Source organism: Furipterus horrens, unplaced genomic scaffold (assembly GCF_987537825.1).
Source record: "Furipterus horrens unplaced genomic scaffold, mFurHor1.1.pri manual_scaffold_8, whole genome shotgun sequence".
NCBI classification, from domain to species: Eukaryota; Metazoa; Chordata; class Mammalia; order Chiroptera; family Furipteridae; genus Furipterus; species Furipterus horrens.
In genome coordinates, this window is record NW_028327178.1 from 51,381,116 (window position 1) to 51,620,522 (window position 239,407).

The window sequence follows — 239,407 nt, forward strand, 5'->3', positions numbered from 1 at the left end:
TCTGTTATTCCATCTTGGCTAAAAGCAGAAGTCTAGAATGCTCTTTTTATTTTCTATCTATCTCTCTGAATCCAGTAAATAAAATTATATTAGATTCTACGCTAATAAGAAAAGTAAAAAGCATACATAATAAAGTACTTCTGTGTATAAATAAAGAAAGCATCTGGATTTAAATATACTAAAAATCAAATGCAAATAGCTACTCCTGAAAAAGACTAACAGCTCCCAGTTTGTTGCACTCTGTGGAAAGATCTCCACAGTTAAAGGAAGGATTTGGTGGTCACCTAGAACACTCAGGAAGAACATGCCTAACTGTCTCAAAGTTCCTATTTATTTGTGATGTGCTCTCTTTCTTTCCTTTCTTCCCTTCCTCCTTCCCTCTAAAATTGTAATATCTGGGAGTAGTTTTCGAGCAAAAAAGAAGACTAGTTAAAGTGTTTATGTTATTGGCAAAAAAATTGGTTTTACTTTAAGAGTATCTCTTTAAATAAAATAAAGATATGGAAGAATAACATATTAAGTATTTCAAAATGTTCCTGTTTTAAAACCCAAACAAAAGTCTGTGACTACTGAACTTTCATAGTTCTGTTTTTACCAGATGCTGGAAAACATCGAAACCAAACCAGTTCTTCAGAATGTGTTCCTAACCACAACTCCATGTAGGCAAACAGAATTTATGTCAGTTCCTGGAAAAGAAAGGCTTAGGAGCCACATTTAACTATTTCACCTCCTTTATTTGTTCTTGATCTGTTTCACTTCTTCAAAGTAGGGAAGGGCAGTCAGACACATCAGTTCTCTTCCCATTTTTGTTCTGATTGTGTTCCTGTGTTCTCACTGGTCTGCCATGAATTTTTTGGAGATCTTTCTCTGGCTACTGAGCAGCACAGTCTGGTGGCTTTAACTGACAGAAATGACTTTAACACTAGGAATCTAAAGTGCCTTAGCAAACTTATCTCTTCTCAACTATGTCTAGGAAAATTGGTTCTCCCAAGGTTTTTTCTATGATGAATTGATTCAAACTGAGACAGAAGCTAAGTTGGCAAACTGTTCCCTTCATGTTGTATTTTGGGACTTCCCCTCTCATTGTTTCCAGTTCTTTGGGACTCTCTGCTGTTAAGTGTCCCAATCTAGAGGATGCCTTCTCTCAGCACAACTAACTTGCAATATAGAGAAAGTTGAGCTGCCACCTCTCTGTGTGTGGTTGTCACTGTAATATAGAAGTTTCAGGGATGGTGTGATGATCAGGTCCTGCCATGTGAACAGGACAGGCAGAGAAGCCCAGCCTGTAGACAGAGAGAAAAATGAAACATTATGTGCTCACAGAAGCAAAAAGGAGGGTCTGGATAACTTTGTCTTCCAAGTCCAGTCCTTCCCGAATCCCACATGCATTCCTCATCTTGATTTACTAGATAACTCTGAAGCTGTTCAATCATTACCTTCCCCTAGCTACCAAGTTTCCTGACCTAGGCTAGCTCCTGAGTTGGTTCCTATTACATGACACAAAGTTGCTCCCACATCTTTTTCACTTCAATGTGACCCTGGGTTATTTTTAAAAAAAAATTCCATGCTAACTGCTTAAGGGATGTTAATGTTGTAGAAGTTTTTATGTTTTGAAAGTTATGTGTCAGAGAAGTGCTGTCCAACAAAAATATGATGTGAACCTCATATGTAATTTTAAATTATCTAGTAGCTACATTTGAAAAACTAAAAAGAAACAGGTTAAATTTGTTTTAATAATATATTTTATTTAACCCACTATATCCAACATATTATCATTTCAACATGTAATCAATAAAAAGTTAATGAGATATTCTCAATTCTTTTTTTTTCATACTAAGTCTTCAAAATATTGTGTATTTCACACTTGTACACACACCTCAATATGGACCAGCCACATTTCACATACTCAACAGCCACATGTAGTTAGTGGCTATTGGACAGCACAGTTCTGGTGGTTTTAACTAACAGAAATGAATTTAATAATGGGAATCTAAAATGCCATAGCAAACAGATAGACCTTATTTTAGGGGAAGTAGGACCATATGACAACTTTCACATGATACTATACTACAGAGGAAGATCCCTCTAGTCCTCTGTAAGGTGGGCCCTCTAATGAGAGGGTATTTATCCAAAAACTAATAAGATTAATAGGATGGCAATGTGTACTCATTATTTGCTCAAAAATATCCATTGTATGTCTATTACCTAGAACTATGCTAAAAGTGGAAGTTTAAAAATAAAAACATTTTCTACATTCATTGAGATTGCTGTCTCCTGAAGAAGAGAACTATTTATCAGAATGTGCTAAGTGTTATGGAGGAAAAGCAGTCAGAGAGAGGAGAGCATATCCTGGGACTTGATCTGCTCTGGAATTTTGGAAAACTTCCTTGGTGTGAAGATCTTTGAACTACGATTTGGAAGATGTGTAGGTGCTTACAGGAAAAAAAGAGGGGGGAAATGTATCAGAAGAAGAAAGAGTATATGCAAAAGAGGCAGGAAGCATTGCTCATTTAGGGATCTGAAGTAAGCTCTGTGGAACTGAAGTGCAGAAGAAGAGAGAGCAGTGAAGCATAGGGCAGAATGTGTAGGCAAGGGCCAGACCATGCCCAAGGTGTTAGACCAGGTTACACATGTTTCCCAAGAGCATTGGAAACCTATTGTTGGATTTTAATCAAAGGAGATGATGTAATCAAGGTCCAGTTTTGAAAAACCATTCTGATTACAGTGTAGAAAGGGTCTTGAGGAGGATAAGAAGTGTCTGCAGGAATACCAGTCAGAGTACCATGCAGTAATCTCAACAGGAGACCGTTTGAGCCCATGTGCAAGTGGTGGCAGTAGAGATAGAGAGAGGTAAACAACTTTGAGAAATGCCAGGAAGGTAAGAGAGACAGATATTTGTCAAAGGGTGTAAGGGAAGGTTATAATCATTGCACTAGAAGAAGTATAAAGAAGACTAGAGAGATCCAACATGGCAGAGGAGTAATATAAGCTACACTAATCTCCTCCCATGACCAGTATGGAATGACAACTTAATTGTGGAGAAATAATCTGGAATGACCAACTGAACACTAGCAGGAGAGAAGTCTTATAACCACAAAGAGACAGAGAGGCCAGTTCATCACAATGTGACTGGTAGGAAGTGCAGAGATGCGAAAGGGCTGGCTGGGCTCCCATGGGTGGCAGCTGAAGGGACTGAGAAACAGCTCAGCAGTCAGGGGTTCACTGTGAGAAGGGCAGGGTCTAAACCCCCAGCTGGGCTTCCCAGCCCACAGCAACAGAGCAGAAAGTAAAATAGCATCCAGCTATGAAAAGTGAAAAGTCACAAGGTTTTTTGCAGACTTGAAAGAAACAGCTGGAGACAAAGAGCTCTTAAACAGATCACGTACAAAAATATTTTGGCATCCACTTATCCTGGGCTCAAGGAGAGGGAGGGCAGAGAGTACTAGAGATGCTTGGGTAGAGTTTGGGTCAGTGGCTTTCAAGAGAGAACTAAGGGAGCAGCTCAACGGATCTCAGTGCTGACTCATTCCCCATACTGCAGAAAGACCATTCCCCTCCAATTGGCGTGAGCCTGAGGGGAAGCAAAAGTCCTGCCCGCAGGAATTAATCTGCCCCACCCTCAGAGCTTAAGCCTGACAGCTGATAACAAATTGAATAGATTAACAACTAAAGGAGACAGACAAAGGCAGTAGATCTCTAGCAGTCTCCAACAGGCTGCCTAGGCCCAGAATGATACACAATCTGAAGTTACCAGGGGTATATCCAGGAAGTACAGATCAATCTAAGAAGCAGCAAGAAACAAAAAGAGTCACAAAAAATGGGGAGACAGAGAAACAACCCCTCATAGAAAGAAAAGGAGGAATCCACAGAAAAGGAGCTAAATGAAATAGAGGAAAGCAAACTATCAGACATGGAATTCAAAACATGGATTATAGGGAAGCTCAATGAGCCCAGCGAGCTCAAAGAAAACTACAAAGAACTCCAGGGGAACTACAAGGAATTTACTGAGAATTACATCAGCATGAAAAAGGACATAGAAACTATCAATAAGAGCCAGGAGCAAATGAAGAATACAATTTCTGAATTGAATAATACAGTAGAAGGAATTAAAAGCAGGCTAGAGGAAGCAGAAAATCAGATCACCGAGCTGGAGGACAACATAGAAATAAATTCCCAGACAGTGCAACAAAACGAAAAAGGACTGAAAAAAAATGAAGAGGTTTTAAGAGAGCTGCAGGAAAACATAAAATATAATAATATTCTTATCATAGGAATACCAGACGGAGAAGAAGAGGAGCACGGGATAGAAAACTTGTTTGAAAAAGTAATGACAGAGAAATTCTCAAATTTGATGAGAGAAAAAGTCACACAAGTCCAGAAAGCACAGCAGGTCCCAATGAAGATGAGCCCCAACAGGCCCACTCTGAGACACATCATAATTAAAATGGCAACATTGAAAGACAAAAGGAGAATCCTAAAAGCAGCAAGAGAAAAACAGCTAATAACATACAAGGGAGCTCCGATAAGGCTATTATCAGATTTCTCAACAGAAACACTTGAAGCCAGAAGGCAATGGCAAAAAATATTCCAAGAAATGAAAAACAAAGACCTACAACAAAGACTACTCTAACCAACAAGGCTCTCCTTCAAAATGGAAGGTGAAATAAGGAGTTTCCCAGACAAAAGAAGGCTAAAAGAATACACCTCCACCAAACCAGCATTGCAAGAGATGCTAAAGGGTCTGCTTTAAGAAGATGAAGAAACAAAGAGAGACAGAGAGGAACACAAGTACCAAGGGGGAAAATGACAATAAATAAGTACCTGTCAATAATAACAAACGAACTTATGCACCCCTATGTTTATAGCAGCACTATTTACAATAGCCAAGTGCTAGAAACAACCTAAGTGCACATCTGTAGATGAGTGAATAAAAAAACTATGGTACATATACACAATGGAGTACTATGTAACAGAAAGCAAGAAAGAAATTCTACCATTTGTGAAAACATGAATGTAACTAGAGAGAATTATGCTTAGCGAAATAGGCCAGGCAATGGAAGACAAATACCATATGATATTACCTAATATAGGAAACTAATGAAAACACAAACAAACGAGCAAAACTGAACAAGAGGCATGTAAACAAGGAGCAGACTAAAAGTGACAAGGGGAGAGGGGGGAGGGAGAGAAGGGTGATAAGAAGGGGAAGGGTCTAGTCAAAGAACATGTATAAATGACCCATGGACATGGACAATAGGGTGGGGATTAATTGTGGGAGAAAGGGTGGGTAGAGTTGGGGGGAGCAATGGGAAAAAAAGTGGGACAACTGTAATAGAAAAACAAACAAACAAAAATTTCTAGTGGAAAACAATGAAAGCAAAATAAATAAATAAATGAGCCAGCAAATCCCCCCACTTGAAACAAACAAAGAAACAACAACAACCCCCCCAAACTTCACATGTAGGAAAGTGAACAAAAGAAAATGTAAAGTATGAAAATGCAATTTTAGTGAATATTAGAAGGACAAGGATTTTCCTTCACACTGTATATTTTTCTCCCTACCTGATCCCTCCAAAATTTGGCATTCTGAAGAAGTGAGTAATGACATAAGGTTCTTTGCATAAAACTAATAAGACCAGTTGTTAATAGAGGTTTTGTTGACCAAGACTTTGACTGGAATGTCATGCCTAAAGGAGGCATGCCTGGGCTCTGGTTCTTACCAAAAATCCCTGAGGACCTGGGATTGACTTTCAAAGGCAATAAAAGCCCACGAGAAAAAAGACCTGGTACCTTGGTAGCTTGTGCAGTTCATGGCAATCTCTCCAGGGAAGGAATGAAGGTTGCTTTTCTGAAATATGTCTAGAAGGGACATTAAGGCACAATGGAAAACCTGAAGGACTTGGAAAAGACATGTGTTTACAGGCAAGGTTGAATGGCAGGTATGTGGCTCCGCTTCTGTGCCCTGAAGGGGAGCTTGAAAGTCACCCTAAATGTTCCTTGTGTAAGTTCCAGCAAAGCAGACTTAAAGATCGTATATGATCATTTGCTCCTCTTGTTATGTTTATGCAAACAAACAGGCTAAATTAAAACTGGACTTAATGCAGCCCCTTTAATGACAAGGAGGGTACTCTTAAGGAGAAAAATCATGATTCAAGGAAAATCACAATGCTCAGTGGTAGACTATAAACTAGTGCAGCTGTCTTCAAAGTTTATATTTATTGGAAAGTTAAACTAGGTCTGTGACACCATCAAAGATGCTTAATTTGCAGTCAAGAAGAATTCAAATGCCTTGCAACTACATGTCTTCCCATTAAGACAGTCTCGCAGATCTAGAGACTGGTTTGTGGGTTATCTGCATAAGTTAACATGGTGTTCTGTTTTCATAGGGAATAAACCTATGATCTCATTACCTGAGTGATTGTCTGTATGTATAGGCCTCACTTAATCCTGTCTGCATCACTGCCTCCTGAGACTCAATGGTTTGGCTAAACTAAGTGGTTGGGTTGGTGAAGTATAGAGTGATCTGTGGGCTTCACTTTAAAACTGGTTTCTCTTTTCTATCCTAATTGCTTGGACAGAAAGGGCCTAGCGGTCTGAGGGGGGGAAAACCTAAAATATTCCCCTCAGCCCAAACTAGGTATAGTGGACAAAAGGGCTTTGGACAGTGTGACATGCCTTGCACATCTTTCTCCAAGGAAGCCTTTTTTCCCCCTAATGTGGGACATTGAAAAATTAATCCCTGCCCTTTGTCATCTAGTGGTTATAGATTAAATGATGCCTTTTAACCCTGTTGCCAGAATACAACAAGGATGCCAGCCTGTTATACCAAGCACGCTGTGGTCCAGGGACAGCAAACTGACCTGGAGTCTGAAAGATCCTACCCCATGTGGGGAGGCCACCCTCCCCTCCACACACCCACTCTTATTAGGGATTTCTGGACCCAAGAGTAGGTAGGATGAGGACCATGTCCAGCTTAAAGCAGCTAGAGGCACACAGACCTTTGCCCATTGTCCTTTATAAGATTATGAAGGGTCTTAAGTCTGAGAGGGAGGAATTGTTACAGAGCAGGGGTCCCCACCCCCAAAATTAATTAATTAATTAATTAATTAAAAAAGAAAGAATAGTATAGGAGAGGGAGAAGCCAAAGAACTTACATGCACAACCCATGGACATGAACAAAAGGGGGGCATTGCTGGAGGGAAGGGTGGTACTAGGTGGAGGTGGGGGGAAGGGAGAAAATTAGGACAACTGTAACAGCATAATCAATAAAATATACTCTAAAAGAAAAAAATTAAAAAAAAGAAGACTAGACTTAGTAAGTTCATGTAGAGTTTTAGGGGCCCAAGAGACAGTCAGGGTGCAAATATCAGGTAAGTAGATATGAGTCTACAGCTCAGAGGAAAGGTCAAAACTGAAGATGATTTTGAAATCGTCTGTGTACACTTCATTCTCTGGCCACTCTGGCCTTTCATTTCCTTGAAGATGTCATGCTTGAATACCTTTGCATGTGTTGCTCCATCTGCCCAAATCCTTCTTCCTCTCCCATTTGCTTAGTGATCCCCTACTTTTCATTAGATTCCAGATCAATTGTCACCTCCTCAGGGTTATATTTCCTGACCTCCATGCCTATGTAAACCCTTACCGCACCATATACTTCGCCCCTGTGGTACTGGGAGCAATTACCAATTATGGATTTTTATTTATTTACATCCTTATTCAATTAACAACTCTATATGTTACTAGAATATAAGAAAAGGACCAAGTTTTTTCTTTTATGTTAGATAATGTTTCTGAATCTATCTTAGGTTTACAAAAAAAAATTGAGCAGAAAGTAGAGAGTGTTCTCATGTGCCTCCTCTCCCCACCAAACACACAACCTTCCCCACATCAACGTTCTGCACCTGAGTGGTACATTTGTTACATCAGTGAATTAACACACAGTGTTTGTAGTTTACATTAGGGTTCACTCTTGGTGTTGTATATGTCTGGGGTTTTTACAAATGTGTAATGACATATACCCACCATTACAGTATCAGACAGAGTAGTCTCAGTGCCTGAAAAATCCCATATGCTGTGCTTGTTCATTTCTCCCTCTCCCCAGCCACCATTGACATTTTTAACATCTCTATAGTTTTTTCTTTTCTAGAATGTCATATAGTTGAAATCATACAGTATGCAGCCTTTTCAGATCAGCTTCTTCCGCTTAGTAATGTATATTTAAGGTTCTTCCATATATATATATATATATATATATATATATATATATATATATATTTTATGATTTGGTGGCTTATTCCTTTTTAGCGATGAATAATAGTCCATTGTCTAGATGTACCAAGGTTTATTCATTCACCTGCTGAAGAACATTTTGTTTTCTTCCAAGTTTGCGCAGTTATTAATAAAGCTATTGTAAACACCTGTGTACAGATTTTTGTGCAGACACAAGTTTTCAACTCATTTCGGTAAATATCGAGCAGCACAATTGCTGGGTCATGTGATAAGACTATGTTCTTAGTTTTGTAAGAAACCATCAAACTGTCTTCCAAAGTGGCTGTAGCATTTTGCATTCCCACCAGCACTGAATGAGGGTTCCTGTTGTTCTACATCCTCTCCAGCATTTGGTGTTGACAGTGTTGGATTTTAGCTGTTCTAGAATATGCGCCGGTATCTCATCGTTGTTTTAATTTGCAATTCTGGATAATGTAGGATGTTGAGAATCTTTTTATGCCTATTTGTCATCTGCATATCTTCTTCTTCTTCTTCTTCTTCTTCTTCTTCTTCTTCTTCTTCTTCTTTTTTGAGTTCCATATATTTTTAAATGTTTTTTTTTCTTTTATTATTTGGTTTTTCAATTAGTTGTCCCATTTTTCCCCCATTGCTTCCCCCCAACCAGCCCACCCCTTCTCCCACAATCATATCCCTCCCCGTTGTCCATGTCCATGAGTTATCCATACACATTCCTTGACTAGACCCTTCCCTTACTTATCCCCCTTTTCTCCCTCCCCTCTATTTACTAGTATTCTACTCTTTGTCCTATTTAGTTCGTTTATTTGTGTTGTTCTTTAGTTTCCTGTATTAGGTGATATCATATGGTATTTTGCTTTCTTTGCCTGGCTTATTTCACTAAGTATAATTCTCTCTAGTTCCATCCATGTTGTCACAAATGGCAGGAGTTCCTTCTTCCTTTCTGCTACATAGTATTCCATTGTGTAAATGTACCACAGTTTTTTGATCCACTCATCTACAGATGGGCATTTAGGCTGTTTCCAGTACTTCGCTATTGTAAACAGGGCTGCTATGAACATAGGGGTGCATAAGTTCTTTTGAATTAAGGTTTTAGGATTTTTCGGGTATAATCCTAGCAGTGGAATCGCTGATTCAAAAGGCAGCTCCATTTTTAGTTTTTTAAGGTAATTCCATACTGTTTTCCATAGTGGCTGCACCAGTCTGCATTCCCACCACCAACAGTGCAGTAGAGTTCCCGTTTCTCCACATCCTCGCCAGCATTTGTTGTTTGTTGATTTGTTGTTGATGGCCATTCTGACAGGTGTAAAGTAGTATTTCATTGTGGTTTTTATTTGCATCTCTCTGATGGCCAATGATGTTGAGCATTTTTTCATGTGTCTATGGACTTTCTGTATGTCCTCTTCGGAGAAGTGTTTGTTCAGGTCCTTTGCCCATTTTTTAATTGGGTTGTTTGTTTTCTTGATGTTAAGTCGTATAAGCTCTTTACATATTTTGGAGATCAGTCCCCTGTCTGTGATATCATTGGCAAATATGTTTTCCCATATGGTTGGTTTCCTTTTCATCCTTCTGATTTTTTTTTTTTGCTGAGCAGAAACTCTTTAGTTTGATGTAGTCCCATTTGCTTATTTTTTTCCTTTATTTTTCTTGCCTTAGGAGTTGTATCCGTGAAGACATTGTTACGTGGGATATCTGAAATTTTCCTGCCTATGTTTTCCTCTAGGACTTTTATGGTGTCACGGCTTACATTTAAGTCTTTGATTCATCTTGAGTATTCTGGTGTGTGGTGTAAGTTGGTGGTCTAGTTTCATTTTTTTTGCACGTCCCCATCTAGTTCTCCCAGCACCATTTGTTAGAGGCTCTTCTCATTCCATTTTATGTTCCTTTCTCCTTTATCAAATATTAGTTGACCATAGAGGCCTGGGTTTATTTCTGGGCTCTCTATTCTGTTCCACTGATCTATATGTCTGTTCTTATGCCAGTACCAGACTCTTCTAATCACAGTGGCTTTGTAGTATTGTTTGATGTCTGGTATCGTGATTCCTCCTGCTGTGTTCTTCTGTTTCAAGATTGCTTTTGCTATTTGGGGTCTTTTTTGGTTCCATATGAATTTTTAGAGTATTTGTTCTAGGTCAGTGAAATATGTCATTGGTATTTTAATAGGGATTGCATTGAATCTGTAAATTACTTTGGGTAGTATGGCCATTTTGATGATGTTGATTCTTACCATCCAAGAACATGGTATTTGCTTCCATTTATTTGTATGTTCCTTAATTTCTTTCTTCAATGTTGTGTAATTTTCAGTGTACAGGTCTTTTATCTCTTTGGTTAAGTTTACGCCTAGGTACTTTATTTTTCTTGTTGCTATAGTAAATGGTATTTTCTTTTTTGTTTCTCTCTCTGATATTTTATTGTTGGTGTACAGAAATGCCTTAGATATTTGTATATTGACTGTGCACCCTGCTATTTTGCCAAATTCACTTATTATATCTAGTAGTCTTTTAGTGGAGTTTATAGGGTTTTCTAGGTATACTATCATGTCATCTGCATATAGTGATAGTTTTACTTCATCTTTCCCAATTTGGATGCCTTTTATTTCTTTTTCTTGTCTGATTGCTGTGGCTAGGACTTCCAACACTATGTTGAATAGAAGTGGAGAGAGTGGACAGCCTTGTCTAGTTCCTGATTTCAGGGGGAATGCTTTCAGTTTTTGTCCATTGAGTATGATGTTGGCTTCAGGCTTCTCATATATAGCCTTAATTATGTTAAGGTATGCTCCCTCTATTCCCATTTTGCTGAGTGTTTTCATCATAAATGGGTGTTGTACTTTATCAAATGCTTTTTCTGCATCGATTGATATGATCATGTGATTTTTGTCTTTCATTTTGTTTAGGTGATGTATTATATTTATTGATTTGCGAATATTAAACCATCCTTGCATCCCTGGGATGAATCCCACTTGATCGTGGTGTATGATCTTTTTGATGTATTGCTGGATCTTGTTTGCTAATATTTTATTGAGGATTTTAGCATCTATGATCATCATTGATATTGGCCTGTAGTTTTCTTTCCTTGTTGTGTCTTGACCTGGTTTTGGGATTAGGGTAATACTGACTTCATAGAAAGAGTTTGGGATTTTTCCCTCTTCTTGGATTTTTTGGAATAGTTTGAGGAGGGTAGGAGTTAGTTCTTCCCTAAATGTTTTGTAAAATTCGCCCGTGAAGCCATCCGGTCCAGGGCTTTTGTGTGCAGGGAGATTTTTGATTACTGTTTCAATTTCCTTCTTTGTTATTGGTCTGTTGAGACTTTCTACTTCTTCTTGATTCAGTATTGGAAGGTTATATGTTTCTAGAAATTTGTCAATTTCTTCTAGGTTGTCAAATTTCTTTCCATACAGTTGTTTGTAGTAATTTCTTACAATTGTTTGTATTTCTGTGGTATCAGTCGTGATTTCTCCTCTTTCATTTCTGATTTTGTTTATTTGGGTCTCCTCTCTTTTTTTCTTGATGAGCCTGGCTAGAGGCTTGTCGATTTTGTTTCTTTTTTTAAAGAACCAGCTCCCAGTTTTGTTGATTTTTTGGATTGTTTAGTCTCTATGTCATTTAGCTCTGCTCTGATCTTGATGATTTCCTTCTTTTTGCCCCAGGCTTTGTTTGTTGTTGTTCTAATTCTTGTAGCTTTAGGGTTAGATTTTTTTATTTGAGATTCTTCTATCCTTTTCAGATATGGCTGTATTGCTGTGAACTTCCCTCTTAGGACTGCTTTTGCTGTGTCCCATAGGTTTTTGGCTGTTGTGTGTTCATTGTCATTAGTTTCTAGAAATTTCTTGATTTCTTCTTTGATGTCATTGTTAACCCATTCATTATTTAATAGTGTGTTATTCATTCTCCATGAGTTTGGGTGTCTTTGATTTTTTTCTCTGCGGTTGATTTCTAGTTTCAAGGCATTGTGGTTTGTAAAGATGCCTGATATGATTTCAATTTTCTTGAATTTATTGAGTCTTGTTTTGTGTCCTATCATGTGGTGTATCTTTGAAAATGTCCCATGTGCATTTGAAAAGAATGTATATTTTGCTTCTTTGGGGTGAAAAGTTCTATATATATTAGTTAAGTCCATGTGGTTTAGTATGTTGTTTAGTGCCTGTATATCCTTGGTGTTTCTTTGCTTCAATGATCTGTCTATTGTTGATAATAGTGTGTTGAAGTCCCCTATTATGAGTGTGTTGTTGTTAATATCCTTCTTGTAGTCCTCTAGTATTTGCTTTATGTATTTGGGTGCTCCTGTGTTGGGTGCATATATGTTTATCAGTGTTATATCTTCTTGATGGATTGTTCCCTTCAGTATTATGAAATGTCCTTCTTTGTCTCTTTTTATTGCCCTTGCTTTGAAATCCGTTTTGTCTGATATGAGGACTGCTACCCCAGCGTTTTTTTCAGGTCCATTTGCTTGGAATATTTTTTATATCCCTTTATTTTCAGTCTATGTAAATCTTTTGTTTTGAGGTGTGTTTCTTGTAGACAGCAAATATGTGGGTCCTGTTTTCTTATCCATTCCGTTACCCTATGTCTTCTAATTGGAGAATTTAATCCATTTACATTTAAGGTTATTATTGACATGTATTTATTCATTTCCCTTTGTACCTCTGTTCCTCTACTCTTTTTTTTTCTTCTCTTCCTTTTTCTTAGAACATTCCCTTTAGCATCTCCTGCAATGCTGGCTTGGTGGAGATGTATTCTTTTAGTCTTCCTTTGTCTGAGAAACTCCTTATTTCACCTTCCATTTTGAATGAGAGCCTTGCTGAGTAGAGTATTCTTGGTTGTAGACCTTTGTTTTTCATTGCTTGAAATATTTTTGACCATTTCCTTCTGGCTTGCAGTGTTTCTGTTGAGAACTCTGTCGATAGCCTTATCAGAGCTCCCTTGTATGTTATTTGCTGTTTTTCCCTTGCTGCTTTTAGGATTCTCTCTTTGTCTTGGAATGTTGCCATTTTAAGTATGATGTGCCTTTGAGTGGGTTTTTGGGGGTTCCTCTTTATTGGAACTCTCTGCGCTTCCTGGACTTGCATAACTTTTTCTCTCATCAGGGTGGGAAAATTTTCTGTCACTATTTCTCCTATCAGTTTATCTATTCCTTGTTCTTCTGATCCCTCTTTAATTCCAATGACTCTGATATTGTTCTTCCTTATGCTATCCTGTAATTCCCTTACCTCTTCTTCATACCTTTTCAATCTTTTTTCATTTTGCTGTATCGCCTGAGAACTTTTTTCTACATTATCTTCTAACTCACTTATCCAATCCTCTGCTTTGTTTAGTCTGCATTTGACTGATTCTACTGTATTTTTCAGTTGAGAGATTGCATTCTTCATTTCTTCCTGGTTCTTGTTAATAGTTTCTATGTCTTTTTTTATGCTGCTGTATGTAGTTCTCTGCAAGTTCCTTGTAATTTTCTTGGAGCTGTTGGTAACTTCCTTGGAGGTTGTCATAGTTGTTTTTATGGTTGTCGAGTATATTGAGCTTCTTCACCACCATTGTTTTGAATTCCGTGTCTGACATTTGGGCTATGTCTATTCCATCTACCTCTCTTTCTGGGGATTCCTCTTTTCTTTTCATTGAGAGGTTATTTCTGCATCTTACCATGTTGGATTCTTCTTGTTTATGTTTGTTTTTTGGGTTTGTCTGTTTTGACTTCCCACCTTTGTGGTATGAGATTCTTTATAGGAGATCTGGGGGTTTCAGTGGTGCAGTCTCTTTGATCTCCTGAGCCTGTTATTCTTGGGGTACCCTTTATGTCATCTGTTTATGCTGTCTGGTTATATTTCAGATGCTCTTTGTTAGGATCTTCCTTCTGGCTAGTTGATTGAGAGTCACTCTATCCACTTTGTCTTGAATTCTTTTGTGGAGATGTCAGTTCAGCCTTTGTGTGTCGCTTGTTTTCCTGTGTCCACAGCTGGTCTAATGAGGCGGGTCAGAGGTTCCTGTTTCTTGCAGCAGTGGTGTGCCCCTGCATGGCGCATTCCTTTGGTGCCTGTTGGAGCTAGCCGAGGTGCCCTTGCACGCACGCCTCTGAGTGAGCAAGGGGGCCCACCCCGAGCGCTTGCCTCAGGCCTGCTGTGCTGCATTCCAGGAGTTGGTCTCTTGCCTCTTAGGGCGGGGCCCCAGACACTTGGGCACAGTGGAAGTGAGTGATTGGCGCCTATTGAAGCCGGTGAGGTGCTTTTGCGCTCACGCAGCCCTGTGCACCCAAGGTGGCCGGGGAGCTAGCCTCAGGCCTGCTGCTCCACGCTCTGGGAGTTGGTCTCTCGCCTCTTAGGGCGGGGCCCTGGACACTTGTGCTCAGTAGAAGTGAGTGTCTGTGAGCTGCAGCCGCCCACCATTCCCGCACCCGCCTGGGCAGGCACGAGCAGAGCCTGAGCAAGTGCTCTGCGCCCCAGCCTGGCGCCCACCGGAGGTGGCCAGGGGGGACTACGCACAGTCTTCTGTGTGCCCAGTGGGCCCTCCCTGCACCCATTGGGGCACTGATCTTATGTCTGTTGGGGTGTGTCCAAGGAGCACCTGGATGTGAGGCCCTGGGCACCTTGGCCAGTGAATGAGGGCACTTCCCTATGTGCGCCCGCACGACCCAAGGGGAGGGCTGGAGAGTGGGCGAGCCCACTTCTGCGCCTGTGCTCCTCAAGAATGTCCTATCACGCCCAACCCCCCCCCCCCCACCTCCGCAGTTCACAAGAGAAAAATACAAAGGAAAAATTAAGTTTTTACTTGCACAGCAGCACACTGTCTCCCGTCTTCCAGCGCCAATGTCACCTGGTCGAGTCCCGTCTCTGCCAGTGGGCAGAGATCCGCTTTTCTCCTGACTCCCCTCTGGGGAAGCCTGTGGTCGCCAAAAAGCCTTTGTGTCCTTCCAGCCGCAGCTTGGGCAGCCACCCCAGTCAGGAATCCCATTTAGTCCCTTTTTCCTTCGCTATCCTCACTAAACAGGTTGTTCCCAGATGGTTTTTCTCTAATCCAGCAGTGCCAAGGCTCGACTTCTGCCAGTGTCCAGCTGCTCGCTGAGATGCTCTGTCTGCAATTAGCCCAAACTGCAGATGGGTCTTGGGAGCCTGAGAGCACAGCCTCCCCTCACTCCTCCGCCATCTTCCTCCCCTTTGCATATGTTCTTTCGTGAGGTGTCTGTTCAAGTCTTTTATACATTATTTTTTGCCTTTTATTTTTTTAATTAAAAATTGTTTATCGTATTTTTTCATTTTCATTTAATCCACTTTACCCTCCTCCCCCTGTCCCCTGCAATCATGCCACTGTTGTCCATATCTATGAGTTCTTTATCCTTTTTGCTCAGTCCCTCCACCCGCTAAGTTCCACTCCCTGCTTAGCTGCCATCCTGCTCTCCATCTATGAATCTGTCTCTATTTTGCTTGTTAGTTCAGTTTGTTCATTAGATTCCGCCTATGGGTGAAATCATACGGTATTTGTCTTTCTCTGACTAACTTATTTCACTTAGCATAATGTTCTCCAGGTCCATCCATACTGTCACAAAGGGTGAACTTTTCTTTTTTTACTGTTGAGTAGTATTGTTCAAGTCTTTTACCCATTTTTCAATTGGATTTTTCATTTTCTTATTGTTGAGTGCTAAGAGTTCTTTGTGTATTCAAAGTCTGTTTTTGTTCATCACTGTCTCCCAGGATTATACTTAGTAGGAGTTGAGTAAATGTATACTAAATAAATGAAGAAGTGAAAGCAAAGTTGCAGATAATTCAAGCTGTGAATAAAGATTACATATTGAAATAGAGAATATGAGTGAGATGAAAATATCTAAGATCAAGATTTGAGGATTTCCCTTATTTATTGGCTGGATAAAAGAGACAATCCAAATGGCTACAAAACGTAAGGAAAGAGGCACAACCCCTTAGTTATCAGGGAAATATAGATTAAAACCACAGTAAAATACTACTACACACCCACCAAAATGGCCAACATTCTTGAAAAGGATGAAAATATCAAGTGTGGGTAGAGAAACTGGAATGTTCATACTCTACTTCATGTAACCAATTTGGAAAATAGATTGGTGGCATCAACTAAAGCTGAATGTATTCAGATTTTATGACCTAGCAATTCCACTATTAGATATATAGCCAACAGATTGAGACATAGGAGTTTATGATTCTATTTATACAAAATTCAAAAGCAAGACAAATCTATCTATTGCATTAAGTCGGGATAGTCATTACCTTTGGAGAGTGAGTGACTTGGAGGAGGACTTAGGTAGGAATGATTCTAAAGTTCTGCTATTTCCTGATCTGGGTGTTATATGAGTGTGCTCAATGTGTGATTATTCATTGCACTGTTCACGTTATGATTTGTGAGTTTTACTGCATGCACTAAAAATTTTACAGGTGAGATAAATAGTTTTTGGAGTCTTCCAAAAGGAAGAAGTAAATCTCTTTTTCCACACCTTTAGTGTCCCAAAGAGTGTGAGTCCATGGGCTATTATAAGAACAAAGGAACCTGTTTATAAAACCTTGTCCCACATTTTAAATGTGAGTGCTTTAACTTGGAAAGTAATTCTGTTGTCAAAGAAAACTTAATGAAAAGATAAAAATATTTTGGAAATGGTCTAGAATATTTAATAGGTCATGAGAGAAAACACTTGGGCCTCCAAACTGTGTTCTACTTGATTCTTATCAAGGTAAACTTTTTTAGCCTAGACAATTATAACATTAAAAAAATGATTTATTTGCTTGGATGCTTACTTTGGTTTTTGAAAATCCATTGCTCATGAATATTAAAGTCATGAATAGCTTTCAGCAATTTCTAATTGTTTAGAAATGCTGTGATAGTTTCTACCACTGAAATGGAGTTGAACATGGAAAGTTTTCCACAGGGCTGGCTAGTTTCTCCAAAGCTCTCTTTGCTCCCTGGATAGATGTCACTAGATGACTATTAGTGTCTTGATTTGTAGACTTAGGGTCAAACAATCAAATTTTATACTAGCAAGAAGGATTTAGTATAGAGAATATCAGAATTTTCATCAGAAGAAATTGTACCCTAGTTTTGCTACTTACAGTGTGACTATGGACAATTACCCATTACATTTTCTGAACCTCAGTATTCTCATCTACAAAATGAGGGTGGTTCACTCTTTTAATAGGAGGGATAATGACTTCACATATTTGAAAGCATTTAGCCTGTGGTAGGTGCTCAATAGATGCCCTCCTTTTTCCTTTAATGATAATTGAGAAGTGAGATAAAAACACATTATAATATATATATATATATATTTAGAACAAACTTTTTGTTCATAGATTTGTTGAATATATATCTTATTTAATGATGTAATCTAGTGAAAAGTGCTTCAGCTTCAGAGGACCTTGGTTCAAATCCTGCCTACCATTTACTAAATATTTAATCTTAAATAAATTACTTGAGGTATCTGAAATTTAATTTTTCATCACAAAATGTTCCTAGTTATTCCACGAGCTACTATGAGGGTTCAGAGTGATGTATGTATTAGTCAGGGGTCTTTGCTTCACCTAAACCACAAGGGGGAAATATATTGGCCCTGGCTACCAAATTTAGGCAAGGCCAGTGGTGATCTTGTCTTGGGGACAACTGCAGTCGTGGACACTTTAAGTCCCTCTGTCTCTTGGATTAATGTTGGCATGTCTATTCTTCTAAAACAGACCCCATAAAAGGGGTCCAACCTAGGTTATCCAGGTTTGACATCTGAATTATAAATGCTGTCTCCTTTGAGAGTTTTCATGGCCACCTGACCATGCTCCCCAATGGTAAAATTTGTGACCTTGTGCCACCTCTCTTTTCTTTCCTGTGGGTGTTGGCATGCTCATCACAGCAGCTCTTTCCCACCTATTTGAAATGAAGGAAATTGAAACAAACTTCAGCTTTCTTGGACTGACTTGGATTCATTAATTTTTTGTCTTCTAAAGGTGAGGGTTATTTTTCCAAAGATACATTGTTGAGAGACTAAGATATGAGATACCTTTTAGGGGTTTTGGTGTTAGGGATTGGCCATCATTCCCAATACATTTAGTTTTCTCCACAGATAAATGCAAGTCAACCTGTTTGTTTTTCTTTATGCATATGAGAACTATACATATACATATATAGTATATTTTATTATTTATAAATGTATAGTTAATACATTTTCCACTGGATCATTAAAATCCCTGAAACTTATCAGTCCTTATTAACTCATTATTCCTTGAAACATATTTAAAAGCACAAGATTTGGGTCTAGAAAAAATGTGTCTTTCAATCCTGGTTTTATTACTGAGCAGCTAGTATTTTAGGTTAACCTCTCATTTAGTCTTGGTTTCCCTAAAGAATTATCTTACGTACTGTCTGATTTGCTCCAAAAGTCCTAGAAGGTATTAATAACTATAATTTATGCATAGACATCTGGTGCATATATACTTGCATATTATTTATGATTATTTATTTATATATTCACTCTGGTTAGGACCATGCTCTTCCAGAAAAGCAGACATCCCAAACTGCTATAAGAAATCAACCTTAGGTAAAAAAACAAAGCAAAGTGTATTAGTCAGCTGGGACTACCATAACAAAATACCATAGACTGGGTGGCTTAAACAACAGAAATTAATTCTCACAGTTCTGGAGGCTGGAAGTCAGATTGGAGTTCAGCTGATTTGGTTCCTCGTGAAGACTCTCTTCCTGGCTTGCAGAAGGGCACCTGCTTGCTGCATCCTCACATAGCCTTTCCTCAGTGTGTGCTCAGAGGGTGAGAGAGCAAGCTCTCTGGTGTTTCTTCTTATAAGGACACTCATCCCATCAGATTAGGGTCTCACCTTTATGACTATTTAAACTTATGACCTTTTCTTAGGTCCTGTCTCCAAGTACAGTCACATTGAGATTAGGCCTTCAACATGTGACTTTTGGGAGGACACAATTCAGTCAATAGCACAAAACAAAATAAAATAAAGTTAACCTAAAATTAAATATAAACAGATACCCAATAGTATGTCAAGTGATTACATAACCACACAGAATAAAAACAATTCAATTTGGTTTTGAATTGAGTGCTCTGACTGTATACCCTTAGTAGTATATGAGGAAAAAAAAAAAACTGAAGAAATCTTGAATTTACTTCATGGTTTTGTTATTCAAAGTTGTATTGATATAGTGATTTCAGAACTATATTCTGTATAATGCAGGGTAGTTATGCTATGTGTTGTTGGAAATCAGGTTCCTCACTGTGGAGAAAGGAAATATAAAAAATCATGAGAGTAGGTGAGAAAGAACTGTAATCGTTTAGTATGAATTCATGTTTGTTTAATTTAATCCAATTAAATGGCCTATATGCCCTTTCCAATACACTTAAACACCTAACACCAAAGTCTTGGTGTCTAAATACTAGTTTCTATTTTTAAAAAAACCAAGCCTCCTTAATAAAATAGCTGATTGTAGGTCCAGGGCAGGTAAATTTGAAACACTTATGTGTCAAATTACTCATTAACTACAATGGGAAATCTCATAGTTACACCTTAACTGAGTTAGCATCACCAATAGTGGGATAAATTTACACGTGTGCCCCCTGCTGTGGTGCAATAGGAAGAATACATATCACCTTTGTAGTATTCCTTTTAAAAAAAGAAAATTTATTTATTTCGAGAGAAGGGAAGGGAGGGAGAAAGAGAGGGAGAAAAACATTGATCGTTGCCTCTCGTGTGCCCCCAACCAGGGGCCTGGCCTGCAACCCAGTCATGGGCCCTGACCAGGGATTTAACCGGTAACCTTTTAGTTTGCAGGCCAGCACTCAATTCACTGAGCTACACTAGCCAGATCCACCTTTGTAGTATTCTTAAAGCACAAACACAATGTACAGGTATACAATAATATTTTCTTTCTTTATATACAATTATTTTCTATTTTAAACTTTTTAATTTTAATTTTTTACTTTTTAAATCTTCTTGTTAAAAACAAAGGCATAAACACACACATTAGCCTAGGCCTACACAGGGTCAGAACCTCCAATATTACCTCCACATTCTGTTCCACTGGAAGGTCTTCGGGGGCAATAACATGCATGAAGCTGTCATCTCCTATGATAGCAATGCATTCTTTTGAAACACCTACCAAAGGACCTTTCTGAGGCTCTTCTTGAGGGAGTGTCACTCTTTAGAAAGACATTTATGTGTTTTGCTTGGTTAGTTTCTTTTTTTAATCATAGATTTGCTTTAAAGCAGTTATTGTACCATGAATGTTCCTCTCTATTAATGAAAACTTATTTGTGATGTTGGTACTGTTGATCCAGGGAACATGCTTTGAGAACCATGGATTTAAAGATACAGAGGTTGGGGCTTAGGTGAAGGTGTAGAAGCAAGAAAGTAGAGTAGGTATGTGCAGGTAAGATGGGCAGGCAGGATTTTGTAGAATAGTAAATACCATGTGAAAGAGTTCAAACTTTATTTGGATAGGCAATGGGAATCATACAAGATTTTCAGTCAAAACGTAGAATTTAAAACAGTATCACCTAAAAAAGGATGAAGTGTTGATACATGCTGCAACACGAATGGACTTTAAAAACATTTTACTAAATCAAGAAGACAGTCATAAGAGACCACATATTGTGATTCCATTTATATGAAATATCCGTTGTCAGCAAATCCATAGAGACAGAAAGCAGATTAGTGAGTGCCAGGGGTTGGGAGAGGGGGAGAGGGGAATAATTGCTTAATGGGTTTAGGTTTCCTTTTGAGGTGATGAAAATGTTCTGGAAACAGATAGTGGTTAGAGTTGCACAATATTGTGAATATATAATGCTAAATATCACTAATGGTCAGTTTTACACTGTGTATTCACTATAATAAAAACGTATCATCATTTTTACAAACTTAGGTTATATCACAGTAAAATACTTTGGATATAATATTGAAAGATAAAAATTGTGTATGTAACTTCCGGCCAAGATGGAACATAGACAGACATGTTGCATCTCCCTCCACAACTAAGAAGCAATACAACTACCTCAAAACTAGAAGCAACCAGAAGTTCCAGAATATCAAACTACATGGAAGTCCAGCAAACAAAGATATAAAGAAGAAACACTCATCCAGACAGGTAGGAGGGGCAGAGCTGGGGCAGAGAGGATGCAGTGTGGTGGCAGCAGCAGCAGCAGCAGCGGTGGCAGCGGCAGGCCGGCGGAACGCGCAGTCACACATTTTAAAAAGTCAGGAGGGACACCTGGGGAGCGTTCCCAGCTCCTCACCTGACCTTGCGGCTTACAGTTCCAACAGCCGGGAAAATCATTGCTTCTGACTGTGCAGACCAGTGGGAGTTGGAGTGAAGGCAGAAACTGCCAGTCTCAGGAGAGTCTGCTTGTTTAAAGGGCCCCCACGGTCCTAGAACATCTGTAGACCCACCCACTCTGGGAACGACAGCCAGGGAAACAGTTAGAGGGGCACCAGTCCAGTGCGGAAGTGGGAGAGGTGCCTGGAAAAGGGGCGAGTGCTGGGCAGGTGGCATTGTTCCCTCTCGGACCCCTCCCCCACATATAGCGCCACAACGTGGTGAAATGGGTCACCCTGTACTGATGAATCCCTAAGGCTCTGCCCCTTACAATGTAACAAGAGTGACAGCTCTACGTGGGAGGCAGAGACAAACAAACACAGGAGCCTGTCAGAATGAGAAAACGGAGAAGTATGGCCCAAAAGGGGAAATGGATCAAAGTTCCAATGGGAGAACTAAGTGACAAGGAGATAGCCAAATTAACAGATGTGGAGATAGCCAACCTAACAGATGCAGAATTCCAAACACTGGTGATAAAGATGCTCACAGGCTTGACAGATATGCTTGAGTACGACAAACGCATAAGAGAAGAAGCGAAGGCTATGCTAAGTGAAACTAAGGAAAATCTGCACAAAACTAATGGTGAAGGGAAGGAAACCAGGGTTCAAATCAATGATTTGGAACATAAGGAAGAGAAAACATTCAACCAGTGCAGAATGAGGAAGCAAGAATTGGAAAAAATGAGAAAAACTTCCCAAATTTTGCGAAAGAGATGGACATATAGGCCCAGGAAGCAAGGAGGGTCCTGGGCGAGCTGGACCCAGAGGAGACCACAGCAGGACGTATCATGACTGAGATGCCAAAGTTTAAAGATAAAGACAGAGTCCTGGGGGCAGTAAGAGAGAGGAGGAGAGTTGCCTATAGGGGGGTGCCTATAGGACTATCAGCTGATTTCTCAGAGGACACTTTGCAGGCAGGAAGGGACTGGCAAGCGGTATTCAATGTGATGAAAGACAACCTGCAACCAGGATTACTCTATCCAGCAAAGCTATAATTTGGAATGGAACGGCAGATGAAGTGCTTCCCAGACAAGGTGAAGTTAAAGGAGCTCATCATCACCAAGCCATTATTATATAAAATTTCAAAGGGACTTACTTAAGAAAAAGATAAAAACTATGATCACTAAAATGACAACAAACTCACAAATATCGACAGCTGAATCTAAAAAATAAAAACAATAATGGGCAAAAGGGTTTTGGACAGGTGAGATGTACCTGGCATACCTTCCTCCAAAGAAGCCCTTATTTTCCCTAATGTGGAACATTGAAAAATTAATACCTGTCTTTTGTCATCTAGTGGTTACGGATTGAATGATGTCCTTTAACCCTGTTGCCCCCAGAATACAACAAGGATGCCAGCCTGTTAAACCAAGCATGCCGTTGTCCAGAGACAGCCAACCAACCTGGAGTCTGCACGATCCTTCCCCTTGTGGGAAGGCTACCCTCCCCTCCACACCCCCTCTCTTATTAGGGATTTCTGGACCCAAGTGTAGGTAGGACGACAACCATGTCCAGCTTGAAGCAGCTAGAGGAGCTCGAGACCTTCGTCCATTGTCCTTTATAAGATTGTAAAGGGTCTTAAGTCTGAGAGGGAGGGATTGTTATTTTTTATTGTTAAAATATTTAACTAATTAATTAATTATTTTTAAAAAAGAAGAAGAAGAATATATGAAAGGGTGAGGCGGGAGAGCTTGTATGTACGACCCATGGGCGTGGACTTGGAGAGGGGATTGTTGGGGAGGGGGGGTGCTGGGCGGAGGGGAGCGGGGGGGAGAAGATTGGAACTGTTGTAGCAATGTAATCAATAAAATATACTTAAAAAAAAAAGAAAGGGAATATCGGTGAGGAAGATGATATAGCATCTACTTTTGAAAAAGCTCCACCGATGTTAAGAACACTGATTTTGATGACTGGAAGAAAACATATTTGGGGTGATGTTAATGTTAATTGAGGAAACAAAATGTTCTGAGGTCCAAAAAGTTCGAGAAGTGCCACACTCTAAATCTCCCTCCACGGACTCACATTGCACCTGAACACAGTACACTTTCTGAGTTTAGGAGTAAAGAAAACTGTTCTACTTTATTTACTGTTGTTAACATCATATTCATCTTTCGAGTCTTCCCTCAACACTAATTTAGAAATCCTGAAATATTTATGAGAATGGCCCTATCCCCCTGTGTGGGGGCTCTGTGCCAGATTATATTATGTGTACAGGCACCTTAGTACAGTGACCAAATTTTTAAAAACATCCATAAAAAGCTAAATTTTAATCAAATCAAGGTTACTTACTTGGTAATGGTGTCAGAGTACTTATTAAATGCATTAGTCTACTCAAAAGCCACCATTAGCACTGCTAAACCTATCTGTACCACTGGGTCCCGTATAGCACACAAGTTACCAAGTTAAAATGACTGTTAATCTCTATGGTCTCTGAAGAAATAAGGCCATTTGCTATTCCTTTTCTTGCTAATGTCTTTTCTTTGCCATATCCATACCTTTGCTCTTGCTCAGTGTTCTGCCTAGAATGTGCTCCCCACTATTACGTCTTCAAATGTCAGTCTTACTAACTTGTGTAGACCTACCTACCTAAATGCTAGCTCCTCCATCAAGCTTTCCAGATTGTCCACGCTTGGCTGGCTCCTACCTCCTTTAAACCTGGCCCCCAACCACTGTGAATATCCCTTAAAGCAATAATCATATTCTTGTTACATAACCACAGATCTTCTTATCTCATCCTCCAATTAGATGGTAAATTTAGGGATAGGAACTGTGTCTTCCCCTTATATAGTTGAGGAAATTTCGGCTTAGAAAATGCGGCAACTTGTCTGTCACATAACTAGTAAGCAGCAGTGCTGAGATTCCCATCAGATCTCTTTCCACTATCCTCCCTCCCCCACCGCAACCCCTTACACAGCAAGCTAATGGTTTCTTTTTTTTTTTTTTTTTTGGCGAGGGTTGAGGGAGGGGGAAACGAGGAGTTATTATTTTTTTTTTCCAGCTTTTCTTTATTGGTTGTATTGTTGCAGTGGTTCCGGTTTTCTCCCATTTGCTCCCCTCCGCCCAGCATCTCCCTCCCCCAGCAGTCCCCCCGCAAGTCCATGCCCATGGTTCGTAACTAATGGTTTCTATGGCAACAAAAGGAGCCTAAGCCAAAGTTCTACTTTTCTCCTCTCATTGCCTGGCTTCTGATTCCATGTTTTAACTCTACCTTCTGCTTTTAGACCTTTATTTCTCCAAATGTAATAGTAATAAAATTTCAGCAAGTGTGACAAATGTATCATTTCCTCTGACTGCATCTTTCTCCAGAACCCTGGCTGGTTTGGCTCAGTGGATTGAGCGTCGGCCTGCGAGCTAAGTGTCGCTGGTTCGATCTTCCAGTCAGGGCACATCAGAGAAGGAAAACTCTGACTCCAAAAAACCTCCGCTGCCTTGCGGCATACCTCTTCTGGGGAAAGGCTAAGGGAGTAAACCCCGACAGAAAATCCGGAGCCGGAGTCCCTAAGGCGGTTTGACGTTGTAGTCAACACCGGCAACTCCTGCGGCGCACCTGAAGCCAAGCTGTATTGACTCCGTCTTTCCCTTGGACCCTTCAGCTGCGAAGAGAGGGGGGGTCTGCTGCATGGGCAACAGCAGACCCTCCATATCACCCTGCCCAGGCTCTGTAGCTTCAGCTTCACTGGAGAGGACACTCCAGCGTCATCGCAAGATGTCGATTCAACATGGGAGGAGACAGATACCGTGTCACTCCCGAGTCGGACTGCACAGCCATTCTCGGCGGTGCAGATAGACTCTTAAGAAGCTACACCATCGTCTCTCGAGACGGACGGCTGCCGACGACGACAAATAGTAATAAGATGTAGTTGTTTATTAAAAAGAGTTTTATGGAACACTCTAGACTAAACAAAATTAAACATGTTGGTTGTTTACTGCAGGACTTCACAGATCATTTACTATGTTACTATACAGCATTATAGTTTTTGTATAAACGGCGCAACCTCTGAGGCCTTCCCAGTCAGCAGCGGAGTAAAGCAGGGCTGCGTCCTCGCGCCTACGCTGTTCGGAATCTTCTTCTCCATGCTCCTCCAATACGCCTTTAAGGACTGCAGCGAGGGTGTCTTCATTCACACCAGATCCGATGGCAAGCTCTACAACCTGGCCCGTCTACGAGCCAAGACCAAAGTCAAAGAGGTGCTCATCCGTGAGATGCTCTTCGCCGACGACGTAGCCTTGACATCACACTCCGAAGAGGGACTCCAGCAGCTAGTCACTTGCCTTTCCCACGCATGCAAGGAGTTCGGACTAGCCGTCAGCCTGACGAAGACGAACGTTATGGCTCAAGGCACGGGGACTCCCCCATGCATCACCATCGACAGATACACCCTGGAGGTTGTCAACGACTTCACTTACCTCGGGTCCACCATCTCGAGCTCTCTGTCAGTCGACTTGGAGGTCAACCGGAGAATCGCCAGGGCAGCCACAGTTATGGCCAAACTGAACCGGCGAGCGTGGAACAATTCCAGCCTCACTGAGAAAACCAGACTGCGCATCTACCAAGCCTGCGTACTCAGCACTCTCCTCTATGGCAGCGAGACGTGGACCACCTACGCAAGGCACGAAAGGAAACTCAATAGCTTCCACATGAGGTGCCTGCGACGCGTCCTGCATGTCGCCTGGCAGGATAAGGTCCCCAACACCGAGGTGCTGAAGCGAGCCAACATGAGCAGTTTGCATGCAGTTCTTAGTGAGAGACGCCTCAGGTGGCTTGGCCATGTCAAAAGAATGGATGCAGGCCGTATTCCCAAAGACCTCCTCTACAGCGAGTTAGCAGAAGGTCAGAGGATGACAGGGCGCCCAAAACTGCGGTTTAAAGACATCTGCAAAAAGGACATGACACAATGCTCCATCAATCTCAACACATGGGAAGTTCAAGCAGACAACCGCCTAGCCTGGAGGCTTGCGGTCAGGCAAGGTACGTCACGCGCAGAGGCTGCGCGCAACGAGGAGGCGGCCCAGAAAAGATCGAGGTGGAAGCAGCGTCAACAGCAGCAACAACAGCCATCTGCCTTCACCTGTAACAAGTGCGGCAGGGATTGTCACTCCCAAGTCGGACTGCACAGCCATTCTCGGTGGTGCAGATAGACTCTCAAGAAGCTACGCCATCGTCTCTCGAGACGGACGGCTGCCACCGACGACGAGTTTTTGTATACATATTTCATATTTTTAGACAGCACAGGATATTAATGCATATTTCGTTATGTATCATTGAACAAAACTATTTTTCATAAATTTCATCTAATTCAATAAAAAAAATAAAAACAAAATCCAACTAAGCAAACCAGAATAGGAACAGAATCCTAGGTATGGGGATCATTTGGAGGGTTATCAGTTGGGAGGGGGGAGGGGGAGAAATGGGGAAATGGTACAGGGACTAAGAAGCATAATCGGTTGGTACAAAATAGACAGTGGGATGTTAAGAATAATATAGAAAAGGGTGAAGCCAAAGAACTTATGTGCACGACCCATGGACATGAACTAAGGGGGGTGGGATTGCTGGAGGGAAGGTGGGTACTGGGAAGAGGGGAGCAAAGGGGAAAAATTGGGACTACAGCAACAACATAATCAATAAAATATACTTAAAAAATTGTGTATGTAGAATAATTATAACTATTCCAAGATGCAACTTTATACACAGAAAAGAGATCAGAAATAACTTACTGTTAGTTCTTTGTGTGCATGTGTGTATGCGTGTTTTGAATGGTAAAAATGCGATTTTCCCCATCCTAGTTTTTCTTAATCTTCAATTAGTAACCAGATATTATATAATTTTTTATCCTCACCTGAGAACATTTTTTCATTGCTTTTAGAGTGAGAGAGAAAGGAAGGGAGGAAGGGAGAGATAGAAACATCAATGCAAGAGAAAAGCGTCAGTTGATTGCCTCCTGTACATGCCTGGACCGGGGATCGTAGGCACCAGGATCAGGGACCGAACCTCCAACCTAGGCATGTACTCTGATCAGGAATTGAACTTGCAGCCTTTTGGTTACAGGTTGATGCTGCAACAGAGCCACAGCAGCCAGTACTACTCATATAATTTTAAAAGTGTTTTCAAAGAAGAGCAAAAGGAGAGCACCAGTGCTAGTATAACTTGACTGAGAATAACTGAGCATTGTCTAGAAAGGCAGGATTGAATCTGAGCTTTGGGACAGATATATGTCTCAGGCACTGGAACTGGTTGAGGCGCACTGAATTGGAAGTCTTAGGACAGCACTAGATGAGGAAATTAGATCTTTTCTAAACAGAAGTGGTAACTACCCAGCCAAAATCACCAAAGTTTTCTCTAGAGACCTCTTCCTTGGTATCCAGTCTCTTCTCTTTTAATTCCCTTTGGTTTTTCCCCTTCATTCAGCTGTCAGCATCTTCTAGGGATTTTCTTTGTTTATTCGTTCATTTTACCTGCGAATACTTAACTGAATATCCCCTGGCTGGTTTGGCTCAGTGGATTGAGCATCGGCCTGCGAGCTAAGTGTCGCTGGTTCGATCTTCCAGTCAGGGCACATCAGAGAAGGAAAACTCTGACTCCAAAAAACCTCCGCTGCCTTGCGGCATACCTCTTCAGGGGAAAGGCTAAGGGAGTAAACCCCGACAGAAAATCCGGAGCCGGAGTCCCTAAGGCGGTTTGACGTTGTAGTCAACACCGGCAACTCCTGCGGCGCACCTGAAGCCAAGCTGTATTGACTCCGTCTTTCCCTTGGACCCTTCAGCTGCAAAGAGAGGGGGGTTCTGCTGCATGGGCAACAGCAGACCCTCCATATCACCCTGCCCAGGCTCTGTAGCTTCAGCTTCACTGGAGAGGACACTCCAGCGTCATCGCAAGATGTCGATTCAACACGGGAGGAGACAGATACCGTGTCACTCCCGAGTCGGACTGCACAGCCATTCTCGGCGGTGCAGATAGACTCTTAAGAAGCTACACCATCGTCTCTCAAGACGGACGGCTGCTGTTACGATACAATACTTACTGAATATCTACTCTGCGCCCTGGGACAGCAGCTGTGTCTGTGCAGCTAAGTTGTAAGCATACACTCTTGTTCTTCTGGCCAACTGAGGCTGGTTTAGCACACCAGACTTTTATATTGTTTCTCTCTTTCATTTTCTAGATACAACAGTTTTCTGTTCCTGGTTTGAGCTTCAGCCTTCTCTCTCAATTTCCTTGGACAGTGAGGAAACAATGCCTTTTTCATTTCACTTGTCTAGATTTTGTCCTGAGTCAGACTAGATATTGCAGTCCAGAGAAGGTTCTGGACATCCTGATGAAGTGGTCAATCAAACCTTCCCCAAACGGTGCCTTTCCTCCCTGGTTGCACACCCCCAAGCAGTAGTATTGCTATTTGATTCTGAACGACAAGCTCTGCTTCTCCACCAACTCCCTCTCTCTAACCTTATAAATGATGTCTTTTCTGCTTTGGACCTGGGTCTATTATCTCCATCTTTTATTTTTTTAATGATTATTGCCCTTTCTTCACAACATTAATGTGGCCCAAATCCACATTTATAGTCATGAATAGTCACTTTGTGGCCATAGACAGGGATTTGGAGGAACAGTCTATTTCTTCAAAGGGTCACAGACAGAGGTAAACTCAGTGTAGGCTTCCTATTGCCAGGGTCTTCTCATTGACATTTTGCACCTCTAGCTCCTGGACTCATGTCAGTCACACAGTGGGTGCCTGATTAATATTTGGAGGAACAGAATCAGGACCAGTATAAGCACAAGGAGTGGTGGATTCAGGACAAGGAAAAAGTTATCTGAGTATTGTGTTAAGGCTCTCAAGAGACTCAGAACCAGTGGGATGTGTATATATATTATGGAAAGATTTATTTTTTAAATTAATTTATATGATTATGGGGACTTCTAAGTCCCAAAATTGCTGGGTAGACCAGTAGACAGGAGTCTCAGGGAAGAGTTAGGGTTCAAGTCTGAAAGCTGGCTGCTAGCAAAATTCTCTCTTCCTCAATCTTTTTCTATTAAAGTCTCATCTGATTCGGTGAGGCCCACCCATATTATGAAGGTTAATTGACTTTACTCAAAACCTAGTGATTTTTTAAAAATATTTTTTATTGATGATGCTATTACAGTTGTCCCAATTTTTCCCCCTTTTCCCCCTTCCACCCAGTACCTCCCATACTCTCCAGCAGTCCCACTCTTTAGTTCATGTTCATGGGTCATGCATATAAGTTCTTTGGCTTCTGCATTTCCTCTACTGTTCTTAACATCTCTCTGTTTATTCTGGACCTACTAATTTGTGCTTCTTAATCCCTGCATCTTTTCTCCATTCTCCTCCTTCCCCATTCCCACTGAGAACCCTTCAAATGATCTCCATATTTATTATTCTGTTTCTGTTTTGTTTGTTTGCTTCATTTGTTTTTTTAGATTCCATTGTTGATAAATATGTATTTATTGAAATTTTATTGTTCATAGTTTTGATCTTTTTCTTAAATAAGTCCCTTTAACATTTCATATAATAATGACTTGCTGATGATGAACTCCTTTAGCTTTACCTTGTTGGGAAGCCCTTCCATTCTAAATTATAGCTTTGCTGGATAGAGTATTTGAGGTTGTAGGTCCTGGCTTTTCATCAGTTTAAACACTTCTTTCTAGTTCCTTCTTGCCTGCAAAATTTCTTTTGAGAAATCAGCTGGCAGTCTTATGGGAACTCCTTTATAGGTAACTTTCTTCTCTTGTTGCTTTTTAAGAAAATATTTTTTCAATTTATTTTTAAAGAGAGGGTAAGGGAAGGAGAAAGAGAGAGAGAGAAACAGCCGTGTGAGAGATACATCACATCCCCATCCTGGGCAACCCAGGCATGTGCCCTGGCCGGTTACTGAGTTAGCGACCCTTTGGTTTGCAGGCAGGTGCTCAATCCACTGAGCCACACCAGCCAGGGCCTCTTGCTCCTTTTAAGATTCTCTCTTTTTCTTTAACTTTGGCATTTTAATTATGATGCGTCTTTGTGTGGTCCTCCTTTTAACCATCTTGTTTGGGACTCTCTGTGCTTCCTGGATTTGTATGTCTATTTCCTTCACCAAATTAAGGAAGTTTTCTTTCACTATTTTTCAAATAAGTTTCAATTTTTTGCTTTTTCTCTTCTGCTTCTGGCACCCCTATAATTCAATGTTGGTACATTTGAGGTTCCTAAGCCTCTTCTCGTTTTTAAAAATTCTTGCTTCTTCATTCTGTACTGGTTGACTGTTTATTTCTTCCTTATGTTCCAAATCATTGATTTGATTCTTGGCTTCATCCACTCCACTGTTGAAGCCCTGTAAATTTTCCCTTATTTCACTCCATATAACCTTCATTTATGCCTGGGTCTTTTTTATGTTGCTCAAGTAGCCAATGAGTTTCCGGAGCATCCTAATAACCAGTGTTTTGAACTGTGCATCTGATAGGTTACTTATCTCCATTTTGTTTAGGTTTTTTTCTGGAGTTTTGATCTGTTCTTTCATTTGGGCCATATTTCTTTGCCTCCTAAATTTGGCAGCCTCCCTATGTTTGTTTCAATGTATTAGGTAGAGCTGCTTTTACTCCCTATCTTAGTAGTGTGGCCTGTTTAGAAAAGCGCACCTGTAAGTTGAATGGGGTGGAGCCTTAGGTAATCACCTAGTCAGGGCAACCTGTATGAATCAGGTTGATTGCGTCTCAGATATGGTGTTGCCATTCTGTGACTGTGGGCAGGAGGGCTCAGAAAAGGGACAATGGTTGCTGCCTGCCTTCTAGAGTTTTGTCCAGGAGGGAGCTGTCCCCTGGCACTCATCCTAATGCCAGGTACTTAAGTTTCTCCCTGTATGGCACCAGTGCCCTTCCAGCTGCTGCCCCAGTGCTGGAGCCCAGAGGGAGTGAGTCTGCCTGAGTTCTAAGACCATTTGGGCCTTTTCAGAGGAGACTCCTGAGAATCCCACTGCTTGTTTGTTTGTTTGTTTTTTGCTGCCCCAACCCCTACTGGTTTTTACAGACAGAAATTGTGGGGACTTACCTTCCTGGTGCTGGAACCCTGGGCTGGGTGGTCTGATGTGGGGCTGGGATCCCTTGTTCCTGAGGTATCCCTCCCAATTTTTATCCACAACACGTGTGCGTGGGACCCCCATTCAGCATCTCTGCATCTCTGCCCCTCCTACTCATCTGGATGAATGTGACTTCTTTAATTCCTTGTTTGTCAGACTTCCATACAGCTCAGTTTTCTGATGATTCTGGGTGAATACTGTTTTGTAATTTAGTTATATTTTTTGCTGTGGTTGTTCAAGGATGCAAGCCATGTTTATCTACACCTCCATCTTTACTGGAAGTCAAAATCTACTCATTTAAATGTTAATCTCATCTAAAAATACTTTCACATAAACATCTAGAATAATGTTTGACCAAATACCTGGGTACTATGGCCTAGCTAAGTTGATACCTAAAATTAAGCATCACAAGTATTGTTGTCACATAAGAACTCTAGGGCATTAAAAATAATGCAGTTGAGTAAAAATGTTGCATTTCATAGACATGATCTCATATGTTGCACAAATATTTATTACTTTTGCTCATTGGGAGAGACTTATCGGCCCCATGTAGAACACCAAAATATCAGAATATGGTGCTGGATGCCTAAGGAGGAATAGGATCTGTACAAATTACGCCATCCAGTACTGACTCTCTCAACTTTGCAGCTAAGTCCTGATTCTTTACATCTAGTTCTGACATTTAATTTCCCACTCATCATTTCCATTCATCATTTCTGAATATTCTTTTCAACGCCTCAAACTAAAAACCAAATAATGTTAATCACACTGCATGGTAGTTAAATTGCTCACTGAACAGTTACAGTGTCTGGGCTTCAATCCTGGCTGTGACCCATAAAGACAAACCTTTATAGAGACCTCTATGCCTCAGTTTCAAGAACAATGGCACCTTCTTTTAGGTTAGGAAGACATAATTGATATAGGCTACTTGGCAGGGTGGTACCCAATACCTAGCTAGCAATTAACACTCAGTGTTTGCTCTCATTATTAAAAGTCATTCTCCCTTCCAAGATTTCATATTCAAAAGAGGAGCATATCACCAGTTATTTAGACCTCAGCCTTCTAGATTCCTTTTCTTCCCCCCCTTACCCTCTATATGAAAAAAATACATTTGGCAATAAGCAGAGAGCTTTCAGATTCTTTATCCCCCCTTTCACCAGAACCTAAAAATAAGGTTGGTGAGAGGATACATTTGCTCATGGAGAGTAAAAAAGAAAATAAACAAATATTGCATCAGAGAAAAGACGTGTGAAAGCACCCCTGACAGAAGGCTTTTAGGCTATAACACACTTATGACCAGCCTGAGCATCCCTGTTTCTACCCTACTCATGACAGCATGCCACGTTAGGTTTTAGGACTTTGTTAATTTGATAAGTGGAAATTGTTTCTTGATGTTCTAACCTGTATTTTTACTTACTTGTGAAACTGTTACTCTCTCATAGATTGGTTTCCTACTTGTGAAATGCTTGATTGTGTCTATTCATTTTTTTAAAAAACTTAATTTTTCTAGAACCACTTTAGATTCACAGCAAATTTTAGAGATTCACCAAGATACAGAGATTTCCCATATACCCCCTCTCCCCACACATGCATAGCTTCCTCCATTATAAAAGTCCCTCTCCAGAGGGCACATTTGTAACAGCTGATAACCTATAGTAACATATCAGAATCACCCAAATTCCATAACTTACGTTAGGGCTCAGTCTTTATGTTGTATGTTCTATGGATTTGGACAAATGTATAATGACATGCAGACATCATTTTAGTATCATAACTGCCCTAAAAATCTTCTGTGGTTCACCTATTCATCCTTCTCTCTGATTCCTTACCCCTGGCAGCCATTGTCTTTTTATAGTTCCCATAGTTTTGCCTTTTCTAGAAGGTTATATAGCTGGAATCATAAAATCTGTGCCTTTTCAGATCGGCTACTAACAATTAGTAATGTGCATTTAAGGTTCTTCTATGTCTTTCATGGCTTAATAGCTCATTTATTTTGTTAAGTATATTTTATTGATTATGCTGTTACAGTAGTCCCATTTTTTTCCCCTTTGTTCCCCTCTGCCCAGTACCCCCCTTCCCTCCAGCAATCCCACCTGCCTTAGTTCATGCCCGTGGGTCGTGCATGTAAGTTCTTTGGCTTCACCCTTTCCTATACTATTCTTAATATACCCCTGTCTATTATGTACCTACCAATTATGCTTCTTAATCCCTGCACTATATCCCCATTTCTCTCCCTTCCCCATCCCAGGACGTGACCCTCCAAATGATCTCCATACCTATGATTCTGTTCTTATTCTGGTTGTTTGCTTAGTTTTTTTAATTTAATTTTTTTTGTTTTTTTTTTAGGTTCTGTTGTTGACAGTTGTGAGTTTGTTGTCATTTTAATGTTCATAGTTTTGATCTTCTTTTTCTTCAACAAGTCCCTTTAACATCACTGGAGAACACAGTCTTCATCAAATTAGACCTGACACTTGTTTTTTACTAACTTTTAGCATCTGAATCTAAAAATAACCTCAGTACTTTTTAAAGTACAGGATACCCTACCTTTGTCCCAAAAATCATATAAAATGTACATACAAAGGAAGGTAAAGAAAAAGTTACCTGAATATACTGTTTATTTAGAGTTATTTTATTTCTATAAAGGCTATATATTGTTACTGTAAGTCAAACTGTGTACAAGTAGTAAAGTTCTGCTATGAAACATACATATTAAGGTATTTTATCTTTTCAAATGACAGGCTAGGAAATGCCAAAATGAGATACTTGAAACAGTTTCCTTCAGTTGGCAAAGCTTTAACATACTGCTTCATAACACCGAATTTAATGTGTAGAGTTAGGAATATAATATTCTTTCTGTCAATAAATGGCTCATGTAGAATGTTTGGGTCACCAGGTTTGAGGTCAGATCTTGGAGGTCAATTCGACTCCACCCAATGCTTCTCACGAGCTCTGCTGTCCCACATACACAGAAAACAGGAATACTTGGTGTATCCAGATTGCTGACCAAGAAGAAAGCAGACCATTTTAAGATCAACACAAATGATCCAACTATGCTTGTGATATTGCAACAGATCAATGACTCTCTTTATGTCTTCACATTCTTCACAAAAACAAACTGAATGGCCAGTTGGGGCTGCACTAAATAAACTGCCATCGTGGAGGAGGACACACTCCAAGCTCTGCTTTGAGCTATCGATGAACAGTCGCCATTCAGTTGTGTTCTAGATTGGAATTCTCAATTCCTCCATTAAACCACGTATGTTATGGCAATACCCAAAGCCACCATCACTTCAAAAGTACTGCAGAAATGCACTTTCTCTTGATCAAAAGTAGGATACCTTTGTTCCTTTTTCAAGTAAGCTTTTCTTGTGCAATCTTGATGCTAGGAGTTCTGAAGCCTTTTTGGATAGTCCCAAATCTCATGCCAAATCATTCAACTCGTTGATCAAATCCCTTATGAAGTGAGTCGTCTTCAATTTCAAAATCTTCATTGTTGCTGTCACTTAGTTCTTCACCATACTCCTGTTTTTCGAAAGAGGGTAGTTCAGTGAAAACTGGCACTGGGATTTCAGCTGAATGAGGCACTTGGTGTATAGCTGATGGTGGACTAGAATATTCTATTTTACATTTATTTTTCTTGTTACATCCTGACATTTTCACTATACAAAAGTAACAGTCACTTGAATGATCTCTGGGCTCTTGCCAAACCATAGGTATACAAAATGGCAATTTATCACGTGTTCCCTTTGTCCACATCTGTAAACTCGACACACTGCTTGCACACCTTGTGAAGAGTCCTAGACTTATCATGATCACCAAGTTTTACTTTAAAATATGCAAAATAGGCTTGCCTGACAAATACACTGATGTTTGTCCTTTGACTGGGAATGGTGAAATGGCCACAGATATAGCAAAACAAAGCAGGGTTGTTTAGGCACTTATGACAAGAAATAGCAGAAGCAGACAAGATCTGAAGGAAAGGAAATAAGTACATATGGAAATAAAAAAATAAATTCTGCTAACTCCTTGTACACAGACAAGAACTCAGACTACTACGAAATACAATTCACTCTGTAAAGTGGCACACAACCTCTCACCACACTGTCTCATGTGTAACTGAATAGCCTAGACAAGTATGAACCTGTTGCTGGTCTCCAAGGTCGTCCCTCACCCCTCCCCACTAGAGGGAGGTTTGCTCTCAGCCAATAGGAGAGCACTAGTGCTTCCCTCGATCCAGGCCCAATCCAGCCTAGAGTGGTCACATTAAGATAAGCTGTAGAGAAAAACTTGATGTGACAGAAGAAAACTAACTGCATTTTTTAAAATCAGCATGCCTATTTAAGTCTAAAACAGCTGAAAATTTGAACTCAACAGAAATTATGTTAAAAATAGTTCCCCTGTGCATTTTATATAACAATGGCTTGGTGATGATAAACTCCTTTAGCTTTACCTTCTCTGGGAAGCACTTTATCTGCCCTTCCATTCTAAATGATAACTTTGCTAGATTGAGTAAGCTTGGTTGTAGGTCCTTGCTTTTCATAACTTTGAATACTTCTTGTCAGTTCTTCTTGCCTGCAGAGTTTGTTTTTTTTTTTTTTTTTGAGAAATCAGCTGATAGTCTTATAGGTACTCCTTTGTAGGTAACTCTGTTTTCCTCTTGCTGCTTTTAAGATTCTCTCTTCATCTTGAACCTTTGGCATTTTAATTATGATGTGTCGTGGTGTGGTCCTCTTTGGGTCTAGCTTGTTTGGGACTCTCTGTGCTTCCTGGACTTGTATGTCTATTTCCTTCACCAAATTTGGGAAGTTTTCCTTCATTATTTTTTCACATAAGTTTTCAATTTCTTGTTCTTTCTCTTCTGCTTCTGGCACCCCTACGATTCAGGTGTTGGTACGTTTAAGTTGTCCTAGAGGTCCCTAAGCATCTCGTTGTTTTTTTTTTCAATTCTTGTACCCTCATTCTGTACTTGTTGAATGTTTATTTCTTCCTTGTGTTCCAAATCGTTGATCTGAACCTCGGCTTTTTCCCCTTCACCATCGGTTTCTTGTGGATTTTCCTTCATTTCATTTAGCATAGCCTTCACGTCTTCCCTCATGCATTTGCCATACTCAATCATGTCTGTCAAGTCTGTGAGCATCGTTATCACCAGCGTTTTGAACTCTTCATATGTTAGGTTGACTATCTCCTTGTCTCTTGGTTCTCCCACTGGAAACTTGATCTGCTCCCTCTTTTGTGCCATATTTCTCTGTCTCCCCAACTTGAGAGACTCCTGTGTTTGCCTCTGTATCTTATGTAGAGCTGTTGCACCTGTTATGTTGTAAGGGGTGGAGCCTCATTCATCAGTGCAGGGCAACCCCTTTCACCATGTTGTGGCGCTGTATGTGAGGGAGGGGTCTGAGAGGGAACTATGCTGTTTGTTCAGCATTTGCTCCTTTTCCACACACTTCTCCCACTTCCCATATGGTACCGGTGCCCCTCTAGTTGTTACCCTGGTTGTGGTTCCCAGAGTGGGTGAGTTTGTGGGTGTTCTAGGACTGTGGGGTGCTTCTAAACAAACAGACTCTGCTGAGAGACCAGCTCTTTCTTCCACTGCCCCACCCCTACTGGTTTTCACAGCTAGAATCAATGAGGCTTTGTTTTCCCCAGTGCTGGAACCATAAGCTGTGTGGTCTGGTCTGGTGCTGGGAGTGTTGCCCAGGTGTCCCTCCCAACCTTTAGAATGTCTGACTGTACTTTCTGCCAGCCAGCCACAGCCACTGCTACCACCATTGCTGCCACTGCTGCCACACTGTGTCCTCTCCGTCCTGTGTCCACCCCTCCTACCTGTCTGGATGAGTATTACTTATTTATATCTTTGTTTGCTGGACTTCCATGCAGTGATTTTCTGGTAGTTCTGGTTGTCTTTTTTGTTGAGGTAGTTGTATTCCTTTTTATGGTTGTGGAGGGAGATGAAGTAGTACCTATGTCTCCATCTGGCCAGAAGTCCCTATCTAAGAACTCATTTCTTTCTAGTACAAGATAATATTTCATTGTCTGGATGTACTACAGTTTATTTATGTATTTACCTACAGAAGGAAATCTTGATTGCTTCCAAGTTTTTTGCAGTTATTATTATTTTTAAAAGTATTTCAATTATAGTTGACATTCAGTATTATTTTAAGTTTTAGCAATTTTAAATACAGCTGCTATAAACATCCATGTGCAAGTTATTGTGTGAACATAAGTTTTCAGCTCCTTTGGGTAAATACTATAAAGCATGATTATGGATCACATGGTAAGAGCATGTTTAGTTTTGTAAGAAACTCCTAAACTTTCTTTCACAAAGTAGCTGTACCATTTTGCATTCTCATCAGCAATGAATTAAGAGTTCTTATTGTTCCATATCCTCACCAACATTTGGTATTATTAGTGTACCTGATTTTGGCCGTTCTAACAGGTATGAGTAGTACAATCCAGCGATGATGCTCCTTGGTATTTGTTATTCTCCTTCACCATTGTGTTGGTTATTCTCGGTCTTTTGCTTCTACATATAAACTTGAGAACCAGTTTGACAATATCCACACAATAATTTGCTTGGATTTTGATTGGAATTGTGTTGAATCTATAGATCTGGTTCAAAAGAACTGACATCTTGACAATGTATAGTCTTCCTATTCATGAACATGAAATATCTCTTTATTTTTCTGGTTCTTTGATTTTGTTCATCAGTTTTGTAGATTCCTTCATATAGATCTTACTTGCTTTGTGATATTTATACCTAAGTATTTCATTTTGGGTGGTGATAATGTAAATGGTATTGTATTGTTAATTTCAGATTCCACTTGTTAATATGAGGTCTGTCCAGAAGGTATCCTGCCATGTAATATAAAAAATAGAGACACTTATTGAAAATAGAAAATACAAGAAACATTGTAGATAGGACAATGATGCCTCAGTTTCCTTCAATGTAGGCACTTTGGGATCTCACACAGTTCTCCCAATCATCATTAGCTGCCCCATCGTATTTTCCTGAATCTCACTGATGGTCTGAAATCTCTTCCCTTTCAAAGCTGATTTTAGTTTTGGGAAAAGGCAGAAGTTGCAGGATACTATATCTGGGCTGTAGGGGAGCTGAGTCACCTGGGTAATTTGATGTTTTGACAAAAACTCTGCATGAGATGTGATGCATGAGCAGGCATGTTGTCATGATGAGACTGCCAATCACCAGTTGCCCATAGCTGCAGCCTTCTGGATCATCCAAATAGTTCCTATGGAGGAATGTTCAAGGTGAACAGAAGATTTGATGCAGACTCGTTGCTCTACTTGTTCAGTCATTTTGAATGTGATGGCAGCACAGTACATATGCTCACTCAACGGTGTCTACCACCCCCATTGATTAGTCCAGTGAAGTGATCATTGTTCACGCAGGTGCATTCCAGTCCACTCTCCTTGGCTGCGAGCTTACACTGATGTTGCACAAACCATTCTTGTTATATTAATAATGGCTGGATATTGTCCAGACAGACCTCATATTTAGGAAAGTGATTGACTTTTTTATATTAACCTTGTATCCTTCAACCTTGCTATCATCAGTTACTGGTTTCAGGTTTTATATTGTCAATTCTTCAAGCTTTTCTACATAGACAATCATGTCACCTACCACCAAAGACAGTTTTATGTCTTTCTTCTTAATCTGTATACGTTTTTATTTCCTTTTCTTGTTTTATTGCATTACCAAGGACTTCCAATTCCATTTTAAAAAGGAATTGGCAAGAGGAGATATCTTTACCTTATACCTGATCTTAGTGGGAGTGTCTGCTCATTTTTTCTGAGATCCTAGTTTTTTCCTTTTTTTAATATATAAAATTTATATGTTAATATCATTAACTGAATTACAATTATGCTAAATATTCTTCTAGATTACAATTTTTAAAAACTGAGTTTATAATAATTCCTCCATAAAGTAGGTGTTAATTTTTATGTGTTCAAATCTACCAATCTTTCTCTTCATAATTTCTGAAAGTAAAGCTTAATTTTCCTTCCTCCATTTAGGAGAAATAAAGCCAGAGTCCCTCCATCTTAAGCCTCTCCATAGCTACCACTGGATAATCTTGGCACACTAGTTTTGAAAACCAGTGATAGTAAAACTAAGAGAGAGGTTCCATAGGCTGAAACTTGAGTGCTGCATGTGGACTAAAAGACTAAAAATTTGGAGGAAGGTCAAACTTCCCAGAAATGTTTACCCAAGAAAGGATTCTCCCTTAAAATTCCCTTTGCTAGAGCTATAATGGGTTTGTTCTAAAGAAAAGATTCATTTCAGTAGAAAAATATAACATTCAAGATGTATGTCTGTGGGGGGAATCAGAAATGAAAGGGGGGGGAAGAGAGCTAGAGCTAGAGACAGAGATGAGAGAGAGACAGAGAGACAGAGACAGAGACAGAGAGAGAGAGTGAGTTAGAAAGTTAGAATAGATTGTGAACCACCAAAAGACCAAAAGCAGGAAAGTTGGCCTCACTAGGAGGCTGGGAAACTTAAGTAATCTTTTTCTATTCCCTGTTTCTTTTTAAAAACCTGGTATGTCGTTCAGTGAAGCAGTTTGTTACTTAGCTGAAGTTACAATTTGCATGTTTAAGACTTCCATATGAACTGAGTGTAAGGTGGTGAGAGACAATAGGTAATTTGGGTGTTATAGCCATGTGTAAAATATTGATGCTGTTTTCTAAGTCTAGAGTCTTTCCACATTCAGAAATGAAAAGCTGAGGAAGGAAATGAGGTTGTTTAGAATTTACCACTTCCTTTTTAAGGGATAGTAGTAGCCCAGAAACAGTTTTAGGGAAAGGAATAAGGTTACCAACTGGTGCTGTTTGTCTGGATGTTTCCCGGGATGCAGGACCTTCAGTGTTACAACCTGGACAGACCCATGCAAACTGGGATGGTTAGTCATCTAGGTTTGCCATTAGCGCACAATCACACAAATCTAAATTAATCCTCCCCCCAAATGCAGCAGCCTTTTTATATCCACATTTGACAAAGTATGATACTGTAGGTCGAAGAGATTCAGAAATTTCCTTAAATTCACACAAACTAGGGATGAAGGAGCCTAGATTTAAACTTAGTTTTGTCTGATGCCAAAGTGCTCTTTCTTCCCTACCACACTTAATATTATCTGTTGTGCTGATACTAACTCTCTCATCCACTCACTCAAATATTATATTTTCAGAGTATAGGGTATGTGCTGTGCTAAGGACTGGATTATAGATGATTTATCATAGGTTCTGTCATATAGGTAAATCAACTAAGCAAGTCAATGAATAACAACAATGGAAACAAAATTTCCAAGACTTCCAATGTAATTAAACCTTAAGGCAACTCAGTTAATGATTAAATTAGGTACAGTAAATTTTCAAATAATGTTGGTTTGTTCAAAGTTGTTTTAACTTTGATGATAAAAAATTGATTTCCAGCTAGGCTACTGTCTGTGTGCAGTTTGCACATTTTCCCCATATCTGTGTGGGTTTTCTCCGGGGACATCTAGTTTCCTCCCACATCCCAAAGATATGCACATTAAGTATCTGAATTGTCCCAGTCTGAGCAAGTTTGGGGGTGTGGGTATAAGTAGGCCTGTGATAGAAGGATGTTCTGTCCTGGGTGGGTTCCAGCCACATACAACCCTGAATTGGAATAAACTTGGTTTTGTTATTCATCATTTGCTTAAAGTTTCAGTTTCCGGAAACTGTTTTGGACATTGTGAGGACTTACTATACTTATATCTCCTGAGAGATATTTGGAATTAGGGAATAGAATTAGGCTCTTCAGAGCCTAGGGCAGTCTGGGGAAATCAGACAGAATAAAGAACTCTCTCTGTCTCTGTCTCTGTCTCGCTGTCTCTCACACACATACACACACACGCACGCACACACACACACTCACACACCTCCTGGTTGACTAGGTTCAAATTCTAGCCATCTTATATTCAAGGTTTGCTAACTCTGGAATTTATATTTATTTTCTTAATCAAAAGAGTAAGAAAAATGAAGCAAATACACTCAGCTTCAGACATTCAACAGCATATTATAGTTGCTTGCTTATTTGTTTGCCTGTTTCCATCGTAGGCTTCATGCCAGCAGGTGTCCTCTATTTCATTTAGTCCCATGTCCAGTGTCTCAAGCACATAGTCAGCATCCACTATTGGCTGAATGAATGTGTAAATAATTAAAAGAAATCCCTGAAAATATGATAATTGCTTCCAACATCTAAAATAAATTCTCTAGTTGATAACAATATTGAAGTACAAAAAATATTAAACATAACCATTTTTAAGAAAAAAAAAATCTAAACTCCATAGTATTACTCTAAGCAATTCTAGTGAAATTTACATGCCTAGCCAGGACAATCAATCTACGTACTGATGGTCTAAGAAATTAAACAGGGTTGGGTTGACTTTGGTCTGCATCATTGCAAATTTCATTTCCCAGTAATACTGACTGGGTTACAATACTGTTTGTGGCTTATTGAAGGTGGTTTCCTATCTGAATTCATTCATTTACATTTTGTGGGAGATGTTAACATATATATTAATATCTTCTTTTAATTTAATATTTTCAGTTCAACCAGGACCTGGAAAAACTGTAAAAGCTGGTGGGCAGGAGTGTCCATGAACAGGCCAGTTACATGAGAAGTCTGGCATGGTGACCAGTGTTGAGCCTCAGGAAGGTGTATCTGGAAAATTGTCACCAGACACCAATCATTTGTGAAAGCCCAACAGATGCTTCCCTTGTTTTAAGTGAGAATAATCTGCTTTTTCTCAAACACTTCTGAGTACTCATGTTCAGGTGGTGATGGGGAAAATGAGGAAGGCTGGTCCCTACCCTTCTCTGCTCACTGTCCCTCTGTCCTGAGTGCTGACAACTCACTCACTTCTCCAGCTGCTCCTCCTATGCTTCTAAAAGATGTCACTGTTCTTTTCACATTAAGATGAAGACAATTGGAGTGGCCAATGGAGGACAGTAATTTACAGAGGGATTTGTACCTACTTACCTCCTACGCCCTCCACCCACTGCTTCATTCCCTGGTGCTTGGGGATGATCTCCTCCCCACAAATGGAGACTTCTTATGTTCTTATTCTTCTCTAGTGACAAGAGAAAATTTCTGAGATGTTCTAAATTAAATTATAGCAGCCTGGCAAGTGAGAGAAAGAGACAGAATAGCCTGTTAATAACTGGATGTCAGCTATCAAGACTGCTCACATTCCTGAGTGTATGTTAGAACTTGGAATTAACTTCCAGGTGACTATTCCCTGATTTTCTAATAGAGAGAATAGCCAGGTACCATAGGACCCAAGGAACTTCTGCTTCTTGTTTACACAGGAGCTTTCCAGAGTGTTGTTCACAACCAATCCACAGGAACAAACTCTTCTTCCTTATGGACTCTGCATCTATCCTGGAACTCTTCCCACTTCACCTTTCCCCGCCCCCTTTATCTACAGCCAATGTTAATGTTTTCAAAACGACTTACATCTGTCTTGCCTCTACTTGCTGTATAAGAAAAACCCATCAATCCCAAGACAGTGGATATGTTGCCTTCCCCATCTGGCACTGCGGCTGGTGGTTGAGACTTCATATCCAGGACCTGGTTTTTTTTCTTGCTAGCAATGCCGCAATAGTCTCTTCCTTTAAAAAAGACTTTCAGCCGTGGAAGTTAAGTTTATTGTTTTACCCTTAGTAACTCAGAATCCCTCAGGCTGCTTTCTCCTTTTTCAAGTCTGTGGGTGAATAGTGGGGTCCTCTAACCTCTGCTTTCCTGAATCCTTCAGATCTCTCTCTGAAGTAGGTACGTCCCAGATTCACTCCTCAAAATGTGTTTGAAGGGTAATATTACAAATAAGAGATGACACCGCATGCTAGTTAAAAAGTGTATGGAATTTAGGGAAGAGAGGAAGGAAAAAAGGAAGGAGAAAACAAGTTGTTTAGAAAATAAGAAATATTAAAAGGCTATTTAAGTGATATTGCACATAGATACTAAAGTTCCATAGAAATTAATTAAAAATAAAGTTTATAAATACTTTAATTTTTTCTTAATTGGTCCTTGAGCAGACCAGATGACTCACCACTGACCTGCTGAGATCAGCTTGTAATCTGTGTCATATTATTCTCACAGAAACTTATTTACTTCAAACTTCTCTAAAACTCTGCACAGTATACACATTTCACTTAATACTCAAGCAGCATACACCATTGTACACCGTTTACCCTTGTAAAGACATAGTTTGCTTAATCATTCCCCACATGTTGAGTGATTTTAGTTGTTTCTCCCCTTTAATGTTGCTATTATCCTCCCTTTATTTCAGTGAAGGTTGTTTTTTTAAAAAAAAATTTCTTTAATGTATTTCTTTGTTTCTTTAGGTACATGGCTGTGCATAAACAAGCAGGCTTTATACTTGTTCACTTTTTAATGTTTGTTTCTATGTTAGTCTCCAAAAAAGGACTTACTGGCTCAAAAAACAGGATATGTCTGTTACTGGCTTTTGGCAGATTTTAAAGAAAAAATGGTTCAGTTTCCAGACACTTTGCAGTCAGTTGGTAGACTTTTACTAAATACTTGTTGATGAATTATTTTTTTCTTTTAAGAGAGAGAGTCCCAGGATGAGGAGTGTAACAGACTCAGCCATCCTGTCAGGGGGATAGCCCTTGGATCTTGGGCCAATATCATGAAGATGACTCTGTGGTCTCCCAGACATAGAGACCCACAAAATTGCAGGCTTTTAAAAATAGCATATGAAGCCACAGTCCTTTCTAGAAAAGTTCTAGGTAGATTGAAATAAAAAGATTTATTTCATTACTTTTACTAAAAGCATTTTTTCTTGTCATTAAAAAACCCTGGTGATACAGAGATGATGCTCACTCAATTTATGGGTACCTCTCATGTAAACAGATAATTACATTTGTGTATCTGTTTAGACTCTTACTTCTTGTAAAAAGGATTTAGTTGCTAATTATTTATGTTCAGTAAATGCTAAGAAAAGTGGGAGCAGAGTATGGGAAAGCTCAGGGGTAGACTTTCCTAAGGAGATGAAATTTGAGCAGGTCTTTGAAAAGTGATAGGGTTTCACCAGATGGGCAGAGAAGAGGCTAGCTTGGGCAAGGTACACTGAAGAGTTTGGATTTCTTCTTGTATGGCACCACTGAAGACTTTAAAGCAGTAGAAAAACAGAAATCTGAATTAGTACAATGACCTCATAAGAAAAACTTGCATGTTCTATTATTTTATTTGATAAATTCTCAGTTATGTACCATTGGCTTTTTATCCCTGCTTAAGTTGTATTAGAACCTCTTCATATTTTCAGAAAATTCCAGAGGAGTCAGGACAGGCCCTTTACTATAGTAATCATAGAGTATAATAGCAGTCACAGAAGACATGCTTTTAAAAAGTTGAGAGCTACCCAGGACCTGTCACTCCCAAATATGTCTCATAGCAGTCCTCATCCCTCCTTCCTAGTGAGAGCCAATGTGTCACTTTGGTTTGATCATGCAGACCAGGTTTTTCATGAGACCAGTTTTTAAGTCCCTAAGGGTGACCTGGCTGAAGAGAGAGTATAAACCCAGGAAGGTGGTCTGATTGACATAGGATGATCACTTGGTAAAGCAGAGCACTTGGTTTGATCAGAATGAGACACAAATGAGATGATTTTTAATAAGGTTGGGGGTAGAGGTGGTGATGGACAAACAGACTAGAGTGATTTTTGGGAAGAGCGGTGGCTGGATAAGGGACTGTTTCATGAAAGCCTAGAAACCACAAAAGCATCCCCAAAACTTAGGCTAATGTTGAAGAGAGTGGAATAAGAAGAATCTTGAAGACGAGTAAGGGAGTGGAATAAAAATTTTGTTGGATTTTGTTGTTGTTGTTGTTGTCTGGGAATGGTCCTTTCCTCGGCAACTAATTGCAATTTATGAATTCCCACTCAACCCATAGGATGTAGGTAATGGAAAAGGCTTCCACACTGGTTTGACCAGCTTTTGGGAAGCGAGAAGAAAGGCCAAAGGGAAGTGCTTCTACATGGAGATTCAAGTTATACTTCCATGGATGACCTAGAAGCTAGGGAAGGCTGTTGAAAGCCCTTGGTCAAAGAGTTGCTTTGCCATGCTGCTTCCCAACTGTGTAGCACTTGCTCTCTCCCTGCAAATCTGAGGACAGTGAGGTATTGTTTCCAGGGCTGGGTAATTCTGGACAGGCCTCTTTTCACTCTGCCCACATAGAAGACTGTCCTTACTTTGGACATTAAACCAAGGACTGATACTGATACAATAATCTCCATGTTGAATAAGCCCTATATCTTGTCCATGGCTACTTTTGAACAGTTTAGTCCAGATTTGTGTGAATGAGCCTGCACCTGTCAAGGGAAAGCCCCTGCTGTTCTGGGGAATTTAATTGCCAATTGTCTGTTTTGTGGCCAGTTTTGACTCCAGCTTCTAGGATTTCCTCCCTGGAAGCCATGATTCAGAAGTCCCCATTGTGTGTGGGAACAAAGCCAAATAATCAAGGTAGGTTGTCTACTGGGGGAATGGAATTGTCTTTGATCAAAGCTGGCAAGTCTGGAAAGAGGCCTGTGAGTTTGGGGTAGGGAATGGATTTTTTTTTTTTTTTAACATTTCCAATTGGAAATGCTGATGAATTTTCAGGTTAGTTAGGTATGTCCAAAAAAGCTAACATTTCTATGGTAGCAACAAATAAAGTCGTCTGATGAGGGACACTTGGCTATGCATGGAGAAGAAAAGATGGTAGATCCACAGGCACCCTTTGCCTGTCTCCAGCCAGAACCTCTTTTTATTTCCATGTTAAGGAAGATGCAGAAGATCTGCCTGGAGCTACATATTTCTAACTAGAGTTCTGAGCGCTGGGCGTCTGGTCTGCCCAGGCAAGTTGTAGCATTTTTTATACTGAGCAAGGCAGCTTGCTCTGTAGAATGTGTTTCCTTTTCAGACCCTGCATGCTTGTTTTGGAGGGGGGAATAGAATACTGCTTCGAGCACCATTTTCAACTACATACAGAAAAAATGAACTCAGGGCTGAGAGCAAAGAGCTCTCTAATGCTCACAATTGTCTCACGCTTGGCTTCATCTCTGCCGGGAACCTATAATGTTATTTAACGATGGAACATACACACACAGACTCCGAAGTGCTCCCATATAAAGTGACCTCGGCTGACAGCATCCACTTTTCAGATGAGGAAAGGAATAGTCAGTGATGTAGCCAGTCGTGGGGCCAAGTCTCCCCATGGCTAGCCCTGTTTTTCTTCCACCCACGGGCATTGCACCGGGTCGGGGCTGGAAAGGCAGATGTCAGAGGGGGATCTGTCGAACCGGCTGTAGCTGCTTAGCTGGCCTGAAGTAAGAGGCATTGCCAGGACCGCCGCAGGTCCCAGGGCGCTGACGCACTCCAGGGGCGTTCCTGGGTGCTGGGGGGCCTAAGAGGTCAGACCCGAACCCGGGAGGAGCCGGCCGGCGTCCACGTGACCGACCGCGGCAGGGCTGGAGGCCCAGAAATAGCAGTGGTGGCTGTTCCGCCAGCAGGCGCCGTGAGGGAAAGGCGGAGACTGGAGGACGCTGGGTCGGCGTGGGCGCAGCGCGGCCGGGGCCCCGGAGGATGCTGAGCCCCTGCCCGGACCGGCCCCGAGCTCATGATGGCGATACGGGAGCTCAAAGTGTGCCTTCTCGGGGTGAGTCCTCCGCCGCCATTCTCCGGGGACACCTTCTTCTCTACGCCCCCCTCATCCGTGTGCCTCTCGCATCCCCGCACCCTTCTCGTCCTTGTGCCCCTCAGTCTTCGTGCCCCCTTTTGTCCCCGCGAACTCCTGGTTCCTTTTGGTTCGTGCGCCCTCCTTTTCTACTGCGTTCCTTTTCTACCGTGTCCACTTCCTCCCGCCCCACTCGTCCGTGCGCCTCCGCGGTCCCCAGCGGTGTTCTACTCCATGCGCCCCCGTCGTCCCGTCACCCTGCGTGCCCCATAGCCCCTCGTCTCCTGCCGTCCTTGGGCCATGCGCCCCGCTGTCCCCGTGCGCCTGTCTTCCCCCTTTCTCTCTTGTCCAACCCTACTGAGGTCCGGCTCCGAGCCTGCTCCGGAGCTTTCTCGACTTGTTCCATCACTGGCTAGTTGGCTTCCCGGGATTTGCTCGGGCATCGCTGCACGGGGGGCACGGGCAGGGTCGGTATGGGGCTGAGGCTGGGGCCGGGCGGCCGAGACCCTCCACTGGAACTAGAAGATCTCCTGGTCCCGGCCCCTCTGGCCATGGAGGACTTTTCCCTTCTCCTTTGATAATTTCCTTCCGGCGGAAACTTTTAAGTTACTCGGCTAAGGCTCCGAAGTTCTCTTTTGCCTCCCGGGAGCAATTGGTTTATTCACTTTTTAAACAGAAAGGCCTGCTAGGGATGGGAAAGAGTGCGGGGATGACCGGGGTGGAAGGTGAAAAAGTACTGTAGAGTGTTGCGCCTCGAAAACTTTTGTGCCCCGGATAAAATCAGGATGAGAAAGTCCTTTCCTATCCTCAGTTCCTCTTCCAAACTGGGTTTTTCTTAGCCTAGAGAAAGGTGAAAGGAGCCAGAGACAAAGGCAAACACCCAAGGGCAGACCTTTGAAAACTGCCCCAGGGAGCTTAGAGAATGTTAAAGAGTCATTTCATTTTGGGGGGACAAACATCAATTTCCAGAATTACTGCTTTTGAAAGAGCTGGTTTTAAGTTGTATTTTCAGTAGCCTTTGGCATTGATATGTAGTTGTGCTGCCCTTAGAAAATCTCCCAAGAAAACCATTTCCTAGAAAAACAGCAACCAGGAGGGTAGACTTGTTCTTACTTGTCTCAAAGAAATGCTAACTGGTCTGTCAAGATGGATGTACAGGAAGCTTATGAAAAGGAAATGATTCTAGGTTAGGATTGAAATAGATCAAATGGAGTGTCCAGGCTCCATCTAGGCTCTTCTGGAATCTTTGATAGGACCCTGTTCTTGACTGTCTGCCATGGTTGTCCATTGCCAGAACTCTCATTTCTACTGGACTGCCTTGTTCTTCTAGAATTCCAGGGCATCTGGCAAACTCCTTGTGACTCCTGCACAAACTTCCCCAGTGTCTCCGCCCCTTGGCTGGCGCGGCCACCGTTGGAATCTGAATAGGATGCTGCTCTGGTCTTCCTCTGTTGACCCTATCGTTGTTGCAGGGGTGGGTTTCACTGTCTGCCAGTCTCTGTAATGTAGTCCAGACATCAATTCCAGGAATCCCATGTTTTCCTTGTGAGGAGTCATTCCAGACTCTTAGAAGACCTTCCAAGACTTTGAAGAAATGCTGTTTCCCAGGAAATCAAGAGGTACCTCTGACACGTGTTGTGTGTGTCAGGATTGGTTTTGGGAATAAATGAAGTAGGAAATATTTTACCCTTTCCTCCTCTCTTTTGTTATCTGCTTAGGTGGCACAGGCCCTGCCCCATCACAGGAATTATTTTCAAGTTCACTGCTTGATAAGTCTATATTATTCTACAAGAAAATGGATCAGGTGGAAGAGTTCTGTACCAGGAGGCAGCAAACTTGGGTTCTCATTCTCTTCCACTCACTAGCTGTGCAGTTTTGGACAAGTATCTCAGTCACCTCATCTATAAAATGGATATAATAACATCTTCCATTTTAAGGCGGAGGACTATGCCAGATGATCTCCTTAGATATATTTCAGGGTGACAATTAGGAAGCCTGGGAGATGAGAAAGCTGAAAGAAATCCCTTTATTTCTTTTTCTCTTATCTCTGAGGATGAAACACATTCTTAGTGGCTTCCTGGACACAATGCCTCACCTTGTTTGCTAGTTTTTTTTGCAGTGACTCTGTTGGTATAGGAGTTTAAGCTTGGAAAAGGAGAAGAGTGCCAAACAAGAGAAGGAAGATGTTTCTGGGCAAACAGAGACTTTGAAGGGCCATTCATATCACACTGCTTTTATGGCCATTTTTTGTTTTTGTTTTTGAGAGTGGCTCTGGATCTTAGTCTTGTTTACGTCAGAGAATGTCTCATTTGAAAGGGCAATGACCTTATTATATTTGTTAACTCCTCCAGTTTCGCTGGTCCTGTCTTGGGCAAGATGTTTGTGACAGGCTATATATTCTCAACTGCTCACCCAAATAAGGCAATTCTTTGGCGGGGGAGAGGATTTGGGTGAGGACAAAGCCATTGTAAGTAATTATCTTGGGTTTGTTCTCTTGATTTGAGAGAGAAGTCTATGAGCAGTGGCTGGACGTTTGAAAGTCCAAAAGTCCTTTCAAACATTTAACAGGAACCCCAAGATCCTTTGCTCTTTGTGCCAGGAGGTCTGTGAAGTCTTGCATATGGCTAGCAGCAAGCTTCCTGTTTTTTAGCCACTGCCACACCTCCCTGAAGTCTCAGTATAACCAAGACCATAGCAGCCATACCCTCTCTTGGGATCACTCTGTTGGGCCCCCTTGAGAAGGTGATGGAAAATGCTGGCCTCTTACCTGGACTCTTGCTGCCTTGCTGGAAAGGTTGAGGGGCTGTCTTTTTGTGCCATTTTTGACCCTTATTGCTTAGTGATTACTTGAGGATGTGCTTCCCAAGGTTGTTTCAGGCATGGACAGAGCAGACTTTTCTCACTCTTAGCTGTAGTCTTTCGCTTGCATTGTGGGGTCAGAGGGTCCTGACAGGAAAGTCATTTGCAGCAGGTGGAAGTGAGAGTGGACTAGATGGCATGTCTTTTTCACTTGTACCTGTGCCTTTCAGAGCCTGATGTTACGGTACGTCTGATCTTACTTCTTTTGACAATTGCACCCAGATGGAATTGACAGCAGTCTGTAGAATGTTCTCTGAATGCTTTGTGCTATTGGAAAAACCGAGGACTCAAGCCCATTGGGTTTCTTTAAGCTTCCTGTTACAAATTCTTTGCTCTTATTTTTATTATGGGTGTACTTCTCTATGTTTATCCCAAAGCTGTTGTGAGTGACCTTTCTTGGGATAAGTTGGGCCATCCATGGAAGCTAACCATGCAAGAGGGTGTGCTTGACAGGGGTCCTTGATGGACACCTAGGACCCCATTAGTCTCCTTGCCAGTAGAGTGCCAATTGTCCCACCCTGTAATTTCAACTAGTATTATAAAACATGTAGCTTAAAAACAGCAAAATATGTGTTTTTACAAAAACTTAAAAACAATATCGAGGCAGCAGCTGTTCCAACCCCAAAGATGGAAAGCTTCCCAGTATGCATTTTTAACACATATGACCCTGTAGCGAAATGCAAGAGGAGAGAAAGAGAAGAGAGGAGGAAGAGGAGAGAAGGAAGAGGTAAAAAGGAGGAGGAGGAAGAGAGAATCTTTTTATTGTTATTTCTTATGGGTGTGTATGTGCATACACTTAAAAACTGCTTCTGAGTGGATTTCCAGAGATTTATATTTGGACTTTGGTTCTCTTGACAACAATTTAGAGATTTCTGCCACTTCCTCAACAGCTGAGTGGCATGATTAAGAGACAATTGAAGACGTCTCTACTTCTGATAAGGAGCTTGGTGATGCATCTCTTTTGGCCTTGTTGGAATCTGTATGGTGGTCCATCATCGAGAAGTCAAATACTTGGGATTTGGTGTGGCATCTGAGCAGTGGGGGTTTCAGATACCTATGCACGGGACCTTCACATGTAAGAGCTATGTGGTTCTTGAGGTCACTCAAGAGTGGAACAGATTTCTGCTCACAGTAAGGCAGATCAGTCGGAGCAGTGAAACCACAAATGGACTGCTTTGAGCAAGAGAGAGCCCCTTGGTACTGCAAGTACTCAATAAGGTTACATGAATTTGTTAGGGTCATTGTTGAAAGAATGAATGCCTCGTAAGGGGAGTACTAGGCTAGGCAACCGTCACATTTGCTTTCCAAGTCTGAGATTCTGTTAACATACACATTTTTTTTCTTTCTCAAAAACTAGCATTTCTCTTGGGGGTGAGAGGGTATGCAGAAAGGCTAGCAATGTAATATATTTATTTTTACCACACCCAATTCCTTTACTAAATTGAACTCCTTGTGGAAAGTGTGATTCAGCATTGGTAGTGCTGGGTAGAGAATAAATGTAAATGATATAGGCCTTGCACCATGGTCCAGTCCTAAGATGGCTACCACCACAAAGAAGGTGGCTGCAGAAGATGCCAATCTTATTTTTGAAAATTAACAAAAGATAAACAGATCTGCATGGAAAACAAACAGAATCACAGAACAGAAGGAAGAATTAGTTGTAAAAAACAACTCAAAACTTTAGAAGATGCTTTTAAGGACATCATGCGTGTAGGTGATGACTGCTTAATGATACCTTATGATATTGGTGATATTTTCATTAGCCATTCTCAAGAAGAAGCACAAGAAACATTAGAAGAAGCAAAGAAACATTTGCAAGAAGAAACTGATGTCTTAGAATCCAGAATGAAATCAGAAGGTGACAGCAGATTTGAGAGTTCAGTTACATGCAAAATTTGGGAGCAACATAAACCTTGAAACTGATGAAAGTTAAATATTTTATATATATTTTTTATCCTCATCCAAAGACATGGTTATTGATTTTAGAGAAAAGGGAAGGGAAGGGGAGAAACATCAATGTGAGAGACAAACATCAATCAGTTGCCTCCCTTATGCACCCCAACCAGAGGTTGAACCTGCAATCTAGGCATGTGGCGTGACCAGGAATCTTTCAGTTTATGGGAAGGTGCTCCAACTAACTGAGCCACACCCACAAGGGCTATAATACTTTCAAAGTTTTGTTCAATAAACTTCAATATTGTTTAAATGATAATTTCACTTCAATGATATGGAAAGCAAAACTTAAAAAAAAATTGTATTTATTTAATGCAAACTTGCCTATTTTCACATCTTATTTATTTTATATTTTAAAAGACGACAGTATTTACATATTTTGCATAACAATTATATCAAGTGTAGGGGTTTTATGTTATGTTATTTTAAGGAAAACCAAAAAAGATATAATGGGATGTCTTCCCAGCAGTGCCCAGCATATAGTAATCCTGAGCCAGGCTGATGGAGTGCACCCTGGTCCCTTTGTTCTCTTCTGTTCGGGATCAGCATCAATGCAGCTCTCCTTCTGATTCCAGAGCTCAAAGCTTCTCTGATGTGTATATCAGAATCATTTGTGGAGCATTTTCAAAGTTCTTGTGGTCCCTCTCCATTCTTTTGTCTATAGCTGTCAGGCCTATGGCCCTCCTTAACCCTACCCTGACTCAATGTCACTGTTTTACGGAGTATGTTGTATTCCTTAGGTCTGTTCCAAGGCAATAGCCATCGGAAAATAAAACACTTTATATTTTAAGGTGCTAGGACATAAAAAGATTTTGAGTCCATGAATTAGGAAAGGTCTTCAAATTTAATTGTCTAACACATTAAGCTAATTTTAATGCTTACAGGTCTGTGCAACTATTACACTTTCATTTGTCTTAGTTTTTATAGTTTATAATATGTGTTTGAAAATGTAATAGTCATTCCTTCACTCAGCCATTCACCATTTATTGAGTGCTGCTTTCATGTCAGGAGCTGTGGGTGGTGGAAGTAGACAGGAGAGCTGTGACGCTGTCTTCAAAGAGTGCTCTGCCTTTCCCATTCCTGGGCTGACTGCTCTCCTGTTGATCCCACTGTCTCGCTAATATGAGTTCTTTTATTTTTAACCTCCCATTTCCCATGCTTTATTTTAAAAAATTTCAAAACAGTTGAAAGAGTAGTACAGTGAATGTCTAGACTTCTCACCTAGATTCAGTAGGGATAACATTTGCCACTCTTGCTTTCTCTTTCTTTCTCTCTGTAATGTATCTAAATAATACTATTTTTTTTCTGAACTATCTGAAATTAAATTGCAAACATTATTACACTTCACCTCTAAATACTTCACTATATATATTTTAGGAAAAAGGACATTTTCCTGCACAACTGTAATAGCATTAACACACAGATACAACAAATTTTTCAATTGTCCACAAATATCCTTAATAAGTATATAAAAAATCCAGGTTCCAGTCAGAGATAATGTATTTATTTTCTTGGCTTGTCATGTCTCTCATCTAAAATAGTTCCTCTTCTTTTTTTCCACCACCATCACATTGGTATTTTTGCAGAATCCAGGCCAGTTGTTTTGTAGAAAGTCCCAAAATCTTAGTCTGCTTGCTTGCTTGCTCATTGCTTCTTTGGGTTAAGTGTTTTGATGAGAAGATAACATATGTGGTGTTGAATGATCTTATTTTTTATATGCTCATGTATAATATTAAAATATTCTTTCCCATTTACTTTTGTGGCATGTCTGAACAAAACAGGCAAAGGGCTTTGACCTTGTAAAACTTAAATTTTAGCAGGAAGCTGGGGAAAATGAATTATATAGCCTGTCTTAAGGTTTTATATGGAAAAAAGACATGATAGAGCTGAGTGATGAGGGGCACATGGCCTCTGGCAGCTGGGGATCGGGTATGATTAGGGACCAGATTGGAAAATCACCACTCATTTACCCAGGAGCTGACTTTGGTTCTTCATATTCAGTTCCACGGCATGGTCCCTGAGCTGCTAAGAGTCATATATGTCCGAAGGAGCCAGAGTTGTATTTCTTTCTTCTTCTTTTAAATATATTTATTGATTTTAGAGAGAAAGGAAGAGAAACACTGATGTGAGGGAAAAACATCGATGATTGTTCTCCATACGTTATCAAACCCCCAACATTTTGGTGTATGGGACAACACTCCAACCAAGTGAGCCACACTGACCAAGGCTGGAGTTTTCTCTCTTGTTGCCTAACTTTGTCAGCAGAAATCAGAAAAAGGAAAGTGCTATTTAGTGTCAGTGCCATTGAATGAGTTTCTCACTGTGGAATCTTCCATTTCGATGAGTCTTTTTTTAAAAGTACATTTTATTGATTATGCTTTTAGAGTTGTCCTAATATTTCCCCCTTTGGCCCCTCTGCCAGCACCCCCTTTCCTCTAGCAATTCCCCCCTTAGTTCATGTCCATGGGTCGTGCATATAAGTTCTTTAGTTTCTCCATTTCCTGTATTATTCTTAACATCCTCCTGTCTGTTTTGTACCAACCGATTATGCTTCTTCATCCCTGTATCATTTCCCCATTTCTCCCCATCCCCCTACCCCCTGATAACCCTCCAAATGATCTCTGTATCTTTGATTCTGTTCCTGTTCTGTTTGTTTGCTTAGTTTGTTCTGTTTTTTTTAATTCAGTTGTTGATAGTTGTGAGTTTGTTTTCATTTTTATGTTCATGTTTTGGTCTTCTTTTTCTTAAATAAGTCACTTTAACATTTCATGAAATAATGGCTAGGTGATGATGAACTCCTTGGCTTTACCTTGTCTGGGAAGCACTTTATCTGCCCTTCCATTCTAAATGATAGGTTTGCTGGATAGAGCAATCTAGGTTGTAGGTCCTTGCTTTTCATCACTTTGAATACTTCTTGCCAGTTCCTTCTTGCCTTCAAAGTTTCTTTTCAGAAATCAGCTGACAGTCTTATAGGAACTCCTTTGTAGGTAACTCTTCTTTTTTTTTTTTTTTTTTTTTGCTGCTTTAAAATTCTCTCTTTATCTTTGACCTTTGGTATTTTTATTATGATATGTCTTGGTGTGGTCCTCTTTGGGTGCAACTTATTTGGGATTCTCTGTGCTTCCTGGACTTGGATGTCTATTTCCCTCACTAAATTTGGGAAGTTTTCTTTCATTATTTTTTTTCAAACAAGTTTTCAATTTCTTGCTCTTCCTCTTCTCCTCTGGCACCCCTATGATTTGGATGTTGGCATGCTTACAGTTGACCCAGAGCTTTCTAATCCTCTCCACATTTTTTTCAATTTTTGTTTCCCCATTCTATACTGGGTGACTCTTTTTTTCTTCCTTATGTTCCAAATCATTGATTTGAACCCCGTTTTTTTTTCCCTTCACCTTTGGTTTTGTGTGGATTTTCCTTCGTTTCATTTAGCATAACCTTCACTTCTTCCCTTATGTGTTTGCCATCCTCAAGCATATCTGTCAAGTCCATGAGCATCTTTATTACCAGTGTTTTGAACTCTATGTCTGTTAGGTTGCTTATCTTCTTGTCTCTTAATTCTCCCACTGGAACCTTGATCCATTCCCCCTTTTGGGCCATACTTCTCTGTCTCCTCATCTTGACAGGATCCTGTGTTTGTTTGCCTCTGTGTCTTAGGTAGAGCTGTCACACCTTTACATTGTAAGGTGTGGAGCCTTAGGTATTCATCAATTTGGGCAACCCATTTAACCACATTGTGGCAGTGTGTGTGGGGGGAGGGGTCAGAGAGGGAACAATGCTGCTTGCTCAGCACTCGCCCCTTTTCCAGGCACTTCTCCCACTTCCGTGTGGGACTGGCGCCTCTCTAGCTGTTGTCCTGGCCATTGTTCCCAGAGTAGGTGTGTCTGCGGATGTTCTAGGACCGTGGGGGCCCTTTAAACAAGTGGACTCTACTGAGAGGCTGGCAGTTTTTTCCTCCACCCCAACCCGCCCTGGTTTGCAGTCAGAAGCAATGACGCTTTATTTTACCCCGGCACTGGAGCCATGAGCTGCGGGGTCTGGTCTGGTGCTGGGAGCATTCCCTGGGTGTCCCTTTTAAAAATGTGTGACTGCACTTTCTGCCGGCCTGCTGCTGCCACCACCACACTGCGTCCTCTCTGCCCTGGCTCCGCCCCTCCTAGCGGTCTGGATGAGTATTTCTTCTTTATATCTTTGTTTGTTGGGCTTCTTTGCAGCTCAATTTTCTGGAATTTATGGTTGTCTCTAGTTTTGAGGTAGTTGTATTCCTTCTTAGTTGTGGAGGGAGACTCAGCGTTTCTGTATAGGCCTCCATCTTGGCTGAAGTCCTCACCAGTGTTTTGAACTCTGCATCTGATAGGTTGGCTGTCTCCATTTCATTTAGTTCTTTTTCTAGAGTTTTGTTCCTTTATTTCATTTGGGCCATATTTCTTTGTCTCCTCAATTTGGCAGCCTTCCTGTGTTTGTTTCTATGTATTAGGTAGAACTGCTTTGACTCCTTGTCTTAATGCGCCTGTTAAGTTATGTGGGGCTGAGCCTTAGATATTTCCCAAGATGGGGCAACCTGCTTTACCACTTTGTGGCTTTATGTTGGGGGAGGGGTTGGAGAGAGAATAATGCTGTTGCCTCTCTTCTGGAGGTTTGCCCAGTACTTGCCCCATTTCCAGTCACTTCAGTTACTTCACCCACTTCCTGTATGTGACTGGCGCCCTTCCAGCTGGTGGTGGTTTCTAGAGTGGGTTGGTTTTTGTATGTCCTAAGTCCATCTAGGCCCTTTAAGTGTACTCTCCTGAGAAGCTGGCAGTTTCATCTGCCACCCCAACCCCCAGTTGTTTTTACAGCCAAAAGTTATGGGACTTTATCTTCCTGGAACTGTAACCCTAGGCTCTGTGTTTTGGCCTGGGGCTGGGATTGCTTGCTCCCAAGGTACCATATGTGAATGTGGGACCACGCATTCCACTGCTGCTGCCACCTCTCCATGCCACACCATGTCTCCTTGCCTCTCCAACCGAACTCCGCATATCTGCCCCTCCTACCTGTGTGGATGAATGTGACTTCCTTAAATCCTTAGTTGCCAGACTTCCATACCATTTGATTTTTTGGCAGTTCTGTGTGTTATTCATTTATTTATTTTTCGAGGTTAGTTTTAATTCTAGTGGTTGCACGAGGAGGCGAAGCATGTCTACCTACACCTCCATCTTGACTGAATGTCCTCGATGAGTCTTTTTCTGATATATTTACTTACTCCTGATGCCTCAGACCTGCTTCTCTTTCACTGGAGGTCATGAAGTTACGTTCTGCTTGCTCAGAATTAATCCAGAGGGTAGCCTAGGCTAATTTTAGTTCCCCCAGATGCTCCTAGAAGACTTGGGTTATCAGAAGATTGAATGGGTCCTGCAAGAGAGCAAGTAGGGCCTAGGGGAAATCACTTTCCTCCCATTTTCTCATCTTGAACAAGATACCAGTAAGCTGGATCCTTTTTGTATCAGCAGTATTTGTTTATCTAGGAAAAAAAAAAAGATTTCTGAATGCTCCAGTATTACTTGCTTTCTGTTCTCATGGAATCACTAATCTAATTAGGGTCTGCAAATCGAATGTGTCATTCTTAATAAGTGCCTCCATCAAAGACTCCTCTGGAAGAGAAGGGGAGGTAGAGAGAGACAGAGACAGAGAGGAGAAGAGGAGAGACAGAGAAAGCAGAACATAAGTAAAGGAGAGCACAGAGAGAGGGAGGGAGGAAGGAAGGGAGACACACACACAGTATCACATAAAACCTGCTCTTTGCTGGATTGGGGAAAGAGTGAACTGTTCCTGAGCCCCCACCCCCCAACCCCCCATTAGACTATTAGCCAGGGCATTTACATTTATGGCAGTCTTAAGCTTAATTTATAAAGTCTTCTTTAAAAAAGTCTCATAGCATCATACTACATACTTTATAGATTTTTCATTTTTAGGAACTCAAATATTTTCTAAACTTTTTCATAACAAACGTCTAGAAGGCTATTTTTTCATTATAAAGTAATTTAATTTTGAATCTAATTATGAGGCAAGTGAAATGATTAAGTAATAAAATGATAAATGTTGGTTTTTGTTTGAGATCACAAACACAAGGAATACAGGGTGATGTCTTTAACATCCTTAATAATAACATATATATTGGATAATTGTACCAACTTGCTGATGTCTTATTTTCCTCTGGTTAGTTCATAACACTGCAGGCGTGAAGAAATTATCTTGCCTGCCCTCCTTTGCCTCATGTCTCACCTCTGCCCATAGCTCTTCTTCTTTCCCTGTATTTTGTTTTACATTCAGACAACTGCTTTTTAAATTTTATGACTAACATCGAGCTCACCATCCTGCCCCACTTCTTCTGAGATGTCTGTGTTCTTTTCTGCCCTGCAGGATCATTTTCTTCCACAATTTTAATTTGTTTTCTTATTTTCTTCACTTCTCATCGATGAATCATCAGCCTGTCCTCCTTTTAAAGAGGCATCCATGGCTTAGTTCTGACAGGAAAATGTTTCTAATTCTGCTTTTCACTGGCTCCCCCTCATGGAGCAGGAAGCATGCTCAACTCCACATAGGGACTTTCCTTCTGCTGCCAGTGACCCAGCCAGGAGAGTAATGCAGGCAGTTTTTGTTCTAAAAACAACAAAAATGGGTCTGTATAAAGTAAATGAAGATTTAACGGCTGGTTTCTGTGCTGCAAGGGATGACTAGAGATGTGTGGCTGCCATGTGGTCAGAGGCAGATTAAGGTCGATTGAGGCTCCAGGCGCAAAAGAAAATATTGGGCCCCTTAAAACAAAGAGAGACAGGGAAAATAAAAATACATTGTTTGTGGGGCTCTTCAGAAGTAGGGGCCCTGGGCGCCCGCCATTAAATCTGCCTCTGCATGTGGTAGGCTCTCAATTTCCTGTAAAGGAGAGACTCTGTCCTGGAGGTACACAGCCCAGCAGGGTACTTGGTCTGCTAAGGCATAAATGGGAAAGGTCAAGTAACAGCACCAGACAACCCAGTGGGATGTTACACGACATTTGCCAAAAGTTCCTAAGATGAGGGCTGATGGAATTTGGGGGTGGCTAAGGAGGGCTTGTGTGTGCTTCCTGAGAATGCCTAATGACTAGTTTGACTGCAGAAGAGGGAAATGTTTGGAAGGGGAAGGAGTGGCTCTATTTACATTATGCACAAATAGGTTCTGAAAAGACTCAAATGTCCAAGTGGTTGTGCAAGTGGGAGAGGGGCTGATTTGTGCTTACAACTAACTTACCTTTCTCTCTTGCTTTTCCGTTTTGACTTATTTAGTGTGCATGCATTACTGGGGTAATATAAAACTGATAAAAATTATTGCAGGATCCAAGGAGATATTTGATAGGTAAATCTTCATCTGGTTATCTGTGGAAATAACTGATAATGGAAGTGGAATGTAAGCTTGGATCAGAATGTAAAGGGCCTGTGAAAGTTTATACCCCAGCGTAGTGAAATGACAGGTGTCATCAATAGGGCATAGACTTTGAATGGCTTATCAGGTAGCACTGTGCTTTTATTTGTGCAGGTCATTACTTGGGCTCTCTATTCCATTATGGGACTGTAGCAACTTCTGTTTGGGGTGTGGTTTGTGACCTTTTCATTGGTGGGTACTATGGCTTTCTCACAATTTTCTAATCTAGTATGTTTCAAAATGGGATCTAGGGAAATTATGGGTCTGCCGATCTGTACTGTGGGATCTGCAGGCTTTTTCTGCCTGTTCATTTCAATGCTTTTCTTTGAAAAATAAATAAAATTACATCCTGGATCTTCCAGGTGATCATCCTATAACGAAACTGTGTCACAACTTTAAAGCCCATTAAAACTGACTAATGAGAAAAGAACTGAAGCAGTTAGTACAGAAATAATGCATTGGGACTGTGCAAACACCAGGTGGTTCCATAGCACATGCCACAGGTATTTACCAAGTACCTCAGGTTGGGCATACAGCAAGCCACAAAACAGACCTATAATTCCTGATCTCATGGAACTGACATTTTGGGAGAGGAACAGACATAAATACCTAATATGATAGATGGATGTTGATAAATGCTATGGAGAAAGCAAGCAGAGAGGGGCTTAGGAGTGCTGGTTGGGAGGTTGTGGCTTTAAATACAAGCTTGAGAAAGGCCTTGTAACAGAACCCTTGGGCTGCTTCGATTGAAACAGAACCCACGGGCTGTTTAGTTAGGGGCCCGATTGCCTGCCGCCAGAATTATAACTCTGAATACCAGAGTTTGGTGAAAAGAAAAAGAATTGTTTATTTACACATAGTCCTGCCTCCCCCTCCCAGACCTGGCCAGTCTTAGGAAAGTCAGAAACACCGTTTCCCTACTTCCTAAGCACAGTTCAGCTTTACCAGTAGCTGCCAATCACTCAGTTCTGATTGGGGAGGTCCTTTCTGTGCTGTGGTGCCCTCCAGCTCTCAATGCAGGACCGCCTGGATTCTCAGTCTCCTTGTAAACTGCCTTCTTCCTGCAAACCGCATGGATCTCTTCTCCTTCTCAAAGCAGCCTGGGAAGAGCCTCTTCTTAAAGCAGCCTGGAGATCCCTTCTCCAAGCCAGATGGAGGGAGCCCACAAGAGCCAGAGAGTGAGGGTGTGAGGGCCAGAGAGAGCCTGAGGGAGAGAGCCTCCTAGAGCCAGAGCCAGCCCCCAAAAGTATGTCCCCAGCTGCTTCTCTTCCTCCCTGCCTCCTCTCTCTCCCTGCGTCCTCTCACGCAGTGGGTGTTGCAAACAGTTCTGACCATTCACAGAACCCTAGGTAGGCTCTGTCTGCTTCTTCCATACTAGCCCACAGTCCAAGATCCCTCCCATCTTCCTGAGTCTTGGAAGTAAAGCAGATCTTTGCAACAATGTATCCAGTCACTAGCTCTAGGCATGCAAGGGCATCCTGAAAGCTGCTTCCTGCTCCCTATCTCCCAGCGGCAAACTCTGGGGTTTGTTTTTGGACTCCCCTGTTTCTGTAACAGCCTCACTGAGAGGCCTTGGAGCAAAGACAAACAGATAATATTTTGTTTTTCCCTCACACACTTCACTGGTGCAGAGCTCTTCTTTAACATGGACAAATTTTGGTCTGTTGAGGCCTGATAAACTCTGCTGACCTCACCCTGATGACTGCCTGAGGCCCTGCTCCACCACTGAGGTTTATAGGCACATGGCAGGTGGCAGTTAGACTTGGTATATCCTGGGATATATGCTGAGTGACCTCAGATCCAGAACTTGCACTGAGTTTGAACCTAAATCAATATGATGAACACTTGCCACTATCTGGTGACTCACTGAGAACCTACCTCATGCAACTCTTGTACTGCCAGAGGGTTTTTCAGTGACTGAGCCTAACAGGCAACCAGCAGGTAGAGGAAGGCAAAGGCAGATATTGGGTTTCTTTGGGCCTTCTGCTGACCTGCCTCTGGGCCCAGTGCTGGTAAAAGCCATCCTTGGTGGACAACTTGATCCTCCCTATGCACATCCACAGCCACAGACCGTGGATTGCTTCATAGCTCCAAACAGATTACCCAGGGCCAGTCACAGGCAGTGTCTGACATTGGACTGCAATGGAGTCCCTCCCAAGAGGTCCCAGAACCAACACACCCAGTGGCCAGCTTCAAACAACATCAGAGCAAGATCTAATTAGCTACACAGTGGCATATCCAAAGGTAGATCTTGGCAGGCACCAAAACCTACTGAGGTGAATTCTACTTTGTGTGTTCAGTACCTACACAGCAGCTCATAGATAGTGGTCAGGGTTGATCTTCACAGTCAGCCCATCCTGAGGGTCTACCCCAGGCATGAACAGGCCAATAGTATTCAAAGCTCAATTACAACAGGAGGACCCACATAACCACACAAGGGACATTCCTGGAGCACCCAGGTCAGAGGATCAGGGAGACTGTGTCACTGGGTCCCACAGACAACTACTACATAAGGCCACCTTACCAAGACTGGGAGTCATAGCAGATCTACCTAATACATTAAAACAAACACAAAGAGACAGCCAATATGGGGAGACAAAGAAACATGACTCAAATGAAAGAACAGGAGGAATCTCCAGAAAAAGAGCTAGTTGAGAATGAGGGAAGCAATTTATCAGATATAGAGTGAGGGGGAAAAATGGTTGTAAGGTAGCTCAAGGAACTTAGTGAGAACTACAACAGGTATTTAAAAAATCACATAGAATCTCTAACAAAGAACTAATCAGAAATGAATATTACAATATCAGAAATGAAGACTACACTAGAAGAAATAAACAGGTTGGATGAAGCAGAGGATCAGATCGGTGATCTGGAAGACAAGGTAGTAGAAAACACCTAATCAGAGCAGCAAAAAGAAAAACCAAATTTAAAAAATGAGGATAGTTTAAAGGGCCTTTGGAACAACATGAAATGTAACAACGTCTGTGTCATAGGGGTACCAGAAGAAGAAGAGAGAGAGCAAGGGATCAAGAACCTATGTGAAGAAATAACCACTATAGCCCTGCCAGTGTGACTCAGTTGGTTAGGCAACTTCCTGCAGACTGAAAGGTTGCTGGTTCGATTCCCAGTCATAGGACATACCTGAGTTGCGGATTTGATCCCAGGTCGAGATGCATATGGAAAGTGGCCAGTTGATGTTACTCTCTCATATCAATGTTTCTCTCCCTCTCTTTCTTCCTCCCTTCTCCTTTCTCTTAAGATAAAAATAGATAAATAAAATAAAGGAAATAACCACTGAAAACTTTCCTAACCTGGTGAAAGAAGAAAAAGAAAAAGACACAAAAGTTCAGGAAGTCAAGTGTCCCAAATATGATGAACCCAAAGAAGCCCACACCAAGGTACATCGCAATTAAAATGGCAAAAGACAAAGAGATAATCTTAAAAGCTGTGAGAGAAAATCAGTTAGTTACGTACAAGGGAGCTTTCATGAGATTGTTAACTTATTTCTCAACAGAAACATTTCAGGCCAGAAGGGATTGATGTGAAATACTTCTAAGTGATGAAAAGCCTGGACCTACAACCAATACTACTTTTCCCAGCAAGGCTATTCATTGAAAACTGAAGGGGAAACAAAAAGCTTCCCAGATAAGAAAAAGTTAAAGGAGTTCATTACCACCAAACCAGTATTACAAAAAAAAATGTTAGAGGGTCTTCTCTAAGAAGAAGACGCACACACACAAAACAGTAACATAGTTATAAAGAATAAAATGTCAATAAATACATACCTATCAATAATTACTTTAAATGTAAATGGATTAAATGCTCCAACCAAAAGATATAGGGTAGTTGAATGGATAAGAACATAAGACCCATATATATGCTGTCTACAAGGGGCCCACCTCAGACTGAAGATACACACTGACAAAACATAAAGGGATAGAAAAAAATATTTCATGCAAATGGAAAGAAAAGAGACTAGGGTAGCAATACTTATATCTGACAACGTAGACTTTAAAACAAAGTCTATAGTAAGAGTTAAAGGACACTACATAATGATAAAAGGATCAATTCAACAAGAAGATATAACCCTTGTAAACATTTATGCACCTAACATAGGGGCACCTAAATAGATAAAGCAAATCTAGATGGACATAAAGGGTGAGATTGATAGTAATACAGTCATAGTAGGAGATTTTAACACCCCATTGACATCAGTGGATAGATCTTCCAGACAAAAGCTACAAGGAAACAGAGGCCTTAAATACACACTAGACCAATGGGTTTTATTGATATCTTTAGAGCATTTTCACCCCAAGGCAGCAGAATATACATTCACGTGCACATGGAACGTTTTCTAGGAGAGACCATACAGTAGGCCACAAAACAAGTCTCAATAAATTTTAAAAGATTTAAATAATATCAAGCATCTTTTGGGACCACAATATTATAGAACTAGAAATCAATCACAAGGGAAAAACTGAAAAACACACAAAGACATGGAGGCTAAATAACATGTTACTAAACACTAAATGGGTTAACAATGAGATCAAGGAAGAAATCAAAAGATACCTTGAAAACAAATGAAAATGATAACACAACAGCCCCAAATCTATGGGACATAGGAAAAGCAGTCCTAACAGTTAAATTGATAGCATTACAAGACCACCTCAAGAAACAAGAAAAATCTCAAATAAAAAATCTAACTTTACATTTAAAGGAACTAGAAAAAGAACAACAAACAAAGCCCAAAGTAAGTAGAAGAATGGAAATAATAAAGATCAGAGCAGGAATAAATAAATTTATATAAAGTAAAAACAACAACAACAGAAGAGCAATAAAACCAAGAACTGTTTTTTTTTTTTTTTTTTTAAGATAAACAAGATTGACAAACTTTTAACCGGCCTCAATAAGAAAAAAAAGAGGACCCAAATAAATAAAAACAGAAAGGAAAAAGGAAAAGTAACACCTGACACCAAAGAAATGCAAGGGATTGTAAGAAACTATTACATACAACTATATGCCAAGTAATTGGAATATCTGAACAAAATGGATAAATTCCTAGAAACACACTTTTTCAAAATGGAATCAGGAAGAATCAGAAAATCTGAATGGAGCAATTATAACGAATAAGACTGAAGCAGTGATCAAAAACTTTCCACAAATAAAATTCCTGGAACATATGGCTTCACAGGTGAATTTTACCAAACATTGAAAGAAGAACTAACACCTATCCTCAAACTATTCCAAAAAATTCAAGGGGAAGGCAATTCAGTCACTGACATTCACCTTTTTGTCTGCACCCGGGAGCTACACACCCTTGAGGTTACTTGTCAGGAGAATGTTGACCAGATCAAGGCTCATGTAGCCTTGTTGGAGGGCATTGCTCCAGAAGATCAAGTTGTGCTTCTGACAGGCATGCCCCTAGAGGATGAGGCCACCTTGGGCAAGTGTGAGGTGGAGGCTTTGATCACTTTGGAAGTAGTTGGCTGCATGCCTAGAGATAAAGTCCTTGATTCCCTGGCTTGTGCTGGGAAAATAAGAGGTCAGACCCCCAATGTGGCCAAATAGGAGAAAGAGAAGAATACTGGCCAGGCCAAACCAAAGGAGGCAGTACTAGAGGCACTTTGTCAATGTTGTGCCCACCTTTGGCAAGAGGAAGGGCCCCAATGCCAAGCCTTAAATCTATATAATCCTGGCTTTCTCAAATAAAGTCACTTAGCTTAGTCAAAAAAAAAAAAAAAAAAAAATTCAAGAGGAGGAAAGACTCCCAAGCTCATTTTACCTGGCCAGTATTATCCTAATTCCAAAACCAGATAAAGACACTACAAAGAAAGAAAATTATAGGTCACTATCCCTGATGAATACAGATGCTAAAACCCCTGAACAAAATATTAGCAAACCAGATCCAGCAATACATTAAAGAGATCATACACTATGATCAACTGGAATTTATTCCGGGGATACAAGTTTGGTACAATATCTGCAAATTAATAAATGTCATACATTACATAAACAAAATGAAGGATAAAAACCACATGATCATATCAATAGATGCAGGAAAATGCATTTGATAAAATACAGCACCCATTTATGATAAAAAACACTCAGCAAAATGGGACTAGAGGGAGCATACCTCAATGTATATGAAAAAGCCACAGCCAACATCATACTCAATAGGCAAAAACTATAAGCATTTTCCGTAAGATTGGGAATAAGACAATGATGTCTGCTTTCATCACTCTTATTCAATGTTATACTGGAAGACCTAGCCACAGCAATAAGAGAAGATTAAATAAAAGGCATCCAAATTGGAAAGAAAAAGTAAAACTGTCTTTATTTGCAGATGACATGATACTGTATATAGAGAACCCTAAAGATTCCACCAAAAGACGACTAGACCTGATAAATGAATTCAGTAAAGTAGCAGGATACAAAATAAATATTCAGAAATCAACAATGAACTATCAGAAAGGGAAACTAAGAAAACAATCTCATTTAAAATTGTATCACAAAATACCTTGGATAAATTTAACCAAGGAGGTAAAAGACTGGTACTCACAAAATTATAAGACAATGAAGAAAGAAATTGAAAGAAGATACAAATAAGTGGAAGCATATACTGTGTTCATGGATAGGAAGAACTTAACATCATTAAAATGTCCATACTACCCCAAAACAATCTCTAGATTCAATGTGATTCCTATCGAGATACCAATGGTATATTTCACAGAACTAGAACAAATATTCTAAAAATTTATGGACCCACCAAAGACCTGGGATAGCTACAGCAATCTTGAGAAAAAAGGACAAAGTTGGAGGTTGGAGTAGTAATGCTACCTGATATCAAACTATACTGCTAGGCCATAGTAATCAAACCAGCATGGGACTAGCATAAAAACAGGCACACAGATCAATGGAACAGAACTGAGAGCTCAGAAATAAACCCACACCTATGTAATCAATAAATATTCAACAAAAGACCGCTAGCTGCTGTGGCTCAGTGGACTGTGAACCAAAAGATTGCCAGTTCAGTTCCCAGTCAGAGCACACGCTTGGGTTATGGGTTAGGTCCTTTGTTGTGGGCATTCAAGAGGCAACTGATCGATGTTTCTCTCCCTCTCTTTCTTCCTCCCTTCTCCTCTCTAAAAATAAAATAAGACTCTTAAAAATTACCTGACAAAGGAAGCAAGAACCTACAATGGGATAAATATGGTCTGTTCAGTAAGTGGTGGGAAAATTGGACAGATGTGCATAATAATGAAATTAGACCACCTTCTTACACCGTATACAAGAATAAATCTAAAATGGATTAAAAACTTATATGTAAGACTTGAAACCGTAAAAATTCTAGAACATATAGGCAGTAAAATATCAGACATCACTCAGAGCAATATTTTTTCTGATATGTCTCCTCAGGCAAGGGAAACAAAAGGAAAAAAAAAAGGGAATACATCAAACTAAAAAGTTTTTTTCACAGCAGAGGAAATCAGCAAATGAAAAGAACCCACTGAGTGGGAGAACATATTTGCCAATGATACATCTAATAAGAGTTTAATATCCAAAATTTATAAAAAACTCATACTACTCAACACCAAAAAAACAAACAATCCAAATAAAAATGGTCAAAGGACCTGAATAGACACTTCTCCACAGAAGACATATAGATGTCAGACAGACATATGAAAAGTTGCTCAACATCACTAATCATCAGAGAAATGCAAATTAAAACCACAATGAGATATCACCTCACAATAAATAAGCAAACAACAACTGTTGGAGAGGATGTGGCGAAAAGCAAACCCTTGTCCACTATTGGTGAAAATGCAGATTGATGCAGCCACTGTGAGCAACAGTATGAAGTTTCCTCAAAAAATTGAAAACAGAAGTGCTTTATGCCCACTGCTGGGAATATATCCAAAGAAACCTGAAACACTAATGAAAGAATATATATACCCCTATGTTCATTGCAGCATTACTTACAATAGCTAAGATTTGAAAGCAGTCCAAGTGCCCATCACTAGATGAGCAGATAAAAAAGCTGTGGTACATTTACACAATGGAATACTACTCAGTTGTAAAAAAGGAAATCTTACTTTTTACAATAGCAGGGATGGACCTGGAGACTGTTATGCCAAGTGAAATAAGCCAGTCCAAGAAAGACATATACCATATAATCTCACTTATATATGGAATCTAATGAACAAAGTAAAATAACAAACCGAATAGAAACAGAGTCAGATACAGAAAACAGAATGACAGCTGTCAGAGGTTGGGGGGACATTGTCAGCTGGGTGAAAGAGATGAAGGGATTAAGAAAAAAAAAAAAACCCAACTCATAGACAACAGTATGATGAGCACCAGAGGGAAAGGGGCTGCAGAGAGGGAGTTAGAAGAGGGTAAAGGGGACTAAATGATGATGAAGGAGACTTGACTTTGGTGGTGAACACACAATACAATATACAGATGTTTTATAGAATTGTACACCTAAAACCTATATAATTTTATTAACTGTTACCCCATTAAATTAAGTAAAAATTTAAAAAAAACCAACAACAAATATGGATCAATAAGCAAAGTAGAAAGCAAAATTGGGACATTGAATGAAGTATAAGGGAATGGTCTCAGACAGAGGAAACAAGATAAAACACCTACCACAGGTCTCAGAGGAGGAAAACAATACAAAAAGGGAGAGAGAGAGAATTTATATTTGGGCTCTCTCAACAGAGGGAACCCTAAGGCTGGGGTAGAAGGGGCTTGCCTGGGAGTTTGAGGACCTGCAGACAGACCAGTGTGGCTGGAGCAGAGTGACCACTGGGAAGAGAGCAGAAGGTGATTTGGGGCCTGATTACGTGGGGTCTGGTGGTCCAGTTTAGGAATTGTGACATATCCTGGGAATCCAATGGGGAAGCCATTGAACATTTTCATGTGGGGGAGTGACAGTATCTGACTTTTATGAGGATCTCCCTAGCAGCCATGTGAAAGGTGGACAGTGATCACAGGAGTATGCACGCAAGGGCGCTAGCCAGGAAGGGACTGCTGCTACCATCAGCCCGGTGGGAGGCCAGGTCATGGTGACTTCCCCCGGAGTACAGCAGCCTGGGTGGTGAGTGAGGTTCCTCTTGGGCTGTTTGGGGTCCCACCTGGACTATTTTGAAGGTCGAAACAGAAGCTTTGCCCATAGATTGTGAGTGGAGTGTGGTGACATGGCACATGGTGACAGAGTGTGCTGGCCTCAGAATCCAGCACAGCCCTGAGCTGTTTCAAATTAGCAGGGCAGCATTGTCCATCATGCTAGTCTAATGCTAATTTGAATGTTACTGGATTTATAGTTGAGTTTGCATTTAATTTATTTTATTTTGTTGTTTTACAATAGCATAAACAGTTCGTGTAAATTTTCATTATTTGTACATATTTACACAATAATTAAAATCTATATTAGGCCTTTGGATTGCTTTTTCCCTTAAACAAGCCTGTTGAGTCTTAAAATGGGGGGCAAAACACGACTCTAAACACTCAGGTCAGCCATGGCTAATGGAGGCTTTTATTCCCTAATGAAGTATCAGTGTTGGCAGGACTCTGGGAAAGGAAGGCTGCATTTGATCATCAGTCCCTGGGCACCACCAGGTGGAATGTGGAGGTATGTCCTGAGCTATGCCGAGTGTCGGCCTGAGATGCTGTTCCCCAAGTAGCAGGCCCCAACTCTGTAGTCTTACTGCTTTTTCTGATGTGACACATCTAATGGACAACCTTGAAAATCCTATACTCTTCCATGGATATACCTAGATTCTGTTGAAACCTCAGATATATGTGACAAAATAAAGCAAATTATGCACTTGCTTTTATAAAATGTCCTTCTCATGAAGAAATTATTTATAGAAGCATGTGAGTCATGAACTCAGTTATTTCAAGATCTTCCAACACAATTCAGTTTAAAAGGAATTATTAATAAATATAATATGTATAATTTTTAAAGACCTCTATTTAAAGGTGAGTTGCATTATTTTTTTTGAGTTGTGTTATTTCTAGACCTCCGTCTCACAGATTAATCTTAGTAAGATAACCTACTATATAATACTGTACAATAAAAATGTAAATATTTAAAAATATTATCAAAGTTATAATTGATATAATTTACTCAACAGGCTATGTTGCTGCTATTAACATGATTGTATTATTGCACACTTCACTTGTGGGGGCCCTGTGCTTTTTATTTGTTTATCATAACTATTGTGTCACAACCAAATGGACACATCTTTGTTCTTATGAGTGGAGTGTGAGGGAAGTGTGTCGTCTTCATATGTCTTTGACTTCCTCCTCATTAAAAGAAATACAGGAATTAAAAACTCATACGCACTATAATAATTTGTAATTGCCCCTACCCCTAATCACGACATCAGTAATAGTTGAGGATTGCTGTATAGTCCTGGAATTGAAGCCAAAACTTACTCTGTTCTTTTCCAATCAAGAAAGCACTTCAGAATGCCTTTGTTTAAGAAGGACATCCCTATGCAAATGAGCTGGAACTCACTCTAGTTTATGAGTATCACTGTAATTAGAGCAGCTGACATGCGTCAACACTAATGCTGAGTGTTTTAGTTATCCATTACTGCATAAGCAAACCACCACAGACTTACTGGTTTAAAATAACAATTTCTTTTTCTTTTTCACAGTGCTGTGGGTTGACTGGGCTCAGATGGGCAGTTCTTGGTTGGGGTTTCTTATGTTGTTTCAGTCAGATGGTAGCTGGGCTGGACCCATCTGAGGCTTCCTCACTCACATGCCTGGTCCTTGGTGTGGAGTGGCTGTATCAGCTGACACTAACCAGGAATCTCTCTCCATGTGGTCTCTCCACACAGTTAGCTTGGGCTTCTTCATAGCATGGATTCTCAGGGCACTTAGACTTGATACCTAGGGGCTTACTCTTTCTAGAGCAAGTGTTCTAAGAACCGTGGGTGGAAGCTAAAAAGCTTATCGAGACCTACCCTTACAGATCCCAGAATGTCGTATCTGCCACATTTTATTAATCAAGCAAATAACTAAGGCCAGCCCAGAAGCAAAGGCAGGAGAATTAGACTTTATGTATGAATGAAAGAAATGGCCAGAATTTATGGCCATCTTTTATCGCTTCTACTAAATAAATGGTGATTTCTGTTATTATTGCCATCTTACTGATGAGGAAACTGAAGCTCAGGGGGTTGAGTAACATGTACAAAGACTCACTGCTAATAAATGATGCTTTGAGGATTAGAACTAGCTTTGTAGGACTGCTAAACCCAATGCATATACCCTCCTTGCTGTGTAGCAAACTTTGTTGTTAGTCATAAATTACTTGTTCACAACCAGCATATAATAGTGAGGGCACTTCTGGATCAATAGGCTAGGATTTTAAAAATGTAAAAGATCTTGTATTAATAATAATTTGATAATCTGGTTGAATAATTTGAACCAGGTATGAAGTACTTCCATGGGAGAAAAAGAGGCAAATTCCCACTATGTCAGGGTCTTGGGCAGGTTTTTTTGTTTTTCACTTCTGGGAATACATTAGATGTGAAGAGGCAAAGTGCTATATCGGGGGAGGTTGGATGTTCGTAACAATAAGAAGGCCCTAATAATAAATTTATTACAACACTAATGCACGATAGCAGTGACAACCAAACAATACCTTGTATTTGTTTAGCATTTTACAGTGCAGTGTGCTGTCCGTATGCTGTTTCATTTAATCCTCAGACCTTATGTGGCAGGCATTTTGTCTCTACTTGCAGGTGTGAGAGGTCGAGGCTTAGCAATGTTAAAGGCTTTGCTCAAAGGCTCAAGGCCTGTGTTTGGGGAGCACCCTTGAGCTCAGGCTTTTTGACTGTTCCCATTTCCCAGCTTGCGTGTCCAGAAAGCAGGCATCTTACTTTAGTCCTTTTCTCCCTTTGCTCCTTCATATGATTCTTGTGAAGTGCTGTATTTGGGTTTAGGAAATGTCAATTTATGAATTGTAATCAGTCCATCAGGAAGTCCAACCTGCTGTACTGCAGAAGCCTGTTAGATTTCAGAAGTTTCTAGGTCTGCCGTTACAATGGTTAATCACAACTGGACAGGCCTCCTGCCAGTGAAGCACCATGAGAAGGGACAAACCTATGGCAGGCAGACATGGATTACTGTGCAAGTCGTGTACATTAGTGCTCAGTTTCCTCCTCTGTAAACCACTGGCAGTCTGCGTCTATAATGCTTTAACAGAGAACCCTGCCTGGCATATCATATTCAAAAAAATTCTCTGACCTCTTTTGCCCCAAACAGTTTTACACCCTGATAACCTCAGGCTTAGAAGAGTTTAAACAGGTTTTTTTTCTACAAGTGGGTCTCCAGCTTAGACCTTTTCTTTAATCTGCTTTTCTAGGGGATTTGGCAAGGCACAGATGCTAAGCAACAGCTTTTGATTTACTATGTGATACTGTAGAGCTTCATTATTTTCACTAATTTGACCAAGTTTGTAACATACTCTTTACACTTTATATTGAAATATGGGTTGGCCAAATAGTTATTTTTCCCCATAAGATGGCTCTAGTAGTGCTTAGTTGTCTTTAACTTCATTAAAAATAATTTTGTTAGACTGTATTGTGACAGCTGTCATATCAGTGTGCATTTAAAAAAACAGTAAAATCGGTGAATTTTTGTGTAGCCATTTTAATATTGAAAAATGGAAGAAATGCTTTATTATTTCAAGATAGGTAAAAATGCAACTGAAATGCAAAAAAAAAAAAAAAAAAAGATTTGTGCACTGTATGGAGAAGGTGCGGTCAGAAGTGGTTTGCAAAGTTTCATGCTGGAGATTTCTCGCTGGGTGATGCTCCATGGTCAGGGAGACCAGTTGAAGTTGATTGTGATCAAATCAAGACATTGAGAACAATCAATGTTATACCACATGAGAGATAGCTGACATACTCAGAATATTCAAGTCTATAAAGTTATTGGTGAAAATGAAAATGTGTCTTTTATTTTATGAAAAAAACTAAAAGGACTTTTTGGGCAACCAATATAATATACCTAACCAGAAAAGTACATATCTTAAATACAGTGTAAAATACATTTTCACAAATCGAACAGACCTATGTAAATGCACAGATCCAGAAACAAAGTATTACCAGCCCCACAAAAACCCTCTCTGTTCCTCCTTCCAAAATAAAAAGTAAAAAAATAAAATAAAGGGGGAAAAAAAGCTACCCACTCTCCTGACTTCTAACACCATAAAATTGTAACATATACTTACTGTACAGTTTCACTATCTTGAAGTAATTATACTAAAATGGTGTTATCTGATAGAGGTACCTAGAGCAGGAGCCTCCCAGTTAGTGGGCTGGGGGTTGCCATTGGGTCCTGGGGTACAGAGACCTGTATGCTGGCCTGGCCTTGGCAGGTGTGTCAGGGTAGGCTGCAGCCACCAGTGGCCAGTTCTGTACAACTAATACAATGTTCCTGATGTGCTGCTATGTAAAAGAAGTTGGAAAGCAGTATCTTTGGTGGACTATTTTAATCAATCAATTAAACTAAGAAGCATATTAGTTGTAGATAAACTTTTTAAAAGTGTTGATGGGCATTTGAAAACAGTCCTTTCAAATATTCAAAATATTGTTTCCATTTTAATGAAGAAAACCTTTCTATGAAGAAAACTTTAAAGTTCTTTTTAATGACTAAAGTTAATGCATACTTATTAAGAATAAAAATGGTACAGAAAGGTACAAAATGAAAAGAGACCACCTTCCTCTACCCATTTATTTCCTTTCTAGATATCATCTATTCATATGTGTTATTTTCTTGTCTTTTTCACCTAAAGGTAAACCTTTAGTATATTTTTTTGTTAGTAGGTATCAATTTACTCCATTTATTTTATAAGTCACAGTATTGTATCATAACAATATATCATGATTTACTTAATTGTGCCCTAGTGATAAATGTTTAGATTGTTTCTAGTTTTGGCTATTAGCAAAAATTCTGCAATAAAAACCCTTGTACCTGAAGCTTAATGTATGCTTAATGTAAGATTACCTGTAGGATAATTTCTAGAAATAAAATGTTGGATCAGAGATATATGAAATTCTTTATTTTTAAAAAGATAATGCAAAATTAGCCTCCAATATTGTATCAATTTACATTTCCTTTCAGTGTCTCAGGATATAATTTTCTACACCTTTACCAACACTGAATATTATTAAACATTTATCTTTAGTTAGATTATAGGTTAAAAATGATAACCTGTTTCTGATTTTTTATCTTTAATTATGAATGACTGAGCATCTTTGCATATATTTATTGACTAACTATATTTTTCTGTTACCTACCTATTCACATCATCTATCCATTTTTTAAAAGTTGTTTTTCTTACTGATTTCTGAGAACTCTTGTATATTAGGAAACTAAACCCTTTGTCATTTGTGTTGTACATGTTTTCCCTCAGTTTGTTGTTTTCTGTTAAAATCATACTAATATTTAAAAATCCGTATTTAGTAAAATATATCTTTTGTTTTTCTTTGTCACTTTGTGTTTTGGTGTTTTGTGTTTTGCTTTGAAAGTTTTTTCATACTCTAATATTTTAAGTTTTTGCATACATTTATATTTTGCTCCAGTACTTTCATAGTGTCTTAAAATTTAAAAAAAAAATTGATCATGTGCAACTTACTTGGTATAAAGAGCTAGAAAAGGATTTTGTTTTTTGTTTTCCAACTCCATTAATTGTCTTAATGCCATCTATTGATTAATTCATCATTATTTACTGATCTGATGTGCTGTTTTTGTCATAAATGCATTCCCATGTGTATGTGGGTCTATTTCTGGACTCCATATTGTTCCATTAAAAGTTCCGTTGATTGCTGAGTCAATCAGCTTCAGGCACATTTAGGAACTGCATAAAGGAATTGGCTTGTGGGAGCTGAATGGTACAGCTGCCTTGAATGCCAGGGGCTGCACGTCAGAGCTAGTTAACTGGTTGCTCATTCAACAAATATTTATCGAGCCACTATTAACAAGCAAGAGTTTTGCTAGGTGCTGAGTATATAGTGTTTTTTTTTAAACATCACTGTGTGGTTGACTCTCACTCACGCCCCCAACTGGGGACCTGACGTGCAACCTAGTCATGTGCCCTGACTGGGAATCGAACCAGCGACACTTGGTTCGCAGGCTGACGCTCAATCCACTGAGCCACAGCAGCCAGGGTCTATAGTGAGTTTTGATCGGCTATGACAATGCTCATAGAGCATAATAATCAGGAACATTTTATATACTGAATTAATTGACTCATTACTGGAAGACACTTTCATGAGTGAAGAATTTGAGGGTAGCTAAAGGGAAAGAAGGATGTTGTGAACTCAGCTGGCATGGTATCTGGCTCTGAAGTATGACTTATGTTTTTGGATTGGTGGTAGAAAAATAAGCAAACAGAACCATGAGTTACAGTTTCCACCATCTATAACACTTGAGTATTTTCCATGCTGTAAATCTTTTTTTTTCATTTCCTTTGGAGTTAGTGCAGAAATTGCTATGTCTGTGGGAATTGTGAGTTAGGGATAAATTGAGCTTAACACAGTCCATTTAAAATGATCCTAGAGCTAAGATTCATCTCCCCAAATAACAAACAGTACTTTCTAATGCATGTAGTATGGACTATAAGGTCATATGCTCTGGTGAGTGAAATGATGGCCCGCATTCCAATGCTTGGTCTAGCATTGCTGTTGCCAGTCAGACTGGAGACTGGCTGCTTCCAGGAAGATAACACTCTTCCTGTGCCCCGAGCTGTCTTGTTCTTCACTGTCAGTAGTGTTTTTAGACGCACAGGCTCTCCTCCTTTATTATGCTTAATTGCTCAAGCCTAGAATTCTGACTCCCTCTCTCTGTCTGGAGTCCCAACCCCAACCTCATGTCTCATCCCATTTTCCTGGATCCTCATTACTTCCAGGAGTCGGTCCACGGTGGGTGTGGACAGAACTCCTGGGACAGGAGCTGCTGCCTGCCTCCTAGCTCTCTGCCTCTGTTCCTTGATCCATCAGTCAGATCCTTGTGCCCTCAGGCTCAACACCCAAGCTTTCTGTAGTTGGCCTCCCCATCACTCTTAGACTCTGGCCTGCAGTTGCTCATAGGCTGAGAGAGCCACATGCCATAGTCTTCTGGTGTTCTGATGGATAAATTAAGGCCCTGAAGTTTGAAGCAGTAGCTATTAAAAAGAAGAGCCTATTTTGGGAAGAGTGGAGGGGGGATTGATGAAATTAAATTATTATTTTTGAAAACATATACATTATTTAAAAATAAACTATTTCTTACACATCAGTTGACAAAAATAGATGCTGCACTGTGTCTAATTCTCCTCGACTGAAAGGAGAGGAGTATCTAAAAATTAAGGGGAAGGAATGTATTATATTTTATGGGATTGCTATGTAGTGAGGGACCTGTGGGACTGAACTGGGGGAATCAAGGAGGGATAAGATAGGGTGAAGAACTCGGGTCCCTCAAACCAAATGTAGAAAGGAAATAAAAGTATCCATGCTGGATTCTGGGCAGACTGTCTCTCTGCATTGTCTTATGCAGCTTAATGAGATGCAGCTCTTAATGTCATCATTGTACAGCCTGAATGGAAGCCTTGAGAAGTTCAACTTGCGAGGACCCTGCATCCCATCAGTGGCAGAACCAGTGTTCATCTCCAGGCCTCTAAGTCCACCACTTGTGCTGTTCAACCACCATGCCAACTGCTTCCTGTAAAGGGGCAGGAAGAGGTGATGTGCCTAACCAGGGAGTGTGGTCAAAGCTGAGCTATTCCAGTTTTGTAAGCTCAGGGTGAGCCTTGAAGATGATAGTGGCCAAGGTCACTCTGCTCTCAGGTTTGGTTACTGGACGCTGGTCCCTGAGCCATCAGTTTCACCTGGGGCATTGTGCCTACTCTTGGGGCTGCAGTGTTTTGCGGGATAGAGCCTGCATGGATGAGAGCAACTTTAGTGGTGACATTTCAAGACTGGCTGAAGGAATTTAGAGGATGACCTTTGAATTCTTTGTCACAGGAGATATTTAAACAGAGCTGGGTGACCATGCTGTGAGGGCACACAAGCTTGCTACATATTTTCCAAAGCCCAAAATTTTACACAGGCAGATTTCTGGTTAGTGGTGGAGGGAGAAGCAAGACCATGGTTCTGGGTTGAGAGATGTCTGCCAGGCACCTTCTAGGAGCTGCAGAGGAGGAAAGCAGCCCTGGCCCTCTCCTGCCTTTCCAGCTTTAACTAGAAGTCCTTGCTACGTCTTTCTCACGTTAAGCACTTGGAAGAGTTAGGCTACTGGACGTTAAAAGTAAGTGTTGAAGGAATTTTGAAACATTCTTTTCTTGAGTACACTTAAATTGCATTCATGTGTTCAGATTTGTGAGTTGAAGTCTAAGTGTTTGAAATTGGAAAGACAAATCAGGAAGGATCTGCCCTAAGTGCGCACTTACAAGAATTCCACAGCTTAAGCCTGCCGCAGTTAAAGTTTTGGGTTGTGGTCTTTTTGCCATGCAGTTTCCTATTCACGCACGTGAATTCACGCTCATGAATGGTGAAATTTCACATGTATGAAATCTTCTCATTGTTCTCTGAATTGACAGAACTTACTTTAGCTAGGATGTTAACACTTGTTGCCTATAATTCTCAAAAATCATGGGATAGAAAACTGCCTTAACTTAGTTTCCAGATCAAATGTAGAGAACCTTCTCAGAGAACCTGAAAAGTGTACGAGAAGGAGCAGCTTCTCATCTGAACTAAACTGAATTTTGTCTTGAGTTGGGTGCAGTGCTAGGTCTCAGTTATACAAACCACATTAGATGAAAGGGATGTGTAGATGTTTGCCTCTTATTTTAGGAAATTCCTTATAGCATTAATTTAGGACAGAAACAGATCCTGGCTTCTGAATAGAAGCTAAAAAGGCCAAATATGTCTTTGATGGCTTGGTTCCAGGCACCAGGACTTGGTTCCGCAATCAGAGGCCCACACCACAGACTCTGCCCGGCAGCTAGGCCCTGAGGAACGGGGATTCCCCACATGGTCTGGGATGAGCAGTGACTGAAGCAGGCAGGCAGACCTGGGTGAGCTGTGCCGAGCAGACTTTTGTAGCTAGCCTGACCTCTCAGTGTGATTTTGGCTGTGGTCATTGTCTATTTTCCCAGAGCTCTTCAGATTTTCTGAAAATCTTGTGAGTTAACCAGAGTTAAAGCTCTCACTTCACCCCCACATCTGTGTTCTTTAGATATGGATGGTTAAATGAATCATATTCCTCAGTTCATGCCACGTTATTATCCCAGGTCCATGTATTATACATCCTCTCTTTTATTTTTTAGTCTTGATTAATTTATTTTTATTTCTTTACTTCACTCCCAGCCTCTACCTACTCTGACCCTTCTCTTGTGTCTACTGTATGTCTTTTTGTTTCTATGCAAATATCTTTTCTGCAAATTCTTTTCTGCTTAAATGTACCACTTTGACCCCCAATCCTATTATGATGAGGTTGTTGGGTCGGGACAGATGTGTAGTAATGGGTTTGAAGCAACTTGAGTAGGCAATCTGCAAGAATGGAGGGGTAAGTCAAATTAAGTGAAGGTCATAAACACAGGAAAGGAGAGGCAGTAGGAGTAGAGAAAGGAACACAGATAAGATATACAAACGAGACCCAGAAAAATCCCCATGGAGGAAGCATTTGTGAGAAATCTTACCAAACGGCTCCTTGACCTGGTCCTGGCTGCCAATTGGCTTGGTCGACCCAGCCACTCCATGGAGATCTAATGGACTGCCAAGGTGAAGACATGCAGGGCTCAGGGCCTGAAGACTGTGTGGCCCTCTGCAGAAGTGGCTTCAGTGTGACCAATGTGGAAGAGGTGGTGGACACAGCCAGAGGATGACAGAGTTCTTAAGTCAGAAGAAATGCTGAGATGCATTCCTTGGCTTTGGCAACTGAAAGCTCCCTGGGTGGCAACTGCTTTGAATTGCTTGTGTCCAGGACCCAATCACTGTGTCCATAAGCTACATACAGGGAAGGACTTGCTAAGTGATCGAAAGGCTCTTTCACCTCAGCATCACGTTCCAGGTGTGTTGTGTGTGATTTTAGTCTATCAAAATCTATGTCTTCTTTTTTATTTTATCTTATTTTATTTTTATCCTCACCCAAGGACACTTCCTCATTGCTTTTGAGAGAGAGGGAGGGAGAGAGGAAGGGAGAGAGAGAAACATCAATGTGAGAGAGAAACATTGGTTGGCCACCTCCTGTTCATGCCCAGACCTGGGATTGAACCAGCAACCCAGGTACGTGCCCTGACTGGGAATTAGACCTGCAACCTTTTGCTTGTGGGATGACGATCCAACCCACTGAGCCTCACTGGCCAGGGATCTATGTCTTCCTTTTAGAAGGGGCATTTTTTCACACTCTTTACCATCTTGATGTAGAAAGTAAATAACATCTTTGCCATTATTAAAACATTCTATTTTGATTCTAGTATCTATATCCTAAATCAAGAATTGATGTTCTAGGAGCATGCTACCCGCTGTTGTTCCTGATCTAAATACGGGTTCTTTCTCCCTGTCAGGACCATAAGGACCAGAGCTGACCCAGGGCCTCCTTGTAGGTGATACTCTATGATGTGATGCTGGAGGCTGTGGTGGGGGAGCCCTTTCCATTACCGAGGAGGAAGTGTTCCTACCGTCCCAGTTCCTCTTGTTCATTTGTTGTTTATTTGTAAATTTCTTGATGACTCAGTATATCAAAATAGTGACATTCATCCTGGGAAATTTTTTCTGTAAATATTTGCTGGTTGTCTTAATATGGTATCAGGCATCCAAAATTAATTTAGTAAATGTTTGTTAATAATTAGATTTTCCAAAGTCAAGAGAAGTCTTAAGAGGGTTATGCTTTCAGTTTCTAAAAAGCCTTCAGGTGGACTTCCGGCCAAAATGGAGGCTTAGACTGACACGCTTGGTCTCCCTCTACAACTAAGTAGGAATACAACTACCTCAAAACAAAAGATAACCAGAAATTCCAGAAAATAAAATTACATGGAAGCCCAATGTATGAAGTTATAAACCAGTGGTGCTTGTCTGGACAGGTAGGAGGGGCGAGAAACCACGATACTGTTTGTAGTGGCAGCAGGGACAGCTGCGGGACTGCGAGAAACACCAGGGGAGCAATTCCAGCTGTAGTCGAGACCCTGCAGCTCGCAATTCCAAAGCTAGGAAAGGAAGCTCCCCCATTGTGTTGAATGGTGAGGCCCAGAGGGCGGGGGGACAGATCCTGGTCTCTCAGCCAGAGTAATGGCAGGAATCCATCTTGGATCCCCCCGGGCACACAAAGTGCCACAGTGCGGCAAAAAAGGTCTCTGATTGCCACCGGTTGCCGGGTAGTGAGGAGTGCACGGGACTCCGCCCCCTATAGCCTGCCCAGGAAGCAAAGCTAAACACAAGACTGTCAGAATGAAGCAGATAACGATTGAAATCCCAGTGACACAGCTCACCAGGCAGCCGATGTGGGACCTGACAAACAAATAGGAAATCTTTCTGAGGCTCAGTTCAGAGCTATAGTCATAAGGTGGCTTACAGAATTAACAAAAGATTTGGAACAAGACAGGGAAGTAATGGAAGCTAGTCCTACTGAAATGAATGAAAACACATACGAGACAAGTGGTGAGGAAATAAAATCCAGAGATCAAATCAACAAATCGGAACATAGGGAAGGAACAAACAGTCAACCAGTGCAGAAAGAGGAAAAAAGAAGTAAGGAAGGTGAGGAGAGGCTCAGAAACCTCTGGGACACCTGTAAGCAAACGAACATTCAAATAATAGGATTGCCAGAGGGCAAAGAAGAAGAAGTAGAAATTTAAAAATTATGTGAAAAAATAATGAAGCAGAACTTCCTGAACTTGGGGAAGGAAGTAGACTTACAGATCCAGGAAGCACAGAGAGTTCTAGAAAAACTGGACCCAGGGAGAACCACTCCAAGACACATTATAATCAGATTGTCAAAAATTAAAGATAAAGAGAGAATCTTAAAAGCAGCAAAAGAGAAGAAAAGAATCATGTACAAAGGGGTCCCAATTAGACTATCAGCTGACTTCTCAAGGGAGACCCTGCAGGCAAGAAGGGACTGGCAAGAAATATTCAAAGTAATGAAAATCAAAAACTTACAGCCACAAATACTCTATCCAGCGAAACTGTCATTCAGAATAGAAGGGCAGAGAAAGTGCTTCCAGGACAAAGTAAAACTGAAGGAGTTCATTAGATCTAAACCAGTATTATATGAGATGTTAAAGGGACTGGTTTAGAAGAAGGAGGATCAAAACTATGAACATTAAAATGAAAACTGCATCAGAACAACCAACAACAGAAGCTAGGGAATTGAAATAAAGGCAAACTAAGTAGGCAGTGAGAGTGGAAAAAGAACTATAAGTATGGGGAACATATTGAGAGGAGGTCAGCAGGGAGGGGGAAGAGGGAAAGGGAGGGAGATGGTACAGGAATTAAGAAGCATAGTAGGAGGGAATGCAGTAGACAGGAATATGTTGAGAAGAACTATATGCACAACCAATTGACAGGGACTAAAATGGGGGGACAACTGGAGGGAGGGGGGCCACTGGGTGGAGGGGAGCAGAGGGAAAAGAAATTGGGACAACTGTAACAGAATAATCAAGAAAACATATTTAAAAAAATAAAAATAAGCCTTCAGACTATGATGGTAATAAATTTGCTTTGAAAATTGAGTATAATTTTCATTAGAATATAATAATTTATTTTGAAAACACAGTACTCTTTTGTGGTGAATTTCCACGGTTTCCCCTAATACTAAGAAGATTTCAGTGGCAGTGTTTTGAGATATTATTGTATGACAGGGACAAAAGCTCATTATTTTTGTTCTTAAATCTATGTTATTTCTACTTTAGTCTTTCAAATATTTATTACAATGTATTAGCTATTTGCATTTATAAATGTTTTGTATACCATCTGTGAGAATGGATCGATAGATTTATGTGTCCAGTAGAGAATCGGTTACTAAGTTTAGAATAGTGTGCCAAGGTGACACTCTCAGTTTTATGACTTTCTGTAGATGATGGATTCTGCTCCTGTGACAAGGTCAAGCCTATAAAAATTCCAATCAAATGCCATAAAAAACACAGTTCCATATGTCAGTTTAATTCTGTAGCAGTGTTTTTGTCAGCATAGCTGGTGAGTCCCATCTGTTTCAATTTAAGATTAGCCCTAGTTATGTCTCTGTAATAGGTGATTTCACACATACATACACAGAGTTGCCATATATAACATGTAATATAATATATATGGTATATAATATATAAATGCATATCCTATGTAATATAAAAGTGTATTTATTTATATTTTAGTACTGACTGAGTGGTGGTAGAGTATAGCATTCATAATTCAATATGTAGAGGATGATGCTGTCTCCTCTTTGTGAAACAATGTTTTCATTGTACTGGTTGTTATTGGGTAGATAAATAATGCTGTTAATTATGTACTACTACTAGTGAGCAGACATATGTCATTCTCTACTGCAGCTCTTCACTAAAAATGTTGTGGCCAAAGAGAATTGCTTGTGCTTATTATTCTGGTCACAGATAGCAGCAGATGTCACAGCTAATCAATCTTGGATTGGTAATAGGTTATTGTGAAGGCAGAAAATGGCAAGCTAGAACAAATTTTCCTATAGCTGTTATTATAATCTCAGATAATGATGCTAGGAGGGGCTGAAATACTGTGTTGCATAAAGCATCCAAGCCAGGGTCTCTAAATAGGTCAAAGGTTCCAACAGATACCCCACCCTCTTCTGCTTTTTTAAAAAAGCTTTTGTTACTGAATAGTCATAAAAAGTGTTTTGTTTGCCTTAACGCTAATCAACAAGACAGAATTAATCAACAAGACAGAATTACCAACAATGTGGTCCTGGCAGGCAGCCAGCCTGCCAGTATTTAAATGGTGCTCCCTGCTGTGGCAACCCCACTGGCCTTTTGTGTGTGAAACTAGATGCAGCTGCTGAAGGCCAAGTGCAACCTGACAAGACAGTGAGCATAGCCTCAGTTCAAATGAGGTCATGCTGGCCTGGGAAACCACTGTCAGCCACTGGGAAACCATGGTGGCAGACAGACCACCTGCCCAATAGCTAAATACGGGTGGGTCACATTTTCCAAATAAGGACATTGGGGAAAATATGGGTTTAAATAAATGGATTGTGCTGCCTGGTGTAGTGTCATACTGTACAAGTAAATCTTGTCAAGTTGGATTTAGAGTTTGTGAGAATTTAGACATGGGCCCGTGTCCCTGGCTGGTTTGGCTCAGTGGATTGAGCGTCGGCCTGCGAGCTAAGTGTCGCTGGTTCGATCTTCCAGTCAGGGTACATCAGAGAAGGAAAACTCTGACTCCAAAAAACCTCCGCTGCCTTGCGGCATACCTCTTCAGGGGAAAGGCTAGGGGAGTAAACCCCGACAGAAAATCCGGAGCCGGAGTCCCTAAGGCGGTTTGACGTTGTAGTCAACACCGGCAACTCCTGCGGCGCACCTGAAGCCAAGCTGTATTGACTTCGTCTTTCCCTTGGACCCTTCAGCTGCGAAGAGAGGGGGTGTCTGCTGCATGGGCAACAGCAGACCCTCCATATCACCCTGCCCAGGCTCTGTAGCTTCAGCTTCACTGGAGAGGACACTCCAGCGTCATCGCAAGATGTCGATTCAACACGGGAGGAGACAGATACCGTGTCACTCCCGAGTCGGACTGCACAGCCATTCTCGGCGGTGCAGATAGACTCTTAAGAAGCTACACCATCGTCTCTCGAGACGGACGGCTGCCGACAACAACAACGACAAAGACATGGGCCCAGGAGTAATGTGCCTCTGTTCCCCTTCTGAAATGCTGTGTTAAGCAGATAAATAGGCTGAAGAAGCTAGAAGGGTAATTCCTAGCCTAGTTAAAGAGGAATACACAGGCTTTTAAGTTTCCTAGGTCTGTATTTGTTAGGATACAGGCTTCACTGATGAAACAAGAAATCTCAAAGTATAGTGATTTACAGAGGAGAGAACTGATTTCTTTCTCCTTTCTCAGTCCTGGTGGCTGCTTCAGGGCTGGTTTGGTGGCTTATGAGGTCAGCACCTTGCCTGTGCTTCTCTCCTGTTTTCCAGAATTGAGTCCCATGGCCACCTCTACCAGCTAAACTTGGGGTTCTTTTTCTAATGGATGAAGGGAAGAGTGGGTATTGTGGACCTGCAATAGCTTCTCTCATAAGCACCTTCTATGCTGCCAGGCCAGCAGTCCTTGACCATAGCTTTGAATTGATTCTTCTTTTAGACCTGGACTCTAAGAAGAGAGAAGCAAGATTGGGTCATGGGAAGAGTGTGGTGATTCCAGTTAGACCAATCAAGTGACTGAATCCCTACCCTGTCACTTACTATTTATGTGTCCTTAAGTTGGATTGCTGAGCCTGAGACTGAGATCCTTCACATGTAAAATGTTGATTACAACATCTATCTCACAGACAGAGTTACTGTTATAGTTATATAGTACAAGTAGCATGAGAACATAAAGGATTATGCCTGCAATATAAGTTCTCAATAAAAGTTAGTTTGTTCTTCCTTTCTAGGAAGAACTGTAAAAGTCTTCTACTTTTCTAACATTTTAGAAACACAAGTTGATAGTCTTAGAAACTTGATTTGATTTGCATTATTGCACCAGTAAAAGGTATTTTTATTTCTCCAAATGCAAAGTTTAAAATTCTATTGATGGGTTAGTGTTCACCCATTCAAGGGTAACTAACTCACTGTCATCTCACATCTCCTGGCTCCATCATACCAATGCTAGAATGAAGGGGGTAAACAAAAAATCAGGTTTCCTTGGGACATGACATACACAAGCTGCCTCACTGGGGTCTGCAGTGGCAGGATGTGGCCTTGAAGAAGCTTTGAGGTGGTAGTGAGCAGCAGCGTTCACTGCAGTGCAGATGTGCTCTTCCCTGCCTGTATTGCAGGATACTGGACTTGAGCAGGCCCCTGGCAGGCACTGCTTTGAGGCAGGCACTGCTGGGGCATTGTATGCCTGAAGTTGGACTAAGGTAGTCAGTGGCACCCCTGGGTTGTGGCAAATGAAGTCCAGAATGGGGTGCCAGTGCTAAGTGTCAAAGAGGCAAGGCAAGGACTGAAGAGGTGGGGTCAGAATTGATGAAGATTTACTGGGAATGGCACCCAGCAAGGATTCACAGCCCTAGGGCAGGCTACCTAGGAAGTCACGTTCCTTCTTCCTTCTGCCACTACTATTGTGCATGTGTGCATAGGCCAGCACCCCTTCCCCAGCCTGGGCTCGCACGCACACCCACAGACAGCTGTCACGTGCTTTGCTGGCTTTCAAGCACTGTTAGGAACAGAGCCCACTGCCTCTCACCTGGGTTCCCTAAAGCACCCATGTGTGCTTTACTTAAGTTACCATCTCCTTCACTGCATGTTGGCCCCTTCAGCTGCTCCAGCCTTGGAAAGAGACGAGGGTCTGTAACTCCCTCACATGTGGTTACTTTCTACATGCACCCTGAGATTGCCATTTGGGGGTTATTACATTTGGAAATTCTGGCTTCAGTTTCCACGAGGCTCCTTTGTCTTTTATGAACCTAACCTCTCCCTTATTCAGTATGCATAGGTAGGTTTCCTGAAGATACAGGCGCCTCTGGGGCAAGCAGGGAAAGTAAGTCAGTGGCCCCTCAAACTGGATTTCAGGACTGTGGTGGGTGCAGGCTCCATGCTCTCTGCCCTCTGTTCTGTCCAGAGTCGTCCCCAGACCTCACCAACAGCCTGTGAATGAGATATTGCTAAATGTCAGGGTAGCCCTGCTCTGAGAAATCGCCCAGAGACTGCTGTGGGAACAGATAACTGGTTTATTGAGGGAACAAAGGAAGGGGGAAGAGGGTTAAGAGGAAAGGCAATTCCGCAGACTGACTCAACGGCCCGTAGGAGAAAGGGAAACGGCGGCGGAGGGGGGTGGGGGTAGCTCCCGGTCCTCCTCGTGGGCCCGTAGGAATCGCCACCTACACTTCTGCAGGCACCTTTTTAATACACCTTTCTGTAAGGGAGAGTTTGCTTATTGACATATTCAGTAGGTCATTTACATCTCATTGCTTTCCCCCTCCCACACCAGCTTAGTTAACATATCGGGCTAAGTCCATTAGCATTTCCTCTGGGAAAGTTTCAGTCCATCAACATATCTTTTGGGAAATGCTAAGCCCAGGGCCAGGTTGATTACCAAAGTCAAAAGTCCAGGTGTCCATGATCTGACACTGACCACTTGGCAAAGCAAAGTGTTGGCAACATCTTGGTAGGAGAAAGGAAAGTCTGATGATTGAAAATTACAGATTTAAGGCAGGCTTTCAGAGCAGGAACTTCATTGGGATTGGGTAAAATTCATGACATCATGGTGCAGGATCGGTAGAAACGGAAAGGAGAGGTTTTTGAGGGTTTCAAAGAATCCTAGGGCATAAACTGTCTGTTGATGCTTCCCATTGAAGAGCTGATGGGCCTCTGGGAAGTTCCTCTCACGAACAATCATCCCATTTGGGCAGGAAGAGTAAAGAAATGCTAATGTGACAGAGAAACAGCTAAGTCCTGTTAAAGTAGGTAGAAGGGAGCATGGGGCCAGCCACTTTGCAAGTGTATATGGTAGGGACATACTCAGTGTTTTCTTCATAGCTTTTTGTCTTCTAGTAAAAGATATGTTTTCATTCATAAACAGGAATGGACCTAGGGCTGGGGTAGAGGGGAGCAGTTTGAAGTTGACAGCTAAGGGATGAAGAGCTTCTTTTTGGTGTAATGAAAATGTTCTTGCATTGATTGTGGTGGTGGTTGCACAGCTCTGAATATAGTGTAAAAGCCATTAAACTGTACACGTAAAAAACAGTGGATGGAAAAAATGCCCATTAAAAAGCAATTGTAACCAGTCTGCAATGCTTATGGAGTGAAATGAAGACCAGGGACAATGCTTTAATAACTCATCCCCTAGACCTACTTTTGATAGAAAAAATTTGCTTGAAATAATTTATTTTCCTTGAATTTTGTGTGTGTGTGTGTGTGTTTTTGAAGTTCTGTGTGGCGACTTTCCCTGTACGGGCATTACTGGCATATGAGGAGAATGATTAACAGATGTACAAATAACTTTCATATGCTCGAAAGTTATAAAATGTTTATTACCAAAAATAAACTGGATAGATGTAATATCTGAATTATATATCTCAATTCACTTGAAAGTGAAGTATTTCGTAAGCCAAACAATAAAACCTGAATGCTTATATAATGCCTATCTAAAAAGTATTAGAAAGTTACTATTTTTTTCTAGGTTTCTATAAGGGCTGGTTCACAGTAGGGCTGATTGGTTAGGAGGGCGGTGCCCTAGCTGATCTTTTTCTGAGCTCCCAGATAAATGTCAGTTGAACCCTGGGTAGGTTTGGGAAAACTCCTGGGTTTCTACTGCCAAGTTATACTCCCTGCTCCTGGGATCCAGGAAACCTCCCATCCCAGTCTACATGCAAAACAGGTTCTGCTAGTCATCCCTGACTCACTCTGAGTCTCCCTCATCATCAGGCTCTGGGAAGCAGTGACCAGTGCCAGGTTTGGCCACCTTGCTGCCCAAATTAGTTTATTTGTCCTGTGTCCGATGCTTTTGCCCCTCCTCCCTTTTTTTACAGTGTAAAAATTTTCTATTTAGAATTAGCCAGCTGGACTCAGTTTAGATGATCCCAATTTTGTTGGCAGCACCCAAAGCATCATAGTTGGGAGCCAATCGAAAATGTGCCTTCTTCTCTCCATCAGGCCTGATCAGGGTGTTGGCTATGTCAGTGTGATAGAGCTTCTTCACAGCTGCCTTGACTTGGGGCTTGTTGGCCTTGTCAGCCCCAATAAACACAAGTGTATTGTCTTCTATCTTCTTCATGGCCGACTCAGTAGTCAGAGGAACTCGATAATGTTACAGCGGTCAAGTTTGTGTCTCCGGAGGGTGCTCTCCCAAGGATATTTAGGCTGCCTTCAGAGCAGCAGTGTTTTCAGCTGTTGGCAGGTGGGTGACATGCTGATTTTTTAAATTTATTTATTTACTTTTTTGTGGCTGTGGATGCCTTTCAGCACTGCTTTCTTTGCCTTAAAAGCCTTTGCGTTAGCTTTGGCTTTGGGAAGAGCAGGGGCCTCCTTCTTTGCTTTTGGCTCCATCTTTGTGAAAAGCAGGGCCCCTTTATTTTAGGCCTTCTTTTTACTTTGCAGAGATCTGGATGTTATCCCACAGGTCCCGCCACTGTGGACTCCCCTGGGAGGGTGTGGCTGTGCCTGTGGGACAGCAGACTCACCTCACCGTGGGTGCTCCCTCCTCCTTTCCCCAGAGTACCCCTTAACTACACTGCAGCCATGGGGTCTGGTGGTAACTGAAAGCCCACTAATCTTTTCCCATTTTAGTTCTTATTTTAATTTAATGATGGAATTGCCTCTGCAGATTTCTTTTCTCATGTACACCTTTAGCTTTTCACTTATTTTGTTTGTCATGTTGTGAAGAAATTTGTAATAAGCAGAAAAAATTACTGGGTGTCTCCAATAAAAAAAACTATGCATCATTAGAGAACACCCTTCCAATGCACTGGTTCTAAGCTTTTCTTGCCTTTGATCTGATTTACACTTTTGTAAGTTGTAAATAACTGGTAGCAATGCTAAATAATTATTGTCTATAGGATGGAAAAAAAATCTTTCAGTGTGGTTAAAGTGGCAGGAGAAAAATTCTGCGATGTTCTAAATGAAATTATAGCATGCTGAAGAGTAAGAGAAAGAGATTGAATAGCCTGGTAATAACTGGAGGTCAGCTAACAAGACTGCTCACATTCCTGAATATGTGTTGGAACTTTGAATTAACTTTTAGGTGGCTATTCCTTGATAACCTAAAAGACAGAATAGCCAAGTGCCTTGAAACCCCAGGAGCCTCTGCTTCTTGTTTACAACCAATCCATAGGAATAAACTCTTCTTCCTTATGAACTCTGCACCTGTCCCAGAATTTGTCCCACTTCACCTTTTCCCGCCCCCTCTTTATCTACAGCCAATGTAAATTGTTTCAAAACTAATTACATCTCTCTTCCCTCTACTTGATGTGTAAGAAAGGCCCGTCAGCCCCAAGACAGTGGACATGTTGCCTTTCCCATCTGGTGCTGCCGCTGGTGGTTGAGACTTCATACCCAGGACCTGGTCTTTTTCTTGCTAGCAATGCCCAATAGTCCCTTTCTTTTGAAAAGACTTTCAGCCATGGGAGTTAAATTTTTTTGTTTAACACTCCTCACCTCCATTATGAAGGAAAATCCACTTTATTGTCTATTTGTAAATTCATTTCAACCTTTAATTAGATCATTCCTTTAATCCATACAAGTTTGTGCTTCTCTGACTTCTCCTTTGAACTTGTAACATCTTACTTATTTCCTTATTAATAGTAAAATATTTGAACATGTGTTCATTTTATATCTGTATGAGAGTCATGATTTTACCTTTGATAATTGTTCTTTAATATAACATTTTATGGTTTCTATAAAAAATAACAAAGATGCCATGCTTCCTGGGTAACCCATGACAAGAATGGCTGGTGTGGCTCAGTGGATTCGGTGCCAGCGTGTGAACTGAAAGGTCACTGATTCGATTACCAGTCAGGGGACATGCCTGGGTTGCAGCCAGGTCACCACTTGGCGGTGGGGGTATGAGAGGCAGCTCCAGGTTTCTCTCCCTCTTGCCCTCTCTGAAAAAAAAAAAGGACCCTAGTAAAAGGAATTTTGATCCAAAAAGTGGAAGAACTCATTAATCCTAAGGGGTCTAAGACATTAGAAGATTTTATCTTAATACTGTAAAAATGAATGTAGACTCATAAACAACCAATGTGTCAAAGAAGAAATTAAATGGAATTTAGAAAATAATTTGAGATGAATAACAATGAAAACACAACATACCAAAACTTATGGGATGCTACCAAAGGGAAATCTGTGGCTGTAATGCCTATATTTAAAAAGATTTCAAATCAATAACCTAACTTTAATGATATAGAGAATAGAAAAACAATAGGGAAAAATCAATGAGACCAAAATTTGGTTCTTTGAAGATCAACAGACTTGACAAACTTTTTGCTAGATTGTGAAGAAATGAGAGAAGATAAAAATAACTAAAATATCAATAAAAATGAAAGTGGGGACATCCCTACTGACCTTACAGAAATGAAATAGATTCTAACAGAATAGTATAAACAATTTTATATCCAAAAGTTAGATAACCTAGATTAAATGGACAGATTCCTAGAAATATCAACTACCAAAATAGTCCCAAGAAGAAACAGACAATCTGAATAGCAAATAAAGAGATTGAATCAGTTATAGAAATAACTTTCTAACAAAGAGTAATTGAGAACCAGATGGCTACCATCCCCTATTTTATTGAGATATATTTGATATATATCATTGTATAACTTTAAGGTCCACAACATAATGGTTTCACTTAGAAATATTATGAAATGATTACTGCAAAAGGCTTAGTTAGTATTTATCATCTCATATAGGTACAATATAAAGAAAAAGAAAAAAATTTTTTTTTCTTATTATAACTCTCTTAACAACATTCCTATATATTATATAGCACTGTTAACTATGGTCATCATGTTCTTCATTATATCCCTAGTAATTACTTGTCTTATAACTGAAAGTTTGTACCTTTTGACCTTTCTTCAGTTCTCTCCCTATGCCCTGCCTCTGGCAACCACAATCTGATATCTTTTTTTCTATGAGTTTTGTTTTTTTAGATTCTACATATAAATGAGATCACACTACATCATTCTCTGTTTGAGTTATTGAAGTTAGCTTAATGTCCTTATGGGCCATTCGTGTTGTCCCAAATGACAGGATTTCCTCATTTTTTATAGCTGAATAATACTTCATCATGTATATGAGGTCTGTCCAGAAAAAGTCCAGCCATTGTTAAAATAACAAGAATGGTCTGTGGAACATCAGTGTAACCTGGCAGCTAAGGAGAGCGGAGTAGGCTACACATGCGTGAAGAAGGATGACTTCACTGTACTAGTCAATGGGGGCAGTAGACACTGCTGAGTGAACAAGGGTACTGTGTGGCCCTCACATTCAAAATGATTGAGTGAGCCCTGGCTGCTGTGGCTCAGTGGATTCAGCGTCCGCCTACGAGCCAAGTATCGCTGGTTCGATTCCCAGTCAGGGCACATGACTAGGTTGAACGTCAGGTCCCCAGTTGGGGCCGCGAGTGAGAGGCAACCACACAGTGATGTTTCTCTCCCTCTCTTTCTCCTTTCGCCTCTCTCTACAAATAAATAAATAAACAAACAAATAAGTAAATAAGTTTTTTTTTAAAGGGTCAAAATGACTTGAGTGAGTAGAGCAATAAATCTGTACCAAATTTTGCATTAAGCTTGAACATTCCTCTACAGAAGCTACTAAGATGATTCAGAAGGCCACAGCTATGGGCAACTGGTGATTGACAACTTCATTACAACAACATGCCCACTCATGTATCTCATCTTGTACAGAGTATTTTGGCAAAACATCAAATTACCCAGGTGACTTAGCCCCTCTACAGCCCAGATTTGGCACCCTGTGACTTCTGACTTTTCCCAAAACTAAACTCACCTTTGAAAAGGAAGAGATTTCAGACTGTCAATGAGATTCAGGAAAATACGATGGGGCAGCTGATGGATTTCGGGAGAATTGTGTGTGGGGGGGTCCCAAGGAGCCTACTTTGAAGGGGACTGAGGTATCATTGTTTTATGTACAATGTTTCCTGTATCTTGTATCTCTTCAATAAATGTCTCATAGTGCGTGGCTGGATACTTTCTGGACAGACCTTGTATACATATGTGTATATATGTGTGTGTGCTTATATAGAGACATTATATATATAGACACACATACACACAACTTACTTACTCATTAATAGACACTTAAGTTGTGTTCATGTATTGTTTATTATAAATAATGCTGCTATGAACTGGACCAGATGGCTTTATTGGTAAATTCTATCAAATATTTAATGAATAACATCAATCTTTTCAAATTCTTTCAAAATATATGAAAGGAGGGAATAATTCCTAACTTATTTCATGAATCTAGCATTGCCCTGATACCAAAGTTAAACACACTACAAGAGAAAAAATCCGCAAACTAAGATTTCTTATGATATTGATGCAAAATTCCTTAACAAAATATTAGCAAACTGACCCTGCCTCGTGTGGCTTAGTGGATTAGCCTCAGCCTGTGAACCACAAGGTCATTGGTTTGATATCTGATCAGGGCACATGCCTGGGTTGCAGGCCAGGTCTCCAGTTGGGGGCAAGGCAATTGATCGATGTATCTCTGACACATTGATGTTCCTCCCTCTCTCTTTCTCCCTCCTTTCCTCTCTCTCTAAAAGTAAATAAAATCTAAAAAAAAAAAAAGCAAACTGAATTCAACAGCATATTAAAAGGATTATTATTATTATTTTAAAGGCATTTCTATATTTATTTAGAGAAGCCAATTGATTTTTGACAATAGTGCCAAGAAAAAGATAGCCTCTTCAACAAATCATGTTGGGACAACTGAATATCCACATGTTTAAATTGAACTTTTACTTCATGCCATATACAAAAATTAACTCAAAATGGATCAATTACCTAAATATAAGAGCTAAATTTATTGAACTCCTAATGGAAGAGATAGGATTAACTGTTAATGACCTTACATATGACAGTGGTTCTTAGATATTGCAACAAAAGAAAAAATGCATAGGTTGGATTTCATAAAAATTAAAAACTTATGTGTATCAAAGGAGGATATTAAGAAAGTAAAAATACAACTTACAGAATGGGAGGAAATATTTGCAATCAAATGTCTGATAAGGGTCTAGTATCCAGATATATAAAGTAGACTTACAACTCAACAACAAAAAGATAGATAACCCAATTAAAAAATTGGCAAAGAATTTAAGTAGACATTTCTCAGAAGAGGATATACAAATGGCCAAAGCATATCAAAAACGCTTGACATCATTAGTGATTGGGGAAATGCAAATTTAAACCACAACAAGATACTACTTCATATTTGCTAGGAAGGCTGTAATAAAAATAAAAAAAAAATAGTAAGTGTTGGTAAGGATGTGGAGAAATTGTAGTCCTTGCATATGGCTATTGGAAATGTAAAATGATACAGACCCTGTGGAAAACAGAAGTTTGGCCATTCCTCAGAAAGCTAAATGTAGAATTGCCATATGACCCAGTAACTTCAATCCTCGATATGTATCTCAAACAACTGAAAACAGGTACTGAAACATATACTTGTACACGAATGTTCGTAGCAGCACTATTCAATAATAACCAAAAGGTGGAAACAACCCAAATGTCCATCAGTGGATGAACTGATAAACAAGTTGTGGTCCATCATTACAATGAAATATTATTCAGCTTTAACAAGGAATGAAGTACTGACATAGGCTACAATGTGGATGAACCTTGAAAACATCATGCTGAGTGAAAGAAGCCAGTCACAAAAGGTTATGTATTGTATGCTTCTGTTTATATGATATGTCTGTAATAGGTAAACCCACAGAGAACAAGTAGATTTGTGATTGCCAGAGGCTATGGGGAGGGGGAATGGGGAATAATTGCTTAGTGAGTATGGAATTATTTGGGGATGAAAAAAATGTTTTGGAACTAGAGAGAGGTGGTGGTTGCACAACATAATGAATATACTGAGCGCCCCTGAGTTCACTCAAAATGGTTAATTTTGTGTTATGCAAATTGCACTTTGACAAAAACAAATGAGTGTAGACAACTTACATGTTTGGTATTTTGTAAATGTGAGTCATTAGCCTCCAGGAAGAAGTGGGTTTAGATCAGCTGTATTAATATTTTCCCACCAAAAACACACAACACATAAAACACCTATGGTTAATGACATCCACAGAAGCACACCCAGGAGTTCCCAGGATTATGTGCAATATCCAGTGAGTTGCCTGTAATTCCACCTCAGGGGCTTTGTTAATTCTGATTAATACAAATTACTTGTGGCATACTTCGAAGAGACAAGAATGTGATTTAGGTCATGGTCATTCTAAATTTTGATCCTATGAATGTGGGGGGACAGAAGTGTAGGAGAGAATGTTAGTATGTTACATTTATATAGAGAAACTTAAAGATCACAAAATTTGTACCCTAATCCCTCCACCTAGATCACATCTCTGAATATTTAGAAATAAATACAAGGAATACTTTGTATAAGATAACAAAATTCAATGATACAGAAAAGTACAAAATGAAAACCGAAGGCTTCTCTACTTAGGACAATCACTATTAATATGTTCTTGTATTTATTTTATTTTTTATAAGTATATTTTATTGATTATGCTGTTAGAGTTGTCCTAATTTTTTTCCCTTTGTCCCCCTTTTCCCTCCAGCTATCCTCCCCTTAGTTAATGTCCATGGGTTCTGTATATAAGTTCTTCGGCTTCACCCTTTCTTATACTGTTTTTAACATCCCCTGTCTATTTTGTTCCTACCAATTATGCTTCTTGATCTCTGTACCATTTCCCCCTTTCTTCCCCTTCCCTCTCCCAGCTGATAACCCCCCAAATGATCCCCGTATCTATGATTCTGTTCCTGTGCTGGTTGTTTTCTTAGTTTGTTTTTGTTTTTTAGATTCAGTTATGAGTTTCTTGTCATTTTACTGTTCATAGTTTTGATCTTGTTCTTTTCTTAAATAAGTCCCTTTAACATTTCATATAATAATGGCTTGGTGATGGTGAACTCCTTGAGCTTTATCTTGTGTGGGAAGCACTTTAATACCCTTCAATTCTGAATGATAGCTTTGCTGGATAGAGTAATCTTGGTTATAGGTCGTTGCTTTTTATCACTTTGAATACTTCTTGTTACTTCCTTCCTGCCTGCAAAGTTTCTTTTGAGAAACCAGTTGACAGTTTTATGGGAATTCCTTTGTAGGCAACTCTCTTCTTTTCTCTGGCTGCTTTTAAGATTCTCTTTATCTTGAACCTTTGGCATTTTAATGATGATGTGTCTTTGGGTCCAACTTGTTTTGGACTCTCTGTGCTTCCTGGACTTGTATGTCTCTTTCCTTCACCAAATGAGGGAAGTTTTCTTTCATTATTTTTTCAAATAAGTTTTCAGTTTCTTGCTCTTCCTCTTCTGCTCCTGGCACTCCTATAATTTGGAAGTTCGTATGTTTAAAGTTGTCCCAGAGGTCCCTAAGCTTCTCATTTTTTTTGAATTCTTGTTTCTTCTTTCTGTTCTGGGTAAATATTTATTTCTTCCTTTTGTTCTAAATTGTTGATTTGAATCCTGGCTTCCTTCCCATCACTGTTGGTTCCCTGTATATTTTTCTTTATTTCACTTTGTACAACCTTCACTTCTTCCTTTATTTTGTGACTATACTCAATCATTTCTCTGAGCATCCTGATCACAAGTGTTTTGAACTCTGCTTCTGATAGATTGGCTATCTCCATTTCATTTATTTCTTTTTCTGGAGTTCTGTTCTGTTCTTTCATTTGGGTCATATTTCTTTGCCTCCTCAATTTGGCAGCCCCCTATGTTTGATTTTGAATATTGGGTAGAGCTACTTTGACTCTGTGTCTTGGTGGTGTGGCCTAATGTAATATGTGTCCTGTAGGGTCCAGTGGCACAGCCTCCCTTATCACCCAAGTTGGGTATTCGAAGTGTGCCCTTCCTGTGGGCTGAGTACACCCTCCTCTTGTAGTTGGACCTTGGTTGCTGTTGGCAGATCAATGGGAGGGATTTACCCAGGCCAGTCAGCTGCAAGGACTGGCTGTGACCACTGACCACCAACCTCCAACCTCCACGCAGGGGCAGGGTGGTGCTGCTTTGACCTGCGCTATAGCTGTCCACTGGGTTTTCCCGGGTGGTGCAAGCCAAGGTCAGCCCCTACCTGTGTCTAAGCTATAAAGCAATCTGAAATGACTGCTGCTTGTGCTGTGCTTAGAGATTTCCAGGTGAAGCCAAGCAGTGAATCTAAGATAGCTGCTGGTAGTGCCTGGAATAGAGCTCTCTGAGGCCACCTGTTGCTATTTTGATAGGATTTAGGAAGTTGTGAAACATGAGCTAAGACTAGCCATTCATACGGAAAAGCAGCTTGGGTAGGCTTCTAATTTGGGTGAGGCAGAGTCTAGGGATCTCCAAGGTGGGGCAAACAGTGTTAGCCTGGTTGATGGCATCTCAGTTATGGCACCAGCTTGCCCCTTCTGTGGCTCTGTGGGGACAGGGTTTAGAAAACAGACAATGGCCCTGCTTGCCTTGATGCCATATACTTCATTTTCTTCCTGTATGCCACTGGTGCCTTTCAAGCTGCTGCCCTGGTGCTGGAGCTCAGGGAGTGAGTCTGAGTAGGTGAGTCTGTGTGTGGGTCCTTCAAGAGGAACTGCTTGGGGTTCCAGAACTTTCTTCTACCGACTCAATCCGCATTGTTTTTTGCACCCAGAAGTTGTGGGGACTTATCTTCCTGGCACTGGAACCCTGGGCTGCAGGGCCTGGTGTGGGCAGGGACTCCTCACTCCTGAGATATTCCTCCTAAATTTTTATCCACCACACGTAGGTGAGAGACCAATCCATTTTGCGTCTGTGCCACTCCTACCCATTTCAATGGATGTGGTTTCTTTAATTCTATAGTCGTCAGACTTACATTCAACTTGATTTCTGACAGTTCTGGCTGATGGTTGTTCTATATTTTAATTGTAATGTTGTTGTGGTTGTGTGAAGAGGTGAGCCATGTCTGCTTCCACTGCCATCTTTACTGGATCCTTGTTTTTTTTTTTTTCTCCAAACAAATATTTCATGCTTGTGCGCATGTGCTCACACACACAGATTTTTTTTTAACTAAAGGAGTGATTACAGATTTGTTTGTATATGGTTTTTCAATCAATATATTTTGGAACTCTTTCCATATGTATCATCCTCTATAGATGTGCTTTATTTTCTTTAAATGGCTGTGTAATCATCATCATGATAATTGCCATGTATCGAACCTTTGCAATGTGGCAGCGCTTTTCCAAGATCTGCGGCCATATAGTCTCATTTAATCTGCACAACAGTCCTACAAGATAGGCCCTATTATTATTCCTGTTTTGCTGATGAGGGAACTGAAACATAGAAAGACCCAGTAAGAAATTTAAATTCCATATGTCTGATACCAAACCCATCCTCCCACCACAACATTGTGCTACCATAAGCAGTGAGTTTGTGGGAGAACTGGTGGTTATCATTATTTACAGTGTCCATTCTACTGCTTGACTGTTGTTTTCATTTTATTAGTGTCCCTAAGATGTGTGTACTGTGTGTCATATTCCAGGAAGTTCTTTTATGTTGTCCTCCAATTAAAGAGATAGTAACAAGAAGAGTAACACAATTGTGATTAAGGTTTGCAAAATTATTCCCAAGAATGGCTATCAGATCTTGATCTATTTACCTGGAAAGCAAGAGTGTCTATAATTTTTATAGCTTGGTGTGTATACAAAAAGAAATCATTAGACACTATTATTTTATGTAGGAGAGGCAAATCGTGGTTGTTCCTCTGGGATGACACATGTGTGAAATGCACTGAGACATTCTTGTTCTCCTCTGCCTCCCTCCCTCCTCGTTAACCACTCCCTCCCCCCCCCCATCGCCCTCTCCCCTGCCCCAGCCACACACAGTAACTGGGTCCCAGAATAAAAGTTAACCTGAAGAATCTCCTAATCCTCGGTCTAGTGGGCCTTTAGCTGTTTTTCTTCCTGTTTTTCTCACCACTTCATTGTTTCTCCCCAAACTGAGCTCCAAATTGAAATGTAGCTGGTCACCTTCTTAACAAAGCAATGTGGTGTGGGGTGCTTTGAGAATCTGTGGCATTTTATCAAAGGACAGGATGCTTTGGAAATGTGAGTAAGAATAGTTTTATACTGGGGATGTGTGTTTTGGCTTTTGTGGAGAAGTCTTGTTGCTACAGTTTTGAGGGAGCATAAACAGCTAGCTGATTTGGGTCTAGAGTCAAGATTGAATGTAATAGAAAACGCAAGCTCCGAAGTTTTTTTCCTTCGGTCAGCAGAATGGCAGGATGCTGCTGCCATCTGTGTTCTGGCTGACCCTGTGTTCTTGGCTGCCACAGATAACAGTTTGCCATTTAGATCCATTTAACAGAAAAGGATCCTGTCTTGTGGTAAGAATGCAGGCTTGGCATGCTGGGACTCTGGGAATGTCTTCTTAAATATATCAATTTTTTTTGTTGGGGGGGGTGTGGGGAGAGAGGCAGGCACATAAAACAGGGGACTGTAGGCACATTTACCAGCATGTTTTAATATGCATCATACGCTTGGGAAACTATTTAGTGCCAGTGTGGGTAAGGCACCAGATTTAAGGGTAGTAAACCAAAGTTTGTAATTTGCAGCTAAGCTCATGAGGTCAGATCACAGCAAAGCAGAAGTTTGCGCTCGGAGTTCAGAGAAGTCTGCAATCTTTCTTGACCCCTGAAGTTATCCAAACCACCAGGTGAAGAAACATACTTCCTTTGGTTCATCTGACCAAATTATTACTTGTAAACCTTTGGGTTGGTTGCCCCAGTCTAACTGCAGTCTTCCTGCCTGCTTGCGAGAGAATTCAGTGGGGGAAGTGGGAGCAACGGATCATTGCTCCTGAGTCAGAACATTAACAGACAAATGGATCCAAACCAGAATGATGACTTCACTCCTGGAGCAAGTCATCATTTTTCCTAGCACATTAATTTTTTTGTGTGTGTTTTTAAAATAAAGTCAGCATGTGTATTTTTTGTAAATCTAGAATATAGAAATGAACATTCTCTGATAAATCAGGGGATGCAGGTAGCATTCTGTAACTTAGATTCTGATTGCATGCATAGCAATGCAAGTCTGTGGCCCATGATGCAGATGCGATAAGCCCAAGTGAGTGAGTATTCCTGCTGTGACCAGAGGCAGACAGACTAATACTTGTTGCAGAAACCAACTTGAGTGTGTTAGTGCCTGTAAAAAATTAGTGTGAAGCCCTGGCTGCTGTGGCTCAGTGGATTGAGTGCCGGCCTGCGAGCCAAGTGTCGCTGGTTCGATTCCCAGTCAGGGCACATGACTAGGTTGCACTTCATGTCCCCAGTTGGGGGCGCTAGTAAGAGGCAACCACACAGTGATGTTTCTCTCCCCTCTTTCTCCTTTCCCCTGTCTCTAAAAATAAAATAAATAAATAAACAAATAAATAAATTATTTTTAAAAATTAGTGTGTGTGATGGTGGGATGGCAAAGGGAAGAAAGAAGCCCAGCAAAAAGAGTGTGGCAATATGTAATATGATCAGGGCTCATTTATAAAATCCTTAAGGATGTTTCCTTCTGGGGGTCAAGCTGCAGATGGGGCAGCCTGCTGCTGTGCTGCTACTGGACTTCAGTAGGTTCCAACATGACCTGAGACCCAATTAAAGAAAAAATTTACAGAGTGTCCCATGGAGCCCAACAGCAGGAATGCATCTGGGTCTCAGGAAGATGGGATGTACTAGCATCACTAGCAGTCCTAAAGTGCTTGTCTCGGGCTGCGTGACTTCGTTCTCTCTGCACAGCTGCTTCCTTTCTCCTCTGGTGGGGGTGACAGGATGACTGCCTTCAGTCTTGCTTCACATGTCATGGTTCTGACTTCAGGGAGCTTCGTCTCTGCATGTTTCCCAGCCTCTGCATGGAAGGACATTGTGAGCCTTTTACCCCAATGCTTGTGTATGGTTATTATAAGTCTATCTGCGATACCCACAGGGCTCTTTGAGAACAGAGGTGTGAAATTCAGAGGTACAGAGGGCAGTACCCACTTCCACTAGCTTCCACATCCATTGATTTTTATACTTTGGTGTCCCGGTATTGAGAAGATCCCAACTAACATATTATTCTTTTAAAATTTCTATTTTTGTGTATGTTTTATATATTGTATAGTATCTTAGTACAGTCATAAATGAATACCATTGTAAATAAATGTACGTGAATTAGAGGATGCATGTGAACCTTTTCTGTGTTAAGTGATGTGCAGTCAAAGCAGTTTGGAGACTGTTACTTTATGGAATGTTTACACTATATATAGGATGTTTACCCACAACATTTCTGGGAACATTCAGTAATTCATACAAGGGACAATTCCTATCCTGAGAAGCATAAACTACACATTTTCTTTCCTGACCCTAAAATAAACTTCTTAAAGAGATTTATATCCACAGATCTCAAAGTATCCGCAAGCAGAATTTCACAGTGTCAGTGCATGAAGTTCAAATGCATACTTATACTTTCATATCTTCATGAGGAAGAAGATGGCCAGTGTTGTGTGATTATAACCTAATTGTCTATACTTATTTGCATAAAATTATTTTTTAATATCAAAGTTAACAAAAGTTGTTTATTTACAAGTTACACATTGCCTGTTACTTCACTTTGAGATTTCTTAGCTCTGGATGTTTTCCTCCCTGGCATTTAAAGGCCCCTCCTGATCCCATGCTGAGATTCTAGGTTTTGTTGACTTCACAGGACTCAATATGTAGAGTGAAGGTTCTTTAGTGATGGGGAAAGAAAGTACTAGGAGACCGAGACCTGGAATGGCCCTGACTTATTTCTGAGAACAGTGTGACTTTGAATTGCACTGAGCCTCAAGTTCTCCCTCTGTAAAATTGGAATAATGTCTCAGAGTTACTGTGGATATCAAATGCGATATTGAACAGGAGTGTGCTCTATAAACCATAAAGCTTTTAGAACGTAGGTTTAGGTAAAGAAATGCCATTGTTCTTTTTTGCATGAACTTTTGATAAAGGGCATGCTCTAGAACATCATGCAAAGGGGAATTGTGAGGTGCCAAGGAAATCACCGTTAGGCCTGAACGGTTGCATCCCAGGGTGGGAGAGAGATTGTCCCTGGGTGAGATACACAGCTGTTCATCTCTGTCATGAAGATGAATTTAAGACAAAAGTCCTCTTCTCTAGGCTGTTAAGGGTTTGAGGTCTGGCTCCTTATATTGTTTCTGTGTGTGAATTTTATGCACTTTTGGGGTAAGAGATATCCTATTGAATCTCCAGCACCTAAAACAGTGTTTTGGAGAGACAGACAGACACAGGAGCCTGTCAGGATGAGGAGACAGAGAAGTATTACCCAAAGGGGAAACAGATCAAGGTTCCAGTGGGAGAATTAAGCGACGAGGAGATAGCCAGCCTCACAGATGAAGAGATTGCCAACCTAACAGACACAGAGTTCAAAGCACTGGTGATAAAGATGCTCATGGGCTTGCCAGATATGCCTGAGTATGGCATACACATAAGGAGAAGGGTGAAGGCTATGCTAAATGAAACCAAGGAAAATCCACACAAAACCAATGGTGAAGGAAAGAAAACCAGCATTCAAATAAATGATTTGGAACATAAGGAAGAAAAAAACAGCCAGTACAGAATGAGGAAATAGGAGTTGAAAAAAATGAGGAGAGGCTCAGGAACCTCTGTGACAACTTTAAACATGCCAGTATCCAAATAATAGGGGTGTCAGAAGAAGAGGAAGAGCAAGAAATTGAAAGTTTATGTGAGAAAATAATGAAGGAAAACTCTCCAAATCTGGCAAAGGAAATAGACATACAAGTCCAGGAAACACAGAGAGTCTCAAACAAGCTAGACCCAAAAAGGACCACATTAAGACACGTTATAAGTGAAATGCTAAAGGTGAAAGATAAAGAGAGAATCTTAAATTAATTGATTTTTTAATGAAGTTACTTTATTTTATTATTTTTATTTTATTTTATTTGTTTTTAGAGAGAGGGGAAAGGAGAAAGAGAGGGAGAGAAACATGAATGTGTGGTTGCCTCTCACATGCCCCTAACTGGGGACCTGGCGTGCAACCTAGTCATGTACCCTGACTGGGAATCGAACCAGCGACACTTGGTTCACAGGCCGACGCTCAGTCCACTGAGCCACAGCAGCCAAGGCTAAATAGAGGATCTTAAAAGCAGCAAGAGAAAAGCAGAGAATTACTTACAAAGGGGTGCCTATAAAACTATCAGCTGACTTCTCAAAAGACACTTTGCAAGCAAGAAGGGACTGGCAAGAAGTATTCAATGTGATGAAAAGCAAGGACCTACAGCCAAGATTACTCTATCCAGCAAAGCTATCATTTAGAATGGAAGGGCAGATGAAGTGCTTCTCAGACAAGGTAAAGCTAAAGGAGTTCATCATCACCAAGCCATTGTTATATGAAATGTCAAAGGGACTTACTTAAGATAAAGAAGATAAAAATTATGACTATTAAAATGACAACAAACTCACACCTATCAACAACTGAGTCTAAAAAATACAAACAAAAACAAACTAAGCAAACAACCAGAAGAGGAAGAGAATCCTAGGTATGGGGATCATTTGGAGGGTTATCAGCTAGGTGGGGATCATTTGGAGGGTTATCAGCTAGGTGGGGGGAAGGGAGGAAAATGGGGAAATGGTGCAGGGATTAAGAAGCATAATCGGTTGATACAAAATAGACAGGAGAAAGTTAAGAATAATACAGGAAGGGGTGAAGCCAAAGAACTTATATGCACGACCCATGGACATGAATTAAGGGAGAGTGGGAATGCTGGAGGGAAGGTGGGTACTGGGCAGAGGGGAGAAAAGGGGAAAAAATGAAACTACTGCAACAACAAAATCAATAAAATATACTTAAGAAATGTAAAAAAAAAAAAGCAATAAATAAATAAATAAGTAAGTAAGTAAATAAATATTAAAAAAACAGTGCTTTGGATGGCTCAGACACACAAGATGTGTTTAGTGAATGGAAGATAAATGCATCATCATGCCTGTTTTTAGTATCACCATCATCACCATTATGAATAGCATGATTAGCATTATTAATAGCTCACTTGATAATCATTTTTGGAACTTGGAAACTCAGAAGCTCCATTTTGCCTTGATGTCTTTAACTGCCTTATCTTTAATTTTCCCTTAGTCACCATTTTTGTTTTAATTTCAACCTAACTGGACACATGCATTTATTTTTTTAGGCCAGGTTCACTTCAGTACCCTTGAGTTTAACCTCTGTCCATAGGAATTTATTACTTTCTGGCAAGGTTTCACATTAGTTTTATATGCTGGGAGGGTGGCAGATATTTTTTTAGACCAGGGTTGTACTGTAGCTTTAATGACCTGCGGTTGGCTCTATAATTTAGTATCTAGCACAATCACTTGCTTTCCTCTTTGACCGTTAGCTGGTCATTGGCTGGGGGGGGGGCAACTGAGGACACTGTTTAGGAGTCAGAGAACATATCTCTATGGCCTTACTGCTTATGTCAGCAGTACACCGATTCAGGGAAATTTGTCCACATCGGAGTCTGTCTTCATGCATAGCCCCAGCAGGCACATCCACTTTCTCTCCTTTGGACGATGAAAAACAAGGGTGTCTATTCTTTGACCTTGGAGGGTTGAGCTGTCAGCCTGAGTGGGGGCATGTGCTGACCTCTGCTCAGAGCCTGTGATGTGGGGTGATATTTTCAGGTAGCTGTAATATAGGGCAGCCTTGTCTTTCCCGGTCAAATTTCTTAAACTAAGTAAAATATTTTAGTGTTTATTTCCAAAGATCATAGATTGAAAAGGAAGATGGTAGTAATTTTTCTTGAGTTGAAAATTCACTGATGACTTTTATTTTTATTTTGCAGAGTCTCTTCAATACTTGTAGAAATTCTGGATGACCATAGGAACTCTTAAAACACGAGGAAGGCAGGCCAGCTTTGTAGTTATGGGATGGTTTTTCTCCCATTCTATGGCTTAATTCCCCTTCCTTTGACATACTCCCTCCCTTTTTTGCAAGTCCCTTTTCTGATACTAGTGTGATATCAAGTCTAGGCCTTGATATTGTTGACTTTTGTAAGTATAGATGATTCTAATATATCATGAGTCAAAAACTATTATTACTTAACTGGAACAGTGATAGAATAAGGAAGGGAGATAAGTTGTGAACAGGCTGTAATATCCCCAGCTTATAAATATTGTGACTGCTTGTACTGAGTTCTTGTTCTTCTCTATATGGTTCACAAGCATGCATATGTCTCATTTGATTAAATAACATCACTATAATCTAGTATTTTGATTAAGGGATCACAGGAGTTAACTACATACACAGGACCTTGGCTTGGCAAAGCTGTGAGTGTTAATTCATATTAGTGAGTGGTCTGAGGATACTAACTTTTCAAATTTAGTTGGGATGTATGAACTGTTCTTTGTGCCTATCTAGGGAATTGGTCATAGAGTGTAAGCTGAGCTATTGTTGGCATCTGACCACCAACATGATAGACATTGGCTGCCACCATGTTTCAAAATGCTTGGCACATGGTGCTCAATAAGCGTGTAACAAATGAAAAAGTCTTTTAGCTGGCTCTGTTTCCTGTTTTGATTTTCCTCCAGTCCTCTTAAAGTTCCATATCTGGGAGTATTTCCTTGGTTGCCACTGCCCTCAGGACAAAGTCCAAAGTCACTGACGGAGTGATCAACAATGCCCTTGGCTTTGGTGTTTGGTGTTCTGTGGCTGTTCTGATTAATTGCCATTCTTGTGCCCAGTTAAACCATCCTGACATCATACTGCCAGGCTTACCTCTTTCTCTGGCACATTCATTTACATGCTCCTGCTCTTTTGTTTCCAGATTGTTTTTCCCTGGTGGTTATATAAGTTAGGGAGCAGTCAGGGAAGCAGAACTACTGGATGGTGGGGAAAGGATTTATTACAGTTATACTTGATTTAAGTATGGGCAGCTGGGGGAGAGAAGGCCTGGAAGGAACTCAAAGATCAGAGGAAATGCTTCTAATTAGAGAAGCACGAGCATGGTGATCTGGTGGGGCCTTTCCTGGAAGCTCTGAGAAGCCAACATGGCCAGTATTGAGTGGCCTGCAGAGGGGCTGCGGCTCAGGTCTGTGGGCAGCCACTGCATCTACACTGCAACTGTCTCTCAACTACATCTGGAGGGAGGCCTGCAGCTGCTGTCAGGAAAAGAGGCAGACATGCAAGTGGGTACTGCTGGGAGCTTATCCTACCTGCGTGCTGAAGACCTTCAGAGTAACTGCTGCTCTTGACTTTCTGCAGATTTCTCTTTTGGCCAACTGTAACCCAGAACTACAGAGAAAGGGCTTCTGGGAAATATCATCCCTGCTTTAGTTGAGTGAGCAATAGGATAATACAGGACTGTACAGAGCAGACCAGTGCAATGGTGTCTGTGTCTGTGTGTGTCTATATGTGTATGTGTGTGCACGCATGTGTATGCATGTATATGTGTGATGCATGTGTTTATGTGTAGTGCACATGCATTCATGTACACATGCACTTCAAATTCCCTGCATGGACACATGTAGGTACGTCAGCAGTACCAAGAGATGGAGCTGTGGATTAGGGAACCTTTTAAGGACAATTCCTTCCAGTCAGAGCAGAATCAAAGGAAGGAGCAGCTGCCAGTCCCAGGCCCCTCCATCCCCATGTTCATGGGAGGCATCTTTACTTTTCTCCTCTTTCTATGGCTTCTGCTTGTCATGTTGCTGAAATTCTCCTTCCCTTTTTGTCTTTCTCCATTCTCCAGTCCTTCTCCCCACCTTGCCTGGCTAGTTTGTACTTTTGGTTTCAGATTTAATTCCCCTAATCCCATGAAATTTTCCCTGATCTCTCAAGTGTGGATTAGATGTCTCTTTGTTCCTCCACTAGAGCACTCATTGTGGCACATGGTGCTCTCCAGTTTACTTGTCTGTTCTTCACTGGGCTAAGAGTTCTGTGGTGGTAGGGACATATGATCTTGCTGGGACTTACCAGAAATAGACAAGTGATAAGTGGTCTGGCCATTCTGATTCCAAGTTCTAAGCTGTGCTTGTGTATATGTGTGCACATGTATGTATGGTTCATTCACCCCCTTGCCTCTCTCCTTGTGAGGATGACCAGTGACGACCACTGTTGGCACCTCTGCTCTCAAAGTGCAGCATGGAGAGCAGGATTGCAAGATAGTGTAACTTATATCTTCAGAGTTTACTAGATGGCCCTGGTGGATGGGAACAGGAAGTAGGGCAGTGGAAAATTAAGCAGAATTTATCATCTTAGAGATCAGGCAGTGTGTGGATTTGAGATGGACAAGCAGTGGTAGGTTTGTCTTTTCCAGTGTTCATAGGCATTCAGAGATTAGGAAGGAGGCCAGAAATGTGTCCCCTCAGCTTCTTAGAATGGAAGAACCCTAAAGGAATCTTATGTTTTCAGTGGATTAAAAATATTTAGGTCATGGGTGACACTGAGAATCTGATGAAGGCCCTTCTCACCAGAAAAACTTGCCTATCAAAGGTTTACATATAATTTGGGGGGATATTGGGTGTCTGATGTCTATGATGTATTTCTGACCTTCATCCTACAGATGTGGTAACAGGACTAAAGAGCAGTGTGCTTATGTGAGGTCGATTGGCTGGTGGAGACAGAGGAGAGGCTGGAGTGAGATGTTGCCTCCCCATTTTAGTCCCAGAGTTCTTTCAGTTCAGTCTTGCCTCACACTTGAAAGAAAGTACTTTTGCCTGTTGTCTGTGCGAGAAGATCCAAACTTACAGGAAAGAAATTTGAAGAGTTTATTAGATCCAAACTGAAGATATGCCTGGAAGCAAGATCTCAATGAATTGAGAAAATGCTCTAGAGAATGGAAGTTGCAGTTCATTTTATACACTTAGAATCTAAGGAGAGATTCTAAGAAGCACCAACAAACAATAGGAGTCACAAAAATGGGGAGACAGAGAAACAACCCCCCATTGAAAGGAAAGGTAGAGTCCCCAGAAAGAGTGCTAAATGAAATAGAGGGGAGCAAACTATCAGATATGGAATTGAAAGCATGGATTATGGAGAAGCTCAATGAGCTCAGCGGAAACTACAAAGAACTCCAGAAAAACTACAGTGAACTCCAGAAGAACTATAAGGAACTTACTGAGAATTATACCAGCATCAAAAAGGACATGGAAGCTATCAATAAGAGCCAGGAGGAAATGAAGAATATGATCTCTGAATTGAAGAACACAGTAGAAGGAATTAAAAACAGGCTAGAGGAAGCAGAAGATCGGATCAGCGAGCTGGAGGACAATGTAGACAAAAACTCACAGACAGTGCAACGAAATGAAAAAAGACTGAACAAGACTGAAGAGGCTCTAAGACAGCTGCAGGACAACATGAAACGTAATAATATCCGTATCATAGGAATTCCAGAAGGAGAAGAAGAAGATCAAGGAATAGAAAACCTCTTTGAAAAACTAATGACAGAAAACTTCCCTAACATGAAGAGAGAAAGAATCATGCAAGTCCAGGAAGCACAGAGGGTCCCAATGAAGATGAACCGCAACAGGCCCACTTCAAGACACATCATAATTAAAATGCCAACATTCAAAGACAAAGAGAGAATCCTAAAAGAAGCAAGAGAGAAACAACTAATAACATACAAGGGAGCTCCAATAAGGCTATCATCAGATTTCTCAGCAGAAACACTACAAGCCAGAAGGGAATGGCAAAATATATTCCAAGTAATGAAAAACAAAGGCCTACAACCAAGAATACTCTACCCAGCACGGCTCTCATTCAAAATGGAAGGTGAAATAAGGAGTTTCCAAGACAAAAGAAGGCTAAAAGAATACATCTCCACCAAACCAGCATTGCAAGAGATGCTAAAGGGTCTGCTTTAAGAAGATGAAGAAACAGAGAGAGACAGAGAGGAACACGAGTACAAAGGGGGAAAATGACAATGAATAAGTACTGAAAGAAAGAAGGAACTTCTACCATTTGCAACAACATGATTGGAACTAGAGAGAATTATGCTTAGCGAAATAAGCCAGGCAACAAAAGAAAATTACCTTATGCTATCACCTGTTACAGGAAACTAATGAACAACACAAACAAATGAGCAAAATTGAACCAGAGGTATGTAAACAAGGAATAAACTAACAGTAACAAAGGGGGAGATGAGAGGGAGAGAGGTGGTAAGAAAGGGAAGGGTCTAGTCAAAGAACATGTATAAATGACCCATGGACATGGACAACTGGGTGGAGACTGAATGTGGAATAAGGGGGGGCAGGGTGCAGGGAAGCAAGAGGGGGAAAAAAGTGAGACAACTGTAATGGAAAAACAAACAAACAGAAAAATTTTTAGTGGTGGGAAAAAAATATATATAAAGAATAGAAATGCAAGTTCAGTGAATATTAGAAGGATAAGGATTTTCCTTCACACTGTATATATTTTCTCCCTATCTGATCCCTCCAGAATTTGGCATTCTAAAGAAGTAAGTAATGACCTAAGTTTCTTTGCATAAAACTAATAAGACCAGTTGTCAATAGAGGTTTTTTTTTTGTTTTTTTTTTTAAACTAAGACTTTGAATGGAATGTCATGCCTAAAGGAGACATGCTTGGGCTTTGGTTGTTACCAAAAAGCCCTGAGCAACTGGGACTGACTTTCAAAGGTAATAAAAGTCCATGAGATAAAAGGCCTGGTACCTTGGATGGATGAGCGGTCCATAGCAATCTTTCCAGGGAAGGAATGAAGGTTGTTTTCCTGAAAGATGGCTAGAAGGGACCTTAAGGCACAATGGAAAACCAGGAGGACCTGGAAAAGACAGGTGTGTGCAGGCAAGGCTGAATGCCAGGTATGTGGCTCAGCTTCTGTGCCCTGAAGGGCATACTGAAGGTCACCCTAAATGTTCCTTGCGTAAGTTCCAGCAAAGCAGAACTAAAGATCATAAGTGATCATTTGCTGCTCTTGTTGTGTTTATGCAAATGAACAGGATAAATTAAAAATGAACTTAATGCATTCCCTTTAATGACAAGGAGGGTAATCTTAGGGAGAAAAATCACGATTCAAGGAGGATCACAATGCCCAGTGGTAGACTATAAAGTAGTGCAGCTAACCGTCTTTAAAGTTTCTTTTCATTCAAAATTTGTTTTCATTTGAAAGTTAAACTATGTCTGTGGCATTATCACAGATGTTTAATTTACAGACAAGAAGAATGTCAAATGCCTTGCAACTGATGTCTTTCCGATAAGACAGTCCTACAGATTTAGAGACTTGTATGTGGGTTATGTTACATAAATTAACATGTGTTTTCTGTTTTCAAAGGGCATAAACCTACGATCTCATTACCTGAGTGATTGTCTGTATGTATAGGCCTCACTTAATCCTGTCTGCATTGCTGCCTTCTGAGACTCAATGGTTTGGCTGAACTAAGTGGCTGGGTTGGTGAAGAACGAAGTGGTCTGTGGGCTTCACTTTAAAACTGGTTTCTCTTTTCTATCCTAATGGCTTGGACAGAAAGAGCCCAGAGGCCTGAGAGGGAGGAAACCTAAAATATTTCCCTCAGTCCAAACTAAGTATAATGGGCAAAAGGGTTTTGTACAGGTGAGATGTACCTGGCATACCTTCCTCCAAAGAAGCCCTTCTTTTCCCTAATGTGGAACATTGAAAAATTAATACCTGTCTTTTGTCATCTAGTGGTTACGGATTGAATGATGTCCTTTAACCCTGTTGCCCCCAGAATACAACAAGGATGCCAGCCTGTTAAACCAAGCATGCCGTTGTCCAGAGACAGCCAACCAACCTGGAGTCTGCACGATCCTTCCCCTTGTGGGAAGGCCACCCTCCCCTCCACACCCCCACTCTTATTAGGGATTTCTTGACCCAAGGGTATGTAGGACGATGACCATGTCCAGCTTGAAGCAGCTAGAGGAGCTCGAGACCTTCGTCCATTGTCCTTTATAAGATTGTAAAGGGTCTTAAGTCTGAGAGGGAGGGATTGTTATTTTTTATTGTTAAAATATTTAACTAATTAATTATTTAAAAAAAGAAGAAGAAGAATATATGAAAGGGTGAGGCAGGAGAGCTTGTATGTATGACCAATGGGCATGGACTTGGGGAGGGGATTGTTGGGGAAGGGGGGTGCTGGGCGGAGGGGAGCAAAGGGGAAAAAATTGGAACTATTGTAACAATATAATCAATAAAATATACTTAAAAAAATAAAAAAAATAAAGGAAAAAAAAAGAATCTAAGGAGAAAATGTAAGGGAGGTACATGAAATCTACTGGTGGTAGATTAAGGAGGTGGGAGAAAGCAAAGAGGAGATATCTCTGGGATGGGATAAAAAGAAAAATGGACTTTTTTTTTTACATTGGTGGTACAGGATAGTTAACATTTACAGTAAACAGAGGTGGTATGAGGGCGACAAGATAATGAGGAATTTTGGTGCATGTGCTCCTGTGAAGGGTGGTTACACCTCTGAGGGGTCTGACAAATATTACTCTGGCATTTCAAAGGTATGTCATCTTAGATTCACAGGAACAATGGACAGGGCTCCCTTAAGGCAGATTAACCTTTTACCAGGGCGGAATTACCCACCTAACTTGCCCAGTTAGGATTTATGATTGGATCATCCTGTTACTTTTGATCACTGAACTTGTCAGGTTTGTTTACATAGCCCTTTTTTGGTTCATACTGTTTATGGTAGTACAGAAATAACAGAAGTGCCATTAGATTTTAATAAGGAGCAAATTCCCAGTGATCTTTGGGTGCTGTTGATATGTCATTTATCAGGATTGTGTCTGCTCAGAAGACCCCTGGCTGAAGGGGAAGAGCACGGTGAGAAGGGGGAGCATTACCTGAATATGTGTCCCAATACACATATTCTCAGGGGGTATGAGGGCAGGTAAATTGTTGGATTGTTGTTTTCCTTGTCTTTCTGATGAGGGAATCAAATGATGGAAACATTTTAGTTTCAGGTAATAGCTAATAAGTTTAGTAATCAGTGTTTGTAAAAAGCTGTTGTTCCAGGAACTGAAGGTATGATCCACCTTGACTCCAGGAGACCGTAAGCAGTTCCATCTTTGTGCCTCAGGAGGACTGCAAGCAGTCAAGATGGTATCTGAACCATTGTACTCCAGGGTGAGATGACCACTGCTTAGGACATAGATAAAGACCACCCCCAGAGCACAGATAAAGACCACCACCCAGGACACAGATGAAAGAATGCTGCAGCTTTTATCTGATTAAACTTTTCCCTGAATTCCAAACCCCTTACCTGCACTTTTCGTCTCCATATAAAAAGGGTCCATTTAAAATGGAATTCAAGATGGTCTGTTAGGGTACAAACCCACCATCTTCTCAGATCACCAACCATCTGAATAAAGTGCCATAAACATTCAATCCCTGTTTCTGCTTATTGGTTCTGGTAGATGACAGGAGGTATGAACATCAGCTTTTCTGGTTTCACTTCATTTAAGACTTTGCTATTCCACATTTTTTCCACTGATGTGTAGGGTCAATTTAATGAGTTGTTCTTTAGAACAGCCTTTTGAGGTGTGTTAATATGATTATCTAAATCCAAGAGGAGGAACCGAGCTCCCCAGTGTGTTCTCCATGTGTTCAGGTTCAGGCATCACCATCCTGGCCATGGCCCAACTGCTGGATGGGAGAACATTCCTACATTTCCCCTAAAATGTCCTGTTCCAGTTCCTAAGGTTCATGTTTGATGTGTGAGGGGAGGAGGTGAGGTAGGAGGAACCAAAACCGCCCAATCACTGAGGTTGAATTCCCTGTTGATTCACAGTGTGCAAATGACAGCAAATGAAAGAGAATGTTTCTAATGAGATGAAAAGGCACTGAATAAAACGGCACAACACTTCACAGGGAGCTGTGTGAATGGTTACTCAAAGCAACTCTGAAATGTCTATGATGAGATCTTAATAGCAAATTCTGAAGTCTCCAGTTCTTTGTTTTCTGTTCCTGGAGCTGTGGTATCTTTTCTGAGCTTTACCCTTAAGACTGAATTATTGCTTTTCAGTGCTTAAACTGCTCTAAATAGGGTTGTTGTTTCTTTTCCAGTTAAAGCAGTATGTATCTTTCCTTTCTCATGGACCTGAGAGTGGACTTCTCTAGGAATATTCAGAATCGCTGCTCTCAGGGCAGAGCCTTGTGGGTCCTATACAACTTGGCCCTCATTGAAGGCCAACCTCTCACACTACTGACTTGCCCTCAAACTTAATTTCGTATTCTGCAAAATGGGGATAACCCTACTTCACTAGGGTTGTTGTATTGATTAAATAAAATTGGTTCTAAGTCAGTGATTTATAGTAAATGTTATCCATACATCTGTAATACTTATTTGTTGTTGTGTAAGAAGTTGCCCCCAAATTTACTGGCTTAGAATTATTATGTTGTATATCTGAAAGTAATATTATGTTGTCAATTACATGGCTTAAAACAAAATGCACTTATTATCTCATGGTTTTGTGGGCATAGCTTCATGGGTCCTCCAGCTTAGGGTCTCTTATAAGCCTACAATCAGGTGTTGGCTGGGGCTGCCATCACCTTTTAATGGAACTAGGGCAGGGTATGTATGCTTCCAACTTCCTTGGTGGTTGCTGGCAGGAAGCAGTTGCTAAAAGCCTGTTGTAGGTGTGCACTGAGGCCTGCTGGCTATTGGCTGGAGCCTCTCTCAGTTCTTTGCTTCCTGGTTCCCCATGCATGGCTGCTTGCTTCATTAGAGCAAGCTAGTGAGGGAGGGCAAGTAGGAGTGTGAGAAAAAGGGCATTCACAATATTTTATGACCTGACCTTGGTAGTGACATTTATCACTTTGGCCATATTCTGTTTTTTAGGAGCAAGTCATTAGGTCCAGGCCACATGTAGGGGCTCATTAGCAACCATTTTAGAAGCTGCCTACTGCAATACAATAATTATTTATCCTTAGTTGCTAGATCTGCAACTCAGGAATACTGAATATTGAAGGTTTTGTTTAAAAAATTACAGAACATAATGAAATCCAACATTTGGAGCTTGGTGCCAATGTAGGCTGGGTATTTCATGGAGTCAGTGAGTTTTCTCTCTAGGACAAGGAGAGCCTGTTTCTTTGTCATTTGTCTAGTGACCCATCTTACCCAACCGAGCCCCTACATATAGTACTTGTGAGGAAATAAGGTGGCATAAGAACAATTGGTTCCTTTGGCAGGAAGTGTGATTTAAATAAAAAATGGTGTACATTTTTTTTTTTTTAACAGTAAGGTCATATGTCCTAGGACTCATTTCATAAACTGAATTTTCTGCTTAGCTGCACAGAGTTTGCATATTGGGACACATTGCTCTCTGAGAATGCAGAGAGGCAGTGAAGGCTATTAGAAGAATAACGGAAGTGAAGGAGTTATGAACTTTCCTCTTCTCCATTTAAGAAGTGTCTTCGTTCTTCTTTTTTTTTTTTTTTCCTTTAACTTATCTGAGAATTAAAGCAGGTGGAGAAATGGTGACCATGAGGATTTCTTTCAGAGGTAGAGAGAGGAGAGGGATGGAGCCTCTGGCACTTATCTTTTCTCATTCCCGATAGATATATCAGTGACTTTAGCTCCTAGGACATTTCTTTGTCGTCAGCAAGGCCAAGAACTCACCCTGCCATTGGGACCAGAGCACTCCATGGCTGGAATACTGCTGAACTTTGGAATCTATGAGATCTGTCAAATCTGGAATAATTTTACAACAGTAGAAAGCAACAGTATTTTTAAATATTATAATAATTTTCTTACTTGCATTAGTTTCTTTGGGATGGATGACGTCCCAGAAGCAAGGCCATTTACTCTTTTTAAACACTTATCTAAGAGTCAGAGAAGATGTTGAGTGGAGTCTTAGCTTTGACACCCATGTCCTTAGACAAATTGCTTGGGTTTCCTCCTCTAGAGTGATGTTGCTAAGACTTAATTAGACACCACCAAACAATTGGTGTCAATTGGAGACAAGCCAACATGACTGAAAACCTCTTCGAAGATAATGGAAACAGACCCACAGAGGACCTAGATAATGGAATGAAATATCAGACATGAACTTTAAAATATATGTGTTTAATATGTTTAAGGAAATATAACTCAGGATGTCAAAGTTTGGCAAGCAACTGAAAACTATAAAATGAAAAATTTCACAACAGAAGAAATATAATAATTGATATTAAGAAATCAAAAAATGGGATTACTCTCACATTAGATACAGTTATAAGAAGAACTAGAAAATAGCTTAGAAAAAAATCTCCAAACTGAAACTCAGACAAAAAGATGAAAAATGAAAAATGAATATAAAAGATATATATGGTGTAAAAGATTAATATAGGCATAATTGGAGTCCCAGAAGGATAGAAGAGATATAATGGAGCAGAAGCAATCCTTGAAGAGTAATAGCTGATGCTTTTCCATATAAAATGCCTAGCTGGGTGCCTGGAACTTTTTATGTTCTCAGTAAATATCAGCTTTTGTCATTGCTCTTATTATTATTTTGATCATTCCTGCTCTATTGGCAATATTACTGGAGTCCAAATTTACAAGACCATTTGCTCCCCCAAGATTGTACTAAAGGCCTAAGAGTCTGATTCCCACTGCCTGAAATTCCCAGTGTGAAATTGGAGTGAATTTTCTATGGAAACAATGATATACATGGGTATTGGGTTCTTCCGTGTAGAGTACAGTTCAGTGTAAGTTTGAGAAACAATCATTATTCATTTGCAGTGATACTTCAAAGGAAAAATGCATATTCAAATTTCAAATGATTAGCTAACAAATGCACTTTTGGAACACAGCCGTCAACTATCCGGTTAATATATTGATGATTACCTATACAATGATCTCAGTCACCCTTACTCTAACTAACCTGCTGTCTGATTCCTTTATAAAGTTTAAGTCTGATGTGTAAGTATCCTGCCTGCAGGAATCAGGGCTTTATCTTCTGATCTCTTATCCTTGCATATTGCTGACTGCACAGGCACTGAATAAATAAGTGAATGTATAGATGGATGCATGTTCTCTGGAGAGAGAGGGTTTGGCTGGCAAACACAGTGCTGGTTATGGGGAAAGGGAAGTCTGAATCTTGGTTATGCTTCTACTATTTTATAGGATGGCAGGCAATTCACATACACTTTAAGACTGACAGTTGCCGTATGTGGGAAATGTGGACAGTGGTTTCTGTCCTCCCCTTCACAAAGGGTTGTGGTGAGGACTGAGTGAATAAAGTGAGTATGTATCTGTTTCCTTTTGAACCATCTAATCATCTCTTTTTTTCTGTGCTCTCATGCTCTTCATTTCTACTTACTTCTTCATATTTTCTAGTATGATTTTTTCCTCCTATCTCTCCTGGTCAGTTTTGCACCTTATTCTCTGTATGTGGACTTCAGATTATTTTTATATACATTTAAAGGATTGTGGAATTTCTAAGCTATGTTCACTAGTGCCCATGGGGCATAGATGCTTAAATTCGTTAATGCTATTTATATACTTAAAATTAGGTCTGTAAGCTGTATTTTTCTCCCATGAGGTAGAGAAAACAAAATCTTAATGACTCTCAGACCCACCTTTTTTAGTGAGACAGTTCAGTTCCATTTTTGTCATACATGTAGTTAGTTCCCCTTTGGAAATGGATTTAAGACATTTATTATAATATGTACCATTGATATGTTTCAAAAGTACTCTGACAAGAGAAATTACAGAGTTGTTTCTGGGAATGCGCAAGAGCTTATTATTTCTGTTGTGTTTCTCCCAAATAATTCTGTGGTATGATTTCCTAAACACAGTAAAATGCCTAGATTTGGATTTTACTGCATTGTTAGGTCATTTTTCCCTAGAACATAATGTGAAGGCTGAGATTTACTCTTCCTGGATAGAGGTCTTGCCACCACCAGAGAAAATCTGATAGAATGTGTGGTAATAAAACAGACATATTATGGACTTGAGTTTAATTATGTTTTTTGCTTTTATGGCACTTTTTATTTTGGTAGTGGTTCCTGAGATTTATAAATATTGAACCCTTTTCACTGCTAAAGAATCAGGTAAAAAGTGCTGGGGATGCATAGGAATTATACCAGCAAGACGCTATTTAGGGTTCAAAGGCCAAGAAGCCTATTACATCTATCATTTCAGTATACCCTTGAATGGCATCCAGGAACAAAGTATTTCAGTCCTCCTGTGGAAAGGGAGTTGCAGACACTAGAATCAGAGTGATGCATTGGAGACCTCCAGGGAGCACATTGGAAGCTCTGGGAGTGATGTGCACTGTCTGACCTTGAGTCCTAGTTCAGTCAATTTAGTTTCCTCAGAAACAGTGGCCTTTGACTTATAAAGGGTGTGTGTGATTGGGGTTTTCCATAGTTGCTTTGTTATAATTCCAGTGCAGAGAAATGGAAAGGGTATGTGTGCCTTCTCCCCCTTGGCCAAAGCTTTAAAAAAGGCTTGGTGGGTTCATATGGAATTTGTGCTGTACTTCTGTGGGATTTCTTTGAAACCTCTAGATGCATACTGCAGAACTTCCCAGATTTGATTCCTGAGCCCGACAGAGGCATATTTCTTTGTGTTGACTCCTGTTCTGGGTCGGCCCAAGTTTGGGGCTGGTGGTGCCATTGAGGAGCACTGGTGTTATAGAACAGAAAGAGTTTATGCATCTAGTGCTGGCAGAGCCAAACACTAAACACTGAGAATTGTAGTGGAGAAGGATTGGGTATTTTATTATCAATGGTGCCACCCGGGAGAACGGGAAGCTGATGCTAAAAGCTTAATGTAGTGTAGCTGATGTGTAGATTACAGATTATATGGGTCAAAATCACAAGGCACTGTGGATTAGGGGTTTCTGGGAGCTGACTGGTTGGAGGCAAGGTAAAGTAAAAAATAATTTCTTCAGGTGTTGAAGACTGTTTTGAAGTCTTTTCTGGTGACCCTCTAATTGGTTTCATAGAAAAGTAGCTAGGGGTCACTTCATCTTAGAGCGCAGAAACTGAAATATAACTTAGGTCAAGATCCTGTCTTTAACCTAGACTGTGTGACCATTAGTCAGGTCCAGGCTACTGTTTGCTGCCTTGGGGGTTGCTGGTTATCCCGGGGACAGGCTAGGTCTCTGAGGGGTATGTGTATATATATGACTCTATACGTATATACGTGTATATATGTATTGAGGGAGAGCGGAGACCTCTAGAGCTAGGATTTAAAGTTAATCTTAATCAAAGACGTAAGGACCCTTGGTTTTACTAGCCTGGATGGCTGGGATCTGGCCTTCTGACATGGGTGTGATGATGAAGCCCTAGGTTGCAGTGCCCTGCAGATACAGGAAATAGAAATTCTTTCCCTCATGACCTCCTTCTCTTTAACAATAGTACATACTTCCTCCAGATTTCTCCTCCATCTTCCCCAAAGTGGAACAAGTACCCAGGTGTGCGTGGCACTGGCCCTAGTTACCAGGTGCTCCTGCATCTGTTTAGAGTCTGGCTCCACACAAGGCAGAACCCTTGACAAGACTTTTACTCCACTGGGTCAGACTTTGTAGTGCTCTTGGCTTCCCTCATCTTTGGGTCAGAAGAGCAAACCATTTGCCATTCGTTGGTTCTGCCTCTTTCTCTCCTTATCTTGTTTTTCTCCACCTACAAGATCTGGCTGGCCTCTACAGTGCTCCTAAAATCCTAATTTAACTCTTAACAGCAGCATGTAGGACACTTAAGACTTTTTAGAAGCATGCAGAGTTTAAAGTCTAAACAAGTAAATGGATGTCTTAATGAAATAAATAAATAAATGCAAAACTTCTTGCGACATGGGTTCTCTGACTCCTAGACCAGATACTGGATTTATCATTTCCATGACAAATTGTATTCTGCCTTTTACATTTTGATAGTTATGAAATGAAGCTTAAAAGATTACTGTTTATGCCACAGTTTATTTAATTTATAGTTATTTTTAGGCCATTTCTAATTTCTAGAAATAATACTTCAATAAACTTTTCTGTGCTCATTTTTTTCCTTCTTTTACTTACAGACTTAGGAATGGAGTTCCTGTGACTGTATGTCTTGTTATGGTTTATAATTTCCTTTTCGTAAGAAGAATGTTGATTTATGATATCAACAATGTATATTCCTAGTTTTCCCCACAACCTTACCACCTATAAAGATGTCCAAAGCAGCTGCAGAGCAGCATGTAGTGAGGTTGGAGTGGAGGAGTTGGTAGGAGTGTGTTGACTGTTGGGAACAGTCAGCGATGGGAGAGGACTGCCATTTGTTCTGAGAACCCACCTTAATCCAGTTGTAGTGATTCTCTGAAGAGCTGGATTGAAAGGATTTTGAGGCCTTTTCAGGTTCAATGAAATATCATGTCCTGAACTGGTTAGTGATATCTTTCATTAGAGAGGATTAAGTAGCAGTGATGGATCTGCCTAAGATTTACTATTTTTTATCTTGAGAGGTGGGAACACCTACCAGAAGCCTGTTGCAGTAGTCCAGGAGTGAATCAGGTAATGCTTAGAATTTTATGTGGCAGAAGCCAAAAGCAGAAATTGTCATGTCAGAGTAAGTAATTGTTCTTAGGGAACTGTATTAATAGTCCAAATAATAATGTATATGGGAGGAATATTATGAGAGATTCAGTGACCAGTAAGTAGATGGGATCAATTGCTAGTCCTCAGAATGCATCTGACATCAACTTTATAGAGAATACAGTGTAACACTTGTTATCTCTGAGGTAGGATCTGACCAAACTTTACTATGGAATCAGAATTGGTTTTATTCTACTACCTTCCCAGTACTTGATAGTATGTCCTCTGCATTATAGGCATACACACACACAAAAAAAAAAAAAAGAAAAAGAAAGGGAAGGAAGGAAGGAAGGAAGGAAGGAAAGAAAGAAAAAAGAGAGAGAGAGAGAGAGAGAGAGAGAGAGAGAGAGCGAGAGAGAGCCCAGGAACTATATCTTGGGAACACATGATGCTTCTATGGAAAGTAAAACTGGAAAGCAGTAATAAAAGTATTTTTTGTGAGTTCTAGAAAATGGACTTTTTTCTTTGAGGAAATTTACATTTGGCCGGAGGCAATTTAACTTGGTCAGAACCTTAAGAGGTTTTCACCGGGACTCAGAAAATTTGGTTCTTACTCCACTGGCCAGCTGTGTGATCTTGAGGAAGTCACACAGCTTCCTCTTTTGCAAAACTAGGAGATTGGACAAGATGGACTATGATACTTTTGTGGAATGGAAAAATAGATGCATAGTGGAGCTTCCTTCCTTTGGTGTGAGTCCTCTAAAAATAAAGTAGCTTTCAAAGAATGGTGGACAGCCATGATCCTCCTCTCTCCTCCTTCCTCTTTCTTCACAGATTCCTTTATTCACGCAGTAGGCTTTCTTCTCTTCCTGCTTTAAACCTTTATGTATTCCTGTGTGATAGCCATGACTCACCAACATATTCCTCTTGTGTGTTTGTCACCGTCTGATGAGGTTCCTTCAGGAAAAGGAAATCACAAAGCTAAGTGATTCATGAAAATTGCTCAGCGTCCTGGCTCTGGGCTCTGCTCAGCAGTTCTGGAGCAGGGCCTTCCCCTCGTGGCCAGCTGGGGAACGGCAGTGGTCCTGGGAGAAGGAGGCTCTTGAGGTCATTTCTTGAGCTGTCACAAAGGCATTGACCAGAGATTATTTGAGGCCGTTCTCTATAGTTTCTTTCCTGAGGCAAACTCAAAGTTTGCCTATCCTTTTGTCCTGTATTTTTTTCCTATCAAATGTATAAGCGAATAAGAGAAATGTTGAGAGTTAAAATGTAAAAAGAAAAGAAACAGTATATTTGCTGGAAGAATTAGTTGTTAAATCCAAATTTGAGCAAGTGTGCTGCTTTAACTATTCAGAAAAGCCAGTGTTTTAGCTTGAGTTATCTATTGAAGATGATGAGTAGAAATGAATAAGATGGCTTTTGAATTTTTCATCTTCAAGGGCATTTTGAGGGTCTCCTTTGCAGGAGACATTGGGCTATTTGGGGGATTTGGAGCCCATTGTTTGAGCAGAGCCCTTGCGCAGAGTGAATGGATAGACTCCAAAATGTGCTTCCTAGAGCAGAGTCCTGATTGTGAAAACACATAATGTATCCAAGCCCTTGTACACAAGGCCACGCACAGAGTAAGTGCCATGTTGCTTCCAATGGGGGAGGGCCTCTCTAGCCTAGTATGAACTAGAAGCATTTCAGAGGGACAGTTTTCTCAGCTTGAAAGTAGGGTGAGCCTGAGCTAAGCTGAAAGGACACCAAGGAAGGTCAAAAAGGAACAAAGCTGGGAGGTAAGGATTTGTCTTCTGAGCTCTGAACAGTGGATTAGCCATAGGCAGAGCGGCCCTGCTCACCACTGCGTGCGGGCACTTACCTCTGTCATGCACCTTTCATGGTTGTAGAACTCTGAACTCTGCACATTAATCTGCACACTGCAGATAAATGGCTTTTAGTGCTGTTGTTTTATTATGGCTCAGAACCTGTGAAAGCTGTTCTCACTGGGATGTGAGATTAGGAAGCCAGAGATGGGCCATGAAGGGTCATGTTATCTCCCATTGGCCAGGGCTTACCTACTGTTGGCATGTGGAAGGTAGCACTTAATGCTTGATTGCTGGAATAGATGAATAGACGAGCACCAAGAACGAATTCCTAAACTATGATTGAGAGGTCTGGAGGGGGAAAAGACAGACCCTTGCATTAATCTGCCTTCCCATTGTGGAAATGGCTTCAGTGGGTGCAGAGAGGCCAGAGATGAATCATTTAGCATTCCTCATGGGATAATAAATTTGAAAGCTGTATACATGGGGGGTGGTGTACCCCATGAGTTTGGTGACATAAAAATCAGTGTGGTCAGCGTTGGCAAGAGGTCCCCACCCAGCCAATACAGCAGTTTGCAGAAAATGGTTCACTTTAGAAAAAGTGCTTTTTTTTTTTTTTTGGTCTTCAAAGGTAGGGCAGAGCAGTTCTTCTATTTCTGTGGGGTTGCATGAACCAAAGGAAGGCCAGGATTTGCTCATCCACAGGGAGTTTTAAAAGCAATTGAGATGAAAGGAACTGAATGTGATTTGGAGGACTACAGGGAACATTAGCCGGAATCCATATTGAGGGTGCAGCTCAGAAATAGCAACGGCATCGATTTGGAATCTGAGGAGCTGAAGTTTTAATTCTGTTGTCTCCTTTCTGAACTCTGCACATTGATCTGCACACTGCAAATAAACAACTTTGGTGCAATTGTTTTGTTAAGGCTCAGAACCCATGAAGGCCATTCTCATTGGAATGGGAGACCTGCTGGAGAATGATTTTCTGATGAATATCATCAGCCAATGCCCTTCTTCCTCCAGGTTTACTGGAATTGTCTCCTAAGCATAGGAGCAAGAAGGCGTAAAAATAATTCAGTTTTCCAATTGGTATTTCAAATCTCATTTCATATTTCAGTGTCTAAAGAAAAATACATTTCTCTTAGTTTCAACATTTTCTTCTTGATATTTAGGCTTTTAAAGTTATACCTTTAATATAAGAAAACTGTATTCACTATGTTTTTTTTTTTCTTTTTGGGCTACATATATCTCATTTCCCTATCATTTATATATCTCAAAATATCTCCATGATCCTTTCAGATAAGCACATTTTGACAAGACTTCTGTGTTGATAGTCTGCAAACCTCACATCCTCTGGCCTTGTCACCCTTCTCAGAAGATAGTTATTGGCAACTATTTTGTTCTCCGTTTTGGACAATCTTCCAACTTTATTTTGTACCTCTTTCTTTGAAATTTCCATTTCTACCATTATCTTTTTAATTTCTGAGAGTGAGATCAGCCTTACTTTCTAAGTGAGCATCCTGCTTTTTTGTGTGGGTATAAATGTGTTGTATTTCTTAACTGATAGTTTCTTTTCACAAAATTCAAGTATTTACCAAATGCTTTGTTTGCACAGGGGCTTGTTGACTGGTGCACATATGACCTTTAGTTGGGAGACTCCAAGGATCAGGATCAGCAGAGCTTTTCCTTTTACCCAGATGTGAATCCTCACCTCTTCTGTCTGGCCTTGCACAGGGCTCGGGAATAACACTGGGTGCCCCGCAAGCTGATTCTGGTCCCCAAGCCCAACCCCTGTCTAGTGCAGGTTTCCTGGAGAGTCAGATTCCCATCTTCTGGACTATATAGGAGGGTCTGTCCCCAGGTTATGTGGCCTGGGGCGCTAAGTATATGTTTGTGTGAACCTTTCACTGATGCTGATTTCAGCCTGCTCTTTCCCTTCTTGATGTGTTTAGGATTCTATGGCATGAATTGACTTTCTTCTCATTGGCTTTCCTCCCTGCAGACACCTACGGCTCTAGCTCTTCTTTCTCAGTGACCATTCAGCCAAGTACTTTTTGTTGGTGTCACTGGTCTGGTGTTATCTCTTCTTTTTGACCTTGTATATTTGCATTTGACGTTGTAGTCAACACCGGCAACTCCTGCGGCGCACCTGAAGCCAAGCTGTATTGACTCCGTCTTTCCCTTGGACCCTTCAGCTGCAAAGAGAGGGGGGGTCTGCTGCATGGGCAACAGCAGACCCTCCATATCACCCTGCCCAGGCTCTGTAGCTTCAGCTTCACTGGAGAGCACACTCCAGCGTCATCGCAAGATGTCGATCCAACACGGGAGGAGACAGATACCGTGTCACTTCCGAGTCGGACTGCACAACCATTCTCGGCGGTGCAGATAGACTCTTAAGAAGCTACACCATCGTCTCTCGAGACGGACGGCTGCCGATACGATACGATATTTGCATATTTTATTCCTTAAGCCATTTTGCAAGGGTTTTGGAAGGGAGGGGATAGATAGAAGCACATGTGTTTGATTTCCAGTGTATAACTGGACATCTACCATAATTAGCTTTAACGAATTATTTAACAGAGAAAGAGCTGAGATGCAAAACTGGAGATTATTATGCAGACATCAGATTCTAAAGAGCAAATGTTAGAAATACAGAAGTTAGAATTCATAGGTCTCAGAGTGTGATACCTAGAAAAATAGATCACATATTTTTTTGAGTGCTAAGGTTTTGAACAAAATCAATTCTGTCTATATCAAAACAGAGTTGCCTTAATTCTTTAGACTTCTCTAAAAATTTTCAAGTTTCTGGAAATACATGTATTATGGACATACCAATTCTAGTTTATTATTGTATATATGTAGAACCTATTTCTAAAACTTATTTTTACCATACTCTTCTTTCTATGAAAGCAATACAATTTCATTGTAGAAAGTATTGGTGAGAAAAAGAAGACAATATACTACCCCCCAACTATTAACCTGAAATGACCTCTCCTGTCCTCTGGTTCTATATTTGCACTAGGTCATAATTGGTACCCTTTGTCTTATGGTTGTATACTCATTCTTTTCCAGGACACCGGGGTTGGGAAATCAAGCATCGTGTGTCGATTTGTCCAGGATCACTTTGACCACAACATCAGCCCGACTATTGGGTAAGTTTCCATGTGTTCTTCTCTTGCACATTTTTCCCTTCCAAAGCACTCAGAGAGGTCACTTTGTGTTTGAGCCTTAAAGTGGTTTCATCCCAGCAAGTGAGAATTAATCGCAATGGTAAAGACTTACAAATTCAGTCACTTTAAAGTTGTATGTCTGGGCTTACTGTCCTTATCAATGATTTTTTCCTAGCCAACTATTGTCCTGCTGCAGCCTAAGGTCATTTCCTTCATCTCAGAGGGCATTATTCTGAAAATCATACCAGCTGTCTTTCCAGATGGAAGATGAGACACAGGACAGATCCCCAAAGGCCCTGCTGTAACTTGCCTGCCAGTAAACCTGGAAATGGCTGTCCACTTACATGGCTGTCCACTGCGCAATCTGTGGGAGAGATTGATTTTCCTTTTCTGAATTAATTGAATGTCAGCATTTCCATTCTAATGCTTAGGGACAGAGGGGTGGATTGTTCACTTCTGGGACCCTGACCTTGGAATGTAGATGCATTTTTTTATTCCATTTTCCCCTCTCCTATGGATTCTTTTGCTGGATGTGCTTTTGCTGTACATTTTCCAGGTGCTTGATTTTTCACTCTCTTAGAGCTTGGCCTCACTTATTTTTCTCCATGAAGATAGCATGGTCTTTGCAGAGAGTAAGGTTTCATTTTCCTCAGAAGGGGAACAATGTATGTATATATTTTAGGAATTCTGTAAAATTGGTGACAGGGGCAGTTTTCTCTATTGGTTGCAAGTGGAGAAAATTTATGGCAGGTGCTAAAGAGCAGTTGGTTGATAAGCCAGTGGTCGGAGTGGTAGAGGTGAGAAAAATCAACAGTTTGTGGTTAAAAATTGCTTTAAAGAAACATGTTCTCAAAAATATGTGTCAGGAACTGAAGGATCCACAGGCCAACAAGTTAACTTTCCCGCTGTCGTGGATGCTGGCAGAAGACAGGCTGCTGGGTCGGAGATGAGGGAAATAGCAGTAGCTAGAGTATTATTTTGCATTGATTCCCTAAGCACCAGTTTCCCATAGGGCAATGTGAAGAGGGTCAAGGGACACCTCACATGCAGTAGCTTGTATTACAAGAGAAAAACTCCAAGTTAAGGAACGCAGATTTTTTATAATGTACAGTAAGCATGTCTGTGCTTTGCTCCAAAGTAAGACCTTATCTCTCCCTTCCAAGACTATTTGCTGTGGAGACATCCTTGTAAACACAGTCTGGGGGAAAGACAGTGCCTCTGCTTGCAAGAGACCCATGGAGAAGTATCTTCCAACATAGGCACTTCTGTAGATTGGGGACAGTTTTATAGAGAAAATTCTTTTCACTCTTCTCAGTGATGTACTTATTTTCTCCTCAATTTCCCACTTTGTGTTTCTCCATAATAGAAACAAAACCTGTAAAAGCAATTAACTCTGAAGTGTGTTTCTAGAAGAGAGACTTATATTGTCTACTTTTTAAACTTAAATTTTTTATTTTTTATTGTTAATTTTGCTAGGAGTCCTCACCCTGCTGGATCTCCACTTTTTTTTTTTTTTGGTTTTTCAATTACAGTTGTCCCATTTTTCTCCCATTGCTCTCCCCCACCCAGCCCACCCCTTCTCCCTGAATCATATCCCTCCCCGTTGTCCATGTCCATGAGTCATTTATACATGTTCTTTGACTAGACCCTTCCCTTACTTATCCCCCTTCTCTCCTTCCTCCCTCCCCCCTATTGACTGCCATTCTGCTCTTTGTTCTATTTAGTTCTTTTGTTTGTGTTGTTCTTTAGTTTTCTGTATTAGGTGATATCATATGGTATTTTGCTTTCTTTGCCTGGCTTATTTCACTAAGCATAATTCTCTCTAGTTCCATCCATGTTGTCACAAATGGCAGGAGTTCCTTCTTTCTTTCTGCTACATAGTATTCCATTGTGTAAACGTACCACAGTTTTTTGATCCACTCATCTACAGATGGGCACTTAGGTTGTTTCCAGTACTTAGCTATTGTAAACAGGGCTGCTACGAACATAGGGGTCATAAGTTCTTTTGAAGTAGGGTTTTAGGATTTTTTGGGTATAATCCTAGCAGTAGAATCTCTGGTTCAAAAGGCAGTTCCATTTTTAGCTTTTTGAGGTAATTCCATACTGTTTTCCACAGTGGCTGCACCAGTCTGCATTCCCACCAACAGTGCAGTAGGGTTCCCGTTTCTCCACATCCTCGCCAGCATTTGTTGTTTGTTGATTTGTTGATGATGGCCATTCTGACTGGTGTGAGGTGGTATTTCATTGTGGTTTTTATTTGCATCCCTCTGATAACCAATGATGTTGAGCATTTTTTCATGTGTCTATGGACCTTCTGTATGTCCTCTTTGGAGAAGTGTTTGTTCAGGTCCTTTGCCCATTTTTTAATTGGGTTGTTTGTTTTCTTGATGTTGAGTTGTATAAGCTCTTTATATATTTTGGAGATCAGTCCCCTGTCTGTGATATCATTGGCAAATACGTTTTCCCATATGGTTGGTTTCCTTTTCATCTTGCTGATGTTTTCTTTTGCTGAGCAGAAACTCTTTAGTTTGATGTAGTCCCATTTGTTTATTTTTTTCTTTATTTCTCTTGCCTTAAGAGATGTATCTGTGAAGATACTGTTACGTGGCATATCTGAAATTTTCCTGCCTATGTTTTCCTCTAGGACTTTTATGGTGTCACGGCTTACATTTAAGTCTTTGATCCATCTTGAGTTTATTCTGGTGTGTGGTGTAAGTTGGTGGTCTCGTTTCATTTTTTTGCATGTCCCTGTCCAGTTCTCCCAGCACCATTTGTTAAAGGGACTCTTTTCACTCCATTTTATGTTCCTTCCTCCTTTATCAAATATTAGTTGACCTTTGAGGCCTGGGTTTATTTCTGGGCTCTCTATTCTGTTCCACTGATCTACATGTCTGATCTTATGCCAGTACCAGACTGTTTTGATCACAGTGGCTTTGTAGTATTGTTTGATTTCTGGTATCGTGATTCCTCCTGCTGTGTTCTTCTGTTTCAAGATTGCTTTTGCTATTCGGGGTTTTTTTTGGTTCCATATGAATTTTTGGCGTATTTGTTCTAGGTCAGTGAAATATGTCATTGGTATTTTAATAGGGATTGCATTGAATCTGTAAATTGCTTTGGGTAGTACGGCCATTTTGATGATGTTGATTCTTCCCATTCAAGAACATGGTATTTGCTTCCATCTATTTGTATCTTCCTTAATTTCTTTCTTCAATGTTGTGTAATTTTCAGTGTACAGGTCTTTTATCTCTTTGGTTAAGTTTATTCCTAGGTACTTTATATTTCTTGTTGCTATAGTAAATGGTATTTTCTTTTTTGTCTCTGTCTTTGATATTTTATTGTTGGTATACAGAAATGTCTTAGATTTCTGTATATTTATTTTGTACCCTACTATTTTGCCAAATTCACTTATTATATCTAGTAGTCTTTTAGTGGAGTTTATAGGGTTTTCTATGTATACTATCATGTCATCTGCATATAATGATAGTTTTACTTCTTCTTTCCGAATTTGGATGCTTTTTATTTCTTTTTTTTTGTATGATTGCTGTGGCTAGGACTTCCAACACTATGTTGAATAGAAGTGGAGAGAGCGGACATCCTTGTCTAGTTCCTGATTTCAGGGGAAATGCTTTCAGTTTTTGTCCATATAGTATGATGTTGGCTTCAGACTTCTCATATATAGCCTTAATTATGTTAAGGTATGCTCGCTCTATTCCCATTTGGCTGAGTGTTTTCACCATAAATGGGTGTTGTACTTTATCAAATGCTTTTTCTGCATCTGTTGATATGATCATGTGATTTTTGTCTTTCATTTTGTTTAGGTGATGTATTATATTTATTGATTTGCGAATATTATACCATCCTTGCATCCCTGGGATGAATCCCACTTGATTGTGGTGTATGATCTTTTTGAAGTATTGCTGGATCCGGTTTGCCAATATTCTGTTGAGGATTTTAGCATCTATGATCATCATTGATATTGGCCTGTAGTTTTCTTTCTTTGTTGTGTCTTGACCTGGTTTTGGGATTAGGGTAATACTGACTTCATAGAAAGAGTCTGGGATTTTTCTCTCTTCTTGGATTTTTTGGAGTAGTTTGAGGAGGGTAGGAGTTAGTTCTTCCCTAAATGTTTTGTAAAATTCACCCATGAAGCCATCTGGTACAGGGCTTTTGTGTGCAGGGAGATTTTGGATTACTGTTTCAATTTCCTTCTTTGTTATTGGTCTGTTCAGGCTTTCTGCTTCTTCTTGATTCAGTTTTGGAAGATCATATATTTCTAGAAATTTGTTCATTTCATCTAGGTTGTCAAATTTCTTGCCATACAGTTGTTTGTAGTAATTTCTTACAATTGTTTGTATTTCTGTGGTATCAGTCGTGATTTCTCCTCTTTCATTTCTGATTTTGTTTATTTGGGTTCTCTTCCTTTTTTTCTCAATAAGCCTGGCTAAAGACTTGTTGATTTTGTTTATTTTTTCGAAGAACCAGCTCCTACTTTTGTTGATTTTTTGGATTGTTTAGTCTCTATGTCATTTAATTCTGCTCTGATCTTGATGATTTCCTTCCTTTTTTTTTGCCGTACACTTTGCTTGTTGTTGTTCTAGTTCTTGTGGCTTTAGGGTTAGATTTTTTATTTGAGATTCTTCTATCCTTTTCAGGTAGGCCTATATTGCTATGAACTTTCCTCTCAGGATTGCTTTTGCTGTGTCTCTTAGGTTTTGGGCTGTTTTGTGTTCATTATCAATAGTTTCCCGGAACTTCTTGATTTCTTCCTTGATGTCATTGTTAACCCATTCATTATTTAATATCATGTTATTCATTCTCCATGAGTTTGGATGTCTTTGATATTTTTCCTTGAGGTTGATTTCTAGTTTCAAGGCATTGTGGTCTGAGAAGATGCTTGATATAATTTCAATTTTCTTGAATTTGTTGAGGCTTGTTTTGTGTCCTATCATGTGGTCTGTCTTTGAAAATGTCCCAGGTGTGTTTGAAAAGAATGTATATTTTACTTCTTTGGGGTGAAAAGTTCTATATATATATCAGTTAAGTCCATTTGGTAGTGTGTTGTTCAATGCTTCAATATTCTTGGTGTTTCTTTTCTTCAAAGATCTGTCTATTGTTGATAATGGAGTGTTAAAGTTCCCTACTATGAGTGTGTTGCTGTTGATATCCTTCTTGTAGTCTTCTAGTATTTTCCTTATATATTTGGGTGCTTTTATGTTGGGTGCAGATATGTTTACCAGGGTTAAATCTTGATGGATTGTTCACTTAAGTATTATGAAATGCCCTTCTTTGTCTCTTTTTATGGCCCTTGCTGTGAAACCTGTTTTGTCTAATATTGCTACCCTAGCTTTTTTTTTTCATGTCCGTTTGCTTGTATTACTTTTTTCTATCCCTTCACTTTCAGTCTGTGTAAATCTTTTGTTTTGAGGTGTGTTTTTTGTAGACAGCATATATGTGGGTCATGTTTTCATATCCATTCCACTACCCTATGTCTTTTAATTGGAGCATTTAATCCATTTACATTTAAGGTTATTATTGACAGGTATTTATTCATTTGTACCTGTGTTCCTCTCCCTCTCTTTTTTCCTTCTTTTTCTTAAAGCATTCCCTTTAGTGTCTCTTGCAATGTTGGTTTGGTGATGTATTCTTTCAGTCTTCCTTTGTCTGAGAAACTCCTTATTTCACCTTCCATTTTGAATGAGAGCCTTGCTGGGTAGAGTAGCCTTTGTTGTAGGCCTTTGTTTTTCATTGCTTGAAATGTTTTTGACCATTCTCTTCTGGTTTGTAGTGTTTCTGTTAAGAAATCGGTCGATAGCCTTATCGGAGCTCCCTTGTATGTTATTTGCTGCTTTTCTCTTGCTGCTTTTAGTATTCTCACTCTGTCTTTGAATGTCGCCATTTTAATTATGATGTGCCTTGGAGTGGGCCTTCTTGGGTTCATCTTCATTGGGACCCTCTGTGCTTCCTGGACTTGGATGACTTTTTCTCTCATCAGGTGAGGAAAATTTTCTGTCATTACTTTTCCTATCAGGTTTTCTATCTCTTGCGTCTCCTCTTCTCCTTCTTGTATTCCTATGATTCTAATGTTGTTTAGTCTCATGTTGCCCTGCAGTTTTCTTAAACCCTCTTCATTCTTTTAAAATATTTTTTCATTTTATTGTAGTGTCTGGGAATTTTTTCTACATTATCTTATAACTCACTGATCCGATCCTCTGCTTTATTTAGTCTGCTTTTGATTGATTCTACTGTGTTCTTCAGTTCAGAAATTGTATTCTTCATTTCTTCCTGGTTCTTTTTAATAATTTCTATGTCCTTTTTTATGCTGGTGTTTTTCTCTGTAAGTTCCTTATAGCTTCCCTGCATTTCTTTGTAGTTTCCTTGGAGTTCCTTTTAATTTTCCTGGAGTTTATTCTAGTTTTCTTTGAGATTGTCAAGTACATTGAGCTTCTTTATCACTATTCTTTTGAATTCCATGTCTGATAGTTGGCTTGTGTCTATTCCATCTATCTCTCTTTCTTGGGATTCCTCTTTTTCTTTCATTGGGAGGTTGTTTCTGTGTCTTCCCATGTTGGATTCTTCTTGTTTGTTTTTGTTTATTAGATTTGTCTGCTTTGATTTCCCACCTTTGTGGTATGAGATTCTTTATAGGAGATCTGGGGGATTCAGTAGTGCAGTCTCTTTGATCTCCTGAGCCTGACACTCTTGGGATGCCCTTTATGCCATTTGTTTATGCTGTCTGGTGGTATTTCAGTTACTCTTTGGTGTATCCTTCCCTCTGGCTAGTTGATCGAGGGTCACTCTGCCCACCTTGTCTTGAGTTCTTTTGTGGAGTTGCTTTTAAAACATAAACACACGAGTCAAAAAAATGGGGAGACAGAGAAACAACCTCCCATCAAAAGGAAAGGTAGAATCCCCAGAAAGAGTGCTAAATGAAATAGAGGGGAGCGAACTATCAGATATGGAATTCAAAACATGGATTATGGAGAAGCTGAATGAGCTCAGCGGAAACTTCAAAGAACTCCAGAAAAACTACAAGGAACTCACAGAAAATTACGTGAGCATGAAAAAGGACATAGAAGCTATCAATAAGAGCCAGGAGGAAATGAAAAATACGATCTCTGAATTGAAGAACACAGTAGAAGGAATTAAAAGCAGGCTAGAGGAAGCAGAAGATCGGATCAGCGAGCTGGAGGACAACCTACACAAAAACTCCCAGACAATGCAACAAAATGAAAAAAGACTGAACAAGACTGAAGAGGTTCTAAGACAGCTGCAGGACAACATGAAACGTAATAATATCCGTATCATAGGAATTCCAGAAGGAGAAGAAGAAGAGCAAGGGATAGAAAACCTCTTTGAAAAACTAATGACAGAAAACTTTCCTAACATGACGAGAGAAAGAGTCACGCAAGTCCAGGAAGCACAGAGGGTCCCAATGAAGATGAACCCCAACAGGCCCACTTCAAGACACATCATAATTAAAATGCCAACATTCAAAGACAAAGAGAGAATCCTAAAAGCAGCAAGAGAGAAACAACTAATAACATACAAGGGAGCTCCAATAAGGCTATCATCAGATTTCTCAGCAGAAACACTACAAGCCAGAAGGGAATGGCAAAAAATATTCCAAGCAATGAAAAACAAAGGCCTACAACCAAGAATACTCTACCCAGCAAGGCTTTCATTCAAAATGGAAGGTGAAATAAGGAGTTTCCAAGACAAAAGAAGGCTAAAAGAATACATCTCCACCAAACCAGCATTGCAAGAGATGCTAAAGGGTCTGCTTTAAGAAGATGAAGAAACAGAGAGAGACAGAGAGGAACACGAGTACAAAGGGGGAAAATGACAATGAATAAGTACTGAAAGAAAGAAGGAACTTCTACCATTTGCAACAACATGATTGGAACTAGAGAGAATTATGCTTAGCGAAATAAGCCAGGCAACAAAAGAAAATTACCTTATGCTGTCACCTGTTACAGGAAACTAATGAACAACACAAACAAATGAGCAAAATTGAACCAGAGGTATGTAAACAAGGAATAAACTAACAGTAACAAAGGGGGAGATGGGAGGGAGAGAAGGGGTAAGAAGGGGAAGGGTCTAGTCAAAGAACATGTATGAATGACCCATGGACATGGACAACTGGGTGGGGACTGACTGTGGGGGGGGGGCAGGGTGCAGGGAAGCAAGAGGGGGAAAAAAAGTGAGACAACTGTAGTGGAAAAACAAACAAACAGAAAATTTTTTAGTGGGGGGGGAATAAAAATATAAAGAATAGAAATGCAAGTTCAGTGAATATTAGAAGGACAAGGATTTTCCTTCCGATAAGACAGTCCTACAGATTTAGAGACTTGTATGTGGGTTATGTTACATAAATTAACATGTGTTTTCTGTTTTCAAAGGGCATAAGCCTACAATCTCATTACCTGAGTGATTATCTGTATGCATAGGCCTCACTTAATCCTGTCTGCATTGCTGCCTCCTGAGACTCAATGGTTTGGCTGAACTAAGTGGCTGGGTTGGTGAAGAACGGGGTGGTCTGTGGGCTTCACTTTAAAACTGGTTTCTCTTTTCTATCCTAATGGCTTGGACAGAAAAAGCCCAGAGGCCTGAGATGGGGGAAACCTAAAATATTTCCCTCAGTCCAAAAAAAAAAAAAAAAAAAAAAAAACATAAACACACAACCCAAGCAAGAAGCCCACACCCTCAAAAATATCCCCCACCCACAATTCCACTATCGGCAGCAAATGAGCTAGTATTAATATAAATGTAGAGACGTTAAGACTATTATACTATAGGAGAAACAGATAAGAGTTGTTTCAAATGAAAGAAAGATGATTTTTGAGAGGGAAGATGACAGAATAATAATAGTAGCAAATAGGGTCAAGGCTATGTGAGACAGTAAGTAATATTTACATTTTATGTTAAAAAAGAGAGGGAAGGATGCAGAATAAAGTGAGAAAGTGGAAGTGTATAGTATTAGGTTTAAATAGCAGTTATATGCTATATGTTTAGTGTGAAAGGGAGGCTAAACAAAACAAACAAACGAAAATTAAAGAGGAAGGATAGGAGGGATAGAAGGTAGGGAACAGATTAAAGAAAGAGTTTTAAAAAAGAAGGAAGAAAAATAAAATAAAAAGGAAGAGAACAAAAAGAGAAGAGAAAAAAGGGGGTAAAAAAAAAAAAGAAAAAAAAAGTTTTTACTGAGTTCAACCTTTGTGCTCAGTCTTCTTTTTCTGGATTCACACCTGGTCAAAATTCCATGAGGTTCAAATCTTTTCTGGCTGTCTGTCTGTGAGGGGATCTGGCTGGCTTCTGTGGCTGCTTTTCTCTCACTTGTGGGCCTGCTGCAGCTTTCTGCTGTGAGCTGCACTGAGTTGGGTCTCTCTCTCCCCACTTGTCCTGAGGCACCCTCCAGCAATCCTCAGGCTTCTCCAGCAACATTGTTCTGCTGTCAAACCAGTGCGCATGTCCTTAGTCCCTGCCCAGTCTTGGGTCCTGTCTTCGCTCCTCCTCCCAAGAAGTCTGTACTCCAAGCTGCAGCACTGGGCCGAATCAGTCCCTGGCTGACAGCGTCTCACTGTTCACCTGTGTGCACTGCTTGCCTGCCTGGGGTCCCCACTGAGTCTGCATTTCTGTCGCAGCTCTCCTGTATGGGCCCCTCTCCCCGTCTTAGTTCTGCTCCTTTTTGTTTAGTGGTGCCGTGATGCCTGTGCCCGGGGCTCAGGGTTGCCAGCCCAGATTTGCCAGCCCAGGGGGTCCCCACCTAGACTCAGTTCATACAGCCTTCCACTTTCCAGGCCGCTAGTGCTAGCTCGCTGTCCTCCCACACCTCCTGCTGTTTCAAGGAAACCTTCCTATTGTCTCCCTCTGGGACTCCGCTGGTTCCAGTGCCTACGGCAAGCAGCAGTTTCCAAGCAGATTCGGGCCAATAAGCCAGTGTGCAGCTGCCCCTTTGGGGTGCAGTGTGGCAGTGGTGCCGGGATGCGGGGCCCAGCGACTCCCCTTGAGAGTGTGGGCAAGCCTTCTGCCCTTTTCCACTCCGCTCCCACACTCCCTTCCCTGCTCACGCTATCTGAAACCTGCACTCACTCGTCTCTGTGTTTGTACTCCAAGTCTTTCCATGATGGGAGCAAGCAGACAACACTGCTACCTACTCCGCCGCCGTCTTTGGACCTCCTCTAAACTTAAATTAAAAAAAAACAACAAATCTCAGTTCCTTTTGTAATAATTTTTTAAATAAAAAGGCAGTGTATGCTCCTACCGTAAATATGGTAAATATATAAAAGTGTTAAACATAACTATTATGTATAGGTATAAATATACATTTAGTATATTTTTTCCAGTGTTTTTTCTATGTATATATTAAATATTTTTTCATTCCACATTATATTGTGAATTCTATGCCATTAAGTGTTTTTTTTTAAAAACAATGATTTTTAATGGCTCTATTTTCCAGTTAAGGCATTTGGGTTGTTTAAAATATTTAAAAATATTATTAATACTGTTATGGTATGTATCTTTGGGCATGAATACTTGCCTGTACCTTTTTAAATTTCATTGGGTTAAATTCGTAACAATGGAGTACTTTAGTCAAAGATTAAGAACATATTTGAAGTTTTGATAGATATTTCCAAATTGTTTTTCAGAAAGGTTGTCCTGATTTTTCCATATACTTACCAGCTTTAGATATGATTTAGAAAATTTTTGTATACATGATTTTGAATTGTTTTTTTCCTGTAAACTTTAACTTAAACATTTCTCACACCTGAAAAATTCTTCATAAACATAATTTTAAATGATTGTAGCATTAAATTATGTGCCATTTTGCTTTCCACCTACATCATTCCTCACTTTTTTTCTGGAGTCAAGATTAAGCTCAGCTCCACCATTCTTATTTGTTGTCTTTTCCTGATACAATTTATTTTCCCAATTTTAAAATTGCTCAAAAAGTTTCCTCTCTTCTGAGATTTCAAGAAAATGTTTCCAAACCACAGTTTCAGAAAAATAAAGCTAGAAGGAACAAACAGATTTCTTGAAAGATGGCATAAATGGAATACTTTAAAAAAGATTGTATGCTTATCCTTCAGATGGTAGATTTGGTGGGTTGGCATTCTGGCTTATATATATGTTTCATTTATCCTGCTTTAAAATTTTTAAGCCAATAATGAAGAATCAAGAGATATTTTTTCATAATAAACTTGCATTTTTGGCTTCTCTTATAAAATCAATAGGCTTGGAGCACATGCTCACATGGCAGAAGCCAGGTGGACCTGAGCCGTAGGTACTCCTTGTGGGTGGACGAGCCCTCTCTGCTCCATGTCTTCCCCACTATTATTATTATTTATTATTACTACTATTATTTTGATCAGTATTGCTTTTATTCCCAGTCCACTTTGCTCATTTACATGTTCTATCTGATCCCATAGACGTTTCAGTTCATGTTCCCGGTGCAAGAGCTTTTTCTCAGTAACCCTGCTGGCCTCAGCTGGCAGAGCAGCTAGGTGATTTGTTTGTAACTCAAACCAAGTGAGTCCACTTTTAAAGTCCACTCTTGTTCTTCCCACCGAGATCACTTTATCATTGGGAAAAGGCCACAAGCTGTAAAACATCATTGTCTTAGCACTGAAAGAGTTAATTCTTTTTTTAAAAAAAACATTTTTTAAAAGATTTCTGTTTTATTTTTAGAGAGAGTGGAAGGGAGGAAGAAAGAGAGGGAGAGAAACATCAATGTGTGGTTGACTTTTGCGCGACCCCATCCGGGGACCTGGCCTGCAACCCAGGCATGTGCCCTGACTGGGAATCAAACTGGCAACCCTTTGGTTCTCAGGCCAGCACTCAATCCACTGAGCCACACCACCCAAGGTGAAAGAGTTAATTCTTATCATCTCCTGTGACTCACCCTGAAAAATCTTGGCTCTGTTATTCAAGCAGATTGTGTTGACCTCTTGAACATATATATGTGTGTGTATCTCCCTTTCTATTTTAACTTTCACAAGGAAATTGCATTACTTCTATGCAAGATTTTGGTTCCCACCAATATGAAGTCAGTTCAGCATTGCTGATGCTCCTTCTCTATCATCACTCTGGAAGGAAATTTTTAGGGAAGGAAAGACTTGAGCTTCTTAAGATTGAATGCTAGCAAAAAGGCTAAAAAAAAGAACCCCAAGCAACCAAAAGATTAATGATCGATCTTCATTCCAAATATTGATAGTCTTTCTCCTAGTGGCAAGAAATCTGGAATAGAGAAATATATGTACATGTGTGTGTACACACATATGCATGTGTATATTTGTATATATGTATATACATATACAAGTATTGCCCTGGCTGGTTTAGCTCAGTGGATTGAGCGTCGGCCTGCGAGCTAAGTGTCGCTGGTTCGATCTTCCAGTCAGGGTACATCAGAGAAGGAAAACTCTGACTCCAAAAAACCTCCGCTGCCTTGCGGCATACCTCTTCAGGGGAAAGGCTAAGGGAGTAAACCCCGACAGAAAATCCGGAGCCGGAGTCCCTAAGGCGGTTTGACGTTGTAGTCAACACCGGCAACTCCTGCGGCGCACCTGAACCCAAGCTGTATCGACTCCGTCTTTCCCTTGGACCCTTCAGCTGCGAAGAGAGGGGGGGTCTGCTGCATGGGCAACAGCAGACCCTCCATATTACCCTGCCCAGGCTCTGTAGCTTCAGCGTCATCGCAAGATGTCGATTCAACACGGGAGGAGACAGATACCATGTCACTCCCGAGTCGGACTGCACAGCCATTCTTGGCGGTGCAGATAGACTCTGAAGAAGCTACACCATCGTCTCTCGAGACGGACGGCTGCCGACGATATACAAGTATAAATGATATACATTAGAACTGTTACTAAAGCTGTTCTTCACAGGCTTATTGTTATCAAAGGGAAATTTCATAGATGTCATTTCCTCATTTGTTTCTACAACAGTCCTCTAGCTCATGTAGAGTAGATATTGGTCCTATTTCACAGATGAGAAAACTGAGGGACTTTTCTAAGTGCTCTTCCACTCAGATCGGCAGGGAGGGACTCTTGTGTTTTTTCCTGACTTTGCCTTTAGATTATTCTTTGACCAGGGTGAATGTAGTCTTTTGGGTCTCAGAAGCCCCCATTGTCCTATATCTGTAAAGTGAAATAGTTGGCCTGGATATTTCATGTTTTTTTCAAGCTCTAAAAGTCTATGATTCTGATTTTAAAGACATGAACTGAGCTTTCCAATAACTTTTTTTAAAGTCTGAGAACTTTAAAAGGGTAGGATTGATATATCATATATCCTGTTGCCTAGAAAAGGGGTCCCCAGCCCCTGGGCTGCGGACTGGTACTGGTGTGTCGCCTTTTAGGAACCTGGCCACACAGCAGAAGGGTGAGCAGTGCACTAGCGAGCTGAGCTTCACTTGCATTACCACCTGATCGTCTGAGCTTCCTCCCTGCCTCCCTCCATGGAAAAATTGTCTTCCACAAAACTGGTTTCTCATGCCAAAAAGGTTGGGGACCACTGGCCTAGAACGTATTGGGGAATGAATGAAAATTTGCCTTACATCAGAGTAAAAAGAAAAACAAAAATAAACACAAAACCAGAACATTGATACAGCTGTCTACATAAATGTTTAAAAGGCGTTTATGGAAAAAATTTCATAAGCAAAGTTAAAGGGCAAAGATTAAACTGCCATGTATATATATATTTAAATTGAATTAATCAGGGAGACATTGGTTAATAAAATCATATAGGTTTCAAGGATACAATTCTCAATATAAATTTACATTTATTTCTGCTGTAATTTTTATTATTTCCTTTCTTCTGCTCACTTTGAGCTTTGTTTTTATTCTTTTTCTAGTTCCTTTAAAAGTAAAGTTAAATTGTTTATTTGAGATAGACCTGTAGTGCTATGAATTTTCCTCTCAGAACTACTTTCACTGTGTTTGACAGATTTTGGGTTGATGTGTTCTCATTTTCATTTGTTTCAAGGTATATTGTGATTTCCTCCTTAATCTCATTTTTAACTTATTCATTGTTTAGTGACTTGTTATTTAGCCTCCATATCTTTGTGTGTTTTCATTTTTTTCTTTTATCAATCTCTAGTTTCATACCATTGTGGTCAGATAAGATGTTTGATATGATTTCAGTCTTCTTAAGTTTATTGAGACTTGTTTTGTGGTTTAACATATGGTCTCCCCTAGAATATGTTCCATGTTCACTTGAAAAGAATGTATATTCTGTGGCTTGGGGATGAAATGCTCTGAAAAAATCAATTAAATTTATCTGGCCTATTACATCATTTAAGGTCTCTGTTTCTTTGTTATTTTCTGTCAGAAGATCTATCCACTGATGTCAATAGGGTGTTAAAATTCTCTATTATGACTGTATTATAGTCAATTTCTCCCTTTATGCCCATCAAGATTTGCTTTATATACTTAGGTACTCCTTGTTGATTGCATAAATATTTACAAGGGTTTTAATGCTCTTGTTGAATTGATCCCTTTATCATTATGTAATGTCCTCTGTCTGTTACTATAGGCTTAGTTTTAAAGTCTATTTTTTCAGATATAATTAAGCTACCCCAGCATTTTTTCTTTCTATTTGCATGAAATATCTTTTTCTGTCCCTTTACTTTTAATCTGTGTAATCTTTCCTTCTGAAGTGGGTCCTTGTAGGCAGCATATATATATAGGTCTTGTTTTTGTATCCATGCAGCTACCCTATGTTCTTTGATTGGAGCAGTTAAGCCATTTACATTTATGTTTTAAATTGTATTTTATTGATTATACTAGTACAGTTGTCCCAATTTTTCCCCTTTGCCACCCTATGTCCAGCACCCCCAACTCTCTCAGGCAATCCCCACATCATTGTTCATGTCTGTGGGTCATGCATATAAGATCTTTGGCTACTGCATATCCTGTACTATACTTTACATCCCCATGGCTATCCCGTAACTACCTATTTGTGCTTCTTAATTCCTCACCTCTTAACGCATTCTCCCACAACCCTCCCATCTGGCAGCCAACAAAATGCTCTTTGTATCCATAAATTTTGTCTCTGCTCTTCTTGTTGCTTAGTCTGGTTTTTAGATTCAGTTGTTGATAAATATGTATTTATTGCCATTTTATGGATCATAGTTTTGATCTTATTTTTCTTAAATAAGTCTCTTTAATATTTCATATAATAATGATTTGGGACTTCCAGCGAAGATGGAGGCACAGACAGACATGCTGTGTTTTCCTCCACAATTAAGAAGGAATACAGCTACCTCAAAACTAGAAACAACCAGAAGTTCCAGAGAATCAAACCGCATGGAAGTCCAGCAAACAAAGATATAAAGAAATACTCATCCAGACAGTTATGAGGAGTGGAGCCGGGGTGGAGAGGACACAGTGTGGTGGTGGCAGCAGCAGCAACAGCAACAGGCTGGCAGAAAGCGCAGTTATGCGTTTTCAAAAGTCAAGAGGGACACCTGGGGGAGTGTTCCCAGCTCCTCACCAGACCATACAGCTGACTGTCCCAGCACTGAGGAAAATCAAGCCTCATTGCTTTTGACTATGCAAACCAGTGGGGGTTGGGGTGGAGGAAGAAACTGCAGAGTCCACTTTTTTAAAGGGCTCCCATGGACCTAGAACATTCGCAGACCCACCCACTTTTGGAACAACAGCCAGGGAAGCAGCTAGAGGGGCGCCAGTCCGGTGCGGAAGTGGGAGAAGTGCCTGGAAAAGGGGCGAGTGTTGGGCAAGTGGCATTGTTCCTTCTCAGACCCCTCCCCCGCATACAGCGCCACAATGTGGTAAAAGAGGTCGCCCATTATTGACGAATACCTAAGGCTCCGCCCCTTACAATGTAATAGGAGCGACAGCTCTGCCTGGGACACAGAAGCAAACAAACACAGGAGACTTCTGGCCAAGATGGAGGCTTAGACTGACACGCTTTGTCTTCCTCCACAACTAAGAAGGAATACAACTACCACAATACCAGAGATAACCAGAAGTTCTAGAAAATAAATGGAAGGCCAACATATGAAGTTATAAAGAAGTGGTGCTCGTCCAGACAGGTAGGAGGGGGGAAGACGGGGAGGAGAGGTCAAGCTGTGCTGTCCACGGCAGCAGGAGCGATGACCGCAGATCAGCGGTAAGCACAGACACCTGTATTAAGGGGGAGGCGAGAAGTGCCTAGGGAGCAACCACTGACTGCAGACCAGAACCGTTAGCTTGCGATTCCAAAGCCAGGGAAGGCAGACCTCCATTGCCTTGGACTGTGAGGCCCAGAGGAGGTAGGGATGGAGGAGGAGGCTCCCAGTCTCTCAGCAGAGAGTGAATGGCAGGGATCCATCTTGGACCCCCACCCTTGCAGAAAGCACCACAGCATGGTGAGACGGGTTGCCTAGTTGTGACGAGTGCATGGGGCTCCGCCCCCTATAGCGTAGCAGGTGTGCAGCCCTGCCCAGGAAGCAAAGATAAACACAAAATGGTCAGGATGGCACAGATCATGATAGAGATCCCGGTGACACAGTTGACCAGACAGCAAATATCTAATCTAACGGACAAGCAGATAATCTTTCTGAGGCTCAGTTCAGAGCTTTGGTTATAAAAATGCTTACAGACCTAACAGCACATCTTAAACAAGACAGGGAAGGAATGAAGGCTAGTCCTGCTGAAATAAACAAAAACATATATGAAACTAGTGGTGAGGGCAAGAAAACCAGAGATCAAATTAACAGATTGGAACATAGGGAAGGAACAAACAGTCAACCAGTGCAGAAAGAGGAAACGAGAAGTGAGGAAAATGAGGAGAGGCTCAGAAACCTATGGGACAGCTATAAGCGGGCCAACATCCAAATCAGGGTTGCCAGAAGGTGAATAAGAAGAACTAGAAATCCAAAAATTATATGAAAAAATAATGAAGCAGAACTTCCCTAATTTGGGGAAAGAATAGACTTACAGGTCCAGGAAGCACAGAGAGTTCCAAAAAAACTGGACCCTGGGAGAACCACACCAAGACACATTATAATCAAAATGTCAAAACTTAAGGATAAAGAGAGAATCTTAAAAGCAGCAAGAGAGAAGAAGAGAATTATGTACAGAGGGGTCCTAATTAGACTATCAGCTGATTTCTCAAAAGAAACTCTACAGACAAGAAGGGACTGGCAAGAAATATTCAAAGTAATGAAAAGCAAAAACCTACAACCATGATTACTCTGTCCAGCAAAGCTGTCATTCAGAATGGAAGAGCAGAGAAAGTGCTTCCAGGACAAAGTAAAACTGAAGGAGTTCATCAGATCCAAACTACTGTTATATGAAATGTTAAAGGGACTTGTTTAGGAGAAATAGGATCAAAACTATGAACATTAAAATGAAAACTGTATCACAACAACCAACAGCAGAAGCTAGGGAACTAAAACAAAGGCCAGCTAAGTAGGCAGCAAGAGTGGGAAAAGAATTATAGGTATGGGGAACATTATGGGGGAAGGTCAGCAGGTAGGAGGAAGAGGGGAAGGCAGGGAGATGGTACAGCATTTAAGAAGCATAGTAGGAGGGAGGGGAGTAGAGAGGAAGATCTTGAGAAGAACTATATGCACAACCAATGGGCATGGACTAAGGGGAGAGGGAACAACTGGAGGGAGTGGGTTCACTGGGTGGAGGGGAACAAAGGGAAAATAAATTGGGACAATTGTAACAGCATAATAAATAAAGCATATTTAAAAAATAAAAATAATGTTTTGGTGATGATGAACTCCTTTAGTTTTTTCTTGTCTATGAAGCTTTTTAACTGCCCTTTGGTTCTAAATGATAGCCTTGCTGGGTAGAGCAATCTTGGCTGTAGGTCTTTGCTTTTCATGACTTTGAATATTTCCAGCCAGTCCCTTCTAACCTGCAGTTTCTTTTGAGAAGTCTGCTGGCAGTCTTACGGGACCGCCCCTATAGTTAACTAACTTCTTTTATCTTGCAGCTTTTAAGATTCTCTTTTTGTCTTTAAACTGTGATATTTTAATTTTGATGTGTCTTGAAGCCAGCCTCTTTGATCCACCTTGTTTAGGATTTTCTGTGCTTCTTGGACTTGCATGTCTATTTCCTTCACTAAATTATGGAAGTTGTCTTTTATTTTTACAAATAGATTTCCATTTTGTTGTTGTTGTTGTTGTTCTTTCTCTTCTCCTTCTGGCACCCCTATAATGTGAATGTTTGAATGCTTGAATTTTCCCAGAGGCTGCTTGTTTTTTTGGATTCTTTTTTCTTCTTGTTGTTCTGATTGGTTGTTTTCTGCTTCCTTGTGTTCCAAATCATTGATTTTATTCTTGGTGTCATCTACTCTACTGTTGTTTCCCAGTAAATTGTTCTTTATTTCAATTAGTATATCCTCCTTTTCTGACTGGGTCTTCATTATGCTGTTGAGGTGTTCACTAAGTTCTGTGAGCATCCTTATAACCAGTGTTTTGAACTCTACATCTGATAGATTGCTTATCTCCATTTTGTTAATTTTTTTTTTTTTTTTGGAATTTTGTTCAGTTATTTTGATTTGGCCATGTTTCTTTGTCTCCTCATTTTGGCAGCCTCCCTATGTTTGTTTTTATGTATTAGGTAGAGTTGCTATGACTCCCTGTCTTGGTATCATGGCCTAATGTAGTAGGTGTCCTGTAAAGTCCAGTGGCATAGCCTCCCCCATCACCCAAGCTGGGTACTCGAGGTACATCTGAGTATCCTCTCCTCTTATAGTTGAGCCTTGATTGCTGTTGGCAGGTAAATGGAAGGATTTACCCAGTCCAGTCAGTTGCAAAGGCTGGCTGTGACCACTGGCCACCAACCTCTGCCTCCTGTGGTGTATCAGCTGGGCCGGGGCTGGGTGGTGGTGCTCCAATGTGGTCTGTAGGCTCTGCGGTTTCCCAGGTGGTGCAGGCCAAGGTCAGCCCCAACCAGTGTTCTTCCTGGTCCACTCTGAATGAGCCATAGAGCATTCTGAGATGGCTGCTACTTGTGCAGGGCTTGGAGATTCCCAGGTGAAGTTAAGGTGTGAATCTAGCCTGGCTGCTGCTAGTACCAGGGCTTGGGCCACTTAACAAGTGGTATGGGGGCGAGGGGTTCACTGAGGTCTGCAGTTGCTTGTTTGATAGGATTTAGGAAGTTGTGAAGCATAAGCCAAGCCCAACCATTCATATGGAAATGTCACAGTTAACAGTTTGGGAGTATGGTAAATTGGGTGGGACTAAGTCTCAGGAGATCTTCAGGGTGGGGCAAGTAGTGTTATTCAGGTGATGGAGTCTCAGATATGGCACTGGTCTGCTGGATCTGTAGCTTTTTGGATAGGGGTGGGGAGTTCAGAAAGGGGACAATTGCCTCTGCCTGCCTTTATGTCTGGGAGAAATCAGTCCTCCAGTTCTTGCCTTGATGCCAGACACTTCAGTTCTTCCCTGTATTCCATTGGTGCATTTCAAGTTGCTATTCCAGTGTTGGAGCTTCGAGAGAGTGAGTCTGAGTAAGTCCATGCATGGGCTCTTTAAGAGGAACTGCTTGGGACTCCAGAAGGTTTTTCCACTGACTCAATCTCTGCTGCTTTTTTGCAGTCAGGAGTTATAGGGACTTATCTTCCTGGTACAAGAACCCTGAGCTGGGTGGCCTGGTATGGGGCTGGGACTCCTTGTTCCCAAGATACCCCTCCCCAATTTTTATCCACCACAGTTGTGTGTGGGACCAGCCAATTCCATGGATCCACCCCTTCTATCAGTCTGGATGGATGTGGTTTCTTTAATTCCATAGTTGTCAGACTGCCATTTAACTCAATTTCTGACAGTTATGGGTGGTGGTTGTTCTGTAGTTTAGATGTAATTTTGATTGTGTAAGGAGGTGAGCTGTGTTTACCTATGCTGCCATCTTGACTGGAAGTCTCCAGGAGATCTAAGCCATTTACATTTAAATTGATTATTGATAGGTATGTATTTATTGCAATTTTATTCTTTGTCTTTACCTTTTGCAATTTTAATTGTGATGTGTCTTAGTGTGGTCCTCTTTGTGTCCAACTTGTTTGAGGTTCTGCATTTCCTGAGGTTTTGTGTCATTTCATTTACCAGGTTATAGAAGTTTTCGGTTGTTATTTCTTCAAATAGTTTCTTGATCCCTTGTATGCTGTCTCCTCACTTAGTACCCCTGTGATCCATATGTTAGTTTGCTTCATGTTGTCCCAGAGGACCTTTAAATCATCCTCACTTTGAAAATTCTTTTTCCATTTTAAGATAGAGATGCTCATGTTCACCACTCTTATAAAACTTAGTACTGGAAGTTCTATCCACAGCAATCAGACAAGAAGAAATAAAGTGCATCCAAATTGGAAAGGAAGAAGTAAAACTGTCAATATTTTCAGATGACACAATTCTGGATATAGAGAGCTATAATTATTCCACCAGAAAACAAAAATACTAGAACTGATATGTAAATTTAGTAACATAGCAGCATATAAAATTAATAATCATAAATCTGCATTTTATACTACAAGAATAAACTATCCGAAAGAGAATGTATAAAAACAATCTTATTTACCTAGGAATTCAGGACACTTCCAGCCAGGATAGAGGCATGGACAGACGTGCTGCGTCTCCCTCCACAACTGGGAAGGAGTGCAGCTGCTTCAAGATAGGAGACAACCAGGAGTTCCAGGGGGTCAAGCTGCATGGAGGTCCAGTGAACAAAGATGTAGAGAGGAGGTGCTCATCCAGACATGTGGAAGGGGCAGAGCTGGGGCAGAGAGGACGCAATGTGGTGGCTGCAGTGGTGGTGGCGGCAGCGGCAGCAACCGCGGGCCAGTGGAGAGCACAGTCACACGTTTTAAAAAGTCAGGAGGGACACCTGGGGAGCATTCCCAGCTCCTCACTGGACCTTGCGGCTCACGGTCACAGCACCGGAGAAGATCAAGCCTCGTTGCTTCTGACTGTGCAGGCCAGTGGGGGTTAGGGTGGGGATGGGGGCTGCCGGTCTCAGCAGAGTCCGCTTGTTTGGGGGGGCCCCCCACGGTCCTAGAGCATCCGCGGACCCACCCACTCTGGGGATGACAGCCAGGACAGCAGCTGAAGGAGCACCGGTCCGGTGCAGGGGTGGTAGAAGTGCCTGGCGGTGGGGGGTGGGGGCAAGTGCTAGGCAGGCAGCATTGTTTCCTCTTGGACCCCTCCCCCACATACAGCACCACAACGTGGTGAAATAGGTCACCCTATATTGACGAATGCCTGAGGCTCCGCCCCTTAAAACATAACAGGAGCAACAGTTCTACCTGGGACACGGAGACAAACAAACACAGGATCCTGTCAGAATGAGAAGACAGAGAAATATGGCCCAAAAGGGGAAACAGATCAAGGTTCCAGTGGGAGAACTAAGCTACCAAGAGATAGCCAACCTAACAAGTGAGGAGATAGACAACCTAACAGATGCAGAATTCAAAACACTGGTGATTGATAAAGATGCTCACAGGCTTGTCAGATATGCTTGAGTACAGCAAACGCATAAGAAAAGAAGTGAAGGCTATGCTAAGTGAAACGAAAGAAAATCCACAGAAAACCAATGGTGAAGGGAAGGAAACCAGGGTTCAAATCAATTATTTGGAACATAAGAAAGAAAAAAACAGTCAACCAGTGCAGAACGAGGAAGCAAGAATTGAAAAAAATGAGGAAAACTCCCCAAATTTTGTAAAGGAGGTGGACATACAGGCCTGGGAAGCACAGAGGGTCCCCGGTGAGCTGGACCCAGAGGGGACCACACCAGGACGCATCATGATTGAGATGCCAAGGGTGAAAGATAAAGACAGAGTTTTGGGGGCAGCAAGAGAGAGTCAGAGAATTGCCTACAGGGGGGTGCCTATAGGACTATCAGCTGATTTCTCAGAGGACACTTTGCAGGCAGGAAGGGACTGGCAAGCAGTATTTAATGTGATGAAAGACAACCTACAACCAAGATTACTCTATCCAGCAAAGCTGTCATTTGGAATGGAAGGGCATATGAAGTTCTTCCCAGATAAGGTGAAGCTAAAGGAGTTCATCATCACCAGCCATTATTATATGAAATGTCAAAGGTACTTACTTAAGAAAAAGATCAAAACTATGAACACTAAAATGACAACAAACTCACAAGTATCAACAACTGAATCTAAAAAATAAAAACAAACTCCAACTAAGAAACCAGAATAGGAACAGAATCCTAGGTATGGGGATCATTAGGAGGTTTATCAGCTGGGAGGGGGGAGGGGGAGAAATGAGGATATGGTGCAGGGACTAAGAAACATAATCTATTGGTACAAAATAAACAGTGGGATGTTAAGAATAATATACGAAAGAGCGAAGCCAAAGAACTTACATGCACGGCCCATGGACATGAACTAAGGGGCGTGGGATTGCTGGAGGGAAGAGGGGTACTCAGCAGAGGGGAGCAAAGGGGAAAAATTGGAACTACTGTAACAACATAATCAATAAAATATACTTAAAAAAAAAGAAATATTCAAAGTCATGAAAAACGGGGACCTACAGCCAAGATTGCTCTACCCAGTAGAGCTCTCATTTAGAATTGAAGGGCAGATAAGGAGTTTCCCAGACAAGAAAAAACTGAAGGAGTTCATCATCACCAAACCATTATCATATGAAATGTTAAAGGGACTTATTTAAAAGAAAAAAAAAATTCCTAGGAATAAATTTAACTAAGGAATCAAAAGACCTCTACTCATAAAATTATAAGACATGGAAGAAAGTAATTGAAGAAGAAACAAATAAGTGGAAGCATATACCATGCTCATGGAAAGGAAGAATTATTATTAAAATATTCATGGTACCTAAAGCAATTTATAGATTCAATGCAAAATTAATGAAAATCGTTGGCAGCCGTCCGTCTCGAGAGACGATGGTGTAGCTTCTTAAGAGTCTATCTGCACCGCCGAGAATGGCTGTGCAGTCCGACTCGGGAGTGACACGGTATCTGTCTCCTCCCGTGTTGAATCGACATCTTACGATGACGCTGAAGTGTCCTCTCCAGTGAAGCTGAAGCTACAGAGCCTGGGCAGGGTGATATGGAGGGTCTGCTGTTGCCCATGCAGCAGAACCCCCCTCTCTTCGCAGCTGAAGGGTCCAAGGGAAAGACGGAGTCAATACAGCTTGGCTTCAGGTGCGCCGCAGGAGTTGCCGGTGTTGACTACAATGTCAAACCGCCTTAGGGACTCCGGCTCTGGATTTTCTGTCGGGGTTTACTCCCTTAGCCTTTCCCCTGAAGAGGTATGCCGCAAGGCAGCGGAGGTTTTTTGGAGTCAGAGTTTTCCTTCTCTGATGTGCTCTGACTGGAAGATCGAACCAGCGACACTTAGCTCGCAGGCCGACGCTCAATCCACTGAGCCAAACCAGCCAGGGCTCGTTTTTCTGTCTAGTCACTGGTTATCTTAATAGCTTCGTTATTGCTCATCCTTTAAAAAGCTTTTTCTTATCGTAGAATGTAGGTTTGATTTCCGAGTCTCCTGGGGAGGCAGGGTGGAGTAGGAGGAAGATAAGGTGCCCGGGCAGTGTCCTCGCTCTTGACTCTGGGCCAGTCTTTTCCCTCTGTGGGTCTGTTACCTCATCACAGACTACTTGATTGCAAAACCCTTTGCCCACACACTATGCACGGGGCTCCACATCAGGTCTGCTGCACCCCACACTGCAATGTTCCTTAGAACCAGGCTGCCACCCCAAGATAAACAGAGGCATACAGCCAGTGGGGCTTTTATGGGGAGGCTTGAGCACAGGGCAAGGAACTTTGTCTTCATTTGAGTGAGGTCATTGCCAGGCAGTGGTGGAGGGTCTGAAGACAGATCCTTCTTTTGGAAGTGTTACTGGTGGTGTTGGAAGCAAAATTGGACCTCGGCTCTTGGTTTCAGTGAAGAATCCTGAGCCAAGAACTCAAATGATAAGAGAAAGTTTATTTAGAAAGTTACAGAGGTAGTAGAAGTGAGCCAGCTGGGTTGCACAGGCTCAGGAAACAAGTTACAGAAGCAAAAGAAAGGCCCTTGGAGCTTAGGAGAGGGAAAGGCAAAGGTACGGTACCTGAGGGGTGTGAGAAAGGCTCACAGTAAAACACCAGGACACAGGACTTCAGCAGCTAAGTGAGGCAGTTATTCACGAGTCTGCAGAGTCGGGTGCATATTTTAATGAAAATATGAATACCATATTTCACAGAACTAGAACAAACAATCCAAAAATTTATATGGAACCACAAAAGACCCTGAATGCCACAGGTATCTTGGGAAAGCTGAACAATGTTAGAGGTATCACACTGATATCAAACTATAATATAAGGCTATAGTATTAAAAACAGCATGGTACTGGCATGAAAACAGACATATAGATAAATGGAAAAAATGGAGAGCCCAGAAATAAACCCATACCTGTATGATAAATTAATATTTGATGAAGATGGCAAGAATATACAGTGGGATAAAAACAGTATTTCATAAATAATCTTGGAAAAATTGTACTGTTACATGCAAAAAAGTCAAACTAGACCGCCTTCTTACACTATATGCAAAAATAAAGTCAAAATGAATTAAAGACTTAAATGTAATACTCAAAGACATTAAACTCTGAGAACACAATATAGGTGGTAAAATCTCTGACTTTTTTAGTAATACTTTTTTTCTGATATATCTCTTTGTGCAAGGGAAACAAAAGAAAAAATAAACAAAAGAGAGTATATCAACCTAAAGAGCTTTGTTTAGCAAAGGAAACAGTCTACTGAATAGAAGAAGAGTGCTGGCTGGTGTGGCTCAGTGGATTGAGCCCTGGACTGTGAACCAAAAAGTTTGCTTTCTGGTTTGATTTCCAGTCAGGTCACATGCCTGGGTTGTGGACCAGGTTCCCAGTTGGGGGCATGCAAGAGGCAACCAACTGATTAATGTTTCTCTCCTCTTTCTCCCTTCCTTCTTTCTCTAAAAATACAAATAAATAAATAAATAAAAATAAAAATAAAAATTCTTTTTTCTTTTCCTGGTCCGATTGGGTATGTTCTACTACCTTGTCTTCCAAATTGCTGATTCAGTCCTCTGCTTCATCCAGCCTGCTGTTTATCCCTTCTAGTGTATTCTTTATTTCAGATATTCTTCATTTCTGACTGGTTCTTTTTATGGTTTCTATGTCCTTTTTCATGTTATTTTACTTCTCACTAAGTTTCTTGTAGTTTTCCCTCAGTTTCTTCTAGTTCTCACTAAAGATCACTGAGCATTTTTATAATTATTTTTAAAAAGGATTTTATCTATTTTTAGAGAGAGGGCAAGGGAGGGAGACACACACAGAGAGAAACATCGATGTGAAAGGGAAATACCTATCGGTTACCTCTTGAATGCACCCCGACCTGGGACTGAATCCCCAACCCAGGCATGTGCCATGACCCAGAATCGAACTGGGGACCTTTTGCTTTGTGGGACAACGCCCAACCAACGGAGCCACATTGGTCAGGGCTATCACCATTTTTAAAAAACTATATCTGTTAAATTTGTTTGCCTCCATAACATTTAGCTCTTTTTCTGGAGATTTGTTTCATTTGGGGCCTGTTTCTTTGTCTCCCCATTTTGGCTTCCTCTTTGTGTTTCTTTCTATGTATTAGGTAGATCTGCTATGAATCCCAGTCTTGGTAGGGTGGCCTATTGTTGTCAGTGTCCTGTGGGACCCTGTGGTGCATTTTCCTTGATCACTCAGGCTCAGTGCTCCCGGAATGACCCTGTATGGATTATGTGGGCCCTCCTGTTGTAATTGAGTCTTGATTGCTATTGGTCCATTCATGTTCGGTTGACCCTGAGGCTGGCTGATGGTGAGAATCAGCCCTGACCACTGTGTGTGAGCTGCTTTGCAGAGAGCAAATTTGCCTCAGTAGAGTATATGGTTTCTGCTGAGATCTTCCTTTGGATCTGTCACTTGTGAAGCTAATTGGATCTTGCTTTGATGTTTTCTGAAGCTGCCTACTGGGTGTTGGTTCTAGGACCACTTGGAAGGGACGCTGGTGTAGACCAGTGTCAGACACTGCCTATGACCTGTTTGGAGCTACAAAGTGATTTACAGTTTGTGGCTGCCTCTGTTGTGCCTGGGTATGCTCCGGAAGGATCAAGCTGTGCACCAAGGCTGGTTTTTACTACCACCAGGCCCAGGGGCAGTTCAGCAAAATTTCTAAGCAACTTTGATATCCACCTCTGTCTGCATTCACTAGCTGGATAACTATTAGGGTCAGTCACTGACAGAGCCTCTGGTGGTACTGGAGTGGCATGAGATAGGTTTCTAGTGAATCACTTGGTAGCGGAGAGTGGCGTCCACCAGAATGATACAGGTTCAAACTTGGTTCCAATGCTGGGTCTGAGATCACTTAGCATATATCCCAGGGAATAATGATTCTAGCTGCCAGCTGCTGGGTGCTTGCATACCTCTATTTTGGGGCAGGGACACAGGGAATCATCAGGGTAAGAACAGCAGAGTTTATTATGCCTGAACAGACCAAGAGTTGACTGTGTGAAAGGAAGGTTCTGCACTGGCTGGGCATGAGAGGGAAAAATTTCTCTTGACCTGGAGCCACACAACATAGTCTGTCTCAAAGAATGCAGGAGCCTAATGTCAGCAGGGCAGGGCCACTGGGAATTCGTAGAAGAGGAAGTGCCAGTCAGGCTTGGGGGAAGTGGGGGAGTGTGGCACCATTTCATAGCCACATAATTCAGTCTGTCCCATATTCTGCCCTAGTCCTTGGCAGGGAAGAGCCACCAAGAATAGAGAGAATGGGGTCTCCGGGAGCCTGGAGGGTGGTACTAGTGGATCTCCTGTGAGTAGGAGATGCCAGTCAGGTTCATTGGAAAGTGGAGGGTAATGGCCCTCAATGGGAAGCCATACAACTTAATCACTAACACCCCTTGAGTCTGCCCAGACCTTTACACCTCAGTTCAGGCAGCTGACTCCTCAGCTGATTTTCACAGCCAGGTGTTTCATATGTACCTCTTCTTGTCTCTAGCGCTCTGAGCTAGAGAACTCAGCTTGAAGTCGAGACCTCACACTTCTCAGGGGGAAGCTTTGCAGCTAACATATCCCTCCAGAATCTCAGCCACTGCCTGTGAGAGCAGGGCTGGCAGTTTTCACATCCCTGACATTCCTACCAGTCTTGGTGTGGCTTCTTCTGCAAATCCTTGGTTATAAAACTTGTCTGCAGATAGTCTTCAGTTAGTTATTCAAGTTTATTGCTCTATATTTTAGTTATAATACCAGTTTGGTACTGGGAGGAGTTGAATGTAACTTCCACCTACTCTGCCATCATCTTGAAACTCCAAAAATACTTTTTAAAGTATACTATTACAAAAGTTAGTATAAAAATACTAAAAAGGTACATAAGAAAGGAATGAACACCCCAACTGAGAAGTGGGCAAACATCATGAAGTAAAGATTTACGAAAGAAATAACACAAGTGAACAATAAACAATAAAATGATGTTCAAACTTCTAATAGGCATAATAAAAATAGAACAGAGATACAGTTTCTGCTTGTCATACTGGAAAATATTTGAAGGATTTGCATTGGTTGGGGAGAAGGTGGTCTCAAACACTGCCACGGACTTGTAGGTTGGTACAACCCACAGTTTGGGGACTGTAGCAAAGTAGAGCATGTCTGCTTCTAAGAATTAACTCCAAAGAAATAGTTGTACAAGGACCCACAGATTTAGGTATTCATTTAATTATTGTCATAGTAATGAAAATAGGTGACTGAAATGTCTATCAATTGGATAGAAATAAATTTATGATATGTGTATAATTCTCAGTCATCTTAGATAATGATGTTCATCTATATTTATAGAAATGGAAAGATGTCCATGATATGCACAGTAGATGAGAAACAAAATTTATATAGCATATGATCAATTTTGAGGGTAAAAGTTGTAAAAAATAATTTGGAAGGACGTATACCAACGTACTAGTAGTGATTGGGGCTAGGTGGCGAAGTGGACATTTGATTTTTATTTTCTTCTTTATTTTCATTTTCTTTGAATTTCTTTTTTTTTTTCTTTTTTTGATCATGTGGTTTTTGTCTTTCATTTTGTTTATGTGGTGTATTACATTTATTGATTTGTGAATATTAAACCATCCTTTCATCCCTGGGATGAATCCCACTTGATTGTGGTGTATGATCTTTCTAATGTGTTGCTGGATTCGGTTTGCCAATATTTTGTTGAGGATTTTAGCATCTATGTTCATCAGTGATATTGGCCTGTAGTTTTCTTTCTTTGTTGTGTCTTGACCTAGTTTTGGAATTAGGGTAATACTAAACTTCTTTTTTGTGAAATATTATACATATATTGCTTTTATAATGGGAGAAGTAAGATATTTCAATTTCAGAAATATGTAGTCTGGGAAGTATATTTTGAGCACTTTTAGAGAAATGAAATGTCATGGGACAGATGTGGTTTTGATAATATTTGGTCATATCACATAAGAAAAATACTCAGAATATTTATTTAGTGCAGTCATACATTGATAATTAGAACTCTGTTAACTTTGGCGTGTGTATATATGTTGTGGGGGTAGTACAGAAATTACAGAGACATATACTTTTCTCCTTGCGACTTCTGTAGTTTGCCTTAGGGTAAAAGTAGTAGAAGTTGACGGATGAGTGCTGAGTGGGTGCTGTACTGGACTCTATGCTGGCCTGGGTAGGCTGGTTGGGCCATATGAAATTGAGGGAAGACATCCTAACACTTTACACCTAAAAATTCTAGTATGCATCTCCTAAGAATAAGAATATAACATAATCTCACCAAAGAATCAGAGCATTATTATACCTAAGAAATTAACTTTTAAGTATATTTTATTGATTATGTGGTTACAGTTGTCCCAGGTTTTTTTCCCTTTGCTCCCCTCTACCCAGTATGTCCCTTCCATCCAGCAATCACCCCAGCTTAGTTCATGTCCTTGGGTGGTGCATGTAAATTCTTTGGCTTCATCTTTTCCTGTACTATTCTAACATCCCCCTGTCTATATTGTACCTACCAATTATGCTTCTTAATCCTTTAGTCATTTTCCCATTTCTCCCCTTCCCCCATCCCAGCTGACAATCCTCCAAATGATCCCCATACCTATGATTCTGGTTTGCTTAGTTGGATTTTGTTTTTATTTTTTAGATTCAATTGTTGATACTTGTGAGTTTGTTGTCATTTTAGTGTTCATAGTTTTGATCTGCTTCTTCTTAAGTAAGTACCTTTGACATTTCATATAATAATGGCTGGTGATGATGAACTCCTTTAGCTTTACCTTGTCTGGGAAGCACTTTATCTGCCCTTCCATTCTAAATGATAGCTTTGCTGGATAGAGTAATCTTGGTTGTAGGTGTTTGCAATTCATCATTTTCAATACTTTTTGCCAGTCCCTTTTTGTGCCTGCAAAGTTTCTTTTGAGAAATCTGCTGATAGTCTTATAGGAACCCCTTTGTAGCTAACTCTCTTCTTTTCTCTTGCTGCTTTTAAGATTCCCTCTCTATCTTCAACTTTTGGCACTTTAATTATGATGTGTCTTGGTGTGGTCCTCTTTGGCTCTAGCTTGTTTGGGACTCTCTGTGCTACCTGGACTTGTATGTCTATTTCCTTCACCAAATTAGGGAAGTTATTTTTCATTATTTTTTCAAATAAATTTTCAATTTCTTGCTCTTCCTCTTCTCCTTCTGACATCCCTATGATTTGGATATTGACATGTTTAAAGTTGTCCCAGAGGTTCCTAAGACTCTCATCATTTTTTTCAATTCTTGTTTTTTTCATTCTGTATTGGTTGACTGTTTATTTCTTCCTTATGTTCCAAATTGTTTATTTGAACCCCGGCTTCCTTCCCTTCCCTATTGGTTTCATGTGGGTTTTCATTTGTTTCACTTAGTATATCCTTCACTTTTTCCCTTCTGTGTCTACCATACTCAAGCATGTCTGTCAAGTCTGTGAGCATCATTATCACCAGCGTTTTGAACTCTGCATCTGTTAGGTTGGCTATCTCCTCATCACTTAGTTCTCCTACTGGAACCTTGATCTGCTCCCTTTTTGGGGCCATACTTCTCTGTCTCCTCGACTTGACAGCCTCCTGTGCTTGCCTACATGTCTTAGGTAGAGCTGTTGCACCTGTTACGTTGTAAGCGGTGGAACCTTAGGTATTTGTCAGTGCGGGATGACCCATTTCACCACATTGTGGTGTTGTATATTGGAGAGGGGTCTGAGAGGGAACAGTGCTGCTTGTTCTGTACTTGCCCCTTTTCCAGGTACTTCTCCCACTTTCCATATGGGACTGGAGCCCCTCTAGCTGTTGCCCTGGTTGTGGTTCCCAGGGTGGGTGGGTTTGCAGACGTTCTAGGACTGTGGGGGCCCTCTAAAGAAATGGACTCTGCTGAGAACTAGCAATTTCTTCCACCATCCTAATGCCCATTGGTTTTCACAGTCAGAAGCAATGAGGCTTTATTTTCCCCAGCGCTGGAACCATGAGCTGTGCGGTCTGGTCTGGGGCTGGGATTGCTTGTCCCTCCCAATTTTATAATGTTTGACTGTGCTTTCTGCTGGCCAGTTACAACCACTGCCTTGCTGCTGCTGCCTCTGCTGCCACCACACCGCATCCCCTGTGCCTCGGCTCCTCCCCTCCTACCTGTCTGGATGAGTATTATTACTTTTTTATATTTTTGTTTGATGGACTTCCATGCAATTTGATTTCCTGGTAGTTCTGGTTGTTTTTAGTTTTGAGATAGTTGTATTCCTTCTTATGGTTGTGCAGGGAGGTAAAGCGCATCTACCCATGCCTCTGTCTTGGAGGGAAGTCCTTAACAAACACTTATTTCTTACAGTTCTAGAACCTGGGAAGTCCAAGATCAAGGTTTTAGCAGAGTGAGTGTCTGGTGAGGGCCCTCTTCTTGGTTTGCAGATGGCCTCCTTCTTGCTGTGTCCTCACATGACAGAAAGAGAGAGGACCCTAGTTTCTTCCTTTTCTTACAAAGATACTAATGGAAATTAATTTTGATTCAAAGATAATATCAGACATATAGTCTAAATTTCAATTTCTTGAATTGTCGTCAAAATGTCTCTTAAAGCTGTTTTCCTCCTAATCCAGGATCCTGTTAAGGTCTATACAGTGAGTATATTTAGTTGTTTTTATTTTTTTATTTTATTTTCTTAATCTAGATTCTAGAATAGTCTCCCTGCGTTTTGTTTTGTTTGCTTTTGACATTGACTTATTTGAAGCATTGAGGCCAGTTGCCTTATAAAATGTTCAATGTTCTAGATTTGCCTGATTGTTTCCTCATGTTAAATTCAGATTAAACAGTTTTAGGCCAGAATACATCATAGGAGGCATAACGTTAACTTGTTTGAAACAGAAGTCTTTGTAAAGTTTGTAGAAGATAATTGGTAATGTGGAGATGTTGATTTTGTTTTTCAGGGCATCTTTTATGACCAAAACTGTTCCTTGTGGAAATGAACTTCATAAGTTTCTTATCTGGGATACTGCTGGTCAGGAACGGGTAAGGATATGTTGTTGTTGGCTTTCTAAGGAAAATACTGAGATCACTTTCTATAGGTTTCTTTGTATTTGTCAAGACTCTAGTGGCTGCAAGTGACAGAAACCTACCTTGAAATGATTAAAGCAAAATAGAGGAAATGTACTCTTGTAAAAACTATATTTTATTTTTTTATTTTTAGGGAGGGAGAAAGAGAGGGAGAGAAACATCAGTATGTGTGGGATACATTGATCAGTTGCCTCTTGCACGCACACCAACTGGGGACCAGCCGGCAACCCAGGCGTGTAACCTGACCAGGAATCAAACTGAGGCCTTTTGCTTTGTGGGACAATGCCCAACCGACTGAGCTATGCCAGCCAGGGCAAGAAATGTACTCTTTAGCAATGAGAACAGTGTCAGGGGGTGCCTACGTAAGGCAGACCTGAGTTCATGTCCTCCAAATGTATTGTCAAAGGCACCCAACTCTATTCCTTTTCTTTCCTTGCTTACCTCTATTTGACTTCATTAGGCAGACCTTCTCCTTCCCTACACCAAGGGTGGCAATAATGGCCTTATAAGAAACTCTAGGCCTGCATCCTGCCACCTCGGCAAACTAATGAAGAAAAGCACTTTTTCCCCTCAAGTTGCACCCTACATCATGGCACCTAAGGGTTCTCTGTGGTCATTTTGGTCACAAGCTCACTCTTGAACTTGATGCAGTACAGAATCTGGGGGATTTGGCACTCCTACTGGTTGCTCCAAGTAATAAACTTACCCCAGAGCTATCAGCTCCACCTGAATCACAATGAATAAAAGTCAGGCAAGCTTAGTTCCCCAAAGAAAGTCTGGGTTCTTTTCCTGGAAAATAGGGGAATGGATTTTGGCCTGCCAGAAACAGTAGATGACTTCTCTCTTATTCTTAATTCTTTTTATTTGCTGAAAGTATTTATAGAGATTATTTATTTAAGAAGTTGATGTGTTTAGATTTTAAAAAGTGAAATAATGAATACCAACAAACTGTTTAAAAGAGGGAATTTGTGTAATATCTAGAGTGTATGTTATCAAAGGTGAAAGTAGTTGTCAGAATAAAGGAAGCACAAGGATAACCAATTCCTTGCCTTAACTGAGAACTTTCAGGCTGATTAAAACTTTCATCAGAGCAAATAAGTATGGAATAAGATTGGTTGACCTTTCCACTGTCAGATCCAAGCACACAGGTCACCTTCTCTACTTACCCCATTTAAAATGTCATCACTTCCTCCTTTTTCCTCCCTCTCTAGCTTTTACCACCTTCTTATATCTCTCCTCCTCAAAGGAAGAGAATCCAGGGTTCAGGATAACCCATTATTTTCATTATAAGCTCCTAACAAATCAAGTGTGTATTTATATAATTTTCATTTTATATAAACCCTCATTTAAAACTATTTTCAGTGCTCATAGATTAAAGCATTTCAAAATTTTTTCTTTTTAAAAAAAATTAGGACAGATCTTTTGGCCTACAAATGCTAACTTCTTTAGAATGTCTTCTTTTTTGCTCCTAAATTAAGAGGACAGACTTGGCGTACATGAAGCTACTGCCTGAAGCACCTCTTCAACCCTGTTAATCAGCTGTGCATGCTGACTCCTGAAATGAGGGGGACAGATTCAAGAAAAGCAATCTACTTAGGAACCTCTTTTTTTAAAAAATAACTTTGTGTTCTTTGTAGTTGCTCTGTTAGGTTTTTTGTTGTTATTTAAACAATGATGTTTTCTTGCTCCTCTTTTTACTTTTGGCCGTGAAATAGTTGCTTTTGCAGCCACTGTTAATGAGCATAATAAGTCAGTTTTACAAAGAGCTGGCTTAGTATTAGAAGTACTGCTGCTTCTACTATTGGCTGATGTGGACTGAGGGCTTGCTGTGTTTTATGCACTGCTCCAAGTGCCTTTTCTGTACTAATGCCCTTAGTCCTCTCACAGTGCTCGGAGGTCAGGTGAAGTCACAGATACATAGAGAGTAAGTAACTTGCTCAAGATCACACAGTCAAAAAAGTGTAAAGCTGAAATTTGAATTCAGTAGTATGGGTCTTGAGCCTTTATAGTTTTGTTTTAATAGAAAAACCACACAAAGCCATGCAATTGAAAGTAAACTTATCCAAAATTTCACTACCCAGATATTTCCACTATTGACATTAGATGACCATTTTTCAGGTGTCTCACTGTGTGTTGATAATCACATGTTAATAGGATCATGATTCTTTATAATCTACTGTTTTCATTTGATAATACATTGCTCTAATGGAGAGATTTCTGTGTGATCTAAGCAGAGTATTTTATATTTACCTACCTATTCTAATATAATATTCAAGAGGTTCACTGCTTCTGATGAAATTTGGTACTCTAAAGTGACTATAATGGTTTGTAGTTTGGCCTACTTACCATCTCAAAGCAAAACAGTAATAGAAAAATTTTTATATGATGATACTTCCAATTATTGTAATTGCTTTTCCTAAAATTTGACTATTAGGGTTATAGACATCACTGACTATATTGCTATAATATATTTTATATATTAGTATTATTTATATGATTAGTATTATATATTGTTATAATTATTAATATCATGTGTGCAAGGCATGACTCCATAGCATTGCTTCAGGGAAGACTAATTGATTTTGGGTGATAATTACAGGTGAATGATTTTTAGAATCTAGATTTGTGGAGAGTGTGAGCTTTATCTACATGGCCTTTGTGGACATCCGATTTCTCTAGCCCTCGAAGGCCTGATTTATTTATCCTCCAGTTGTCCTTGTCTGTGTCCCTTGCTGCAGTCTTGCATATCCCCAGAGATGGCAATTTTTCAATTGTTTTGACAGCTTATTGCTGGACTTAATCGTGCTTGTAATGACGTTGTCTAATGTTTGAGCTAAAAATAAATTCCCTGCTGTTGCTTGTGCTTATTGCTATTTGTTCTCTCATTAATTGTTGGCGTCCAGTGCGTTTTATTATCCTTCCTTATCTTTGTAGAAATGTGCTACTGTTCTCCTTAGTTTGTTTTAAACAAACAAAATCTCTTTGACTTATGACTTGACAATATAAAGATGTAGATCCGTGTTCTCCAAGGAGGATATTGCTCAGCTCAGTGCTTTTTATGTGTTAATTAGTCAATATTTGTTTATTTGCGGACTGATTGAACCAAGTTCTGCCTAGCATACATGGCATTCCGGTTATTGACCTACTTACTGCCCAGTACAAATTCTGTATTATATTTATGGTACAGTTCACACTCTAGAAAAGTTATTTTTTTCCCTCTAAATACTAGAAATTAAAAAGATTCCCCTCTTCCCTTTCTTTTTGTAAGAAAGCATTCATTCTTGATTTGCTGTCTTAATTTTCATTCAACCATAGATGATGGGCATCCTTTGATTCTTTCAATGGCAAATTGTAATCCCTAGCATGCCTCTGTAAAAAAAAGTTTTAAAAAATTAATAATTTCCAATTGACTGTTGAATCCAATTTGTTAAAAACTCCACATTTACAAGATTTGTGCAATTAGTTTCCTGCTACCAAGAAGATGGTTGAGAAAGGGAGTGTGGGCTTTGCTGGTTTTCATCATGTCCTCTTCAGATGGGTTGTTGTGCTGGCTTTTGTTTCGTGCTGAGCTGTGAGGAAGAGCAGCAGCAGGTCAGAAGGATGCGTACAGGAACTACAGCTCAGAGGTCCACAAGGAGAGAAAGGAATTGATCTGCTCAGCTCTGTCCTCCCATCTTCCATCCAGAGGATTTGTGTGGGGAAATGAGAGAGACCTCTGTCCTAATGCATCAACATGTTATTCTTTCCCATTGAGTTTCCTTTTGGCTTCCTTTTTTGTTTTTCTACTAAATTGGAACCAAGACTATCCTTATTGCTATTAAAATTTTCTCATCACAATAGAAAATACAACTTTCATTTTTAAGATATGTGCTTCTGAATCACTTTGTTTTTACTTTAAGACACAATCACAATACATAAAAACTCTTCACTACTCTACAAATACATCTGAAGTTGAATAGGTTGACTTCTGAAATCAAATTCATTTTATACTTTTAAAAGATGAAATTGGAGAACATATATACAGACTGAAAAATAGACTCCCCTCAAGTCCTTTAGCCCTAGGCTAATTTTAGTCTCTAGGTTTACCTAATCTGGACAATACATATAAATAGAATTATAATCTGTGATTTTTTTTGTGACTAGCTTCTTTCATTTAGCCTAATGTTATCAAGGTTCATCTTTGTTGTAACATGGGTCAGTGCTTCCTTCCTTTTTATGGCTGATTGATATTCCATTGTATGAATGTACAACATTTTGTTCATCCACTTGCCAGCTGATGGATGTTTGGGTTGTTTCCACATTTGGGCTTATGAATAATGATTTTTTTATGTACATTCATGTACAAGTTTTTGTGCAGATATATGTTTTGAAAAAAAAATCTCTTTGTTACATATCTAGGAGTGAAATTGATGGTAATACAGTAATGCTAAGTTAAGTATTTTGAGAACCTGCCAAAGTATTTTCCAAAGTGGTTGTACCATTTTATATTCCTGCCAGCAATATCTGAGGTTCCAATTTCTCCACATTCTTGCCGACACTTGTCTTTGCCTAATTCAAAGTCACAAAGATTTACTCCTATATGTTCTACGAATTCTATAGTTTTAGCTCCATGATCCACTTGTTAATTTTTGTATATCTTGTAAGGAAGGGATTCAACTTCATTCTTTGCATGTTAATATTGTACAAAATTAGTTGTCCCAATGCAATTCTTTGAAAACACATTTTTTGTCCAATTAGTTGTCTTTGCCCCTTTGTTGAAAATGAATTGGCCACAAATATGAGGATTTATTTCTGGACCTCAGTTCTATTCCTTTGATATAAAATTTTATCCTTATGCCAGTACCACATTGCCCTGATTACTGTAACTTTATTAAGTTTTGAAATTGGGAAATGAGTCTTCCAATTTTGTTTTTCTTTTTTCAAGATTGTTTTGGCTATTCTGGGTCCTTTGCACTTCCACATGATTTTTAGGATCAGCTTGTAAATTTTTACAAAAATTCCAGCTAAGATTTTGATAGGGATTGTATTGAATCTGTGGATGAATTTGAGGTTACTTGCTCCTTATTTAAATTATAAGTGATGAGCAAGTTATATTCTCTTTTCTTTCTTTGGAGGTTATGCATGGATTGAAAATGCAGCCTTGACCTCCAAGTTGGTACCCAAAGAAAAATACTGAATAAAGTATTAAAACTTTTAAATGTTTAAATGTCTTCCCTGTAGTAAACTCATATGGAACCATAAACAAGGTTATATTTTCAAAATTATCACTTAAAATTTACCACACTATTATTAGACTTGAAATTTATGATATTTGACCAAATTATATATTTTTTTTTCAGATTTAATGTGTTTTATTGATTAAATTATTACATTTGTGCCAATTTCCCTTCCCTCTGCTCCCCTCCACCCGGTGGCCCCCCTCCCTCCAGTTGTCCCCCCCTTTTAGATTATGTCCATTAGTTGTGCATACAGTTCCTCCCAACCTCTCTCCGTCTATTCCATTCCCTCCTACCTTGATCCCCAATTCCTATATCATCTCCCTCCCTTTCCCCATTCCCCCTCCCTGTTGACCTCCCCCCAATATGCTTCCCGTACCCACAGTTCCTCTTCCACTCTCGTTGCCTATTTAGTTTGCCTTTGTTTCATCTCCCTAGCTTCTGTTTTTTTTTTTAAACCAGTCCCTTTAACATCTCATATAACAGTGGTTTGGATCTAATGAACTCTTTCAGTTTTATTTTGTCCTGGAAACACTTTCTCTGTCCTTCTATTCTGAATGACAATTTCGCTGGATAGAGTATTCGTGGTTGTAGGTTTTGAATTTTCATTACTTTGAATATTTCTTGCCAGTCTCTTCTTGCCTGTAGGGTTTCCCTTGAGAAGTCAGCTGATAGTCTAATTGGGACCCCTTTGTACATAATTCTTTTCTTCTCTCTTGCTGCTTTTAAGATTCTCTCTTTATCTTTAATTTTTGACATTTTGATTATAATGTGTCTTGCAGTGGTTCTCCCTGGGTCCAGTCTCTTGGGAACTCTCCTTGCTTCCTGGACCTGCAAGTCTATTCCCTTCCCCAAGTCTGGGAAGTTCTCCTTTATTATATTTTCACTCAATTTTTCAAGTTCTAGTTCATCTTCCTCATTCTCTGGCAAACCAATGATTCTTATGTTGGGCCTTTTATAGCTGTCCCAGAGGTTTCTGATCCTCTCATTGTTGCTTCCCATTTCCTCTCGCTGCATTGGTTGACTGCTTGTTCCTTCTCCATATTCCAGTTTGTTGAAATGAACTCTGGATTTTATTTCCTTTCCTTCTGTCTCATATGCTGTTTTGTTCCTTTCGTTATGAAAGTTTTTCGCTTCTTTCATATCTTTTTCCTGCTCTTTTGTGAATTCTTTAAGCCACCTGATAACAATGGCCCAGAACTGAGCCTCTGACAGGTTTCTTATCTGTTCATCTGTCAGGTTCTCTATCTGCTGCCTGGTGAGTTGTGTTACCGGTATTTCTAAAGTTGCCTGCCTCATTTTGACAGATGCGTTTTGTTTTCTTGGGCTGGCTGTCGGGGGCAGTGCCTGTGTACGCGTCACAAATCAGCGACCGGCCGGCGCCTGCCTGTCCGCGACCTATTTCGCAGCCCTGTGGCGCTTTCTTTGGGGGCGGGGGTCCAAGATGGATTCACACAGTTATTCAGCTAGGAGACCGGGATCCGTCCTCCCGCCCCCCTGGGCCTCACTGTTCAAGGCGATGCGGCGGCCGCTCTCCCCAGCTCCGGAGTCGCGCACCGCCAGGGGCTTGGCCGCCGGAATTCCTCGCCGGGGTCGCGCACCGCCAGGGGCTTGCGCAGCCCGGATTCCTCGCCGCCCGCCGCTCGGGTGCGACCGCAAACAGCACTGCCCACTTTAACTCTTACCTGCCCAAATGGCACCGCTGGTTTATAACTTCATATGTTGGACTTCCGTGTAGTTTTATTTTCTGGAATTTCTAGTTATCCTTTGTTTTGAAGTAGTTGTATTCCTCTATAGTTGTAGAGGGAAACCTAGCGTGTCCGTCTAAGCCTCCTTCTTGGCCGGAAGTCCATTATATATTTTTAAAAGAAGAAATTTGTCTTCAAAATAGTATTATTTGAAGCTGATTTAGTTTTTTTTTTCAACAATATTATCTAACTCAGGACCAGACTTAATTCATATCTTAATACATACTGCTAAAGATATGTGATAATATTCTGAAATTCATTGATTCAAAGACTTATGGTCACTTCTCTAGTGAGAACACAAACTTTTATTTTTCAGTTTTGAGATATTTCAAGTATTCTAGAAAAGCTCAGAGTATAACAAATAAACATCTCTAATTGCACCATCCAGGTTTTTAAAATCTTTAAAAACTTCTGTCAGAAGTTGTCCTTAAACTGTGAGTACCCAAAGAAGGAAGAGTCATACATATGCCCTCCGGGAGCTGACAGCTTATGGATGCAGCCATGAAATCTGAGCACTGTGCACTGTTTAACCAGACTACTTGTTTGCCTGCATTGGCTTGATTTTGTAAGCGCCTGCCCATCTACCATAATTTGAAAAATTAAGTGATTGGACAACCTGTGCCCAGAGGGCCAGAATGTAGGTGAGCAAAGCTGTGGTGTAAATACTGGGTCTGAATGGGTCCCTGAGAAAGAAAAGAGAACCAAAGCTTTCAGATATGAGGTCAATGTCAGACTTTATAACATCAAGAGAAACTTCTTTCTCTCTCTATTTCTCTCTTTCTCTTTCTTTCCTTCTTTCCTTCCTTCATTCCCTCCCTTCATCCCTCTCTCCCTCCCTTTCTTCCTTCCTTCCTTTCTCTCTCTTTCTTTCTCTCTCTCTCTCTCCTTTTCTTCCTTCCTCCTTCCCTTCCTTCCTTCCTTCCTTCCTTCTTTTTCTCCTTCCTTCCTTCCTTCCTTCCTTCCTTCCTTCCTTCCTTCCTTCCTTCCTTCCTTCCTTTCTTCAGGGCTCTAGAGTCTGTGGTGAAGGACATGGCTCACTATTCACAGGCTATTGCTAAAATCAGAGAAAGTCTGGCTTGCAAGAATCCTTGAAGAACGGGCCTCTTACAAGCTCTGAATGAGCTGCTCTTTGTTTTCTCCTCCATTTGCCCTGCAGCCACTGGAAAAAGCAGGCACAGCTCCAAACACCACTAGCAAAGAGCACACTTTCAGAATCTGGCTCCTAACCCACTGTTGGAGGGGAATGCTTCACCCTATGGCACCTTCCCCACAAACCCACTAGAGAATAATTTTCCTGGGAACCTCCCTTCAGTGAGAGAGGGAAGACATATACGATTTTGCTGTCCCTCTCCTTTCCCAGGAAAACAGTGCCTCTAACTAGTACAAATTGAGATCCTGATAAGAGAAATATTCTCTCTCTTCAATTCCCCCTCCCTCTCTCTTACCCCCATGATAAAGAAACATTAAAAACTTGCAATTGGGTGTATGCCATTAAAAATGAGATGAACAGCTATCGATAGGGCTATGCCATGTCATTGTCTTTTAGAAGAAGTCTCAAGAATCATCTTCAGTTTAAGTGGTGCAGCTGAAGAGGTTCTGTGATGTTGAAAATTGATGACTGAAATTGCAGAAGGAAAGCAAGACAGTGATATTTGAGGTGGGGTATCTGCTGGCAGCTGTGTGGGCAGAGTTGCAGCACCTGTGCAGGCTTATATCCCCAGAGTTGTGCTGTTTGCGGGTGTTGATGTCATTTAGGGAATTTGGAGCTAAGGTGCAGAATTGTCCTCCTGGATATCATAGTGCCACTGACAAGAGAGAAGGAGGAAGGACATATTCACATGTGAGAATCAATTTAGTAAGTTCTTCGGGAAACACTTGAAACATTTCTCTACTTGTCCAGTGAGAGGGGAAGTGAAGTAAAGGGAATGGGAAATGGGAGACAGGAACAGTGGGGAGGGAAATCTCAACCATGAGTTTATCTTTAAAAGCAAGGAAGAACGTAGAGCCAGCCCCTTTCCCCTTCAGCATTTTCTGTGTCACAGTAGATCCTGCTGTTTTCCTCTGTTCCCTGGTAGGCATTTTCCCCTCCTCCTCCTTGTGTGCCTTCCTCAGAGATAGGCAGGTTCTAGGAGGGAAGGTGATTCTGTTAGATGATTCTTCACCAGTTCACCACAATATTTTACTGGTGTATATTTTAGTCTGGGTAAGTAGCTCATAATTGTGAGGCACTCTCTGGGACCAATTTCCATTCTGCTGACTGTCAGAGGACCCGTGGCAAAGATTATGGCAGCAGAGCTGGAGACAGGCATTGGGAGGGAGGTTACGGTTGCATTGATTAAGGATCTAAGAAGCATTTTTCCTGGTTGTGTTTACTCTTCTCCCTATTTTTCTTTTATACAGTTAATTTCTTAAATCTGGTTAAAATGCAGGCATAAGGGCCTATGAAGCCTATGAATCTAATTCTTGACAAGGAAACTAGGTACCTGGATTTCATGTAATTATGAAAAGAACATGCTCCTGAGGTGCTCAAGGACATCTCCAAATAGTTATAGCTGGAGTGTCCTCAGAGCATAGACTTTGATGTTTGGAGGCACATATCCAGAGCACCCCCTCGGAAGGCAGTCTGACTTCATCATCCTTCACTCCAAGACAATGTTCGCTTTTTGAGGCCAGAGATCTTGTCTTCTTCCCCCTTTCTGTTTGTTTCCTGTGGCTGCTGTAACAGATGACCACACATTTAGTAGATGCCCTCTCTCACAGTTCTGAAGGTCAGGAGTCCAAAATGGGTCTTACTGCGCCAATATAAACTACAGGTAGGGCTGTGTTCCCTTCTGGAGGCTCTGTGAAGAATCTGTTTCCTTGCCTCTTTCAGAGACTTCTTGTTTTCCTTGGCTAGTGGCCCCTTCCTCCATCTTCAAAGCCAGTAGCACAGGATCTTTGGATCTCTCTGGCTCTCTTGCCTCCCTTTTCCACTTGTAAGGACCCTTAGGTTGACACTGGGCCCAACTGGACAATCCAGGATAATCTCCCCATCTTAAGATCAGTTGGTTAGCAACCTTATATAATGTAATATATTCACAGGTTCCAGGGATTAAGATGTGGAATCTTTGGAGGTTATCATTCTACCTATCAATTCTTGTCTCCCCATTGCTGAGAACAGTATCAAGTGTTCAATAGATACTCATTGAATGAATGAATAAATTTAGCATAATCTATATCTTCATTTCATCAACTTAAGCAATGTTTCATTTAGAGAAGCAGCTGAGGGGTGGACAAAGCATGAAATTTGTAGTCAGAATACCTGTGTTCAACGTCTAGGTCTATCATTTAAGAGCTGTATGTCTGTGGGCAATTTACTTAACCATTCTGAGCCTATTTCCTCATCTGTAAAATGAGAACAACCCTCTCATCTACCTGCCTTGACAGGGTTTGATTCATCACGTGGGTTTAGCCATTAAATATTTGAGTCCCTGTTGTGGCCTACATAGGGGGTCAGGGAAGGGTTCCCAGACAAGGTAGCATTTGAGAACAGGGGTGAATTAAATGAAGGAGTAAGCCTTGTGGATATCTAGTGGAGGAGTGTCCAGCTGGGGAGAGTATGTGTGAGGCCTTGGGGCTATGTGAGGCTGCTTGTGTCAGGGAGCAGCAAGGAGGCCAGGATTGTAGACACCTGAGCTAGGGGCCTAGTGCCCGAGTGCCTTGGGCCTTAGACACGTAGTACAGAGCTTGGATATTATGCTTAATTAGAAGGATTTTGACCAGGAAAGTGACACAATTTGACTTATATTTGAAGAAAAAAGTTACTGTGTTATAAGGGTTTGCTTCAGAAGACTCCAGAGGTAGAGGTAGGATGGGTAGTGATGAGAGGGTAAGAACACGCCAGGGGCCATGTGTTAGAGGAGATTTGAGGCTAGGAGATGAGAAAATGGAAGTACATTATAATAGTATGCTCTCTTCTTGTGTATATGTTTGAAAATTTCCACAGTAAAATGTTAAAAATAGATTTGGTCTATGTAAATACTATAAATCAGTAGTTAAAAATAGGATCCTCTGGCTGCTCTGTGGCCCGTGTAAAGGCCACTGCAATATCTAAGTGCTCTGATGGAAACTCTGGGCAAGCAGTTGAGGAAAGATGGCCTGGGCTTGGGAAAGGAGGGAGGAATGGCTGAGGAGTGCTGGATCCAGCCCTGCCATTGGGAGGCTCTCAGACCCCTGGGTCTCCCCTGTTTGGGCATGGTCCTGAGTGATGTTCGCCTAGTGCCCCATTCTGTAGGGAGACTTATTTAGAAGATGGACACTTACTGGAAACAGGAGGGCTAAGGATGGGAGAGACTAAACCAACCTGAGCTGAGTAGAGAGGGAGAGTCATGGTCAACCTTAATGGCATTTCTTCCAAATGCACAGAATGGTAGCTGTGGAATGGAGTGGGCCATAGTTGTGGACTTGAAGGAAATTTCATTTCCTTGTCAACAGAGGAATTAGAGCAGAAGTTTCCAGCAGTTGCTATTCATGGGTAGGAAGAATGAATTTCTATAACATTTTAGAACCTTGAACTCTGTCTTCCACATTATTCTAGGCATCAGAATATATCAGTTCATTACCTTGTCTCTTAAAAAAACTCTAAGTCATGCTCTCCCCCATAACACCTTTATATGGAAAAATGTTTGGATTTGTGCTGGATCATTTTCTCCTACAGAAAGTTTGCACAGCACCTTGTCCATCCCATCCCGTCTGGATACTGAGCTTTACCACTTTGATTCTTGAATGCTGAGGAAGCTCTTTGACATTAATTGACACATTAAAAGAAAAAGGTAAAAATAAAAGGAAAGGACTTCCAGCCAAGATGGAGGCTTAGACTGACACACTTGGTCTCCCTCTACAACTAGAAAGGAATACAACTACCTCAAAACAAAAGATAACTAGAAATTCCAGAAAGTAAAACTACACAGAAGCCCAACGTACGATGTTATAAACCAGCAGTGCTCGTCAGACAGGTAGGAAGAGCAGAAATCGGGCAGTGCTGTTTGTGATAGCACCAGGGACAGCGGCAGGGAGAGCAATCCAGGCTGCAATCGAGCCCCGGCAGCTCTTGACCCCAATGCTGGGAAAGCAGCCCCTGCATTGCCTCAGGCAGTGAGGCCCACAGGGTGGGAGGATGGATCCCGGTCTCCCAGCGGAGAATAACGGCAGGAATTCATCTTGGACCCCCGCCCCCACACAAAGCACCACATTGCCTCGAGAAAGGTTGCAAGTCGCTGCTGGCTGCCGGGTTGTGACAGGTACACGGGCTCCGCCCCCTCTAGCCTGCCCAAGAAGCAAAGCAAAACAAATATGTCAAAATGAGGCATACAACTATAGAAATCCAAGTGACACAGCTCACACGGCAGCAGATGAAGAATCTGACAGACGAACAAATAAGAAACCTTTCAGAGGCTTAATTCAGAGCTATAGTCATAAGGCAGCTTACAGAATTAACAAAAGATTTGGAACAAGACAAGAAAGGATTGAAAGCCACTCATACTGAAAACAACGAAAACACATATGAGACAAGTGGTGAGGAAATAAAATCCAGCGATCAAATCAACAAACCGGAACATAGGGAAGGAACTAACAGTCAACCAGTGTGGAAAGAGGAAACAGAAAACAAGCAAAGTGAGGAGAGGATCAGAAACCTCTGGGACAGCTATAAGAGATCAAACATATAGATTATAGGATTGCCAGAGGGTGAAGAAGAAGAACTAGAAATTGAAAAATTATGTGAAAAAGTAATGAAGCAGAACTTCCTGAACTTGGGGAAGGAAATAGACTTCCAGGTCCAGGAAGCACAGAGAGTTCCAGAAAAACTGGACCCAGGGAGAACCACTCCAAGACACATTATAATCAAATTGTCAGAAATTAAAAATAAAGAGAGAATCTTAAAAGCAGCAAGAGAGAAGAAAAGAATCATGTACAAAGGGGTCCCAATTAGACTATCAGCTGAATTCTCAAGGGAGACCCTGCAGGCAAGAAGGGACTGGCAAGAAATATTCAAAGTAATGAAAATCCAAAACCTACGGCCGCAAATACTCTATCCAGTGAAATTGTCATTCAGAATAGAAGGGCAGAGAAAGTGCTTCCAGGAAAAAATAAAACTGAAAGAGTTCATTAGATCCAAACCACTATTATATGAGATGTTAAAGGGACTGGTTTAGAAAAAGGAGGATCAAAACTAGGAACATTAAAATGAAAACTGCCTCACAAGAACCAACAACAGAAGCTAGGGAATCGAAACAAAGGCAAACTAAATAAGTAACAAGAGTGGAAAAAGAACTATAGGTATGGGGAACATACTGGGGGGAGGTCAGCAGGGAGGGGGAAGGGGGAGAGGGCAAGAGATAGTACAGGAATTAAGAAGCATAGTCGGAGGGAATGGAGTAGACAGGAAGAGGTCGATAAGAACTATATGCACAACCAATGGACATGGACTAAAAGAGGGGGACAACTGGAGGGAGAGGGGTCACTGGGTGAAGGGAAACAGAGGGAAGGGAAATTGGAACAACTGTAACAGTATAATCAATAAAACATTTTAAAAAATAAAATAAAATAAAAGGAAAAAGGATCTCTTCTCATTACTAAAGTAATATATTCTGTTAAAATTTAAAATATTCAGAAATAATTAAATGGTGGTCTGCCTATAAATGGCAGTATTCAGAACTAACCACTGTTAATAGTTTGGTATACTGTAGTCTCTCAGCCACTTTTCTGTTCAGCTTTACATACTATTGGGGTTTTAAGATATCTGAGTCGGCATATGAAACAGACCCTCTGCTTTTCTGTGAAGAGAGAGGGTCTGTGTAAAAGTCAGGGATGTGCTTTTGAATGGCACAGAGAGAACATTCAGTAATAATTTTTCCATTCAACTTTGGCCAGCTGAGAATGTTGGGAATGTCAGGAATTTTCTCTACCACTTCCCTCTGTTTGAATCCTAATGGACCTTGGGATATGTTTTAGCTTCTGCCCTTGACTGTCCCAGGCCCCCGTGTTCTGTGGGAGGGTGAAAATTTCTGTTTTTATGCTGGCACCTGAGACAGACCAGAGCTGGCTCCCAGGCTGCTTTGAAGCACTCAGCAGGGACAGAGCATTCTCTGAAAAATCATAATACAGAACCAGTCCCTGCAAGTTCCTGAACCTGATGCCAGAGACTTCAGTCCTGAATAATTCTCATCTGGGGAGGCTAAGCCCAGCTGGAACCTGTCCTTGTTTGGAAACTTCATGTATTTTCCACCACTGCTCATTCTTGACATGCCGAGTTTTGCTGCTGTGGAATTTATGATGCCACAAACCTGCATTTGAGGAATTTTGCCTCAAGCAGACTTGGTGGTCTAAAGGATTAGGAGGTTTCTTTGAATAATACTTTGTACTGTATGCTAAGTGTACATGCGCAGGATAGTGTGGGATAGGAAGAAGGGAGGTTTGTGTTGCAGATAAGACACTCTGAAGAATGAAGATCATGGCAAGGGAAGGAGGTTCCATCCAGACCCTGTCTTACCTTGGCCATGAGTGTCGTCACAGAGATGGAAGAATTTTAGCTGTCATCACCAACCGCCATCCTCACCACTGGCTCCATTTTACAAAATATGAAAAACCGTGTACAGCCAGGCACAGGTCTCCAGATTCCGCCTTGAGTCTAGATGTTCATACTATGTCCCTGTGGTTGGTTCTGAGCACACTGGTTCCCTAGCTGTTAATATGTACTACCTAAAAAATAAATTAGCAATCCTGAGTTCAAACCAAAATAGTTTTTTACTGTAGACATTTTTTAGTTCTCCAAGGTACTAATAATACTTTGTAAGCCTCCAGGAGAGCATTATCATATGAAGTGTTTCTCAAACTTATTTGGTCAAGAAAGCTTTTTTCCAAAAAGTACCTCAACTGCACTGAGTTCTGCAGCAGACCTTTGGAAAATACCAAACTAGACCATCTTGCCTCATATGCCATTTCATATTTTTCAGAAACTTGAGTTTAATTGCTGTCCAATAGTCCATTACATGCCTAGGCCAAATTTAAGTTTTCAGTTGTTGATGGTTAGACTCTGAGGTTGGTTCCAGTTTTTCACATTACTGGTCATACTAGAATGAATTCTGGTTACTTTGTGATCATCTCTGATTTTTCCCTTCAGAAGCAGAATTGTTGAATCAAAGCATATGAACATTTCAGTCCTCTCAAAATGCATTGTCCAGTTGCTTCAACCAGTTGTGAAAGTGGGAACAGAATTATTAGCATCCATCTGTCAAAGCTGGGGAGTCTAAGAAACTTGAAGGCAATTCCCTTCTTTCTTATCCTGTAGACAGTCAGCAATTAAAAACAAGCATTCACACATACTAAGGATATAAACAGCCATTTCTTTTGAGGGGATGAATTGGCTTTTCATAGTTCCCTGTGCTGCTTCTAAAAAATTAAATGTTATCTAAGATCACTTTAATTTGGTATTACAGATATTTTGTTGGATAGTTAGGAAAGAAAGGATTTTGAATTGGCATCTGTTTTTGCTAATTTTCAAATAACCTTTCAAGGTGAGATTTTTAAAAATTTTATCAACTTCCTAGGATTGTGAACTTTGTTTCTAGAAGAAATCTTTTACGGGAGTGCTTTGTCAGTCTTTTGATCTCAAGGAAATTGAATTATGTCATGTTGAGTATTGAGACTGATTGTGGTGCTTTTGTTTTATATCTGTGTGGGGAAAAGTATGCACATTGTAGGCTGGAAGTGATTTATCCTTTTGTCCTTCACAAATATTATCCTTTGGTCAGAGCATTATTGGGTTTTAGCACTGAGATATGAACTTTTAACTCATTAAAACTCCCAAGTCCCTGGCAATAAAGTTGTTTAAGTGGTTTCACCAACAGATTTATTTCAAAATGATTCCATTTGGAGGAAGGAAAGAACAAGTAATGCATTATATACAAAGGTCTATTCTATAATTCATGAGACGTGCATACCAGTGGCCGTTTTAGATTCAGTGCATGGTGCTATAGCTGAAAATGAATTCTGTCTTAGAGGATATCCTCAGTTTGTTCCTCTTTGTGCCTGAGTCCATGAGTACCTTGATTTCTGAGATATAAATTTTGTACTTTCTCTTATTTGGTGTGTTTAAAATGGATCATTCTTACAAAAGGCTCTTTTTAAAAAAATGACATTTTACGTAATTGGACTAAAAGGACACTATATGCATTCCCTACCCTTAGCAAAGCAGGGATGTTTCAAAAATACATTACTTTTTTTCTCTGTTTGGGCAGAAATTTTTATTTTGCTTTCTACAGGTAGAGTGAATTGCCAAAGGATGGATTAAAATAGTTTTATCAAGCCCTGGCCAGTGTGGGTCAGTTGGTTGGCATACACCAAAAGGTGGATTCAATTCCCAGTCAGGGCGCATATGTAGGTTGTAGGTTCAATCCATGGTCCAGGAACCTACGAAGAGCAACCAGTGGATGTTTCTCTCTCACATGATGTTTCCTTCTTTCTTTCTCCCCCTTCATCTCTCTCTAAAAGCAGTGGGAAAAAGAATGTCCTCAGGTGAGGATAAAATAAAATAAAATAAAAAGTCTTATTGATGCCTGATATTATAACAAACACAGTGTTGGACAGTCAGTGGCTATGGCAAGGCACACATGGTAAATGGCTTGCTGTCCTCTGGTGTGTCCTGGCAAGTGGCCCAGGCACTTCAGCTGGGACCTCCTGAGTTCATCCTGAGCCCCATCCAGCCTGAAAACCACAGAGGTATTAGGGCAATTTTTTTTTTAAGGTGGTGACTTGAATGAGGGTGTGGAGTTGCGCAAGAGTTGCCTGCTTCCTTCACCTTTGTGAGAGCCATACTAGCGTTCTTCAGGGGATTAAATGGGAAACCTTGGGAACAGATGTGCTTCAGATTTCCAAATAGGATCATTTCAGCTTGGCAAGTACTTAATCCATGATAAGTATTAGGTGGGAAGTAAAAATGAATGAGTGATGGTTTTGTTGTTTGTTAGAAAAGCTTCAAGATCCATCCTTCCTTCCTTCTCTGTCCCCTCCCTGCTCCCCAATAAAAATTGCTGCTTTTTTTTAAAACTTAAAAACCATTTTATTTAAAAATAATTGTAAAAATCTGTACTATTCAGACTCTTAAAAGGAAAATGTACAAGTCACTAGAAATCTCACTGCTAACATTTTGAAAAACATTACGTAATACCTACACACACACACACACACACATTTTACCTTAAATCATACTACGCTACATATGCTACTTTGAGTCTGTTTTGTTAACGGTATGTCAGGATACCTTTTCCTATAAATAAAAATCCTCATCATTTTAATTGTTGTGGAATATTCCCTTACATAAATGTGCCATTCATGAATTCTCTTTGACTAACCTATAGGTTGATTTTAAATATTTGCTGCCATGTGCAACAGAGATTAGTGTCTTTGTGTGTGTGAAGATCACTCCACTATATGTTCCTATAAGTAGGATTGCTGATTTAAACAGTATGCATATTTAAGCTTTTGATAGATATTACTGACAGTGGCTTTGAAAGAAGATCTTTCTTTTTTTAAAGTACAAATTATATATGTATATATATATCTCATTTATACAACATGATGATTTGATGTATGTATTCATAATGAAATTACTAGTTAATATAATTAATATATCTTACCTTTTTAAATTATAAAAGCACCTAAAATCTATTTTCTTGGCAAATTTCCAGATTTAACACAACAATATTATTAACTATAGTCATATGCTGTACATTCCCTCTCTATAACTTACTCATCTTACATAACTATAACTTTGTCCCTTTTGATGATCATCTTCTATCCTCCCAGCCTTCCAAGCTCCTCATAACCACTATTCTACTCCCTGCTTCTATCTAGATATATTTGACTTTTTTAGATTCTACATATAAGTGAGGTCATGCAGTTTTTTTCTTTCTGTATTTGGCTTATTTCACTTAGCATGATGTCTTCCATGTTCATCCATGTTGTTGCAAATGGCACGCACTCCTTTTATAAGGCTGAATAATATTCCATTGTGTGTGTGTGTGTGTGTGTGGTCTGTCAAGAAGGTATTCAGCTATAGAATATGAAAAAATATAAACATTTACTGAAGAAGATAGAAGATACAGGAAACATTGTATATAGGACATTGATTCCTCAGTCCCCTTCAAAGTATGTACCTTGGGACCTCACACAGTTCTCCCAATTACCATTAGTGGTCCCGTGGTATTTTCCTGAATCTTATCAGCAGTCTGAATTCTCTTCCCTGTCAAAACTGATTTTCGTTTTGGGAAAAAGCAGAGGTTGCAGGGTGTCAAATATGGGTGATTTGATGTTTCGCAAAAAAACTGCATGAGACATGATGCGTGAGTGGCGTGTTGTGGTGATGAAACTGCCAATCACCATTTGCCCATAGCTGCAGCCTCTGAACCATCTGAATAGTTTCTGCAGAGGAGCATTCATGCTTAATGTAAAATTTGATATAGATTCGTCATTATTGTCAGTCATTCTGAATACGACCACACAGTACACAGTACACATGCTCACTCAACAACAACTGCCACCCCCACTGACTAATACAGTGAAGTCATCATTGTTCATGCATGTGTATTCCAGTTCACTTTCCTTGGCTGCTAAGGTTACATCAATGTTGTGCTAACCATTCTCATTATATTAATAATGGCTGGACATATATATATATATATATATATATATATATATATATATATATATATCCCCCTGGCTGGTTTGGCTCAGTGGATTGAGCGTCGGCCTGCGAGCTAAGTGTCGCTGGTTCGATCTTCCAGTCAGGGCACATCAGAGAAGGAAAACTCTGACTCCAAAAAACCTCCGCTGCCTTGCGGCATACCTCTTCAGGGGAAAGGCTAGGGGAGTAAACCCCGACAGAAAATCCGGAGCCGGAGTCCCTAAGGCGGTTTGACGTTGTAGTCATCACCGGCAACTCCTGCAGCGCACCTGAAGCCAAGCTGTATTGACTCCGTCTTTCCCTTGGACCCTTCAGCTGCGAAGAGAGGGGGGTTCTGCTGCATGGGCAACAGCAGACCCTCCATATCACCCCGCCCAGGCTCTGTAGCTTCAGCTTCACTGGAGAGGACACTCCAGCGTCATCGCAAGATGTCGATTCAACACGGGAGGAGACAGATACCGTGTCACTCCCGAGTCGGACTGCACAGCCATTCTCGGCGATGCAGATAGACTCTTAAGAAGCTACACCATCGTCTCTCGAGACGGACGGCTGCCGACGACGATATATATATATATCACATTTTAAAAAATCCATTCATTCATCAATGAATGCTTAGGTTATTTCTGTCTTGTCCATTGTGAATAATACAGCAACTAACATGGGAGTACAGATATCTCTTTGAGGTACTGATTTCATTTCTTTTGGGTACATACCCCAAAGGGAAATTGCTGAATCATATGGTAGTTCTATTTGTAGTATTTTTTTTTTAAGAAACTTCATACTGTTTTCTATAATGGCTGTACCAATTTGCATTTCCACCAACAGTGTTCAAGACATCCCTTTGGTCCCTATCTTCACTAACACTTATTACCTTTTAAAAAAAATAACAGCCATCCTAGTAGATGTGAGGTGATTGATTACTCATTGTGGTTTTGATTTGCATTTTGCTGATGATCAGTGATGTTGAGCATCTTTTTATAAGAAGATCTTAAAATACATTCCCATGTAGCTTATGAGAGTGCCTCCCTTCCCAAATCCACACCGGATGTGATACATTTTTCAAATATTTAATAAATTAATATATGCTTCATTATTGCTTTTATTTTAGTTTCATTTTATTATAATTGAACATGTTTATAAGTATTCATTGGCAATTTATATCTCTTCCTCTGTGATTTATCCATATGTATATCCTTTGTCCATTTTTCTGTTGAGCTGAATTATCTTTTTCTTATTGACTTTCAAAACACCTCCACAATATATTCTTCAAGTATATTAAAAGATATTGAAATATAGTCAAATAAACATTCTTCAAAATATATGTAAAATCTGTATGTATCCCCAGAATAATTATCCTGTTTAGGGGTAAGTGATTCTGGTGACCAGTGAGAGTTGCTTTGTTCACATTCTGTAGTGCTGCTCATGGCTTTCATGGTTTGTCACGCGGTGCAGGGACGCAGCCATCCAGACTAAGGACAGTTGCCTGGGTGCCCTTCCTACAATGTTCCTCATTAGTGGCTCAGTGTGGGAGGGTCTTGTGATCTGTGCCAGTCTCCTCTTTTCCTCCCCTTGGCAAACATCTTTTCCTTACTCCTGTCTAATTCTAATAAGATTGCCCTGGGTCAACCATAATAAGTAATGAGCTGTAGAGAAAAGACAATTCATAGGATATTAACATTTAAAATAAAATTTATTTTTGGCTTTTGCCCAAGAGTGAATTTCATGGTCTTTGAACCATAAGCATGTGTGTAGTCAAGGAGAAAAATTTATATCTGATACAAACCCTGGGAAAATTCTAGGGAGAATTCAGGGATCTTACAGGGATAATGTAGGATAAAATGTTATATTTAATTTGGGATTGCATAAGGTGTGTTCACTTCGGCCTAAAACTATTCATTGTTCCTACAGTTTCATTCACTGGCTCCCATGTACTATCGTGGATCTGCTGCAGCTGTCATAGTTTATGATATTACCAAACAGGTAAGAATGATCCCTTTAGAATGTAGATGCCACTTATGGTGATTCTGTCTTAGAAAGACCAAAGCAGAGATTTCACTGCTTGAATCTTGACAGTAGCCTGGAGTGAGGTTTCATAATGTGATGGTTGGGGATAATGGACAGTTTATATTGAGTTTATTTCACCTACATGTAAGGAAACATTTCAGATTTATCTGCTAAATTAAATTTAAAAAATGAACATTCATTTTAAAATTGACTGTCTGTCTGTAGAGGCCAGGTCATGCCTCCCAATACTGTTCTCCAGAATGTCATCTTTGTAGAAAAAGGAAAATTATTTTTAAGTTCTGCATGCGTTATAATTATAAAATACTTATCTTCTACTAGTGTTTCAATCACATTTCATAAAATGCCAAGGGAAGTATTTATGCATGTATAATGTGTTTGTATCCATATAATATAAATGTATCTTTAGTGATCACCTTGAGCATCTAGGCTATCAACAAATAACTGTAGTGGTTTGCTGATATTTTTTTCCCACCCCTGGAGTGCTGACTCAGTTCACCGGACTGCTAGTTTAATGGTTCATCACAGTTACCACCTATGAGTTCCTGACCACTTTTATCTAAATGTGGTATCTATTTTACTTTGGCTTGTTTCCTGGAGGATGATTGCAGGTAAAGGACAAAAAGGAAAACAGACTCTAAAGTGTGTGTGTGTGTGTGTGTGTGTGTGTGTGTATTTTCCTTTTTCTCTCCTTAGGTAAGCAAGAATGTTGTCTTAGTCTTATGACTTAGTCCTTTTTCATGTTAAGTCAAGACTATATATTTTTTAATTTTATTGTTTCTTTTATTTTAAAGGAACTCATTAATTTTTAAATTAAATTTATTGGGTGACATTGGTAATAAAATTATATAGGCTTTAAGTGTACAATTCGATGATACATCATCTGTGTGTTTAACACTCAAAGTAAAATCTTCTTCCGCCACTATATTTTGGCTCTCTTTACCATTTACTGCCCCCTCATCTACCTTCCCTTGAGTAAGCACCATACAGTTGTCCATGTCTATGAGGGTTTTTGTTGTTGTTGTTGTTGTTGTTGTTGTTGTTGTTTGCTTTCAGTTTTATTTTTTATTTGTATTTTTTTACAGAAACATTTTTATTAAATTTATTGGGTGACATTGGTTTCAAGTGTACATTTCTATGATGCATGATCTGTATAAGGTTATAATTTTAAATCAATATTATTTATAAGAGAAAATTACTAATATGATTTTCTTAACTTTATCAAGTTTCAGTCTTAGAGAAGGGAACCTTTCATAGGCTATTTAAGTATAATTTAGCTAATTTTAAAATTTGTGTGTTGATCTACGTGAGCCTCCTGAAAATATTTTTTCCCATTAAATTGTGTTGTGTTGTATTTCTATTTGGTTGAAACATATAGGATTAGGCATGATATGCACAGGGTTATTTGCATAGTGTTATGTTATGAACATATAACTTTATTATGTTGATAGGTCTTTATAATGTTTGAGTTATACTTTGGGTTTAGGACTCGTTCCATACCTTGAAGAAATGGGTGAAAGAACTGAAAGAACATGGTCCAGAAAACATCGTAATGGCTATTGCTGGAAACAAATGTGATCTCTCAGATATTAGGTAAGATTCTTTTAAAGTTTTTGTGTGTGGTTAATATCCTTTATCCCTGAATGTCTGTGTGTAAAAAGCTGTCATGCCTTTGTTGTTCTCAGTGTAATAATTTAACTAATGGTCATTCACTTCTGGTGGTCAAGGTGTTATTCATTCAACCAGAGTAGAATTAAGGGGAAATAGTAGGGAAATGCAAAGTTGATAGACCACATAGTAATGAATATTAAAATCAAGTCTCCTATAAATAGCATGGTTACATCCCTGACTCTAAATGTCTTTGGGCTACATGGTTTTATTTTTATTGTTACTTTTTCTGTTATTATTGTCATTATTACTACATCATCATTTTAGTAACACTTTCATATGGTAAGGAGAGTTAGATTCTTAACATTTTCCATACACCCCTGTTTGTTTTATTTTTAGAATTAGCTTAAGATTATAGTCAAGTCTATATAATCTTACTGTTTTGTTCTGAAATCTGAATGTGACATATCATATGTAAGCACTTAGGCTTGTTCCAGAAACACGGGATTGTCGAATTCCTTTACCTGGAGAGATATTTGTAGAAATGAAGTTGACATGGGCTAGAGGTTTAATGATAAGTCTATCTAGCCTGATAAGCTACCTATTGTAACTCAATAAAAATGTTACAAAAAGAAATAGAGAATCTGCGTTGTTACCATTTCCCCTGGTTAATTTAATTCTCAGCAATTCCAGTCCTTGATTTTCATAAAGACAACAACATCATGCTTCAGATTTTACTAATCCAAATATAATTAAACCAAAGTTAACTAACAATGAAAATAGATCTTGCAAAAGCCCTTAGCATGGCCTTTGACAAATTGTTCCATTTCTTTAGGATTTGAAAAGCTTTATATCACATTGCATCGGGTTGGTTTATAATAACAGCCATCGACACCACTTAATCATTTGTTTTGGTGGGGGCTGGACAAACCTTGAAACTTCCCAGACTTAATTCAGATCCCTACCTTCTTTACTGCAGTCCTAAAGCAGTTTACTTGTCTAGTATTCCCAGCAGAATTGCTGGCATGGGTGGGTAGACATGGCCTTTGCTGAGAGAATGTGCTGTCATCTGACACCCTTGAATTGTGGTGAAAGGTGTAACTTTCAGTGGACCAAGCCTGTGTATTGTCAGAGGGCTGATAGACTAGAATCTAAACAGAAAATGATTTAAACTTGAATGGAATTATTAGGACCCTTGGTTACATGGAACTGAAACCATTTGAAATTAATTTCAGGGGTAAAAGGAATTTATTGGAAAGTACTGGTATCCACATGGTAAAAAAATACAGGCTGCCTTTGGCTCTGGTGTGTCATATGTTCTAATGTTAGTCTCTAACACTCTCTGTTTCTAGTCTCAATTGCCATGGAAGGATTTCCCACGTAATAAGACATTCACAGCCAAGGGAGGGGATTTGGGTAGTGCAAAATTATTTTTCCCACTGTAACTATGAGAATGGGAGGGTGATTAGTTTGGAAGAGGGGTAGTTCCTAGTAAAGTACAGCCTAGACAGATGAAACATGTGTGTGACATGTTGCCTTGGCTACTGGCACCTACAGACACTATTTCTCTCAGGGTGAAATTCACCTTTTATGCACTGGTATAGGGTTCCCTGTAGGCATTCTTCTTTGTGCTAGCCAATTCCTATATACACAGTTTTCATAATGCACAATTCATCCATCTCTCCTCCAACTATAAATTCACTCACAAGCCCTCCATAACCAATTGGAGACAATTCAGGACCACATCCAGCTACTACACCCAGTGGTGACATCATGGAGCCGCTGTCACATCACATGAATCCTGATTCTCTGGGCGATACCCTTTCTCATCTAGTTTGGCCTCATTGAGGTCTGAATGTGGCTTCTTAGGTTCCTACCATTGGAAAGTGTGGAATGCGTATCTCTTGTTATACTCAGTTATTTAGATTCTACCTGTTACTGAATCATGTAGGATGATTCCCTTTGCATTACTCCTTTAAATCTCTGATAAAGTCAATAACGTACTGGTAAATTTAAAATTTTAAATGTTTATTAATATATAAATTATTATTTTGATATATTTTATTGAGATATTTTATGAACCATAAAATCCATCTATTTTAAGTATATAGGTCAATAAATTTTAACATATTTATGGAGTTCTACTGTCATCATCACATATAATTTTAGAACATTTCCATCATCCTACAAAGCAACATCATGCCCATTTACAGTTACTTCCAATTTCATATAATTTTCTCTTGTGCTTGATTTAATCTCATGCTGTTTTGTACAGTAACATGCTATATAGCCTTGTACCTAGGAGCAATGGGCTATATCAATAGCCTAGGTGTACAGTAGGCTGTACCATCTGGGTTTGTGTAAGTGCTCTCTATGATGTTCACACAATGATGAAATCACCTAAAGACACATTTCTCAGAATGCATCCCTGCTGTTAAGCAGTACATTACTGTAGTTGTCTGCAGAAGGCCCTCAACCTTAGACCTGCTTTTTCTGTCTCTCTGTCTCTGTTTCTCTCTTTTAAAGGAAGAATAGCAAGTAAAAAATTTGCAAAGAACTTATTACTCTCAAGCTTACATGGAACATTCTCTAGAATAGACCAAATACTAAGCCATACAATAAACCTCAATAAATTTAAAATAATTAAAATCATACAAAATATGTTTTCACATTATAAAGGAATTATATTAGAAACCATCAACAAACATGTGAGGATGGGGAAAACTGGGTCACTCACACATTACTAGTGTGATATAAAATGGTGCAGCCACTTCAGAAAACAGTGCGGCAACTAAAACAAAAACAAAAAAACTAAATATGCAGTTACCATATGGCCCAGCAATTGCACAGTTGGACATTTATCCCACAGAAATGAAAACTTAAGTTTACACAAAACCTGCACATGAATATTTATAGAAGCTTTCTTTGTAATTGCCCCAAACTAGAATTAGCCCAGATGTCCTTCAAAAGATGAATGGCCAAACAAACTTTGGTGTGTCCATGTGGTGGAATATTATTCAGCAAAAAAGAGAAGCAAACTACTAATGCATGCAACTTGGGCGAACCTCCAGGGGAATTATACCGAGTGAATAAAGCCAACCCCACAGGTTTCATAGGGTATGGTTCCATTTATATAACACTTTGAAATGGAAACATTTTAGAAATAGAGAACCAACTAGTGGTTGCCAGAAGCAATGGTTAGGGGCAGTGTGGGCAGAGGAGAGGGAGGAAAGTGGGCATGGATAGAAAAGGGAAACACTAGGGATCCTTGCCATGTTGGAACTGTTTGATATCTTCTCTGTGGTGGTGGACTTGTGAACCTACACAGGTGATAAAATGGTGTAGAACTTCAAACACATATGTGCACACACACAAACTCACAGAGTACCAGTAAAACGGAAAATCGTAATAATATAGAGTAAATCAAGGCAATATCCTATTTGTGACATTATACTATAGATTTTTAAAATATATATTTTATTGATTATGCTATTACAGTATAATTTTTCCCCTTTTGTTCCCCTCCATTGAGTACCCTCCAGCAATCTCCCCCTTAGTTCATGTCCATAGGTCATGCATATAAGTTCTTTGGCTACTCCGTTATCTATACTGTTCTTAACACCCCCCTGTCCGTTTTGTACTTTCCAGTTTTTGCTTCTTAATCCCCATACCTTTCCCACCATTCTTCCCCTTTCCCCTCCTAACTGATAACCCTTTAAATGATCTCCATATCTGTTATTGTTTCTGTTCTACTTGTTTGCTTAATTTGTTATTCAGATTCAATTATTGATAGTTGTGAATTTATTGCCATTTTAATGTTCATTGTATTGATCTTTTTCTTATATAATTCCCTTTAGCATTTCATATAATACTGGTTTGTTGATGATGAACTCCTTTAGCTTTACCTTGTCTGAGAAGCACTTCATCTGCCCTTTCATTCTAAATTATAGCTTTGCTGGATAGAGTAACCTTGATTGTAGCTTTTTGCTTTTCAACACTTTGAATACTTCTTGCCAGTCTCTTCTAGCCTGCAAAGTTTCTTTTGCGAAATCAGCTGATAATCTTATAGGAACTCCTTTGTAGGTAATTCTTCTTTTCTCTTGCTGCTTTTAAGATTCTCTTTATCTTTAGCCTTTGGCATTTTAATTATGATGTGTCTTGGTGTGGTCCCTTTTGGGTCCATCTTGTTTGGGACTATCTGTGCTTCCTGGACTTGTATGTGTATTTCCTTCACCAAATTAGGGAAGTTTTCTTTCACTATTTTTCAAATAAGTTTTCAATTTCTTCCTCTTCCTTTTCTTCTGGCACCCATAAAAATTGGATGTTGGTACATTTGGAGATGTCCCAGAGGCTCCATAGCCTGACCTCATTTTATGATTTTTTTCTTGCTGTTCTGATTAAATGCTTTTTCGTTCCTTGTGTTCCAAATTGTTGATATGATTCTTGTCTTCATCCCCCCTACTGTTGGTTCCCTGTAGATTTTTATTTTATCTCACTTAATGCAACTTCATTTCTGCCTGGGTCTTTTTTATGCTGTTAAGTACCCGGTTATTCCCTGGAGCATCCTGATAAGCAGTGTTTTGAACTATTCATCTAGTAAGTTGATTATCTCCATTTAGTTTAGTTCTGTTTCTGGAGTTTTGTTCTGTTCTTTCATTTGGGCCATATTTCTTTGTCTCCTCATTTCGGCAGCCTCCCTGTGTTTGTGTCTATGTATTAGATAGAGCAAGCCCTGGCTGGTTTGGCTCAGTGGATTGAGCGTCGGCCTGCGAGCTAAGTGTCGCTGGTTCGATCTTCCAGTCAGGGTACATCAGAGAAGGAAAACTCTGATTCCAAAAAACCTCCGCTGCCTTGCGGCATACCTCTTCAGGGGAAAGGCTAAGGGAGTAAACCCCGACAGAAAATCCGGAGCCGGAGTCCCTAAGGCGGTTTGACGTTGTAGTCAACACCGGCAACTCCTGCGGCGCACCTGAAGCCAAGCTGTATTGACTCCGTCTTTCCCTTGGATCCTTCAGCTGCGAAGAGAGGGGGGGTCTGCTGCATGGGCAACAGCAGATCCTCCATATCACCCTGCCCAGGCTCTGTAGCTTCAGCTTCACTGGAGAGGACACTCCAGCGTCATCGCAAGATGTCGATTCAACACGGGAGGAGACATATATCGTGTCACTCCCGAGTTGGACTGCACAGCCATTCTCGGCGGTGCAGATAGACTCTTAAGAAGCTACACCATCATCTCTCGAGACGGACGGCTGCCGCCGACGACGACGACGACGACGACGACGACGACGGATACATTGCTTTCATTTCTTACATGTGACTCCAAAACTCATTCCAATGTTATAGTGGACTAAAAGTGGATATAGGAAGTTCTTTAAAATTATGCAAACCAAATAAGAGAACTTGAGATGCTGGCCAATGAACATGAAAAGGCACCTAAAGGTCTGGAAATATCCTGGCTGGTGTTAAAATGCACACAGAATTTTCTTTATGTGAGATGAGGAGGCAGAGTAGAAGCTGTGTTGTGAAAATATGTGTTTTGTGTTCTGAGACGCATCATGCCTTCTTGCATTTCCACTTTCTGATGCTGTGCAGTTGGCTGAGCCCGCATCTGCTTGCTGTTGTCAAGCAGGAGGCGAGGAACTGAAGACTGATCTCCGTAGAGAGCCAAGCAAGGTCATCCGGAATCTCTGTTTCTCGATTATAAAGTATTTAATGAAGAATCTGTAAAACATTTATGTATATTTTAAAGAATACTATGAATTTTAGAGAATAAAATGAATAGCTATATAACTGAGTAAGCTTCTCTTCCCAATTGTATTCCTGTCCCTTTCTTTCCACCCAGAAGTAACTACGACTCTGACTTTTGTGATAATCATTTTGTTTTCTTTATACTTTACCACCCATATTTGTGTTTCAAATTTGCCTGTTTTTGAACTTTATATAAATGGAATAGCTCTGTATGTATTATATGATGATGTTGCTTGCACTCAACATACCTGGGAAATTCATCCCAATGACTTGTTAGCTGTATTTTGTACATTTTCATGTCTGTGCACTGTTCACAGTTGATCTGTCCATCTTACTGTTGATGGATATTAAAGTTATTTCTGGTTTGGTGCTATTATGAACATTGCTTTCTGAACATGCTTGTATATCCCTTAGTGCCTGCCATGTGTAAGCATTTCACTAGATTCTGGTGTACACCAGTTAAGTTGCTGAGTCACAGGGTAGGCACATGGTCAGTTTTGCTCTGTAATGCCAGTGTTTTCCAAAGTGGATACCAGTGTTGCCTGAGACTTCCTGTTGCACCAAATCTTACTACTGTAAGATGTTAGGGTATGGAGTGATATGATAGTAATTTCAGTTGGCATCTTTTAATGTATTTATTGGCCAGTCAAGCAAGTTTTCTCTTATGTGAAGAGTCTGTTTAAGTCTTTGACATTTTTTTCTGTTTTAAAATATGTATATTTAATGCTATTCCTTTGTTATATGTATGTGTTGAAATATCTTCTTCAAAGTTATGTCTCATCTTTTCACTTTTTTAAGTTGCCTTTTCATTAGCAGAAATATCTTGTTTCCATGTAGTAGAATACATTCATTTTTCCTTCATGCTCTTTTTTTTGGTGGGGGTAGGAGGAGAAAGAGAAATGGTCCTACTTAAGAATCTTTCCATAACCCCAAGATAATGAAGGTATTTCCCTATTTTGATGATCTTTTAAAACTTTACAGTTTTGCTATCTGTCTTTAAATTACTTGGAATTGATTTTTAATATATGCTGCATAATTTTTCCTGTATAGCTATCCAGTCATCTCAGCATTGTTGGCTGTAAAGTCCATTCTCTCCCCACTAATGTGTAGGACCATCTCTGTCATCTAGCTTGCGTCCCATGAGCATGGGCCTGTTTCAGCTAGGGCTCTCTGTTCTGTTCTGTTGACCTTCTTAGGCATCCTTATATCAGTACTACACTGACTTAATTACTTCAGCTTTATTATAAGTTTTGATAAATGTCCTGGACTTATGATATCATCTGGAATCTCTTTAACCAATTGTTTTTTGGCCCCAGAGAATTTTCAGGAGAGTGAATGGCATGGATGTAGGTATGTGTGCTGCGGTCTGCTGGAGATAAGGGGGTGTTCAGGCCCATGTCTCCATGTGGTGAGGTGTGTGTGTTGAGGGGTGTTCATTTTAATGGTTTATTTTAAAAAATAGTTAAATGAACTTATTTCAGAATAATTTCATATTTTAAAATAATTACATATTTTAGAATAATTTTATGTTTACAGAAAACTTGGAAAGATAGTATAGAGAGTTTCCATATATCCCACATTTGGTTTATCCTATTGTTAACCTCAAAGTTATTATTGTAACTTTGTCACAATTAAGGAACTTTATTAATATTTTATTATTAACTAAAGTCCATACTTTACTCAAATTCTATTAGTTTTCTCCTAATATATATTTTTTTATGTTGTTGCTGTTGTCCTAGGATCTCATCAGACTATCATATTATACTTAATTTCCAAGCCTCTTTAGGCTCCTCTGGGGTATGACAGTTTCTCAGACTTTCTTTATTTTTGATGACTTTGACACAGTTTTAATGAGTACTATGCAGATACTTTGGAGAATATCTCTCAATTAAGGTTTGTCTGATGTGTTTCTCTTGATTAGACTGGGGTTATGTGTTTTTGGGAGGAAGACCACAGAGGTAAAATGCTATTTTATTACTTTATTGTGTCATATTTAAATACATCAAGAGTTCATATTATCAACACACCTTACTACTGATGATATTGACCTTGACCACCTAGTTGAAGTAGTGGTTGTGAGGTTTCTCCACTGTAAAGTTACCTCTCACTTCCTTTCCTTGCTGTGCTCCTTGGAAGGAAGTCTCTTGTGCAGCCCACACTCAAGAGGTGGGGACTGTGCTCCATCTCCTTGAGGGGGGAATGTCTAAATAAATTATTTGAAATTCTTCTGCAGGTGAAATTTGTCTCTTCTCCCCTTTATTTATTCAATCATTTTTATAGGTATGGACTCATGTTTATTTATTTTATACTTTGGTTTTTCTTTTTTAAGTATATTTTATTGATTATACTGTTATAATAGTTCCAATTTTTTCCCCTTCGCTACCCTCCACCCAGCACCCCCCCTCCCCCAGCAATCCCCCCCCAAATCCATGCCCATGGTTCATATATACAAGCTCTCCCACTTCACCCTTTCATATATTCTTCTTTTTTTAATGAATGATTAATTATTTTAATAATAAAAAATAACTATACTTTGTTTTGTTTTTAATAATTTATTCATTCATTTGTCTGTTTATTTATTTTATTTCTTTGAGAGATGGGAAAGGAGAAAGAGAGAGAGAGAAACATCACTGTGTGGTTGCCTCTCACTCATGCCCCCAACTGGGGACCTGATGTGCAACCTAGTCATGTGCCCTGACTGGGTATCGAACCAGTGACACTTGGCTCGCAGGCTGACGCTCAATCCACTGAGCCACAGCAGCCAGGGCTATACTTTGGTTTTTAATGTAATGCAGTGTTATTTAAATTGTTGCTCAGATTGTTGGAGCTTTGGCCACTGGTAACTCTGTTGACTCCTGTGTTCCTTTAACATATGCCTATCACTTTGGTTTTTTAGTGCTTCCTTACTTTTTTGGTACAAGATGTTCCAGGCTCACCTTGTATATTTTAGGATACAGCCCTAGAATCAGCCATGTGTCCAAGCAGTCCTAGTTTCTTTCATTGGAGAAGGGTATTTAGAAACTGAAGATCTGGGCTGGGTGTGCTTATTGCTACTAAGGTGTCATTGGTTATAGGACCTTTTAGTGAACAGAGATATGTATGCAACTTGACTGTACATTACATTTCTGTAGTTATTCCTATATTTCTCCATCTGTATCTAGATTAAGATAAACATAAATTCATATTGATGGCTTGATTCTAATCCCAAAACACATGACTCATTCTAAGCTTTCTTTTTTTTTTATTTTAAAAAATTAATTAATTATTCTTTAGAGAGAGGGGAAGGGAGGGAGAAAAGGAGGGAGAGAAACATCAATGTGTGGTTGCCTCTTGCTTGCCCCGAACCGGGGACCTGGCCCACAACCCAGGCATGTGCCCTGACTGGGAATAGAATCAGCAAGCCTTTGGTTCACAGGCCAGCACTCAGTCCACTGAACCACACCAGCCAGGGCCATGCTAACCTTTTATGTGTAGAGGAGGGATGTTTTAAAAAGTCATGAATTAATGTATGACTAAGCAGAATGGTAAGCATTTGTTCCTGGAGATGTTTTTTTTTTTTTAATTTTTAAAATATATTTTATTATGTTGTTACAGTAACTCCAATTTTTTCCCCTTTGCTCCCCTCTGCCGGGTACCCACCTTCCCTCCAGCAGTCTCACCCCCCTTAGTTCATGTCCATGGGTCATGCATATAAGTTCTTTGGCTTCACCCTTTCCTATATTATTCTTAACTTCCCCCTGTCTATTTTGTACTAACCGATTATGCTTCTTAATCCCTGCACCATATCCCCATTTATTCCCTACTCCCTCCCAGATTATAACCCTCCAAATGATCCCCATACCTAGGATTCTGTTCCTATTCTGGTTTCTTAGTTGGATTTTGTTTTTATTTTTTAGATTCAGTTGTTGATACTTGTGGGTTTGTTGTCATTTTAATGTTCATAGTTTTGATCTTTTTCTTAAGTAAGTCCCTTTAACAATAGCTTGGTGATGATGAACTGCTTGAGCTTTACCTTGTCTGGGAAGCACTTTATCTGCCCTTCCATTCCAAATGATAGCTTTGCTGAATAGAGTAATCCTGGTTGCAGGTTGCCTTTCATCACATTGAATACTGCTTGCCAGTCCCTTCCTGCCTACAAAGTGACCTCTGAGAAATTAGCTGATAGTCTTATAGGCACCCTCTCTCTTGTTGCCCGCAGGACCCTCTCTTCATCTTTCACCTTTGGCATCTCAATCATGATGCGTCCTGGTGTGGTCCCCTCTGGGTCCAGCTCGCCCAGGACCCTCTGTGCTTCCTGTGCTTGTCCATCTCCTTCGCAAAATTTGGGAAGTGTTCCTCATTTTTTTTCAATTCTTGCTTCCTCATTCTGCACTGGTTGGCTGTTTTTTTCTTCCTTATGTTCCAAATCATTGATTCGAACCCTGGTTTCCTTCCCTTCATCATTGGTTTTGTGTGGATTTTCCTTCATTTCACTTAGTATAACCTTCACTTCTTTCCTTATGCGTCTGCCATACTCAAGTATATCTGTCAAGCCTGTGAGCATCTTTATCACCAGTGTTTTGAATTCTTCATTCGTTAGGTTGTCTATCTCCTCATTTGTTAGGTTGGCTATCTCCTCGTCGCTTAGTTCTCCCACTGGAACCTTGATTCGTTCCCTCTTTTGGGCCATACTTCTCTGTCTCCTCATTCTGACAGGCTCCTGTGTTTATTTGCCTCTGTGTCCCAAGTAGAGCTGTCGCTCCTGTTATGTTATAAGGGGCGGAGCCTTAGGGATTCGTCAGTACAGGGTGACCTGTTTCACCAAGTTGTGGCGCTGTATGTGGGGGAGGGGTCCAAGAGGGAACAATGCCGCCTGACCAGCACTCGCCCCTTTTCCAGGCACCTCTCCCACTTCCACACCGGACTGGCACCCGTCTAGCTGCTGCCCTGGCTGTCGTTCCTAGAGTGGGTGTGTCTGTGGATGTTCTAGGACCATGGGGGCCCTTTAAACAAGCGGACTCTGCTGAGACCGGCAGTTTCTGCCTCTGCCGTAACCCCCACTGGTTTGCGCAGTCAAAAGCAATGAGGCTTGATTTTTCCCTGACGCTGGTACTGTTAGCTGCAAGGTCCAGTGAGCAGCTGGGAACACTCCCCAGGTGTCCTTCCTGACTTTTTAAAATGTGTGACTGTGCTTTTCCCCGGCCTGCCCGCTGCAGCTGCTGCTGTCACCACCACACCAAGTCCTCTCCGCCTCAGCTCCGCCCCTCCTACCTGTCTGGATGAGTATTTCTTCTTTATATCTTTGTTTGCTGGACTTCCAGGCAATTTGATTTTCTGGAACTTCTGGTTGTTTCTAGGTTTGATGTAGTTGTATTCCTTCTTAGTTGTGGAGGGAAAGGCAGCGTGTCTGTCTACGCCTCCATCTTGACCCTCCTGGAGACTTTTTATAGGTACGATAATCTTTTCCCTTTCGCTTTATATACTGCCCAAAGTTTCAGTTTCAAAATGTAACTTCTATTAAGAATTATGAAAGTAATTTCAGTGATTACTATATTATATCTCATAAGAAGTGTTAACAGGATCCATGAGGGAGAATAATTTATGAACTACCAAGAAAAAAATGACAGATGACTAGATTCTGCTTAAAGGATTTGGAGCTAATGATTCTTTCCAATGGTTCTCTCTGGCCTCTTCAGGACTGCCTAAATTTCTGTCTGGAGAAGGATTATTAAGAGACCAAGGAATGGCCAAGTTCCCCTACAGAACCTATGTTTTCTGTTCATTCCTCATTCAATCTAAATTCTGACGCTTTTCATGAGAGACAATCCATTTAAGTCTGTGAACATGACACTGTTTGTTAGAACTTGACACCAGGAATTTGGCCGCAGGTGAGTAGCAGTTATGGGCACACATTAATACGCAGGCAAGGCCCCATGGGAACAGAAATTCTTTCCAGGATACACATATTAAGCGCTTTAACTGATCATTGTAAAATGTTACTGTCCAATAAGAAATTAATTGTGAAGCTGATCATTATTCTTTGGGTTTCTTTTTTCCTTTTTAAAAAAATCATTTTAGTTTTAAGTCCACCTCGCAGGTAAACCAATCCAAACATCTAAAAGAAGTATTTTAAAGAGATTTTGCTGCTTTACTTATTGCTAAAATGGTGCCTCATCTGTGTGTTAGACAAATATCTCAGATATTTAGACAAAATATGAGCTAATGGGAGCACAACAAGCTCTGCTTGTTCATTTCAGTGGCTGTCCGAGGGAGTGAGGAAATCCGAGACTGCTTCATGGCACACGACAGCCTTTGCGAACAGCCCGCTGACTTCCTCTGCTGGATTTTGATGGAACGTTGTGAACAGTTTCCATTGCTTTTGGCTAGAATACCTTAAACATGTGGGATGGTTTTGATAAAAAATAATTCTGCCAGACATTTGACAACTGTCTCTTGCTCACTGTTGGCTTGCTACTTACTCATGGCCTCCTTAGGTGGTTTTTTAAGCTTGACCTTGGGAAGGGACTGTGGCTGGAGCAGAGAGTAAAAATATAAGGCAAACATTTTAAAACGAAATGTTAACTATTGTATTCCAGAAGTTTGGGAGAATATAAAATGGGTTATTGCTGTTATGGTGTTTTAGAAATATAATGTACACAACTAAAACCTACCTAAAACACTGGATATTTTGTTTGGGAAGAGCTTGTGAGACCACTCTTTTTTTATTTCATCACCTGTAAAATTGTATCTGAAAAATTTATAGTCATGTGTTGCTTATCAACGGGGATATGTTCTGAGAACTGCCTCATTAGTCAATTTCATCCTTGTGTGAACATCATAGAGAGCACTTACACAAACTTAGATGGCACAGCCTACTATACACCTAGGCTATGTGGTACAGCCTCTTGCTCCTAGTCAACAAACCTGTACAGTATGTTGCTGTAGTGAATATTGTAGGCAGTTGTAACACAACATTAAGTATTTGTCTAAACACAGAGAAGATATAAAAGATAAAAAATTATTCATCTATATAGGACACTTCCCCTGAATGAAGCTTGCAGGAGTGGAATTTGCTCTGGATGAGTCAATGAGTGAGTGGTTAGTGACTGTGAAGGCCTGGAACATTACTGTGCACTACTGTAGACTTTATAGATACTGTACACTTGGGTTACACTGAAATTATTTAAAAATTTTTTCACTAATAAGTTAACCTTAGTTTACTGTAACATTTTTGTTTTATGAACTTAAAAGACATTTTGACTTTTATAATAACACTTAGCTTAAAACACAAACACATTGTACAGCTGTATAAATTTATTTTCTTTCTGCATATTCTTATTCTATAAGCTTTTTCTATTTTTAAAATTATTTGATTTTTTTTTACTTTTTAAACTTGTTGTTGTTGTTGTTAAAAACTAAGACAAACACACACATTCACCTAGGCCTGCACAAAGTAAGAATCATCAATATCACTGTCTTCCACCTCTACATCGTATCCCATTGGAAGGTCTTCAGGGACAATAAGGTGCAGGGAGCTGTCATCACCTATGACAACAATGCTTTCTTCTGGAATACCTCCTGAAGGACCTCCCTGAGGAGGTATCACACTTTTCAGAAATATTTCTATGGTGGTTTATCTGGCTTTTCTCTTCTTTCCATTATAGATTTGCTTGTAAGCAGTTAGTGATCATGAACATTTGTCTCTATCAATGAAAATCTTTTGGTGTTGGTGGGGGTGGGAGGGAATCTATGTTTTCAAACTTTAAGAAGCTTGTTGCCATCTGCAAAACCTTCTGCTAAGTATTTCACTGTGAATTTTTTTGGAGGTTTTTATTCTTTTCCTTCTCCTGCTGTTTTCTTTTATCTCCCCTCTTCTTCAGCTATACATTCTGCTCCAGTTCCAACAACTCCTCAGGAACTATCTCTAGAAGTTCCTTAATGTCATCCTCATCCACATCCAGGTTAAACTTGTTTGCCATCTCAGCCATAGCCTTGTTGATTTTTGCATTATTTGTGCTCTGATGTTACAACAGATGCAGCATCACTAGGTGATATAAGTTTTTCAGCTCCATTATAATCTTATGGGACCACCATCATATATGCAGTCCGTCATTGATTGAAGTGCCATTATATAGCATACGATTATATATCTCATTATGTCCTAGGTATAGTCATCTTAATACATATTTCTAAACTCTGGACTTCGTAGTGTCAGATTATGAATAGACTGCAAAAATATGAAACTTAGACTACCCCCTAAAAGACTTATTTTCAATCTATAGAATGCATAAGAAGCTGTTGGAAAGTTGCTAAAATGTGTATTTCTGGGACTTTCCCAGTAGACACCTTGGTTTAGTAGGTCTGGGGCACAGGGACCTTTATTTCTAACAAGCCCCAGATGATAACTGGAATAGGTGTCTTTAGAACACAACTGAGAATAATGTCCTAAAAGATTCATGGGATGTCCTCTGAAGATGTCTAGAGAAGGCTTAGTTAAGATTGTTATGTGACAGAGAGGAGTGCAGGAATCTTAGATGTTTGTCCTCATCTTGTCTCTTTGCTTTTAGCATCAAAGTGTTTTTGTTTGTTTTTTTTAACTTATGTGTTTAATTTTCTGGGAAAGTGAGGACTTCTGTACTTCTTCTCTATGACACCTGAAGACTGCTTAGATATGGTTGTTCTGCAGTTAGCCATGACCTTTTAGGAATGACATGATTATCCTACCAGCAATGTATGAGCTTTTCTTTCTCCACATTAACACTGCAGACATTAAACTTTTATATTGACCAATCTGACACATGAAAATGTGATTCTCGTTTTCATGTGAATTTCTTTAATTACAGGCAAGATTAGGAAAGATTACTGAATAACTATCTATGAACAACAAAACAAGGACCCTTAATGGGCAGCATAGCCTGTTGAAAAGTCTAGGACCCACAGGAATGTTGTTTCCTGACCTCCCTACCCTGCCAAAGAGCCTCTGAGTGCTGTGGCCAACTCAGGCTGTGTAGCTGAAACGACAGGCTGATGTGTGGACCATGCTGACATATAAGCTGATTAACATTAGAGCTTTGGTCTAGCAGGAGAGTCCCTCTTTCTTGTTGCTTGCACCCCTAGGCCTCTCCCTGCCCATTTGGAAGGGTGGGTGAGCCTCTGCCTCCAGGACTTTTTCAGTTGATATTGTCAACATTCCCCACACTTTCCGGTAAGTCCACATGGCACCTCCTCTACCTGAATCCTCCTGTTTGCTGAAGGCAACTTGGGGTAATTTTGTCATTCAATCAGTTAACAAATACTCATTGGTTGCCTCCTAGGTGCCAGGCACTGTTGTGATCCAGCACACTAAAACAAAAACCATGATACTGATATCAAGAAATCCACAGCCCATTTTTTTAGTATTATGTTTCAATATGCATAGGTGTTAAGGGGAGAGGGGAAAGAGCATCTTCTCTGGAGGGAGGGGTTGCTAGACTGAGCTTTCCAGAAGCCACCAGTGGGAGAGCATCAGTCGAATGGGGAGAGGTGGACAGAGGAAAAAACAGATGCATGACCCAGAAACAGACACAAGCACAGCAAGTCCACAGAATGGCCACTTGCTTGGAACGGTTTTAGCTTTGAGTGTGCACAGAGGGTATGAGACATGAAGCCTTGTCCTGCTAAGGTGTTGGGTTTTATCCTGAGGCAATCAGAAGAATTCTATTCACATGAATACTTGAAAGATTTACAGTTGTGAAAGATCCCTACATTGGGCATATGGATAGTGGATTGCAGGAGGCTGGAGGACCAATCAGAAAAGCATGTTGTTTTTGTTGTGGGGAGGCAGCATAAGTGTCATGCTCAGAAACTGAGTTGACTTTGCCAGCAATTTATTTAGCACAGGTTTGCTATGGGAATTAGAATAATTTCACAGGCCAATAGCATATGGGCTAATATCTCTTAATAAGCCAAATAAAAGAAGAACATACTCCAACATATGATAGACTAATCATACTATTGTTCCAGGAAAAGGGGGGATAAGGGAATAAAGCCCAAGAAGGCACTGGGGAGAGTCAGTGACCAAGTGACCAAGTGACCAAGTGACCAATTTCCAGCTGCCAGCGCAAAAAAAAAAAAAAAAGTCTGCTGCTAGAGCATTTTGCTAGGGAATGAAGATACTAGTGTTGACAGGTGAGCTGACCTCTTTCCCAGGGTTACTGCCTGGTCACCAATGGCTAGGATGAGTGCCTCACTAAGCCATGAGTGAATGCCCTGTCTCAAATAGTCCTTGCAGACTTTCTGCATTAGTAGTCTAAATCTCCCCTTGACCCTAGTTGCTTCCACATGTTCTTATTGATAAGCAGGGGCCCCTTAGCAGCTGGCTGCTTATCAACAACTACGGATGTAGAGGGATGACATCCTGGCAGGACTTTCTTCATTCTTCTATCAAACCAACTCTCTTTTTTTGTTATAAACAAGTGGATTAAAAGAACTTCAAGTCATGAACAAGTGGATGTGAAATTGTATTATCCCAATACACAAGAAGGCAACTGCAGAAATCTGTGTAACAAATGAAGAGGGAGGCAGAGTTGGTGGAGAGGAGGCTGCCAGGGCAGTTAAGCTTCATTACTTAGCATTGAGGGGTGAGACAGTGGAAGCACTTAGATGCCTCCATGATTTCTGGACGAGAAGTAGAAGGTTAATGGGAAGAGTCGGTGATCTGTAGGTGAAAGGCAGTTATCAGGCTGTGACAGGTTGCAACTATGAAGTGCATTTGCTGTTCAAGTAGCAGTGATCAGCTAGCTCAACAGGGAGATAATGTCTAGATGTAAAATAGAAAAGATAGTGTCTCTGGCCCCCTGAGCCTGTTACCATAGGCAGTGCATAGATGAGTCCATAAATGCTGTATTGCACAGTGTCAACTGTTGGAGGCAGTTGCCCCTCCCTGATCCTGAAAGTTTTGCTTTTGATTCTGACCCTCACTCTGGTCTCTTCTGGTCGCTGAAGTCAGTATCTCCTTGGTAAGGACACCTCTGCCTGCCCTGTGGTCTCCAGCTATCCCACTTCGCCTACCCTTCATGTCTCCTGTTGGCCCCAGAGGGAATCCAGCCCCTTCCATGAATTATACCCTCCATCCTGACCATTTGGCCACCTGGTAGCTGGCCAGTCTCTGATGCTTTGAGCATGAGTAAGCCCTCAGAGTCAAGACAGAATCCCTGGGTAATGCTGACATTTAAGGATCAGACAGAATATGAATGAGGGTGAAGGAACAGCAGGGGCAGGGAGGAGCATCAGGGGGTGTGGGGAGAAGAAATCCAAGTTTACACTTCCCAACTAGTTTGCGGTAACTATTCTGGGTAATTTCTGGGAGTCCTGATGTTCTGTACATAGTTTAGACTAGAAAGTCTACAAATAGTCTTTTCCATTAAAATTGACTGTTTATACCTTGGCAAGTTTCAATTTACCTTTTCTAATGCCTAGCACAGTGTCTAGCATATGGCAGACATTTGATAAATACTTATTGAAAAAAATGAACAGAAGTCATTGTATGCCATGTTCTCATGTAGTCCCAATTACAGAAGGAAGGCCAGTGAATGCAACCTTTTAGCCTCTTGCATCTGTGCATTGGGCCTCTCCCAAAGTGCAGCTGCAGGAGTTCCCAGGCCACTATGTTACATGTCTGTGAGAGGCTCCAACAAAGTCCATTCTCACCTTGCTAAGGGTCTTTCATATTGTAGTCACAGAGTTTGCTCCAGCAACAGTTTTCTGATACCTGGGCATCCTGAAAGTTAATTAAATTCAGACCCACAAGACTGCCCCTCACTTCAGATGACAGCTGCAAGTCTTGGGAGTCTGCTAGTTACTCTCACTTTTCTGCCCATCAGACTACAAATTTGGGGGTTCCTGTACCACTAGACTTGTGATTACAGATTTCCTCTAACGGGTACAACTCAGGGCCAGCCAGATGGAAGTGGTTCATAGGGCAAGGTATATGTCAGGGGTATGGAGCTTACATGCCTCCTCTGCTCATGCCGCCCTCCCAGCACCGTCACCAATCCAGAGCTCTCCAAGCCTTGTGTTTAAGAGTATTTATTGAGGGTTCATTACTTAGTTATGATTAATTAAATATCCATCCCCCATCCACTTTCCTAAAGGTTGAGGAGTAGGGCTGAAAGTTCCAACCCTCTAATCCTGTGGTTGTTTCCTTGGATGACCAGCCCCATTCTGAACCTATCTAGGGGCCCCTCCCTATCAGACTCTCAAGTTTGGTCTAATAGGGCTCTTGATGAATAACAGAAGACACACCTATATAACTCAGGAAACTCCATGGGTTTCAGGAGCTCTGTGCCAAGAACCAAGGACCAAGACCACATACATAGGTGGCTGTGGTGGTGGCAGGGCAGTGGCAGCAAGGCAGTGGCCATGGCTAGTCATCAGAAAGAACAGTCACGCATTATAAAAGCTGGGAGGGACACCTGGGGAGCAATCCCAGTCCCAAGCCAGACTGCGCAGTTTACGGTTGCAGCGCCAGGAAAATAAAGCCTCATTGCTCTGGTTGTGAAAACCATTGGGGGTTGGGGTGGCAGAAGAAACTGCTGGTCTTTCAGGAGAGTCTGCTTAGAGTCCCTGCAGTCTTAGAACATCCGCAAACCCACCCACTCTGGAATCATCACCAGGGCAGCAGCTAGAGGGACGCCAGTAGCATACAGGAAGTGGGTGAAGCAACAGGAAAGGGAGGAGTGCTGAGCAAGTGGCATTGTTCCCTTTCTGACCCCACCCCCACATACAGTGCCACAAAGTGGTGAAACAGGTTACTCTTCACTGACAAATACCTAAGGCTCCGCTCCTTACAACATAACAGGTGTGACAGCTCTACCTAAGACACAGAGGCAAACACAGGAGGCTGTCAAGTCAAGGAGACAGAGAAATATGGCCCAAAAGAGGGAGCAGATCAAGGCTCCAGTGGGAGAACTAAGCATTGAGGATATAGCCAACCTAAAAGATGCAGATCTCAAGACCCTGGTGATAATGATGCTCACAGACTTAACAGACATGCTTGAGTATGGCAACTGCATAGGGAAGAAGTGAAAGCTATACTAAGTGAAATGAAGAAAAGGACATATTTTAAGAAAAAGAAGATGATCAAAATTATGAACAATGAAATAATAACAAACTCATAACTATCAACAAATGAATCTAAAAACCACTCAAACAAACAAAGCAAACAACTAGAACAGGAACAGAACCATAGATATGGAGGTCATATGAAGGGTTGTCAGTGGGGAGGGGGAAGGGGAAGAATGGAGGAAAAAGTGCAGGGATCAAGAAGCATAACTGGTAGGTACAAAATAGACGGAGAGATGTTAAGAATAGTATAGGAAATGGAGAAGCCAAAGAACTTATATGTATGACCCAAGGACATGAATTAAGGGGGATGGGGGCATTGCTGAAGGAAAGGGAAGTACCAGGCTGGGGGGGGCAGGGGCAAAGGGGAAAAAATTGGGACAAATATAATAGCATAATCATAAAATACACTTTAAAAAAAGACCACATACATATTTCTTATTATACCACAGTAGTGAAAACATATTTTGTCAGACTACAGTGGCTGGTCCTAATCTCAGTTCATGTTTAGAGGGACTTTCGCTGGTCCTCCAGACACTTAAAATAAGAACCTGTTCTTCAGGATAGGATATGCCCCTCCTCTGCCTCCACCCCCAACTCCAGCATATTACAGTTTGAGGATATTTTGAACCCATATATTCTTTATCTACAAAGGTTGAAAGAATGGCCTCTGAAGTGTGGATGGCAGCTGGTGATTGTGTTGTCAAGGCCTGACAGAAGCAAAGTAGGCAGAGCTAGAAACCTAAAGTTCAACTCTGCCTCTAGCCCCAATTTGCTCTGTCATCTTGGGCAAGTCATTAACGTAACAAGACCCATTTCTAAATGTGAGACAAGTCTGAGGACACACTTCCCTTAACTCTCCATTTCAAGGTTCAGCATTGTAGACTGTGAGATAATTAGCCCATGCAGTTTACTGTTATCTTCAGCATCGATTGTGTTGCGAGAGTGACTTTGTTTTCAACTTAATCTGGCAAAATCTCTTCCACTCCTCTTTGTCCCTCAATGGGACTGATGAGAGGGGAGCTAAGGAAGTATTTAACTGTATATGTAACCTTCTGTAACCTGAGGAGTGTGTGAGGCTTCCTTGACTGCCAGTTGTGCCCCTACCCCTGAAGATGAGTAGGCCACAGCATGTTTTATCTGTCCTACATTTGAGCAGAGATGAGCCCCACCCTTCTATCTGTAGTTTGACAAAGACTGCCAGGAAGCAATTTTAAAATGGGGTAACATGCCAAACTGAACATTAAAAAGCTCTGTTTCAACGTAAAATTCATTGCCACCAAAAACCTTAAGATAAAAAAAAAAAATACTTGCAAGAGGCTAGGTTTTGTTTTTTTTGTTTGTTAGTATATTTTATTGACTATCCTGTTACAGTTGTCCCAATTTCTCTTCCCTTTGCTCCCCCTCATCCAGCACTACCCCTCTCTCCAGCAGTCCCACTCCCCTTAGTTCATGTCCATGGGTCATGCATATAAGTTCTTTGGTTTCTCCATTTCCTATATTATCCTTAACTTCCCCCTGTCTATTCTGCACCCTCCTACTATGCTTCTTAATCCCTGTACCGTTTACCTCCTTCTCTCCCTTCTCCCCCTTCCCCCTCCCAGCTGACATCCCTCCACATGCTTCCCATACCTATGATTCTGTTCCCACTCTGGTTGTCTGCTTAGTTTTTTTTTGTTTTCATTTTTTCAGGTTCTATTGTTGGTAGTTGTGAGTTTGTTGTCATTGTAATGTTCATAGTTTTGATCTTTTTCTTAAATAACTCCCCTTAACATTTCATGTAATAGTGGCTTGGTGATGATGTATTCCTTTCACTTTATTGTGTCTGGGAAGCACTTTATCTGCCCTTCTATTCTAACTGATAACTTTAATGGATAGAGTAATCTTAGCTATAGGTCTTTGCTTTGAGAAATCAGCAGATGGTTTTATAGTACCCTTTTGTAGGTAACTCTTCTCTTGCTGCTTTTAAGATTCTCTTTATCTTTAAATTTTGGCATTTTAATTATGATGTGTTTTGGTGTGGTCCTCTTTGGGTCTAGCTTGTTTGGGACTCTCTGTGCTTCCTGGACTTGTATGTCTATTTCCTTCACCAAATTAGGGAAGTTTTCCTTCATTAGTTTTTCACTTAAGTTTCCAATGTCGTGCTCTTCCTCTTCTCCTTCTGGCACCCCTATGATTCAGATGTTGGCATATTTAAAGTTGTCCCAGAAGTTCCTAAGCTTATTTTTTTCAATTCTTGTTTCCTTGTTCTACACTGGTTGACTGTTTATTTCTTCTTTATGTTCCAATTCATTTATTTGAACACTGGTTTCCTTTCCTTCACCACTAGTTTCATGTGGATTTTCCTCCATTTCATGTAATATAGCCTTCATTTCTTCCCTGTTGTACTTAATCTTGTCTGTGAAGTCTGTGAGCATAGTTATCAGCAGTGTTTTAAACTGTGCATCTGTTAGGTTGGCTATCTCCTTGTTGCTCAGTGCTCCCACTGGAACCTTGATCTTCCCCACCCCCCTTTGGGCCATGCTTTTCTGTCTCCTCAACTTGACAGCTTTCTGTGTTTGCCTGTGCCTTAGGTAGAACTGTCACACCAGTTACGTTGTAAAGGATAGAGCCTTAGGTATTCGTCAGTGTGGGGTGACCTGGTTTCACCATTTTGTGGTGCTGAATGTGGGGGAGGGGTCTGAGAGGGAATAATGTTGCTTGCCTGCACTCACCCCTTTTTCAAGTACTTCTCCCACTTTCCGTACTAAACTAGCTGGCACCATTGAGAGACCAGCAGTTTCCTTCTCCACCCCAACCCCCACTGGTTTTCACAGTCAGAAGTAATGTGGCTCTGTTTTCCTCGGCGCTCTAACTGTGAGCTGCGCGGTCTGGTCTGGGGCTGGGATCGCTTCCCAGGTTTAAAATGTATGACTGTGCTTTTTGCTGCATCTACAGCCCCTGTGCCGCCGCCGCCGCTGCTGCTGCTGCTGCGCATACCCACCACACCACACCACGCTCTCTCCACTCTAGCTCTGTCCCTCCTACCTGTCTGGCTGAGTATTTCTTCCTTATTTCTTTGTTTGTTGAACTTCCATGTGGTTTGATTTTCTGGATCTTCCAGTTTCTTTTTTTTTAGTTTTCAAGTGGTTGTAAATTGCTTCTTAGTTGTGAGGGAGACGCAGCGTGTCTGCCTATGCCTCCATCTTGGCTGGAAGTTGGGCTTCTTTGTTAGAAACAGTGTAGAAAGCAGATTCAGCAGCATATTTTTCCCCAGTATGTCTTTGGGACGAAATATTATGAAGTACTGATTCCAGCTGTCATCGCTCAGGAGGCCTCTCTCCTCTGGTGTAGAATCCTGAGACCACTGTTTTTATTTAATATGGTAGGCTCTAGTTAGACCCTTTTCCAGCAAGTACTTGAAATGTTCTCCTCTCATATGATTTGGGGTAGTAAAGAGTTTAAATGCCAAGATAGAATTTCCCCAGTAGCTTTATAAATGAGTTGTAACCATGGAGAAGGAATTTGGAGGGGTAGGAGAAAAAGGAAGGAGATAGGAAGCTAGAGAAAGTCTCTTCACTCACCCCTCCCATTTTGATTTTCCATCCTCCCTTTTTCTTTTCCTGTAGCCCTCCCAGCCAGCATTGTGTTCTCTCAGTATTACAGAAACTTTCAGATTCTCCGCATGGCCTCACTCTAGTCCGTTTTGTACACTGTGTTTTCCTAGAATATGGAGCTTTCTAGTGGACCCTGTCATAGTTTTTCATAGGCCACTGGGTGCTTTCCTGACCATCTGCCACAATTCTTGCTGAACTGTCTCTCACACACAGTCTCATTCATGTGTAAATCCACAATTACACCCAAGACAGGGATGGGTGCAGAATCAATATTTATTGCTCCTTGGGGGTGAGGGACTCCTTATCATGGGCCTTCATCAAGCTGTTGCATCACAGTCCTCACCTGTCCTACATGGCCACACTTCAGGTAACCCCCCTCCAATTCATCTTCTTTGGTTACACTGATCAAAATGTATCACTTTCTACCCCTACTGCTTATCTTCATATTATAGATGTTACAGTCTTGTGGATTAGAGTGACTGTAGATGTGTTTGCCTTTGCTCTCAGATGTAAATTCCAGAAGGCAAGGGCTAGTGTTTTCTCTAGCACTTACAAGTAGGATTGGCATATGATATCTGCTCAATGAATATTTGTTGAATAAATGAATAAACTTCTGGAGAATAGAAACTATGACTTTTTAATCTTTGGCTATACCACAGTATCTTTACATGAAAGTAGTAGATCAGTAACTGTCATTTTGGATTGTTTATTTGAATAGAGTTCATGTCCTAAAATCTTTGCAGGAACAGCTGCTTAAAGGTCAAAGTCCAAACATGTCATAGTGCATCATAGCTATTATAGCCATAACATGTTCATTTCCAAATGTTTGAATCATGCCACATATTTTCTCTGATTTGTGAAAAATGATACAATGAAGTCTTATAGAAACATGTTTGCACAGAAGCTCACACACATTTTGTAAAATATTGAGTCATTGTTATGGGGAAAAGTATTTGAAATCAACCCTACCTTGAAAAGCTAGAATGTATACATAATGATTTTTCCTGCTGTTCCGGAATTCTTTACTTCTGTGGGACTAGGACAGTATTTTATATATGCACCTATGTCTCCATGGATGCCAGACACCAGGTTTTCAACTTTAAAAAGTTTCATCCATACTAGGTTTTCAATACTTTGTGAGCCATGGAATTGATATTCTCCAGGAAGATAAGGGAGCTGTTTCCACACGATCTTTCTGTTTGGTCTGTTGGGGTTATTTATATTTTACAAATGAGCATTCATTTCTATGTGGGTTTTGCTTCTCTTCCAGGGAGGTTCCTTTGAAGGATGCAAAGGAATATGCTGAATCCATAGGTGCCATTGTGGTTGAAACAAGTGCAAAAAATGCTATTAATATTGAAGAGCTCTTTCAAGGAATCAGTAAGTACCTAGAATTGTGTTTTTAGCTTAGCTTGTATTTTTTATGCGTCCGAGAGTCAATGGATGAAATTACAGAATTCTGAAGCAGAGCTTTTCCTCAGTGTGAATTTGTCTGATGACGTGGATATAAAACCTACAAGCATGCACTTGTCAAAACTGACCTATATTTTGTCTCCCAATTCTAAATTTCCATACTTCTGTTCTTTAACCTAGTAGTTTTATGTGTTATGACAAAGTAACTGTTGCAAAATAAAATATTTTAATTAAAAAATTATGTATTCTATAGCATTTTATGTGTGGGGGTAGAAAACTTATTTTTTGTTTTGCCCATCTAAGTTCTTCTGGCTAGACTGATTAAATTGACATGGGATAGATTAACAAGAGAAAATGACCAAATTTACTACTTATGTATATATGGCGGCTTCATAAGAATATGGGACGCCAGGACAGAACTGGCAGTTGAGGCTTTTATGCCATCTTGAGCTAAGGAGAAAGTGGGGGGGGGTGTGGTTTGGGAATTCAAAGGGAAGGGAAGCAATCCACATGGAGATGGAAAGGCAAATGTTTGATAAGTAAATGTTTACTGGGCCATCTTTAACGATATTACCCAGAGAGGAGAAGACGGATCAAATGGGCCTTGCTACATTCCTCCCTGTCTGTCATACTAGTTTATATTAAACTATAGTTATCTGTAATGATAGCTCCCTTCCTGGGGCAGGCCATCTATTTAAATTTTTTAGGCAGTTAAGGGAAGGTCAAAAGTTTTTCTTCAGTACTTCTTTTCTAAAAAATAACCAGCTTAAAAAGATCAATGCCTCAAAGGACATGTTTTGGGGTGGCAAACTCTGCTTTCCCTCATATATTAGTATGTCAAGGGGAGGAAAAATAAACAGTGAGGGGGTATAGAAAACTAAAGTCACCCATTAAACTGAATGACTCCAGGCAAACAAAACAAGAGAACCTTTTAGTACTTTCTCTTGCTTGATGATCACCAACAAAAATAGTGTCTCCATCCCACATGACCTGAAACTGGGAACTGGGTGGAGAGTCAATTTGCAAATATTTTCCTCATTTCTCATCAGCTCATTAATGGAAGGTGATGGCTTCCTTCTTCATCTCCAGTTCTGGGTAATGGTATGCTTCCTTTTCTTTATGCTGCTTCCCCATGAATAACCTTTACCTAAGAACTCTTTCAAAGCTGATGGACCAAATTTCACCTTCATAACTTCTCTGGTAATGATGTTCTGTTCTAGGTTCCCTCAGAGAGCTACCTGCTGGCAGCAATCTTGGGAAATTGTGTCCTGAGATACTTTTGGAGCATAATTGGCGACTTTGCAAGATGTAGAAGTGTTTCGTGAGATGCTGGGACCTCACAGAACTTCTCCTAATAGTTACCTTAGGAAAAGTTGAACTGAACAGTTGGCAGTTGTTCTCAAATATCTTGGCTCCAGGCAGTTCCAGAAGGGAATTCCAGAAGGGAAACAGATAGTTTGATCTCTCTGAGGTCATTGTTGGCAGTGCTCTTTAATTCAGAGGGGCCATCACTTCCCAGAACAGATTTGATTTCCTTTTAACTGGTTTTTGGTTCATTAGTCAGACTCTGAGAACCAACAGCAGGGAATATTTTGTTTGTTTCTTTTGGCTTGAGGGAGAATTCACAGGAGATGAGGAACCCTAACTGGGTAGTGCACCTACAGAAATTTACAAAAGAATGCAGCCCCACCCTTTTTGTTCATTGGGTATACACTACCTTTCTTCCTGTCTCCTTCAGTAGGATTCATTCTCTTGCTTTCATTTCACACTCAGCAGAAGCATTCTCCAAGATCATCCACCTGAGTGGTTGAACTTCAGAGTGCTAGGGTTGTAATTTTATGCTGTAAGCCCCATATTCCCAGGCTCCTGTTCCTTCCCGAAAGTGGGCCATAGGTGCAGTGCTCCGTGGTGAAGAGACTGCTCAGCTGCCCTCTGGGTGGCATCTGAGAGGGTTGGCTTGAACTCATTCCATTAACCTCATATTTCCTGAGGTCAAACTCATTCATTCCTGGTGGCATTTGGCTTTTCAGGTAGGTTAGGCTAATTATGCAGCTATTCAATATTATTTTTATTAATACTTTTAATTAATGAAGCTAGATACCTGCTGTTGACCGTGACATTCACCTTTCCTTTGGGCAGCTTCTTGTATATTCTAGAACTCTCCCTCACTGTAGCCCCTGGAAGGCAGAAATTCAATTTGAGGTTTATGTAAGTTACTTAAATACCAAATGAAATAAGGAGCTCAAAGAAAACAAACCTAAGCTTCAAGAATTTATATCTTTAATTTGGTAGATATTTCTTTGTGTGGTCCAGCCAGTATAAATGCCTTCATGCATATGAAGTCTTATGGCTCAAAGGGATGGGGGTTTTGACTAAGGAATTCCTGAGGTCCTACCTATCTGTTCATTTAAGAAAAAACAAGTGTTTTACTTAAAGCTTTAGGGAATTATGGCTTCAAATATCTAATTCCTGTAGAAGCTGTAGAATACTCATATGTCTCCCATGTCAAATAAACAACTGTTTCTGTTTCATTATACTGTGGTTGCAAGTGTCTTTGCAAAGAAGTCTGTAAACACACAGCCTGAGCCAAGATATCTCTCCATATATATTCTGTAAGTGGTGGTGCCTTCCCAGCCTCCTTCAGGGGAGTTTCTTCTGAATTAGGTGTTGTAGCCTAACTACAGGTTAATTTACAACACAGTAAGTACCAAGTGCACAGTCCTCACATAACGTATTGTCCTAGGATTGGCGTTCCTCCAGGCATCCTTTTCTAAATCACATGTTCAGGTCTACTTGACCCTACTGCCTGCGAGTAATTCTCTTCAAGGCATTTGCATTCAGTGTTATTCATTTTTCTTTCTTGTGTTCCTATACCGTTGAAGATTAAAGGTTTCCTCTTTGAGTAAACATATAAGAAGAATTCTTGGCCAAGAAAATTATTGTACATTTGAGTTTTCACATTGGTGTAGGAAAACACAAAGAATATTCTGCTGCTGTTTATTTATTACATTAAAAATCAAAAGCAGATTTTGGCTGTTTATCCTCACTTAATCCAGAATGGCTACTGTGATCTTTGTGGATAAAGAAAATGGACAGCCAGGCACTCGTGCTACTCCTAAGGACGGGCTGAAGCTGGGGGCCTGGCCTTCAGTCAAAGCTTTAGATGGGAGATCTCAGGTTTCAATACCACATGTTGGCAACATATTTGATGCTCCACCAGCCTTACCTAAAGCTCCCAGAAAGGCTTTGGGAACTGTCAACAGAGCTACAGAAAAGTCAGTAAAGACTAATGGACCTCTCAGACAGAAACAGACAGCCTTCCCTACTAAAAAAGTGACGGAGAAGACTGTTAAAGGAAAAAGCTCTGCTCCTGCCTCAGATAACACCTATCCAGAAATAGAAAAATTCTTTCCCTTCAATCCTCTAGACTTTGAGAGTTTTGACCTGCCTGAAGAACACCAGATCGACCAGCTCCCCTTGAACCGAGTGCCTCTCATGATCCTGGATGAGGAGAGGAAGCTTGAAAGGCTGTTACACCTTTGCCCCTCCTCACCTCTGAGGATGCCCTCTCCTCCATGGGAGTCTGATCTGTTGCAGTCTCCCTCAAGCATTCTGTCGATTCTGAATGTTGAATTGCCACCACCTGTGTGCTGTGACGTAGAGATTTAAGTTTCTTAGTGCTTTATAATCTGTGTGTATGTATTAATAGTTTGCATTAATAAAGCAATTCTTTAACAGAAAAAATAAAAATAAATAAAAATAAAAAGCAAAAATCCTGATGGTCTTCCTTATGAAACTGTCCTCTCTTCCTGTCTCTGTAATTGTCACTTGAAACGCAGGTACAGAGCTTAATGTCAGCCTTTGCTCCTCAGCAGGCTTTGCCTTTATTCCCTTCGTTGTATGGTAGCTCTCTTGGGCCCTGTATGTGATGCCCCTTTCTTCTTCCATGCAAACCTTAATTCCTTCAAGGTCCAGTTCAAATCTTCTCCCTTCAAGAAGTCTTCATTTGTCTCAACTCTCACCATGGTTCCTGCCTTTAATATGAGGTTACTTATGTCCTGTGCATCATTTTGACACTGGAACATATTCTTTCTTGAAGTTATTCTCCAAGTGTTTCAGATATACATCTATTCTGGTGAGACTGTAAGTTCTCTGGGAGCAAATCTTATTCCATCATATTCCCCATAAAGCTGAGTTAGGAAATAGAATAGCACCAAATTTAGGGTTTTGAATTTGAACTTCAGCATCATCTCATGATGTCCTCCAAAATACTATTTAAGTGGGTTCACTGTATCAAATGAAATGTAGTCACCTTTCTATGGGGACTTCAGTTTGCATACTAGCTTATTGGAGAGGCCTTAGCATCCTTTCATTCATTTGTTCAACAAATATATCCTGTGCTCTTTTATGGTTCAGGTTCCATGCTAGACACTGGGGACATCATGGTGAACAAAACCATTGAGTGGGGAGACTGGCTGTGGACACAGGGCCAAATAGGTATATAATCACACATTGTAATAAATGCTACAAAGCAAATGAATAAGGACTGTAGTGATAGTGACAAGTGGGGACTTTAGATTGAGTCGGGGATCTCCCCAAGAAAATGATCTTAAGTTGGACCTGAAAAATGAGAAGGGGACAGCTGGGCAAAGAGCTCAGGAAGGGCTGTCAGGCAGAATGAATATAGTGATTGAGGCAGGAATTGGTGCGGTGCATTTAAGGAAGAAAGAGGAAGCTGGTAGTCTGCAGCGTGGATTTCAGGTGCAACTGTGGGAGATGAGCTTAGAGACTGAGGCAGGTCCTTCCACAACCTTGAAATGAAAAGAAGGAGGTGATATCCTGAATGCAACGGGAAGCTCCTCAAGTGTTTTAAGCATGAATATATCCAGTTTACACTGACAAAATGATCACCCTTGGAGAGTGTAGTGGAAGGAGGAAAGCTTGAAAAAGACTCACCCAGTTAGGATGCTGTTGTAGTTATCTAGAAGAGGGGATGGTTTGGACTAGGGTAGAGAGAAGTGGACATGAATTTCCGAAAGTTTGGAAGTAGAATCAGTAACATTGGGTATCAGGTTGGAGATGGGGAACAAGAAAGAGAGTGATACTGAGATGCACTCCTAGGGTTCCCTTTCCTGGCATGAGGGAGATTGGCACAGGAGCAAGTTCTCCTGGGACTGGATTGGTTGTGAGTTTGGCAGACTGGATTCTAGAATGTGAGGAACACACGTTTTAATTATTTCAACTCAAATACCTTTTAAAAAACTCCCAGAGGGCTGAAAGAGGTGGGGCTGCAGGCTCACTAGAAGAATGTCTAGATTGGGATGGGACCTCGGCCAAACAGCTGTGCTTTGCTCCAGTGAATTTGAATGCTGATTGTAGAGAAGAGAATGCCAGGCTTTCTCCTGACAATCTTACCTGGAGACATTATAGACATTAAACTAGGTTTGTTGTTTGTTATTGTTAATTTGAGAACAAGATGATAAATATTTGTTTATTAAAGTGAGTATAATTAGAGGTGTAACATTGATTTGGAAAAATTAGAATAGGATGTTAATATGAAGAAGAGAGTACAGGCTCATTGGCAGTAATCATGTCTTGTTCTGTAATCACTTGTTGCACAGAGTGTTAGCCATTTTAAGTCCATTGGATTTTTGAAATTCTCTTTGTAGTTACTACTTTTGGCCTGGAGCAGGATAAAGAAATTTAAAAACAAAACAAAACACTTGCTAATTTTATGTTAACATATAGCAAGCTCTTATTCTGTGCTAATATATATTAGCTCATTAATGCACCATTTATCCTATGAAATAGGCACTGCTATCATCCTTAGTTTATGTGAGGAAATTGGGGCATGAAGAAGTTTGTAACTTGCTCTAGGTCACATAGCTAATAAGTGAGTGGGCCTGTATTAGAAGGAAAGCATGCTTTTAACTCTAGTCCATATCACTTTTCATTGCAAACAGTGGTTTAAACCATAGCATTATTCATCATGGTGAAAAACAGGAAATGACTCAACTGTCCAAAAGTTGGGAAATAGTTTTTTTAAAATCCTGGTACACTAGTTTAGTGATTAAAAAGATGTTGTAAATCTGTATTAACAGACTTAGAAAGATAAATTATTGAGTGTGAAACAGAAGTTATAGAGTGATTTATATTATATCCTGATTTCATAAATTGTAAGCCATATAATATATAATAGTAGATAATACATTCTTCTGCATAAAGAGTGGCAAGATACATGCACATTAAAATGTTAACAATGGTTGCTTCATGGTGATAAGATTGTAGGGAACTTTAAAGAAGGACTTTGTTCTGGAAAATTTTGAACATATACACCAGTAAACTGAGTAATATAGTGAACCATCAAGTACTCATAACCAAGTGGTTTCATCTCTACCTCACACCCCTCCACCTGTATTATTTTGAAGGGACTCTCAGACATTTCATCTGTAAATATTTTCAACATACAACCTTCTTTACATAACAATAATTACAGTATCACATTAGAAATCATAATGCTATTATATTAATATCTTCAAATATTCATTGTTCAGACTTTAATTATCTCATAATTGTCATAAATAGTTTATTTGTTTGCATTTTACATTGAAATCCCATTGTTTGGATCAGGATGCAAATAATTCCATACACAGTGTTTGGTTAATATGTCTTTATTTCCCTTATACAATTTCTTTATAGGAAATTAGATCAGTCGTCCTACAGAATTTAACATACAGATTTTGCTGAATTCCTTTTTATTGCTGAGTGGTATTCTATTACATGTGTAAACCATGATTCGTTAATCCATTTAGTTAACATTTGGGTCACTTTTTGGTTTTTGGCAATTACAAGTAAGATTGCTATGAGCATTCATGTACAAGTCTTGTGTGGGTAACTACTTATAACTGGAGTGGCTGCTTATCTTATAGGTAATGTTTAACTTTTTAAGAGACTGCCAAACTGTTTTCCAAAGTGATTATAGCATTTTACATTGCCACCCTGAATGTAGGAGAGCTCCAGTTGCTACACATTCTTGCCAACATTTGGTATGGTCAGTTGATAAAATTGTAACCATTCTTATAGGATTATAGTGGTAGCTACTCGTGGTTTTAATGTACATTTTCCTAATGACTAGTAATGTTCAGTGTCTTTTCATTTGCTTATTTGCAATCACTGTGTATTCTTTGGTAAAATGTCTGTTCAAATTTAGCCTATTTTGTATTGAGTTATATGTTTTCTTACTGAGTTCTAAAGGTTATACGTTTTGGATACGTGTTCTTTGTTAGGTATTTGTATTTAAGATTTTTTTTTTTTCTAGGCTTGTCTTAATTATCTTGGCAATGTCTGGAAGAGCAAAAGTTTTCAATTTTGATGAAATTTAGTTTGTTTGATTTTTCCTTGTGGCTTGTGTTTTTTTCTGTCTTATAATTTTTAAGAATTAAAAATGAAAGGGAGCCTTTGGCTGGGTGCTCATTTAGTTGGAGAGTCGTCCCCATATGCAAAAAGGTTGTGAGTTCAAATACTAGTCAGGGCACACACCTAGGTTATGTGTTCAACTCCTGGTTGGGACACATACGAGAAGCACCCAGTCAATGTTTCACTCTCACATTGATGCTTCCTCTCTCTCTCTCTCTCTCTCTCTCTCTCTCTCTCTCTCTCTCATTCTCTCTTTCTCTCTCTCTCTCTCTCTTTCTCTCTTAAATTAATGATCATATCCTTGGTTGAGGATTTTTTTTTTTAAATGAAAGGGATATATCCATAAAATGCAATATTATTCAGTGATAAAAACGAATGAGATCTCAGGCCACAAAAAGACATGCAAGATGTTTAAATGCATGTTACTAAGTGAAAGAAGATAATCTGAAAAGACTACATTCCTTCTATATAACATTCTGGGAAAGGCAAAACTACAGAGACAGTAAGATGAGTGATTGCCAGGGGCTTAGAGGAAGGGAGGGGGAGAGAGATTAAATAGGTGGAGCATAGAGGATTTTTAGGGTAGTGAAACTATCATTGTAATGGTGGATACATGTCATCACACATTTATTAAAATTCATAGATGGTACAGCACTAACAGCAAACCCTAAAGTAAATTATGGGATTTAATTAATTATAATTATCAATAATGAGTCATCAATTATAATAAATTTTTCATACTAATGCATGATGTTAAAAATAGAGAAATTGGGATGAGAAGGATGAGGGGAAACTCTCTGTACTTTATGTTCAATTTTTTTCTGTGAATCTAAAACTGCTCCCCCAAAATGGTCTATTTGTTTGAAAAAAATAATTGTGGGGAGAAGATGCCTTTGAATGGTAAAGAAGCCTAGTGATTTTAGAGTTACTCAAGCCTTCCATGTTTGAGACATTTGGTATTCTGGATTAAAAGCCAATGGTGACCTTCTTCTTACTTCCTTCTCTGTTGGTGCATCACCTTCCTTCAGCTCCCTAAGGCTTTTAACTTAAAAAAAAATTCCTCTCTTCACCTTCCCACATCCAGTCAGTTGTCACATCTGCCAAGTGTCTTGCTACATTTCTCTTTCCATCTTTGTTTTCCATTTCCCTCAGTGGGCCCTAAATGAAGGCTCTCATTATCCCTCACTTGGACTTTTTGTAGGACTTCTGACTGAATTCACTTCCTGCCTCCTAAGGCATCCTTGTTCTATATAGAATGTTAGAGTCTGCACTCTAATATTCTAGTAATTGCAATCGGTTCTCTTTACTGAAGCAAGAGGACAATTACGGAGTGACCCCCAATTGTCATGCGTGTCTCCTGTGCCCATGTTCTGTATTCTTAGGGCAATGTTCCATGACTGTGAGCCACCGCAGTGTTCTATAGAGACCCCCTACTTTAAATGCTGAGGCTTGAGGATTGTTATCAAGAGTAAATACTGCCAAGTCCTAATAAACTTGGTCAATTTACTAATCTGAATGATTCAGAAAATCAGGATCAAGAAATGGAAGTTACACAGCAACTACCAGCACCACTAAAACTCAGCAAAAGAGGACTTCCGGTCAAGATGGAGGCATAGACAGACATGCTGCGTCTCCCTCAACAACCAAGAAAGAATATAACTACCTCAAAACTAGAAACAACCAGAAGTTCCAGAAAATCAAACTGCATGGAAGTCCTACAAACAAAGATATAAAGAAGAAGTACTCATCCAGACAGGTAGGAGAGGCAGAACTGGGGCAGAGAGGACATGGTGTGATGGTGGCAGCAGCTGTGGCAGTGGCAGGCTGGTGGAAAGCACAGTTACACATTTTAAAAAGTCAGGAGGGACACCTGGGTAGTGTTACCAACTCCTTACCAGACTGTGCAGCTCATGGTCCCAGCACTGGGGAAAATCAAGCCTCATTGCTTTTGACTGTGCAAACCAGTGGGGGTTGGGGCGGAAGCAGAAATTGCCAGTCTCTCAGCAGAGTCCACTTGTTTAAAAGGCCCCCAGGGTCCTAGAACATCTGCAGATCCACCCACTCTGGGAATGACAGCCAGGGCAATAGCTGGAGAGGCGCCAGTCCCATATGGAAGTGGGAAAAGTGCCTGGAAAAGGAGCAAGTGCTGGGCTAGCGGCATTGTTCCTTCTCAGACCCCTCCCACACACACAGCGCCAGAACGTGGTGAAACAGGTCACTCTGTACTGACAAATCCGTAAGGCTCCGCCCCTTACAACATAACAGGAGTGACAGCTCTACCTAAGAGACAGAGGCAAACACACACAGACTTCTGGCCAAGATGGAGGCCTAGACTCACATGCTCCATCTCCCTCCACAACTAAAAAGGAATACAACTACCGCAAAACCAAAAATAACCAGAACTTCCAGAAAATAAATGTAAGTCCAGTGTATGAAGTTATAAGGGAGTGGTGCTCGTCTGGATGGGTAGGAGAGGCAAAGCCAGGGCAGAGAGGTCAAGCTGTGCTGGCAGCGGCAGCAGCAGCAGCAACAGCAGCAGTGGCGATGGCAGCGGGACAGCGGTAAGCACAGACACCTGCATATAGGGGGAGGTAAGAAGCACCTGGGGAACACCCCAGGCTGCAGACCAGACCTGTCAGCTTGTGATTCCAACGCCAAGGAGGCAGACCCTCATTGCCTTGGACTGTGAGGCATGAAGAGGGTGGGGACGGAGGAGGAGGAGGCTCCCAGTCTCTCTGTGGAGAGTAAATGGCAGGAGTCCATCTTGGACCCCCGCCCCCGCAGAAAATGCCACAGCGTGGTGAGACGGGTTGCCCGGTTGTGACAAGTGCATGGAGCTCCGCCCCCTATAGCGTAGGAGGTATGACAGCCCCACCCAGGAAGCAAAGGTAAACACGAAACTGTCAGGGTGGCACAGATCATGCTAGATATCCCAGTGACGCAGCTACCAGACAGCAAATATCTAATCTAACGGACCAGCAGATAGATAATCTTTCTGAGGCACAGTTCAGAACTTTGGTTGTAAAAATGCTTACAGACCTAACAGCAGCTCTTAAACAAGACAGGGAAGAAATGAAGGCTAGTCCTGTTGAAATGAACGAAAACACATACGAAGCTAGTGGTGAGGGAAAGAAAACCAGGGATCAAATCAACAAATCAGAACATAAGGAAGGAACGAACCGTCAACTGTGCAGAAAGAGGAAATGAAAAGTGAGGAAAATGAGGAGAGACTCAGAAACTTATTGGACAACTATAAGCGGGCCAACATCTGAATTATAGGGTTGCCAGAAGGTGAAGAAGAACTAGAAATTAAAAAATTATGTAAAAAGATAATGAAGCAGAACTTCCCTAACTTGGGGAAGGAAATAGACTCACGGGTCTAGGAAGCACAGAGAGTTCCAAAAAAACTGGACCCAGGGAGAACCACACCAAAACATATTATAATCAAAATGTCAAAACTTAAGTATGAAGAGAGAATCTTAAAAGCAGCAAGAGAGAAGAAGAGAATTACGTACAAAGGGGTCCCAATAAGACTATCAACTGATTTCTCAAGAGAAATTCTTCAGGTGAGAAGGTACTGGCAAGAAATATTCAAAGTAATGAAAAGCAAAAACACAACCACGGTTACTCTATCCAGCGAAGCTGTTATTCAGAATAAAAGGGCAGAGAAAGTGCTTCCAGGACAAAGTAAAACTGAAGGAGTTTTCAGATCGAAACCACTATTATATGAAATGTTAAAGGGACTTGTTTAGGAGAAGGAGGATCAAAACTATGAACATTAAAATGAAAACTGTATCACAACAACCAACAACAGAAGCTAGGGAACTGAAACCAAGGCCAACTAAGTAGGCAATGAGAGTGGGAAAAGAATTATAGATATGGGGAACATTATGGGGGGAGGTCAGCAGGGAGGAGGAAGGAGAGAAAGAGAGGGAGATGGTACAGGAGTTAAGAAGCATAGTAGGAAGGAGTGGAGTAGACAGGAAGGTGCTGAGAAGAACTATATGCACAACCAATGGGCATGGACTAAGGGGGGTGGAACAACTGGAGGGAGAGGTGTCGTGGGTGGAGGGGAACAAAGGGAAAAGAAATTGGGACAACTGTAACATTATAATCAATAAAGCATATTAAAAATAAAAACTAAAAAAACTGAGCGAAAGATAGCTGATCCAAGTATGATACATACTGGAACTAGAACAAAAAGAGAAGAAATGGGCAGGGAGGACTTGAAGCTCATGCAGGAAACGGCCAGTCCACCACGCAGGGAAGGAGGAAAGCTGCAGCTAATCATGCTGTTTTATTTTCATTGTTTGTAAAAGCATTACAGCCTCCAGTCTAGAGCCATGATAAAATTTATAGGCTTGGACTCTGTTTTTTCACATACTGCCTTCCTGAGGAGTCATTTCTAAAACCTGCTTTTTCTCTAGGCTGTCAACTTTCAGGAAAACTAAACTTTGAAAAAGAGTCTTTTAACTCTTCCTAAACAAAACCTTAAATAATCCAAACCTTATTAAAATAAATGCCCTAGCCTAGGATTTATACTCAAGGATGACTTGTTATGAAGATTATGTACTCAGAGAACATTCTGTAAGAGCGGAAGCATGCAAGTGATTCTCAGAGCCTTTTCAAATGTTTGTATATGTATTTTTGGCCTATTCTATGCCCTGTGTAATTCATACTAATTCAACAATGTTCCAAGGTGATCACCTTGGTATAAAATGCTATGGCCGTTTTCTAGAACTATTCTTTTGTCTAAGTACATTTAACCTTTCAATAAGTTCCAAATAACTCAAACCACAAGATCCTGAGTTCTTGTGTTTTCACAGTGCTGTTTGCTTCCTTCTCTTTTTAAGGTGCTTGCCTCGTTGTTATGACTTGGCTTTCCTCCCTTTCTACGTTAAAGCGGAAGCATTTCCTTTCTTGTCACTGAAGTTGACATATGTGGGATACCTCCCATGTTCAGTGTTCTGTAGAAGGAGCAGGGTGGGTCTCAATCGTAGTAACTGAACCCTGAGTGCCAACCACAGGGAGCCACTAGGCAGGGGTTTCTCCCCATGCAGACTCCACTTGAGCTGTGCCCAGAGCCATGACTCTTCATTGTCATTAGTCCTTTCCATCTTAGTAATAGCCATATATCTATATTATGTAGTAGTTGTCAAGTTGCTTTCTCATATTCTTCTTATAGGTGAGGAAAGGAAGTCTTAGAGATACTAAATAACTTGACTGAGTTCACTTAACTGGAACACTGACTCTCAAATTTCAAAACACTTTCTACCAGATGAGCAAAATGAAATCTGAGAAAACTGCAGTAATTCTGTTTTTGAGTACATTTTGTTCTAATAAGTGAGATTTCGGATATTCTGGAGATAAACAGAACCTGCTGCCTGTAATAAGCTAGATTCAGCAACTGATTCAAAAACATTGTTTAAAGTTCAAAATTAATATGAGGGGAGTCTCCTTAAGGCATAACTTGGGTCTTAACTTAATATTGCATCCCAAACATTGTCTTGCTTATTGTCTACTCAAGAGAGAAGTGAGAGGCAGGAAAGAGGAAGAAAGAAGGGGAGAGCAAGGAAGCATACTGACAGGTTGCCCTCATTTTTTTTTTTACGTCCCTGGTTTTCAAATTTTCTATCTACTCTTGTGACTTTAATGAATATCGTATAAATAAACTTTTTAAATATTTGGGATACTTTTCACAGGACAAAACTTATGACATGAGGCATGAGAATAAGCCATATCTAGGAGGACTAAAAGCTTAATGCTGTTTTGTTAACTGTAGAGTTAACAACGTAAGAATGGCATGAAGTTGATGTTAGTATAGATATTGATCTTGACATTGCCAAAAATACTGATCAGTAAACAATACTTGTCTTAGTTAACTAGGGCATTAACTTGCACCAATCAGAATTATAATTTTGTCTAAAAATATTTTAGATGCAGAAGCAAAAGCCCCTATTGCAGTACCTAATGCTTAGGAGGCACCTGAAGTATTATTGATTTAAATAACTTAAGTAATGATATACCTTGACACTATCATCCCTCCAAAATACCTGTTCTTCAAGGAGTAAGTAACACTTGACTCGCAAGATATGACCTAAATAAATCAGAGTATTGGTAATCATTGGAAACTTTGAACTATATTTATTACTTAAGATTAACAAAGTAGAAAAAACATTTTGATAACTTCCTTTTAATTATGACAAATTAAAGAACACAGCATGTCCAGAAGAGGAAAATACATACTTACCATTCTTATTTGCTTCTGGATTAGGTGTGAACTTTTTTGAGAATGACCTGCAAAAGCTATTTATTTATTTTTAGAGAGAGGGAGAGAGAAATATCAATGTGTGAGAGAAACATCAATTGGTTGCTTCTTGCAGGCCCCCAACCTGGGACTGGTCCTGCACCCCAAGCATGTGTCCTGACCAGGAATCAAACCAGCAACCTTTAGCTTTGTAGGACAATGCTCAAGCAGCTGAGCCATGCCCATCAGGGCTACAAAAGCTTTATGTAGCTTTGTTGGCAATATGAAATGGCAGAAACAGTACCCACAGAAATTATTACAACCCTTCATCTGCTTCATGAAGAGCAATTAATTTTGAATTTTGGATAATTGTAATGACCTTACTTTTTATACTTGAACTTTGATTAATGGCCACATCATCCTATCTACACAATGCATTAATACCTTTGAAATGAATTATCGCTGCCTCTTGTGGAAATGCGCTTCTACCAGGACTTTTGACTCTCTTTATGGTCCCAAGATAACATCCAGTTGTATTGAAAGACTTTGTCTTTGTAACTAATTTCCCTTCCATTTCTAATTGCTGGTTACTTAGTAAACTAATAAGCTAATTAGATGGTTTTAAAAATCCCTATTTTAGAGCTAGCTTTCATACCTTTTTCATGAGGGAGAGAAAGGTAGCATAGGGAGTTAATGTGGTAGACTGGAAAGAACACGGGCTTTGGGATCCATCAAAAAAAATCAAGATGTAGATTACAAAGAAACACCTGTGTCACTAATTATTTATTGATGTGTGATCTTCAGCACATAATCTGAGTTTTCTGAGGCATAATATAATGGTGATGATAATAATCATTTCACCAACTTCACAGGGTTAAGCAAGATGGTACCTGTGAAAATCTTTGAAAACTGTTCTAAACAAATATTTGTGATTTCCAGATTCCATTGTCTTTTCTAAGGACATCTTTTTTGAGATAAAGCTCACTATCTGATCATAGGCAACAATCCTACATTATAAATTTCAAAGTTGCTAAGAAACTAGATCTTAATTGATCCCATGACAAAAAAGAAATGATAATTATGCAATAGCATAGGGCATTAGATAACACAATGGTGATGATTACTTTGCAATATATAAATTATCAAATCAGCTTACACAATGTAATATGTCAATTATATCTCAATAACAATACATTTTTTTAAACTCACCATACATTTCACCCATTTAAAGTGTGTAACTTAATGGATTTTAGTATAGTCAGAGATATGTACCTCCATCAGTTTTAGAATATCTTTATTATCTAAAAACAAAACCTCCACATTTTTTTGGTTATCACTTCCCTATCCTTCTGCATTACCTTCTTAGTTTTTACTTTGTGCTTATTTACAAAGACTATAGGATAATATTTTTTATTGAATAAAAATAAGATTACTTGTGGATGATAAGATTACTTATGACATTTTAAGTTAATTCTCTGAATGCATTGGTAGGATGAGAGATAGCAAGCTAAGTGTTAACAAATGACATTATGAGGAAGATTACAATTTCCAGTCCGGTTCTAATTTAAGAAGCAGAAAAAATGAGTACTCCCTGTTACTGTTGAAGTCCTGGTGCCTGGAGTAGTTCAGTCCAGTGGGATGGATCTGTGGGAAGGTGGGGAGGATCAGTAGGATGGATCTGTGGGAAGGCAGGGAGGGTTGGTGAGATGGATCTGTGGGAAGGTGGGGAGGATCAGTAGGATGTATCTGTGGGAAGGCGGGGAGGATCAGTAGGATGCATCTGTGGGAAGGCGGGGAGGATCAGTAGGATGGATCTGTGGGAAGGTGGGGAGGATCAGTGGGCTGATATTTGTGCTGAGAAGATGGGTGGGAACTTTCCCCTTTACTCAGAAGCAAGGGGTTCCAAGTCTAAGGAAATCCGTATTATCAGGAAGCTGATTTTACTTTTCCTTAATGTTCTAAACATGAGTTTGACTTCATTCAGCACAGTGATGATATAAGGAAGGGAGGGAAGAAGATAGGAGACAGAGTTACACCTGAAGCTCCTCTACTTTCCATACAACACAAAGATTAAGTGAAGCATGGTCACAATCTATGTGTGGTGTCAACTAGGAAAAAGAAACTCAACCTTGGCCTTTTTTTTGTTCCAGGTCGCCAAATCCCACCCTTGGACCCCCATGAAAATGGAAATAATGGAGCAATCAAACTTGGGAAGCACACCATGCCAGCCAGCCGGCGGTGCTGCTGACCAGGGCCCATGGCCTACTGTACTTGAAGAAGCCAGAGCCATCTCCCTGTGCACTGCTGAAGGACACCCCTTCTTGGTGGCCTGGCACCTCACTTGGAGAGAAGTGAGCACACTGGCTTGGCATCCTGGAAAACCTGCAGGGGATTGAGCAGGAAATGTCCCTGGAAAAGGATTTGAAAAAATTCTGGAAAAGTCCACCACCTAGTCTTTCTTGCATGAAATGCACATGGGAGAGAATGGATGTTAGATAATAAGTATAGTTGAGTTTTTGTTAAAAACCTTAAAATATTCTCAATGTGTACAAATATCTTCTTTATTATGTGTGTGAGATTCTAAAAGTTATGTTCCACTCTGATTTCCTGTGTTCCCTAGCCAAATTCAAGTAACTTCTTTAGTGCCAGTGCATTTATTACCTAACCAGCCTTCACTCAATGGTTAACTTAATTTTAATTTACCATTCAGTGGAGTATAATTGAATGATCACTCAAGCTGTAGACTTGAGTTGTTATAAAAGTGGAGAAAGATGTATTAGAAACTTGTCTGCATCTCTGACTTTTACTTGATGAACATTTTTCTAAGATTTAGTCACATATAAACAAATCAAATCTGAGTAAAATATTGCATATAATTTTGGGATTGGGAGGCCTGGTTTGGAAGTCATTTAAGTAGTTACTGTATAAGCAGTGACAGATGTAGGATATAAATATTACTACAGAGACCACTTGCTATGCATCACCTCCATGACATTAAATTCCTACTCTTAGGTTTGACTCAGTATTATTTTACTAACAGAATATGTCATAGGGTCATATCTAGGGAGGGAAATTAACTGGAGGACATTTGTTTTGAGTCTGTATAATTGGACAGACTTCTAATAATAGCAATTAATACAGAAAGCCGGCCAAGGGAAGTACCAGCACATTAAGATTCTAGACTCCGATAGCAAAGTTGGAGAAAGCATTTTAAAAGATACCAAGCTTGGGGAGGTAGGTATTAGGGCTTAGGAGGGGTCCAATACTGGAATGAGAATTAACTGAAAATAGGCTTTGATAAAAATCCCCCTTTTCAGGTTCCCTGTCTGCTCAATTAAGAGATGTCTGAATCCAAAGGCAGTAAAGGGAGAAAAGGCATGAAGAAGAAAAGCTATTTCCATCCCAAATTTGAATTCTGTAACTATTCTAACTTTCATAAAAACCTGGAATCAAGAAGCAGTTGGTTTCCTATTAGGGCTTATATGGGGAGGTGATTGTTAAAAGATATTCAGATCAGGGGCTTTGTGGGAGCTAAGAAATTGTAAAACAATGGCCTCAGAAAGAGTTAATCATGCAGTGTGATCCAGCTTGTATACCTTCTTTGCCATAAACATTCAGGGCCAGCAAACATTTATTGAAAACCTGCAATGTAAAAGCCAGGAGAGAGGTCATGAGCTGATTAAAGACCTCAAACTTTGAGTAAGTGATTGTGAGCTGCTTCTTCTCAGTCCTGTCATGTCTGTGTCCTCCATGCTGTGACACAGAGACACTGAGTACTGCCATTGACAAACAGGGAGAGTCCTTGAGAGGCCAGGGCCAAGTTTATACTTCTTTATGTGGATGGTAATCAAGACAACAGGTGGAAATAACAAATTAAGGATTTTTTTTTTTTTTTAACTCAAGAATATGCTGTCTATTTGATGTTCTTCACCCAGCTTGCAAGAGTAGTTTGACAATCTTAGAATGTGGAGGCTGGGAACACTTATTTTTGGTTCAAAAGTACCTCTTAGCTCTCCCAGTCAGGTACCTCAAAAACATTAGCAAGTGGCATTTGAATGAGTTGGCAGGGCCTTTGCAGGGTTTTTAGGGTTTACTCTACATTGTCAACATTATTGGTTAACATGATTCTGCTTGCAGGCCAAGCAATTATCATGCCTCTCCCCAAAGTTAAAAAAATTTGGAATGAAAATTGAAATGACCTCTTTCCAGGTTGCATGTGGGCTTATTTTGGAACCTTCCCTCATTCAGTCGTCCCTGACAACCTGGCTTTATTCCTAGATAGCTTCTCAGGTTGCCTAGCTAAAGTCGTACATGCCCCAGGGGTTGCACAGCTTTAGACTTGGTCTATAGTGGTTGCGTTTTGCATAAAATGGCTGCTCTCATCCTCATGTGGTGAGCTGCCCATGAATGAGGCTACAGTTTTATTTTAGAGGCATACGAGGGTGTGAAACCATTCTTTACCTTCCTGTACTGCTTTAACTATCCAAGCCAGTCAGATGACAATATACATATAATCACTGCTTGGAGCAATTGGTGAAGAAAGTAATGGCATTTGGCACAGAAACCAATAAATGTGGAGTCATGTCTGAAGGCAGATGCTTAAGCTTTGTCTAGGCTTTCTTTCTTCTTTAATTCTGCTTTGTGATTACTTTTTGGCTGTTGAATAATTGAACTATAACCGAGTAATGTTATGTAAAGACCTGGAAATTACTATTGCTCCAAAATGACAAGTAGTTTCATGTGATGTAACATTCTTCACTTAATTTTCCAAAATTTGCTCCTTTTTTTCTGTTTTTCCTTTCATGTATGGTATAATATGTATATGTGTAAATATGATTTCATATTTGTTATGCCAACATATAATCCATTTCACTGAGTTTGGCTCACTACTGTGTGTTATATAATGTAGGCATGGGTTCTCATTGGAATTATTTCCCAATGGAAAGCAGTGGAGTAATACAAGCATTTTATGTAGGTACATAATTGACTTGCCATTTCATGGTTGAAAATGGTACACTAGGATGCTGAATATGATGTTACCTTGTGGACTACAGAAGGTTGAAGACTTACAGCTAACCCTTAGCCAACAAAAGGGCTGTGCCCCAATGAGAACTGAATTCATTTTTTAAGGAATGTGGCATGTGATGGCTGCATTGAACTAGCCAATAAATGAAAGGGCTCTGAGCTGTATTCAGACTTGTTAGATATCTAGTTTATTCTTTTAACCATTATTGTTGAAACCAGACCTAGTGACCCAATGTCAGTGCTCTGTTGTGTAAACTCCTCCCTTTTTTCATGTTTTTATTAAGGGCTTCTGTCTGGGCTGGACCCAGTTCTCACATATAGAAGATGTCACTGTAGACAGGCCCTTTCCACCTTGTATTCATTCTATAGTAGATCATTGCCCTCAGCATTGCCCAATTGTATCTGTTATTTTTTGGTTTAATAACATTGACTTGTACTAATAAATATTTTGAATTTTACCAAGTTCGTCTTTTTTTATTATAATGTTTAGTAGAATAATTTTTAAAAATTGCAGTCACCTCAGAATGAATAGTTATTCCCCAGAGAAACTTGTGTATCGGTAAAAATAAAGACATTTATAAAGATGTTCACTGGCACTGTGCAATAGCAAAACATTTTCCCCTTGGAAATCTATAAATAAAATGTGGCACAGCCACATGATAAAAACCACAGGGTAATTAAAACAAATGCTAGATCTATCATGCATCAACATGTACAGTATTCCTTCACTTACCGCAGGTATTATGTTCTAGACCCCCCGCAATAGGTGAAAATCCGCGGTAAATAATTAACTATAATATTTTTTTAAATTCCATGATACATTGAGGCCGCAATAAGTGAACCGCGATATACAGAGGGACTACTGTATCTCAAAACAGAATGTTCACTGGCTGCTGTGGCTCAGTGGATTGAGCGTCGGCCTGCGAGCCAAGTGTCGCCGGTTCGATTCCCAGTCAGGGCACATGACTCGGTTGCACGTCAGGTCCCCACTTGGGGGCGCGAGGGAGAGGCAACCACACCATGATGTTTCTAAAAAAAAAAACAAAACAAAACAAACAAACAAAAAAAAACAATGTTCAGAGCAGGGGCTACCATACGGCACATCCCCAGAGGGGCTACTCACAGTGATCTGTGTGAACAGAGCCCTCGGCAACTGTCATGCACAGCCTGAGCAACAGAGCTGTGGTGTGGCTGAGTGAACAACGCAAGCTGAAGTACAAAAGCGTATAAACTTACACAAAACAATAATGTATGTTTTCAGCTTCATAATAGTGCTTACCTCTGGGGAGGGAGGGAAGTAAATAGGATCGGGGAGAGGAACAGAGCATTTAATTATCAGTAATTTTTATTTATTTCATGATATAAAAATCCGAAGCTAGTAGGATAAAATTATAGCATTTGGTAATTTTAAAGTATGTTTCATTAGTCTATATATTTTGCTGTATTTTATTTTCAAAGAGATTGGATATAAAGATACAATGAAGGATTAATCTGACTTCTTAAATATGCTAGAAAGATTTTCTAAGTGTTAACTGCCAACTTAATGTACTCAGTACCTTTTATGAGGTTTACTTATTCCCATCTCTTCATCTTGGCTACACTTGCCCTCCAACACACACATCCTTTCTCATTTGCACATGTGGATCTTATACTTCTCTTCTATGCAGAGCTTCATTTGGTGCATGGATGAATGTGGGAAAAAGGATGTGGAGCGGAGAAAAACAGTGCCTTGTGTCCTCAGCATTCAAGTCATTACACAAGGCACATTCTGGGAAGCTGTTTTCCAGATATAATCAAACAAGAAAAAAATCCCCAAACCTACCATCACTAAGGAACACAGTATTCTGGTTTTGTAAGGAAACAAGCCCTTTCTTTTGCATTTTAAGGGTGGTTACTATGTGTGGCAATTCGGGGGACACTTCCTATTCAGGTAAAGATGCTCCTGAGAGCAAGTCCTGCTGGTGAGGAGAGGAGGGAGACCTCATCCTAAACCCATGAGCATCAATCTCCAGGAATGTCTTCTCTAAAGTTTTGAGATAGTGCAGCAATGTGTAGTCCAACGGGCCTCTGGTACAGACATAAAGCTATCTTCCCCCTCCTTTCCAGTATTTATTAAACCAAACAAAATACCAAGCATTAGCAGTTATACTGAAAAGGGGCACTCTCATCGTTCGTTCAGCAGCCGTCCGTCTCGAGAGACGATGGTGTAGCTTCTTAAGAGTCTATCTGCACCGTCGAGAATGGCTGTGCAGTCCGACTCGGGAGTGACACGGTATCTGTCTCCTCCCGTGTTGAATCGACATCTTGCGATGACGCTGGAGTGTCCTCTCCAGTGAAGCTGAAGCTACAGAGCCTGGGCAGGGTGATATGGAGGGTCTGCTGTTGCCCATGCAGCAGACCCCCCCTCTCTTCGCAGCTGAAGGGTCCAAGGGAAAGACGGAGTCAATACAGCTTGGCTTCAGGTGCACCGCAGGAGTTGCCGGTGTTGACTACAACGTCAAACCGCCTTAGGGACTCCAGCTCCGGATTTTCTGTCGGGGTTTACTCCCTTAGCCTTTCCCCTGAAGAGGTATGCCGCAAGGCAGCGGAGGTTTTTTGGAGTCAGAGTTTTCCTTCTCTGATGTGCCCTGACTGGAAGATCGAACCAGCGACACTTAGCTCGCAGGCCGATGCTCAATCCACTGAGCCAAACCAGCCAGGGACACCACAGCACCACAACGTGGTGAAACAGGTTGCCCTGTACTGATGAATCACCAAGGCTCCACCCCTTACAACATAATAGGAGCGACAAGCCCGGGAAGCACAGAGGGTCCCGGGCGAGCTGGACCCAGAGGGGACCACACCAGGACGCATCATGATTGAGATGCCAAAGGTGAAAGATAAAGAGAAGGGCCAGCAAGAGAGATGCGGAGAGTTGCCTACAGGGGGGGTGCCTATAGGACTATCAGCTGATTTCTCAGAGACACTTTGCAGGCAGGAAGGGACTGGCAAGCGGTATTCAATGTGATGAAAGGCAACCTGCAACCAGGATTACTCTATCCAACAAAGCTATCATTTGGAATGGAAGGGCAGATGAAGTGCTTCCCAGACAAAGTAAAGCTAAAGGAGTTCATCATCATCAAGCTATTATTATATGAAATGTCAAAGGGATTTACTTAAGAAAAAGATCAAAACTGTGTGTCAGGGCAGCCCTGGTCTGAGAAATTGCCCAGAGACTGCTGTGGGAACAGATAACTGGTTTATTGAGGGACCAAAGGAAGGGGGAAGGGGGTTAAGGGAAGAGGCAATTCCCAGACTGACTCAATGGCCTGTAGGAGCAAGGGAAACAGCGGCAGAGAGGTGGGAGGGTGGAGTAACTCCCGGTCCTCTTCATGGGTTGATAGAAATCGTCAATGGCACTTCTGCAGACACCTTTTTTTATACACCTTTCGGTAAGGAGGAGTTTGCTTATTGACATATTCAGTAGGTTATTTACATCTCATTGCTTTCCCCCTCCCACACCAGCTTAGTTAACATATCGAGCTAAATCCATTAGCATTTCCTCTGGGAAAGTTTCAGTCCATCAACATATCTTTTGGGAACTGCTAAATCCAGGGCCAGGTTGCATTTACCAAAGTCCAGGTGTACATCGTCTGACACTATGAACACTAAAATGACAACAAACCCATAAGTATCAGCAACTGAATCTGAAAAATAAAAACAAAATCGAACTAAGCAAACCAGAAAAGGAACAGAATTCTAGGCATGGGGATCATTTGGAGGGTTATCGGCTGGGAGGGGGAAGGGAAGAAATGGGGATATGGTGCAGGGATTAAGAAGCATAATCGGTTAGTACAAAATAGACAGGGGGAAGTTAAGAAGAATACAGGAAAGGGTGAAACCAAAGAACTTATATGTGTGAGAAACGCTCACAATAAAAACTGGGACACAGGACTTGAGCAGTAAAGCAAGGCCTTTATTCACGAGTCTGCAGAGCCGGGCGCACCCTCACAGCCAGGAGCATGTGCGCGCCAAATAGACAAAGGAACCTGGTTTTATAGTCTTAGCTTCCCCACCCTAAAATTGCCATTCTAAGGTGAGAGCGATTAGCTTCCCCGCCCTAACGCAACTAGTTTCCCCTCCCCTCTCCTTCTTCCCCATTTCTCCATGACCGGATACTCAGGAGGTACAATCTAACGCGTTCATCTAAATACCCCTATTGTGATTTGTGAATATGCTAATACTGTCCACTCCCTTCCCAGAGATCCTTTAATTACATTTGCCCTTAAGACCCTTTAATTACATTTGCCCTTAAGACCCTTTAATTACATTTGCCCTTTGTTACCAATGACTTTGCTACTGGTTTGGGAGTCACTGTGTCCTTGTTTCTAACAATTCCCCCCTGTCTCTTTTGGAAAATTGACTACTCAAACCATTCTATTAATCCCTTCAAATCTAAGGAGGATTTCTCGACTTTCTTCCTCATAGTTAGGATTCCCTTGGGTCTCTCGGAGGAGGAGATTATGAAAAGTTGCTGGCATCTGTTTAGTTAGTGCAGTCTCAATTAGCCTTTGAACCAAACCTCTGACGCATGGAATAATACAGCAGCCTAAAGCTGTGAGGACGCCTGCTACCACTATGAGGGATACCAGAGCTGATGAGATCATTCCTTTCCAGTTGCCAAACCAGTTTTCTAACCATCCTGTTATGGGATTGTCAATACCTGAGTTTTCCGCCAGCTCATTTGCTAAGGTAGTTAGTCCCTGCAGAGCCTTAGTGATAGATCCATCAGGGGCAGTATTATTAGGGATAAAGGTGCAACACTGCCCCCTGAGCATTACACATACACCTCCCTTTTCTGCCAACATCATATCCAGTGCCATCCTGTTTTCCCAAGCCACTCGACTGGTGGCATCTAATTGTTGAGCGATTCCTTCTATGGCATTCCTACTATAATTGATAAACCTCTGCTGGTTATAATAAATATAGTTTATCCAATCAACATTTTTATTAACGGTTGACCACCAGAAAAGCACTGACTCAAACCCTGCTGCTATCTGGTTTCTAGCTTTAAACTCATTTGGAACTCCTCTGGGGACCCCAATGGCGTCAATATAGATATGAGGATCAAAGGATCCACCAGGCGCCACTGACCTCTTTTTCCTAACAGGAGCAGTCTGGATCGGTTTTGGAAATGCTAGGGTAAAAGGGATAGCCAATTGAACCAGGGCACAGGTTCCACTCCACCTGTCAGGTAGGATTTTCCAGAGGCTCCTCTGCCCACAATACCACCAGACATCTACTCTGGGGATTCGGAGGGGAATATAGTTGCCGGCCCCACTGTGAAGGTGGCTCGCATTTCTGGTATGAGTGCATGTTAGGAGTTCTCCCACAGGGGTACCCGAATTCGCTTCCCACCTAGAGAGGCAAGAAGAATAATTCATGGGTCCCACTGAGTATGGAGGGAGGGATTGAGTCCCATTACTCCCTATAGAGGGAAAGAGGAGAGACAAGCTTCTGCAAGTCTCATTTCCCCATGCATTCTCATCCTGGTAGAGAGCGAGCATACAGGCCATTCCCGAGGGGTCAGAGTCCCAACCTAGTGGAAATGGTACGACCTGTGCCTGGGGTCTCCCTGTGGTACAAGCATAACAGTTGCTTTTATTCAAGGATCTAACAGTAAATTTGACCCATTCTACCCAAGCATTTGTGTCCCCATATCCAGTCTCTATCTCTAAGGTCTGTCTGAGATCTAATACCTCAAAAACTTTTACCTTGGCTGGATTATTCTGGGGTCTTTTCTGAGGTGTTTCTGAGGTCCGGCTGGGGTAAGTTAGATTTTCTAGGGAAGGAGTAGTTGTCACTAAGTAGAGACCTAGCCACCCTACTGGATCTATGCCAGATACATCAGCTCCTAGGCCGTAAACTCTGGTAGCCACATGGGGTTCCTGACTTAAGGACTGTGGCTGGTTCAGTGTCAGAAAAAGAGGGTTGCACTGGAGAGGCTGGCAGTTTGGGGGAGGAGCTCCTTTGCTGAAAGTTATTTTAGGCAGGAGCAGTTTTACTGGCTCAGGGGGAGCGGCCGTTTGCCCACTAGGGTTAGTTGTCCACCAAATATCCTCCCATGTAGGACAAGGGACGTTCCCTAAATATGTAAGAATCCCATTGTTTTCTAGATAGGGACAGAGATACTTCTCCTGAGATGATAGCCAGCGTTGATAAGTAAGGTCCCCACAAGGCAAAACTTGGCATGCATCAAACTTCAGGGTTTGGGGATTTGTACTTTCAGTTACATTAATAATTAGGGTTATCGGCCTGACCCAGCTCAGAGTGCCCTGGAAGGAGACGGTTATCCAGCAGAGCATTATAAATGGCCCACACCCCCACCTGGGGAACATGACTTTTTCCTGAGAGTTAACTTCAGAGGGTCCCTTCCCTGCTCTGAGGTTACTTCCCACTCAGCCTCTGCCTTTTCTTCTAGGGGTCCCTTCACCCTAGTATAATGAGTCCACCCCTTTTCAGCAGTTCTCACGGCAGTCTCGGTGGTCAGGAGCACCTGGAAATGTCCTTCCCACTTGCGCTGAAGTTTCTCTTCTCTCCAGGACTTGATCAGGACCTTGTCGCCAGGCTGGAAGCGGTGAACCGGGAACTCGAATGGTGGGGTCTGAGCAAGGAGGCCTTTCACCTTGAGAGAGGCAAGGGTAGATGTAATAGCCAATATATATTTCTTTAAGAACTGATCCTTGGTCTCCAGGGTGGGTATCTCAGTCCTCCCCCCCAGGTAAGGGAGTCCATATAGGAACTCGTAGGGTGATATCCCAGTATCCTTCCTAGGAGCTGTCCTGATCCTGAGGAGAGCCAATGGAAGACACTTGGTCCATGGTAACTTGGTTTCCAAGATCAGTTTAGCCAATTGTTTCTTTAGGGTCTGGTTCATGCGTTCTACTCTGCCCGAGGAAGGAGGGTGCCAGGGGGTATGATATTCCCATTTGATGTCTAGACACCTCATAACACCCTTTAGCACTTGGGAGGAGAAATGACTCCCATTGTCTGAGTCAATATTTTCGACTAAGCCGAATCTGGGGATAATTTGTTCAAGGATTATTTTAACCACCTTGCTTGCTGTGGCTGATGGAAGCGGAAAGGCTTCCACCCACCCAGAGAAATGATCTACTATAACTAAGAGAAATTTTTGATGGCCCACCTTTGGCATTTCAGTAAAATCAACCTGAATGCTCTGGAAGGGCCTGAGTCCCGGTGGCCTTCCCCCAGCTGGCATCTTTCGTACTACCTTTTTGTTCACCTTCTGGCATATGAGGCATCCATGACAGATCTGCTTAGCTATTGTATAAATTCCAAATCCCCCATATTGTCTGAGGACTGTGTCACAGAGAGCCTGAGGTCCCCAATGGCTGCCTTGATGCAGTGTTATCATAATCTCCCTGAGGACCTGCTTATTCAGCATCTCTCTCCCATCTGGGAGTCTCTACTTACCAGTTGCATCCTTCGAGGCTCCTATCTGAGTTAATCTCCTTATTTCCTCCAAGGAAAAGGTAGGAGCTACTGACACAGGGGGGAGGCACGGAACCAGGTAGAGGACTTTACTTTCTCCCTCTAACGCAGCCTGCTTTGCTGCATTATCAGCCAGCCTATTTCCTCTAGCTTCATATGATCCCCCGGTCTGATGCCCATTGATGTGGACTATAGCGACTTCTGCAGGGAGTAGGAGGCCATCCAGGACTGACTTGACTAGTTTTTCATGTACTAGTTCTTTCCCCCTGCTATTTATTAGTCCTCGTTCTAGCCAAATTTTTCCAAAGGTATGGGCTACCCCATAGGCATACTTAGAGTCCGTATAGATGGTTCCTTCCTGGTCCTTTAGTAGTTTTAATGCCTGCCCTAAAGCATAAAGTTCACAAGTCTGTGCAGACCAATTATTAGGCAGCCTCCCTCCCTCAGAAAGCGCTTGAGAGTCCCCATCAATAATGGCATATCCATTATGCCTTTTCCCATTGATTACTCGGGAAGAGCCATCGATGAAGAGGGACTGTCCACCCTGTAAGGGCTTTTCTCTCAAATCCGGTCTGACCTTAGTCTGGTATTCTATGACATCAAGGCAGTTATGCTCTAAAACCTCTTGAGTCCCCTCTCCTCCTGCCCAAAGGAAGCTAGCAGGGTTCAAATTTGGGCTTTGAGAGAGAGAAAAATCATCCTTTTCTAGGAGGACAGCCTCATACTTAAGAATCCTGGAGTCAGTTAACCACCGTCCTGCCCTCTGGTTTAGAATTGTTCTGACTTGATGAGGGGAGGTTACAGTGAGAGGCCCCCCGAAGGTCAATTTCCTGCTTTCTTCTACTAACAAAGCTGTAGCAGCCACCATCTGGATACATTCTGGCCACCCTCGAGAAACTGGATCAAGGAGTTTGGAGAGATAGGCAACAGGTTGTTTCTTTCCAGCCCACTCCTGAGCCAGAACCCCGAGTGCCGTGCCCTGATCCACCGTGACAAAGAGGTGGAAAGGTTTCTCTAAGGAAGGAAGGGCTAAAACTGGGGCAGTTACTAGAGCTTGTTTTAGCTCATTGACCGTATTTATCCCCTCAGTCGTCCACTGAAGAGGATCTGGTTCTTGTTCTAACAGTTTTGAATACAATAGTCTGGTTTTCTGAGCATATGACTCTATCCAGAGCCTGCAATACCCTGTTAGCCCCCAAAATTTTCTCAATTCTCGCTTAGTCCGAGGTAAGGGAAGTGTAGTAATAGCGGCTATCCTCTCAGGGCTGATTTTTCTCTTCCCTGCACTTATTAGATGGCCTAAGTATTTTACCTCCTGTTCTACAAACTGCAGTTTTTCCTTAGACACACGCAATCCCTTCTGACCCAAGAAGTTTAGGAGAGAAATAGAGAGTCTCACTTCCTCTTGATCAGGACCAGAGAGGAGTAAGTCATCCACATATTGCAGTAATTGAGTGTGTCCCACAGGAAGGAATTCTGTAAGGATTTCTTCAAGAGCTTGGCCAAACAGATTTGGAGCTTCTGTAAAGCCCTGGGGCAGGACTGTCCAGTGATATTGCTGTTTCCTTCCCGTAGTTAAGTCCTCCCATTCAAAGGCAAACAAGTCTCTGCTTTTTAGAGCAAGGGGGCAAGCCCAAAATGCATCTTTGAGATCTATTACACTAAACCACTTATGTTCAAAGGGGATTTTGCTAAGGAGAGTGTAGGGGTTAGGGACGACAGGATGGCGGGTCCGGACGAGTTGGTTTATGGCTCTTAGGTCCTGGACCAGCCGGTAGTTGCCATCAGATTTCTTGATGGGGAGGATGGGGGTATTATAGGGGGACATACATGGCTCCAGAAGCCCATCCTGCAGGAGTTTATGAATAACAGGCTGTAAGCCCTTTTTTCCCTCATTGGAAATGGGGTACTGGCGTCTGCAGACAGTTTCCCCTGGTTTTTGTAGTTCAATTTCAAATGGAGCAATCTTCAGCCCCCCCCCCCCCCCCGATTTCCTTCATTAGCCCACACTATAGAATCAATTTGCTGTTCTTCTGCTTCAGTTAGGAGATTCAGCTTGACCTTAATTTGTCCCTCTTCTACCCCGAGGTCTAAGCCTAGCCTGACAATTAAGTCTCGACCTAATAAATTTACTCCAGCCTCAGGGACGTATAGAAGAGACTCCTCAATCAGTTCTTCTCCTAGTTGTAGTTGCATTTGCTGGAAAACTGGCACTTGAAATCCCTCCCCTTTTACCCCCGACACTAATATCTTTTCCTTAGAGAAGTCTGTCCCTTGGGGTTGAAAAGTTAAAGATGATCTGGCTGCCCCTGTATCTATTAAAAATGTAGTTTTTTTCTTTATGGGGTCCCACCTTTAAATTTATCAAGGGCTCTTGGTGGGATCTACTTAAAAGGAGCCCCTGACACCCCTAATCCTCATCAAAGGTCATGAGGTTTGTAAGATCTCTCTCTTTCTGGAGGTCAGGACACTCCCGCCTAATATGGCCGGGTTTCCCGCACTTGTAACATACCCCAGGCCTTAAAGACTTTCTTTCCCCGTTGCCCCCTAGTCTGGGCCCCTGGCGACCTCTTCTGTTTGGTGTTTCTAACCCTTGCTTCCCCTGGATGACTTTCTCAACGGTTGAGACCATGATCCGGGCCTTCTGCTTCTGCTTCTCCTCCTCCCTCCTAACGTACACTTTCTGAGCTTCCCTGAGGAGTTCCTCAACCGTTCTTTCATTCCACCCATCTACCTTCTGTAATTTCTTACTAATATCTGGCCAGCTTTTTGTTACAAAGGTGACCTTTAAGAGTCCCTGCCCCACAGCGTCCTCTGGATCTAGACCAGAATACTTCCTCATCTGGTCCCTGAGCCTCTGTAGGAACACAGACGGAGCCTCATCTCTTTCTTGCTGTATCTCAAATGCCTTTGAGACATTCTGTGTTCTAGGGACAGACTCTTTAATTCCCCTGATGATGAGACTCCTAAGGTCTCTCATCTGAGTCCTATCTTCTGGCCTGTTATGATTCCACTCAGGATCTACATTGGGGAATTTCTGTTCAGCCGGGATAACTCCCGGACCAGGAGGGTGTTCTCTTTCCCATTTCCTCATAGCAGCCCGTCTGATCATTCCCCTCTCTTCTCCACTAAAAAGGATGTCTAGAATAGACATTAATTCTGTCCACGTGTATGTGCATGGTCCAAGAAACTGGTCTAGCTGCTCCGCCAGTCCAAGGGGGTCCTCTATCAAGCACTTCATCTCACGCTTGAAATTTCTGACTTCAGTGCTTGTTAGAGGAGCATTAACATATCCAATTTGCCCCGGACCTATAGGGACCTCTCTGAGAGGAAACATCGGGTGCTCTGAGGGAATGGGGAAGTTCCTTAGGTCTTTCTTACATTGTTCTAATTCCTTTTTTAATCTAGGATAGATTCCCACTGGCGCTGTAGGTGTCGTGGGGGCGCATACTGGTGGGGTATCTGCTAGGCATTCCTGGCCTCTTCCGTCTGTACTGTCTGTCCGCGCTGCCTCCGCCCAGTTGGCTGCCGGCTGGCCAGGGCCGTAAGGTGGCGGAAGACATGACAGAGGGTCCCAGGCTTTATCCTCTTTTTTTTCCTTTTCGTTTACGGGGAAGAGGCCCGTAGACCAGCTGGTACGTTGCAACCAGCAGAGAGCATATTCTTTCTCTTCCCTAGAAGCTGATGCCCGATCATTCACATAAAAAACCAGGGCTTGACAAACCCAACATTCATCAGACCCAAATTGGGGCCAGAAAACAGATCTCCCCTTAATGGGTTCCTTTGGCCAAAGGAGACAACAGTATTTTACCATTGTCTGTTTTTCCTTACTTTTGGTCCGGGGATCCTCTTCCCAATGCTCTAACATTCTCCCTAATGGACTGTTTGATGGAATGTTTGTGGGGCCTTCCTTGGCCCCACCCCTAGGCCTAGAATTTCTATTTCCCATCCTCAGCTGATTCCCGTGGCTGAATCCGGTTGTGTTCTCAATCTAATGGACCCAGCAGAGGGGCACTCCACACTCGCTCACTTACACACAGACCGAGATGCTTCGTTCGTCTCCGGCCGCTTCCCTCACAGGACAATGGACCCAGCGGAGGGGCACTCTGGCCGTCTCCCTAAGGGGAGAACGGACCCAGCGGAGGTGGCACTCCGGCCATTTCCTCACAGGACAACGGACCCAGCGGAGGGGCACTCTGGCCGCTTCCCTTCACGGGACAACGGACCCAGCGGAGGTGGCACTCCGGCCGTTTCCTTCACGGGACAACGGACCCAGCGGAGGTGCACTCCGGCCGCTTCCCTTCACGGGAGAACGGACCCAGCGGAGGTGGCACTCCGGCCGTTTCCCTCACGGGAGGACGGACCCAGCGGAGGTGCACTCCGGCCGTTTCCCTCACGGGACAACGGACCCAGCGGAGGTGCACTCTGGCCGTCTCCCTCACGGGACAGCGGACCCAGCGGAGAGGGACTCCACAACTCGTACCAGCCACACACACAACTCGTACCAGCCACACGCACAACTCGTACCAGCCACACACACAATCAGCTTCCCGAGGATGCCCAACCAACAAGGCAGTACTTAAGTCCAATTTTCCTACCTTGGCCCGTGCACGAGGTTGCCTGGTTGCTGCGGTGTTTGGTTTTGTTTCCCCCTGCGTCGATCCACTGCTGTCCCAACAAGAAGTCTCGGGTCGTTTCCGGACACTGAGGCGGGTGGGCCCTGGGTCAAGCGGGCCACCCAAAAGCGGGTAGGACGCGTCTCCCCGCCTTGGCTCAGAGCCCTTCCCGCACACAGGCGGAGGATCCCGGACGAGCCCCCAAATTGTGAGAAACGCTCACAATAAAAACTGGGACACAGGACTTGAGCAGTAAAGCGAGGCCTTTATTCACGAGTCTGCAGAGCCGGGCGCACCCTCACAGCCAGGAGCATGTGCGCGCCAAATAGACAAAGGAACCTGGTTTTATAGTCTTAGCTTCCCCACCCTAAAATTGCCATTCTAAGGTGAGAGCGATTAGCTTCCCCGCCCTAACGCAACTAGTTTCCCCTCCCCTCTCCTTCTTCCCCATTTCTCCATGACCGGATACTCAGGAGGTACAATCTAACGCGTTCATCTAAATACCCCTATTGTGATTTGTGAATATGCTAATACTGTCCACTCCCTTCCCAGAGATCCTTTAATTACATTTGCCCTTAAGACCCTTTAATTACATTTGCCCTTAAGACCCTTTAATTACATTTGCCCTTTGTTACCAATGACTTTGCTACTGGTTTGGGAGTCACTATGTCCTTGTTTCTAACATATGCACAACCCATGGACATGACCTAAGAGGGGTGGGACTGCTGGAGGGAAGTGGGTCTACTGGGTGGAGGGGAGCAAAGGGGAAAAAATTGGAACTACTGTAACAACATAATCAATAAAATATACTTAACTTTTTTTTTAATCACGGTGTTAGAACTATTTTCTGTAACAATTTTTACCTTGAGCCTTCATTTTGTCTAATATGGGATGCTGAATTTAGTCATACTTAGTTTTATCCACACTGGGGCATTTCTGAGAGTGATGAGGTTGCTGTGAACGTCAAGCTGGGACAACAGTAGTAAATGGGATAGTCCCAGGCAAACTGTGAAAGATGATTATTCTGGTCTAGCCTCCTACCCCTCTAGGAAGGTGGGAAGTGGTATTGGGGAGGTGGGGTAGAAAACTCAGGAGTTCCTGGGTAATTACCTTATCACAGCTCTCTTCATAAATTCATCCATTCATCCATCCAGTATTTATGGAGAGCTACTATGAGTTGGTGCTGGACTAGCCCACCATGTTCCATCAGAGGTGTATAATTTCAAAGTTTACAGAGGAAATATAGATAATGGAAAAGACAGGAAAAACAAGAATGGCAGGAAGAAGGAGATGTTGTTCCTTCAAGGACAGAAAGGGAAGTCTGACGTGGGGAGGCACTATTGTTACAGAAGGGGGGTGTTCAAAAACCCCCAGAGCTTGCGACTGGGGGACGGGGAGAAGGAAGCAGCTTTCAGGATGCCTTCACATGCCTGGGGCTGGTGGCTGGTGTCTTTGTCACACAAATAGCTTGGATGTTTCCAAGGCCTCAAGGAGATGCGAGGGGTCTTGGACAGGGGGCGTGGCATGGAAAGAGCACACAGAGCCTGTGTGAGGTTCTGTGAATGGTCAGAACTGGGTGTCATGCTCTCTGCATCACAGGATGCAGTCAGGGATTTAAAAATAACGTCAGACATTTTAACAGGGCTGACCATGCGGTTTTGAGAAGTTCTCCATGCGGATTACAAACGAGGGTACACCATGGTGTTTTAATAAGGGAGAACTCCATGCAGCTTACAAGGAGGCTGGGAATTCACGCGGTTCTGGATTGGAAGCTGGTGGGCACCACAGCACAGAAAGACCTTCCCAATCAGAACTGAATGATTGGCAGCTACCGGTAAAGCTGAACTGTGTCTAGGAAGTAGGGAAACGGTTTCTCTAACTTTTCTAAAACTAGCCTGGTTTGGTAGGGGGAGGAAGGAATATGTGTTTGTGGGTATTCTAAGGAACATAAGACTTAATGACAGAAATCCGCAAATAATCTAAATCTATATAACTGTTAAATAAACAATTATTTTTCTTTTCACTAAACTCTGGTATTGAGAGTTCTAATTCTGGCGGCAGGCAATCGGGCCCCTAACTAAACAGCTCGTGGGTGCTAGTGTTACAGAAACAGGGGAGTCCAAAAATCCCCAGAGCTTGCAGCTGGGGGATGGGGAGAAGTAAGCAGCTTTTCAAATGCTTCCACATGCCTGAGGCTGGTGGCTACTGTCTTTCTTATGCAAAATGGCTTTAATGCATCCAAAGCCTCAGGCAGATGGGAGGAGTCTTGAACCAGGGGACAGTATGGAAAGCACACAGAGCCTACGTAAGGGTCTGTGAATGGTCGGAACTGTTTGCAACGCCCACTGCGTCAGATGACGCAGTCAGGGATATATAAGCAGCTGCAGACATTTTAGACTCAGACTCTCTCGGACTGACTCAGACTCTCTCTCTCAAGCTCTGGCGCTCGGACTCTCTCTGGCTCTCGCTCGTGCTCTCACTCTGACACTCTGGCTCTCGCTCTGGCGCTCTGACTCAGACTCTCGCTCTGGGACTCTCTCTGGCTCTCGCTCGTGCTCTCTCTCAGAGACTCTCTCGGACTCGGGCTCTCACTCGCGCTCTGACTCTGGTGCTCTGACTCTCTCTCTGGCACGCTCGCGCGCTCGCTCTCGCTCTCTCACTCTCTTGCTCTCTCGTGTGCTCCCTCCGCGTGGCTTGGTGAAGGGGCCTTCTCCAAGTGCTTGGAGAAGGGGTCTCCAGGCTGCTTTAAGAGGCTCTCGCCATGCAGTTCTGAGAAGGAGAGAAGATCCACGCAGTTTTCAGGAAGAAGGCAGTTTGCAAGGAGGCTGAGAATCCAGGTGGTTCTGCATTGAGAGCTGGAGGGCACCACAGCACAGAAAGGACCTCCCCAATCAGGATTGAATGATTGGCAGCTGCTGGTAAAGCTGAACTGTGTTGGGAAAGTAGGGAAACGGTTTCTCTGACTTCCCTAAAACTAGCCTGGTTTGGAAGGGGGGGGAGGCAAGGGTATGTGTTTGTGGGTATTTTAAAGAGCATAAGACTTAATAACAGAAATCCACAAATAACTAAATCTATATAACTGTTAAATAAACAATTCTTTTTCTTTTCACCAAACTCTGGTATTGAGAGTTATAATTTTGGCGGCGGGCAATCGGGCCCCTAACCAAAGAGCCCGTGGGTTTGTTTTCAACTGGAGCAGCCCAGGGGTTCTGTAACACTAGGTTTCAATTGGAGCAGCCCAGGGGTTCTGTAACACTATGATCACAAGGGTAGGAATGGGGGCTTGGGAATCAGCTCACCCCTTAGTGATCACAAGTTACTTAGTTTCTTTGTGCCTTTATTTCCTTCTGAGAAACAGAGATAGTACCCACATCACAACTGAAGTCAAGATCAAATGAAATCATTGTGTAAGGCAGAACCTAGTGGCTATGATTGTTACAGAACCCCTGGGCTGCTCCAATTGAAAACAAACCCACGGGCTCTTTAGTTAGAGGCCCGATTGCCCGCCGCCAAAATTATAACTCTCAATACCAGAGATTAGTGAGAAAAAAAAAGAATTGTTTATTTAACAGTTATATAGATTTAGTTATTTGCGGATTTCTGTTGTTAAGTCTTACATTCTTTAAAACACCTATAAACACATATCCTTGCCTCCCCCCCCTACCAAACCAGGCTAGCTTTAGAAAAGTTAGAGAAACCGTTTCCCTACTTTCCAAACACAATTCAGCTTTACCAGTAGCTGCCAATCATCCAATCCTGATTGGGGAGACCTCGTCTGTGTTATGGGGTCCACCAGCTTTTAATCCAGAACCTCATGGATTCCCAGCCTCCTTGTAAACTGCATAGTTAGTCCTTTTGTAATCCACATGGTCAGTCTGTTCCTTTTCAAAGCAGCAACGTATGTCCCTTCCTTAAAACTGCATCGTCAGTCCCAGTTAAATTCACATAGTCAGCCTCGGCCTTAATCAAATCCACACCGTCAGCCCCACTAAAATGTCTGCCGCTTATTTTTAAATCCCTGACTACATCCTCTGATGCAGTGGGTGCGGTAACCAGTTCTGACCATTCACAGAACCTCAGGCAGGCTCTGTGTGCTTTCTCCATACCATCCCCTGGTCCAAATCCCCTCCCATCTACCTGAGGCTTAAGATGCATTAAAGCCATTTTGCATAAAAAAAGACACTAGCCACCAGCCTCAGGCATGTGGAGGCATTCTATAAGCTGCTTCCTTTTCCCCATCCCCCAGCCGCAAACTTTGGGGTTTTTTGGAACACCTGTTTCTGTAACATGATTATACCATAGGCTTCAACCTTTGCCCTGGACTTGGAAAGAGTTCTTTCTTCCTGTCCTTCTGTTGCCATTTTCTTATTTTTGCTACTTTCCTTGGGAAGCAATGGAGTGTAGAGATTAAGATCAAGAAATGTAACATCAGACCACCTGAGTTTGACTCCAAGCTCTATAATTTGCTGGCAGTGGAATGTTTGGCAGTTTAATCTCTCTAAGCCTCAGTTTCCTCCTATGTAAATACAGAAAATAAATCATATTCACATTTATCTCAATTCTGGAATCCAAAAAGCTTTATAAGTGGAGGGATTGTTTTTCTACATTTCATATGAAGTCATTTTGTTACAGAGCGAAAGGGCATTCTTTCACTTGGCGCCTTAGTATAAAACCCAACAACTAGTGTTGAGGAAAATAGGTCTTTATTTACAATATTCCAACCTGGGGAGCTCAGTGAGCACTTCAGCTCAGAGCCCTGTTCTCCCATGGAACCCAGCACTTCCCTTGCTCCCCAAAAGGCTAGAAGCCAAAACCATGCCCAGAAGTTCCCCATTCCTTATCTGTCAGCTGTCTCCTTCAGGTTCTGGGGTACGATGTCATCAGCTTCTGTATAACAGTCCAGGAAAACGTGCCATGTTGCACTGGATCACGCATGGTTCTCTCTCTGCCCTTACAAAGCAGCATGGATCTCTTCTCTCTGCCTCCTTGCATACTGCATGGAATTCCCTCTCTTCCCAAACTGCAGTGTTCTCCTCCACTCTCCTCTCAAATGGCTACCACATACACAGAACATTGCGCAGGCCCTGTATGCTCTTTCCTTACCATTCCATGGTCAAAACCCCTCCCATCTTCTTGGGGCCTTGGAAGAACTGAAGCTGTTTGCATAACTAAGACAGCTAGCTGCCAGCCATAGATATGCAAAGGCATCTTGAAAGCTGTCCCCTTCCCCCATCCCCCAACTGCAAACTTGGGATTTTTGGTGACCTGCTCTATAACAATTTGGCAGTAAAACCAGACTTGAACTGATGTTGTGATAGGTCATTTTTTACTCTTTTTGCTATTTTTGCCATTTTTGCTTTTTACTCCAGTGGCAGGTTATTTTTTGCTCACTTATTCCAGCAACTGTGAGGCCCCCCTTTGCTAGCTCACCCTGGCTGTTATCTCAACCCCAGGTGCACCAAGTGTTTATCAGCTGAAGCCCCTCTTAAAATAGAAGGTGTGTGAGTGTGTAGTTTCTCCCACCTGTGTAGTTTTTCCCGCCCGCCGCTGTTATCTGGCAGCTGCAAGGACATGGGTATAGTTTTTTGCCTTTAAAAACCTTTTAGTCTGTAAGGCGGGACGGCTCTCCCATTTTCTGCTTCTGAAAGTGGGAAGAACCATCCCTGGCCAGGTAAATAAATGCCATAAATTTGTTTCTAAATTGCCTCGTGTCCTCTTTGCTCGTAAATGCTCCATAACAATGTGATGTTATTTATTTATTTATTTATTCCACCTGTGGTGACTCTGCTGGATGTTCTGTAACAAATTCACTGTATTATTTTAATAAAATCCAAACAAAATTCTGAATTCTGAAAACATCTGCCCCAAAATTGTCAGTAGGTATTTTGGACCCAGAGTATTTGCCTTGCAGGTGTGTCATGAGGACTTAATTAGAACAGGCTCCTGGAGAGGCCTTCCCGTTGAATAGCTCCAAGTAAGCAGAGGGAGTGCTCATGACATGGATGTCAACACCCACCCTGCCTCCTGAGTAGGCTACCCTCCTGGACAGAATAAATGCTCAAAAACCATAATAGCTAATACAAGTATAGCAACTTGCTATGTGCCAGGTACTGTTCTAGGTGTTTTACATCATATTAACTTTATTTCTACACCCTCCTCTATGAAGTAGATACTATTATTATCGCCTTTCTACAGATGAGAAAACAAGAGACGGGGGGTTAAATAAATTGCCCAAGACCATGGGCCAGTAAGAAAGTCCAAATTAAAATGTTAGTTACAATTTTCTCCTTTCTTCTTTTTAATTAAAATATTAAAAATTAAAATATTTTTAAAATTTAAAAAATTAAAAATTAAGGTATAGTTGACATCTTAGTTTCAGGTATATGATATAATGATCAGATATTTGTACATATTGCAAAATGGTCATCACAATAAGTTTGGTTAACATCCATCACCTCACAGTTTCAAAATTGCTGTGTGTGTGTGTTTGATGAGAACTTCTAAAATTTACTTAGCAACTTTCAAATATATAAACAATACAGAATTAACTATAGTCATCATTCTGTATGTTAGATTCCCAGAAATTACTTATTTTATAGTTGGAAGTGTGTACCTTTTGGTCCCCTTCACCCATTCTATCCTCCCACCCCACCCCTAACCACCTCTGACAACAACCTCCAATCTTTTTTGGCTTTTTTCAGTGTATTTTGGAGCTCTTTCCATGTGTATCCGAATCTACTGATATATTTTATTCTTTTAAATAGCTGCAAAATAATCATGATGATAATTAGCATTTATTGAACATCTGCAATATGCCAGCACTGTTCTAAATGTTTCCATTTTCTCCTTTCTTTACTGTCATCATAGTACTGTGAATATAAAGGAGTGAAGAAGAGGAAATTCTCCTTCATTGAATACTTCCCGTGAGCTACATACTTTCAAATTGTATTTCATTTTATCCACAAAAAAATCTGAGGATGACAATTGTTCTCATTTGTATAGAAGGTGTATGGAGAGCTTAACTGCCTTTCTCAATTTTATACCACTAGTAAACAAGGTAACTCTACTTATGCCAAAGCCCATGCTATCATTCTTTCATCTCAGAAGGAAGTGTTGGCTGGGGAGCTAAGGGTTAACCAGCTCAGGCTGGAAGAGTTAAATCACTCCATTAACTAGATTTTCTGGTTTCACTGAACTATTATCTGATCCTAAACTACTGCAGTGACTCTCCCAGACCCTACTGCTCGGACAGCTTGATTTATCTTTCCCGTAACCCTGACCTCGGGTGTCGACACCATTGCTTAGCCTTAACTGCCTTTTTGAAATGACTTCTGCATCAAGGTCTGGCAATTTTGACTTTGTAAGGCCTGAGGTGCTGCATTTGCTTCTGAGAACCCAGTGCCTAAAGCAGTGTCCCCAAGAGAGCCTGCATGACCTAAGGGTGGCCAGCTTCTTCTGCTCTCCTTCACCTTGAGTTTTTTTTGAATTTCTACCTATTCTCTTCTTTCCTGATTCTTTGGGAAAGGATCCCAACTGACTTCTAAAGCACGTGCCAAGCTTTTTATTTTTTGTATTACGTCTTAAAATTCCCCTTGCACAATTTTTCTTTTCTCAACTTACATATATGCATAAATCCCTGGTTTTGAACAATTACCATCCATCTCCCTTTCTCCATCAGTCTACCCTCTTTTTCCTTACCACTAATGAAATTTTCAAAAAGGAATCTTGATCTTCTACTTATTTGATTTTCTATTCACTCTTCCCTGGAGTTTGGCCACTATCCCTTATGGTGCTCTTTCAAAAATTATTGATGGTTTACCTAACCACTCCACCACTGACCTCTCTCTTCTCACTCTCCCTACTTCCTTGTGGGCATTTGAGGCTGTTGACCTCACCCTCCTGATGCCCCTTTTTGAGTTTCTGGGCCATGGTTCCCCTTGCTTTTTTCACTGTGCATTTAGACTTGTCTGCTTAAATGTAGGTACTCCCTGAAAATTCATGTTCCTGATCCTGCTCAATTTATTACCCCCTTTCCTTCTGATCTAATTTTATGTT

At 40.8% G+C, this 239,407-nt stretch overlaps 1 protein-coding gene and 2 pseudogenes across 2 annotated transcripts; all 3 read left to right on the forward strand.

Annotated features, from left to right (window-relative positions):
- Nucleotides 1-47,087: 47,087 nt before the first annotated feature.
- Nucleotides 47,088-217,305, forward strand: RAB31 (RAB31, member RAS oncogene family). Of its 2 annotated transcripts, none has more exons than XM_090285813.1 (7): nt 47,088-47,309; nt 122,785-122,864; nt 154,281-154,362; nt 174,999-175,070; nt 176,599-176,705; nt 200,415-200,524; nt 203,985-204,314. In XM_090285813.1, exons 1-7 carry the CDS (start codon nt 47,271-47,273, stop codon nt 204,224-204,226), a joined length of 732 nt encoding a protein of 243 aa, XP_090141939.1. In that variant the 5' UTR covers nt 47,088-47,270; the 3' UTR covers nt 204,227-204,314. The 2 variants fall into 2 exon arrangements, with proteins under 2 accessions (XP_090141939.1, XP_090141940.1); XM_090285814.1 differs by lacking the exon at nt 203,985-204,314 and adding an exon at nt 216,371-217,305 and having other exon boundaries at nt 47,089-47,309.
- On the forward strand, nt 51,724-52,119 carry LOC150002894 (prefoldin subunit 4 pseudogene; annotated as a pseudogene).
- On the forward strand, nt 63,719-65,253 carry LOC150002895 (ubiquitin-like FUBI-ribosomal protein eS30 fusion protein pseudogene; annotated as a pseudogene).
- Nucleotides 217,306-239,407: the final 22,102 nt, after the last annotated feature.

Excerpts from the sequence above, each read along its gene's own strand:
- RAB31 (XM_090285813.1), top strand. The coding sequence starts at position 47,271 with ATGATGGCGATACGGGAGCTCAAAGTGTGCCTTCTCGGG. Across the intron at positions 47,310-122,784 it reads TCAAAGTGTGCCTTCTCGGG|GACACCGGGGTTGGGAAATC; the intron begins GTGAGTCCTCCG and ends ATTCTTTTCCAG. Across the intron at positions 200,525-203,984 it reads AGAGCTCTTTCAAGGAATCA|ACTTTGAGAGTTTTGACCTG; the intron begins GTAAGTACCTAG and ends TCAATCCTCTAG.